General features: G+C 51.0%; 6 protein-coding genes, 3 long non-coding RNA genes and 1 other non-coding gene across 29 annotated transcripts; 7 read left to right on the forward strand and 3 right to left on the reverse strand.

Moving 5' to 3' along the window:
- Positions 1-452: 452 nt before the first annotated feature.
- Positions 453-7441, reverse strand: RNF112 (ring finger protein 112). 5 transcript variants are annotated; one of them, XM_074319736.2, is made up of 14 exons: positions 7294-7441; positions 6812-6852; positions 5823-6108; positions 5426-5632; positions 5184-5312; positions 4887-4991; positions 3438-3488; positions 3085-3141; positions 2932-3006; positions 2696-2810; positions 2382-2548; positions 2251-2304; positions 2070-2144; positions 453-1896 (listed from the first exon to the last, which is right to left on the reverse strand). In XM_074319736.2, exons 2-14 carry the CDS (start codon positions 6832-6834, stop codon positions 1426-1428), a joined length of 1815 nt encoding a protein of 604 aa, XP_074175837.2. In that variant the 5' UTR covers positions 6835-6852; positions 7294-7441; the 3' UTR covers positions 453-1425. The 5 variants fall into 5 exon arrangements, with proteins under 5 accessions (XP_074175837.2, XP_019609343.3, XP_019609341.3 ...); XM_019753784.3 differs by lacking the exon at positions 7294-7441 and adding an exon at positions 7110-7287; XM_019753782.3 differs by lacking the exon at positions 7294-7441 and adding an exon at positions 7064-7189 and having other exon boundaries at positions 5426-5629.
- Positions 7442-37222: 29781 nt separating this feature from the next.
- MFAP4 (microfibril associated protein 4) lies at positions 37223-40371 on the forward strand. The gene is made up of 6 exons (XM_019753777.3): positions 37223-37327; positions 37625-37706; positions 37975-38129; positions 38617-38713; positions 38786-38968; positions 39317-40371. The coding sequence occupies exons 1-6, from the start codon at positions 37322-37324 to the stop codon at positions 39562-39564; spliced, it is 771 nt and encodes a 256-aa protein (XP_019609336.2). The 5' UTR covers positions 37223-37321; the 3' UTR covers positions 39565-40371.
- A 180-nt stretch (positions 40372-40551) lies between these two features.
- MAPK7 (mitogen-activated protein kinase 7) lies at positions 40552-46221 on the reverse strand. 2 transcript variants are annotated; one of them, XM_074319539.2, is made up of 7 exons: positions 45448-45587; positions 44924-45160; positions 44089-44254; positions 42379-43460; positions 41650-42269; positions 41096-41229; positions 40552-40966 (listed from the first exon to the last, which is right to left on the reverse strand). In XM_074319539.2, the coding sequence occupies exons 2-7, from the start codon at positions 45153-45155 to the stop codon at positions 40813-40815; spliced, it is 2388 nt and encodes a 795-aa protein (XP_074175640.2). In that variant the 5' UTR covers positions 45156-45160; positions 45448-45587; the 3' UTR covers positions 40552-40812. The 2 variants fall into 2 exon arrangements, with proteins under 2 accessions (XP_074175640.2, XP_088657983.1); XM_088801857.1 differs by lacking the exon at positions 45448-45587 and adding an exon at positions 46027-46221 and having other exon boundaries at positions 40663-40966; positions 44924-45173.
- Positions 46222-46696: 475 nt separating this feature from the next.
- Positions 46697-50142, forward strand: LOC141568818 (uncharacterized). Its single transcript, XR_012492033.2, has 2 exons — positions 46697-46833; positions 49921-50142. It is a non-coding gene; the product is annotated as an uncharacterized LOC141568818 (long non-coding RNA).
- A 782-nt stretch (positions 50143-50924) lies between these two features.
- On the forward strand, positions 50925-51027 carry LOC141569127 (U6 spliceosomal RNA). Its single transcript, XR_016018097.1, has one exon. It is a non-coding gene; the product is annotated as a U6 spliceosomal RNA (small nuclear RNA).
- Positions 51028-65597: 14570 nt separating this feature from the next.
- LOC109459378 (tryptase gamma-like) lies at positions 65598-68766 on the forward strand. The gene is made up of 5 exons (XM_019753774.3): positions 65598-65701; positions 66504-66654; positions 66735-66994; positions 67519-67685; positions 68286-68766. Exons 1-5 carry the CDS (start codon positions 65671-65673, stop codon positions 68541-68543), a joined length of 867 nt encoding a protein of 288 aa, XP_019609333.3. The 5' UTR covers positions 65598-65670; the 3' UTR covers positions 68544-68766.
- A 682-nt stretch (positions 68767-69448) lies between these two features.
- B9D1 (B9 domain containing 1) lies at positions 69449-87187 on the forward strand. Of its 10 annotated transcripts, none has more exons than XR_012492259.2 (9): positions 69682-69885; positions 71503-71571; positions 73898-74009; positions 74213-74314; positions 78812-78908; positions 80483-80545; positions 84533-84600; positions 85445-85583; positions 86793-87187. XR_012492259.2 is itself a non-coding variant. In XM_074320211.2 (8 exons), exons 1-8 carry the CDS (start codon positions 69823-69825, stop codon positions 85073-85075), a joined length of 717 nt encoding a protein of 238 aa, XP_074176312.2. In that variant the 5' UTR covers positions 69449-69822; the 3' UTR covers positions 85076-85235. The 10 variants fall into 10 exon arrangements, 4 of the variants coding, with proteins under 4 accessions (XP_074176312.2, XP_088657986.1, XP_019609308.2 ...); XR_012492258.2 differs by lacking the exon at positions 86793-87187 and adding an exon at positions 86181-86489; XR_012492257.2 differs by lacking the exon at positions 86793-87187 and adding an exon at positions 86252-86489.
- LOC141568927 (uncharacterized) lies at positions 74321-77973 on the forward strand. The gene is made up of 2 exons (XR_012492260.2): positions 74321-75363; positions 75908-77973. It is a non-coding gene; the product is annotated as an uncharacterized LOC141568927 (long non-coding RNA).
- Positions 87188-90040: 2853 nt separating the features above from the next.
- Positions 90041-167979, reverse strand: EPN2 (epsin 2). Of its 5 annotated transcripts, XM_019753743.3 has the most exons (10): positions 167820-167978; positions 134284-135047; positions 132216-132386; positions 113845-113957; positions 111549-111641; positions 110438-110612; positions 97698-97856; positions 97087-97173; positions 94902-95117; positions 90041-92800 (listed from the first exon to the last, which is right to left on the reverse strand). In XM_019753743.3, exons 2-10 carry the CDS (start codon positions 134876-134878, stop codon positions 92502-92504), a joined length of 1908 nt encoding a protein of 635 aa, XP_019609302.2. In that variant the 5' UTR covers positions 134879-135047; positions 167820-167978; the 3' UTR covers positions 90041-92501. The 5 variants fall into 5 exon arrangements, with proteins under 5 accessions (XP_019609302.2, XP_019609305.2, XP_088657984.1 ...); XM_019753746.3 differs by lacking the exon at positions 132216-132386 and having other exon boundaries at positions 167820-167977; XM_088801858.1 differs by lacking the exons at positions 132216-132386; positions 167820-167978 and adding an exon at positions 160316-160436.
- Positions 142985-149668, forward strand: LOC109459366 (uncharacterized). Of its 2 annotated transcripts, XR_002139390.3 has the most exons (4): positions 142985-143206; positions 144388-144527; positions 145175-145680; positions 147405-149668. It is a non-coding gene; the product is annotated as an uncharacterized LOC109459366 (long non-coding RNA). The 2 variants fall into 2 exon arrangements; XR_012492077.2 differs by having other exon boundaries at positions 142993-143206; positions 145175-149668.
- Positions 167980-211231: the final 43252 nt, after the last annotated feature.

Genomic DNA, 211231 nt, shown 5'->3' on the forward strand with positions numbered 1-211231 from the left:
GGCTTTGGAGACAGTGACTGCTGCTATAATTCTGAGGTAGGGCACGGGGCGGGGAAGAGAAGCCACAGGTAAACCCCCGCTGGCTGGTCCTACACAGGCGGTCCTGGGATCCTCCTCTCTTCACGGCTTTAACAAGGTCTCCCCCCATCTATGCCTTCATTCTCTCCTCCGCCAGGACAGATGCCAGGTGACCACCTGTTCACAGGGCCATGTGAAGCAAGAGAGACCTGGGGACAAGCCTGTGAATGTGGCTGTGCCTTTGGCTTTTGGCCTGAGCCTTCCTGCGAGACCCTGAGTCTGGGACACTCAGCTCCCAGATCTCTGCAATTTCAGTCTCCCTCTTCCTGTCCACAAGTCCGCATAATGGAGCACCTTACTTCACTTTGCCCTGCCCCAAAGCCCTCTGGGGGCTGAATCAAGAATTGTTTCAATAATTTACTGGGAAGGTGACATTCAAGCACACACGTTTTATTTTTCATGTAATGCACCCATTAACCCTTAACAGTTTAATAGCCTAGAAATCTTCCTAGTAGGACTTCCCAGTCCCCCTGGGAGGGGCGCTGGGCCCTCAGGCTCTCCGTGGGGGTTGGGCTGGGGGGGGGGGGGTCAAGCGCGCGCCCTTGCTGATGCTTGCAGGACTTTCAAGGGCTCTTCCCAGGGCTGTGCTGCAGCTCCCAATGTGATCACAGGGTATTTCTTTGGCATTTAACCCATTGCTGGGATGACATTCCACAAAAAACACGGGCACTCTGCGTCTAGCCACGTATGACAAAGGGCAGGCCATGAGAGCCACCTAGAGGGCCCTCACTCAGGTGCACATGCAGATTCCCTGGGGCTGCGGGTGAGATGTGCCCGCTTTGTCCTGCTGGGGCAGCTTTAGGGAGAGTCACCGGGAGGAGTTTCTCCTCCAGGGTTACGGCCACTATCCATCACACCTGGACTCTTTGGTTGAATCCAGTGGCCCCCCTTCTCTCTTTTCCCCAGCCCCTCATCGTTGCTCCCCGATCCTGAACACCAAGGTCACTTGACCTGGGGTTGTTCCCTTCTGTGAAAGGACAGGCCCTGTCCACCCAAGGAGAGACTTGCAGAATGCTTAGCCTTCCTACAGTCCCTGGGAAATGAGCCAGGGCAGGGAGGGTGGAGCCTCACTCTTGGTGGGAGACACAGTGGTCAAGTGTATGTAGGTCAGTGGTAGGTTAGAAATCATCCACAACCAGAAACTGACCCTATACTGTATTTACTGCCCCAAATACTGCCTCTTGGCCCTCTGGAGGCCTCCCTGGGTTCCTGGAGTCAGCTCCATTCTTTGCCTCTGCCAGCCACGCAGACGCTGAGCGTTCAACCAGGGCAGTGGGACAGGGGGGTCCTCGGTACACCGCACCCTCCTCCACTTCTCTCCCTTCCTCCACTGTCTCCTGGGGGTTGTTACTCTTCTTGGAGCAGGGGCTCTCGATCCCCTCTCTGCACCCTGTCATCCTCCTCCTTCTCCAAGCAGCCCACGGTGGCCGCCAACCCAGCACCCACACCACCCCCGACCACAGCGGCCCCTGTGGCCCCCACCGCGGCTCCAGCTGCCACCATCCCAGCCTCCGCAGCCAGCGCAGCCGCGGCCATGCCCGCACCCACCACACCTCCGGCCAGGCCCATGAGCCCGGCCCCCACGGCACCCCCAACGGCAGCCAGGTGGCCACAGAAGCGCATGGTGTAGGCGTCCATGAAGGCCTTGGCCTCAGCCTGCAGCTCGGCCTCCAGGGCCGCCAAGGCCTGCTCTCTCCCCTGGCACAGCAAGGCGGCTCCGTGGTGAGCCAGGATGGCATCTTTCTGGGCGGAGAGGAGGCTCCTCATGGTGTCAGGCAGGACCCGGAGCGCAGAGAATATGCGCTTGGTGGCCGTGTCCTGTGCCAGGAGGAGAAAGAAGGCTCCCTGACCCGGAGACCCGGGGGTCCTCCCCAGGTGTGAGCCCTGCTGGCCGGACACGGGCCCCACGCAGGCCCGAGACGGCCCCCACGCAGGCCCGACACGGCCCCCACGCAGGCCCGACACGGCCCCCACGCAGGCCCAGGGCTCACCTGCTGCCGTACATACTCCTCAAACTCCTTCTTGGCAGCCTCCGCCGTCCGCAGGTCGTGCAGCTGGGCGGCCATCTGTGCACGGGAAACCCAGGATGCCTTCCCCCTTCCTCCCCGGGTCCCAGGGCACACCAACTCGCCTCCCTCCCGGCCCCCTGGATCCTGCCGGGGAGCGCTGTACCTCATCAGGAGATGCAAACCCGGGCCCTGTCCTCCCCATCCAGCCTGAGAGGTTCTGCAGAGACATCATTGGAGGGGTCAGGGAGGGCATGGGGACAACGGGCTCTCTGGGTCTCTGGGGAGTTTTCACACCTTGATTTCCTGAGCTAACTGCTGCCCTGTGAGCAGGCGTCTGTCTCCCCTGGCCAGGGGGCGCCCCTCACTGCAGTATCCCCGGCAGCGGCTCTTGGCATGCTGGGGGGCAGCACTCAGCACATCTGCGACGTAGGCTCGGAGGTGGTGGGAATCGTCATCTGTGTCTGAGGAAGAGATTCTTCATGCTGAGGAGATCGGGGGCTGAGCAGGACTGGGTGTCGAGAGGGTAAAGGGTGTCAGAGGCTGGGAGACACTGGCAGGTTGCCCAGAGGAGGGCAATCTGGGGAGGCCTTTGCTGCTGGGACACTCACTGCCTGGGCTTCCGTGGTCTTTGCTGGCCCACCGCCTCCTTGGAGCAGGCAGGAGGTAACAGCGGGCTCGCCTCCTTTGGAGCAGCTCCCGAACCCTGGGGTATTTGCTGGATTTCTGAGAGGTGGAAGGGGAAAGCTCTGAGCTAGGGGTCCAGCCCCGTTCCTAGCTTGCCTACAGGACCTCTCAACTCTGCGCTGTCTACCCGCCCCTCCATCCCTTCCCTCTGTACGCTCACCTGGATGACATCACCCGCGTGCCCCTGCCCTGCCTTGTTGAAATGCGATGAATCTCGAACTAAGAGATCCAGGTGCTGGAAGAGAATAGGTCCTGACACCAGCAGCTAGGGGTATCTGGGTCTGGGTCACGAGTCCAGAAATGGGTGTCTCACCTGGATTGGCACCATCCCATAATGCCTGCCCATCACCTCAGCCACATGGAGAAGCATCTAGAGACAGGACACAGAGTGTCACAGCTGGGCCACTCCAAGGTCTGTGCCTCCCCTCCCCACCAGGCCCATTGTACGACCGACCCCTGCTCCCAGCTCCCAGCTCCAGGCCTCTCCCACCTCCCCCCAGCCAGGTGTCTGGTGCTTCACCCTCTGCCCTCAAACGCACCAACCCAGCTGCAGGTCATGAAATCTTAGGTCAAAGTGGAAGGTGTCTGATTCTGGTTGGTCCAGTCCCCTGACCTTATGGTCAGGGCAGGGACGCGGCAGCACCCCAACACCAGATGTCTCCTCACCTCCAGATATTCCAGGTCTGTATCCTTCAGTTCCTGGGAGGTGTTGAAGATCTGGAACCAAGGAGAACAAGATGGAAGAGGGTCTGCAAAGGCAAAGAAATACTGGGAAGACCCTGGTGAGAAAGGAGATCGCAGGCCGACTGTGAGGCTTGGGACCTGGGAGAGACCAGCCCGGGGGCCTCTACAGCCTCTACATCAGGCTGTGAGGGACGGAAGGAAAGCTGGGGGGTGATCCTGCAGACCTTCAGCTGCCCCCACAGACTTTCGGCCCACCTTTATTTTTTTATTTTTTATAGATATTTCAGTTTTATTTAAAATTCATATTATTCATTTCTATCCACAATTTTCAAATTGGATTGTTGTCCACATGTATCAGGAATTAGGGAAAACTTGAATTCAATTAACACATTTTTATCTGAGTATATTTTTATATATAATTTACACTGGTGTCATGTCTGGTTCTTTTTCCTGTCTTTGCAGCATTACCCTGTTATAAAGATAAAGTTAACAATTTTATTGAACTCCCTGTAACTATTTTTTTTTCTTTCCAACTTAGGAAAGGACTTCACGGTGTTGCTATTGTTTTAATTATACAGACCTGGCTTCCTTTCACCCCCATTTCTATTTCTCTTTGATAATAGTTGTTTTATATAAAATCCAGAGAGAATATTGACAAAAAACATATAAGCAATTACCATATGTAACTTTCAAGGTAGGATGTCTCCAGGGCTCAAATAAGTATTGGGCAGAACATTGAAGTAGGAAATCTAACGACATAAAATATCAGGAAACCAGGAGGAAAAGAGACAGAACGAAGTTACATTTCAGCAGGAGACTAGCGCTGAGAAATGGCCTTGAATCACAGGAAGTGGGAAATCCTAGGCTTAGGTAAATTGAAAGAAAGGCTTCTCATATTAAGTTACTCGGGTTGGGAGTTCAACTGGGAGAAACCCAGAGTTGGTTACTGAATCTTCAAAAAGGCCTATTCAAAACAACAAAATGGAAACATTCATTGGCTTTTTCAGGTGCTAGAGCAGTTAGACTGATTCAGTGCAGTGTCAACCAAGTTCTGAATTATAGATTATTTAAATATTTATATTATATTTTTAAGTATAGAAGGTAAAATGTGTACTATGTGAGAGCATGAAGGACTAGTTTTATATATGCTACCGTTTTTATATGGTGCCTCCAAAGCATGAAAATACTCATATTATTTTGGTCGGCCCACCTTTAGAATAAACCATGCTCCCACCTTCACCGACTGGGGGTATCCTTCTCTCTCAGGGGCACCCCCAGAACCTGCAGGGATGCTGGACACAAATGTGTGCGAGATAGGGTGACCATTCCCTGTGCTCTGAGGGACAGACCCAGCTGAGATGCCCCAGGTTTTCAGAAAGCTGAGCTGGAGTGGGGCAGGTAAGTGGAGGCGTCAGATCACAGCACCCTCACCTGGTAGGAGCTCAGCATCGTGGTGAGAGCACAGAGCTTGGTCCTTGTTTCCCTGCTCAGTTCAGGGCTCATGGCGTCCCCCGTGTCCACCAGAAACACAGCCACCTGTGCAGTGGCGGGGGACAAACCAAGGGGTCAAGACTGCCTCAGGTACCTCTGCCCACCCTGTCTTCTTGTCTTCACCCCAAAGTTTTCCTTCTCCATTCTCCTCCTCTCCACCCATCTCTGCTCTCTGTCTCTCTTCCCTTCCCCCTGCCTGACCCAGTTCTGACTTCCTCTGTCCTTTCTCTCCCTCACCTTCTTCCCGTCTTTCCCCAGCAGGAAGGGTTGGCTCCACATCCATATGCCCCTGGTGAGGCTATTGGCACCCCATCTGAACCCCTGCAGGGAGCCCCCTCCTCTTGGCCAGCCACTCTCGCAGGACTCCTGCAGGGCAGAGAAGGAGGGCATCGGTTGGTTCACCCAGCCCCTATTCCCCTCCCAAAGCCAGGCTGGGACCCCTAACCTGTCCCTAGCCCCTTGCCCCAGCCTGCCCTCACCAGGCCCGGCAGCCCCTGGAGAAAGTGGTTGAGGAGGCAGTCCTTCCCTGAGTGCTGCTCCCCCAGGACAGCAAGGAGGCAGACAGGGGTGTCCCTGGCCAGGGGGTGCTTCAGGCAGCGGTTGATGGCCCCCATCCTCAGGATGAGGCCTCCGGAGGCATTGATTCGCACCAGCAGTAGTGGCTCCGCCCTCACGGCACAGGTCTCCTGGCCAGAGGAAAGAGAGGTCCCTGAACTCAGGCTGTGGGAGTCGGGCCCCAAGTCTGGGGTGTGTCCAACCCCAAACTCAGTTTCTTACCCTGACATCCTAGAATAGGGCCAAAGCTACACACCCCTCTTGGACTGGACCCGGGTCTCTCCATGCCCCCTGCCCTGCAATGAGGCCTGGTCCCCCGACCTGCAGCACAGGTGGTGGTGGCCTCTGTGGCAGCAGCTTCATCTTCTCCCCCAGACTCCGGAGGCCCTTCTTCTGCTTGCATATCTTCCGGCACTCTGGGCAGCAGGGCGGCTGGCAGCCAGGGACACGGTGCGTGCTGAAACACCGAGTGCAGAAGTCGTGGCCGCAGTCCAGCGAGACCGGCTCGCGCAGTTTCTCCAGACAGATGGAGCAGGTAGGAAGCTCCCGGGGTGCTGCGGGCCTGGATCCCAGGCCCAGCTCCAACTTGGGGAATGGCATGTGGGACCTGGGGGGCAGAATGGGCCATTTGAGAGCCGCATGTAGGGTGCAGGGAGCACAGGCCAGGGACTGAGGGTGCAGGCTGAACCCAAAGAGGCCACGCTCTGCCTGTTCCTCACTGACTTGCATCCCAGAACCCGGAGAGGGATCCTGGGAGAGAGAAAGCATGGAACGGATGGAATCTTCCCTCTGCTATGCCGCCAACTACAACCATGGGCAAGTACCAGCCCCCGTCCGGCCCCTCGTTCCCTAATCGTCCAAGAGGAAAGGTGAGCAGTTCCTGCCAGATGGGCTATTGGAGCGATCTGGTGAGATGATGCTCGTGAAAATCCTCCCCCACTTACTGCTGCCAGGGCTCCCTCAAGGACTTACTGACTCAGCCTGACCACCTAAGGAGTGATCCCTTCTACAACCTCCTACAGCAGCTTAAACACACCCCGAGATGGGACCTTGAGGAGAGGTTGGGAGCCCACCAGTTGTGGGGCAGATGGCTCTGGTTCTTAGCAGATTCTTTCTACTCTCCCACTCTGAGCTAGAATCAGCCTCCCTGCAGCAGCCCCAGTTTTCCCTGTCTCCATCCCCCACCCCCAGAGCCTGGCAGATCCAGCCTCACATGCCCTCCCCTGGGAAAGCCTCAGGCCCCCTGTGCCTGGACCAGCCTACCGATGAGGCCCACTGCACCAGTCCTGCCAGCAGGCCCTGACACTCACCAACTGTTGCTGCTGTTTCCCATGAAGCTCCGTTTTCTCTCCTTGGAGAAAAATTTTTTGGGGAAAAAAAAACAAAATAAAACACACGCAAAAAAAAAAAAAAAATGTTATTTTGAAAAGAATCCAGACTTCTGTCTTCATCCTGGGTTTCAGCGGCTCCCCACCCCCATTCGGCATACGCACCCCCATCGCCCATGCCCAGGTGGCACCTCCCACCCCCATCCTCCTCAGGTCTCAGGACTGAAGACTCGCCTGTTTGCCAAGCCAGTGACAAAAGGAAATGACTGACAAGGCGGACCTCGGCATGGGAGCGTGGGGTGGGGAGAGGGTCCGGACGCCCTTCAGCCAGCGGTAAGGATGGAAGGGCTGGTGAGCTGTAGCAGGTGGAGGGTGTGGGGGGATGGTCTCCCCAGAGGAGCCGACTGTCAGAGCTGAAAAATAGATGTGACAGTCAGGAAAGAGGAGGCTGCCTCTGGACTCACCCCAGGGGGAGGAGACAGGACTGCAGGAACCAGGGCTCTGGAGGAGGGAGGGAAGGGCCGGGCTCAGAATCCCTGGCAGAGGCTGGGATGCAGGCAAGCTGAAGTGGTGAGTCGCCATGGAGACAAAAGGGAAAGATAAGGACATGGAGGGGGAGGGTGAAGGGAGAGAGAGAAGCCACATGGCTGCGCTGGCAGAGAGGGAACCTTGGGCAAGTGCTGCCCCCACCGGCCCAGCGGGGTCCTTCCAGGGCTCAGGGCAGGGTGTGCAAAAGGGAGAGATGTAGGAAACCAGAGAGAGGCCCCCCCCTCCTTCATTAAAGGAACACTTTACAGAGCACCTACTATGTGTGGGGCCCCGTGGGGCCACCGTATTGCACGTGGCCCTGCACACTCCCTCCTGCCCAGGGCTATCTCATTGGTGCCCAGTCGCAGCTGCAGGTTTGCTCAGCATCCTTCACTTCTATTGGCTGTGTGGCCCCTGGTGTCTTCCTCTTCCAAAGGCTTTCACCTTGCTTCAAGTATGTGACAGTCACCTCTGGACCTTCTAACTGCCTCTTGACTGGGCTCATCCCCTCCCCTTCCCAGTGCACCTCCAGCAAAAACCCCCCTGAGCACAGCTGAACCCCATGCTGCTCAAATGCCTGCCATGGCTCCCTAACCACCAGCTCAAAATCCAAACTACCTGGCTGCATCCGCTGTCCTGAAATGTCCTCTCCAGCCTTCCCTCTCTTCCACCCTTCTCTGCCTCTGCACCTACACTCCATGTCCCCTCTATCTGCAGGGGGCACCTCCCACCCCTCCTGAGAGACCGTTGCAGGCCCAGCTCAGGTGCCATCCCTTCCCGACTGGACACGGCTCTAGCACCTGACTTGTGATAAGTTCAGTGAGGCCCAGGCTTTGGAGGCGGCTGATCCAGGCTGATTCCCAGACGACCTGTCCAGTCAGGGGCCCTGGGTGCTTCCCCTCACTTCTCTGAGCTTTGAGGGGTCACAGTTGTATACAGAAAGCCATTTACTCAGGCAAAAATTATTCTCAACCTCTAGGAGCAAGAACTCAGAGGGGGAGATGGGATTAGTACCTTGGAAAAGTTTAGTGGAAATCACCCCCAGAGGGTGGGATGCACCTGCTTCTGGGACTGGATCTTGTTCACCTAGGTCTTCACACCAGAGGCTGAAGGGCCTCTGTTTGTGGGGCTGAATTGAAGCCAGAGAAGTGCGATGCTTCAAGCAACCCCTCCCCTTCTTGATAGCAAAGCTGCCCTAGGGGAGGAGCTGGGCAGAGCCATGCCCACGGTTCCCCTTCCCTGTAGAGTGGTCTTCTCAGTCATGTGCTGAGAGAGAGCCTGGGCACTGGATTGACATGGTAGTTCTACACCTGCCCTCCCAACACAAGACCCTGGTAAGTTGCCATCCTCTCCGAGCCCCTGTTTTCTCATCACCAGGCAAAGAGGTGGGAAAGCAGATGGGTGCCCGGTCTTCCCTGAGCTACTGCACTGGTCACATACCCGAGAAGCCAGCCCGGGTTACTCACCGGGCATCCAGACCTTGGGGTGCAGCTGGGAACAGGAGACACAAAGATGCTATGCTCCCCAAGGTTTCCTCTGGGGGCTCATGGACCAATCAGGAGATGAAAATGCTTTGCTATGCTACAGTGAGAACGCAGACTTCGAGGTATCAGGGCTGTCCCCATGAGCCCAGAGGCAGGAAAGGCTGCTCCAGGCAGAGCGAACAGGATGTTGGGAAGGGAGAGGCCAAAGAACCGAGCCAACCGGGGCGTGCAGGACCGCGTGATCTGGTCACATCAGCAGGTGTACCAGGAGGGCTCCCACAGGGCATACCTGTGTTGTAGAAGCATCATGCTTAGGGATGGCTGTGTCATTTGTGGGCTTGGTGCAAAATGAAACTGCGGAGGCCACAGCAGGGGCATTTTGATTGAAAGCCAATCTCCCCTTCCCATAGCCCCCCCCAACTCACTGCTGACAGGGGAGCCCAAGGGCAGTGACCTTCATGCTGGGGTGCTCAGCACCTGGATTGGGGACTGGGCAAGAGGTCCCCACTGAATTTCAGCCCAGTGAGGTGTCCCACCCCAAGATAGCTGGGTCTAACCCACCAGTCACCAATTCTGCTTGAGCCCACATCTAGGCCTCTAGATGGAAGAGGTGCCAAGGGGCGGGGAGGGGGCAGCCAAGAACGCATTTTAGGAGGTAATGGGAGATGGACATGGAGGACAGGAGGCGGGGGCGGCGCAAAGCTTCCAGGCCCCAGAGCATGCTCCATTTCCCCTTCAGGCTTCACTTACAAAACACAAACTCAAAGCTCAAATGATGAATCATTTCCAGATGACGGCTGCAGAATACTGCCGCCCAAGCACAGGCCCTTCTGAGGGCTGGTGCTGGTGACTGCACTGGTGACACACCCCAGAAGCTAGCCTTGGTCACCCTGGCTGTTGTGTGGACGGCAAGTTAGAAGGACAGAGCTGGAGGTGGGCAGGAGGCCAGGCTCCACGGGCGGAGCCCCCAACCCAGGCCCCGGCACTTGAGAGACACAGTGGGAGGTCAGGGGTAGAAACCACCATGCCTCCCCAGGCTGAGAGCTTGTGCCCCTGGAGACAGGACCAGACCCTCTTCCTTTGCTCTCAGAGGACCTTGCTGGTACCTGGGGGTTTGAGGGGAACCCTTTGTCCCGGGAGGCTGGCTGTGGGGGTCAGGCATGGCGAACTCCATTCTATCCGCTAAGCTCCACAGTCCTCTGCACGTTTCTACAGTCTCTGAGGATGATTGAAACCTGACGGGAAAAGGAAGTTCCCCAAACTACAAAAAGAAAACTTCAAAATCAGAAATACTTGCTTAGTTCAGTGTCTGCTACCCTTTACATTATATATAATGTATCATCCGGTGAACTCAGCTGGCCTTACATTCTGTGAAGTTAGATTCAAATCACGAGTGCTGCTGAGTCAACAGATGTTTGCTGAACACCTACTAAATGCCGAGCACTGAGCTAGGTTCTGGAATGTCAGGGTCACCAAAACAGAAAATAGCCGTTACATGTTCATACACAATAATTATAATGGTTTTTATCAAATTCAACATTGTAAAGATTATACAAATCTTCCGTTAAAAATTCATGGCAAAAATTTTCAAATCCACGTGAGCTATGGGCAACCCTTGTTTTGCAAGTCAAAGGGTCCCTGCTGAGTTCCTGAGCCTGGCCCATAAGCCCCGCCCAGGGGGGGACAAGTGCCAGCGCCTGCACAGGAAAGGAAAGGAAGAAATTCCACTCTGCTCGGTTCCTCGTTTTCTAACTAGGGCGAGGACTCCATGCAGGAGAGTCCCTGAACTACCCCAGGACTCCGACGGCCAGGAAAGGCCACCCCGAGCCAGGCCCGGCCCTGCGTGGTAGGCAGCGACAGGGGCCTTCAGTGAGAGCAGAACCCCGGGGAGGGGCCTGGGCAGGAGTGTGGTCCTGGCCTCAGAAGCTTGAGCTGTGAGGAGGGAGTGAATTTCAGTCCCTGGAGACAGACTCATTCATTATGTCATCATTTACCCAACAAACATCGGGCGCCTCCCTCTCTGTGAGACCAGGCTCCTGGTGGCCCATCCCAGGCTACTGACCGCCTGACCTCTGGCTTCAGCTTCTGGGCTGACAGGATGTGAGGGGGTGGAGTCACTTTGGGGAGAAACAGCTTCAGAAGCTGGACCAGACTGGGACCCTGTTTGGGGAGGCTTCTGGGTCCCCGGATATAGGCAGGAGCTGCTTCACACACACAGGCACACACACTCACTCACTCACTCACCTGGTCACCCCCTTTCATGCCCTGCCAGGTAAATTCACAGACATACTCAGTGAAAATACTCCCTGTGTCCACATCGTATACACACACCTTCACTATTCTCTCTTGTCTATATAGACCCCAACACTCATGCACATGTGTATAGGTTCACACACACCTGCACTTAGACTCACACTACACATCCACACACACTCATGTGCTCACTCATTAACACGCACACATACACGTGTACCAAGGCCCTCGCACTCGTGCACTTACATGAGCTCACACTTGACTCCCATATGCACACACACACATCACACACCACACACTCTTACCCACAGGCACCATTCCAGGCACCCCATGTACACGAGCTCACCCTCAACAACACAACCTATGAGGGAGGTACTATTAGGTTGGTGCACAAATAACTATGGTATGCTACAAATATATCTGGCTGTAGTTCTGCTTTTCTTTGCATAAGCATTTCCAGTTGTCTTGGCTGTGCTGGTCACAGGCATAGAGTCTTTTCTCTGAGTATCTGAACTGTCGTTAGTGATTAGAATTCCAAGGTAAACACGCCAAGAAATTACTACAAGGGCCTGATTATCCTGTAAGGATAGACTTCAGTTGTTAATTATTTGTCGCATTTGTGCTTAGCAGCCACAAAAGCGTCTTCCCTTCCTTCCATGGGAAGTTGCTATGATGTTTTCAGTCGAGGCTCCAATCACCAGGGCTGGATTAGGTATTCACTGTGCTGGGAGCACTGTTACAGTGCCAAGAATATGGGAATATAAAAAAAGAGAGGAGTGTAGTTTTTTTTTTAATTGCTATTAAACAACCCCCTTATGTAAACAAGAAAAAAAAAAAGTAATTGTGGTTTTTGCAATTATTTTTAACCTTTTAAACTGCAATTACGTTTGCACCAACCTAATATATTCCAGATGAGGAAACTGAGGAGAGAGAGGTTAAATCGGTTGTCTAAAGTCACACACCTATTAATGTCAGAGCTGGAATCCACACCCACGCAGTGAGGCTTCTGCAACCAGGCCTTTATTCTGTGGTGTTCTTGGGTGGCAGCATCATGTCAGTTATGAAAATAAGTCTGGGAAAGAGTTTGTGGTCTTGCTGCGTCTCAGTATGCAGCCGCTTACCTCAGAGTGGAGGGGAGAAAAATCCTCCCAGCTCATCTATGTAGAGTATTGGAATCAGGCAAGTGAGTTTTGGATGGTTCTGACCCCAATTGCTGTGTGACCTCATTGATCTTCTCTGGATCTCTGTTTCCTGATGTCTAAGTGGAGGGGAGTTCAGTGAGACCAGAGTTCCCTTCTGTTGGAGTGTCCTGTTCTCTCCCACCTCCCGGCCTGGGAGCTCCCGGAGGGCATGTGGCAGGCCGGCCCTCACCAAGAAGACTGGCACAGTGAGTGCTGGTGAGCACGAGATCCCTCCCCTTCTGCTCCTGCCACCTGCTGTCTCTCCCTCCTCTGTGCTCCTGGGAGCCACCTGGACACCCCCAGCTCTGCCACCGAGGTGCAGGTCACGTGACAGGTCATCACACCCCTCCTTCATGGTCAGCTGTGGCCCTGTTGTAGCCCTTCTCCCAGAAGATCAGCCGTCAGTCTCCCGTGCCTCTGCCCAGCTGCCCAGTGGCACTTCTTATTGGGTGACTGGCTGGGAGAAAATGAAGGAAAGAAGCCCACACCTGGGGCCGCGGGGCCAAGGTGGCATCCCCCTCCCGTCACCCTGAGCCCAGGCCTGCTGTCCTCCACTCCTCCTCCCCTAGCACGAGCCTCCCCCCACTTCACCTCCCACAGGACCTCTCGCCAAATGCAGACAGCTCTCTCTGGCTGTGGCCCAGCAAGACTCTGTCATCCTTATTCTCTGTTTCTCTCCCAGAACTTCTTCCCCCTCCACAGTCTCCCCAACAGGCCCATGTGTCACTCCTACACCGAGAAGCCTGAGAGGGTCTCTAAGGCAGGTATTCCCAGGAGAGCGTGGAGACCTGAACACTGGGCAGGATGAGCTGTGTGCTGATCCCACCCAAGGTGTTCCTGATGCCTGCCAGGTGAGCGAGGAGTCCACTCACCCATCCATCCACCCACCCACCTACCCAACCTTTCATCCAGCAGTCATCCACTTGTCTGCCCATCCAATCATCCATTCTTATACTTGCCCATCCATATCACAAGTATTTATTGAGCACTATACACCAGGCATCATGCTGGCCCCGGGAGTAGACTGATGAACCCTCAGGATGCTTCCAGTCCAGTGGGAGAGACAGAAAGTTCATTAGACGAGTCCTGGGTGAAGAGTTCTCTGACGAGGGTGAGTGAGAGGTGAGGTAGGAGGGCCAAGCAAGGGCACCTCACTCAGATCTGGACATCTGGCAAGGTGCCCTCCACAAGGCAATGCTCAAGCTAAGCCTAAAGGGTGAATATGAGTCAGCCTGCAAAGGTGTGGGGGTGAGAAGACATTTCTAGCAGAAAGACCAGCATGTGTGAAGACCCAGAGGTGCAAGATATAGAGCCTAGCTAGAGTGCAGCTCGTGACGGGAAGGGAGGAAGGGGATGGCGCCAGGGCATCCAGCGCACACCATCTCTCAGACGCTGCCCCACAGCTCTCTCCTGCAGAGCTAAGGAAGGGGAGACACCACTGTCCTGTTGAGCTAACGGCTTCTGGGTGCTCTCAGGTGTGGGGAGCTGCGGGGGGTGCTGCTGTACCCCAGCCGCCCTGGTGCCCATGCCAACATGGCTGCCTCTATGCCCAAGGCCCTTGCCCTGGCCCCCCCAGTGCAGCAGGATGTGTTCCCCAAGCTTTACAGACACTGGCCATGCTTGCTCTCGCCCTGGCCCTGACCAAGATGCACCGGTGCCAGGCCCTCTGTGTGCGCGTCAGAGACCTGGCCTGAGCAGCTGGGCCTGAGGGTCCAGGCCTCTTCGGGTGAAGGAGGAGCAGTGGGACAAGATCCAGACCAGAGACAACAGAGTTGGAGCTCACCCAACAGCTGCCATATTCGGCTGGTGTCTTTTAATTTTGAATTGTTGCGAGCACCTGGAAGGGCAGTCGCCACACTTCAGTCTCTTCCTGAAAGCCAAGGGGACGTTAACCCCTCGGCAGGCCCTATGTCCCTGCGTGGTACTCGTGAGGCGAGTGGGGAACAAAGTCCCGGCACACAGGTTCCGATAGAGAGAGTAACACAGCTTTATTTGGGAGCCAATGTCCCTCCAGAGGCCAATGCTCTGGTCAGCGCAGAAGGTTATACAGAGTAGAATAGAATTTAATAACGAACCAAGTTCCAGAGTCAATTGAGGTGGGGAACGTTCCTGGTCTGGGAGAGACGACTGGGCCCATGACAGGTCTGAGGCGAGCTGGTCTTGCAAGGAAGAACCTCGGAGACCCCGGAGTGTCACGGCTTGCACCTCGCAGAGGACTCTGTCGGATAGTGTCTCATCCAGAGGCTCGCAGAGGTGCTTAGCCGAGCGCCCAGGCAGACCACTCAGGGCATTGCTCTGGAGCTCTGCTTTTGTCCTCTTTTCCTTGGGCTTGTTTACGTCTTATGTGATAACCAGAAGTTGTTTGCCAGGAGTTGTTTACTTCCTAGGTGATAACCAGAAGTTGTTTTGGTGAAAGTGTTTATCACTCAATTTTGTTATGCTCAGTTTCACACAAAAACATGTTTTTTTCCTTCACACATATGTGGCCATAGTCCTGTCCCTACTAGTAAACAACTTGTTTTGCAAACCTCAATCCATATATATAATACATTTTATATGCACTATACACGAATAAAGATCAAGATAAGGCGGAGCATGGTGTGGAATTCCTGCTTTTGTGGAGAGAACAAGGTTTTGACTTCCTGTCCAGTCCCTCCCAGGGACCATCCACCCTCTCTCGTCACGGGTGGCCCTAGCCCTGCCCTGAGTCAGGCCCATTCCAGGCTGCAGCCTGGATGCCCAAAACCCTGATGAGTTGGGAAGGCTGCTGTCAGCTCAGGCAGGCTCCCCTTGAATGAAGCCACATGTCCCGTATCCCACCGATAGGTTACAAGTAGTATCTAGTTTCAACTTCTGTGTTCAGAGCTGGTGGGAGGGACTTGGCAGAGGGGACACTGAGGCCAGTCCCTGAACTCTGCAGCTGGCAAGACTCAGTCCAGACACTAGAGAAGCCAGGCCTGTTTGTGGCTGCTACTGACCCTGACCCTGAAACCTGGCTCCACCCCTTCTGCTGGCCAGCTTCCAGGGACTTCCCACCGGCAGCTGGAGGGAAATCCAAGTCCCTTCCAAAGCTCCCCAACGTCAATTCAAACCCAGGTTTCCTGAAATAATTTTCTAAAGAAAACATTAAGCAACATTTGCTTAGCAATTTAGGGTTCACAATGTGTTGCCACATGAGCTGCCTCAATTGATTCTCACAACACAGTGACTATTAGCTCCATTTTGTGAACAGGGAAATGGGCTCAGAGAGCTGAGGAGACCTTCCAATGCCAGCTCCAGAAGGAGGAATCAGACACCCTGAATGAGGACTGTGCTGTCCCTTCACCCTGCCTCACCGAGTGCTGTGCGCTTTACTGTAGCCAGAGGCTTTCCCCACATAGCCTCCTCCACCCCTCGACCCCCGCCGTTCCCCGCCTGGGGGTGCCCTCACCATTTTCGCCCAGGTCCAAGTTGGCTCAGACTTCCTTCAGGGAACTTGCCCATCCTCTCTCCCCTCTCCTTTGTTCCCCATGTTTAGGAAATGCCTCTTATGTACCAAGCACTGAGCTGGATGGAGGGGCTACAAGTAACAGAGTCCCTGCCCCCCAGGAGCTCACAGGCTGTCTCAAACAAGGAGATGGACAGCTGCCCCTCAGCATGGTCGGTGCTGGTCCAGAAGCCCAGGAAACCGTGGGATGGATCCCAGGGAAAGCTCCTCCCCTTGGGAGGACATGGCAGCCTGAGGCTCGGTCTGGCAGGATGAGTGAGAGTACCTCGTGAAAGGTACTGGGGAAGGGCAGGCACTCCAGGCACAAGGAACAGTATGTGCAAAGGCCAGTGTGGCTACAGCGCAGGGTGAGGGCGGAGGGAGCAAGAGTAGAGGCAGGGGGAGGGGGGAGGTTCAGTCAGGGAGCCACATGGCCCGCCGATCACCAGGGGCCGTGTGGCAGAATCTAGACTCGACTGGCATGACACTGGGAACCGTCAACAGTGTTAAGCAGGAAGCATGTAATCAGATTTGTGACCCTGAGCCACGAATTGCCCAGGCAGACAGCCGGGAGGAGCCTCTGGCTGGTTTGGACAGCCACTTCTCATTAGGCACCTCTGAGATCCAACGAGTCCTCCAACCGGTCTTCTGGCGACACACATCGAGAGTGGCACTAAGCCTTTCTGTCACAAGCATGCTGTAATGAGTGCTTCTGCTGTGACTGCACTCCGCAGGTGGGTGCCTATGGTTTGACTGAAGGGTGTCCTCACCAACGTGTTGACCTTTCCAGTGTAAGTGACGAATGTGCAAGCATATGTCTCAGTTTCTAGTTTTCTCTGCCATGTTGCCAAAAACAGAAGCTTTTTTTTTTAAATAAAGGAGAAGCTTTAAAGCATCCTAAATGTCCAGTTACAATAAATAAATAGTTGATGATTAAATAACTAGACGTTGTAGACCCAGGTTACTTGTGCAGCACTGTTACTGATCACTGTGCCCCCTGAGGCCTGACCTTTGGCCTGAGCCCATCCCCAGTTAGAATCTGGGCTGTTCCTGCCTCGCAGATGAATGTGGCACCTGTGCCAGCCACCGGCTCCTTCCTGGCATCAGTCAGCACGGCCCCAGACGCACGCTCTGGCAGAGGCCCTGCCATGCTGGCAGTGTGCAGGGAGGGCCCACAAGCAGTGGCACGTCCAGCGGACATCAGGAGACGAAGAAGATGGGTGCGAAGGGACAACAGGACCGCAGGCAGAGGGAGGAGTCCCACAAATGTTGGGAGGCCCCATCCACTTCCAGTTTAAGAAGGTTCTGGCATATTAATAAATGAAGTCATGGCAAAACAGGGTAATGGAAGCGGAGCCATATTTTTTAAGTTTACACTGGATGCTTTAAACAACAAAGAATCCATTTGGCCAGGAAAGCCTGAGGTCTAAATGTGAGGCCCTCCGGAACTGGTCTGTGACAGGCCCCGTATGAGTCTGCCAGGGCTGCCATGACAAGGTACCACAGACTCGATGGCTTAAATAACAGAAATTAATTTTCTCACAAGTTTGGAGGCTAGAATTCCAAGATCAATGTGTTAACAAGTTTGCTTTCTCCTGAGGTCTTTGTCCTTGGCTTGTAGACGGCTGTCTTCTCCCTGTGTCTTCACATGGTCTTCCCTCTGTGAGTGTCTGTGTCCCAATCTCTTCTCATAAGGGCATCAGTCACTGGGTTAAGTCCCATCCACATGACCTCATTTCACCTTAATTACCTATTTTTTTTTAAATTTTAATATTCAAGCAGTTTATTAGTGATACATTCTGAGGGAAGAGATGGGGGCCTAGCCAAGGCGGGGGGGGGGGGGAGAGAAAGAGAGAGAGAGAGAGAGAGAGAGAGAGAGAGAGAGAGAGAGAGAGAGAGAGAGAGAGCCCTTGCCCAAGCACTTATAGCTTGCCGGGTGGGATGAAGGAGTTACATATTGATTTGGCGAGAAAAGCGGTGCTTGCTCTTCCTTGGGAGGGCGTGGCCTCCTAGGATGGGTGGGGTTGAGTCAGATCCTTGCTCCAGACCACCTCTTGTCATAGAGTCAGGTGTTGGCATGCTTCTTCATCTGTGGTCTTAGCTTCCTTAACACAGCGGGAGGGAAAGCAACCTTGGTTTGGGGGAGATACACATGGTTTTTGTGAATTTTTATACTTCTGATTTCTTGTCAGTTTCCGTCTTTCCTTCTGGTCCCAATAACTCACTTTCTTTGTCAGCTCCAGGCTCTGGCTGCAGCCTCTCTCTCCAGGCTCATCATCCCCTCCCTCCCCCCGACTTGCTCTCTCTTACTTACCTATTTCAAGGCTCCATCTCCAAATATAGTCACATTCTGAGATGCTGGGGGCTAGGACTTCAATATATGAATTTTGAGGGAACACATTTCAGCCCGTACCAGGCCCCAAGTGGACATCTGGCATGTGAATGTGGACAGGATGAGGAGAGGAGATTGGAGGGGCTGACAGGGGCCAGAAAGTCTAAGAAAACTAGACTCCATCCCGTAAAAACATTAAGGGGAAACTAGAAGAGTAGAATTTTCAGTAGAGCATTTGGACCCTCACTCTTATTGGCAGTTGGTGTGGTACATCAGAAAGGGAGGGAAGGTGGGGACCAGTCTGTGGGGTAGGAAGAGGGCAGGAGGCACCAGGAGGCTGGAGACACCCTGTTAACCCTTACAATTCCGAGATGGGAATTAACACCACCCACCACCACCACCATTGCACAGATGAGGAAACAGACTTGGGGAGCTTAGATGACTGCCCCAATGTTCACACAAGTTTCTTACGTTGAAGCTTCAACAGCTAAAACAGTCAGGCCTGCAGTGGCCTAACAGGCATGTGCTGAATGCAATGAAAACAGTAAAGAAGCCGAAATTCAAATATGGGGGCAGGGGGGCAGAGACAGGGTCAAGCAGAATGTACAGGTTGGTAGACACTAATTGATGTGGGGGACAGCAGGAGAGAAGGAAGGAGGTGGCAGTGGTGAAGCAGGAAGACCAAGTGCCTCCACAAGTGCCTTTCTGGAGCTTCACACTGGCTGGCGGGGTCCCCAGCTGCTGGCTCTAACCCACACTTATGTTTCATCTTCCCTCTGAATCAGAATCTAGACTTGGCTCCAGACCCCTCCCCTCCTCTATCCCACCCTCTGTCCGACTCCCATGCAGACCATCCCGGGAAGTCAGCCAGGAAGCTAAGAGAAGTGGCCAGCTGGCGTCTGAGGAGCAAACTGCACACCACAGATTCTGCCCAGCTGGACCCAGGGCCCCTGGACCCCTTCAAAGCGAGAGGCAGCGTCTCGCAGCTGGACTTAGGCAGACAGCCAGGTTGAATAGAGCCAGGGCCCACTGCAATCCAGACCTCAGCATAGGGGTCTTCACTGGCCACTAGCCTAGACCATCCTTCAGTGGGGACCAGGCCATAAAAGTTGAGGGGGGCACTGGGCAACATCCAGTCTTTGGCATGGCTTAGATCTTGTTCTGCCCAGCTCCCTGGGCTGAGCCACACCCCAGAATTAAACCGAAGATAATAATTACTCCTGGGCAGGGTTATTGCAGAAAGCCTGACATGCAGTTTGTGCTCAATAAATGCTAGCTGTTAATCAGGCTTAGAGGCTGGAGCAAGCCTGCATCACTCACCGCACTATGCTTACATCTCCTCCCCACTCTGACTTGGCTCTCGGCCTCCCTCCCGAAGGCCTCACTTCTTGTTCTTTGTCAAATAAAAGCCAAGAGATTCCTATAGAAGCAGGACCTGGGGACTGGCATGAGGACAGATGCCCAACAGTACAATTTTCAGTTAATTCATGACATTGATAATAATGAGCACACATGTCTACTGGGCTCCAAAATATGCTGAGTCCTTTATACAACAAAATCTCCAAGTCTCCCTGAATTCCTCCACAGGTGAAAATATTGGCTCCATTTTACAGATAACGAAACTGAGGCTACCCAAGTGACTCACAGCCAAGCTTATCTTGAGTTTAGGCTTCCTGCCTCCCTCCCTTCCTGTCTGTCTGTCTGTCTCTCCTGCTCTCTTCTCCTCTCTCTGTCTCTGTCTCTGTCTCTCTCTCTGTCTCTCTCTCTCTCTCACTCACACACACACACACACACACAGTTTCTCCTTCCTCTTTCAAAGCCCTGGCCAGCTGCCTCCCCTCCCAGCCCCATAACCCAGGGCTGGGCAGAGCAAAGCATCCACAGCAGTCAGGCCCTTAACAATCCACAACGGGCATGTTTGTTGACCAAGTGAACTGGAGCCACTGTGAAGTGGGGTTAGGTAATAGGAAACGAACAGCTGACCCCAGGTGAGCAAGGAGGAGGTCCAAAGGCTGGAATTTGCTTCTGCTTTCCAACAAAGAGTCGGAGGCAGAAAGAGCAGGAGATTCCCACCTGGATCAGATGGTCCAGGCTCTTTGATCCCAACTGATGTCCTAGTACCAAAAAAAAAAAAAAGAGAGGGAAGGAGGCAGTCAGCTGAGAGGCCTGAGCAGACTTGGGAGCATCCACACGGCCCAACCACCCCCATCCAACTCACGGGAGCCACCAAGAACAGAAGACAGGGCCAGGCTACTTCCTCCCTTGCCTCTCACCAATCCATCCTTCACCTTCAGCCAGCTCCGTTTCTAAAGAAGGTAAATCAAAATGAGTACTTCCCAGGACAAGGGAGCAGCTGGGCCCCTAGGAATATTTCATCTGGGTGGTGGTGACCGGACGTACACGTCTGCAAAGACGACTACACTACACTGCGTGTAAGTTACACTTCATTACAGTTTGTTTAAGGGACTTGTACTTGCAGAAAAATGAGGTAGATGTGATTTTTCCTATTCCTGAGCAAAGTATGACTAAGAACCCTGGACATTAGACATAAAACAACAAAAGACTGAAAGGTAGAGAGAAGAAGGCAGATGGGCTGGGGACCTTGGTACATTGACACGGAGGTACCTGCCCTGGGTTTCCTTTTGTCACCTTGTCCCAGACCGCGAATGAAGAGCAGGCAACCTGGAAGTGCCCAGAGATACAGAAAAAGAAAGTACCAATAAAAGCCTGCTCTCTCCAGCCAAAGGGCCAGGGAAGGGACAGCCTGACATGACAGGACACTCTTAGACAATAAATACTCCACTTTAGGCAGACACCACAGCAACCGCAGCTCACCCCCACCAGCAGAGGTTGGGTGGGGGGCCCAGACGTCCCTGCTCACCCTCACCCAGGTGGTGTCACAGGAGATGAAGTAGGGAGCCCTAACTTTCCTCCCAGCCAGTAACAAGCTCTCTCCCCAGTCCTGAAGTACTAGTGGAGGTCACGTCGGGAGCCAAAACTCTGACCCCATCCAGCAGTCACAGGGAGCCCCTCCTCGGGTGTCACCAAGGCAGAGTGAGGAACCCGGACTTCTACCTTTACCTGGCGTACTGAGGCAGCATCCCCCTTCCCCTGCCAGAGGAGTGCCAGAGAAAGCCAGCTAAGACAAGTTTAAATAGGATCCAGCATCTCAAACCATAGTTCAAAATTGTCCAGGTTTCCTGTGAAAATCACTCATCATATTAAGCACCTGGAAGATATCACACTGAATGAAAAAAATCAATTAATGAATGCCAACACTGAGAAGACAGAGTTGTTAGAATTGACAAAGATTTAAAAGTAGCCATGATGAAATGCTTCAACAAGCAATCACAAACACACTTGAAACAAGTGAAAACACAGAAAGCCTCAGCATAAAAATGAAAGCCATGAAGAAGAACCAGATGAAAAAAGTAGAACTGAAAGATGCAATAACTGTAATAAAGTGCTCAGTGGATGGGCTAAACAGCAGAATAGAGGAGACAGAGGAAAGAATCAGGAAATTGGAAGATAAAATAATACAAATTACCCAATCTGACAACAGAAAAAAAAACAATGGAAAAAAATGAATAGAGAGTCAGGGACCTGTGGAACTATAACATTTGTGTCTTTGGAGTCCCAGAAGGAGAGGAGAAGGAGGGAAGGGCAGAAAAGGTACTCAAAGAAATAATGGCTGAAAACTCCTCAAACTTGATGAGACATAAACCTACAGATTAAAGAAGATGAGCAGATCCCAAACAGGATAAACCTAAGGAAATTCAAGGCAAGACACATCATAATTAAACTTCTGAAAACTAAAGATAAAGTATTTAAAGTATCCAGAGAAAAACAACACCTTATCTATAGGGGAAAACAAGTCAAATGACAGAAATTTTCTCTTCAAAAACCATGGAAGCCAAAAGGAAGTGGCACAATATTTTTGAGGGGAAAAAAATCTCCAGGCTCACGTGGTTTCCCTGGAGAATTCTATCAAACTTTTAAAGAAGGATTAACATGAGTTCTATATAATGTCTCCCAGAAAAATGGAAGGAGGAGGAAATGCTTCCCAATTTATTTATAAACTTAGTACCAAAACCAAAGACAGTTCTAAAAAAATAATCCAGATCAATATGCCTCATGAATAGAAGCAAAAATCCTTAACAAAATATTAGCAAATAGAACCTAGCAATATGATAAAAGAATTATACACCATGACAAAGTGGAATTGATTTCAGGAATCAAAGATTCATTAATGTTTGAAAATCAATCAACACAGTCCGTCATATGAACAGGCTAATGAAAAAAAATCACATAATCATATCAGTGGGAGCAGAAAAAGTATTTGACAAAATTCAATACCCATTAGTGATAAAAATTCTTAGAATAGGCATACAGGGAAACTCCCTCCACCTGAAAAAGAGCACCTATAAAAAAAACCTACCACTAACATTATGTAGAGTGGTGAAAGTCTGAATGCTTCCCCCGCCAAGATCGAGAACTAGTTAGGGGTGTCTGCTCTCACTACTCTTAGTCAACATAATACTGAAGTTGTAACCAGTATAGTAAGGCAAGAAAATAAAATAAAAGACACACAGTTAGGAAAGGATGAAATTAAACTTGTCCCTATTTGCAGATGATATGAGTGTCTATGTAGAAAATCCCAAGGGATCAACAAAACAAGACAAACAAACAAAAAATACTGAAAACCTCCCAGAAGGGATAAGTGAGTTCTGCAAGGTCAAAGGATGCAAGAAATACATACAAAATCCAAATTTTGTTTCTATATACTAACAATGGACACATGGACACTGAAATTAAAAGCACAGTACTTTTCCAATATTTGAATATTTACAATCACACACAAAAATACTTAATGTTTTTGTATTTATGTATTTTGTATTTCTTTTATAATTATTTGTAATCTAACAAGCCACATGCAGGATTTGTATGCTGAGAACTACACAACTCCAATAAAAGATATCGAAGATCTAAATAAGTGGAGAGACATACTATGTTCATGGATTGGATTGGAAGATTCAAGATAGTAGAGATGTTGATCAAGTGCCCTCAAATTGATATGCAGATTTAATGCAACTCTATCAAAATCCCAGTGAGATAGTTTTGTACATATAGACAAGATTATTCTAAGGCAGAGGGATTAGAATAGTAAAAACAATTTTGAAAAAGAATAATAAAGTGAGATAAATTAATTTTTCCAACTTCAAGACTCACTATATAACTACAGCAATCAAGACTGTGTAATATTGACAAAGGGATAGACACATAGATCAATGGAACAAAATAGATAACATAAATAAATATACCCAACTGACTTTGACAAAGGTATAAAATTAATTCAGTGTAGAAAAGACACCCTTTTCAACAAATGATGCAGAAGCAATTAGATATCTATAGGCAAAAGTAATAATAATTAATAACACCTTATATAAAAATAACTCAAAATGGATCACTAACCTAAATGTGAAATTATAAAACTTTTGGGGAAAAAAATAGGAGAAAATCTTTGGGACACACAATTCGGCAAAAAGTTTTTAGACATGACACCAAAAGTACAATCCATAAGAGGAAAAAATGATAAATCAGACTTAGTCAAAATGTAAAATGTTTGTTCTTTGAAAGAACATTTTTGCAAACCACATATCTGACAAAGGACCACTATGTAGCATATATAAAGATCTCTCAAAACTTGGCAGTGAAAAAGCAAACCATCCAGTTACAACATGGGCAAAAGACAAATAGTTATTTCAGTGAAAAGGATATGCAGATGGCAAATGCACATGTAAAGATGTTCACTGTTAGTCATTAGGGAAATTCAAATTAAAATCCCAATGAGATATAATTATATATCTATCAGAATGGTTAAAATGAAAAATAATTATGACACGAAATGCTGGCAAGGATGTGGAAAAACTAGGTCGCTCACACATTGATGGTAGGAAGGTAAAATGATACAACCACTCTGGAAAACACTTTAGTAGTTTCTTAAAAAACTAAACATGCAACTACTATACTACCCAGCAACTGCACTCCTGAGTGCTTACTCCAGAGAAACAAAGAATTATGTTAACACAAAGACCGGTACATGATGTTTCTAGCAGCTTTATCCCTAATAGCCCCAAACTGGAAACAACCCAGATGTCCTTCAGTAGGTAAATGATTCAACAAGTGCTACATGCACACCATAAAATACCACTTAGCAACAAAAAGGAATGAACTATTGGTACATACAATGACCTGGATGAATGTCCAGGAAAGCATGTTGAATGAAAGAGCCAATCCCAAAAGGCTATATGTCCTATGATTCCATTTATATGACATTCTTTTTTTTTATTATTAGTTTCAGGTGCACAAAACAAAGTAGTAGACGTTTATCATTTATATCCCTCACACTGTGTCAACCCCCCTCCCCCCGTGTCAACCCCCCTCCCTCCATCCACTACCCCTCTGACATGGCACTCAGCCATTACATTTCCACTGTCTCTATTCCTAATGCTGTACTCTGCTTCTTGTAATTATATATATATATATATATATATATATATATATATATATATATATATACACATAAACTTGTAGTTGATATTCATTATTGTTCAGCTTCAGCTTCAGGTGTACAGTGCAATTATATGACATTCTTGAAGCCATAAAATTCTGGAAATGGAGAACGACTGGCGGTTGCTGGGCAGGGCTTAAGGCGCGCTGGGGGAGGAGGGAAGTGAATGTAGCTGTGCAGGGACAGCAGGAGGGCCCGTGCGGTGCCGGAAGTGCTCCGCTCAATTCTCCAGGGGCCCTATGCTGTCTTTAGGACGGTCTGACCTTCCTTCCATGGCTGCCAAGGCCCCACGTGGCCTGCCCAGCACCACGCGTGTTCTCCCAGCTCTCAGCACCTCCACCCTGGCTAACTCTGCTCCAAGCACATGAGCCTCCTGGCTGCTGCTCAACCACCACACGCAGCCCCACGGGAGGCCCCCGAGCCTGGGGTGCTGTTCCCCTCTGGATCTGACCCATTCGTCCTCATCCTTCAGGCCTCTGCTTAGATCTCCCTTTCCCCACATGGCCTTCCCTGGCCTTCCAGTCACAGACAGCCCCCCACTTCTCTCCCAGCAAGCAGCCCCTCCGGGGCCACCTACTAGAGGATGAGCCCTCTGTCACCACTTGTGACAATTCAGGGCCTGCTCCTCAGGCTAGTGCCACTGAGTGTGTCGGTGGGACACCCCGACAGTCTCCCCTACAGAGCCACTGTATGTTGAGGTGCCCCAGCTTTGGCCACCAGACTGCACTGAATTAGCTGCAGTGGGCTAGCCGGGGTAAACATCAGGTGACTCTCCTGAGTCGCCGCTGGTTGTGAGCTGGTGCAGCCACTGTGGCCAGAGTGTGGCAGGCAGTCGCAGCGCTGTGGGCACGCTCCCTGTAGCCCCATCCACGCCTGGGCAAACATCTGAGGGAGTGAGGGCACATGTCCACAGAAGACAGAGGCACGAGTGTTCACAGCGGCCTTATTCATGGTAACCCCAACTGGAAACAATCCCAATGCCCACCCACAGGAGAACGAACACGGAAATGAATCATGGCGCATTCATGCCATGAAATGCTATCCAGCAGCAGTTCTCCGACATGTTGGTCTCAGGACGCTTTCGCACTCCTGGTAATTAGCATGGGCCACGTAGAGCTTTCATTCACGTGGGCTGTAGCCACCGACATTGACCAGGTCAGAAATTAAAAGGAACGTTTCAAACATTGTTTTATCAATGTATTTAAAGTAACAATAACAAATCCATTACATGTTTACAGAAATAACATGTTTTTATGAAAATAAATATACTTCCCAACACAAAAAAACAGTACTGAGAAAAATGGCATTGGCTTTACACTTTTGCAAATCTCTTTGTTATCTGGCTTCAAGAACAGCGGGGCTCTCTTGCCTGCTTCTTTGTTCAGTCTGTTGAGGTGACACACATCGTACAGCCTCTGGAAAGCTCCACAGTACACTCATGAGGAAACCAAAGTGGACAAGGCCAGTAGTGTTTGAGTATTATTGTGAAAATCACTTTCATCTCTCAGACACCCTGATAGGGTCTGGGAGACCCGCAGGGACCCCAGATGACACTTTGAGAACCACTATACAAAATAATGTTGTTTATTTAAAAAAAAAAAAAAAAAAAAAAAAAAAAGCTGTTGCGTTAAGCAAAAAAAAACCTGACCCCCAAGAGTATATACTGAATTATTCCATTTATAGGAAGTTCAAAACCAAGCTAAACCAATGTAAGATGAGAGGAGTCAGAATAGGGGCAACCTCAGGTAGGCACTGGGGCATATAGACTTGGAGGGGCACAAAGGGAACTTTCTGGGTGTTGGAAATGTCCTATTTCTTGACCAAGGGTGGTGGCGGGCGCAGCTGTTTACCCATGTGGTAATTCCCCTAGCTGCACACTTGACTTCATACACCCTGTCCCCTTTCCCATACCATTGTTATACCTCAACAAAACAGAAACATAATAACATCAGGCTGAACTTGGCTTCAGCTAAATGCCAGGATGCACTTGCCCTTTAGCTTGTGAGGATCAGAGGTCACTTGTGGGTGTCCCAGCCGCCAAGGGCATGACCTCTCCCCATAAGAGCCAAGATTATCCTCATCCAGCCAGGGCAGACCTCAGAGGTCACAGGACACCCACCTGCAATGCCACCGCTGGATCAGAGAGACCCAGGCCCTGCGGGACCCATTCCCCACTCCTGCCCGGGCCCACTCTGCTCGGTCCTGGGCAGGGGTGTCTGCCCTGTGCCCCTACCAGGTCTGCAGGGTGGAAGAGGGCATTAACACTGGCTTTGGTTTTTCTCATGCTGCTGAATCTCTTCTTTGACTCGTGACCAACTGTCTTGGCAGGAAAAGGAACCTGTTCTTAGTTCTACCTCAGGCAGGAACTACACATTTAGTCTTGGTAGAACGAGCTTCACAGAGCGATGCACAGGCCTCGGACTCCTCCACAGCCCTTCCTGCCCACAGCTCAGTTACACAAGCCAAAGTCCTTCCTACATCGAGAAGACCCTGAAGAATCTGTCCCCTCTTCTCATGAACTTTCCTACTATTCTCCTACTTTTGTCTCCAACCATGCTAGCTGAATCGCTGTCCCTCAAACATATTGGCACACTCCCATCTGAGGGCTTTTGCTCAAACTGTTTTTCACTGAGAGATCTTCATGGCCCCTGTCGCATTTCCCTTAGGTCTTTGTTCCGCAGGTTGGCACACTAGGGACCACAGCAGCCCACCACCCATTATTTGTGGGTAACACTCTCCTGGAACACAGCCATACTCAGGTGCTTATGGATTGTCTAGGGCTGCTTTGGGGCCAGCGGCAGAGCGGAAGTGTTGCAACAGCGTCTGTATGGCTCCCAAAGCTTAAAATAAGGCACTTTACAGAAAAAGTTTGCTGACCCCTGCTTTTATCCCGTCTTACAGTCTCACTGAGCCCTCCTTGGATCAAACTAGGTAAAATTTCAGTCCCTTTCAATCAATTCCGCTTGCACTTTTGTTTTCCCTCCATTACACTCATCACCACCCAGCAAGCTATGGAAGTGACCTATGTGTCTTGTTTATTGTCTGTCCTCCAACCCAAATGCCAGCTCCAAGAGGGCAGGTGATTTCATCTGTTGTGTTCCTTGGTCTATTCCCGTCGCCACAAGAGGGGCCGTTTGTCAGGGCTCAGTAAAATGAATGACGGAGGGTCTGCATGTGCAGCACTGTTTGTTTCATTTCTGTCTTCCTACCTTTCAGCATCATAAGCACCTCTCAGTGTTGTAACCCCACTGTTGGCACAGTGACTGACACATGGCAGGTGCTCCGCATACTGAAGGGGTGAGGGATGAAGGGATGCGTGTGCAGGCGGATGTGCGTGTGCATGTCTTGCACAGTTTGGTAATGAGAGGACTTGTTGGAAACAGACTTCCGAGCCCTTCAGTCTCTACATCAGTGGAATTACACTTGGAACTTGAGTTCGGGATTCCCAAATGTACGCTCTTCCATTCTATTGCCTTTTGCTAAAAGCTCTCCAGGAAGGAGCCCGTGAACATGTAGGGCACGTTACAGTTTACAAAGCCACGTAACTTTCCTCCCAGTCTTCCAGCCTCCCTGAGCTACGGGCAAGCCCTGCACTTGCTCTTTCCTTCTTCACCCTCCCTTCCGCTGAGCCCCTGCACCTCCATCCCCTCCACTGCACTGCTCCTTTCTTTTCCTCGGGGCCCACAACCCAGGCTTCTTTCCTTCAACAGGTGCTGGCATCTGGTCACAGAGCGGCTCCCACCCAACCATGAGCACCTGAGGGTGGCTCCCTGGTGTGTGCCAAGCGCTGGGGAACGGGCTCAGAGCCAGCGGCTGCCCTCAGGAGCTGACAGGCAGGCAGGTGCAGGAAACAAGGCAACAGAATCCAGAACCTGGCCCACTGGGGGTCAGGGAGGGGCACTGTGGGGCAGGCACCACAGAAAGTGCCATGTGTACCCAACCATATGGGCCTGTGACATGTCAGTCATCCAGCAGCCTCAAGAAGCCTCCCAGAACGTGGGCTGGGGGCCCTTGCTCTCCTTCCTGCTTGGATCTCCCTCTAACCGTGTCCTCACTGCATGTGGCCTGCTGAGCGCCCACAAGCGTTCCCAAGGACCTGTTGTCCTCCTGTCCCATGGGATCAGAAGGCTTGTAGGGCTCCCAGGAAGGTGCACAAAGAACGAACTTCAGGTTCTAACCCCGCTTCTGCTGCTCCTTTGAGCATCAGTTTCCTCATTTATAAAGGGCAGAGCATTGAGCCTACAAAGGAAATTATTTAGAACAAGACGAAGTGTGTAAATAACCCAGGGGGTTACATCTGGTGGACTCATCGCTCACGTTTATTTCCTCTTCATTCTAAAACCCACTAAAAAGGATAGTAAGGAAGTGAATAAAGATATAAATTCTCTTCCCATTACTGTGTTTTGTTTATTGTGTGAAAATAAAAACAAAACACCTCCATCTGGTCAGGCTACAGGTTTCCTGTTCTGTGAAGAACACACTTCTGACCCATCAGCGACAGTGCGGCTCAGCCTCACCTGAGCCCCTAACAGGTTCCGAGCCTCCTCCGAAGTCTGAACAAATAAGCAGCAGGCATTTGAAGAAAGCCTCAAACACAAATCAAACAAACAAACAAAGTAAAGGAGACAATGCAGGAAACAGAAGACAAATTCAGATTATAATTTATATCCTCAAAGAAATAAACAACACGCATCCATAAGACAAAACAAATGAAAAATACCGTGTGGCCTTAGGAAGGAGCAATTGACTGAACAACAAGAATGTGAACAACCTGATATAAAAATGTATGGCTAACGATCTGAACAGACACCTGACCCAAAAAGATATGCATACGAAAAGATGCCCCACATGTTGTCATTACGGAATTGCAAATTAAAGCAATGAAACTGTACACGTATTAGAATTGTTAACTGATGGTTGTTGGTGCCAACTCAACACCAACAGGAATCCCCAATTTGGGGTGTGGTGAAGAGAGAAACTATTCTGTGTAAACAGCTCAAGTGGGATACAGCAAAGCTGTGGAGCAGCTCAGTAGTGTCACAGCTCGATCACGAAGCAGCATGGCTGTGAGGCGGCCCCAGGGCGAGGACCCTCGCCAGCTACACAGCTCAACTCTGTTCTGCTCTGCCCTGCTCTGCCTTGCGCCAACCTGCTCTGGGGAGACAGCTTCAGTGTCTCATCTTCAGTGTTTTCAGCTCCACTGGGGAAACACAGTCTGGGGAAAATATGCGCTCCCAGCCACAGGGGAGTTGACTTATATAGAAGCCCCTACCGCTGGTCCCTGACTAGTCCAGCCTCATGCAAATGAAGACTCCAAATCCTTGCAGTTTCATTGATCCTGATTGGTCAGGATCTGTCCTGATTGGTCAGAATGGAGCCACTCTGATTGATCAATGAAGATGCTGCTGGGCTATAGCTGCACAGCTCCAATTGGACAGGGAAAGTCTCAGTCCTCTTGGTCAAAATACGATTCCAGAACTCCTTTACAAGGGCTGGCTCAGAGGGCAGGAGCACAGGGCAGGCAGGCAGCTCAGTGCAGGCTTCTCCCCTGAAGTGTGGTCTGCGGGAGAGGCCTCTGCGTAGAAATGGCTGCTAGGCTCTGTTTTTATTTGTTTGCTTGTTTGTTTGTTTGTTTAATTTGAGCCCAGTTAGCCACCAGGAACCCTTCTTAGTAGGTATCTTCTTTCTCAGGGAACACAGAATGTTGAAAACCCAGAACACTGACGCCTAATGCTGACAAGAATGTGGAGCAATAGGAACCTTCATTCATTGCTGGTGAGGATCCAAAATGGAACAGCCACTTGGGAAGACAGTTTGGCCGTTTCCTACAAAATGAAACACATTCTTACTATACAATTCAGCAATCATACTCCTTGGTATTTACCCAAATATAGCAGCTTCGTGATTACCAAAACTTGGAAGCAACCAAGACGTCCTTCAATAGGTGAATAGATAAACTGTGGTCCATATAGACAATGGAATATTATTCAGTGCTAAAAAGAAATGAGCTATGGAGCCATGAAAAGACATCGAGGAAACTTAAATGCATGTTACTAACTGAAGGCAGCCAAGCTGAAAAGGCAGCATATTGCATGATTCCAACTACACAATACTCTGGAAAAGGTAAACTATGTAGGTTCATTGATTGTAGCAAATGTCCCCCTCTGGGGAAGGATGCTGATAGTGGGGGGAGGCTGTGCCTCTGTGGGTGCAGGGGGTATATGGGAGTACGAGGTCTGACAATTAAGTTCGCAAACTCATCCCAGCAAAAGTGCTACATACCTCATTGCTGAATATCATTAAGGTCAACTTCAAAGTACTCCCCTTGGGAAGCTATGCACTGACACCAGCACCTAGTCCACCCTTCAAAGCAATTTTGGGACTCTTTTTCTGGAATGGCCATCAGAGCTGTCATCATATTAACTTTGATGTCCTGAATGTCATAAAAATGTCTTCCTTTCAATATTTCCTTTATCTTCAGGTAAAGAAAGAAGTCACTGGGGGCCAGATCAGGTGAGTAGGGAGGGTGTTCCAATACAGTTATTTGTTTACTGGCTAAAAACTTCCCCACAGGCAGTGCTGTGAGCTGGTGCATTGTCGTGATGCAAGAGCCATGAATTGCTGGGGAAAAGTTCAGGTCGTCTAACTTTTTCATGCAGCCTTTTCAGCACTTCCAAATAGTAAACTTGGTTAACTGTTTGTCCAGTTGGTTCAAATTCATAATGAATAATCCCTCTGATATCAAAAAAGTTTCGCAACTTGTTGCAACAAGTTTGCAAACTTAATTGTCAGGCTGCATACCTTCTCAGATTTGCTGTGAATCTAAAACCGTCTCAGACTTGCTGTGAATCTAAAAGTACTCTAAAAAAATAAAGTCTATTTGTTTAAAGGAGCAATTTTTGAATTGTACACTTACAGTGGGTAGATTTTACAGTATGTAAATCATAACCCCAATTTGTTACATCAATAGGAGTGTTGGACGTAAAGGGTGTGCTCCAGAAATTAGTTTTAAAAACACAGAGACGGGAAATGTCAGAGAAGAGAACAAATAAAGGTTTAATTTGGGAGGTCGAACACCCAACTAGTAAAACTATCAGAAAGAGAACAGAGAAAATGGAGGAAAAGAAAGCAGCTAAGAAAGCGGTAATAGAAAAGAATTTTCTCAGAATGAAGACACAAGCCTCCAGAGTGTAAGGGCCACAAAGTGCCACACAATCGAACGGAAAACACCCCCCCCCCCCCAGGCCTCCTCAAACAGCAGGCAGGGGACTACTGTTTTTCAAAATAGGGCCTTTCAGTACCCTTTTTTCCCAACTCTGTTCCTGCATTCGTTTGATTACTTAAAAAACAAAAAAACGGGGCGGCCCGGTGGCTCAGGTGGTTAGAGCTCCATGCTCCTAACTCTGAAGGCTGCCGGTTCGATTCCAACATGGGCCAGTGGGCTCTCAACCACAAGTTTGCCAGTTCAATTCCTCGACTCCTGCAAGGGATGGTGGGCAGCGCCCCCTGCCACTAGTAATGGCAACTGGACCTGGAGCTGAGCTGCGCCCTCCACAACTAAGATTGAAAGGACAATAAGTTGACTTGGGAAAAAGTCCTGGAAGTAAACACTGTTCCCCAATAAAGTCCGGTTCCCCTTTCCCAATAAAAAATAAAAAATAAATAAATAAAAAACCGAAAACCTTTCATCTGTATGTTTTCTCCCCAGTATGCAGCATCTACAGATCTCACACATCAAAATAAAATCAAGCACGTGTGTGACATAAATCCCAGATGGTAAACGGGATGGGAGTTCATATCTCAATATGCCTTAACCCCAAGGGCCTTTAGGGTCAACCCCAAAGGCCCTAGCCTGGCATTCCGTGCCCTCCCATCACCAACCTGCTACTTCTCTCAGCCACACTCTGAGCTCCATCAACTGAACTTCCCCAAACTACAAAAAGAAGTGGAGAGAAACACCAAGTCCCTCCTGGTCTCCCTTTTACAAAGAAGGAAAACAGTGGGAGGGAATGTTTTCCCCAACACGAAACACCCTATGCCGGGCCTTGGACCCCTGTCAGCCACTATCTCTCCTCACCATGGTCCCTCCCACTCCACCCACTGTCCCTTTCATTTTCATAGCCCTTGTCATCACTTTATTTTCCCTCTCTAGCTCCAGGAGGGCGGGAAGCTGTGTCTGCCTGTTCACTACTGCCGGGAAAGGGGTTAGCATGCCTGAGCGTCCTGGTAGGTGCTTATTGTGGGCTGACACATGTCCCCAAAAGCAACATGTCAAAGCCCTAATACCCAGAACCTCCGAATGTGACTCTACTTGAAGACAGGGCCTTTAAAGAGCTGAGGCCGTTAAAATGAGGCCCCTAGGGTGGGCCCTAACCCAACCTGACCTGATGTCACGCAGCAGCCACTGGGCCCCACGGAAAGCCCTCCGTGTCCTGCCAGCGGCTGCACAGGCGGACCCCTGACCTCCACACGGCAGCCGGGCTCATGCCTGTCTGTTTTCCTCATGGCCCCTCTCTACCTGTTACAGCAGCCGCCTCTAGGGAACAGCCTGGGTTTCGGGAGCTCAGCCAGTCTCTCCCCCTGGCAGACAGTCCCATCTCTCTTGGAGCCCCCTCACTGGCCTGGGTTGGGGGACATACCCTCTCCCCTCCTTGAGTGCTCTCTGCTCCTAGGAGTTCCCTCCAAAACACCCCCCCTCAGTGTCCTCCAGCTCAGGCTGAAGGTGGGGTGATCATCAGAGGAGTCCTTTGAGGTCTTGTCCTTCGCTGTTGTTCCAGACATTCCACAGGCTGCTGAGCTTTCAGAACAAAACCAAAGACCTTGTATTAATCAGGGTCCTGGCAGGAAACAAAGGCAGACTCAGCGGTTTTGTTTGTTTTTAAGATAATTTAGTGAAGGGACTGTTTATTTGGGGGTGGGTGTTCAGGAACCCAGCATGGGGTGCTGAGGCACCTGGTACTGGCGATGGCGGGAGCCCTGACCATCCCAGGCTACAGGGGGAAGGGGAGGAAACGGGGTTATCAGGGCCAGTGAAGGGGGTTACAGCAGGAGCTATAATGGGGGGGCACAGCCATTGCCAAAACTGCAGTCCTGGGCAGGTGGGAGCCAGGGGGAAATATACCCCAGCCTCCCTATTCTCCCATCTCCTGCCAGTGCCTCCCACTGGCCAAATCCAGCCAGAAGCCAGGGCCCTGGGACAGAGCAGGACAGAGACAGGGGGCGTGGAGCGGGAAACGCCGAGCGTGGGCAAGTGACCCCAGCAAGGCCGACGCGGTGCGAGCTCTCACCACCTGGAGTCTGGCTCTTGACCAGACCCAGCCCCGGCCCATACAGGGCACAGCAGCACCTGGAACTGGGCCAGGACAAGCCACTCCTGAGGGCTCCCCAGAGCCTTGCAGCAGCCTCAGCTTCCACCCACCCCTGCTCAAGCGAGTTCTCCAGTCTCTCAGCAACTCCGAGGCCTTGAAAGCCTCCAGAGAGAGCCAGTCAGAATTGGTCAACATCTTCACCCATATGATTTGGGGGTCTTTTCAAACAGATAACAGGCAGAGCAAACCAGTTACCAGGAGGGCTGAGCACCCAGCTCAGGGCTGTGCAGCCAAAGCCAGAGCCAGAATCACTCAGCAGTGCACTTGCAAAGTCAATGCACTAGCAACCAGCCAGAGATCCTGGAACCCAGACACCCCTGGAGTTACTATTACCCCAAGAATGGATTCTTCATGTTCCTGCTTCTCAAATCAACATCTCCCAAAACGATGCCCAAGGCAGTGCATTTGATTGGCTAAACCAAGGTCATGTGCCTCCAACCAAACTGCAAAGAAGCCTGGGAAAGTGAACATCCCCACATTCCAAATAGGGGGGAACCCCCAAACATGGGAAGAAACATCACATGCTGGGCAGCCAACAATGTCCACTAATACAAGTACTTTTTCAATACTGGAGTATTTCCTTCAGACGTTGTCTCCGAAGTCAGTATCCACTGACTCTGGACTCTTGGTATGTAACGCCAAGTTTCTTTCCCTAAAGAGTTAAACTCCTTCACAACCACATCCAGGAACAGTGCCTACTTTGCGCAACCACATACATTAAGTTGTTTTAAAAAACTAATAGACAAAATATGATTGATACTTTATTGCTTTTTTTTTGCTTCCTATGTTTGTTTGTTAGTTGTAGTCTGCAAAAGACTTTGATACTTGAGTTAGAACACATTTTATTATTTGTTTTGACGACTGACTTTTCATTATTTTCCTTTTTGTAGCCTGTGCTAAAATTAGCTGGCATTTGCGAAAAGGAGAGATGTATTAGGATTAGATTCAGCTGTAACAGGAAAACAACAGAGGCTTAAACTAGATAGACACTTCTTTCTCTTCCAAATAAGAGAGATCTAAGAGGCAGTCCAGAACTGGCCTTGGACCACTCCATGAAGTTATGAGGGACCCATATCCTCCCTGGTCACCCCTCCACCATCTCCTGATGGGGTCTCTTCCTCACCATCTAAGGTGGAAGCTGGAGTTCCAGCCATCATGCCCAACAAAAGGACAGAGGGCAAGGAAAAGAGGGAACAGCTGCCTACAGTTACACTTGTTTGCATCTTACTGGCCAAAATTCAGACATGTGGCCTCACCAAGGGAGGCTGGACAATTAATCTAGCTAAAGATCAGCACCTACTACTCAGGGCTAAGGTAAGAATGGATATTGAGAGGCAGGCAACTATCTCTTCCATAGACAAGTATAAAAATCATGCTGAAGACAATCCACTCATAAGAGCAATCATTGTTTGTGATGAAGATAGCTAATATTCAGTCAAGTTACCAGCTGTGGGCACTTGATAAGATTATGTAATCCTTACCACAGCCCTTTGAAAGAAATACTATTAATATCCTCAGTTTTCACAGCGGAAACAGGCACAGAGGGGCTAGGTAATTTGTCCAGGGTCACCCACACATAGATTTGAATGCAGGCAGCTTGGCTCCAGAACCCCCGAGGACACAATGCTACCACGAAGAGAGGCAACTCTTACCAGCAACTTCAGAACCAACCCAAGAAGGCCAGCGAGACTTATTTAAGGGGCTGATCGACTCAGGAGTAAGGAGAGGAGACCTGAGCGAGAGCTGCTTTCTTACTTTGTGCCTCTGAATGTTTCACTTTTCCATCGGTTCAACAAAGTTTCTGCTTAGTACATTTGCAATGAACTAACTAAGGCCTGTGTTTGCCACTCCTTGGGGGCACAGAGTAGGTGCTCAGAAGATACTTCTCTGAGTGAGAGCATGTGCTAGGCCTACTCTGTGCCGGGCTCTGTGATGGCTGCCGAGACTCCAGGAATGTGACACAGACCTGCTGTCAGCACTCATGGCCAAGCAGAGCCCAACAGGTGGGCCTCACAGAGAACAGAGCAGGCAAAGGCCGGGGGAAGGTCTGGTGCGGATAGATTGTACTTTATGAGTCACAAGCAATAAGGGATAAGGTTCTTAAGGTATGCTAGACTTAAAATTCCTCTCAAGCTCAAGGTGAGACATTTAGCCTCAGCTCTGAGGTGACAGGGAGCCAAAGAAGGCTTTCAGCAAGTGGTGAGAGAGCAGCCATCTGGAAAGACTCTTCTGGCAGCCCATGCGGAGAATGGGAGGCGGGGGAGACCAGAAGCAGGGAGATCCATGAAGATGCTGGATGAGCACCCTAGTCCGAGGGCCCCAAGGAGGGATGTGACCTGAGTGAGGAAAGGCACAGATGGGCTTCAGGGGTGGCTGGGAGGCGGACAGGTTAACACCTCGGCTCAATGGAGGCAAGAAGGGAAGAGGTGGGCTTTCAAGGCTGGGGAAATGGGACGCTGGTTGAGAGGGGTCGGGAGGGGAGAGTCTGAGGTTGGGTGGAGGCCAAAGTGAGGGGTTTGGAAGAAGGAAGGGGGGTGGGGTGAAGAAAAACAAAAGAGGCCCTATGCTTGCCAGACAGATCCCCAGGGGAGTCTGGGAAGTGAACGAAGGGGGCCTGAGGAAGCCAGAGCAAGGGGGGCTGGAAGGGGCTGGAGAGGGGCCCTGGCTGGAGCAGGGGCTGGGGCAGACGGCAGTTGGACGCCGGCAGGCTGTGCTCATGGCTCAGAAATGTCCCAGCGCTGCCAGCAGCCTGCCTGGCCCCTGCTGCCTCTTCACCCCCCTCAACCCCAGCCCAGCCCTGACACCAGGAGCTCTGAAGCTGTGCCCCCCACCCAGAATGGGCCTCCCCTCCCCAGAACCCAGGCATACTCACACCCTCCCCACCAACCCTCAGCCTTCCCCCAGTGGCTGATGGCACAGACCAAGGGAGGAGGGGGAGAAAATAAACACACATCTGCGGGGTGGGGTGGGGTGGGGGTCAGGAAGCAGGGCCTAGGCTGCCGGTGCCATGGGGCCCCCAAGTCCAGGGCGCGGATGGTGAAGGGGGTCCAGGGAGCGGTCTGAGCCAGCCAGTTAACGTCTACAGTACTTTGCCCCTGACAGGCCTAATGAGACACAGGTGGTGCCCTGGCCCCAGCAGATGCTGGTTCAGTGCCTGGGAGGGGGCGGGGGGGGGGGGGGGAGGTTCTGCAGCTCCAGGGGGCGGGGCTGAAGCGGCTGGCGGGGGCCCAGCACATAACTCTGGGCGGTTGCAGTCTGGGGCAGCAGACACTCCGCAGACACCCGGCCACTCTGAGCTGAACTGGCAGCATGAAGGTACCGGGCGGGGCACTCATGGCATTAGGGGATTGAGCCCACTCTGTGGAGAGGGCACTGACCACAGAGGGGGCTAGGAAGGCACAGGGGGTTCTTGAGATCCAGTAGAAATTCTTTAGCTGTGAGGGTGCTGAGCCTCCCAGAGAGTGGGGTTTCTTGGGAGAGGAAAGAAGGCAAGCAAGGGGTTTCTTGCAGTGGGTGGTGTGTGTGTCCCGGCGAGTGCAGGGAAAGTAGTGGGGGGGCTCTCGGGCTGGAAAGAGGGGCTGTGCTAAGGTAACCCTGTTTTCCTATCACCAGGCCCTCCTGACCCTGCCCCTGCTGCTGCTTCTTTTCTCTACTCCCCCCTGCGCCCCCCAGGTCTCCGGGATCCGGGGAGATGGTAAGCAGCCCACATTTGAAAATGCAGCCTGGACAATAGGCTGGGAAAACTGTCCTGAGCCCCCTTTTCTGGGAGTCAGGGCTGAGCCCCAGCTTGGCAGGACTCAGTCTCCTGCTCTATAAAATGGGGCAGGTGGATGAAATGACCTTCAAGCATCACCCCTGTAAAAGAAACCTTACAAGTTCCTGTGACAGAGACAAACTGTGGGGTGCTGAGGTGTGTGGTGTGCCTCAGACCCCTTCTCCTCACCCTCCCCACCCTCCCCCAGCTCTGGAGAAGTCGTGCCTTCAGCAGCCCTTGGACTGCGATGACATCTACACGCAGGGCTACCAGGCAGACGGCGTGTACCTCATCTACCCCTTGGGCCCCAGCGTGCCCGTGCCTGTCTTCTGTGACATGACCACCGAGGGGGGGAAGTGGACGGTGAGTGGGAGGAGGGGAACACAGGCCCAGTTCTAGTCCCAGCCGTGTGACCAAGCTTCCTCTGGGAAGCTCAGTTTCTTCATCTCTCAAATGGGGATAATGCCCACAGCATAGTTTGTGAGCTTCTGCCAACACTGAATTCTAGGCGCTTAAGGCACATTAGTGCATATAATGCTCACTAACCCTGGGAGGAAAGTACATTTCACAGACGAGGAACTGAAGCCAACAGGTGAAGTAACTCTCTCAAGGTCACAAACCAGCACAAGACACCCCCACCCCTTTACCCCCCTGCCCCCAGCATTTGACCTCAAGAACGCTTTCTTTACCTCTTCCCGCGCTCAGCGGCTGCTCAGGGGGTGCGTGTGAGCCAGTCTAGGCCTCCAGCTCAGTCCTGTAACAAACCACCTGAGCATCACAGGGTCCACACCTGGGTGAAGCCCCTGTCCACTGGACCCTTGATTGTCCAGGCTCGTCCTCTCTGCTCCAGGTTTTCCAGAAGAGATTCAATGGCTCAGTGAGTTTCTTCCGGGGCTGGAATGACTACAAGCTAGGCTTCGGCCGCGCCGACGGGGAGTACTGGCTGGGTAAGGCGGGGCCCAGGTGGGCTGGGGGCGGCCGAGCCAGGTCCTCGCTGACCAGAGGCCCCCCCCCCCCAGGGCTGCAGAACCTGCACCTCCTGACACTGAAGCAGAAGTACGAGCTGCGAGTGGACTTGGAGGACTTTGAGAACAACACGGCCTACGCCAAGTACATCGACTTCTCCATCTCGCCCAATGCCATCAGCGCTGAGGAGGACGGCTACACCCTCTATGTGGCAGGCTTCGAGGACGGCGGGGCAGGTAACAGCCTCCTGCCAGCCGAATGAAGGGCTGTGGGGGGGAAGGCAGAGCAGGCACGGCCCAGTCGGTCCCTGACCCTCTTCAGGCCCCTCCTTTCCCCTCCTGGCTCCCAACCAGCTTGGGCCTCAGCCGCGGCCACTCCACTCAAGGCCGCCCTGTGAGGAGCAGCTGTTTCTCTTCATTGCAGAAGCACAGCTACCCAACATCTGCGCAGGGAGGGCGCCTCATCCCCGCAGACTGACACGTGGTCTCTCTCACACACCACTCACTACTGCTGTGCCCTCCCGCCCGCCAGGCGAGGGGCTCAGCTCTCCGCCTCAGCGAACCCACTCCTCTCCTCTCCACCAGGTGACTCCCTGTCTTACCACAGCGGCCAGAAATTCTCCACCTTCGACCGGGACCAGGACCTCTTTGTGCAGAACTGCGCGGCCCTCTCCTCGGGAGCCTTCTGGTTCCGCAGCTGCCATTTCGCCAACCTCAATGGCTTCTACCTGGGTGGCTCCCACCTTTCCTATGCCAATGGCATCAACTGGGCCCAATGGAAGGGCTTCTACTACTCCCTCAAGCGCACTGAGATGAAAATCCGCCGGGCCTGAGGGGCTGGCCCCATCAGACCCTAACGCTGCCCTGGCTGCTCGGGGTCTCCATGAGTGTTCCCTTTGCTGTGCCTGTGTCCCCCACACCTCCACCCCCATGTCAGTTCTGCTGCTCTCTTAACACCTGCTTCTCACAGGGGGCCTATGGCTCTAGCCCCAGCGGACCCTGTCACACCCTCCTCTAAGCCAGGCCTCTGCTCCCCTCCACCTGAGGCTATGCTGCCAGCAGCTTCTCAGGCCTCCTCTGAAAGGCACAGCTGGCCTGGACCTGGCTGGACGCCACGTGACTTAGTTGCCTGCACCCCACCCCAGAGGCTGAGAGCCAGGAGCTGCTCTCCCAGCCTTCAGGCTTTGTGTTCCACCCTAGTCAGCTTCCTTACTCTGCACTGCTCCATCTGGGGCCTCCCCAGCATGCTACTCCGAGCTGGCATGGTCTGACCAACACCCAGCGCATGTGGCCACCACTGCCACACCCCAGCACCCCCGGGCTGTCCTCAGAATGTCTCTCACCCTTCACCTCCTTCCCACCAACTTATTCTCTGGTGGTGAGCACCATGGACTCCCGAGCCCCACCTCACTGTCATACTGTTTCCCCGACCTGCCTGCCCCGGCCCCCAAAGCTCAATGGCAAAACTGTATTCTACCACAGCTACTGCATGCCACCCGTAAACAGCCACAATCAAGGTAGGCATAGATACCTCCCACCCACCCCAGGGTTGAGGTCTGACCATGTGAGGGGGCAGAGGACACCTTCTGTGGGGCTGAGCAGGTGGGGAGTGGAGGTCTCAATAAACCTCAGGACCTGAATGAACTGGCTTTGGCTGTTGTGCACGAAAATGCGTTTGCTTGGCCCCAAATGTGGGGACCTGGCTCTGCCCTGCTCCCCTACTGACAGCACCTTGCCCTCCACTCCACAGACACCTGGAGTTAGGTGCTATAGGGAACATGATATTTCATAGACCTCATTTTGATGGCAAGAAGACCGACTAGTAATAAAACTGTGTAATAATAATACCAACAATAGTAAGTATAATACAAGGATCACTTGGGAGTAGGGGTTTTCCGATCCTGCCATGGCTCGGTGGTGGCTCAGGTGGCTACTTAAGGCTGAAGAGTGGGTCTGAGATGAACCTGCAGAATAATCCAAGCTGAGCTTCCCCTGCTGGGCCCAAGGCTCCAGTCCTTGAGAACGCTCGTGTGAGCCGTGGAGCTGGGCCTGCCCCTGGCAGAAGGCACAGGCTGTGGGCCTCAGGGCTCCTGGAGGTCAGGCAGGTCAGCCAGCAGCATTGGGGAATCCATCTGGATCTCACGCTGCAGGGACTCGATGTCCGCCGGGTTCATGCCGTGGCCCTCGAGCCAGTCAGCAAGAAAGGAGGCTGAGAGTGAGGCCGAGTCTGCCTGGCTGCAGGGGAAAGGGGAGCAGGGAGAGCTGTTAGCCTAGGCTGGCCCCTCGCCCAGCCCACTAAGCTCCTCCTGCACGAGGAACCACTACCCACAGCCCCATTCTACAAGTTCAGTCCAGCCATCTTACCTGTCCTGTGGCCCGTCAGCCACACCCATATCGAAAGACTGGTTTAGAAATTCCTCCAGGTCAAAGCCAACACCATAGCCAGCCCCACTGCCCTTTGGAGTGCCTGAGAACACGGGGGGCAAGGGGTCCTCCACCTGTAGGGGATAATGGCAGGTTACTACACAGGCACCACCAAGAGCACGCTGAGGTATGCCGGGCACACCCCCAGCCCCAGCTTCCCCGCTGAGCATGCTGCTGCTGGTGCCTCTCCTGGGTACCCGTGGCTCAGGGCCAGCCGCGACGGTCACAGAGCAGCTGGGGCCCATCTCCAGGCCAGGCACTTCCCAGGAGGCATCCTGTTTCTCTCCCAACCACCCGCTTTATCAGCATAATGCTCCTTCCACGCGCAACGGGGCAAGTTCAGAGATAAAGCTCTACCTGCGGCTGTTTTCATGGAACAAGGACACACCAAAGCCGCTCTCATCCCCATCCCCACCAAACGGCAAGGACTTCCCAAACCCACTATCCCTGGGCCCAGGTTCAGGTGTCCTCACAGCCTAGGCCTCTTCTCTCACCTGAGACTTGGACAGCCGCTGGGTCACCAGGTTGACATCAGGTGACTCTGAGGTGGAGGGCTGAGGGGCCCCCCTGAGATCTGAAGCGGGTGGGCCAGATGGGAAGTAAGGCAAAATCCCCTGGGTGCTGGGGTCAGGCAGCCCAGGGGGTGGCACAAGCGCCTGAGGGGCCAGGAGGCTGGAGGAGGTGGCAGTTTGGAGTGGGGCAGGGCCAGGGACTGGCCCAGGAGGGCCGGCAGGGCAGGGAGCAGGGCCAGGGGTGGGGCCTGCAGGCTGCAGCGGGGGGCCGGTGGGAGGGCTGGTGGGCCGGGCTGGAGGGGGTGTTGGGGCCGGGGCGTGGGCTGGGGCCGGGGCGGGGGCCGGGGGCCGGGCCATGCGAGTCCAGCGCTCCAACAGGCTGCGGTCGTTGTCACTGAGCACCAGCCCAGCCAGGGGATCGGTCGAGGGAACCCCCGAGGCCCCCGCCCCCCGCTCCTTGCGCTCCCGCTCCTGCCGCCGCTTCTCACGCTCCTTGGCTCGCTCCTGCCGCCGCCGCCGCTTCTCCTCCCGCTCCCGCTGGCGCTCCTGAGCGGTCACGGGCTTGCGAGGCTCAGGTGCTTCCAGGGGGGCGCTGGGGCCATCTGCAGGGAAGTTGAACAGGGGGAAGGTAAAGGTCTGTGGCCCTGTCCGAGCCCGCAGGCCCCCTTGTGCCAGCCCGTTCCCCAGTCAGTGACGGCCTCCGCAAGGCACCTCTGAGCCGGCTCCGCAAGGACTTGAGCAGGGCAGCTTTGAGGGCCGCCTTGGTGTTGTCTGAGATGGCACCCTCCCTCTTTGGAGGGGCGGGTTCACTGGCCGGTGCGGGTGGTGGCTGCAGAGTCAGATCAATGGTGTCAGGTACAGGGCCAGGGCACGGCGGTGGGGCTGGCGGAGGTGACTCCATGGCACAGTCCCCACTGGGAGCCCAGGGACTGGGCATTTCAATGTCAGGGCAGCTAGGCTCACTGGCCACAGGCTGCAGGGAAGGCTGGAAGCGTATCTGCTGGCGGATGCCCTCACGCCGCGCATGGAAGTCCTCGATCTCGGCCACAATGGCCTCCTTAATCCGCTCCCGGGTGAGGGCTTCCCGGTCAAAGGCAAAGTCAAAGGGCGGGGCACAGTCAGGCTCATCATCGGGGTCATGGTACTTAGCCAAGAAGGGGTGGCGAAGGGCGGCAGCCGCAGAGATGCGGGCACTGGGCTCAAAACGCAGCATTCGCCCCAGCAGTGAGAGGGCCTGGCGGTCAGCTCCAGGGTACACTGTCTCCCAGGGCACAGGCTGGCGGGGTGGCAGGCTCTGGATGTACGCCCGCACCCTTTCAGCCCCCACAGCTTGAATCACAGCTGGTGATGGGGTGCCCAACACCATCATGATCAACTGCAGCTGGTGTACATAGTTTTTGCCTGGGAAGAGCTGACGCCTCGCCAGCATCTCGCCAAAAATGCAGCCCACAGACCACAGATCAATAGCCTGCGTGTACTCATGCAGTGAGAGCATGAGCTCAGGGGCACGGTACCAGCGCGTGGCCACATATTCGGTCATGAAGTACTGGTGCTCAGCAGGCGAGGTGCACAGGCCACGTGCCATGCCAAAATCACCGATCTTGAGCTCACAGTTCTCATTCACCAGCAGGTTTGAGGGCTTGAGGTCGCGGTGGATGACCTGAGCTGAGTGCATGTACTTGAGGCCCCGCAGCAGCTGGTACAGGAAGTAGCGTACGTGCTCCAGCGTGAGTGGCTGCGAGGAATGGATGATTTGATGCAGGTCGCTCTCCATCAGGTCCAGGACCACATAGCTACAAGGGACAGGGAGAGAGGTATGGGCTGTCTTGTCTTGTCCAAACTCCAGCCCCAACCTGGCTCCAGATAGGGAGCAGCCTTACTCTCAGACTCTGGAAGGGCCAACAGCATAGTATGAAGAGTCTAGATTCTCTACAACTTTTCCATGAACTTAAGTGAAGTTACATCACTTTTCTCTCCAGATCTAGTTCCCCGTCAGAGAAAAAATGAGGGCAGACCAAATCAGGACTAGCAAATAGCTGTAGTTTGGGGGCTGTCTGCATTGTTTGGTAATGGCCACTTGAACGACTGCTGAACACTGTGGCGGTTTGCCCACTGTCTGTCGGTAAGCGTTCTGTGATTGATTAGTGATGACTGCTATGGGAATAGGCAGCTGTAGTTAGTGTGTGTGTGCTGCATTTACCATCCTCTGCACTGACATTCTATCAAATTGTAACATCTGTACTCTTCTTGAGAACCAGCTGTCCCTGGCAAAACCCTAAGGGAGCACTGGTCCTGGAATTATGGGAATTTCCCCCGTGTTCCTTACATTAGGTTCAGAGGTCCTTCCAGAACTTCAGCAATATGGTCCTAACCTTCAGAAAACTCCCAACTCTGCCTCCCTCTCCCATTCCCATTTCTTACACGGATTTGAACTCGCCATAGGGCACAGTGGGCCTCAGGATGTCCTTGATGGCGATGATGTTGTCATGCTTGAAGTGTTTGAGGATCTTCAGCTCCCTGAGGGTCCGCTTGGCATTGGTCACCACATCAAAAGCATTAGGGATCTTCTTAATGGCCACCTGCTGGCCTGAGGGGCAGAGAAAAGGCAGATACCGTGAGGTACCTTGCAGCAGCTGCAGAGTGGCACAAGGCCCCTTTCAACATCTCCCGTCTACGATGCAAATAATAGCCACCACAGACTGAATAACAACAGCTACTATATACTGAGTACCTACTATGTGCCAACCCCTGTGCTAAGCACTTTACATACACTTCACACCTGTCCAGAGACAGGTACTAATAGCTCCAAGTTAGAGATGAGGAAACCCTGTCACAAGAACTTATTGGGGGTTGCGCAGCTTGTTGGTCGAATCTAAACTGTGCTCATCCTACCTCCCTACATTGTCTCTCCATCTCAAACCTTACCCATCCCACCACCAATCCCTTGTACTAGTCTGTGGCTCCAGAACACACTTCTGTTAGAAACAAAGATAAGATCTCCATCTGGTCTCACTGGGACTGTCATTTTTCTAAGGAGGAAGTAGGCAGATGTGCTGGCAAAACCACCATGCCAGAGTTTCTGCGAACTGTGCACGACACAGTGCCTGGCACCCCGATGGCACATAACCAGCATTTGTTGACTTGAACCAGAATTTGCGTCCCAGCTTTCCTTCCTGGCTGTTTGAGCGGGGGCAGCTTTCTCACTCTTGGGAAACCAGTTTCCACATCTGTGAGCGGTGCACACAGGGAAGCTCACCAGTGAGACGGCGACGCGCAGAGGACACCACCCCGTAGGCCCCATTGCCTATGGTCTCGATGATCTCATACTCGTCCCCCACGTCGAAGGTCACGTCGAAGGAACGGGCTTTGAGCAGCGCTAGGTTCTTGGCCGCTACAGAGGCAGCGGTGTTGACGGGTTCCGCCTTCACCGGCCCCGGGGGCTCTCCAGAGCCGTCCTCGCCGTCTTCCTCCTTCAGGGGCTCGGCCATGGCGTCTGTGTGGAAACGCTGGTGAGCAGGGGCCCGACCCGCTCAGGCCTCAGTTTCCCCTTTGTGAGGCTGGAGCAGGACCACGTAATTCCAAGTTCCCTAAGCCGATGGGGACCAGGTAGGGGGCAAAAGACGGCGGCTGGCACGTAGTACATGGCCCACACCAGGGAATCGGAGCCCAAAGCTCAGGTCCCGGTGCAACGCAGGGTCGGAGGTGGGGGAGGTGCAGCGAGGCGGGTTCAGGAAGAAAGGGAGGGGGCGGGGCACTTCGCTTTCCTCGGTCTACACTCACCGACTCGCGCCTCACCCCGACGTCTCGTCGGGGCTTTCGAGGGTCTCCGGGGCCCCTGGCCTCCCGTCCCCAGTGGAGGGGGACGCTAGGAGTCACTCGCTCACGTGTTTAAGGCCGCCGCCTCCACCTCAGCATGGAGCTCAGCCCCGCCGGTCCCCCCTGCCCCGCCTCCCAAGACCACGCTCCTTTCAGCCTCCAGCCAATCGCTGGGCGGTCTCTGAGGTGGTTCTCGCCCCTTGTGCTCGCGTCGTCCAATCCGAGCCCAGCTGCAGAGGAAGCCACGCCTGTGTCCTGCGCGCGCCCGCGCGCGCCGCTGCCCAGTGCGCCCGCGGGAGCCGCCCAAAGTGAGCTCTGCGCTTCTCAGGGGTGCAGTCGGTGCCCCGCGCCGTCTTCCGACGCATGCGCGCTGGCTGCCCCGGGCGCCGCCTGCATGGAAGGCAACGCCCCCGCGCGTGCTCGCGCGCATCTCAACTGAGCGGCTGCGTCTCCTCCCGCAAATCGCCGCTGGTCCTGGCAGCTCCGAGGGGCTAACACACCTGGGACTTTCAGCTTGGCGGCCGGTTCGCGAAATCCCCCCACCTCAGGCCCCTCTTCCCTTTTCAGTCCCTGTCGCTGGAAGGTTGTGCCCGCCATTTTCCCGATCGGCCCCGGGAGCCCGGCTCCGGGAAGGCATCATCCCAGAAGAGGGTGATCCGTCACGTCCAACCACAGAGTTCCCGGTCCTCCCGGGTTCTAGAGCGTCGAGCCTGAAGGCGCCACTGACGCGATGGCTCGTCCTCTCTGCCCAGCTTCCGGCATCGCTGAGCCTCCGTTGGTTGTTTGTTGGTCTCCGGCGTGTTCCCTGTTTGGGCGGCTCTGTGCCAAGTCCGCGAGGGCCGTCTGTGCTGCAGCGGCGTTGGGCTGGCGGGCGGGGCCGTGCAGCCGCCACCCTGCGGGGCCCTCCGTCGGGCTGAGCCGGCCCTGGGCCTCGGGTGCCCTGCCCACTCCGGAGCCCGGTGGCTCGTTCGTTCATGTAGCAAATATGTATCGAGCGCCGGGTCTCTAAGGCTCAGTGCTGAGGAGGCAGAGGTGCACGTGGTCGTTGGTGGGAGCTGGGAGAAAAGGTTTTCAACCTCGTGGAATTCGAGGTAGGAGGTTTCGGAGTTGCGACTCCGCAGATGGCTGGCTGTGTTCTCACCAAGTGAGCAAAGAAGACAGCAGGGGAAACAGACTGAAGGTCTAGAGGTCGAGAAGCAGAGCAATGCAGGCTCTGGGGGTTGTTCCCTTGCCCTAAATAAGGACCGGTTGGTGGGACCCAATAAAGTCTTTGAGTGCCAGATTGTGGGTTTATGCCTTACGTCGCAAACTAGTAGCTGAAAAGTGGATCCAGACCAGGAATGAATTTTGGTAAGACTACACACTTCTTAAAATTTTTGTTCTGGAAAAAAAAAAAAAAAAATTTGTTCTGTGTATATTCCCCACTGTTGTGTTTTTGGCTTTTCTACTTTTTACTGAGGATGCATAAAGCTCCACTGATTTTCACAAACTTAGTACACCAGGGTATTGGATTCAGATGAAAAACATTACCAGCACTTCAGAAGAACCTTCTCTTTTCCAGTGGTGATAGTTCTTTCTATTAACTCTTTTCCATACTTTGTTTTTTCTGCACTGATACTAAGAGATTAGTCGGGATCCATACATTGTGATACTGCATTTTTAAAAACTCAGCATAAGGAAAAATACGTTTAAGAGTATTAGGTCAATATTAGGACAAATAGATATCTCGTATTTAGACACATACAAACCATATGTGCCTCCTGAGTTAAGGTTGAACTATGATATTTGTTCCTGATTTTCCTGAGAGCATAATAAAAAGCCAAATTATCTATTACATGATTTGCACTAAACATGAATAAAGAAACCGTATTCGTGGGAAGAGAACATTTTCTATCAGTGAGGTCTGATGGCCTTTAGGTGAAAGACAGTTTCCCCTAACTCTGAAATACGTGCGCTATAAGGCCTTCGGTGTCTCCTACTGTAAATAGAGGGCATACAAAAGCAGGACACATAAGCACATCTTTTTAGGGGACCAACTGGACAAGCTGTGTGGTGGTCCTGCCTGGCCCAGGAATAAAACACAGTATCAGAAGAAACTCAGAAACTGTATTCTTTAAATTCTCTATGAATATTTCAGCTAGGCCTGGTATACACATTACAGACTGCAACACTCTCGGGCAAAAGCTTGCTAATTCTCTTAATTTTCAATCCACCATGAGCTGCTTTGCTCTTCCCCCACCAGGTCTTTATTCTGTCCTGGAAAAGTCATCAGTTATCTAACTATATTATAGACAACAGACACTCTTCAGTCCTTGCCTTACTGTGCTCTGTTGCATATGACACAACTGACTGCTTCTTCAAGAAAAAATTATTTCACATGATTCAAAAGGTTTAAGTGAAAAATCTTGGTCCCACCCCCAGGTGGCCACTTTTGTAATGTCTTACCAGAAGTATCAATAACCAGAGAGGTCCCTCTTTTTTTTTTTTTTTCCTTTAGTAACGGCTATTTTGACATATAATTCATATTCTAAAACTTTGTTTTTCTCCCCTTCTTCCGCCTGCGCCCCCCTCCGGTTCAAGCCGTTGTTTCTCAGTCTAGTTGTGTAGGACACAGCTCCCTGGCCCTTGCTGGTATTATGAGCCTTGTGTGCCCCCGGCTGAGGCAGTCGGTCACCGGTTGTTGGTGGCTGCTCACAGCAGCTCACGGTAGCTCTTGCTGGCTGCCGGCCACACGCTGGCCACCCGCTGTTCATGGCAGCACACAGTAGCCCGAGACTGCACAGCAGCCGGTGGCAGCACTCAGCAGCCCCTGGCAGCTCACAGCAGCTCACACCAACCTTCAGCTACTCTCGCCAACCTCCGGCTGCTCACGGCAGCCCAGCTCCAGGGAGAGCTGTTGTTCACAATCTTAGCTGTAGAAAGAGCAGCTCACTGGCCTATAGGGGAATCGAACTGGCGACTTCGGCTTTAGAAGGAGTACGACACTCCAATCACCTGAGCCTCCAGGCTGGCCCCTAAAACTTTTATAGTGTGTAATTCAGTGTTTTTCTGTTATGTTGACAGAGCTGTGCAACCATCACCACTACCTAATTTTAGGACCTTTTCATCACCCCGAAAAAGACATCCGTTTGTAATCACTCCTCATTTCCCCTCGCCCAGCCCCCAGAAACCACTGACGTACTTCTGTCTGTGGATTTACCTATTCTGGACATTCCGTAGAAATGGAATCTTACAATATGTGACCTTTTGTGTCAGTTCTTTCACTTAGCGTGTTTTCAATGTTTATCCTCGTACCATGTAGCAGAACTTCATTTCTTTTTAATACCAAATGGATTTGGATACACATTTTGTTTATCCACTCATCAGTTGATGGACATTTGGGTGTTCCACCTTTTGGCTGCTACAAGTAATGATGCTGTGAACATTTATGCACAAGTTTTTGTGTGGACATGCTTTTGTTTCTCTTGGTGTACCTAAGAGTGGGATCGCTGGGTCACATGGTAAACTTTATATTTAACTTTTTGAGGAACCGCCAAACTTCCCAGTGGTTGCACCATTTTACAATCTGACTAGCAATATTTGAGGGTTCAATTTTTCCACATCCTCACCAACAATTGTTATTCTTCCCCCTTTTTAAAAAAATTATAGCCATCCTAGTGGGTGTGAAGTGGTATGTCATTGTGGTTCTGATTTGCATTTTCCTAATGATTAGTGATGTTGAGCATCTTTTCATGTGCTTATTGGCCATTTGTCTTTTGGGGGAATGTCTATTTAAATCCTTCGTTCATTTTTAATTGCATTATTTGTCTTTTTGTTGAGTTGTAAGAGTTCTTCATATATTCTGGATGTAAGTGTCATCAAATACATGGTTTACAAATATTTATTCCCATTCTATGGGTTGTCTTTTCACTTCCTTGATGGTATCATTTGCAGCACAAAGTTTTTTAAAATTTAGAACTATTTAATTGCAATGAATTCCACTTTATTTTATTTTTTGTCACTTGTGCCTTCGATGTCATATCTAAGAAACCACTACATTCTTTTTTACAGCTATCCCTTTATGAATGTAATTTTATAGTATCCCTTTATGAATGTAATCTAACCAGCACCGTGCAGGTGGATATTTAGGTTAGCTCAGAATTTTTGCTGTTGCAAACAATGCTGCAATAAATGATCTTGAACACATCATTTTGCAAACTGCAAATATATTTGCAGGATAAATATCCAGAAGTGGAAGTGCCAAGTTGAAGAATATTGAACTTGTAATTTTAATAGTTAATGTCAAATTTCTGTCCTTAGAGATTGTACCAGTTTAGACCCCCACCAGCAGCATGGGGGAATGATTCACACAAGCCTTTTTTAAAAGCTTGGAATCATTTGTCTATGTTAAAAATGGGAAGATAGCTTGTAAAAGTCCTGATTTCTGGTTTCTTTCAGAAAATTGGAAAAATCTGTCAACATCAGCCTTCCATTCCCACGCAGCAGAAACGGGCTGTAACAGAGCAGTAGCCCTGCCCTGGGAGGGCGTGGGCTCCGCAGTTCCCCGCACTCCCTTACCCTCCCTCAGGGCTCCCAGCACGTCCCAGTGTCAGATGCCATTTGTCATTGTACTTACACCACTGTTTTCTAAATATTATTAAAAGCAAGGAAACAAAAGAGGCTGAGAGGACATGTGTCTCAGAAAGAGAGGGTGCAGCACAAGCACATCTCTGTGGGAATGAAGACTCTCCCGTGTGTTACACACAAGTATTTGGCTCTCTAGGCTCCTGTCTCCTGCCTGACCACTGTGGCTCCTGGGACCCTCTGAAGATTTTTCAGTAGGAAAACACCCTTCAGAATTGACTTCCTGAAAAATAATTGTGGCAAACAGTGTGGAGGGTGTACTTGAGGGAGAGAGACTGGAGGCAAGCAGGTGATTGTGACCGTCCGAGTGACAGCCCTGCAAGGGGCCTGGACTAGGCTGTGGCAGCAGGACTACGGAGCATGGAAGTGTGGGTGGTGTCACAATTTCTGGGTCGACAATGGAGATGTCACCAAGATGGGGGCCCCAAAAGAGAACCAGGTTGGGCAATGGGCGATGAGCTCAGGGGTCGGTGCTTTGAGGCTGTTTCGTCACCCTGGAGGCCTCCATGAGCTTATTAACCCTCATCATTTCAGGAGCAGCAGGGAGCTCTCACTGTCAGACTCCTTCCAACAACCTTGTGGAGGCCCCCTTGTCAATAATTCCAGCAAAGGTGGCCTCTCATTGGACAGGCTCAGCCAAGGGGAGGGAGTACGCTGATTGGCCAGACCTGAGTCACCTATCCACTTCTGGAAATGGGGGGGACTCCGAGCCCAGCCAAACTCTGCAGATGGAATGGCTGAGGGCCATTTTCCCAATGGAAACCTGGGCTTTACGGACAGTGGGATGGATACAGGGCCAATGGAAATAGCAGATGTGTATACTGGCTTTGGCAGCACATACACTAACATTGGAACGATACAGAGATTAGCACGGCCCCTGCTCCAGATGACACACAAATTCATGAAGCGTTCCATTTTTTTAAAATAGGAAATGCTCCAAATGGAAGAGATTAAAAGCAAATATCTATCGGTATTGTCAAGCAATGAGATCATTTTTTAAATGGAAGCTCAAATAATTTAAAACTTTGTTGTATATCCATTACCCATTAACGTATAGAAATGATTTTTTATTGCCAGAGTTTCAGAAAAGTTGTAATGCATTTTTAACGTTCTCAGTGAATATGTGTAAGAACAGTGCAATTGCCCTTTCAAGTACCATATCTACTTTTTAATTTCATGATGAAAAAAGAAAGAGAAGAAATGGCATCGGCACCCCTCTGCTACCAGCGGAGCTGTAGTTAAAGTCTGAGGACCACAATGTGGGTCTCCATCCGGGGAAGCTGCTATGGTGATGTTACCGCGTCCCCTCCATCCCAAAGCTCCTTTGTTTGAAGAAGACACAAGTTGGAGTCGGAAACCCCTGGGTTTGAATCCTGCTCTGCCACATTGCGGCCAAGGCATGCTTTCCTGTCTGTGCTGTGTGCTGGGGTCACGCATGAACGTGCAGTCCCAGCCCACTCACAAAGGACACCAACTCTTACCCAGGCAGCTACTGGCCCCTGTGGTAGGTGCCAAGGTGGGAGGTGCGCAGGCACTGAGCAGCCAGGGAGGTCAAGGACGGACATCTAAATCAGGACCTAAAGGAGAAGCACGTGCCAGCCAGGGGAAGAAGCCAGGAGAGTGGAGGAGGGAAGGGGCTGCAGAGGTAGGCAGAGGCCTGATGGTGCATGACCGTGCGACGGGACAACCCTGATCTCAATACCCTCATCTGCAAATTGGGGGTATCCCTGGTTCGGTTGTTTTATGGATTCAAGAAATGATAGGAAAGCACCTAGCACAAGCCTGGCCCTTTGGAGGTGCTGGACCAGCCGTCACATCCACTCATGTGGACTCCCCCCCCACACCTGGAGGTGTTTGAGTAGCATCTTGGGCGTTTAAACACTTCCACCTTCACCTTCTAGAGAGTCATTGTCATGGTTTGCAGCTGAGAATACCGGCTCATCCAGGAAAGGGAGACAGTGAGAGACCCAAGGCCTCTGGGTGTGGGGATGGGCTGCCTCTGCCTCCAGCACTCGCTGTAGTCAGTGCCCATTTTTAACACAAAGACACACATCTCTGTCATTGGCAGCCATGAGTAATCTGGTTCAGTCACCCAGTGAGTGGCTGGGGCACCCAGTGGAGGCGGGGGGAAGCCCGTGTGGCCAGACCGCAGCTCACACCCACGTCTGCAGAGGCCGACAGAAGCTGCTCCCGGGACCTCGGTCTTTCGAGGACAGGCACTTGTCAGTGTACGGGGCCCCTTTCCTTCTCTGCTTTCCTCGGCGGGCCTTCCCGCTCCTGCTCCTGGTGCCACCTGTCAGACAGGTGGGCCCTTCCCAAGAAGGGGGCCAGTTTCACGGATGAATCTGCAAAGGGCACTGCCTGTTCTCTACAGGGGCACGTTAGACGCCAGAGGAACAGGTTGGCCAGGGGAGTTTGGGAAGGGGAACTCCCTCCACGCACCCATAGAACTCGCCGGAGGCAAGGACTGGGTTGTGCTTCCCTCAGCTAGTGATCTTCGGCAAGCCTCAGCCCCCTCTGAGCCTTGGTCTCTTCTGTGAAATGAGGGTAGTGATGTGTTACCCGTCATGCAGGAAAGAGTCTCCTCAAGACTGGAAATAGGGAGTCGGTGAACATTATGACTGGTTCCAGGCCTGATTTGAACATGGATCCTGCTATTAACCACACGGATGGCAGGGGCTGGGGGAGCCCGTGGCTGTGGGGGCGGGGAGGGCAGGCCCCGGCAACCTATTCTCCCTGCCCTCCACCTGGATCGATCAGTTAAGACTGCATCAGCCTGCAAGTAACAAACCCGCCAACCATGGTTTAAACACATGAAGGCTTATTTCTATTTCATCATAAGAAATCCAACGACCGTCGACTTTGGTTTAGCTGCTCAATAATGTTTGTCAGGGACGAAGGCTCTATCTTTCTGCTTTCTGCCATTATCCTAATGACGTTTGACCTCTCTTAACTCATGGCTGCAAGACGGCTACAGCACTCCAGCCATCACATTCATGCTCCAGATAGGATAAAGAAGGGAGAGAAAACATGATGCTACATCTGCCCCCTATCATTACAAGAGCAAACCTTCCTGGCAGCCCCCAGCAGACATGTACTTACCCCTCCTTAGAAGCATGTCATGTGGCCGCCGTCAGCTGCAAGAGAGGCCCAGAATATGCTTATATAGGCACATTGCACCCAAATCAGAATGTTAGGAAGAAGTGGAGAACAGATATTAAGTAGGTAGCTCACGGGTAAAAGGCAAAGCCAGATCTACTGGTCAAGAGGGCATGTGGGAGGTGCCCTAGTGCCCAAGACCAACACAGGTCTCCTATAGGGGACCCTGAAGACTGGCAGCCCGTGGGGGGGGGGGGGGGGCTAGATTCCCTAGCTCAGAGTCCATCTCCCCAGGGCAACCCCAGAGCCTGGTGTCTCCCAGGTGACAACAGCCTGGCCAGGATTGGCTGTGAAGCAGGTACTGGCTGGCAGCTTCAGCCTGCCCCGCCATTCTCTACCCAGCCCTGCCCAGCCCAGCAGGCCACACAGTCCTCTCGTGACAACCTGTCCACTGTGCAGTCACCCCACAATGTCACGTACACACAGTCCACGTAGGTTCATAGACACAAGGACACGCTATGTCCACAGCACACAGGGATACACAAAATGCTGGCACCGCTATGCACACACAGCCACATGCACAGGGTTGCAGGCACACACGGACTACACTCTTACATACTCCACACGAACGTGCACAGAGGGTTGCATGGGCGTGCACACGGGCACACCAGAACAACACACACCGGTACACGTACACACAGATACACACTGCCTGTTCTCAGCTGTTGGGACATACACTCTGCAACACACACCACCTCTCCTCCCTCCCTCCGTTGCTTCTACTTGTTCTGTTTTGCCTCAGCACACAGAGTGGCCGTGACAACCTCATCCCCACAGCACTGAGGAAAAGAAGGAGGAGCGATTTCTGCCTGAAGGTGCCTAACACGCAGGAGACCATGCATGGGCCATGCTGAGCTTGAGAGACCAAGGCCTGCTGAGGGGGCGGGGCTTAGGAACTCCCAGGCTCAGGGAGTCAGGAGGGGGCTCCGGGCACTGCTGCCTGTGACCCAGCAGCCAAGCCATGTGGTTTGATGGCAGGGCAGACCTGCCCACAGGAAGCAGGACGTGGCAGAGCCAGGCCTCCCTGCACTCAGACTGGTGGTGGCTCAGTCCGGCCAGCAGCATTTGTGTGCCAGTGTCCCCACAGGAAAGCAACTACCGCAAAGCCAGGCTGTGGGTTGAGTGTGGTTTTGGTGGAGGGGACAGCAGGAAGCCTGCTGGGAAGTGTCTGTCACTGGCTGCCAGAGGCCTGGGTGGGTGGGCTGACCTCATGGCCAGAAGGCTCCAGCTTGGGGCCACTTGTGGTTTTTCGGGAAGCCTCTCAATGTTGCTTCCACAATCCAGCACATCAGGCCCACCGCAAACCCGGGCGGGGTAGGTCGGTCATGTTCTGTGACAGTGCCTGGACGTCCACCATTGGTGCTGCAGCCTTTTGTGGTCCCACCAGCTGAGCAAATACACTGAGGTTGATATTGCCCTTCCCTGAATATTGCTGAGGCCTGCTCGTACTGCCTGGGGTGAGAGGGTGGAGACTCACTCTGCTCTCTATCCTCAGAAGGATCCCAGGTCCGCAAGGGAGACTGACACAGCATGAACGGCATCTGGGGTGCCAGCCACATGGCCCCAGCCTCTCCTGATCCCCCTCCTCCTGGTCTTCTGCCCTTCCCTGGAATGTCAGTACCTCGAGGCATGGCCAGGGGCCCTCTCCTCACTCTGCTCCTCCTCCGCTAGTCTGCACTGACCACTTTCAACCCTGCTCCAGCCTGGCCCTTTCCTGAGATCCAGATCCAACACCGAGTGCACCTCAGACATCTCCCACCTGGCGCTCCGACTCCTGTGACAAATCCCACGGTCACAGCTTCCCCCACCTCAGGCGCCATCTCAGTAAATGGCACCTCCATCCCAGCCAGGCACCTGGGACTCACGCTTGCCTGATATACCACTGCAACCTCCTCCTCCAAAGTAGACCCCAAGTCCAAATCTTTAGTTCATCCAACAATACTGATGAACTATGTACCAGGTACTGTTCCAGGTGCTGGGCATTCGGCAGTGAAATAAACACACAAATATCCACCCTGGAGGAACTGAGATTTTGGTTGGGAAAGAGCAACAAGAGAAATCACTCAATTACACAGTGTCTTAGAAGCCGACAGGCACTGTGCAGGAAGCTAAAGCAGGGAGTGGAGGTGGGAAGTGCTGATGGGGTTGGGGGGGCAGTGATTATCATCTTAAATAGAATGATCAGGAAAGGACAACAGAGCTGGTGGCATTGGAGCAAGGACTTGACAGAGGAGGAGAGGAGGTGAGCTCTGTAGAGAGATTTGAGAGTAAGAGCATTTTGGGCGAGAGAATAGCAAGTGCAAAGGCCCTGAGGCCGGGAGTGTGCCTGGTGTGTTTGAGAAACAGTGATGAGGCTGTGGCTGGAGTACAGTGAGTCTAGAAAACAGGGTAGGACAAGCACTAGTTTTACTGCCAGCTGCCTAGTCCCAGCCCCCATCATTTCTCACCAGGACCGTCACAATTGCCTCCTACATCCTCCTGACTTCTTCTCTTGCTCCTATAACCCGTTCTCTGCACAGTGATCTTTCGAAAAACACAAATCAGATCGTCTGCCTGCAATAACAGCCCCATCTCAGGGAATAAAGGCCGTCACCCAGGCCTGCAAGGCATCAGCATGAAGAATGAAGGGGAGATAAAGGAGGTCTCAGTCAGTGAAGGGACCAGCTTCTCTGGCGCTCAGTCCTGGGTGTGACCACAAGTCCAGCTAATCTGGTTTCCTGTGAAATCATCCTTTTCACCCATCTGTGATCTGCCCCCTGCCTGGTTTCCTCTCCCAGAGGAAATGGCTGAGGGGCGTGTGCAGGTCCAGGCTCAGCTGAGGTGTGGGCTGGGTGGTGGGGGTGGGGTTGGTATGGATCCTGCTCTGAACACCCCAGGGAAAGGGAGTGGCCATGGGGGAGGCTCCCTCCCAAGCACTGGGGGTGGGGGGAGGCAGAATCAAGCAGCAAGCCTTCCAGAAACACTCATGGACCTCACCTTCTCTCACCTGGCACCTATAGGTAGGATTGCCAGATAATATACAGGACACCTAGTTAAATTTGAATTTCAGATAAACAAATAATTTTTTCATTATTATGTCCCAAATATTGCCTGCATCCAATATTTCCATTTGCTAAATCTGGCAACCCTACCTGGATAACCACATCTGCTTCCTCACTGGCCTCCCAGCTTTCCCCTGGCCCCACACGACGGCCCGAGACCCTGGGAAGACCCTGTTGCTTCACATCTCTCCTCAACTCAAAACCCTCCAGCCACTCTGAGGCCATAGCTGACGTGGGCCTGGTGAGTTTTCTAGCCCCGTCTCATCCTCCCAATCTCCTTCCCCCATGGTCTGTCTGCTGGTAAAGTGGCTCTCTCGGGAAAAACAAACAAACTGTATTTATATTCATATGTATATTTATGGTATTTATATTTATATTTATTTTATATTTATGAGGTTTGACAATTAAGTTTGCGAACTCATCCTAGAAAAAGTGCTACCATGCCTCATTGCTGAATATCACCACAGTCACCTTCTAAGTACTCCCCTTGGGAAGCTATGCACTGATGCCAGTGCCTAGTCCACCCTTCAAAGCAATTTTGGGACTCTTTTTGTGGAATGGCCATCAGAGCTGTCATCATATTACCCTTGATGTCCTGAATGTCATCAAAATGTCTTCCTTTCAATATTTCCTTTATCTTCCGGTAAAAAAAGAAGTCATTGGGGGCCAGATCAGGTGAGTAGGGAGGGTGTTCCAATACAGTTATTTGTTCACTGGCTAAAAACTCCCTCACAGACAGTGCCATGTGAGCTGGTGCATTGTCGTGATGCAAGAGCCATGAATTGTTGGTGAAAAGTTCAGGTCGTCTAACTTTCTCACGCAGCCTTTTCAGCACTTCCAAATAGTCAACTTGGTTACCTGTTTGTTCAGTTGGTACAAATTCATCACGAATAATCCCTCTGATATCAAAAACGGCTAGCAACAAGTTCGCGAACTTAATTGTCAGACCTCATATACACACAGAGGGTACTAAAAAAATGTGTACGCATTTTAAGAAAGGAAAAAACTATTAAAATTGTAATACTCAATATATACAGATAACAAAAGATGAAAAGTCACATTTGACTTTGCAATTATAAGAGGTGCTCAAAGTGGTTACCATCAATGGTGTAGATTCCTGACCATTGCACTGTTCACCTGAAGCTGAAGCTGAATAACACGGTATGTCAACTATAATTATATATATATATATATATATACATGGCCACGGGACGTGGAGTGCAGTATAGGGAATAGTCAGTGGAACTGTAACAGCTGCATACGATGTCAGACGGGTAGTAGATTGGGGGAGGGGGTTATCACTTTATGAGGGATGTAAATGTCTAACTACATTGTCTAACTAATTACATTGTTTGGTACACCTAAAACTAATTTTTTTAAAAAATAGTGGTGTGGGGGCGGAGCCCCAGAGAGTAGTTTCCAGGCTCTCGGCCTCACATAGAAAGGTGCTGGCTCAGGTAGTAAATGGCCAACTGTGATTGCATGGCCATCAGCTGTGGCTAGTTGGCCGTCAGCTGTAACCAGTGAGCCATTGGCCACAATATAACTGCTGTGGCTACGGAGAGGAGGAAGGAAGAGAAGAAAAAAAGAAGGATGGGGCTAGCAAGAAGATGGCGGCTGGGCTGGCAAGCGTGGATGGCGGTTTGCGGACAGTGTGTATCCAGCCTCCAGTGAGAGTATAGTGCCGCCAGAGAGAATATAGTGGTATGACTCCCCTACCTATGGCTCCGTGGGTGTTCCTTTTTGGCCTCACCATATCCTGCGTTCTTGTATGGGGAGCGGGAGCAGAGACCCCGCAGGCCTCCCCGCACGACAAATGGCGCAGCGAGCAGGGTCTCCCGCATGACACATGGCGTAGTCGGCAGGATATGGTGCCAGCCAAAGCTCTCCAAAGGACGGTGGAGCAGTTTGTGCGTGTGAACACTCAGTCTGAGGAAGACCAGGAGGAGCAGCTGCCGGAGAGCTGGACCCCCGTGGAGGGGTGGGAGGACGTGGACGGTTCTCCCACCAGCACAGGAAAAGCCATGCAGCTGCTGCAGAGATGGAGCCTCGTGGAGAGGTGGAAAGATGTGGACGGTTCCCCAACCAGCACAGGCCGGAGAAAGCGAAGGTCGTTGCAGCCCTGTGGGCCGGGGAAGTTCCTGCTCAGGCAGCCCGGATGCAGGACTTATAGTCCCAGGAGGTAACGCTTGCTGAGTCCTCCGTGGGAGATGAGGGTGAGGTCAAGGTCATCCCTCACCCCCAGGACAGCCCTGGTGAATGACTATGGACTATGGGGAATTGCCTTCCATCCCTAATTTAATGGACTGCTTGACTGTTTGTTTGGGAACTGTTGTTAGTGGAACTGGGGGATATTTGCTTTTGTCTCTTGACTGGCCGCCATTGAGAATATGTAAGCACCTTGATTGTGAGTCGCTGTTGTTCCAGCAGGGTACCCTGAGAGGCACAGAGAGAGTGGCAGTGCGCTGAGAGGTCTGGCTGAGCCCTGAAGATACCCTGGCTGTGCCCAGGAAGTCGGGCTGTTCCCAGAGAGAGTAGTAGAGCCCTGAAGGTACCCTGGCTGTGCCCAGGAAGTCGGGCTGTTCCCAGAGAGAGTAGTAGAGCCCTGAAGGTACCCTGGCTGTGCCCAGGAAGTCGGGCTGTTCCCAGAGAGAGTAGTAGAGCCCTGAAGGTACCCTGGCTGTGTCCAGGAAGTCGGGCTGTTCCCAGAGAGAGTGGCAGTGCCCTGAGAGCCCTGGCTGTGTCCAGGAAGTGTGGCTGAGCCCTGAAGATAGCCCTGGCTGTGTCCAGGAAGTGTGGCTGTTCCCAGAGAAAGTGGCAGTGCCCTGAGAAATCCTAGCTGTGCCCGGGGAAACTAGTGGTACCCTAAGAAGTCCAGGAAGTCTGGCTGTGCCCAGGAGTACTGGTGGTGCCCTGAGAAACCCTGGCTGTGTCCGGGAAGACAGGTGGTACCCTAAGAAGTCCAGGAAGTCTGGCAGTGCCCAGGAGTACTGGTGGTGCCCTGAGAAACCCTAGCTGTGCCCGGGGAAACTAGTGGTACCCTAAGAAGTCCAGGAAGTCTGGCTGTGCCCAGGAGTACTGGTGGTGCCCTGAGAAACCCTGGCTGTGTCCGGGAAGACAGGTGGTACCCTAAGAAGTCCAGGAAGTCTGGCAGTGCCCAGGAGTACTGGTGGTGCCCTGAGAAACCCTGGCTGTGTCCGGGAAGACAGGTGGTACCCTAAGAAGTCCAGGAAGTCTGGCCGTGCCCAGAAGCACTGGTGGTGCCCTGAGAAACCCTGGCTGTGCCCAGAGAGCCTGGCTGTGGCCAGGATATTGCATTCACCCCCAGGCTCCTCGCACAGGTCCCCTCGCGGAAGACGCTTGTCGCGTAGATTGTGAGGCGAGAGCCTGTAGGGGTGGAGTGTGGGGGCGGAGCCCCAGAGAGTAGTTTCCCGGCTCTCGGCCTCACATAGAAAGGTGCTGGCTCAGGTAGTAAATGGCCAACTGTGATTGCATGGCCATCAGCTGTGGCTAGTTGGCCGTCAGCTGTAACCAGTGAGCCATTGGCCACAATATAACTGCTGTGGCTACGGAGAGGAGGAAGGAAGAGAAGAAAAAAAGAAGGATGGGGCTAGCAAGAAGATGGCGGCTGGGCTGGCAAGCGTGGATGGCGGTTTGCGGACAGTGTGTATCCAGCCTCCAGTGAGAGTATAGTGCCGCCAGAGAGAATAAAGTGGTATGACTCCCCTACCTATGGCTCCGTGGGTGTTCCTTTTTGGCCTCACCATATCCTGCGTTCTTGTATGGGGAGCGGGAGCAGAGACCCCGCAGGCCTCCCCGCACGACAAATGGCGCAGCGAGCAGGGTCTCCCGCATGACAAGTGGTTACCATTAGCATCCAAACACTTCTGATTACAGGGAACTACCACTTTGAGCAACGTTGACCAACGTGTCCACTTGTATACATTTTTTGGCACCCCTAGTATATATATATGTGTATATATATATATATATATATGCACATTCGAAAGCCCTGGTTTTAGCATTTGCTGATTTCCACGGTGTAAATATCCTCTCCATGACTGATTCCAAGCCACCACATGACATGACTGAAGGCAGAGTTGGGCACAATTGTCTTCTGTGAGTCAGTGCAAGCCAGTGTGAGCAGGTTCCAGTCTGCCTCTCTGTTCCTCCAGCATATTCCACCTCAGGGCCTTTGCATTTACTGTGCTCTGTGTTCGGAAGAGCTCGCCACAGAGCCTTGCATGATTCACCCCTTCACTTCTTTTGGAGCTTTGCTCAAAGCCTCCTCAGAGATCTTCTCTGTGCACCCATCTATAATAACCCGCCCAACCCCCATCGTTCTCCAGCCCTTTTTCCCACTTTCATTTTTTTCTTCATAGCACTTATCACGATCTCAAAGTATTTTGAACACCTGTTTACTTGTTTGTCTACTTCACCAGGAAGTCAACTTCATGAGGGCAGGGGCTGTGTCTGTCTTGTTTTCAGCTTTATCCTGAGCACCTACACAGTGACTGGCACACAGTAGGTGCTCAATAAATACCCGTCGAGTGATAACTCTAGGCTCAGTAAGCTTGGCTCTCATGATCTTGATGTTTATTTTTTATTCCTGATTGGAGCAATTCAGTACACCTACGAGAGTCCCATCTGAGGTGTTCATTCTTTCTACTCGCATCCCCCACCAAGGCCACTCTCCCCACAGAAGCCAGCCTGACACAGACACGGATTCCAATCCAGCTCCATTCCTGCTTTGCTGTGCAACTTTGGTGAGGCTCTGTCCACCTCTGAGCCTGGTGGTTTTGCCCCCTGTGAGGGAACTATTAACTTCCACCCCCCTGGGTTATTGTGGGGACCGTGTAGCTGAATAGATGAGAAAGCACTTTGCATTATCTATAGCCCCAAAATGTAGCACCAGGAACCTCATTCACCCCACCATTTCTCAGAGGGAAAAAACTTTTTAGAGCTATTAGAAATATCCTAGAACTGTCAAAAGTATTTATAATCAGCCACGTACGGTGTAAAAACATAACACAGTATTGGGTTTTTTCCTCCCTTTCAATTCATTTAATTTAAACCATCTGTCAAAAGAGCCAATAAACAAATATTGAATTACATTTTGTTGGGTTTAGTCTATAACAGCATTTTGAAAATATCACAAATGTTCATCAAGTAGAAAAGAAAACTGAGGAAGTCACGTTGATGACACAATCTCCATTTAGATTCTTCTTGGCCAACATTTAAGTGGCTTTGTCTCATCTGTGACACTGAAAAAAATCATCTTTCTGTTGTCCCTTTTCCCAGCTTTGGTGACTTCAGTCCATTTAAAAATTATGTCACTCACAATGGATTGGTGGTTGGGGGGTGGGGAAGGGTGAAATGCATAAAGGAGATCAGTTGTATGCTGACAATGGAACTAGACGTTTGGTAGTGATCACACTATATACCATATAAAGATGTCAAATTATAATATTGAACACCTGAACCTTATATAATGTTATAAACCAATGTCACCTCAATTTTTTAAAATATCATTCTAATTCTCCTACTTCTCAGCAGCCTCTCTTCCACTATCTCCTGACCCCTTCCTCCCTTCCCTTCACCACCTGTCTCTCTCCTGGGCTGGAACTCCCGAGAGAGACCGGGAAAGTGGTGTCTCAGAGGAAGAGAACCATCTGTCCAGGACCATGGAGAGTGGCCAGCATGTGCGGTCCCCTCCCAGCTGCTAGTCAGGCCATGTCTATACCACCCCCGACCCAAAGATAAGGGATTAAACGTGAACAGCCACTAATGGGCTTTCTTTGACCTACAGAGTGTCATCTAAAAATCCAACCAACACGACAAAACTAAGAGAGCTCAAGAAAAACGGAGATTTCCCAGCCATCTTTTAAGAAGCAGAAGTTCACGCAAGTGTGCACTCAAATGCCTACAACCAGGGCTGGTATTCTGCTGGCCCATGCCAGCAGACTGCTAATGGCAGTCCAGCCCATTAGCAGGAACCCATGAGGATCGGTTGGGCATATGTTTTGATCAATTGGCCATCTTATCAGGTTGGTTGATGCCTGTGCCACGTGAATTATTCAGTATTTTAAATACCACTCATATCCTCACCAATTGCATAGGGCTAAGCTTGCCCAATTGTTCCCTTGATAATTTTCATCCCTGAACTGTTGTGTTTTCTTAAGGCAGAGAAACACTTCTGGTAGCTATGTCTTTCAACAGAGGAGGGAAACTAAAGCTGGATGTGGAAATGTGCTTATTAAGATTAATAGAAGCGGGGCATCCCTGATGGCTCAGTTGGTTAGAGTGTGAGCTCTCAACAACAAGATTGCTGGTTCAATTCCTGCATGGGATGGTGGGCTGTACCCTCGGCAACTAAGATTGAAAATGGTGACTGGACTTGGAGCTGAGCTGTGACCTCCATGGCTAGGTTGAAAGACAACAACTTGGAGCTGTTGGTCCCGGGAGAAACAGACTGTGGGGACAGAGTCCCAGAGCGCAGTTTCCAGGCTCTCGGCCTCATGTGGAAAGGTGCTGGCTCGGGCCATCAGCTGTGACTAGTTGGCCATCAGCTACTACCGGTTAGCCATTAGCCACTGATATAACTGCCGTGGCTAAGCTAGCAAGCGCGGATTGCAGTTAGCAAGTGAGGTTGGTTGGCAGAGAAGCAGACGGCAGGTTGCGGATCGTGTGGCTCTTGCTTCCTATGTCTCCGACCCAGCCGCCAGCGGGAATATAGTGGTATGACTCCTCTATCTATGGCTCCATGGGTGTTCCTTTTGGGCCTCGCCATGTCCTGCGTTCTTGTGCCAGGAGCGGGAGCTGAGACCTTGCATGACACATGTTCTCCAATATTCCCCAACAAAAACAAAAACAAAAACAAAAGATTAACAGAAGCAAATAAGAAAAGGTGGAAAGGATGTTCCAGGTATGAAGGAACAACGTGTGCAAAGATAATGTGATGTACTGAGTGCCACTGAATTAAGCACTTAAAAACAGAAATGAAGCACTGGTTAGCTCAACTCTCATTCTAACTGCCCTTTTCCATGTTGTTTCATCCTGCGGGATCTGGGAAGAAAAATGCTCAAGTTCCCAGACTCCCTTGCAGTTAGAAGTGGCCCCGTGACTCAGTTCTGGTTAATGGGTTGTGTATGAAAGTCCCCACCTAATCAATGGATTGTGTAGGGCATCCCATCCTACAGGAAGCCTTGCTTTCTCCTGCCTTCCTCTGTCTGGGAAGTGGCATCACCTGCCTTGTGGTTATGAGGACAAAAGCCGCATATGAAGGAAGTGGAGCAGGTAGGTAGAACCTGGGCCCTGATGACGTAGCTGAGCCATGCTGTCACTTCTGGACTGCCTTGATGTTTGACACAAATGACCCTATGTATTTAAGCCCTAATTGGGTTTTCTGTCACATGCAGCCTAATTGCCATCCATGTGCCCAACATGTGAACTCCTGGCATGCTTCACTTACCTGCCTGGCTTTGGCTTACATTGAATGTGTGTCCTCTGGATTAAAGATGAATGGTTTTTAAAGACCTACAGTATTTTCCAGAATTTGGCTAGCAATTCAACTAGCCTGTCTGCAAACAAAGACTCTAATCACGTCATCATCTTCACTGTGGTGACCGTTGGTACCATTTATTGAGCCCTGTTACGTAGGGGTTTCCTAGAAGCTGAGACTCAGAAAAGTTAAGCCATTGGCCCAAGGTCACACAGACAGAGCCTGGGTTGGAACCTAGGGCTGTCTGACTCACTTCTCTACAGCTCCCTCTGCTGGTTAACTCCAGGAAGAAGCTGCTCTACTAGGCGTTTCCTCCCTTGAACTTCAGGAGTAGAGAGAGCATGCCCTGATCTAGAGGCCGGTTTGGAGAGGCCAGGGATTCCCCCAGACCTTCAAATGACTTAATGGGAAAATGACATGGTCCAGGCAATGCCTTCCTCTTCCTAATGTGGACATTGAGGCCAGAACCCAGGGTCACACTGCAAAGTGGACACAAGCTGGTGATGGAAACTGAGGGCCCTTCCCCCTATCTTGGGCTCTGCCCCAGACCCAGACCCGGTTATTCTGTTGTACTGCTGGAGGCTGGAGTCCCCGATTCTTCTTCTCTCCCTCCTCAACTCTAGACCCTCCCCCTGGCTGGAATCTGAGGGCACGGGAGACTCAATCCCCCAAGTGTCTCCCAAAGACCCCCACTCACTCATTCACTCACTCATGCTGTCATTCGACGAGCATTTGAGCATTTAGCAAGTGGCTCCAACATGCCTGTCCTCCGTGGGTGCTCAGGGAGTTGAGTGTGGTTTGGTAGAGTTGTGACTGGGGGGCTGAGGGGCTCAGAGAAAGGCCCTGGACCAACGTGGAGGGAGGAGGCGGAAAAAAGGCATTCTGGCGGAGGAGATACTTAACCTGGATTTTGAAGTTCAATAAGAAGCTTTCAGGCAGTGAAAGTGGAAGGGGTCCTCCAGGTGCGAAGCAAGAGTGTGTGTAAAGGCAACAAGATGCACTGAACACCACTGGATTGTGCACATAAACATGGTTGGTTTTAGGCCATGTGAATTCCACTGCAACAAAAACAAATGGGTACGACTTTTAACTGGACGGCGTGTGTGCAGGCGTCTAGTACTGCAAGGCTGCGGGGCAGGGAGGTGGGCAGCAGCAGGAGGGACCCGAGGGACCCGGCAGGCCACAGAGGGCCTTGGCTTTGTGTCACTTGTGAAATTCAGCTGTGGGCCTGGCCTGTGCCCCATTCTACAGGGAACCAACAGGCATTCCTGGGGTGGCCCCAGCTCTCTCTACTGGAGAGCTGAGAGGCTGAGCCAGGAAGAAAGACTTGGAAGGGCTGTGAGAGGAATAATCTGGGAACTTAGAGTCACAGCAGCCGTGCTTCGAATCCCAACTCTGGTTCCAACTCATTGTGATCTTGGGAAGTCACTTCACTTCCCTGAGCCTCAACTTTCCCACCTGTAAAAGGGGGTGGTAGCACTGCTTTTGTGGATTGTTGTAAGGAGCCCTGTCCTATGGATGCTACAGAGCTTTGTGGGATGGGAAGAGGTGGGGGGAGGATTATTATTGTTGCTGTCGACCTCGGTCAGCCGGTCTCTCTGACACTCACCTGAGAGAGAAAGCAGGCCAGAGCTAGGAGGCCCCTGGCCCCAAACCAGGAGGGGTCAAGGTCTGTAAGCAGGATGTCTGCACCATGGTTCAGGCCCTGCCTCGCAGCTTCCTCTTCCCCAGGCCAGTTCCCCTGTGCCCCATGACGTGGGCCGCATGGGTACGGTAGGGAGGGGGCATTGGGTGGTTAAATTTCCTGGGCTGACAGGGAGGAGGCCACACCCAGTGGAGTCAAGACTCCGGCCTCCTCTACAAATGCTGCCACTGCTTCTGCTCCTGCTGTTTGGTAAGGAGCTGTGGGTGGGTAGGGAGCCCAGGGAGTAGAGGGGGAAGGGATCCATCCCTTGAGGGCTGAGAATCCAGGTCTCCGGGGTGCCGGACAAAGTAGGTGACAGGTGGTGGGGGTGTCTGGCCTGCAAGGAAGAGCTCCATGTAAATGGGGCCTGACCTTCTAGATTAACAAGGTGGGGGGAGGCCCAGCTGCCTTAGCAATGATCCCGTGAGAGAAAAGCAAGAAGAGCTGGACCCCTATAATGAGCTCCTGGGCAAGAAGGGGAGGAAATCCTCCCAGAGGGCAGATTGTGGGGGGATGGGGAGAGATCAAGAAAGACGTCACAAAGGTGAGGTTTGAAGACTGAATAGGAGTTGTCTAGGGGGAGAAGGTGGGGGATGATATGCTAGGTAGAAGGAACAGCATGTGTACACCTGGAGGCATAAAAAGGCATGAGTATTCCAAGAACTACCTTTAATAAGAAAAACAGCTAAAAAGGTATTGAACTTCAGCTTGTTTTAAATATTTGACATATATTATGACATCTAATCCTCACAACAGCCCCGTGGGTGTGACGAAGAAACCGAGACTGGGAGGTTAAGTAGCTTGCTCTAAGTCACACAGGATTCCATTGCAGGCAGTGTGATTTCAAACAGGGGCGGGGTGGGGGGGCGCATGGCAACGGGTGGGAACTGGGGCTCTAGAGGTTAGCAGAGGCCTGGATGGAAAGATGGGGGGACAGAGAGGAAAGAGATGAATGGTAGACGTCCAGGATGCCGGGACCCAGAGCTGAGCTATGAGGCCTCATTCTCCCAAGGTGCAGGGCCAAGGCTGGCTGAGACCTACAGCAGAAAGGGCCCAGACACGTGGCCTTGGCAGGCAAGCATCTTCCTGGACACCCGGTACCGCTGCGAGGGGGCCCTCATCTCCCGAGAGTGGGTCCTCACAGGAGCCAACTGCTTTGGCAGGTGTGTGCAGGGCCGGGGAGGTGGTGGAGCGGGGCTCCAGGAGGGAGGACCCTAGCCTCATTGCCTCCCACTCTCCACAGCTGGCCTCAGTCCCACTACAGTGTGACCCTGGGCCCAGATCGACTGGCACTGGACACTTGCAAGAGCAAGTCCAGAGTGGAGGAGCTGCTGCTGTCCCCAGGAGGGCCCAAGGGCTCTGGGTCCAGTGGCCTGGCCCTAGCCCGGCTGGCAAGGCCACCATCGCTCAGCAGTGCTGTACAGCCTGTGCCTCTGGCCACCTGGCCTCAACCTTTACTCAAGTGGCAGCTCTGCTGGGCCCAAGGGTTCGAGTCTGATTTCGGTAAGGATGGGAGCAGGTGATTGGGAAGGTCGAGGGTGGTGGGGGAGGGTGGACTGGACGAGGAGCACTGCCAGCGTGTTGCTGGGACCTTGCAGAGGTAGTACTCCTGAGTCCCTGAGCCCCAGAGGACAACCTTGACCCGGGCCAGCCGCTGGTCAGCATCACGGACACAGATGTGCGAGGGAGAGGCGGGGCCCTGACACCCTGCTTCGCCTGAGTCAGCTTCCAGCTCCACCCAGCCCAGATGGCTGGCACTGGGCACTGTCCCCATCCCCTCCCCAGGCCGAAGTGTGTCCCAGATCTCAGTGGGCTTGAAGCTTTCCTGAGGGGACTGTGAGAGTCTAACAGAGGAGTGTTTAAGAGAGAGGTGGGGATGAGGAGTGTGGGGAGGCCTGGAAGCCCAGGAGGGTGTGTGGGGGGGAGACGAGGCAGGAGGGAAGTATGTTAACAACTGGCAGGGCAGGACTGCTGCAAACTTGCTGGATATCAATCAGGGCTGAGGGTCTGTCCCCACCCCCCTGCAGATCCCTACGTGCCACCCCAAGAACTGCACAGTGTCCCCTTGAGACCGCTCCACATCAGAACCTGCAAAGATGCCTTTCGCCTCCGACCCGACTGCCCTGACCTGAACGTCGGCCTGCCCAAAGGCTCCCAGTGCTCCAGGCCCCTCCCCGGGGCCCTCACACTGGTGGTGAGGATCCCAGCCTGGCGCTAGATGGTCCTGAGGTGCCCCTCCCCGCCCCACAGTCCCTCCTAGTCCCACTTGACTTGATCGAGCTAGGCCTGGTTACCCCCTCATTCCACAAAACCCAGGGAACCGGCTTACCTGCACCCCTGATGGCCACCCCCGAGCTTCCCACCCTTGGGTGTCTCCCCCGTTAGGTCCTGTCCAAATGTGAGCAGCCTCTGACATAGCAGGTTGTAAACGACGGGGAGCCCCCTGCTTATTTGATAATCACAAGCATTTTATTGACAACTGACTTTTGTGTAATACTGAGCCTCAAAAGCTACGAGGAGGAAAAAGTTGGGCGACAGTGGTAGAATTTGTGGGGGGAAGCATTTTAACTGGGAAGAGACAGTGAAGGGTGGGGAAAGGGAATATGCAAGTCCCTGGGAGCAGAAATCCCTGCCTGAGAGCCTTGTGGTGCCCAGGAGCCCCACTCATTCAGCCTCTCCCGGCCGAGGTAGGAACACTGGCTGCCCAGGCTCCCCAGTCAGGTCTTTGCGCACGTGGAGGGAGGGGTCAGTGGGTCTGCGCTGGCTGTAGCCTGTCCTTTCCTCTCCCACACAGGTGTCTGACGGGACTCCCCTAATCTGCTCCCAAAATGGCAGCTGGTGGTTGCAGGGCGTGATGACCTGGAGTCCCTGCATGGGGCCTGGGCTCCCAGAAGTCTACAGTCCTGTGTATCCTTTCCTTTCCTGGGTCCAGGAGAAGGTCCCTAACGCCACCTCACCAGCTTCTACAGCTCAGCCAAGAGGCACCCTTGGGCCTGCCGCAGGCCCAGGAAGAGGCAGTGAGGGTCTTCAGCCTGTGGAGTCCTGGGTTTGAATCCTAAACTCACCTGCTGACGGTGTCCCAGTCGCCTCCCCTCCTGAATCTGCTTCCTTTGTGTGATGGAGATGGATTCAGGTATTCACCTCACTAACAAGCTGTTACAAGACGTGCCAGGGAGCCACATATCAGGGTGGCCCTGAGTGGGGGGCGGGGGGAGGCGAGCGTTAGTCCGAGTTATGACAATAATAAATAATAAATGTGTGAGTACAAACCATGAGCTAAGAGCAACGGATCAACGTGTTAACAGTAGCTGCGACCGACGCAGGGCAGCCGCGGCGTAACTGTCATTTGAACAACGTCCTGACAGAGCCGTGGGTTTCTCGCTTCACACTGAGCAGCGGTGACTTGTTTTCAAGTATTCTTTGAGGTTCCTCCATCTTTATTTAATAAACGTTTTGGAGACGACGATCTCAAAAGCCCCACGGGAGCATCCCCCCGACCCGACGGGGGAGCTGCCCGGCCCAGCCGGGGCCTCTGCAGAAGCCGGCGGCTCAGAGCCTCGCGCCGCTGCGCCCCTCCCTCCTCCGCGCCCCTCCCCCCTCCGCGCCCCTCCCCCCTCCGCGCCCCTCGCCCCTCCGCGCCCCTCCCTCCTCCGCGCCCCTCGCCCCTCCGCGCCCCTCGCCCCTCCGCGCCCCTCGCCCCTCCGCGCCCCTCGCCCCTCCGCGCCCCTCGCCCCTCCGCGCCCCTCGCCCCTCCGCGCCCCTCCCTCCTCCGCGCCCCTCCCCCCTCCGCGCCCGCCCCTCCGCGCCCCTCCCTCCTCCGCGCCCCTCCCCCCCGCGCCCGCCCCTCCCCCCTCCGCGCCCGCCCCTCCCTCCGCGCCCCTCCCCCCTCCGCGCCCCTCCCCCTCCGCGCCCCTCCCCCCTCCGCGCCCCTCCCTCCTCCGCGCCCGCCCCTCCCTCCGCGCCCCCGCCGCCGTCTGCAGACGAAGCCGCAGCGCCGTCTCCCGGCCGAGCGCTTCCGAAGGCCTGAGTCAGGGGCGCGCTCCGCGCTCGGGCGGGGCAGGGCTGCGGGTGGACCGGGATTGGGCGGGGGGCGGGCTTCCGCATCCCGGCCCCCACTGCCGCCCCTGCCTCGCGTGGACTCTCCCAGCATTCCCGGAGAAGGGCGGCGCCGCTGCCTGCGCCTGCGCCCCGCCGCCCACGACGCTCGCCTTCTCGGAGGTCGGGCTTTCCGGAAACGTGTTCTGCGTGCCACGCCATCTGTTTCCAGGGCAACCCCGGCGCCTCCGAGCAATCGCGCGCGGAACGTGCGTGGTTTCCGTGGGCCCCCTGCCATGGCGGCCGCGGGCCCCAGCGTCTTCCTACTCATGGTCAACGGGCAGGTGGAGAGCGCCCAGGTGAGCGGCCGTGGACCCCGCCGCGGTCCGACCCCCACGCCCCCTTGGGGCCCACCCCGCAACCACCTGGGCTGCTGTGCAGCCCCAAAGAGGCTTGTCATTCCTCGGTTCTGCGGCGGAAGGGAGCCAGCCTTTGAGAGTCTTGGCGCGAGGTTGCTGGGAGCCCCCCGCCCTGACGTCCGGGTGCAGAAACAGGCCCGGGGAGACGGCGCTGGGCCCGCGCTCGCGCTCGGCCGAGCCTGCGGCCCCGGGCGTGGATCGTGCGTGCGCATCCTGTTGCGTCACCGCGAGCCTCACGCGGGGTTCACCGGAGGCGCGGAGGCGCGGCCAGCACCCTGGGCCTGTCCTCTTGTGACGGAGCTCGAGGCGTCTGCCCCGGTCCCGTGCGCTGCGAGTGCCCCGCACTCTGAACCCGCGGATCCTTGAACTTCGGTTGGAATAGAGATGACTAGGCTAATTGGTCCAACGATGGTGGTGGTGTGCCTGTCAGACGCTAGGGGATGCTGCTCGCCATTATCCATCCTCCTACGTTGTATAGGAACCATTTGTGTGTGTGTTTGTGTGGTGTATAAAGTTGACTAAGTACGTATTCATTGTGTGCCATACTCGAAGCTCAGCATTGCTCATTCAATTCTCACAACCCTGTGAAGTAGAGCTTACTTCATTTTACTTCCCCATTTTACAGATGGGAAAACTTGCCCAAAGGAAGTGGCAAAGCTGGAAACTTGAATCCAGGTCTTTCTGACACCAAAGCTTTCCGACACTGCCCTTCCAGGCTGTTGGAGATGGTGTTTATTATTTTATTATTGTGAGGATTAATGGAGATGGTTTAGATAAAGCTCTGCCAGGGCCTGACTGTTAGGTAGGTGTCTTGCTGCCTTCCTGTTTCATCAGGGATGCTCCTGCATATTCCCACCCTGTCCACCTGCCCCTTGGCCTAGTGCCCAAGACCATTGTCCCTCTTCTGTCTCAATTGGGGCTCTCAGCTGGACTGGGTCAGGTGTATGCATTCTCAGCACCCAGCCCCCTCACACTCTGCCTCCCCCTCTCAGAGCTCTGGGCCCCTCCCACTCTTCAGGCCTACGCTCGGTGTCCTGATAGCACCCTGGATTGTCAGACCTTTCACTTCAGCACCATTCCCTTAGACCTCCTCTGTGTCAGGTGCTGGGGACACAGAAAGGCATCAGACTTGTTCCTTGCTCACAGTCTAATGGGGTTGACAGGAATAAACACAGGCAAGTGCTTTGCTGGAGGGAAGCACCAGGGACTGAAGGTGCTGGGATGTGGCCCTTAAGACAGCCTAGAAGTTAGGCAGGCTCCCTGAAGGGTACGTTTTGAAGGATGAGCAGGAGTTTGCCAGAGGAAGGAATGGGAAGGGCATGTCAGACAAAAGGCGGAGGCTGAGCTGAGGCCCAGGGGCGGTAACAGTTCGGGACCCATGGAACTCCCACATCTCGAGCCCCAGTGCGGAATTCCATGTCCACATCCCTGGTTGTCGCTTAGATCCCAGCCCAGGGGTCTCACGTTCGGAATTACTATTGGCTACACCTGCCTAGCTAACACATTGGCCTCACACGAGTGCCCATAAACAGACCCTGTGTGTGCTTGTTTCCACAGTTCCCTGAGTGCGATGATCTCTACTGCAAGTACTGCTTTGTGTACGGCCAGGACTGGGCCCCCACAGCGGTAAGCTGGGCCTTTGGCCTCCTGTACAGCCGTCATGACTGCTGGGGTTTCTGAAGGTGTCAGTCGTACCCTTCTCTTCCCAGTTTAGAACCCAGTTCAGGAGGGGACCCATACATGAGTTGGTTCCTGGTAAAGCTGGAGTGGAAAACACAAACATTACTGGGCTCACTGATCCGTGATCTGAGGCTGTGCTCACTCACGTGCCCTCCTGCACGTGGCAGCAAACAGAAATGCGTGGGCAGTGCAGGCAGGCCCCAGAGAGCCAGCCTGGAAGCGGCTGAGCTCATAGACACTGGGTCAGTCTCCTCATTGTTTGGCTTCTCCTCAGCGTGTGGGGAGGACTCAGGCGCTCTCCTTTTCAGACGTCCCAAGGAGCACTCAGTCTCCAGCAGGAGCAGGACTGTGGTGACAACTCGGGCCTGCATCCCATTTTATGGTTTGCAGAGCTCTTATTTAATCCTCACAGCAGCTGAGGAAATGGAGACCCAACTCCTTTAACCTCTCTGTTTCCTCGTCTGTGCGGGTGAGATGACGGTTCTTATTTTCTGTACACCCATTTGACTGAATAATTATTGAAAGTCTTCTGGGTGCTGGGGATACAGTGGGGAACAAAGTCAGACGAAAGTCTCTATCTTCCTGGAGTGCACGTTCTTCTTGGGGGAAGACAGACATATTCCAGTATGTTGGCTAGTAGTAAGTGCTGAGGAGAAAGCAGCCAGGAAGGGACGGTATGGTGGGTAGGTGGTCAGGTAAGGCCTTGCTGAGAAGGTAGCTTTTGAGTAAAGACCTGAAGGAAAGGATGGAATAAGCCATGTGGAAATCTGGGGAAAGAATTTGTCAGGTAGAAGGAGCAGAGAGTGCAAGGGTCCTGAGGCAGGAGTGCGCCTGGCACGTCTGAGGAACAGCGAGGAGGCCAGTGTGGCCAGTGTGAGCAGAGTGAGCAAGGAGAGTGGTTGGGGGTGAAGCAGGGAGGTCACAGACAGGCAGGTCTCAGACGGTGTGGTAGGTCAGTCAGGGCCATGACCTTTACTGGAGGCGGGATGGGACTCCCTCAGAGAGTTTTGAACAGAGAGAAGAGGTAATCTGACTTGTGTTTTTAAAAGATCCCTCTGGCTTCTTGTATTCAGAGTAGACTGTGGGGGAGCAGGATCCAAGCAGGGAGACCATCGACTGTTACATTAAACAGATGGGACAAGGTACAGCAGCAGGATGGTGAGAGCTGGCTGAATTTCAAGTATATTTTGAAGATGGAGCCAGCATATTTTCCTGTTGGACAAATGTGGGGACTGAGAGAAAGTGGAGGTAGGAATTTAATGCCAGGCTTTTTAGCCTGAGCACTTGGAAGTAGAGTTGCTGTTTAGTGAGAAGATTGTGGCTAGAACAGATTTGGGCGAACTCCCCAGAGCTTGGCCTGGCATATGTTAAGGTCGAGGTTCCTACTAGATAGCCAAGTGAAGACACGAAGTTGGCAGTGCTGCTCTGGAGTTCAGAAGTGGGGAGCAGGCTGGAGTTACAAGTTTGGGAATTGTCAACACAGACCACATTGAAAGCCCGCAGACGGATGAGATCCCAAGTGCAGATAGCAAAGCATCCAGAGACAGCTTCTGATGCTTCTGCGTGAAGGAGAATGTGCAAGAGCCACAGAGCGGGAGCCACCGGGAGGAGGAAAGACCCAAAGATGTGAGGTCCCCCAGAAACCAGGCGGAGGAGGGATGTCAGGAAGTGGTCAGCTGTGGGAGATGCTGCTGGTGGGCCAAGGAAAATGAGGGTGGAGAAGTGACCATAGACATAGCAACGCCGAGGTCACTGGTGTTATATACAGGAATGCTTTGGTAGAGTGGGGGCCAGTAGTTAGCTTGGAGTGGGTTCATGGGAGAAAAAGAAGGAACTGGAGCCGGTAAGTATTGACAGCTCTTTCAAGGAGCTTTGCTCTAAAGGGGAGCAAGCATGGGTTGATGGGGGGAGGGAGAAGTAGAGGCCATCGAGTAGTAGTTTGTAGTAGAGAAAATAGCATACACATTTATGCCGATGGGAAGGGTGAGAAAAAGCGGTGCTACAGAGACAGTAAGACCCTGTGGGAGCCGTTTCCTTCCGCGAGGCGAGAGGAGACGAGGCCTCATGAGCAGGTAGAGGTTGGCTCTGGAAGGTGCCAGTCTCTAACGGAGTAAAACATTCAAAGACCTAAGAGCTTCTCCGGTGTCTGTTAGTTCCCTTTGTCTGGGAGAAGATAGTGAAGAAAACGGTCCTCTTCACTGCATGCCCAGGTCGGGGGAAAGCACGGCACCCTGGAGTTGGACACGGGCTGTGCGTGTCCATGTCCTCACAGGGTCTGGAGGAGGGGCTCTCACAGATCACATCCAAGAGCCGGGACGTGCGGCGAGCGCTGGTGTGGAACTTCCCCATCGACGTCACCTTCAAGAGCACCAACCCCTATGGCTGTGAGTCTGCAGGGACCTACGGGGTGGGGGGCAGGCGCCCCAGGTCGGTCTCGGCCTCGGCCTCGGCCTGCCCAGCACGGGCGCACTCACACCTTCATGGCCCATCACCCGGGCCCTTGCACCAGCCTTGTAATGTGCTCTCCCCACCAGGCCATTTCCCTCCACTTGCTCCTCCGACCCCAGTTCCTCTCCATGCTGTGCAGATAACCTTTTGGGAGCCACGAGTGGGTCCACTGAGGCCCCAGCCGGAAGCCTTGAACAGCCCCGTGCCTGTGAAGGGCAGAGCCTGGTGTCCAGGGCTGCAGGTCTGGAGAGCTGGTCCTGATGTCTCTCAACTTTTCATCACATGTCGTGCCAAACCCCAACCACCTGGTCCTCCTGTGCGAGTCCTTGACACCCATCCTTCTTCTGAACTGTGGCTCATGCCATTCCCCTGCCCAGGATGCCCGTCCCACATCCTACCTCTGACCTCCTTCCCAAAGCTTTCCTTGCTTGCAGTATTTACTTTCTACCATGTCTGCTAGTTATTCTTCAACTCACTTAATAAGCACCTACTGTATGCAGCACCTGGGATTAGCTCCATAGGGGCTATGAATACTCTTCCTGCGTGGGCTTGTCCCAGCTCCTTACTCCTGTCTGGTGGAGATGTCTTTCCGTTTCTTTTTCCATATTAGGAAACTAAGACTGAAAACAAAAGGCATCACTTGCTTCAGCTTTATACCTAGTAGCTGAGCATGGATTTGATTTCAGGATCATCCGATTTCATAGTCCTGGCCTTTCTGCTGCACATGGTCAGGCCCAGGCTTCCTGGGTGCACAGGGTCTGGAGCAGGTGTGACCTGGGTGTCTTCTTGGGCAGGGACTGCCATGCTACTGTCATCCTCCATGAGTAAGAAACTTCCACAGGCCTCCTGGAATGGGCCACTAGATAACAACCAACTTCCTTCTGCTGAGGACATCTAGGAGAAGCAAATAAAATATTAAAAGGTTAAAACAAAAACAACTACGTGAGGGTATCAGAGAACTAGCAAAGTAGTAATTTACCAGGCCAGGATCCAGGAAGAAAACCAGTCCAGGAAAAGCAATTCAACAGAGGTGACTAAAGAGGAGGATCAAGACTCTTGTTAGCCTCTCTGGGCTCAGCACGAGAATTGCTGTTCAGAACTCTGGAAGGGGTTGGGTGGCGGCCCTTAGGGAAATCCTTGCAATGTGGGCTCAGACCGCAAAGAGCTATGCCATGGGAGTGAGGGACAAGCAGAGATTGCAGTGCAGCTCCTGACCATCCCAGAGCCTGAACATGATTGCAGAACTCCCAAAATATTTGCAAACTGAATCAAGGAAGATGCAAAAAAATGGTAATACATCATGAGCAAGTAGTGTTTATTTCAGAAATTCCCCATGACTACTCATAAGGAATATTGTCAATAATAATAGAACTATGCATGGTGTCAGATGGGTACTAGATTTATTGGGACAACAGATGGGATGGGTTGGGGACAGGGTGAAAAGGTGAAGGGATTTAAAAATACAAAATGATCGTTACAAAATAGTCATGGGGATGTAAAGTAAAACGGAATATAGTTAATAAAACGGTAATAACTGTATAGTGCCAGGTGGGTACTACACTCATCAGGGCGATCACTTCATAAATGATATAGATGTCTAAACATATGCTGAGCACTTGAAATTAATACAGAGTAATATTGAATGTCAACTATAATTGAGAAATTAGAAAGGGAAAAAAGGTGAAGGGGGAATAAGAGGTTCAAATTTTTAGGTATAAAACGAGTAAATCATGGAGATGTAATGTACAGCATAAGGAATATAGTCACTAATACTGTGATAGTGTGGTACGGTGTCAGATGGCTGCTGCGCTTATCATGGTGATCCCTTCTTTAGGTATATAAATGCTGAATAACTGGTGTACTCCTGAAACTAATACGAAGTCTGACAGTTAAGTTTGAGAACTCATCCTAAAAAAAGTGCTACATACCTCATTGCTGAATATCACCACAGTCACCTTCGAAGTACTCCCCTTGGGAAGCTATGCACTGATGCCAGCGCCTAGTCCACCCTTCAAAGCAATTTTGGAACTCTTTTTCTGGAATGGCCATCAGAGCTGTCGTCGTATTACCCTTGATGTCCTAAATGTCATCAAAATGTCTTCCTTTCAATATTTCCTTTATCTTCAGGTAAAGAAAGAAGTCACTGGGGGCCAGATCAGGTGAGTAGGGAGGGTGTTCCAATACAGTTATTTGTTTGCTGGCTAAAAACTCACTCACAGACAGTGCCCTGTGAGCTGGTGCATTGTCGTGATGCAAGAGCCGTGAATTGTTGGTGAAAAGTTCAGGTCGTCTAACTTTTTCACGCAGCCTTTTCAGCACTTCCAAATGGTAAACTCGGTTAACTGTTTGTCCAGTTGGTACAAATTCATCATAAATGATCCCTCTAATATCAAAAAAAGTTCGCAACATCAAGGCAACGAGTTTGCGAACTTAATTCTCAGACCTTGTATAATATTGCATGTTAGCTGTATTTTAGCAAATTCTTTTTAAAAATATCAACATCCTTTCATGATAAATACTTAGCAAACTAGGACTAGAAGGAAACTTCCTTAATTTGATAAAGTCTATCTACAAAACACTTAGAGCAAACCACTTTCTTTTAGTGAGCTATCAGAAGATTTCCCTCTGAGATCAGGATGCTTGTTATCACCACCAACATTGTACGAATAAATGTATAAAAATTAGAAAGGAAGAACAAAACTCATTGTTCATAGGTGACATGAGTATGTAGCATTTTCCAAAATAACCTACAGATAAAGTCTTAGAATTAATACATTGGCATGAACGCTGGATATAAGATTCATATACAAAAATCAGTTGCTTTCTGTATAAGAGTAAATAGAATATTTATGTATTATGTATAAAAGGTAAATAGAAAATGGTATTTTAAAAATAAATTCTTATAATATCAAAATATAACTTGTTCTGCCAGATAGCAAGCCTAACTATAAAGCACAATAACTAAGAGTGTCGTTTTGGCACAAGGACAGAGAAACTGATCCATAGAGGCTCAGACCTAAGCCTGTGTAGACAGTTGATTCATGACATGAGCGGGACACTGCCAAGCAGCAGAGGAAAGGGCCTTTTGATAAATGGTGCTGGGACAATCGGAGACGCACAGGGGACAATATCAAAGTGCTGCATGTCAACCATACAAAGTCAGCTCCAAATGGGTGTATAAAAGCAAACTGATGAAGTTCCAGGAGGACAGCCTGGGAGACTAGAGCCATAGCAGCGTAAGGGAAGGCTTCTTAAAGGTGAAGGTTCATAGATTTGACTGTTAAGATTAAGGGCTATTTATCAGAAGATATTAAGAGTGAAAAGACAAGCCACAAAATTCACACACATTACAAATCTGTGAGAAAGAGACCATCCTGTAGAAAAAGGGGCAAGAGACTTGAGCAGCCACTTCAAAAGAGAGGACCTCTAAGTGACCAAGAAACAGGACAAGGTCTCAAGTTGACTTTCTAATAGTAAGAACAATTATAATCAAGGAAAACACAAATGAAACCTAACGTGAGCCGCCCTAGTCCCCAGCATAACTGAGGCTACACTGAGACGGCGAGCTTTGGTGAGGACTCAGGTAACACGGGCAGCCAGGGGGCTGCCGCCCCTTCGGAACACAGCTTGGCATTACCTTTGAAGACTGAACGTGTGTGTGCCTGGGGAAGTTCCCTCCTCGGATGTATGGGCACGTGCGTGGCAAGAGCAGCAACGTGCCCCTGGCCTCCCCACCTGTGAAAGCCCCAGAGGAGAAACTGCGCAGGCGTACATCAGCCATGTTCCTGTGCCCTCTCCACAGGTCTGATGTCCAGCAATGAAACGGGCAAACCCTGTATGTGAAACAATTTGAATGAATCTCACAAACGTTGAATTAGAGTAGCTGGATACAAAAATACATGTACTGTGTGATTCCATTTATATAAAGTTCAAAAAATGGGTAGAACCAAAGTACCCATTTGTTTGGGATGCATTCTTTGGCAGTAAAACCTTAAAACAAGTGGTTTCATAAAATCCAGAATAGTGGTTACCTTTGGGGGGATGGTGAAAGGGAAGGTACGTACCTCTCCCTAATACTTACTGAGCACTTACTCTGCGTCAGGCCCTATTCCAAGCGACTTAGAGATGGAGCAACTGAGGAGCAGAGGTGAGGCTAGTGCTCGTGGCTGCAGCCCTCCCAGGGCCTCACCACTTCATCCATCACCTGGGCCGATGAGCCTTCCCCTGCATCCAAGTGACAAGTATACTGAGCAGGGAACAGGTTAATTGTTACTAGCTTAAAGGAAGGTGCTTGGAAGGCCTCTGCTTTCTCCCACAGACACCCCAAAGCAGCCCTGTGGCCCAGCAGCCATGTGTTATGCACTTGAGTCTGACTGCTTCCATCACAAAGGAAGCTCCCAGAGCAGGCCCTTGGCACAGCTCACGGCTGGGTCCTATACCTTGGTGAGAGCCTGTGGAGGTACTGCCTGTGTTTGTCCAGTGACAGAATTGATGCAGCATCCTGGCTCTGTGACCGCCAGACATCCTGGCCGAGCATGGGGCCTGGCCCACAGGTTCTGGCTCTCCCCGTTTCCTCCTCCCCCGGCTCCCTGGATTCTGGGCAGAAGCCCTCGGTACAGAGGGGGTCCGATGTCCCCACCTGCCCTCTGTCAAGCCCCTGCCCCTAGGGCTTTGAGCCCCTTCCTCCATTCCCTGCCCTGAGTTTCCCACATGCTGACTCCTGCCTCTCCTTCCCCAGGGCCACAGATTGTGCTTAGTGTGTACGGACCGGACGTGTTTGGGAACGACGTGGTCCGAGGCTATGGGGCAGTGCATGTGCCTTTCTCACCTGGCAGGTAAGGTCCTCACTGACCTGCTCCCTGGGCCACAGCCCGTCCCTCCCTGGGCCATGCTGGCATAGGGGTCTGGGCATCCTCAGCAGGGCTTTTCCTGAAGACACTTCACTTCTAGGCCAGGAATGTGCTGGGGTCCTCAGGGGCCCGGGCAGCTTGGCTTGGGTGGGAGACCCAGTGGGTGAGGTTCGTACTGCCACCCAAACACCAGGTGGGTGGGAAGGAGTGCAGTGCCAGAGGACCCAACAGGGAACTAGGGGGCATCCTGAGCGGGGTGTCCGCTGCAGAGTCCCGGGCAGTTAGGGTCTGAGTTTAGACACTCATTCTTTCATCTGTTCCCTCCCTTGATGTCCTGCACGTCCTCACCAATGTCTTCTGTGCCCGGCTCTGCTGGCATCAGAGGACACGGATGTGTCAGACACATCTCTGACTCTGTGGGCCCTGCCCCCAAAAGCCCCCAGAATAGTGGACACAGATGGAGAGACGTAGCTCTTTGTTAAGCATGGTTGACAGGGTACAGACATGGTGTTCTGGGGCACAGAGGAGGGCCTGGGTCAGCCGGCCTTTAAAGGATGGGAATCCATCGAGAGAAGGCAAAGGGAGAAGCAGGAGCAGCAGTGGACTGAATGCTCTGAGTATTGTTGAAACAGAAAATGCGGGGCCAGCCCGTGGCTCAGGTGGTTGGAGCTCCGTGCCAACGCTGAAGTCACTGGTTCGATTCCCACATGGGCCAGTGAGCTGCGCCCTCTACAGCTAAGATTGTGTATAATGGATCTCCCTGGAGCTGGGCTGTGGTGAGCAGCCGGAGGTTGGTGTGGGCTGCCGTGTGCTGCCAGGAGCGGCCGGTAGCCAGCGTGAGTGGCCGGTAGCCGCCAAGAGCCGCTGTGAGCTGCTGCGAGCTGGCGATGGACTGTCTCGGCCAGAGTTGCGGGGAGCTCAAGGCTCATGGGCCAGGGAACTGTGTCCTAGACTGAGAAACGACGGTTTGAACCGGAGTTGGGGGGTGGGGGATTGGAAGAAAGGAAAAAAAAAAGGAAAGAAATAGAAAATGCAAGATGCCAGGGGCGGGAGTGGGGAGGGGAGGAAGGGTCGAGGTGGGGTGAGGGGAGGGGTAGTTAGGACCCCAGGCTCTGAGGGAGACTGGACTGGAGTGGGTGACCACAGCAGGGGTAAAGGCCAGGGAGTTGCCGTGGGCTCTCTGGAGGAAGGGCATCCAAGCTGGGCCTTGAGATGACAGAGCACTTGGACATGTGGAGAAGGACATGGCCCTCTGAGGAGCACACTGGGAGCCCGGACCTCAGGTTTGAGGTTTATAAGCCTCAGCATCCTCCTGACCCCATCAAAGAAACAGAAGTCTCAAAGGACTCTGACGGTGGGCCTGGTCTGCGGCGCCCCCCACGCCCCCCAGCGCGTAGCCCCAGCCCAGGCACGGCAGCTCGGTCCAGCGGCTGGTCTGCTTGGCCTCTGACTGGGCACCACCTGGTCTGTGAGCTCGCCTGCCACTGCTTGCTGGAGACGTGGGGAGTTTTGTCACTTCTGTTACTCAGCATACCTGTCTGGGAAAACATTTGTTTCAGGCACAAAAGGACCATTCCCATGTTTGTCCCAGAGTCTGCATCTACGCTGCAGAAGTTTACAAGGTGAGTTCTCTGCACATCACCCCAACCCCTCCTTCTGACCTGGGCAGTTGGAGAGGAGGGAGAGATGTCACATGCACCCTCCTGGTGCCAGCTAACCTCGCCAGACCTTCAAGCTGCGCCATCTTTGGGGACAGATGGGTTGCTGAGGGGTCACTGGGCTCTCTTTACCCATGGTTCCAGCAGCGTCAGGCTGTGCAGTTTTACTGTGTGCCCTAAAAGTCTGTGTGTCAGACAGAACGCAGGAAACACTCGTCAGATGGGAAAATGCTCATGACATTGTGTGACATTAAAATGGTGAGATATAAGAGGATACAGCAGTAAGAGCCAAACAGCTTAAAACAGTAGTAATAATCATAGTGTGTAACTTCTGTCAGTTGCTAAATGCCGTGGAGATGACATCTGAGCAGCCTCGAGCCGAGGTAAGGGACCAGCATGGGCGATTTGGGAGAAGAACATTCCAGGCACAGGGTACAGCACGTGCAAGGCGGGAAGGGCATGAACTTTCCCTGTTAGGAGCAGCCAGGAGGTGGGCGTGGCTTATAAGTGGAGCAAGGGGAACGTGGGGTGGGGGGGCTAGCAGGGAGCAGGAGGACCAGGACACCGGCTGACAGGGAGTGTGTGGCCAGATGAAAGGGGACACTGAGTCAGCAGGAGTACAGCTGGGCCCTCGCTGACTGACCGGGGGTTGGGGACAGAAGCCTCCGTCAGCTCAGCTCAGCTCAGCTCAGCTCAGCTCAGCTCAGCTCAGCTCAGCTCAGCTCAGCTCAGCTCAGCTCAGCTCAGCTCAGCTCAGCTCAGCTCAGCTCAGCTCAGCTCTCAGCTCAGCGCTCAGCTCTCAGCTCAGCTCAGCTCAGCTCAGCTCAGCTCAGCTCAGCTCAGCTCAGCTCAGCTCAGCTCAGCTCAGCTCAGCTCAGCTCAGCTCAGCTCAGCTCAGCTCAGCTCAGCTCAGCTCAGCTCAGCTCAGCTCAGCTCAGCTCAGCTCAGCTCAGCTCAGCTCAGCTCAGCTCAGCTCAGCTCAGCTCAGCTCAGCTCAGCTCAAGGCCAGCGCTTCTCTCCAGTAGGTCACCAGCAGTGGGCGCTGCACCCTGTTCACAGCCAGGACAGGGAAAATGGAGGTTCCAGGGTGAGCTGGCAAGCAGCCCCCTGCCAGCCTGACCCACGTCGGGGTGACCTGGGCATAGGGACAGTGTTGGGCCTGAACAAAGGAAGCCTCACGGAGGCCGGGGGGGCGGGGGGGGGGGAGAATCTGAGTGCCTGCTGCTCTAGAGGCCGCTGGGAGGCCACCCTGACCGGAAGGGGTTTATCAGCCAGATGCCCTGGGCCAGTGGAAGCTGGAGGTAACAACACCCACCCCACGGGGCTGTTGGGGGTGGGGGCAGTGCCCGTCAGTGGGCACAGGGGAAGTCAAGGGCCGGCAGGCCACACGCCACCCCGACTGGGGTATTTGCACTGAACATCCCACGGCTCCGAGGGAAGAGTTGGGGCCCCACAGGGGTCTCCCTGAGGAAAGGGTTCTGTCGCTGAAGAAATGAGACCTTACAGCTTGCAAAGCATCGAAGCCCTTGCCAGTGCCTCAGTGCAGGGGTCTCCTGCCCTTTGCAGGGGTTCTCCACTGGGTACAGCGGTCCGTGCCTGGGTTCCAGACACTGGGGAAAGCTCTGTGAGTGAAGGCAGTTTGAGCAACAAACTTTTCCCAGACAAGGGGTCCGTGGAGGCCGCTGAGTAACTGGCTCCGGGGCCCCCTTTGCTTGTCAGGTCAGAGACCTGGGGTCACCGCAGCCCCTCCTGCCTTCCCTCCCTTCATCCCAGGCGTCCTTCTCTGCTCTCCCACTGCCTCCCCAGTCCTCCTCAGCCTAATTGGCCTGCCCATTTCCACTCTTGTCTGTGTTAGTTTCCTGTGGCTGCTGTACCAAATTACCACAAAACTGATGGCTTAAAACAATAGAAATTTATTTTCTGGTAGTTCTGAAGGCCAAAGCCCAAAGTCAGCATAGCTGGGTGGTAACAAGGTTGTCATAGGGCTGCACACCTCCCCCAGGCTCCGGGGGAGAAGCCGTCCCTGCCTGGCCCAGCTGCTGCTGGCCGTGGCCTGCCGTGGCGCAGGGCTGCATGACTCCCTCTGTGTCTGTGGTCACGGCCCCCCCTGTGGGTGCCACATCACACTTGGGACGGCATGTAGGCCCCACCTGGACAACCCAGGGTCAGCGTCTTCACCTTAATCACATTTTCCAAAAAGGTCAGTCACCGGTCCCAGAACCTACGACCTGCTACCTTCCCGACGTCACAGCCTGCGGCAGCGCCGGCAATCTAGTCTTCACATAACAACAAAACGGGTTTTGCTAAAACAACTTGAGGAATTCCTCAGGCCCATCCCTGCTTTAGGATTAAGTTCAACTAGAAGGCTTCCAGGCCTGTGTCCTCTGGCCCCACGGGCCTCAGGCCCTGTCCCCTGCTCGCCTCTCCCTGCCTGCTGGGTCCTTCCCTGCCTTGGGCTCTTGCCTGGAACACTGTCCTCTGAACAGGCTGCCGCTTCCACCCTGCTCCACAAGCAAACAGCCCTCGCCGTGGTCGCTGTGTGTATTCACGCTTGCGGTGTGCAGGCTGGTGGGGGCTGCTCTCCTGCCTCAGGCGTCACAGCAACCTGTGAGGTGTGTGCTGTTAAAGCCCCCTCAGATGAGGCAGAGCACAGGCGGTGACTCCCCATCCAGCCCTGGCTGGAACCTGGGCTCCCCTTGCCCTCCCTGTCCCCTTCCTCAGGGCTGGGAGTCCGGGTGCCCCTCACTGTGTCTCCATGCAGCTTGCGGACAGACTGGGTGTTTTGTCCAGCAGCCGGGGCCGGCACACGGGTGGGTGCTGATGCCCTCCTCAAAGGGGGCCTGGCACGTCAGGGTGGCTGGGCCAGGGGGAGACCCACCCAGCCTCCTGCAGGTCAGCTGCTCCGCCAGGAGGGTGCTTGTGGCACTCCCAGCTGCAGAAGCCGGGCTGCGCCAGGACGCAGGAATCTGCGGCTCATGCACCTTGCTTCTTCCACCTGGGTGGTCCCGAGGCCACCCAGCGCCTGCACTGCCCCGGTGATCCCTGAGGCAGCCCTAGTCTGCCTGACCCACCCAGCCGAGGATAGTGTAGCATGTTTGTTTCAGGCTCAGTGGGTGTGTAGGAGGCGAGGCTGCTGCTGGAAGGAGCTGCCCTGCTCAGGGGTAGGGCCTGGAGCCCGGAGGACAGGGACAGTGGAGGCGGGGTCATGTCCAGCTGGGCTGCCCCCTACCCGCCTTGGCAAGTGTCTGCGGGATGTCAGGGCACCCTGCTGAGTGCTGCACCCCTCACCAGGGGACGGGTTAGAGGATGGCGCTCAGCAGCAGAGCAAGCACAGCCTGGCTGTATCCCAGAGCAGGGGTCAGAGAGTTAGGTGCGGTTCTCCATGGCGGTTGGTGGTGCCTTCACCTCCGAGTCCCATGAGGTATGTACCATGATCATCCCCATTACAGTTGAGAGTATTGGGGTTCACACATGGGAAGTGACTTGTGCTAGATCCCACACTACTATGAGGACAGTGGGTAGCTCAGATCTGGCCCTTCTTTAGCTGGACTCTGAGATGGGGCCCTCCTTCCTGGGTCACAGCGGCCTCAGGTGCCCACCCCTCTCCCACCTCAGCTGCTGTCACCTTTCTGGGATTTCTCCAGGGCCCAGGACAAGCCCCATCCTGACTCCGGCCCAAAATCTCCCCCCACTTTCATCCCCAGAGCATCAGCCCCATGGATGACGGACGGGAATGGGGCTGCAGGGTCCTACAGGTCTCACGGGCACCAGGGCCGTGGCGCCTGGCCTCACCTTTCCAACCGGCCGAAGGCGTGGTGTGGGGAGGCTCTGCTCAGGGCCTGGCCCTGGGGACTGCTGGTTTCTGAAGCCCGGAGAGAGCCCATGGCTCGTGTTTGTCTGGTGGATACTAGGCCAGGACCTCACTCACCCACTCTTGTCCTGTCTTCCCAGCTGGTTCATGGGACGGCGGCCCGAGTACACAGACCCCAAGGTGGTGGCTCAGGGTGAAGGCCGAGAAGGTAAAGCTGGATTCCCCAACCCTATCTGCCATCCCACAGGCAGGTTGCAGCCTGGGAGGGACTAGGTGGGCCCCTGGAAACAGACGGGGTGGGTGCCAGAGCCTGCCAGGCGTGCAGACACCTGTGCTGTGGGAGCGTCTCCCAGACACGGACGGGCCTGGTTGCCATGACACGGAGGGGTTGCCATGTCCGTCTGTCCCCGCTGCAGTGAGGGGTACGGGCCAGGCACTAGCGTCCCCATTTTACAGGAGAGAACACTGAGCTTGAGAGATTCCCAGAGTAGTCAGGCTCTGGCTCTGCCCAGCCCAGCTGACATTGCTTTCTGTCCCCAGTGACCCGTGTCCGCTCCCAGGGCTTTGTCACTCTCCTCTTCAACGTGGTGACCAAGGACATGAGGAAATTGGGCTACGACACTGGGCCCCTGGATACGCAGGTTGTCTCGGGGCCCAGCCCACCCCAGGGCCTCCCCGGGTGAAGGCACCAGCAGCTCCGCCGTCCAGCAAGATGCTGAGAGCCGTGCAGGCCCCGTGGCTGCCCACATGCCCGGAGTCGCCCACCGATCCCTCGGCTTGACTGAAGTGCACTTGGGGTGGGAAGAGTATTTTCATAAAATAAAAATGGCGCCTTTTCACAGAGCCCAGGCCTGGGGCTGCCCCCTCTCTCTTTAGCCTCTCCCCGGTCGGAGCGGGCCACCACCAGGCCCATAGCCTTCCCTGAGCTGGGGCAGGCCCTGCCCGTGTTCCACGCTGCTACTGCCAGCACTGCCTGGCGGATGGAAGCACTTGTCCTGCCAGCCATGCTCCATGACCAGCAGCCTCGCTTCACGGAGAATATCCTGTTGCAGGAGCTGGATGGAGAGGCCCCCGCCAGCCCTCTGCCTGCCCCCAGCCTGCACAGCCCAGGGGACAGGGCTGAAAACCCCCTAGCCCAGGGAGGCCGCGGGAATTCCAGCTTTCTGGCAAGTCTCTCAGCGGGAAAGGAAGGTGAGCCTTGTGGCCAACACCCTGCACTCCGGTCCCATGGCGCTGCCATGGTGGGGTCACTGCCTCAGCCCAAGGCGGGGCCGCCTTCTTACCTTCTCCCCACGCGCACCCTGGGTTGGGCAGAGGTGAGGTCCCCCCACCTGTAGCTTCAGGTGAACCCTCGGGATGGAACCCAGAGCTTGCCCATTCTCCTCTCCAACCTGCACAGGATTTAAGGGAAGCCACAAAGCACCTGCCCCGGGCCCCTGGTCAGTCCGGCCACGACGCGGCCCCAGCTGTAACCGGAAGTTGCTCTAAGACACCATAGGCGCTAACCCTGTTCTGCCGTTTATTTCAGCTCTCTCAGCGCCAGCAGTTTAGCCACTCAGGGTGCCCCCCGAAACCCCTGCCCCCAACTCACTGCATGCTCTGGAACTCATGGTTTGTTGTCAGCAAAATCCATGATTCCAACCCTCTCCAGCTGGAACGTTCCCTCGACCTCTGGCCCTTATAAAACTGTCCCCTGCAGCTGTCTGGCTGCCACATGCCATCACCATGGGCCTAGAGCTGGGGCTTGTTTCCTTGGCGCCCACAAGCATTTCCTCCTTTCCCATCCAGCTCCCTGATGCCCGGGCATCACACTACACCTTGTAAGGCCATCAAACCCTTGACTGCCTTGTCTTCTCTAGCTGTTCACGGCGACCTCGCCGTCCGCCCCGAAACCTGGCTGCTTCCTTTTCCCTTGTAATGAGCTTGACCTGTGCGCCTCAACAGCCGCCAACTCACATGGTCAGAGCCTGTTTCTTATGACCAATGGCAACAGCGTCTCCAAAACATGCATCCAAGCGTCCTCGCTCCCTGCGTGCAGTTCCTTTGCTGTGGTTCCCACTCCAACAGTCCTTCATTCCATCCAGGTCCTCCCAGCCACTGACCTGTGCTAACTGTCAGCCGTTACCTTTCCTTCCTGCCCAATTTACAACTCAGCAGTCATTTATGTACCTTCTCGGTATTCACTGTCAGCTCCTGTGCCGTCCCTTGCTTTTTCTATGCCTGGTCAACCTCAGCCCCGGGAAACCTCACCATCTGCTGAGGCCCAGGGCCTGGTCAGAGTGTGCAGCCCATGACCAGGTCTCCCCCAGTGCTGCCCAGCAGTCCCCCTCATTTCCTTAGTCAGCCCCTCATACGTTCTCAGAAATCTCATTCACACCTTTCCTCCGCTCAAACCTCCAGTCCCCTTTGCCCCTCACCTGAAGTGCTCATGAGGAAATGGAAATGACCAGAGCACACACGTTCCCACCACATCTGGCCACAGCCAACAGTTGCTCCAGACACCCAGGTCCTGCCTGAGGCCACCTGACGTGTGTACGTGATGCCACGCCCTCTGCCTTCTCCTGGGCGTCCCCCCACAGCCCACCCCACACCCCCATGTGTGCGCTTGTATTATGGACCCCCCAGCCCTCCCACATCCCCGCCACATGCTTCTCTCCTGCCTCGGCCTTCTTCCCCGTCACGGCCCGGAAACCCCATCCTGTCAAGTCCACGTGCAAGTCTCAGGTTGCAGGTAGCCAGTCTGTCAGCACCTTTGTTTAAGTTTCTATTCATTAAAATAAACAGAAAAATTGAAATAATTTTACAGTGAGCACCCATATGCCAACCACCTGGAGCCTGCCATTACCACTCCCCAGTGTTTTCACATCTGCCGACTCTTTACCGCTCCCTCAAGCCGTCGACTGTTAGAGCATTTCAGCATGAACCGCAGATGTCAGGACGCCGGTGCTCCGCATGCCTACCCTTAACTAGAGTTTGTTTTTAGGTGTTTTATCTTCTGAGGGACATTTACATACAATGAAATGCATAAATCTTAAGTGTATCGCACGCTGAGTTTTGATAACTACATGGCCAAGCCCCTATGATGGTGCAGAATGCTTTCATCGCCTCGGAAGCTCCCTCTGCCTTTTCCCTTCGAAGCAACAGAACATACTGTGTTTCCCCGAAAATAAGACCCAGCCGGACCATCAGCTGTAATGTATCTTTTGGAGCAAAAATTAATATAAGACCTGGTATATTATATTATTATATTATATACCCAGTCTTACGTTAAAATAACACCGGGTCTTATATTAATTTTTGCTCCAAAAGATGCATTGAAACTGATGGTCCGGCTGGGTCTTATTTTCAGGGAAACACGGTAGTTAGGAACTTTGGAGGTTGATGGCGGCTGTTCCTGGGAAGCAGGCAGCAGGGTGGGGCCCCGTGAGCATCTTCTTGAAGAACAGTCAGGGCATACAGCCCCCACGCCCACCCTTCCCTGGTTCATTCTGTCCTCCACTGTGACAAAGCTGTGTCACAGGCCACCTCCTTTTTCTCTGGGGCTTGCAGAAAGACTGCATTTGCCTGCCCCCTGTATCTCAGTGGGTCCATGTGACTAGCTGGTTAAGGAAACGTGGGTTGAAACATGATCCTCTTGCTCTGCCTTCCCCGCAGCACCTGAGGCCAGGTGGCGAAGACTGAAGACTGCCAGTCGTAAGGGACGTGCTAGGAACATCCCCATTGGGCATTTTGTGAGAGACTTGCTACATTCAGCCAGCGCTGGGGTTGGTGCCTGTGGGACCTAGTCTATTCTGATACGGAAGTTGGTATCAGAAGTGAGTTTGTGCATTGGCTGAGCGGCTGGGTGGCAGGCAGGAAGAACACAGATAGAAGGCTGTCCAGCCAGGCAGCCCCATCACGTGAGCGTCAGGTGAGACACTTGTGCTGACCTGGGGGAAGCTTCATGCCTGCTGAGCCATCAGCTCCAGGGAAAAGGGACAGCTGCTGGGAGGTGTGGTGTATGTTATCTACTGTTGGCTGCCATGTGGAAAGCTATCGCAGTAAAGAGATGAGTTTAGGAAAGAACTGGCCAGTCTGCAAGCAGAAATGACAAGAAACGGAGAATCCAAAAATACTGGTCATCAAAAGGCTGGAAAAGGAAACTTTCTGAAACTCATATGGAAAGGGATACGATTGAAGAATGGTTTGATCCATAAAGGACCATTAAAACATCTCATTTTGACAGGCAGCTCAGCCTTTTGGTAAATACCAGATGAAGAGGATGGCCTTCCCGCCATGATTCCAAATGGCCTCACAGGAGCTACCATTAAGTTGAAAGAAGCATGGGGACAGGGCAGCAGGGAAACAAAGCAGGCTTATACAGGGAAGAATTGTGTGTGTGTGCTCATTATGTATTGCTGTGTAAGAAACTACCCCAAGACTTTGTAGCTTACGCATCATTTACTATCTCTTATGATTCTATAGATGACTGAATGGGACCCCACGGATGTCTCCTGTGGGTGTTGGGTATATGGTCTGTGTGTGGGGAAAAGAGTGAAATCAGTATTTGGTGACTTGAGGGCCAGCTGTAACAGAGACTGACCATGTGTTAACCAAACCCACTTCCCGTCCCCCCGGGCACAAGGGAAGCCTGCATTTCCTCATCCCTGGGCATCTAGCTGGAGCCAAGGGAGCAGTTCTGGCACTGGGACAAGGGTGGAAGTCATGCCCTTCCAGGCCTGGCCCCTAAGAAATCTTACACACTAACTACTCTGCTCACTCATTCCCTTTCACAGCAACTTTCAAAGCTGTGTTGAATGTGGCAGTGTCACAAGATTAAAGCAGCTGGGGACCCCGGTCACCTAGATCACCCTAATACACACCCCACCTGACCTGAAAGTATGCCCCTGGCTGCTCCAGGCTCTGGCAAACCCTCCTCGAACCCCACTAAGCCCTGATCCCTGAGCGGGCACCAGGAGGCCAGGTCTTCAGCACCGAAAGATGGGTGGCAGAGCAGCCTCAGAGTAGAGGCTGGCACTCGGGCCTCACAGGAGAAGCTGCAGGCCTGCCTCCCATCTCCCTCTGCCTTTGCTGTACATGCTCCTGGAGTCAGAACAGCATTCCCACCTCTGCCTGCAAAGGAACTTCGGTCCTTCAGCTGCGATCTCACTTCCTGGTCACAGGTTCCGAGGGGACGGGGCCTGGGCCCCATCAGCTGTTGCCACAGTAGAGATGCACACGCCACCCAAGGACCAGCGGCTGTGGCAATCACTATCTTGAGAATGTGCAGGATGGCCAGGGAGCTTCTCAAGGAGCAGCTCTCCTGGGGGCACGGATCCAGGAGAGGAAGCAGCACCCAGCAGGCTGGCACACCTCACGCAAAGCAGGTCTGTGGCTAGGGTAAGCCCAAAGCACACAGCAAGGGGTAAGGGGCTGCAGCCAGTACCCCCGTGCCCTGCAGCCCAGCGGGCAGGGCGCTGTGAAGGCTGCCCCCGGCCCGTCCTTCCCTGACATTCAGAGGCTCACTCAGGCCCCAGGACCAAGCCAGTGGCCTCATCGACCACAGGCCAAGCTGGGTTCCAGGCAGGACGCAGCTCCCTCGCCGGCCCACGCCTCTCATGTCGTGGGACTGAAAGACAGGGTGGGGAAGGACACAGCCAGAGACCGCATCATGATACAAATGATAAATTATATTTACACAGTAAATAAGTATCAATAGTCAACACAAGTTCAAAACCAGCCACCGGCCCCTGGGACTGAGAAAATGGCTGGGTGACACCCCCTACCAGGGCACCCATAGGAGGGAGCACGGTGGCATGTGTACAACGCGCGTGGCAGTGGCCGGTGGCTTTATGATCAGTGCAGTGGGCAACAGGGATGAGGCACCTGGGGACGGGCCTGTGCTGGGGAGTGGGCCGGGGGTCTTCTTGAGCCTTGGTGGCCCGATGGCTGTCACGCTGCGGCCGCAAAGTCATGGCAGGAAAGACTGTTACAAAAGAATCACTGACCTAAGAAGTCGAGTTTGGTCCGACCAGGAGGTGGCTGGGCCACATGGTCTGAGTGAAAGCACCTCCCTGGGCAAGCACCACTGGCCCCCAGGCCGGGAGAGGTGGGCCGCAGCCTTCGGAGCCCAGTGCAGCCCCAGGTCTCGGCTCTGGCAGAGGCAGGGGCTCCTGGGGCCGGAGGATGCCTGCAGGTGAGCACTGTGAAGCAGGAAAAGGAGAAGGGCCTGGGCGGCATGCCTCCTGGCATTCTCTCTCCTGTGCCCAGTGCTAAGGGGCAGTTCTCCTCCTAGAACCAGAGAGAGGGGCCCTGTCCCCCCTCCGCCCAGGGACCACTCGGGGGTCAGCTGCTTTGGGGGTGAGAGCTGAGAAGTCCATGGTGAAACGAGAGGTGAGCTGACTGGACACAAGGTTCAGGGGCAATGTCCCTTCCCTAGGGAGAAGCTAGTCTTTTCTGGTCTTTGATTAGCGACCTAATACTTTTTTTATAGTGTGTGTGTGTGGGGGAAACAGGAGGTGGGGAGAGGGAGGTAATATTAGTGCATGGTTGTTAAAATCTATTCCCTGTGAGGATTTTTTTCTTTCTCTCCAAAGTGAGAGAAGATTTTTAAGTCTGCTGTGTGTGTCTGGAGTTGGCAGGAGGACGGGTCAGGGCCAGACCTGGTCCCTCCCCCTTCTCAGCCGTGCGATCCCCAGGCTCCAGGGGCACAGACATAACATGGCCCCAAGACAACTGCCGTATCCACACTGTCCCCAGCTTTACCCTGAGCGTGGATTAAGACAGAGGAGATTACAGACACACAAGGTCCAAGGTGTCGCTTCCATTTCAGATTCCATCGTAAACAGAAGTCCTGGTTAATCCGTGCATGCCTTCAGTTGCAAAAAGGAATTAGCTGATAAAAACTGGTGGGACGCATTCATACATTAGATTTTTTTCTTCAACTTTCTTGAGGTTGGTGTTATCAGTAAGAAAAAATAGCCTCTCTCTTAGGTCCTAGCCAAAAAGGCTAAAAGTTGATCAGTTTGGTAATTCACCAAAAAAGGGAGTTAAAGAAAGGAAAAGGCAACTGAAGGCTAGGATTTCTTTTTTTTGTTCCTGTTGTAGTTTTTTTTTTTTTTTTTTTTAAATAAACATCATTTAAGTGTAATCAAATTCCCATATTTTTTTCTATAAAGAATTTGCTTCAGTTTTTCCATAAGGCATTTTTTTTTTTGTCTCTTCTTACTTAAATTTTCTTACAGAGTTAAAACCATAAATAAGAGAATTTAAACTACTAACATGACATGTGCCAATATCTTAATTCAGCCAGACCTGGTAAATTCTATCAAAACTAGACAGTTAAATAAGAACCACGTTATAAAAATATTAGCCAAAAAAAGACTATTAGATAATTCTGCAAACTCAAATATGAAACTGTACTAAACAAAATATGTGCAAACGTATACAATCATAGAGCCACGTGGCAGGGTTATGCTCAGATTAGTTTAAAGCTTGCTCTAGTGGATTTAATTCAAGAGTTGTTCCACGGTGGTAGTGTTCACTTTGAACTCACACACGAGTCAAAGAAAAATAAAATATGCACAACTACTTCCCCAGAAGGTCAGCATCATGGAGCCAGCACTTCATTCTGCCCACAGCTGGGACTGCTTGGGTGACACCAGGGCTGGGGATGAGGGGAAGCGACAAGGCAGGCAGGCCACGTCCTGGGCGAGGCAGTGACCCCGCAACCTCAGGCTGAGGCTCGGGGCAAGGGCAACACTGAGGGGTCCCACCTCCTCATCCAAGGCCCCTGAGAGCTGGCTGCTCCCACAGAGGCCAGGACCCTGCCCTTGGGAGGAGGCGGCGAGGGCGGCCAGGCCGGGGCAGGTGCTCCCTCGAGACGCGGGGCTACAGGCAGGGGACGGGCAGGCGGCCGGAGGGCTCGCAGAGCCACGTGCTGGGTGTGCGGTCGCAGCGAGGCTGCCACGGCTGCCGTCTGAGGCTGGGCTGGGAAAACAACTCTTGTATCAGGAAGTCAGAACTGGAAAGCCCTCACGCCCACCCCGGCTCTCAGACACCGTTCCACCGACGAGAGTCCCTGCTCGGCGTTCTTGGGCGCATGCTCAGGGTCCCCCCCTGGCCCAGGCACTAGAGGAGAAAGGGGTTGGTTGCGCCGGTGGCCTGAGCTGCCGGTGGGGGCATGGCCATGCTGCCCACCACACTCATTGTGGCGGGGCCCAGTGGGGTCAGGGAGGCACCGCTGGCCCCCAGAGCGGCGTGCGAGGCTGTGGAGGTCACGGAGGCCATCGCCATGGGCTCCACACCCGGGCCAGGCCCGCAGGACGTGCTGGCCCCCAGCACCGGGCTCCCCCGCAGCTGGTTCAGTGTCAGTGGCTGGGGCTGGTTCACCTGGAAGGGATTCACAGGGGCCGAGGCCGCGGCTGCACCTGCGGAAAGAGCAGGAGGGCCAATGGGTAGTCACCACCACATGTGCCCCACGTCCCAGGGCTGGCAGACCACAGCCACCAGGCGCATGGCCCCTCGGGACGCAGTGCGTCCTGATCCCTGCTGTGCCACAGCCCATGGCAGTGCCAACCAGCTCGCGCCAGACACGTCTGCTGACTCAGATCTCTACTGTGTGGTGGATGAGACTAAGGCTGTGACTCGGAGAAGCCAGGTGACGTGTGCAGGGTCACAAAGCCTGAACAAGGCAATGCCAGGAACGTGCCAGGCTCACAGGGCTCCAGCCCCTCCTCAGGGCTGGCACCCCAGGACTCCTTTGGTAGCCAACAACCAGCATTGCTCCCACATTCTGTGAACACAGGCTCCTGGGAGAGAGGAGAGCAAAAGCGGAGGTGGGAGCTGTAGTGTGTGGCTTGAGTGGCAGTCCCCACACTGTACCCTGGGACCCTAAAGGCACTGAGAAGTCCTGCAGTCAAGAAGCAAATGCAGCTCTGCCTTACACAGTATTTCCAGAATTTATGTCACATCAGAAAACCTTTACCCCTTTGTGCAAAAACATCTATTAGTACTCTGCCAAAAAAATAAAAACCGGGAGCTGCCAGCACTGAGTGTCCAGTGCAGCCCAGCCCCTGCTCACAAAGGCTGCCAGCAAGGGCCGCCAGAAGATGCTGTGCTGTCCGCACCTCACTGCCGAGGGCACACACGACATGCTTGCATCAGCCCCTCCTCCGCAAGCAAACCTAGGAGGCAGGCTCTGAAGATCACCCCCCATTAGAATGACCAAACTGAGACTACAGAGCAGGGCAGTGACTAGCCTGAGGCCCGCAGCCTGGAAGGGTCAAAGCCAGGACCCCATAAATAAAAGACAGCACGGAGCCACCTGTGAGGCCCGCCTGAGCCTCGTCTTGGCTGCAGTCCCCAGGGACCAGGACCTGTTTGCAGACAGAACAGCGGCCCCTGGGCCTTGACATGCCCCCAGCCCCGAAGCCTGGAGGAAGCTGCCAGTGGGCACAGCCTGCCCGTGGGACTCCGGCAGGGCCCCTGGGTTCTCGGGCAGAGGCGGCAGGAGCCGCCTGGGCGAGGGACAGGGCTCCACGCTGGTTTAGGGACCTGGGTTTTGATCCAAGTCCCACCCGGGGAGCAAGGAACCATGGAGCCAACCTCCCTGGGGGTGACCTCATCCCCACCTATCTCAAGACTGTAAGGTTCAGCAGGACCCAGGCTCTCCACACACCCCACTTCTGTCCGAGGGTCCCCCCCAAGTCCTTGGGCCCCATCGGGGCAACGGTCCAGATGAGACCCCTTCATCGTGGGGCAGGTCTGCAGCTGAACACTGTGAATGTCACACGTTCCTACTCTTGGGGAGACCTGGGCCCTGCTGGGAAACCTGTGAGGAAGGAAGGAGGTCGTCTGGGCTGTTCTGAAAGACGGATACCATTTCCCAGGAGGGATGACGTTCCCAGCAGAGGGGACAGAATGTGCACACATGAGGAATGCTGGGAGCTCGGTGCAGCTGAGGGAGAGAGGGGGCGGGCGGGGCAGGCCACATGCCACAGACACTAAAGCAAGGGCTGGGGCTTGTCCCACAGCCCAGTGCAGCCGGAGGGTGGAGAGCAGGTCTCTGGGCAGAGCCCGGCCGCAGGAAGGATGGAGTTCCGGCCCCAGGCAAGGCCGAATCCAGCACCTTGGGTCCCTGCAGGACGGCACAGCCCGGGGCCGTCACATTCCACGTGACAGTGTCTGGGACATGGAGCGGCAGAGCCCGCCGCCCCACACCCCTCCAGCTGACCCAGGGCTGGCGCTCACTAGAGAGTCTCCCCGGCCGAGGGACCAAGTCGGGCCACCTCACTCAGTGGTCTCAGCGGCGAGGAGAGCTGTTCTCCATCCTCCCCCAAACTGAACAGCAGCTCTCTCGCCCCACCCCAGGCTCTGATCAGCATCCCAGCCGGCTCCCTGAGGCCGGGCATCTCTCACGCACGATGCTCACGAGGGGCACGGTGGGTGAGAGCTCAGGGCCCAGAGCGCAGCACAAACCCACTCTCAGGAAGAGCAGCCAGCCGAGGCAGCCCTGGGAGACGAGCATACCTGGTGCCAGGAAAGGGTTGAGGGACTGCGCCGGCGGCGCTGGCCTGGTCACCAGCGAGTCCAGGTTCACCAGGGCCGCGTTGGGGCCCAGGAAGGACTCCGGCGTTTTCCGGGCACCGCTGGGCTTGCTTGAGGGCATGGTCAGGGGCTGAGACTCAAAGGGGTCAGGGCTTGTAGTTCCATTGTTCTGGGGTGGCGGGGAGGCCACCACCTCGGCTACAAGACAAGGACACACATGGTTGTGGCTAGCGTGTCGGGCGGCCCCGAGACTAGTGCATCCAGCGCTGCCAGCCAACCCCCAAGCATCCCAAGCAAAACACAGACATTCCTGGACCCCTGAGCCCCCCACTGCCCCCCGAGGCTGCAGAGGGTGGGGATGTTCATTGCAGTGTTGTTTCAAACAGCCCCAAACTGGAGACTGGCAGTCAGCCATTAGGCAGGTGACATAATCCACTGTCCATACCACCCCCGAGTACAGGGGCAGACACTAGCTGAGGAGGAAAGGGCTGTATCCGTGTATCAGATGAGAAAAGCAGGGACTAAACCGTATGTACAGCACAATCCTTCAAACATAGTAAGATGTGATTTTGGGTTGGTGGCTAGGCACGGGTAATTCACATTTTTTTTATATTTTCACTTTTCTGTATTTTCTACAATGAACATGAATGTCTTGATAGTAAGAAGAAAGCAAATTATTTTTAAAAATTCAGCCAACAGAGGTGTGCTGAGACAGGCCGGTAGGAATGTGTCTGCTCTGCCAAGATACAAGGCGGCGATGTGGCACAGAGGTTCTTAAAAATGGTCATACTCTCCACTCGGTAATCCCATTTCTAGGAATCCAGTCTCAGGAAATAATGCAAAACATGAGCGGGATTTAAGCACAAAGATGTCCGCCACAGCATTATTTACTTTAGCAAAACTTGAAATCAACCTAAAATGTCCTCCCAAAATTAGAGTCATTGTTGCTGAGCTGCAGAGATACCATATAGCTCTGACATATTTTCTAAAGAATTTTTAATGTCATGACAAAATGTTTTCAATCTGCTATTCCATGAAAGGGCGGGGGGAGGTGGTGGTTCAGGATTCAATTCTGACAGTATGAGCTGAACAGTAAGAGCTCAGAAAAAATACTGGAAGCAAACAGTGGCTGACAGCAGGTGGAAGGATGATCAATGATTTTCATTTCCTCCTATAGCTTTCCCAATTTTCCTACAATGGCAATACTTCTAGACTTGGGGGAAAACACTGTGCAAATCCACAGAAAGATGTTCACGTAACAAGCCACGCTGCCTTCTCCCTGAGGCACGGAGGGCGGGCAAGGACAGTTAGGTTGTACTTTGGCCTACAGAGGACACACCTGGAAACTTGTTGCTTTTTTAATGCAGCAAAAGAAAGACCCCAAGAAGCAGCATGTTCTAAGTTGCCTCTGAAACCCTGGGCTGAGAAAGGGGGCCGGCTGCTCGTACCTTTTGACCAGGGCCAGCCAGGCCTGTGGCTGCAGCTGCGGGGGGAGGCAGGTGAGGTGGGGGGAAGGAGGTGGTGGGAATGGGGAGGGCAGAGAGAAGCCGAGAGAGGAAAGAAAGCAGAGAAGTTGCTCTGTGTGACTGGGAGGAGCAGCTCTGACATGGACAGAGGCTGCCTGGCTGTCCCCGCTCCACTTAGGGGTCTATAACGAATGCGTCCCAGGCCGCCTCCCTTTGCTCCCTCAGGCCGTCTCTCTGAGCCCCACCCTGACAGCCTCCCAGCCCAGGGGCTCTGATGAGCCAGGCAGGAGCCGCTACCTGGGGAGAGAAAATGGGACAGAGATGCCCTGTCCACGCCCAAAGCCAGGTCTAGAAAAGGTGGCACCTTGGGGAGCGGGAAGCTGGGAACATGAAGGTGAGCAGAAATCATGGCTCAGACCTGGGGGTCCGGGCTGGGGGGCCAGGGCAGCCATGGGCCCTGGGGGGAATGAGGCCAAGACACAGAAGTGACCCAGACAAGAAACACGGGGCCCAACGCGTGAAGGGGAAGGGAGACTCAGCTGAATGACTTCACTGTTAACGTGTGATTCCTGCAATTAGACGCTTACGCTCCCAAGCGCAAAATGCAAAGAAAATACATGAAACTGCTAGATTCTGAAAGCTGATTATTATTTCTGCAATCACTGGGCTGGTCAAATGCATACACTACCATCTTTACGTACCTGTTTTTTTTGAAGTTCGGAGGTTGTCAAATTCAGAAAAGTCATCTTTAATTGTCCCATTCAAATTACTGAAGAGCTCAAAGGCGCCTGGGTGAACACGAGAGCCAGTGACCAGGGGCGGGTGCAGCATGACCGCCCCACGCTTCTACTCCCAGTCCACAACCGCGGGGGTGGCAATGGGCAGGAGGGCAGACCACTATCCCGTGTCCTGGGGGAGAATGCTGAGACCCGGGGACAGCGTGGGCTCGGAACCACCTGGGGGGCGGTGAGGGGGGCCTTGGCCTCCCTGTGCAGAGTGGAGTGCTGGCCTCCCACTGCTCCCACCATCCCTACCCCAAACTGGAGGGGCTAATGGTGGTAGAGACACATCTGAGCTGGGTCTAGAAACTAGGGTACGGCCGCAGGAAGTGACGTGAGGAATGTCCAGAGGGCAGCCTGCCCAGGGGCCCTGGGGACGCTTCCTCTGGAGGCGCGTGAGCTCAGCCCCCACACTGGGTACGTGGCACAGGGAGCTGGGGGCAAAGGCCGGCCAAGTGCAGGCAAACCGGGCCGGCCGACACAATGAGCCACAAGGGGGACAGTGGCGGGAGCCGGGGAGTGTGAGGTCTCACCAGAGGTGGGCACGGGCTTGCTGGCCAAGGCTGCTGCCCAGGCGTCACTGGGGGCAGGCTGCTGCGGGGCTGCCCAGGGATCTGAGCTCCTGGAGACGGAGTGTGTGCTGGCTGCAGGGGGCACTCCCCACGGGTCGACAGAGGCAGCTGGCTGGGCACCTGTAGGAAGGCAGGGTAGGGCTCACAGATGCCCTCAGAAAGTTCTGGGCAGCTGGGGCGAGAAGGGAAAAGACACTGTGGGCCATGTGTGCCCTGTGTCAGGAGAGGCGGCCCCCCAAAGGGTGCTGTCCCACAGCGGCAAAGCTGCACAGAGCTGAAGCCCAGGGCCGACAGCCACTGGGATCTTCCACCTGGGAGAGCACTGGATGGGGCCTGGCTGGGACGGGGCCAGAGGACACAGCACACGCGGGCCTTGCAAAGGGCTCCCCAGGCTAAACTCAAGCCCGCCCCAGCCCCCCGGCTTCCGCCTCACGCAGCAGTCTCCCTGAGCTGCGTCCGCGGGCTTCGAACGGTTTCTGCTTTTGACAGAAGGATGGCTAACGCAGGTGGATGCAGCATAAAGAATGATAGTAACACAAGCACCTGTGTGCTGACCTCCCAGCTTAAGCAATAAACGCCTTCGAAGTGTGAGTGACAAATCAATTAGGTAGGTTACCCACCACGGGCTTTTTGGTTTTTTAAGGCTAATACCTGGGCGAATTGTTAAGGTGCCCACCCTGTCGTGTGAATCCCCTTCAGGTAATGCAGACACACGTGCATCTGTGCACATGTGCGTGCACACGTAGCGCCTCGCACATCTGCTTTCTTCTGGGGGCATCACAGGAAATGTTAAAAGCTGCTTTTCAGGGATAAGTGCCTTCCCCAGTGGCACCCGACCCCCATCACTGTGGATTCTGCTAGCCCTGCTCTAGGTTTTCCTTCTGGTTTTACCATGTAGAGGTACCTTTAAACAATAGTGGTTAGATATGCCTGTTTTCCAAACTTTATATAACTGGCAACATACTATACACATTCTTTTGTGACTGGCTGTGTTCACTTCCCATTTTATTTGGGAGATGCACCTGTGCTGAGGTGTAGCTAAAATGGGTTCATTTTTACTGCTGTATAATATTTTATTCTATGAAAAAGGAAGGCCACAGTGGATTAGTATGTAGAAGGCACTGGCCTGGTTTGGGTTTTGCCGTGCGGCATTGTTCTGGCTCCGGCTCAGGTGCACATGCGCACCTGCCCTCACGGAGTAAGGCCAGGTGGTCCCCACGGGGTCAGCCCAGCTTACAGACCCAGCGGCCGCGGATGCAAGCCCTGGTGCTCTAGGAGCTGCCTTACCACCTCACGGATGCTCAGCGCCATGTCACTGTTTCATGGGTGCCAATCTGGGGCGTCTGAAATGTTATTTCATCGTGGTTTATTTCGTTTCCTTTACATCTCCTTGTTCCTTCATTAATGAAGCTGTGCGTCTTGTATTTCTCTGTGGGCCCTTGAGGACTCCTCGCCTATAAAAACTGTTTTAGTCTTTATCCTTTGGAATTGTTTACCTTTTTCTTACAAGAGTTCTTTCCATATTCTGAATACTGACCATTTCCTTGTGTTGCAAATATCTTCGCTCAGTTTGGGGCCTTTCGTTTACTCTCCTTCAGGTACCTTTTGATGAAGATAAGTTCTTAACTTCAACGGAGAAGAACCGATCAGTATTTTCGTTTGCAATTTATGCTTTTCCTGACATTTAGGAAATCCTTCCCTGTACTGGGGCCTCAAAGCTATTCCTCTAGAGTAATGTCTGAAAGCTTTATAGTTTGCCTGTCAGGTTTCCATATTTGATCCATTAGTAACTGATTTTTGTATATGGTATAAAATAAGGATTATCTCACGTTTTCCTATATGAATGATGAACTCACAAAGTACCTCCCATAACTATCAGAAGTCAAGTCTTCATGGATTCATTACTGGGCTCTCTAGTCCATTCCACTGACCCATTTCTGTCTCCACCCTTGTACTTTCTAGATTATCCTCACAGTTATTGTTAAGATAATAAATCTTGATATCGGATACAGCAAATCCCAAGCCTGGTCTTGTTCTTCAGAAGGGTCTTGGTTATTCCTGGCCCTTTGCCCTTCCATGTTCATTTTTAAATCATCTTGTTAAGTTAAAAAAATATAAAAACAAAATAAAAATTTAACCCTTGTTGGGATTTTGATCAGAACTGCATTGAATCTCAGATCAATTTGAGGAAAATTGTTATTATTATGATAGCAAGTCTTCCAAACCCGAATCACAGGATATCACCCCATTTAAGTCTTCTTGAGTATCTTTCAATAAAATTTAATTTTAAAAATTTTACCCTTTATTTCCAGAGGATTTATAAAACTTTTGTAAAATTTATTCCTAGGGACTGGTATATTTAAATTTTTTCATTTTCTATGTATTTATTGTTATGCAGAAAACACAATTTTGCATACTGATTTTTGTATCCAGAAATCTTGCCACTCTTAATTCTACTTAATTGAAATTCATCCTAATTATTTATTCTTATAATTCTAATAATTCTTAATTCTAATAAACTCATTTGTAGACATTTTTTGATATTCTATGTATATGATCATATCACTCGCAAATAACGACGGTTTCGTTCTTTGTGGTCCTGACCCTTTCCTTTCCTTTCCCCCCTCACTGTGCTGGCTGCAATCACCAGTCCGGACATAAGCTGGAGTGCGGAGAGTACGTGGCCTTGTCTTGCTCTTACAGCATCAACAACTTCCAATATTTTCCCATTAAATGGTACCGTTTTCCATAATAGATTTATTTTCCTTTTAGGAGCTCTTTATCAGGTTATGGAAGTTCACTATTATTCCAAATTTGCTAAGACTTTTGCAATTAATAGCTGATAACTTTTATCAACCTGTTTCTGTCTCCATTAAGATGATCACATGATTTGTCTTTGGATCTGTTAGTATGGGGCATTAATACATTTTCTAATGACTTGGGCCTTGCAAATCAAGTTTTTCATGATGCACCATATCATCTTCGTATTTTTCTCATTTTGGTTTTGCAATTGTTTCTTTGCTTAGGATTTTTGCGTCTACGTTCCTAAGCGGGACTGGTCTGACATATCTGTTCTTACACATCTTCTGTCTGGTTGTGGTGTTAAGGTCATGCTGGCCTCATCCAATGCGTAGGAATACTCCATTCTCCTATCCTCTGAAGGAGTTTGTATAAAAGTGGAATTGTTTTTTGCATGGCATTAGAACTTGCCAGTAAAGCTCTCTGGGTGGATTTGGGAGGTGATCGAGGTTTTAAGTAACTGACTCGGTTTCTTTAATGATAAGATTGTCTCTATTTATAGGTTTCATATTCTTCTTCAGCCAGCTTTGCTAAGCTGTCTTTTTTTCATTTACCCAGTTGTCTAAGCATTCAGATTTGTAAGCACAGAGTTGATCAAATAGTCTCTACTCTACTTTGAATCTAGGCAGTAACTGCAGTTATGTCGTTTCATTCCTAACACTGTTTGTGCCTTTCCTCCATTTTTTAAAATTAATCTTGCCAAAGATTTGTCTATTTTATTAGTAACTATTTTATTACTAACTCATCAATTACTAACTTCTGTCTTTGTGGATATTATTATTTGTTCTAATTCATTTCTGTTCTTAACCTTATCATTTCATCCCTACTACTGATGTGAGTGGAATGCTGTTGTAACGTCTGCGGTACCTCACTCACCCTGTGCTTTTCTTCTAGACGAATGTCAGTTCTTACAGCTATAAATCTCCTTCTTACTCCTGCTTTAGTTGTCCCACAAATTCTCATATGAAAATACTTACATTATTATGTGGTTCTAAATATTTCTGATTTTTATAATTTCTTCGACTCAGGAATTTAGAAGTATTTTTAAAATGTCAAGTGTATAGAGTTTTTCTAGTTATCTTTTTGTTACTGACTTTTAACTTGAGGGTATTGTGGTCAGAAAAAGTGTTCTAGATGATTCGAGTTTCTGAAGTTCGTGGAGACTAGCTTTTTTTAGTATTCTGCATATGACCGAAAACGCGTATTCTGCAACTGCTGGGAACAACGCGTTCACAAGCTCATGAATCGCATTACTCGAATTTCTTATATTCTTATTAGTTTAAAATTATTCTCCCACATCACTTCCCACTTCTGAGGTTCTTCATGCCTTCCTGAAGATCTGAATTTCCACCTGGCTATTTTTCCTATCAGCATGAAGAACTTTTCTTAGCGTTTCCTATGGGGCAGGTGTGCTGGCAACAGAGTCTCTGAGTTTTCTGTGACCTGGAAGTGTTGTTATTTCACCTTCATTGCTGAAGAACTAGTCTAGAATTCTGAGTCTAGAATTCTGGAAGATGACAGTTTTTTTGTTGTTTTGAAACTTAAAATGTCTTTATTTCACCATCATTCTTGGAAGAAAGATGATTTCGCTAGACTGCTCCGTTGGCAGAGTTTTCCTTTCGGCGCACTGAAGACGTCATTCTGCCGTAGTCTGGCATCTGTCAGCGCTGTTGAGAAGTCAGCTGTCAGTCTGACTGCCCTTCCTTTGTCCCCTGTCAGTTTATTTCGGATGTTCTTCCTTTGGCTTTCTGATGATGTGCCTAGGTGGGGATTTCTGTTATTATCCTGCTTATGATTCACTAGGCTTCCTGGATCTGAGAAGTAGCACCTGACACAATTCTTTAAAAGCCTCAGTTATCATCTTTCCAAACATTAACCTCTCTAGAACAGATGTGTGTGTTAGATGTCCTCACTCTGCCTCCATGCTCCCCAGCTACCCCGACCTCCCCACTGCTCCCCAAGCACACCAAACGACACATCCACCACCTGCCACCTCTGGCCTCCAAGTCCCTGCATTTTACGCCTCTTCCTCTTGCCTTCCTGATTCCTCCGCTTGGCTAACTTTTAGAGCACTTATCGTAATGCACCATAACTACTTACGTGCCTAAGAGTCTGCCCTGCACTGTGACCTGGGGCTAGGGCTATCTCCTCCGTCTGCACCATGAAGTCTTAGACAAGAGCAGGGAATGCTCCCCTAAGCCTCCAGGGCCCCCATTCCCACACATGCCCCTCTCAGCAGCCCTAGAGACAGTGCACAGGGACGGGCATGTAGGCAGCATGCTCCCGGGCTTTCAGAGAGACGAAGCCTCTGTTAAGTTGCTCTACCACGCCGGCTCCGTCACTGCTCATCTGGGACATGCTCACTGGCTTCAGAGTGGGCTGTCAAGCTCATACCAGCTACTGCCTTGACTGCCTTTCAACTCTGGCAGGGTCAGCTGACAGAGCAGCTGAGAAGGGGAGGAGAGTGCTGCTTTCACTACTTCCCAGCATGCCACGGCGACGACAACTAGATGGAAGCTAGAGATGGACGAGGGCGGACTTGGACATGAAAGCTTTATTCCCACCACCCCTTGGCCATGCACCCCTGTCATTTACTCATGGTCTACCAACTCCTGTGTGGGCTTAGGGCTTCTCCTGCTGTTGCCCCCAAACCCACAATGCTCCAGGGGCCTCCAGAAACACCTGTCTCCTTCCAGAAGCTCCCCTGACCTTTCACTCATGGTCTTCCCAGCATCTCGTTGAGAACTACCTCCCCTGTGACTGAAACCGCTCTCCCCAGGCCCCCTTTTGTGGGCTGTACAAAGGGCGTATCAGGACACACAACCTGGTCCTGGCTGCAATCCCACAGTGAGGATGGGCCCTGACGGGGCCTCAGTTCTCCATCTCAACTGCAGGGAAGTCATAAGGTACAAACTGCACCAAGGAGAGCTGGACTGCAAGTCAGAAGAGCTGGGCAGTGTCTTCAGAGCCGCCCGAGATGCACGGGAAGACACGGATTTAGTCCACAGGAAGACCTGGGCCCGGTGTGTGAGTGCGTCTGTGTGTGTGCGTCTGTGTGTGTGCGTGTGTCTGTGGGAGGTGTGCGTGCATGAGTGTGTGTCTGTGTGCGTGCATGTCTGTGTGCGTGCATGTGTGCGCATGAGTGTGTGTGTGTGTGCGTGTGTCTGTGTCTGTATGTGCATGCATGTGTCTGTGTGTGCGTGCGTGTGTGCACGCGTGTGTCTGTGTGTGTATCTGTGTCTGTGTGTGTGTCTGTGTCTGTGCGTGTGTCTATGTATGCATGCGTGCGTGTCTGTGTCTGTCTGCGTGTGCGTGCGTGCGTGTCTGTGTGTCTGTCTGCGTGTCTGTGTGTATGCATGTCTGTGTGTGTCTGCATGTGCGTGCGTGCGTGTCTGTGTGTGTGTCTGTCTGCGTGTCTGTGTGTGTGTGTCTGTGTGTGTCTGCGTGTGTGTGCGTGTTGTGTCTGTGTGTGTGTCAGTGTCTGTGTGTGTAGGGGCTCGCAGGGAGGGCACGGTCCCCACCCTGCAGCCTCCACCCAGCCTAGAGCCCTCACGAGACACTCACCCCGCTCCTGCTCATGTGAGCATCTGCCCGTCTCCCCCGCTGGAGCACCTTCCACGGGAGCAGGGCTGGGTCTGCGTTGTCCACGCTGCCCCCTAGAGCTCAGAAGTGAGCCTCATATACAGAAGGTGTGGGGTGCAGTCAAGACAACCACAGGCCCTCAGGGCTGGAAGGAGCTTTGCAGTTTATCTGCTCTAATGGCCTCCAGTGAGGTACCTTTGAACACCTGTAGAGGTCAAAGACCTCCTCTAGAAGGTTCCTGGTAAATGTCTGATTCAGCTGCTAGAAACATATACAGACAGATAAGAGCTATTCCTAAATTCTGACAGTCTGCACAGGAAGCTTTCAAATACCTTAGATTTCGTGAGACGTCACTCACCACGCAGCTTAGGGAGCACGGGACCAGTGGTTCTCAACTGCAGCTGTTCCTGAACTCTCCTAGGGGATTTTAGAAAAACCCTAATGCTGTCCCCTCCTCACCCCCTGCACAGATTCTGGGGAGGGTCTGGGCATCTGGATGTTTGGAAGCTCCCCAAGTGGCTGGAATGGGCAGCCAGGACGCGTGAGAACCAGAGCTCCTGGAGCACCCCCGGACTTGGCCGACCTCTGCTCGGTGAGGGTCCACCGTCGGACGGCCCAGCTTGGACACACAGGCCTGAATGGAGCACCTGCTGGGGTCAAGTCCCGCCTCCCACAGACAGGTTCCCTTGGAGCCACCACGCTCCATGTGAGCAGCACCTGGACAGCCTTCACCAGGCCCAGGCCAAGAACCTTCCTCTGAGAGAGAGATACGGACCTGAGTGACCGCACCCAGCGTGGGAGTCACGGGCAGCCAGCGCCCGCAGGATGGGGTGACGCGGTCCTGAGAACAGGGTGCCATGCCTCCCTGAGCAGCAGCGTCTGGGCCACATTTTCAAGAACAAACAGGTTTGCTAGGCAGATGACAGGACGTGACGCGCAGGATGACCAGGCGTTTAAGGGAACACAGGCTGCCCCCCCACACACACAGTCGTGCGGCTCTCCTCAGCCACTCACTGGCCTTGGGCCTCAGCGCTGCCCTCCTGACCTCCATCAGGCAAACCCCGCAGCCACTGCAAGTGTCTGTGTGTCTGCGCGTGCACACGCAGAAACAAACGGAGACTCGCTTCTCTGTGCAGACCTACTCTTGGGTCACGAGGATCTGAACACACCAGTTTCCCCGAAAACTGATAAACTCATGTCACTAAGAGTTAAAACCAAGCACTGCAGTATTTCTGGAAGGGCTCCTTCTGTATGAAGGCTAGGACCCGCGAAGCTGTGAAAATGCTTTCTCCATGAGCGAGCATCATGCTGAGCCGTAGTCATCCCAGGCTCCTAAGCAAGGCTTCCACCCGGAGCGCCCCCACTGCTGTGTGCCCTGAATTGTTCAGAGCCTTTCCTGACACCCCCAGTTATTTTCATGCACCCTGCTTCCCCTTTAGAATCTGCTGAAACAACAGAAACAACAGCATGGCGAAGAACTTTAAATTTCAGCCTCGTATCTGACGCACAATGTTCACACTAATCAGCTCTGGGCGGGGAAGGAAGCCCTGCTCCTGCACCGCCTGCACCGCCATGCAAGGACAAGAACAGGCCGGTCACAGCTCGGGCAGCTCTGGGCTGGGAAGGAAAGATGCGTGCAGCTCAGACCCTGGCGACCCCTACATCAGCCGGACGACTGTGGATAAGCTGCTTAGCCGCAGTGGCTTCGTCGGGTTTCCATCCTGCACGTGGTGTTTGGGGATGTCTGTGCATATAGGACATGATGCCAACTTCCTGCTCCGTGGGTGCATGGCGGCAGGCGTCACAGGAGACCACGCACCGCAGCACCGCACTTTCCTCAAACCTAACCTGGGACAGATGTTTCCTCCACCTTCCCATGGGCGCTGGTGGCCTCGTAAGCCAGCCGTGGGAAAGTGGGCAGCGGGGCGGGCCAGGACGCTCCGGATCGCCAGCACCTTCCATGGAGGAACAGTAGGCACGCTGCGAGGCTCCTCTGTGCGCTGCCTCGCATCCCCCACAGGGCCCACACCGTGCCACACAGCCCATAAATAAGTGCCTGTTGAAAGCGTGAGTGAATGAGAGGAAAGGAGGATGGAACCAAAGGCGCACAGATCAAGTAGCTTCCGGCCTCCTCTGTGGGCCCATTCACAGGGAGCGCAGCCTCTCACCCGGGCCTGCTGCATCCTCAGCCTCACACATGAATATTCACGTACTCAGGGAGGCCGGCCCAGAACTGAGCCACGGGGGAGGGGGTGTCACCGAGAAAGGAGCAGCACCACCTGCTGCGGCCAGAGCGGAAGACGCCTCGGTCCTGGCCCGAGAGAGGCACGGAGCTGGCCGGCCCTTCTGAATCACCAGGCTGTGAGCCCTGCTCATACCAGGTGGCTTCTTTGTGTGTCTGAACAGTGGAGGAAGTGCCCCGCTGGCCTGGCAGGCTCCAATTCCCCCTCAGCACTTAGCATTTCCTCCCAAGGCCACTTGGCCAAGCTGCCCCAGTGCTGCTTGGAAAGAACTGGTAATGACAGGGCTTCAAACAGTGGCTTTCAAGACAGCGTTTCTTTCATCCAGAGGGTGCAACTAGTGAGACTCTCTAATCTGTCTAATTTATGAACGTGTTTCGGGGCAGTGGGGTGGCCCTGAAAACACGCATAATGGATTTTACTAGAGACTAATTGGTAACCCGACACTACATCTTGCTCTGTAGCTGTGTGTTGGAAGACGAAGGCAAGGGACTGTTACCAGGCTCCAGTGAGCTTGGGAGGTGGTATCAGCTAGTGTCCTGCAGCGCAGTTGAAAGCAGAGTGCTGGACGTGCAAAAGCACCTGGTATGACAAGAGGCCGCTGGGTAAGGGTGGCATGGCCCCGGGCCACCCCTGGGTACACACTGGTCAGTGTCTAACACCTGCAAATGCTCATCACATAGTACAAACGGAAGTCTCTCTCTCTCTCTCTCTCTCTCTCTCTCTCTCTACACACACACACACACACACACACACAAAATTGTATATACAATACGACCCCAACTACACAGAAACATAAGTGCCCAGAAAAACCCGGAAGCAGATAAGCTAACACTGTAACACTAGTGATCTCTCAGGGCTGGCGTTTGAGGTAACTTCTCCAGGACATGCACGGCCACAGGCAGTCTCTGCAGCAGTCTAGGATGGTGTGATGACTCCAGCACTGGGGGCCACAAGCACTGAGCCTGACTCTCACTTGCTGTGTGAGCCCAGAGGATGAACAGCCTCTCTGGGCTGTGGTGGCCTGTTTTCTCTCCAAGTCACCGGTAAAAATGCCAAATGCATCAGAACCAAGGAGAGGGCCCCAGGTTGGACAAGTGGCAAAAGACAAGCGGCAGTCCATGAACCACATGCGGCCACCCGCAGATTAGTCCCAAACACGATCTTAATTTTTTAATTCATTGCCAACATTTAAAAATTAATAGATTTCAAAAATTCAGTTTTCGGGGCGGCTGGATGGCTCAATTGGTTAGAGCGTGAGCTCTGAACAACAAGGTTGCCGGTTCAATTTCCACATGGGATGGTGGGCTGTGCCCCCTGCAACTAAAGATTGAAAATGGCTATTGGAGTTGGAGCTGAGCTGCGCCCTCCACAACTAGACTGAAGGACAATGACTTGACTTGGAGCTGATGGGACCTGGAGAAACACACAGTTCCCCAATATTTCCCAATAAAACTTTAAAAATTAAAAAAAAAAATTCAGTTTTCAATCTTGTCTTTAAAAAATTGGATTCATAATAGCCCCGAAGTGGCTGTAACCCAAATGTCCATCAAATGCTAAACGGATAAAACAAAATGTGGTGCTATCTATAAAATGGAGTAGTATTCAGCCATAAACAGGGAGGAAGTAGGGATATAAGCTACTACGTAAGTGAACTTTGAAAACATGCTAAGTGAAAGAAAGCAGTCACAAAGGCCACATGCTACATGATGCCATTATACATATGAAATGTCCAGACAGGTAAATCCAGAGACAGAAGACAGACTGTGGCTGCCAGCGGCTGGCAGAGCGGCAGCAGGGAGTAACTGCTCATTGGGAGCAGGGCCATGAAAACTGCCTGGAATCAGGACTGATGACAGCACAACAGTGTGAATGGCTAAGAACCACTGAACGACCCACTTCAACATGGTGAATTTTTCGGTATGTGACTCGAAGAGCAGACCCACGTGGGCAGCACTCCCACACGACGCCCATCTGCCTCTGGGCACCAGCTGCCTTGCCCAGCTGCGCCCCCGCCTCTGGCCAGCTCCTGCTCTCTGACGCCCGCAGGTGTGTGAGAACCCCAGCTGCTGGAGGAGGGTCGTGTCACTCAACAGACTCAGCTCCAGGGCACAGCCCTGTCCTCCAGCCAAAGGAAGGACTGGGCAAACTTGTTCACTTAAGAAATATTTATTTACCTCTCCTGAGCAGGTAACACAAGCAGTAAAAATGTGGAGAGGGAACAGTCTGTCTCCCTCCTACTACCTTGGCCCTCAAAAGCCCTCCCCAGAACCAACAGCTGGGTCAGCATATTTCAATCTTCTTAATCTCATCTGGCTCCCGGAGGGACCACATTCTTTCCTCGGCACTGAGCACGCGATCCATCAGTTTAATGATCAATTACCAATTTGAAAGGGACCAACAGTGTTTCCTGAAGAACATTCTATCCATAACTTCAGGTGGCCATCCCTTTACAGAAGGATCGCTTTCCAGATTTAAAAAGCAAGTCAAAGCCACTCTCTGGAAGGACCTGCTATCCCCTCGACACTGCTGAGCGGGTGGACCTGCCTGCGCCCCCACCTGTGCTCAGCAGAACCCCACACTGCAGGCTCCCTGAGGCACAGCACAAGGCCGCGGACCACGTGACCCAAGCTCCCGGCAGCCCGCGTGCAGGCCTGCAGTGAGTGGCAACTGTGAACCATTTGGCCCAGACTTTGCCCCAAGGCTCCGAGGGCTCCTGCCAAGGAGGTGTGGGGCTCTGCCCGGTTCCCTGAGGCCAACAGCACAGCCTAGGACACATGGGGCCAACACTGCCCTCTGGACAAGTGCAAGTACTTGGCAAGGCTGCCAGGCCCTGAGTGACCAGGCCGTGTCCCCTCCCCACCCTAATTCCCAGCACCCTGTCCCCCTCACACCCACCCTGCTCCCCTGCTGCCCACTCCCACAGGGCAGATCCCCGGACCTGTGCCCACTGCACCATCAGCTGAGGCTTCTGCTGGGAACACCCTTGCCTCTTCCTGGCCGGCACACTCCTGCTATTCTTTGAAGATTCCTCCACGACGCCTGCTCACGCCCCCTGGACCCCTGAGCTAAGCCCCGCCCCGGGACGCTCGCCAAGCATTGCCATGGAGGCCACCCCACACACGCTGCCTCTACGCGGCTGTCCCTGTCTTGCCCACACCTGCCCAGGACCTTGAGGGCAGGACCATCACCTGTCTGTGGCAGGACAGAGCCTGGCGTGTGGGACACTTCACCACACATGCAGGGAACCAAGCTGAATACCAAAGATGATTCCCGTTGGGGAAACAGAGGCCCCAAGAGATATAGGCAAGTTGCCACAAAACATACAATTCCAAGTTCCCTGACAGAAAACCCACAAACCCAAGGTCGGCAGGGTTCAGTGCACCCAGAGGGTCCTCCCAGAGTACAGGCTGGGCAGGAAGCCACGACGAAGCCTGCAGGCCAAGCCCCATGTCCAGCAATCCGGAAACCCACGTACCCAAGATCTCCACCCAGATGAAATCGATCAGATCGCATTCATATTTCAAATCTCTTATCACAAATTCTCTCACATGTAAACAGAACTTTAAAATATTCACTGAGCCTAGTAAATTTATTTACTATTGCTTTAAACAATAAGTCAGAAGAATTACAGCAAATGTACCCCCTTTTCCCATTAGCAGTCGTATTAGGTACATCATGATTCCCAGCTAATTATAGCAACTTGACTTACGTTTCATGCTGTGCATTACTGTTTCTTAACCTGGTGCTGGGTGCCACTCTGAGGCTGAGACAGTTGACAGGTGTCCCCGAGGAGGGACAAGCCATTACTGCTGCTCATGGGAAGCAGAGAGGAAGTCAGCTTTCCCTCTACCAAAGCAGAAAACCATTCAACATGCATGAAAGCGAGCGCTGGGCCAGCCCTCAGAAGGCGAGCAGCAGCCTGGTGGCATTCCAGTCGGGGGCTGCAGAAGCCCGGACACCCACTCCCACTGGCCACAGTCACCCCTCCTCTGCCAGGGGGGAGAGCAGGAAGTTCTGCCTGCTGCCCCTCAGCCATTCAGCAAGCAGGCATGGGAGACAAACAAGGGGGAACTTTACCGAACGACGGCCAGGGCTCCGAAGTGCTGGCAGGGGCTGCCTGCCCGCCCCAGGGGTTGGTCTGGTTAGCTGAGGCTGCAGGGCCCCAAGGCTCTGCTTTCGGGGCAGCAGGGCCTGAGCTGGGGAGGGCGTCCATTAAGTCCAACAGAGTGGTCTGCTGTGGGTGGGAGCCAGGCTTTTGAGACAAAGAGAAGGGGACAGGTTTTACTTTGCAGCAGTAGCAGCAAATACACGTTAGCCGTAAACAACTGCCATGCCTCTCACTGGAGTAGAGGCACTCTGGGAGGGGCCAAGGGTACCTTGGAAAGTAAGCCGCTCCATCTCCCGGCCTGTCCATGCCCCCCCCCCACCACCTTCCCATGTCACTAGAGTCACACCGAGCTATTTACTATGTGTCACGTGCCTTGCCCACTTTCAAACAGTCCGTGGGGCTTTCCAGGAGTGACAGGCTTCGCCCTGGCTCCCTCCTCCTTCCAGGATGCTGTCCCCCACACCCGCCTTGTTCCCCCAGCTGCCAGCTTCACCCGGGCCCTCTCTCCTGTGGGCTGCCTCACGCTCCCACTCCTATGGTCGCCTTCAGGGACACCTTGCGGCCCTGTAACCTGGGAGGCCACTGGATGACGACTTGTCAGCAGCAGAGCCATGTCCTGGTCGCTCTGAGGTCCCACCAGGAAGCCTGGCCTAGAGTCACGATGACGGTGTGGCAGCCCGGCACCAGTGAGCGCTGACCCTGTGCGAGGAAACTGCTCCAGAGCATAGAACATTCAGCCCACGGAACAGCCGCCACAACCACAGGAGGCGGGCCCTACTCTCTGCTCGTTTTCTGGAGGAAACTGAGGTAGCGGTCAGTGGGGGAGTGAAACCAGGCAATCGGGCCCCTGGCCCATGCCCATCTTCTCCCAGGGTGGTCTCAGGAGAGGCCGACGATGGCCGAGGCAGGTGTGTTTTCACTCTGGCTCATCACAGGCCCCAGGATTAGTTGTTGAATGAAGGAAGCAACCGCCATGTATGTGCTCCCACGCATGTCACATGGACACTGTGGGTTGGGTTGGGGCCACTAGCACAACTGCGGGGCAGCCTCACAACGCCTCTTTTTTTGCAAAGCACTCACCTCTTTCTTTTTTGGAAATTTGACGGTGTCTCTTCGGCTTTCCTCCAGTGCCATCTGCAGTCTGAGGTCATCGCCCCGCCTCAGCCGCTCTTCCTGCAGAGGACAATGGGACCTGAAGCTGGTGGCAACTGCAATGACATCACCACACAGAACAAAGCAACCCTGGCCAGAAGCATGAAACGGAAGACTGTATTACGGGTTATTTCAGAGGAGGGCTGGGAAACAACCTGAGACACACGCTCCGGAACCCCCTGCTCCACCCCTCCACCCCCTGTAGTCCCACTGCCTGGGGTCCCGCCAGGCGGACAGCGCCCAGGCACCGCCAAACTGAGGAAAGGGAATACTTCTTCTTCTCAAAAGGAAAATGGCTGTACAATTCCAATTATAGAAGCAATATGTCTCTTTATAAAACTCACAAATCCGACAACCCAGAAAGGAGCTAGAAAGAATATGAAAATCATGTCATCCCACCTCCCACCGTGTGTGCTTCCAGAAAATGAGCTTTATTTCTATGATTTATAACAAAAATAATTCATTATATTTAATTTATATTTATTTAAGGCAAAGCTACCATATGCAAAAGACTGGGTCATCCTAACTTTTTAGTATGATTAAATATAAATATATTAATTATATTTTATTTGTTATAAATATAATAAATCATAGACATGAGTTATTAATGAAAATGGGCTCAGACCATCCATCTGTACTTCCACTGAACCGTCTCTAATACTTGTCTCTGGACACCACTTCTAAGTGAGAGGGGGCCCCATGCTACGCTTGACTCCATCTACCACTTTGAAGCAAAGGTCAGTGGAGACAGACCTAATAACTGAAACTAAAGGGCTCATAACTGTGAAAGGTCATTTCAATCACTCCTTTTCCATTTTGAAGAAATTCGTGTTTATTAAAGAAAAATGGAAACTAAAAAAAAAACAATAAAACTACACACACCACACACTTCTGTCATCTACAAGGTGTGATCAATACAGTGAATGTTTGGGTTAAAAAAAAATGATTATAGTAAAAGACACATTGCCATTAGTCCCCCCTCAAAACACTGCCCCTCGCTTTGAACACACTTATCCCATCGTTCTTGCCACTTTCTGAAGCGGTTCTGGAAGTCCTCTTTCGTGAGTGTCTTAGTTGTGCTGTCGTGGCTGCCTCAATGCCCTGAATCATTTTGACTTTGGGGAAGAGCCAGAAGTCACACGGTGCCAGATCTGGTGAATAAGGTGGACGAGGACACACTGTAATGTTTTTATTTGACAGAAATTGCCGGACCAGAAGCGATGTGTGACACGGAGCATTGTCATGATGGAGGATGATTTACGGCACACTTTAAACCACATCTTCTCTCAACTGTAGCTTGCACTCAACTGCACCAAGCAAGCTGAAACTTGTCACACTGTTACTAATGTTCCATGCCCCGCTTCCCCTACTGAGGATCCCTGCCTTTCCGTTGGATGGCACTCGGCAGCAGCATTCACTGTATTTTGTCATCAGATCGGAAAGGTTCCGTGTCACACATCGCTTCTGGTCCGGCAATTTCTGTCAAACAAAAACATCACAGTGTGTCCTCATCTACCTTATTCACAGATCTGGCACTGTGTGACTTCTGCCTCTTCCCCAAAGCTAAAATGATTTAAGACATCGAGGCAGCCACGACAGCACAACTAAGACACTCACAAAAGAGGACTTCCAGAACTGCTTCCGAAAGTGGCAAGAATGATGGGATAAGTGTGTTCAAAGCGAGGGGGAGTATTTTGAGGGGGATTAATGGCAATGTGTCTTTTACTGTAAAATTTTTTTTTATTTTTAAACAGTCACCGTATTTTCTGATCACACCTCATAACTATAAGCACTCATTTCCTGGAGCATTTCCTGGTAGCCTTTTTTTCTTTTTTTTTTTTTTTCAGTGTTCAGATGCTGTTGATTGATCTTACCTAGCTTCCCAGGGCTAAGCCCAACTGCCCACCGTGCACTGAGGAGGCTGTGGGCACTCTTCTCATTCACGAGGCCTGGCCATGTCTGCAAAAGTATTTCTGGAAAGCACTTTTGACTGGTTTGCCCTTTGGCAATGACTTCCCTGAAAACCTTTTCTACATGTAACTTTGCATAGGACCCTTCCCTGACTGGGGGCAGTACGGTAACACAAACACACTTGTGGCAACATGAGTCACATCCAAATCCAAAATGTGGAGGAAGGACACACATGTGTGTCCCCTCTGATCGGTGCCCTGCCTGCCCCTCACACAGGGCAGTCACACAATGGCAGACCTGCGTGGGCACCAACCTGCTCAGCCACTTCTCTGCTCATGGCAAGTGCCAGCTGCAGCTGCAGCTCCTCTTCTCCGCTGGTCTGGGGCCGGGCCTGCTCCAGCTCGGAGGACACCCGAGGGGACGTGGCTGTAGGGGGAAGGCAAAGTCACCGCGTGCAAAGGAGGTACCCAGTCAAACCACACCCTTTCCCCATCTCACACCCACAAGGTCTGGCAATAGCCCAACAACAGGGGGATTGAAAGGCTTTTGAGTATTTCAAGGTTAAAATCAAGTAACGTCAAATGTGCTTTCATAACTGCCACGTGGCACCGACCTAGAAAAGACGCCTTAGGGCACATGCCCAGGGGTCAGGCCTCAGAGGATTAGAAGCTCAGTCTTCACTGCAGAGCTGCACTGCTTCAAAGACAGGAGATCACTGTTTAACGATTCAGAGCACAGTTCTTGAAAAGCTGGATCAAAGAGCATCAGTCAGACAAGTGCAGGGCACCTGTGACCAAGAACTCCACTCAGGACTCCCCGGCATTTAAGAACCCCACTTTGTCTCGCGTGGTGATAAGCATCACGGAAAGTGAAGCCAATCGTTTCTGCAGGAACCCGGAAAGTTTTCGTTTTTTAAGTAAAACTGTACATTGACTTGGAAATACAAAAACCACACATGCAGGCATTTTTTTGCTGTAAGTAGTTAGCTCGTTTAAACACTTGTAAACAGCTCCTGGAAAGAGCTTTCAATGAAAGGGATGAGATGTGAATTCCTAGCTGATGTGACAGACCCCAAAGAAAGGAGTGATTACTATCACACTGTAAGGCAGGCTGGGCCCCCCCTCGTGAAAATGCTGGGGGCGTACAGGCCATCAGATGTGTGTGCCCCAGGGAACCTGGTGCCTCCAGAAAATAGGCCTGAGGCTTTGGGAACATATGTCTAAGTGTGTGCCCTAACCCCAAGAGAGGGTCCAGAGTATCTCTGAAATTCTCAAAGCGAGGTCTGCCATCGGGAAGTGTGGAAGCACGTCACAGATGGTTCCGCGCACGTCCTCCCTCAGCTGCCCGGCTCCTCCTCTGCTCTGAGCTCTGCTTCTCCCGTCCAGGTCTGCAGGACACCCTCCCCGCTGGGTCAGCATTCCTCTCTCACAGCACTCACCCCCGTCTGCAATTCGGTAGGTCATGCCAGAAGGGACGCTCCTTGGGGGAGGCTCAGGCCTGTCTCTGCACCATTGCACCTACCCCAACCCCGAAGTTTGACAGAGCAGCTGGCAAATACCTGCTGAATGGATGAATGGATACATATATGCAGAGATGGACGGACGGAGAGACAAATGGAGAATTCAATTTCATGGTTGATGGGTAGTTGTTTGAAAATGCTCTAACTGTGTATTAGTTTACTTCCTTCTGTCACTGTGTCCATTCTACAAACCCAACCGTCAGGACTCACCAAGTCCTGCTTCTGCCTCAATCTCCAATCGTAATTTGCTTCTCGGGATCTGCCTCTTTGTGAGAAAGCAAAATGTGGGGAGTGACTCCTGACAGACTAGGTTTCTAGAAGGCTGGGTTCTGGCTGCAGTGAATAAGACAGGACGAGAGGGCTGACATAGTTAGAGACACAGGGGTAACCCACAGAATCAGGTGAGGCTGCAGCGGCTGCTCTGGGCAGAGGCTGGGGCGGGGCAGGGCAGGAGGTTGTCAATGGCACTGTCTTGTCCCACAATTTTTAAAAAACACATAACACGTATAGCAGCACAATTTCATTTGGAACAATTCAGTGATGTGAAGCACAGTGTGTTTGCTATGATCTATTTTCAACCAAAGAATCATCAAAAAAAAAAAAAAAAAAAAGCCAGCAACCAATTGCCTCATCTCAACTCTAAGCAACATGAAACAGCAAAAATGCTGCCATTATAAAAAAACACAAACATATTTTTCTAAATGAAATCAAGTCAAATCCCAGCCTAATAAGTACATCACTACAATTACATTTTTCAAAACATTTTTTTAGAAATAAAGCTAGATGGTAACAGAATGTCCTCAAATCCATCTTAATCACTTGATTTAATAATATGCCAAAACAAATGTACATTTTTGTTGTTGTTGGTTTTGTCTCAAACATCACCTGTGTTCACCATAGGACTTAGGTTTGGGCTTTTTGTGCTCTAGAAGCAAACACATCACCATCCAGGTTGGTAGAGACAAAGGAAGTTGGACGGTTCTGCAGGGCGCCTGTGGGGGACAGTTCTGGGGGACACCTGTGGGGGACGGTTCTGGGGGACACCTGTGGGGGATGGTTCTGCAGGGCGCCTGTGGGGGACAGTTCTGGGGGACACCTGTGGGGGACGGTTCTGGGGGACACCTGTGGGGGATGGTTCTGCAGGGCGCCTGTGGGGGACAGTTCTGGGGGACACCTGTGGGGGACGGTTCTGCAGGGCGCCTGTGGGGGACAGTTCTGGGGGACACCTGTGGGGGACGGTTCTGCAGGGCGCCTGTGGGGGACAGTTCTGGGGGACACCTGTGGGGGACGGTTCTGCAGGGCGCCTGTGGGGGACAGTTCTGGGGGACACCTGTGGGGGACGGTTCTGCAGGGCGCCTGTGGGGGACAGTTCTGGGGGACACCTGTGGGGGACGGTTCTGCAGGGCGCCTGTGGGGGACAGTTCTGGGGGACGCCTGTGGGGGACGGTTCTGCAGGGCGCCTGTGGGGGACGGTTCTGCAGGGCGCCTGTGGGGGACAGTTCTGGGGGACACCTGTGGGGGACGGTTCTGGGAGACGCCTGTGGGGGACGGTTCTGGGGGGCGGTTCTGGGAGACGGTTCTGGGGAACAGTTCTGCAGGATGTTTCTGGTGGACGGTTCTGGGGGATGGTTCTTGGGGACTGCCCAGTCCAGACGACTCAGGCCGCCCGTTCCCACCACTTTCCTGAGAAATCCTCTCTGAGGCTTGCTTTATAAAACCCTCAGTTTGTATTATAACAAGTACAGCACATCTGACAGCCTTCATTTACTACCAAATGGAAATCATGAGTGAATAAAGGAGAAGACCTCGTATCTTACCCCACCCCACAGAAAGTGCTCTGAAAAATGAGCCCAGCTTGGCAGGGAAGGCTGCTACTTGGCTGTACACCACAGGGCCTGATTCAGACAGGCCAGGGATGAATGGGCCAGGGTTCTGAGCAGGGGCCTCTGGAGAAACAAGGCCTCCCTCCCTCGTCCTCTGAGCCCTTCAGCACATCTGCAAGGCCAGGCTGGCTTTAAATGCAAATGTACACGTTTGTATCTACCATAACCAATGCTGGCAGAACGACACATAGCCAGCACAGACGGACATCGCTTACCACATCAACGTGGACATTAGACACAAAGGATATTCCCCTATGTGCTGTGGTTTTTATAAACGGAGGTGCACCTCTCAGTTCCACAGACGGAGAATTCACAGCCACTAGCCCCGAGCATCAGCAGGGATGCACACTGAGGTCTCAGCTGTGAGGGAAGATTCCAGCATCTTGGCCCTACAGAGGGCCTTTTGTGCCGGTGTACGTGACAGAGAACACAGCCGGGGTTGTGAGCTGGGCCTGAATGGACGGACCCTTCTGACCACCTGAGCGTGGCCCTGGCCCTGCTCCGAGGAGCTGAAGCTCAGAGGGACCCCTGGAAAAAGCAAGTGCCCTAGAGACTGCGGGCTCTGGGTCAGCTGCTGCTTTCCAACCCGCCACCCTCTGAGGGAAGAGCAGGAAGTGCTGGCGTAAGCTAATCACTGAAGGACCCCTAAGATGCCCTTCTGCATACGCTGCCCCTGGAAGAGCACTATGAACACAAGTGGGCCTCGTTTTTACCCTTTCCAGTCCGCTATCTGGCCTGAGAAGGCCTAAGGGGAGAGGTTGAACAGAGCCTGTAAAAGCCCAACATTTCCTCAAAACACAGGCAGACAGGGGCCTCCGCGTGCATTCACTACATTCCACCTGCTCCAGGGGCCCCCTGGGCTGAACCCTCATGCCCTCACCCAGTGCTACAGAGAGTCCCCTTTCCCAAATGTGCTCCCACAACTAAGGCTGAAAGACGTCCTAACAAAGTTGCTTCAGCTGGCCAATTTGCGGTAATTCTGAAAGAAGACAGCAAAGCAGTCAAGGTAACAGAAAAACAGGAAATTGCTTCTTGTCATCGGCTATGTTTTGCAATTTTCCTAGAAAGTACTTAAGCAGCTTCTGCAATCACATATGCTGATTAAAAGGAACAGGCCTGTGGGACATGATTTACAGGCAAACAGCTCAGTGAGGTGACCAGCATGACTTCTGGTAAAGCTCTGTGGTACGTGGGGCTCGTGCAGGGTGAGGGTCTCATCTCCATGTGTCCCCCGCTGAGGCTGGGCACACAGGCACATCTGACATCCTGGCAAGAAGGTAAGGCTGTCAGGCCGGAGGGGTCCGAGAAGACCCCATCTCGGCTCAGGCACTGCTGCCACTTATAATAGCCCTGTTCCTGCCACTACCATTCACTAGCAATGAGACCACATGCAAGTGGCCTGACCTCAATGGACTCTCGTTTCCACATCTGTGAAATGGGGCTGTGGAAGGTGAGGAGGGCCTAAGGCACAGCTCTCCCCAGGTAACTGCTCTAAGCCTCATCCCACTACTGCCAGTCCCCTGGGGGCCGGAGCTCTGTGGGCGCTCCCACTTTCCATCTCATGCAGCAGAAACCATAACCGGGTACCCACAGGCGGAAACAGGGCTGTGGCTCCAGCCAGGCCATGGTCTCCACCCTCCTTTCTGCTGCTGCGGCCCTGGAGGGAGGGGCTGGGGAGCCCACATGGAGCCCAGGGCCAGCGTCTGCCTCCGGTGACGCTGACTGCTAAATTCCTCAGTCCAGCTAAGTTCCTTCCTCATTACTCAATGACAGTGAAATGCTCACTGGGTCTTCCTCAATGTGGCGACATCTTCCTGTGGTTCCATGGGCCATTTCCTGAGTCAGTCCCCATGGCCCCCAAGGACACTCCCACCCAGCTGAGGCTTCTAAATTCATTCCCCACGGGAGAACCTCCAGGGTCCTCACCTTACAACTTCTGTCGGGAGAGGCAGGAAGGACTGCTTTTAGTTGAATGAGGCAAATGATGAGAAAATAAGCTCAGATTTCTCCAGGTAAACTTAAAAGAGAAAAAAGATACAAATAGATGGTGAAAAAGCCCAAAGTGTACAAGATGAGAAACACGCCATACCATCATAGCCTGACTCTCTCAGGCTGCAAGGAGCGGCGGGCGCGGCTTCACAGCAGAGGGACAAACCACAGCCAACCCGCCTGCCACAGGACGTCCCCCACCACCCATGACGGTCCTGGCAACACCTCGGACTTGACTCCAATCCAGACTTTAGATCTGATTCAGTTCCCAGGAGCAGAGGGCAAGGACTGGGCCCAATGCTGCACAAGGCACGGAGTGCACACAGAAACCCGGACCAGGGGCCTGGTCTCGTTATACCAGGGTCACGAGGACCAGGGAATTCGCTGCAATACGACTAAAGGGACAGGACAACCAGCTGCACCCGTGGCCGGGGTGGTCTCGGTTTAGACAGATCAGCTGAAAGACTTTCACGACAACTGGCAAAACTGAATGTGGACTCGGTACCAGACCATGGTAGTATGACTGACTCTGTGAAGTGTGCTAATGGCTTTGTCACTCACTCTTCAGAACGAGACACATACTGAAGCGCTGACGTGTAGAATGTGATGGTCCCGTAACTTATTTTTAAATACTTCAGCATAAAAGGAAGTGAGGGCCACTCCTCTCCCAAGAGGAAATAGCTGTTGACATTTTCTTGTGATTCCATCCAGAAAAACCCTTTGTACTTCATACTCCGTGTGTGGATGAGTGGGTGCACTTCTGAGGCGTCTGTCCACAGGGAGCCACGTCCATTCCTTGTTGCGTGTGTGCATGTGTGTGTGTGCTTCCGTGCGTGTGCGCGTGTGTGCATGTGCGTGCTTCCGTGTGCGCGTGTGCGTGTGCTTGTGTGTGCGCGTGTGCGCGTGCTTCCGTGTGTGTGCGTGTGCGTGTGTGTGCGTGTGTGCGTGCGTGTGTGTGTGGCTTGCCTTGGCCTGACCTAGGCTATGTTTTTTGGCATAAGAGAGGCAGCCCGGCGTAGAGGATAAGTCTGAATGTCTGGGCTCAGATGTGGGCTCTGCCACCTCTCAACACACGACCTTGGCCCAGGTAGGTAACTCTCTGCCTCAGTTTTGCCATCTGATCCGCAGGAGTGCCGACCTGCCTCGTAGAGGGACTGTGAGGATTCAACGAGTTCATGTGTGAAAAGCACTCAGCCCAGTGCCTGGCCCATGACACCTGTACAACACTACTGGTATCTCTGAACCCCCAGTCTAGGCGGGGCACTGCCCCCCCCCAAAACTGAAGGATTAGAGATGGGGTGAGACTTGCCCAAGGTCCCCTAGCCGGTGAGAGACAGTCTGACTAAGGGTCTTGCTCTTACTCTCAGCCCCTTTCACGAGGAGGTCACGAGGACCCCGGGAGGTGAATAACTCAGTCACAGCAGGTGGAAGTCAGAGCCACGTCTTAGAGCCAAATCTCAGGCTTGCTCCCAGCCCCTCAGGGCTCAGACACCTGCAGCCCTTTACCCTCCGCATGGCATGCCTGACACTTCCGTGGGCCTGAGAAGAGCCCACTGTCCTAGAGCCTGTGTTGCAGTGAGGACAGGTGATGCAGCGGGCCCGGGCCAGGGCACAGGACAGTGGCTCTGTGTGCGGAGGTCAGGGAAAGCCTTTCCAACGGGGATACAGGAGCCGACGCTGAGGAGGGGCAGGCGGGAGGCCAGCCAGGGGGCAGGTGGGAGCTTCGCTCCTGGGCAGACAGCCCCGAAGCTGGGTCACAACGGAAGGGCCGCAGCAGGGACGCTTGGGGGGCTGTGGGAAGGTCAAAGCAGAGCAGTGATGCAAGCTGACCAGGCCAGGGGGCAGGTGGGAGCCTGGGCCAGGATGGGAGCTTTGAGGGCGGTGAGAAGTGGCCAGATTCTGGATTAACTGAGGTTCTACTTATTATCCCTGGACATGTTCCTGGACCATCTGGCCCGAGGCCTGGCTCACGCTGACCCTCAGCAGCACAGCCTCACCTGTCCCCCACAAACAGCGCGGCGTGTGCTGCTGCCACAAGGTGCAGGCTCAGCATTGGCGGCTGAGTGCTTTCTTCTGACCAGGGGTTGTGGCAGAATTGGGTCCCCCAAAAAGGCGTGTTGAAGTCCTGACCCCCCAGGACCTCAGACTGTGACCTTATTTGGAAACAGGGTCGTTGCAGACGCAATTAGTGGAGATGGGATCAGACAGAACAGCGTGGACCTTAATCCAGTGTCCGTACACTGGAAGAGACAGTGTACGGTCTCGACTGGTGTCCTTACAGGGGAAGCGTCACAGGACGCTTCACAGGGAAGACCGCATGTGAGACGGGGGCAGGGACTGCAGAGCTGCAGCTGCCAGCCGAGCAACGCCACAGATGGCTGGCTACCACCAGAAGCTAGAAAGAGGCAAGGGAGGATTCTCCCCTGCAGGTTTCAGAGGGATCACGGCCCAGACGACGGCCCGACATTGGACTTCTGGCCTCCAGAAGGGTGACACAATCCTTTCCAGCGTTCTGAGCTGGCAGGTGTGTGGCACTTTGCTGCAGCGGCAGTAGGGAGTTGCCAGGTGGAAGCCCTGCCCAGGGCACATGGCGGTGCCCTCCAACCACCGCCCGCGCTCACCGAGTGGACACCCTCATCCACAGGGACCGGAAGCGCCCCCTGGCTCAGCACTCCATTCCCCAAGGCCCGTCCTCACCAGGACACCTGCCTCACCAGCCTCCACTCAGTTCCTAGAATCCTCCCAGTGCTTCCAGCCTCCGGACTATGCATTCTCCTTCCATCCCTCAAATGGGAGAGAGAAACATGTCCTCTTTCACATCAGCTCCAGCACCGCCTTCTCCAGCGTGCCCTCCCCGCCATGCCAGCAGGACCACGGGGCAGAGGCTCTCACGGGCTTCACTCACCACGGACAGCCATCCCCGAGCACCAAGAGCAGGCCAGGGGCTCTGCGAGCACACCGTGGGCACCTGCTCGCCTGCATCCACCCCTCACACTCGGCACTTAAGCATTCTACACTGTGGGCCTGTTTGCAGTCGGCCATTTCCCCGACTTGGCCAAAAATCTACACAGGCAGGGCCACCTTTGTTCCAGGCACAGAGCAGGAGTTCAAACACCTGGTGGTTCCTTTTTAAGTTTGGTTTCCAGTGAACATGATGGCTGCAATTTCCAAGGACTCACCTCACACCCTCGTCAGCACCACCCTGAGACACTGACTGACACACAGGCGGAAACCAGGGAGCACGGGGAAGGCAGAGCGCTGCCCGCATCCCTACCCTGCCAGCACGGGGCTGGGGACTGAAACGGAGGAGGCTGGAGCAGAGACAAAAGGTAGCCCTTTTATTTGTCTGTGTGATTCAAAAGCCCGTCATCTATCTGAAATCAAAGAACTAGACTGGGCTGTTCTCTTTGGGCTACAGATTAAGCCGTCTCCATTACCAGATGACCAGCGTGTGTGGTGGGGAAGGGAGGGCTTGTCCAATCCCTTAAGCAGCTTTTTCTCGTTGCCGTTTTCCCAAGGGGCCCCTCATTGCTGTGCAAGCTGCTCTTTGGGTGGAGCACGGGGCGAGGGGCTCTCACAGCTGGGGGCCACCCACAGCTCTCCAGCCAAGGTCAGGGAGGGAGGAGGGGACTCTGAACCTAGCACCCACACCTGCCAGCAGGCATGGGCAGGGCACCAAGTCCAACGAACACAAAGTCGCTTTTTTTAACTCAATCAAGACATAAAGCACTTAAATGCCGATAGCCATTACTTGGAGTAATATTTATAAACAGGAAACTCACCTTTAAAATCAGTGTTCTGATAGCAATTTCCATCTATGAAATCAGTAACGACCTCTTAAAAATGTGCAGTACCCATTTTGCACTCAGGGCTATCCACGGGGCGCTGCACGCATGGCGGGGGCGCTGCAAAGGGGCACAAGCCATCTGGAAAGCATTTGCGAGGTTCCAAGAGACAGAATGATGTTCACACACTTGCCCTACTAGTCTCCCTTCTGGGATCTCTACATGGAAGACATAACCTGAAGAATCCTTAGCAAAGCAAAGACATGTAGCACAGCATTATCTCCGGGGGGGAACCTGAAAGCAGCTCTGATCAGCCCGATGATGAGAAGCGTGCGCTTAGGGAGCCTTCCTTTGTGTAAGGCGGTGTGTGCCGTGCACATGCTAGCCTGGCACTCACAGCAGAACCCAGGCAGACGGCTACCCTCACCCCCATTTTAGAGATTAAAAGACTTAAACTTTACAGAATTGTACACCTGAAATCTATGTAACTTTACTAACAATTGTCACCTCAATAAACTGTAATAAAAAAAAAAAGACTTAAACTTGCAGAAGTTAGTAATCTACCCAGGGTTTAACCTTCAGAATGAAGTATAACTGTGACACAGCATGGAAAAGGCATCTAGAAAGTTAGGTAAACAAAATTAGACTGCGTAAGTGCATGATTTCTCGTGGGAACCCAGCAGTCAGCTGAAGGGCCACCTCTGCAGCCACGGCAGAGCCCACCTTGGCCCAGCCCTTGCTGCCCCACAGTGTGCAGGTCAGAGCTCTGCTGCGCCCGCCCAGCCCCCTCCATGGACTTGGCAGAGTATCACAGTGACTGCCTCTCCTGAGCTGGAAGCCCACCAAGGGCAAGGCCTCAGCAGCCCATGTGAGCTCTCACCGCTCAGCGTCAGCCCTGGCACAATGGACTCACAACATAAGCAAATGAACAAACTAAAAGTGTGCTATGGAAATGCCGCGTGGCTATGAAGGACACTTACAATATTGTTCTATTATCTGCATAAAATAAGACATTCAACTGGTTCTGATTCCATAGAACACTCACTAGTCAGACCTGTGGCCCAGGTCGGCCAGTGCAGCCGCCTCTGGAGGACGCGGTCTTGGCCCAGCCTTCGCCTCCTCCCCAGATTGAGACGCGGCTGCTCTGCCCACAGATGACGGCCACGACCAAACCTCAGAACGGGAGCTCCAGACTGCCCAGCTCATGGTGCAGGCAGCCAGGGCCCAGCACTGACACAGTCGGACAGACTGTCCATCAGGGATTGTCACCCAGTGGAATGTTCAGTGTCGCTGTTAAAAAATGTGCAGGATTGTGCAGAAACGAGAAAATGCTTGTTACAATGTTGAGACAAAAAGCAGGGGTGCAGAGTTGCATTTACGATGTCACTGCAAGCCTGAAAAAGACAATGCTTAAGAAGTCCAGAAGGAAACACACCAACATGTGAACAACAGCTGTCTTTGTGCAATAAGATGATGGGATGCCTCTTTCATCTTCCTTTTGCATTTTGTACACCATCATGAATGGCCATGTATTACTTTTATAATGAAAAGCTAGTAGTTTATTTCCTATCCGTACCACACTTACCAGTTAGGAACATGGACATGAACCCCCGTGAACCCGTCCGAAGGGCGTCAGTGATTCTGGGCTAAGCTTTCCACTCGCAGTCGGCAGGAGGGGACTAGTCCAGTCGGCTGCACGAATTTCAAGGTGCTGACAGCCGGACTATCCTGCTGACTAGTACAACTTTCTCAAAGGGCACCGCTACTGGTCACCAACTGAAGGGAGAAGCCTTCAACTGAACGAGTCCTGACACTGGACTGAGCGCGGGGCAGAGGTGCTCAGCCCAGGCGCACACTGCAGTCCCGGAGCTTAAACCTTCTGTGATGCCTGGGCCTATCCCCGAGGTTCCGACCTGACTGGTCAGACATGTGGCCCAGGCTCTGAGACATTTAACAGCTCCTGGGCAGCCAGCTTGAGGGCAGTGACTTAGGGAAAAGAGGAAAGGAAGCTGGCAAATGAACAGCATGTTATTACTAAACAACAACTAACAACGATGAGTCACACTGTTGCTAAACTCAGCTTTAAAGCATGGAGAACCTACACAGGGATGTGCAATGCGTGTGCTGCTGGAGAAGCCCACAGTGTACTTTCCAAAGACTCACGCTCATGCCGGGCAGACGCCGACGACAGGCACATCACATAAATGTCCCCCCCGCCCCCGCCCCCGCCACTAAGGCTGGTTCAGCATGCATTCACGCATTCATTCACTCACTCACTCACTCACTCATTCATTCAGTGTTTGCTGAACACCTCTCCTGAGCACAAACAAGGTCCCTGCTCTTGCAGTGGGTCTCAGTGCAGCAAGACAGGAAACGAAGTTAAGTGATCATCGCAGGCAGTGACAAGTACTCTGTGAACAGAATAAATGAACAAACAAAACAGAAACAGACTCAGAGACATGGGGATGGAAAACTGATGGGTGCTAGATGGGAGGGGGGTGGGGATGGGGAGCAGGTGAAGGGTTAGGAAGCACAAATTGGTGGCCACAGTATGATCACGGGGACGTGCAATACAGTGTGGGCACTGCAACCAATGATGCTGTGAAGTTTACGCACGTCAGATGGACACTGGACTTATCGGGGGACCATGTCATACACGGGGTAGGTGCCTGACCACTGCACTGTGCGCCCGAAGCCAAAGCAGCATAATATTGTGTGTCACCTATAATTCAATATAAACAGTCACGGGATGTGGAGCACAGCATAGGGAATACAGTCAATGGCATAGTAAGAGTTATACAGGATGTCAGAGGGGTAGTAGATTGGGGGGTTATCACTTTGTGATGAGGGGGGTAAATGTCTAACTATTACATTGCTTTGTACACCTGAAACTAATTTAAAAAAGTATTGTGACGATAATAAAACAGAATGACATGATAGAGACTATCTGTAAATTACGCGCCATGTATTCCCATACAAAGAGAAATCTTTAGACCCTCCCTCTTATTTTTATTTACGTAATTTTTAAGTGCCCCCTTGAAGTTGACTATTTAAAATTAGCCACTAAACAGCCATGAATCAAACACTTTCACAGCCGTGTGACTGTGTAATGGAACCTGACTTAAACTCCCCTTTTCCGTTTTTCATACTCCACTCTCGACAGTTTATAAAAAATAGTTTGTTTACCTATCCTACAAAGGATGCTTTAAAGACAAATGGATAGATACAAAATATTGCATTCATATCTTCAATTTTCTATGGTACAAGTCAATGTCAATCACTTAATTAATAACGGTCAACACTGCCCCCATCAGCCATGCTGACAACTGTTTCAATCTTACACCGCACTCTCTACTCTGACTATCCGAGGAGCACCTTCAGATCTGGGTCCCCATTAAGTAACAGTTTAAATAGGTATTCCTGCTTTTAAAAACCATAAAAGTTAAATAAAAATTTAAAAAAGCATTACACGAGATGGATGGACCTCTCAATCATAAAATTCCAACAGGTGTACACTGTATATTGAAACATTCTGTAAAACAATTTAGAAACTTTCTTTTACAGAAAAGTAGAAGAAAGAGAACCAGAGTTCTAGAAAACCTGGTTTCCAATTCTGCCGTCACCACCTGTGACTGAGTGGACCTGGGTGAGGGGGTGGACCCCACTGTCCTTACACCTGTGGTGCCCACCTCCTCGGCAGGTGTGAGGAGCAGGGGGACCCCTCCTAAGGGAGAGCACAGGAGGGGCGCTCGCTACGCCTGCTGGCCGTCATGGACAACCACCCCCTTGAGCAGCTCGGCCAGGCAGCAGCCTCACCGTGGCACATTCAGAGCCCACCGAAGTCCCCAGCCCTTGTGGCAAGAACCAGCATCTTTTATGTGTGGCCCTTAGACAGATGTGTCAATAAACTGTCAGCTCCGAGTCTGCTGGCCTCACTGGCGCTTCCTCTGTGATTCCACTTTCCACTTGAGGAGACTAACTGCCCCCAGACTAAACTAATGCTGCCAGCACAGCACCTGCCTCTACCCTTGGGACTTACTGTCCACCAAACATGCAGGGGTCTTGACTTCCAGAACATATTTGTTCCAGCAAAATGCGGCATCAAACAAATCCCGTCTCCCACCAAATCCCTAGTGTACCCCCTTCGGAAAACAGTCTGCTGAGACGCAGCCCCAAGAGAGGCGGACGGCCCCTGAGGGCTGGCTGTCCCCAGCCGTTCCGACACTGGCGCGTCACCTGGCTGGCAGCCACCAACCACCTCTTAGCTCCGCTCGTGTCCCCCGACCCTGTTCCTGGGCAGGGTCACTGAGTCCTGCACCTCAGAGCTTTGCTCCCCTCCACCTCCCACATTCTCTGGAGGCTTCAACTGACCCAGGCTCCTTCCGAGTCCACACCCAGAAGGGCTCCCGAGGCACGTGCTGGCTGGGTGTGGTTTTTTTTTAAACAACGAATGCATTTTCCCACATCCTCAAGTTTTCAAAAATAGACCTACGTAAGACTCTCTTCTCAAATGCCTAATTCTTATGAAAATGTTCTCTTCCGTGTGTACACATGCTCCAGCTCCACTCCCCTGGTCGGGCTGGCAGGGTTGGGGCCACAGCGACTCTTACTTACCCCTGCGTTTCCCTGCTGTAGGGAACCAGCTTTCCTGGGTAGGGTGGCCGGCTGTCTCCGGGGCCTTCCCAAACACATTTGAAGAAGTGTTGCACACAGAAGCTTCCAGAGACTCTCAAATACGTTTAAGAACGGCTGGTCACCATGGAGGGAGTGGAAGAGCCATGCGTCGTCCCCTCCCGGCGAGAGCCAGCGCTGCCCTGGACTCAGGCCAGGCCGGCAAAGAGCAGGGCCGCGGACGGGAGGCCTGTGCAGCCTCAGGCCCTGCCTTTCCTCCTGCACAGCGAGCACCTGGCCTCCCGGACCTCAGCTGGGTCCTGGACTCTGGTCCAGCAACTGAAGGGAACTGTCCTCGTTGGTGCCAGTGACTGAGAAGTTCAAAGCCAAATCTGGATTCATTTCCAGCAATTATAAGTGACCCTGGCCTTATCTTATTTTCTTACCTTCATTTTTCCCTTTTGCCCCAGTTTTTCCTGGTATCTATTTCCTCCTCTGGTATTGCATGTGTTTTGTAAGCCAACTCCAATCCTTTCTAGAGTGAAGCAGGGCAAATAAATGAAACAGTTGTAATCTCCAGTAATCACTTGGTGAATCATTGTTGATGGTGTTTGAGGGGCAGCAGCCCTCCATATGCGCTCCCAGCCCCAAGGGAAAGCTGGCCTGAAGAAGTACTGTAGTGCCCCTGGGAACAGCCCTGAGCCTCACATGGCTTCTCTGTGGTGCTGAAGGGGCACCGAGGCGGGAGTCCAGCAGGACAGCCACAGGGGCAGCACCCACCCCGTGCAAAGCATGTCACTGTCCACCTTGGTTCTGGGACTTCAGGTTGGTTCTCATTCACCAGAAGCAGTCAGAGATTCGAGGATTTCTATTCTCTGTCCTCCTTCCTTTTTGTTTCTTTTTCTAAGCATGGGAATGCTGGCAACTGACCTCCCACCCAGAAATCCAAGGCACCCAGAACGCGGGACAGAACCACGCCGCAGCAAGGCAAGCGCAGCTCTGGCTCTGCGTCCTGCTTCAGGCTGCTGAGCAGAGGGAGCTGTGCCAAGAGCCAGCTGGCACTGCTTCCTTCTCCGCGGAGACCCACCAGGCACAGGGCATGGGGTCTAAGCGCCTGACCTTGAAGCACCAGGACAAAGGACAGCAGTGATCTTTAGGACGCCTGTAGCACCTTGGATGTGGGCTCCTGCCACGTCTCCACAGCCTGCTACAGGCTGTGACTGGCCCTGCACATGTGGGAGGGCGGACAGAGCCCTGGGTGGGGGGACAGGCGGCTGCCCTGTCTGCAGGGCTGCTGGCCATCCTCCGACCCACCCCAGCCCCAGCAGCCTCTGGGCCCCACAGCCGTCCTGAGCACCAACTATGTCCCAGGATCACGTGAGGCAGCCGACAAAGGGGAGCCAAGGGCCCTGCCGCAGTGGGGTGGGCAGCCCGTGCACCAGAGACAACGAAACATGACCGTGAGTGCAGGTGAGGCCAAAGTGCTGAAGGCATCTCCTGCCCAGAATTCTCGCTGAGCCTCCACTTCTCAGACCTTCTCCACATCTCCACCTGCGCGTCTACTAGACACTTCAACTTGTCCGGAACGTACCCCCAGCTCTGCTCAAACCCGTGCCACTCACAGCCTCCCTCACGCCAGGTGCCGCGCAGCCGTCAGAGCTGTGTCCACTTCTCTCCGACCTGGCCTGTCGCTGTCCTGTGCACTAACTGCGCCTGCACTGCCCCAAACTCAGGTCCAGAGACGTCGCCCACCACCTGCTACGGGCAGTCGTGTCTCCCTGGTCTCCCTGGGCCCGCCTTGCTCCAAACACAGCCAGAGGGTCCCCGCATGCCTTCTCATCCTTAAATCACATCAAGTCCCTCCTCACTTCCAGACCCTCCCTTGCTCACCGAGTTTTAAAAGCCAGTGGCCCCAAGGCCCTACACCAGTCTACTCAGCATGGTAACAACAAGGTAAGAGCCCGAGATAAAGTTTTTACAGACTTGCACAGCAATCTGACATTGCTACAAAATCTCAACACTGATTCCAAAGTATCAGTCTGAGGTGGAATGGGAAACACTGCTCCCTGCCAGTCAGTCTGAGCAGCAGCCACACACGTCCCTCCGGCCCACTGTCTGCCACGCTCCCTCACACAGCCCCGGCTACTGGCCACCTTCCTGGCCCTCTTCCTGTTCGGAAATCACCCTGCGCAGCCCCGCACCTCAGGGCCTTTGCACTGCTGCTCCCATCCTCCCCCGGAAATGCTCTTCCAGACCCTCACACAGCTCCTTCCCCTCCCCCCCAATCCTGCTTCAATATCCGTTGCTCAGAGGCTTATTCTAACACCCCCTTAGCACTGCACGGACCAGCTTCCCTGCTCCTCACACCAGCTGGGTTGTCCTGGGCTGTTGGCTGTTTTCCAGAGCACTGTCACATAACACGATAATGTCTCACATTTATTGTCTCTCTTCCCAGTAATAGTGACGGGGCTCTGCTCTGTGCTTAGCACAGTGCCTGGCACACGATGGGTCTCAATACACACGTGGTGAATGAACGAGGGAACGTGGGCGCCAGAGTGCAGTGGGGCGGCTTCACTGCAGGCGCTGCCCAAGGCAGAGCAGCAGGCCTGAGCTGGCGGGCTGCAGCCGAGGACACCGGGGAGGGAGCTGTCTGCCGTGTCAGAGCTCTGGGCTGGGCTCTGGAGGGACCCAGAAGAGCTTTCTGAAGCCCGGCATCAGGGCATCCTCAGAAATGCACCCGTGGAGGGTGCACGGGAAGAATGGGAGCCTCACAAGGAAACCAACCAGAAAGCGGGCACAGATGCACGGCCATGGAACTGGAGACGGACAGCACTTGAGAGGTGTCCAAGGTCAGATGTGCAGATGAATGTGGGAGGTGAAAGGGGAAGGGTACAGGGAGGACGCAGGACGCACGCGGTGAGGAAAGGAAGCTCCCCTCCCCCCTCACCATGACCACTGCGTCCCAACAGCCTAAAGCCTCCCCACAGCGCTGGCGACCCGGGAAGGGCCTTGTCGGCGGTGGCCTGACCCGTGCCCACCAGGCCTCCACTGCGAGGTCTGGGGTCCTAGGCGTGCCCCTCACAGGTGTCTCCCCTGAATCACAGCCTGCATTTCACATGACCATTTCTGGATAGCTGGCGTCAGCCTGACTTCTCCTCTGCGGGACGTCAAGCCAGTATGTTCAAAGCAAATCCGCTGATGTGCACAGATAAAGCATTTACCTTACACTCAGCACTTCGTTAGGTGCTAAGGAAGAACAGAAAGCAGTCAGTGGACGGGGTCCTGCCCCCCATCATGGGGAGAGTGTGAACTATGGAAAAGAATGCACACACTAAATGATTAAAGGATTAAACGTGACACCATGTAACACTTGTTTGCCCAGAACTCATCTAGGGCATGAGAAATTGTCAAAAAAAAAAAAAAAAAAAAACCCAAAAAATAAAAAGCCAACTCATTTTTATTCTTAATTTCTACCAGAGCTGAAGAAGAGAAATCCACAGGTGCGATACACCTTGAGAAACTTGCCAGATGTTCAGGGGACGCCCCCAAGTGCAGGGGACTGCACGGCAAAGGAGCAGAGGTGGAGGAGACCAGCTGGGGAGCGGAGTGCCAGGTCCTGGCCACAGTGGGAGGCAGTGGCAGGACGGTGGAAACATGGTGCCTGATTTTACTATGCAAATGTCCCAGGAGAGTGGCAGTGCCAGGTGTACACCAAGTTACCCAGACTCAGAACAGACCTTACTAGTTACCAAATAAGTAGAACCTGGGAAACACAAAGGGGGAGCTCCTCCTGGAGTTCTGGGGAGTATTGAGAACCTGCCAGGAAATAGCCCCCAAAATCTAGTGGGAGAAACGGGCAAGTAACTCAGTACCTCTGGGAGCTCCTTGAAAACACACTTTGACCTTTTTGCATTCTGTACATTGCAAGGCTGGTCCCTCCTTACAAAATCCTGTATAAACTGTTAGGAGAAGCTGGGAACACAAAGGAAAATATCCCCGAGTTAAACATAGTGACCGACAAATGTCCAAGTCAAACAAGCTGTAACATTAATGAGATATGAATGAACAGTAACTGTTTCCAGGGCTGGAGAAAGGCTGGCCACCTTTTTGGGGAGCCCCATAAAGGCTCTTCATTGGTGCCCCTTCTTCTCTGTCGCAGGGCCCCACTGGGGACCAACAGTAAATTAGATTGCGAGCATTTTCTTGTGGCAACAGTGAAATCTGTTTTCAGTTCACCTGCAACAGCTGCAGACTCTGACGAGGACACATTATCAATCAGTCAAGAGAGAAGCCCCATTTTTAGTTACCCATTGAATTAGGTCTCTTCAAACCCGTGACCTAGAATTGACAGTACAGCTAACTCTCTGTTCACCATGGTAATGGGCATTTCAGGCAGGACAACGGTTAATTGAGAAGCAACAACAATCCCACTTTGTCCTCAGCAAGGCACATGTCACTGCTCCGAGGTGACGACTCCCAGCCACTGTGCACTGAGGCCCTCGGCCTTGCCTGGCGCTGTGAGATTTAAACCACACCTTTCTGGCTCAACAAGCCAGTGGGCTGAGCCTCCACCACGCCTGGTCTGGCAGACAGCAGAGCCCCCTCCAGTTTTCCAGGGCGTGGGAACGCAAGGAGAGCACAGACAACCACCCAAATAGCAGCTCCCCTGTCAATCCTCCAGCAGAGCTTCTAGCAAGTCCTGTGGGACGGTGAGGGGAGCGTGGCCAGGACACGAGCTCCTAAGGAGGCAGCAAGAAAGGGGCCCTGGGTCCACCGGAGGCTGGACCACCAGGCCCCGAGGAGACAGGGAGAGAGTTGGCTGTACTGACACGACAGGCACACCCCCAGCAAGCTGCCCAGCATTTCTAGGAAGGAGAAAAGCAAACCGCCGTCCCACCTCGGGCTGCGCGGTCACAAGTGAGGCAGGGCTGGGACCAGTCACCATTTGGGCGGGAGGCCAGCCCCAGGTGCGGCAGGAAGGGGTGACGCTGGCTCAGCGGCTGCAGCTCCTCACTCTGACCCAGCGGGGCCCCTGCGCGGTGCTGGGGGCACAGCGAGGCCTCGGGCGCTGTCGGGCAGGGACACACACACACAGAGAAAGACATGCCATTAGAGGGGGAGGGAGAGCATAGGCTTGCGCCAAGGCCGACGCGGAACAGCGCGGAGGCAGTGAAGGGCCTGCTGACCACATTCTGACCCTGAACATGTAGCTCAAGCTCAGGTCTGAGGGGACCAGCAACTATTAGAGTTGGGGCCATGGCAGCACCAGTCAGCAGCGCACGCCGGGCAGGACCTACGACTAGGCCCAATCCAGACCCCCAGGACTCTTGTACCCCACGGTCTCCCCCTGCACCTGGGACATCCCACAGACTCGGATGAAATGGGACACTATTCCAGCTCCTCGCCTTGGATCCACTGGCTCCTGGAGAATGACGACTGCCAAAGGCAGGCAGAGAGAGGAGCAGCTCCCTGTGGCCACACAGCACAGCCACCCGCGTCCCTAAGACAGGCCCACGAGGGTGGAGACCGACGCAGCCCACAGGGCCCTTTCTGGGGGACGGAGAGAGGCTCCCTGAGGGAAACAAACACCTTCACTTCTTACAGGGCAGTCTTCATTTTTATGATGCACCCTAGCCCAAAGGAAGACCTCTGGAGATTTAGGTTATATTTTTATCTTTTCCCAAGTGCATTCATGAAGGTCACAACCTTTGCTTACGCAGAGCAGTGCAAACTAAGTGAGGAGACAAGAACTAAAAATGGGACGAAAAAACACTAACCTCTCTAAGCCTGATAATCATTTAGAATTCCTAGAGGTAGGAAGTCTGACTTTACTATGTAAATCTCCCATTGGACACATTTCTTAAAATGTTGCTGGTGCCTGGACAATGTCAAACTGAAACCTGCAAAATCAGGAAATGTTAGCAAGTGGTCTGGTAAGGGAACCACTCACCAGCAAAAGTTGACAGGGGTTTGTCAAACTATAAACAACTTCCTGAAAAGAAACACTGCTACAGGGACACAGTGTCACTGATTCCTAAAAGAAAGGGTAGGAGGACCCGCCCATTTCCTTTTCATGGACAGAAGACACAACTTCTGCATGTCCCCCCCACACACCGCAGGCCGCCAGGTCCACTTGTGTGAGCACTGCGCTGGGAAGGCAGGCGCCCCAGTCCCGGGACCACTTTCAATGAGCAACCAGGATGCCTACGTGGCTGGGAGACCAGCTTCTGGCAGGCCCGGAATTCTGCTTCTGTCCCCTGAGCTCTCTTCTGAACACGGGGCAAAGACCCCGAGGCATCCGACGTGCACACAAGAAAACAGAGCAGCCCTACCCAGCACAGACCCAGCCATGCAACCAAACCACCCCCAACTCCCGCCCACATGCTGGGACAGCAGGCCTCGCCACACAACACCTGCCGAGGTCTGGCCTTCTTCTCCCTCTTTCAGTGAGACAGACACTCACCATCTCGTGCCCCGTGAAGCTGAAGGGTATGACTGGGCCAGTCAGAAAACCTGCAGCCCACTTATTAGAAAATAATTTGCTATGACATTAAAGAAACAAGACTATCCAGAAAGAGCATTTGTTTCCTCCTGGCTACCCAATACACTGCTTTTGCTGCCAGCCAACCCCTTCACTGCAGCCCTTCTCCTAGGAGGAAACAGGAGACCTGTCTCTATGCCTGCCTCTCCCCGAGGGCCAGTCCTGCCCAGGTGTCAGAATCAGACCACAGAGCAGCAGAGGGTCTCGAGACCCCCAGGCAGGGCAGCCAAGGGGCTGAACGTCCCTTTGTAACAGTAACTTGATAGACCAAGGGCACTGTTGCCTGGGCTGCCAGAAGCTGAGAACAAAGGACAGAGGCGAACACCTCACCTAGCCCAAGGGCACCCACCCTACCTGTGGCGCAGCTACTGGGCCTGCAGCCAGCGCGCTCTGGCAAGCGGCAGGGGGCGCGCCCACTACTCACAGCCATGGTAGGAGGCTGGCGATCCCCCGGCCTTGCCGTACTCCTGCTCCGAGTAGCTGGTGGAGAGGTTGGGCTGGCTGGAGCCGCGACCGAAGGCGATCTGGTTGCTGCCCATGCCGGTGGCGACCTGGGCCATGCGCTCTTTGGTTTTGAGAGCCTGGACCCTCTCAGCCTTCAGCCGTTCCTCGTCCTTGAGCAGGGCCACCAGCTGCTTCGACCTCTCACGCACGTTGATGCCCTGGTCCTTGCCGTCGCGGTCGATGTACTGGAAATCCTTCAGGGTCTGGATGGCGAAGATGTTCTCGCGGCACTGCTGGGCCACGCGCTCGGAGCCCGTCTTGATGAGGTAGTCCAGCAGCGTCAGCGCCTTGTACACGTGCCGCCAGTTCTTGCCGTGGTCGTTCAGCCGCCTCCACACCATGCTCATGACCTCCGAGAAGGCCACCACGTTGTACGTCAGGTCCGCGACCTCCGTCATCAGGGAGCTGGACGGGCCCCACGGGTCGTTGGAGGTGGCTTCCCGGACTTTGATTTCGGCTTCTGAGTAGTTGTTCACAATGTTTTTCATCTGCCTTCTGATAGATGAAGTCGTCATCTTTGTTTTCTTCGTGACAAACGTAAAGCCCTTCAAAGAGAGAAATGTCCCTGTCCCGGGAGAGTGTGCACCGCGCAAAGGCTTCGCCTTCGGAACAGATCTGGGGCAAGATCCCGGACACTCATTTCTTCCGCTGCAGCCTCAGGTCCGAGAAGTTGGAAGCCATGACCTACAGAAAGAAAACCAATCACTGTGCCACGAGCTCCCCGGACACAGCCGGGGGCTCTGGCGCAGACAGTTCGTAAACAGCAGGTGTGTCAGGGAGGTAATAAATGGGCCCACTCCAGCCTCCCTGGGGCGAAAGAGATTCCATGTTTCCTTCAAAACAAAGATACGATCAATATTACAGGTTAATACTGAATAAAATTTAAACGCAAGTTTAAGCCTTTGGAAAAAAGTAAACATTATGACTATTTTCTCTTTTTCTGTTTTCAAACTGCTTCCGTTGGAATGGCTCGTCTACGGGTTGCGTTCTCATGGCACAGCAAAGCCAGTTCCAGAAGATTCGTAACACTGGGGGAGGTTGGTCCTGACACGTTTTAAATTATCTTTGAGAGCAGGAAAGCCTCTCATTTCAGGTCTATCTTAATGCAAAAATGCCTAGCTACACCTTTAAAACTGCTTAACACCTGGCTTAAGTCCAGTGCTTCTAACTGGGATTCTCCGCGAGCGCGGCTTTTCTCCTGACTTTTTACAACGGTTCCCACGTACTCTTTCAGGGCACAGCTAAGGCCCTGCACTGGGCTTTCAAAATTCTGCAGCACCTGACCTGAGCTGTGTGATGCACCTTAGAACTAATGTGGTCCTAGCGCACCGCCCGCAGCTGCATTGGAGGAGACTGAGGCTCAGGGTCCTGCATCAAGTGGCTGACCCAGCCCTATGCCACAGACACATCTGCTCCCCTCCCACGCTGAGCAAGCCGGAGTGAGATCCACGCCGCCTCGTGCCCTAGGACCACCCCGCACCTAGCACTGTGCCTGACATGGGTATAAACTCTTTGAATAAATTTATGAAACGGATAAAACGAAACAAAAGACCATGTGCCTTTCCTCAGGAAGACCACCGTCTGGCAGGGGACGGCGCTGCACACGGGGATCTGAACACACAGAGCCGACAAGCAGCCCAGCTGGCAGCTGGGGGCTGCAGGGGAGGCTCGGAAAGGGCCTTCTGCCCGAAACAACCCTCAGTATGGTCTTCAAAGCTGAGGAGACCTGCTGACAGGGATGAAAGAGGAGTGACGGAGGCTACCCCTTCTCTAGAAATCAGGAAACAGGCCCAGAAGACTCCAGGCTGCCAAAGAGAAAGCGGCACAGCTGGGCTCCGACACAAAGCGCCCTCACCACCTGCGGCCCCTCCCCAGCTACCTGCTGGGCTTCGCAGGCCAGGCTGCTCTGTGCCCATGAAAACCTCCTGTGTAAAGAGCCTTCTTCCCCTGGTGCAGACAGGAACCTGAGACCTGGAGCACTCAGTCCCCGGGCTAGGGCCCTCCTTCCTCCTCTTGCAGCGGCCCTTACTCTGCCAAGCTGCTCACTGCTTGTGCTTGAGAAACAATGAGCGGCCCCCAGCCACCTTCACCTAAAGCCTCAGGCAGGCAATGGGCATGTCAAACAAATCCGTCCACAGAAGGTGTGGGGAGGGGGGCAAGCCACAGGAAACGCAATCGGGTCACTCACCACACCAGCCATACCAGTAAGAAAGAGACAGCTCATCAGATTTCATCCTGATGACAATCAATGCATCTGCTCTGGCCAGCGAGGCCTTCTCTGCGCCCTGAACCCTGACAAGAGTTTGCCTCCACAGAACGCGGCTTCAGCTGGAAGCAGTCATACCCTGCCTGCCTCTCCACTATGTGGCCGGCTCTCGTCAGTCCTCTCAAGCCTGTCAGAGGAGCAGGGAGAAAAACTTTCAGGTGACCTGCACGTTTGGTTTCATCAGGTTTTTCATTCACAGGAACACTCCCTGCTCGCAGAGATGGGATGGGCCTCGAAAAGGGAAAAAGAACACTTTGATTTTTAACGGGCATCTCCCAGCTCAAAGCGCAAATACTCGTCAAAAGTTACATTCGGATGAACTTAAAGCCAAGGAGCACCAGGCACTTCCATTTGTCATTCCATGTGGTGCACAGCAGGTACTGTTCTGCTTCTTGGAGAAGCAGGTGGAGCTGGGATCCGTCCCCTAAAGAGACCCTGGGCCACCTTCCTCCAGGTCAGGAAGCAGCTGCAATTAAGCATGAGCGCAAACAGTCCGGGTAAAAAGGGCCCAGGGGTTGAGAATATAATTTAAAAAACACAATTTCCTGAGGGAGAAATGATGTACTGGGCTCCGCTGACCCTGCTCTAGTCCTGCCACCTGGGGAGAGGGGGACGGCGGGTTAGAACAACTGCACCTGGGGTCTCCCAGGAAGACGCCAGGGCACCCACGAGCCTCCCAGGTCTCTGATGGCAAAGGAAAGGCAGCGATTCCTGTGAGTGAGGGGGGCGCCTCTGCCCTCCCTGATACAGGCTGGGACAGGAACTCCGGACAATTTAGAAACGGAGGCTACAGACCAAGTCAGGGGGCTTTCTCTTACAGGCTCAACTTGCAAAGACATCTGTTAGCAATTAGAAATAGGTTTTCAGAAGAAGGAAAAAGCTAATAAAATATTTGTCAGAAAAAAAATACATAAAGTCTATGTGATTTGAATGGCTGCCTGCCCTTTTCTTAAAGCTATAGACAAAAGCTGCTTTCAGGACGAACAAATGGTAAGAAGGCCGAGATCTGGAGATAAGAAAGTCCTGATAGGAGAAAGGGCATCAAAGGTACCTCTAAGAAACTATTCTCAAGGCCAACTAGGTTACACGCGAGACTCTGCAGACCGAAACCTCCAATTCTGGCCGTGGTGATGCGTGAGTGGGCTGCAGGACCACAGCTGTGCCAGCCTGGGCACGCGGCTCCCCCAGCCTCCTGCCCCTGAAGACGGGGACCTCCATGCCTCTGTCACACTTGTCCCTGTGGATGTCACACCTCCTTTTCTCATTTTAAAACTTCTCCTCCTCAACCTCAAGTCTGGGCGGTCAACACTTCAACTCTGCCAGGTGTTCCCCCCCACAAAAGCCAGCCCCAGGTATACACCACCCTCAAGTACACATCTTGTGTCATTTCTAGTATCTGAGTTTTGTTTTGTTCTCACTGCCCTTTGAATAGTTTGCATGTCCCGCTTTCCGGAGCTTTCCTTCTCAATCTGCTGGTTTTGTTGTTTCCAACTTGCTGAGCCTGAACTAATGTACGTACAAAAGCAACTAAAACAGGATAATTTGTTATCTTCTGGGCTCTTCACTCAAGCCTGGGGAAATGTGGTCAATTCATAAACATCTAATCATTTATTAAGGACCTCCTCCAGGCCAGATATGGGGAGGACAGAGGCAGGCGGACATTGTCAAAACAAGCAGCAAAAATAAATGTTGTTAGAGTATAGACAAAAAAAAAAAAAAAAAAAAAAAAAGTGGGAGGACTCATTTTTATAAAATACATACTGACAAATGAAGGGACAACTGCCATTAGAACATCAGTAACTAGAAACGCCTTTAGAAATCTATTTCTGTTATCAGGTATTACTTAGAAATATTTCACCTAAGGGGTAAATGAAGCATGTGAGTTTGTACAATTCTGTTACAGCTTTAAATATTTTTGAATGGAGACAGCAAAATGACTCCAAGTTGGGATTTACTTATTCAAGGCAAACAAAGCTTTCTCCACCTACCAAAGGGAGCTGGAACAGGCAGCACAGGACACCTACTGATTTCCCTGGATGAGACGACCAGGGGCTCCCAACCACCACAACCCCCACCACACCACCCCACTCCAGCCCCAGCCCTGAAAAAGCCTGTTTTGAAACTGTATTAATAATTCATTTTAAGAATCAGGGTTTCTGATGCACATGAGATAACCACTGGTAACTACACTGAGTTGATAAAATCCAACCAACAGCAAAGAAACTGAACATAACAGCTGGTGTGGGGAAGTGTCACAGTGGGCAGTCAGCACTGCTGGCAGGCATTCCAAAGGGCCCTGGGAACACTAGAGAGACGCAGGTCAAAAGCCACAGTCTATTCAGTATGGAAGAGGACACTCACTTCTCTACAGCTAGTCCCCACGGCTAGGGAAGGTTCTTCAAGCCAGAATATTTCCTGGAAAGGAATCTGTTGTTTCTGCCTGTGCAGCATCCATGTCCCCTGGTCTTGGGAAGAGCCTCGGTCTTCCCTGGAAGAAGTAGCCAGGAACAGGCCGGCCACGGGCCTCCAGCCAGGGCCTGGACCAGAGGCGGGCTGACCATCCAGCTGGACCACCTGGAGACCTCTCTGGATGGGCCCTGAAACTCCTAGGAAACCAGCAGGGCTGCTAAGCTGCTGGAAGCCACCACAGGGCCAGGGTTTACCTACTAAGACTGAAGCCGACGCAGAAGCAAGGAGCCGAGAGAAGGAGGAGCAAGACAGGACATCCTGTTGAACCTCTGGGTCCGCCTGTGCCTGAAGCCTTTAACCTGTGGGCTGCTCAGCTGCATGAGCTGACGTGGTCATTTTAACCTACAGCAGTGTGTGCTTTTGTCATTCGCAGCAGTGAGCCCTGCTAGGTTTGGGGGGAGGGAGAGACGATTACTGCTATTCCCTCATCGCTGGTCTTGATTCCTGATCCCTGAAAAGCCACAGCCAGAATCTCCCTCGGGATTTGGTGTAGACCCTGGTAGACGGGTGACCATCTCCGCAGCTCATGTGCAAGGAAAGCCAGCAACACAGAGAGCAGGGACCTCCCCAGAGCCTCCAACAGAGCCTCCAACAGCGCCTCCCGTAGACGTGCTCAGTCACCAGCCAGGCTGTGCTCAGCCACCTGACCCGCGGGCCCAGGCTGACTGAGGGGCTGTGTCCCTTCCAGAGAAGCGAGTCACTCCTCACAATGCAGGCACCTGCAGCCAAAGCCTGGGATGATCGCTCTTCTCTGAATGGCTTATGATGGTGGCCATCAAGTAATAGCTGGATATGGTGACATTGGCAGGGGACAAACTGGGGAAGAAAATTCCAGTATATATGAAAACACATGAGAATTTGAAAGACGGTGGAGACTGGAAATAGACTGACTAAAACAGCAAACAGAACAAAACTAAACAAACAAACAAAAAATTCCAAGGCTAGGGTGAGGCCCCTGGGGCAAGAAGAATTCCACAAAAATGTGCTCCAAGGGCTTCCGGAGCTGGGTGGGGAAACTCCTTCCAAGTCTGGAGTTCCCACTATGGTAGAAAGCAGCAGCTTTCGTGGCTGTGAGCCACCCAGATGGGTCCCTGCTCAACGCCCACGTGTCTCTCTGCCAATGGGCTTCCGTGACGCCAAGGCACATGGCTGACCATGTGCTGCGGAGACGGTCACCCGTCCGCCAGGCTCTACACCAAATCCCGAAGGAGGTTCTGGCCGTGGCTTTTCAGGGATCAGGGATCAAGACCAGTGATGAGAGCATAGAGAGGTAATCATCTCTGCCTCCCCCCAAACCTCGCAGTCACAGGTCAATCCATACTGACTGCAGCACTGCTGTCAGAACCAAAAAATATGACCAAGTGCACGCAACTGAAAATCTTCACTCCACATGGCACTCAGACTCTGTGTCTGGCAGCCGCCTGCGACTTCACAGGACTTCCTTCTTCTCAAGGCAGATGACAGGGAGAGTTGTGGGAACACCGTACAGCCACCTGTCCTGCAGCGTCACACGAGAGTGGCCCACGGACTGCACACGCCAGAATCTCCTAGGGACGCTGTGCAGAACTGCAGACACACAGGAACCGGGCACACGACATTCGTACCAAGCTGCCGTGGTGATCTGTGGGCACACTGGTGCCACGCATCACTGCGTGACCTGCACAAACACGACATTTGTGAGAAGCGTTGCAAGGCTTGATGAGTCGGCTGTCATAGTCCTGCGCCTGAGTCCCTGAGTGAGGACACAGTTCCACCCTCCTCCTGGGGAAAGAGCACCAGGAGCCTCAGGAGGAGGCTCAGCGGGGGGACGCGGGACCAAAGTGCTGGCGCTGCAGAAGACAAGGGCCCCTCAGGACAGCACAGACAGTGCCACTGTCTTCTCCATGGCCATCACTTCAGCCTAAAGAGCAAGGACAGTTACGGCACGCACCGGCCAAGCTGGCAGTGACTTAGAGCCTGTAACTCCTCCTCATGCAGACGGGAGAAGAAAAAGGAAGAAAAAATGATCCTTTATTTTGCACATACCAGAAAAACAGAGACATTCAGCCAAAAAAAAAAAATCCTCTTCACGAACTGAATGTGGTGTGGACATCTCAATCCCAATGACTTCTTGTTGGGCAGAGAATCAAATTTTATATCACTATCCAAAAAGTAGGCTAAAAAAAAATGTTTGCCTTCATATGCTGACTTTCCAGGGAGAACAAACATTTTAGACTTGACTTGTACATAACAAAGCAGGTAAAGTTAAATTGCTCATGCACTCTCCTGTCACCCTTTAGGGGCGGAAGAGCCCTGAGGGGCTGTCGTTAACCCGGGGTCAGGTGGGGACGTAAAAGACGCCTGGCAGTCAACAGCCTGCCCCCACACGGGCAAACGCCACCCTTCCCACAAGGCAGGAGGTCTTCCCACAAAGAGCCAGCTGGGCGGCTGCTCCCAGGACATGACAGTCATTGGAACAAGCACAGCAGAGCTCAAATTAAATGTCAGCCCGCCTCCTACGACTGTACATGTCCTTCATTTTTCTAAAAGCAGGAAGTACACATAAGGAATCTCCATTTTCTTTAGCCATGTGAGCTGACCATTTAGTCTCTGGGAAGAGCAGTCTGTGGGCGCAGACTACTCACGTGTTGAAATGCAGTCTTTTTCTTTTTGAGTGGCAAGATGTGAAGTTTATTAGAAAACACAGTCCACTCCAAAGAATTAGGAGCGGCCGAGCACAGACATGTGGCTCAAGGCTCAAGGTGCGTTATTAGGAGAAGAAGTACACTTACCTGGCGGGATGCAAAGGGTTTGGGGCGGCCCCGAGCAAAGGCGAGGCTCAGGAGGCTCAAAGCTCAATGCTTAAGAGGCAGAAATGCAATCATTTTCAAAAGTCACGTGAAGCAAGCACCAGGGTCAGGAGACCTGGTTCTGCCATTTCGGCTGCAGGCTGGCCATCTGATACAGTCACTTAGACTTACTTCCCTGATCTAGGAAGTGGGGGTGTGACAAGCTTCGAGTCCCTTACAGGGTCAAGGCTCAAAGGCCCTGATGCCTGGACCAAGGGGAGGCATAATCATGCATAAAGGAACAGAGAATTCTTTAATACCTCCCCTCCTTCCACTCTTCAAAGTAGTTTTAACGCAAATGACCAATCATGGACAGTATTCTTTAAAAACCATGCCCAAAAGCAAACAGTATGGTGTGGTACAGCGCACAGAATCAGGAGGAAAGAAAGCAGGGATCTAAGTCCAGAGCTGTGACCATCTGCGGCAGCAGGCACGCCAGTGACCAGGCTCCCCACTGCTACGATGACAGGCGGACCCAATCCTCTCCCCACACCCCTAATTCCCAGACCCCCTTTCTGATAAATGGCTCAATCCCCTGCTGTATCCGGGGTGTCACAGAGAGCCCAAACTTCCAACCAGCCCCAGCTACAGGTGGCATTCTAGCCACAGGTGGCATTCTAGCAGCCGATTTGTCTCTTGGCCTGTGGAGCTCTGTGGGGGAGGAGGGGGAGGGGCAAAAAGGTAGCACCTCCCTGGGCCTCTGGGAGCACGCAGAGCAGCCCTCAGGACACTGCCCTCCTCCGAGGACGGCAGCTTGTGGGCCAGCGAGTCTCCATTTCTAACACGCTGTGACTCGGCTACTAGAAATACCCAGTAATGACAGATGGCAATGCCACCGGAGACGGGGAACCATGCAATGAGGCATCTGATGGCTTTACGCCCCCCTACCCCACCCCCCCACCCCACCTCCCCACCCCACCTCCCCACCCCACCTCCCCACCCCACCTCCCCACCCCACCCCAATGGGCAGGCCCAGCTGCAGGCTACGATTTGATCGGTACAGTTTTCCAGCATGAGACATTTGGAAAAAAGGCAGAGCTGCATGGGAAAACTTAGAATTCCCAGGAATTCATGCTTAATTTAGACCTGGCTGGTCACTGTGGTGGCGCTAAGTGCTGGGCTGTCACCATCTCCTGAGGAGCCAGTGAGAGAGAGGAAGCAAAGGGAGGGTGAGCTGTGGGTCCCCTTGGCCGGGGCACCTGACTTGGTTTCAGGCACAGCAGTGACCTAACACTTCACTCAAAAGGAGCTCAGGATGCTTGCCAAGAGGAACCCCGCAGGTAAGGAGCAGGTGTTTCCATACTATGTGAGTATAAAACCAAAGCCATGAGAAAAATGAGTTTGCTCACCTCTGCCTCAAACCAGGAGTTCCAGGAGGTCATGTCTAACTTTCCCCACAGCGGCTGGGGTGGGGGTGGGGGGGGGTGTCTGTGAGCAGCGGAGGGAGTGATGGCTGAGGGAGTGATGGGCGATGTCTCCGCTGACCCTCACTGGGTGGTCCTGCCCCCCACCCCCACCCTGGGCAGCACAGGTGGAGCGCCAGAGGACAGGCTAGCGGCACCCAAAGGGCAAAGGATAAGCCAAATTCTCCTAAATGGGGGCCCAGGGGTTCGCTTGAGAAGGATGAGACTGAAAGGTCAGCTCTCTCTGTGCCACCAGCGAGCTGCGCTCTTTTCCAGCCACTTTCCTTATTACTGGGACAATCCAGGGAAGCCAGCACACCACACTGGCTCCCGCTTCACACTCCACCCCGTGTCCTCTGCCTGCCTGCCTGCCGTCCTTCCCAGGGACTGTCACTAGACCTGCCCTTTCTTGTCATTTAGATCCCAGTGTCAACATGGCCTCCTTGGGACCACCAGCCAGTCATTCTAGCAAGTCACCAGCTTTACTTTTCGGCAGAGCCCATCTCTCTACCGGACATGTCCTTCTTTTCATGCTCCTGTCTGTTTATGGCCTAGGCCCCCATCCCCCCCATGCCCTCTACGAGAGCAGGGCCCTGCTTGCCTCACCACTGTCTCTTCAGTGTCTACAACAGAGCCTGGCACACAGGGAGCACTCAGTAAACGTCTGCTGAGTGAATGAACACAGAGGCAAAAAACATTAAAAAATTATCCTTCACCTGTCTACTTGGAGACCACCAGAGTGAACGCCGTAGGGGCTGTTCTCCTAGGTCCTGCTTCCCTTTTGGTTTCTATCACTTGAGTTGAAAACGACAGCTGTATTCCACTTACTGTCAGCCCAACACACACCTATCTGAGGACACGGACTGTCCATACCTGATCTTTAATAGATGTTCACCACACGAATGAAGAGCTGCCGAAGCCTGGGCCCCACTGGGCGGCACACGTGCCCCAGCACAGAGACCACTGGATGCCCCTGAGAGCTGGGGCTCAGGAGCAAAGCCAGGGCTAAATGGGTCTTCCTTATTCTGACCACACGGGTCTACAATTTGTCTTTTCAGCTGGGTGATCTGAGGCAAGTCAATGAGCTTTTCTGAACCTCTATTTCTACACCTGAGGGCTGCCGTGAAGAGGTGCCTAAAGAGGGACCAGGAAGTAACAGGTGTCCAAATATCTACTTCCCCTACCTGGCCCCATCAAGGTGAGTACATCTAGAAGGATGTTTCTCAGCATGTCCCTAGGACAACTCAAAGAGAACTTCCAAGGCAGGAGATGAAAGCCTATCGAAGCATTCCGTGAAAAACGTGCTGGGTGGTCATCGCCTCCCAGTTTGGCAGGTGGGATCGTCCAAGCATCTCTCTCCTGCCCAACATACAAGCTGTTAAGCATGGTCACCAACTCCAGCTTGTTTCCTTCGCAGCTGGCACTTCCAAGAAAGGTCTCTCGGATGTGCTAACTCTTTGATACTAGTCACTGTAACAGGATAGACTTAGAAGAGTAACAGAAAATAGAAGAGGCTCTCTAACCAGCAGCTAGCCAGCACTGAGCCCTGATGGCACGCCAGGCGTGTTCTAAGGACTTCACATGAGTCTACTCACTGCATCTTCGTAACAAGCCCACAGGGAGTTATTAGTAGCCTCATCTCACAGAGGAGGAAGCTGAGGCACAGAAAGGTTATGTAATGGGCCCAAGCTACACTGCCAGCAAGTGGCAGGACCAGTATTTGATCCCAGACCTCCAGCTTCTGGTCCCATCGTCTTAATCACTATTTCTTATTCTGTCTGACTTTAGACAAATCCAGTGCTCAAAGTCATAAGGACAATGAATTTTTCCTTGCTGAATCTGCAGGTCCAGAAAGGCTCCTCTTGTCTGGATGTTTAAGAGGCCAGGAGGTGGCAGGAAGCGGCAGAGAAGGTGGCAGAAGCATTTTCCTATTCCCTCCTTGCTTAGCTGGCCACAGCATACCCTTTCCCCACAGTTCACTCAGTCAAGCGGGCAGGGAAAAGTCGCTGGCACTGAAGGCCTAAGGACCCACCACGTGTAGACGCTGAGGCCGGAGAGGGTCAGTGCTGCAGGGAACACTTCAGCCTGAAACGCGTACGATTCTACAGACTGGCAATCCAGTGACATCAGTCAGGGTAGAAGGCTGAAATACCAGAGGCTCCAAAACTATTTTTAAAACTGTGTTCTTTAGAACTCACATCCTTAAGAAATGACGTCTCTCTGGATACAACCATGTCTTCTACTAAATCAGTCACATCAACATGAACAACCCAAGAAGCCTGCATTCCTTTGAAATAGCTGTCATCATCTGAAACACAACTCAGAAAAAAAATGTGTTTCGATGCTGAAAGGTAAAGTTCCTTTTTTGGTACAGAATAGAAATATCATTTCCCTCCTTCCTCTTCTGCTGGAGACATTCCCGTGTTTTATTTACTCTGCCACACTGACTGGCTGCGTTAGGAGGAAATGTCCCTTCTAACTCTTGTATGTCAGAGTCTGCTTCAGAAAAGGCCTGAGCCAACCCTAGCGTCTCACTGCTCCTCTTTTCTAAATTGTTATTATGTACTATCGGGTACATACAAAAACAGTAAGCGCAAACCACACGTGAGGCACACATATGTGCCCATGACCCCACGGCCCCTGCTAGGCCTAGCGCATGACCACAGTGCCCACCTACGGGGTCCTGCCCTCTGCCCCAGGAAAACTGCTCAGGTTCTGGGATCTCTGGTCCCGTGCTTTTTAAAAAAGAAAATAATTTTATAAAAGTGTTGTAAAACTAAACAACACCTGGTCTTCTGCAATTGCTTTTGTCACTCAGTATGACTTTTCTGAGACTCACCCATGTGCCTGTGTATAGCTAGCTTTGGTTTATCCATTTTCACTGCTGCATAACCTTTGACTATGTTCACATTTAACCGTTTTCCCACTCATTTTCCTGTCAATGGACACTTGGACTATTTCTAACATTTCACTATTACAAACAGTGCTGGTATGTACGTGAGAGTGTCCTGGGACACGTGCGCCACAGTTTTTTGGAGTATGTGCCCAGGAGTAGACTTGCTCATTTACAGGGTACACAGATGTTCTGTGCACTGTATTTTAAAAATATTTTTGCTGTCCTGCTTTATAACATTTTATCATTACCGCGCCAGGACGTATCAGTGGCTTAGCTCATACTGGTGTGACACTTGGTGTGGCAAGAATGATGCAGCAGGCACAGGGTTTCCAGCCTGGGCTGGGGGCAGAGCAACCCCCAAGGACGTCAGAAGCAGAGTCCACACGTGGTGCTGCAGGCAGCTCTCCAGAAGATCACAGCAGTGGGCTGCCAAGTACACCTGAGGCCACGCCAGCAAAGCGCAGTGTCTGAGGGTGGGCGGTCGGTCAGGCAGAGCACAGAGATGGTGAGGTGCGTGGGGTGCAGGGTCTGGGGAGACAGGCACAGTCTCGCTGAGGCTGCACCAGACGGCCTCCCTCAGCACAATGGGAAATCTGGACTTGCTAACCCTCAAGATGTGTCCATATCCTCCAAATAACAACAATGGCTCACTCAGGGGGTTTCTATGTGCCAGGCACTGCCCCAGGAATTATCTCAGTGAATTCTTACTATAAGTGCCTGTATTATTGGCCTTGGCATGGGGGGAGCGTCTTTTTGTTTATTTTTATTGAGATACAATTTACACAGCATGCAATTCACCATTTTAAAGTGTGTACTTCACACGCACAGCTGAGTATGTTCACAGCGCTGTACCACCATCAGCACCATCCAATTCCAGAACGTCTCCATCACCCCAGAAAGAAACCCTGTGTCGTCAGCAGTCAGGACCCATGCCCCTCCCCCCAGCGCCTGGTCAGCACGAATCCACTTTCTGTCTCTATGGGTTTGCCTACTCTGGATTCTGGACAGTTCATGTATATGAAACCATACAATATGTGGCCTCTTGTGTCCGGCTTATTTCACTTAGCATATTTTAAAGGTCCATCCATGTTACGTTATGTATCAGTACTTCACTCCTTTCTACGGCTGAATAAGTTTCCACTGTATGGATGCACCACATTTGGTTTTTCTATTTGTCAGGTGGAGAACATGCGGGTGCCTCCCACTGTGGGGGCCACTATGAATATGCTGCTGCGAACTTCTGTGCACAAGCTTTTATGTGGATGTCTGTTTCCAGCTCTCCCAAGTATACACTGAGGAGTGGAATGGCTGGGCCATGTGATAACTCTATGTTTAGCTTTCCGAGGAACTGCTAAGTACTGTGGCACTTTTAAGATAAAGAACTATTAAAATGAATGACACTGAACCGTGTACCATTTAAACTTATTTCAGGAAATACTGCTGAAGGCGAAGCTACTCCAGTCGGTTTCTGTTCTGTTTAGGAGCAGAGCACTGACGCCGCGGGGACGGCATTTCTGAAATCCTGGTTGCAGCGCAGTGGGGCGAGAGGCCTGTGGGAAGGCAGGAAGGCTGCTCAGAAGCCTGCAACAGGGGGAATGAGAGGAGCCCAAGGCCTGAATGCAGGTGCAGCAGGGAAGGGGAAAGGCGGGGGACAGACATAAACATGGAGCGAGAGAACCGACCCGACAGCCAATGTCAGTGTGGGGAGGGCTAAGGAGGGGGGTGGCCAGGAGGGCAGAGACACCTTTCACAGAAAGTAAAGGTGGGGAGGGCGTGCAGGTCTCAGGAAAAGGAAAGAGGCAAGATCGGCAGTTTCATTTCAGACAAATGTGGCTGGAGACAGGCATGGAGAGTGGAGAGGCCAAGTGGCAGATGGAATAAGGCCGGAGAGGACTGCTGGGTCCAGCATGTTCCCCTGGGAGAACGTGGGAGGACCGGGCAAGGATGCTCGTCAGGAGGAGGCAAGCGGCCATCATCGAAGTCCAGGAAGGGTCAGGAGGGGTGGTGGAGAGCTTTCAGGGAGCGACGGGGGTCACAGGAACACAGAAGTGTGCAGAGGATGTGGCAAGAGGCAGGCTCTCAGGTGCCATGCACAGCGGGAGCAGGAGGGCAGCTGGAGTGCCATGCCTTCTCCTAGGGACCCAATGAACAGCGCAGATGCCCTTGGAGGGGGCCCCAGGGGGCTTCCCAGGCCGATCAAGGCCGCACTTCACTTCTGTGGCAAACCATCTCCACCTCCAGTCTCAGGACAAAAGTGAACCCACCCCCCCAACTGCCCGCCGGCCCCTGTCCCCTTTCCTCCAAGGGTGCTCCGCTGGGGGCCCCACCACCTGCTGCCCGCCTGCCTTCCGGCTCTCCCTCCACCTCCCACGACCTCCGGACTGCAGGCTCTGGGGGGACAGAGGCCCCCACTGTCTCTGACTGCGGCCTGCCTCACAGCGCCTGGCGCGGTGCCTTGCACACATCTGCCACAGGGAGGAATGACTCACAGGGAGCCGAGTCCACCCCCACCTGCTACAGGCACCCTATCTCTCTGCTCCTCTCCATCCCCTCACCAAACTTCCAAATCAAGGACCCACAAATGCTCTTAAGGAGTATAAAACACGTCCGTTCAATATTGTCGTAGTGTAAAAATAACACCTCGCTAGAGTGGAAAGATGGCTGCTCTCCCCACCACTAGTCAGTCGCCCAAATGAATCCGTTTCCTCCTCTGGGAAGCGGGCATGGCAGCCGCCGCGAGGCACACAAGGTAACGGGCATGAGGAAGCTGGGCGCATGGGGTGAGACGGGGACGCTCCGACAGGGCGCACGTTTGCCCGCCTGCTTCTGCCGGGCCCTTTAGGCCCCGCTGGACCTCTCACCACTCCCTCCCTCCAAAAGTAAAGCAAAATGGGAGCAAGCTGACAGGGGCGTGGGATTTCTGAGGCGATGTCACACTAAGTTCCACAAGCAGAAAGAGCACTTTGCATACCATATCATTTTTTTTAATTCTTAAAAGATTAGAATGCTGCCAAATGTCAAAACACAAACACTAAACAGAAATTAAAGTTGTTATTTTCCTTTTGGTTTTATCTCTAATAGCCAAACGCTTTTGTTCAAATAATGTTTATCTTGCCATTGTCCTGCTCTGTTTAGAAAAATAATAATAAAGGCTGCGTTTCCAGTACCGACAACTAAGCGTGTGTGTGCATATCTGCTCAGTGTCTCCACTGCCCAGAAAACGCTCCAACGTAGAAATTCGTTGTGCCAGAGGCCGAGAACTGTGTATCTGCCCAGGAATGCTCACCAAATGCGTCAGTGCCACCACCCTCCTCAGCCACCCCAGGAGCACCGGCCGTGAGAACGGCTGTCCTTCACAAGGAAAACAGGAAGGAAGCCCTGGGCGGGCCATACTGCTCCTTCAGGGGCCACAGGCGGATGGCTGCTGGCTGGATTCACCAAGGGGACAGGGATAGTGTACTTAGCGCCTACTATGTGCTACAATCCTGCCAGGGAGGCATTTTACAGGTGAACAGAGAGACGGTGAGCAACATGGAGCAAGTCGCAGAGCCGGGGGGGGTGGGGGGGGTGTCTGTGCACCCTCCCGAGCCGCAAGGCCTCCAGTGAAAACTCATGTGAGCCCAGTCCTGAACCAATTTAGCATTACTTCCACGGGACTGCCCCGCTCCTCGCCAGTGTCTTCACACACTTCTAAGCTGTTCCTTGAAAGAGTCAAGGTCTTTCTACCAACCAGCTTTCAAGGTTGCCCCATTAGTTCTAGGTAATGTCTCCCCTGGAATGCCCACCTTATTAATAAACATTTTCAGAGTGACCCATCCATACAGAATCATTCGCCTGGGTTGCAAGAATGCCCATTTCTCTTCTCCTCTCATTACTTCTACTTCACACCAAATATTTCCTGTTCACCTCTTTCTGGGCCTGCCTGTGACAAAACTGCATTTTCCCAGCCCTCTGAAGTCAGCCACGACATTGGCCAGTAAAATGTGACAGAAGCAATGTGTGTCGCTTTCTGTCAAACTTTTTAAAAGCCCATGTGTAATTCTCCACATTCCCAATGTGGTGGTGATGATGGAAGCCTCTTATCAACCCAAGAGAAAGGAACACGTGTCTACACACAAACTTGTGACCCGCGCTCAGAGCAGCATTCCTTACAATAGCCAAAAAGCGGAAATCACTTTGTCCATCAACAGGTGACTGGGTAAGTAAAGTGTGATACGTCCATGCAACTAATGCCACTCAGCCTTCAAAAGGAATAAAGTGTGGGCACAGGCTGGACCATGGATGAACCTCGGAAACACGCTGAGTGAAAGAAGCCAGACACAACAGGTCACACATCACACGACTCCATTTCTATGAAGTATCCAGAACAGGCAAGCCCACGGGGATAAAAGGGAGACTGATAGTTACCAGAGGCTGGGGCAAGAGGAGGAAAGGGAATGACTGCGTAATAGGTATAAAACTTATTTTTGAGGTGATGAAATGTTCTAAAGTAAGAGCAGGCTGCTGGGTGCCCAACTCTAAATGTACTAAAAGCTATTAACGTGTGCATTTCAGAAGCGTGAAGTGCACCGCACGGTGTAACTGTACAACGTATACATCATTCACGTTGTTACCACCCAACACAAGACGGCGCCGCCATCAGCCTGGGTCCATGAACAACTCCGACGACCACACACATCGGACATGCAGCGTGAAGGAGAAATATGCCTTTGCCGTGTTTGGGCCACTTGAACGTGAGGGGCTGGTTGTTTTCACAGCATCATCTAACCCATCCCGACACACTCAAACATAGCCATGCTGTTTCATGTTCACGTTGAAAACCTGTCTGTAGACAATTAACTAAAACTCCTGGAAAAAGGCCAAGGTTGTGGTTCTGTCCCAACAGGGCCCAGACTCTGTCCCAAGGCCACAGTCTGAATCCTTAAAGACGGGAGACTGGGTGTGTGTGCAGGGTGGGGTGGAGGGGTGGGAGAGGGTAACTTAAAGAATCTGACTAGATGAGAATAACTCCTAGCCTGAAACAATATTTACAACTCATTACCCAATGGACTACCCTTCCAAAAATATGAAGAGCTCACAGGAATTGAGAAACAAGCAACCAATAACGCAAGAGAAAAACGGGAAAACAACGGTCCACAGAAAAATGTGAATGATCCTTACACGCAGGACAGCATGACCAGCTCACACTTCAGAAAAACACAAATTAAAACTACACTGAGATCGTCCTTACACCTGTCAGGCTGGCAAGACTGCAAACACTCGGCTACACCTGCCGCGAGGCAGTGAGGACGCAGACACTCCCGCTCGTCTCGCTGGTGCGAGTACAAAATGGAACCACCCTGTGGACGGCACCTGGCAAACTCTATCAGAACTACAAATGTGCTTCCCCTCGACGCAGCACGTCCCCGGGGAAGCCACCCCACAGAGCCACCTGCACATGTGGGGATGGGTGCCGAGAGCAGACTACTCCTGCAGGGGTGTTAGGAAACGTGATGGAAGCAATGCCCCAATGCCTTTGAATAGGGGATGGCTTTTACAACAAAACAAAAGGCACAACCTCTGTTCCTGCAAAATAAGGAACAACTTCATGATACCAATAGGCCAGAGAGCGAAGGCCACATACAGTGATTCTCCACATACTGACATGCAAAATCTCTAGACTATGTTGATAAGTAAAAAGCAATGTGTTTCATAGTGGGCTGTTTTTTATTTCACAAAAGGAAGAAATAAGAATATAAATTTTTGTTTGCTTTATTTACATAAAGAAACCCTGGAAGGCTATTCAAACGACTAAAAAAGGTTATCTGTTTGAGAGAAGAGAGGATGGGGCAGAGGAGATCAGAGGTGAAGGGCAAGATTTCTCAAAGCATACTTTAGTATCTTTTCACTTGAGAACTGTGTGGATGTACTGCCTATTCAAAAAGCATTACTTAGAAAGAAAGTCCCATCCTCATTAAAAAGAAAATAGAGCAGAGCCACAAAGGAGGCTCGGCAGACGGGTCTCATACCCGTGCAGCAGGCCGCACAGGCGTAACTGCCAGCCCAGGCCCCCTCTCCTTCCTCCTGTCAGACTGGGTCAGCGCCCTCCACCAACAGCTGCAGGCACAGACCACTGGACAGCCCTGTGTCTGTCCCTTCCAGCCCACGGACGTCATACCTGGAAGGTTACGAATGGCCTGCGGTGGCTTCCCCAGCAGTCTCCACCCCTATCCAACCTGCCATCCAGCTGGTCTGAGTTGTCCTGCTCCTGGCACTCCCCCCTGCCCTGCCCACGGATTTATGCACCGCCCCCCCCCCCCCCCATCAGTGCAGCCCTGAGCAGATCTGTCTCTGCAATCATCAGGGGCAGGGAAGGGAAGAACAAGCTCTGAGCTGCCACTTGTGCAGCAGCGGGGCAGTGGCACAGCACTGGGGACGCATGTCAGTCAGCCACAACCCAGCTGCACAGCTCCCGTGGCACAGCCTACAGGGGGTAGAGAAACCCAGACGGACGACCCCCTCTAATGGAAGCCTAAAGGGTACAGGCCAGGCCTGGAACGTGCAAGGGACTGCTGAGGTGGACAGCAGCAGGCAAAACGCATTCCAGAAGCCAGTCTGGCAAGTAAAGAGAGAAAGCAGTGAGAGGTGAGGCCAGAAAAGAAGACAACAGGCCAAACAGCGATGGGCCCTGGGTGCCAGTGACACAACTGGGACTCTTCGTCCAGCCACTGAGGGGTGCGGGGAGCCGCGCTCTCATCCATCTCACTCCAGGCTCATCTGGCCTCTCACCTGGACCCCCCACCCGCACATGCTCGTCCAGCCGGCCTGGCCTCTGTGAAATCAGGGAACAAAGTGTAAAAAGGAAAGACAAAAGCTGTATGTGCAAAGGAAAGGCTTCCACCCTCAAAGGGGTGCCATTCTTGTATCTGAAATTTCCCTCTGTAGTGACCCAATGTTCTAAAGACAACAAATCAACGAGGCACCACATTCCTATTTAAGAAAAACAACAGCAAAACCAGATTTCCGCATCATCTACTGAAAAGAGAGAACGAGGCTGATTCCATATTACATTCTCATAAGCCCCACCAGGGCAGGTTTTTTAAATCTCTTATTTCTGAAACCTTGATTCAGAAGCTAGTGTGTTAACGAATGAATTTTTTCTTTTAAAGAAGACATTTATTTCCCTTTTCAAGTTTTAAACCAATTTTTTCTTCCAGATGAATAAAAGCCTTCATAATCGCCTTTAAATTTCTATTGAAAGGATTTCTTAAACACCCACCAGTTGGTAGTGTAATGTGGCACATAAACACAAACGCCCATTTGACAAGTCCGCAGTAAGCCGTCCGCACCCCGGCACTGAAAGCTGCACACAGCGGGACCGCTGCCTCCCTGTCCGCCCCCCCCCCCCCCCCCCAGCACCGCGGTCTTGTGGGAAGGCCGACTCTTCCCAGTACTGCCATGCAAAGGAAAGCTCTGAGCCATCCCACGGTAGTCACATCACCGGCCATGAAGACCCATGGGTACTAAACAAATACCCAACAATTTAGAGAAAATCAACCAAAATACTAAGAGCAACTACAATGACAGGCAATAGGCCAGGTTCTAGTTTGGTCCTTCTTACCTATACGAATTTTCTAAATTTTCTTTGATGACCATCAAAACAGGCATCCTAAGCATTCTCCGTGAGAGTACAAAACAAAGAACAGCAGCCGGGAAACACTACATTATACACAGTCTAGTTTGGTAGCGCCAACGTTACATTAGTCTTTAGGAATTACTGATAATCAGATGGTGAAGAAAAAAGGTAAGATTCTGTTCAAAGGCAAAAGAACTAAGTGAAAATAATCTGGTTTGGGATTTTTTTTTTTTTTTTTTTTTTTTGGTGGTGGGAGGGAATAAAGGGTTTGGTTTGGTTTCTTTAAAGAAACATTTGTTTCTTCAAATGCTAAAATCTGCCCAACACCTTGCAATCAGGTTACAAAGTGATTTCTTGTGCTATTTGCCATTTTCTTCTGCCAATAAAATACATGCTTTTAAATCAAGAAAGAATGTGTTTTCTTTCATAATTTCCTGTTTCTTTTTAGAGCAGGGAGAGAGTTTTTTTAAAGTGCAGGAGGTATCAGATTAGTTGCAAAGACCATGTTTGAAATTTTCTCTTTCATACACCGGGTCTTCTCTAGCAATTCCATTTTGTGGTAAACGGCTAAGCACAAATTAGGTCCCAAGTATGGGACGTGGGTCCTAAATAGCCCCCAAGACCTTCCCATAAGGCTGCACTACCACGACGCAGGCCCACGATTTCAGAGCAAACTCGCCAGTGGCTCCTCCGGCTCCTCCGCGGGCCTGGCCAAGAGGAGGCCCTCGCAGCTTCCCACTGGTGCCACCGGCAAGGAAAGCACTGGCAGCTACATCATCCTCTTTATTCTGCTTCTCTGAACTCAGACCACTGTCATTTGGGTCAGCTATACTCCCAGACTCCCTCTTTTTCATCTATTTATCCCTGCTTTATGGCTAAAAAGATGTGAAATGGCCTAAGGCAGCGGTTCTCCACCTGAGCCACACATGCGAATCTCTGGGGAGCTTTGGAAACAATACTCAGGCTCAGGTCCCATCCCAGCACAATCAAAATAAAGGTGGTGGGGACCAAGCACTGACACTGAAAACAAATCTCCCCGGGTGATTCTGATCAAAGTAAAGTAGACACGTTGAGAATCACTGGCTTACACAAACCCAGAGAACATGATGAAAAGCCAGTAAATGAAGCAACACAGAAAATAGGGAAATGGAAGGGGGGAGCCAAGTCAGAACCCCAAGTGCAGGCCACACGAGAGCTGGACGAGCTGCTGGCTGAGCTGAGCTTCCCAGTGACCAGAGCAAAGAGGATCCCTGTCGCAAGGCAGCAGTAAAACGGGGTCACAGGAGGAGATTCTTTCTGTCCCGGGCCTGAGAGGAACTCCTGCCTCACGCCCTCCGACAGGGGCCACCGGTGTGTATGCTGCAGTGCAGAGGACGCTTCCCAACTGCAAGACCGTAGCCACCTGAGAAGTGGAACGAGGCCACTCACCCCACTGCCGCCCTCGAGAAGGGCGCCCGCCCGTCAGCACTGGCTACGTGGGGCTGCCCACGAACTCCCCGTTGGAAGGAAACTGATGAAAATCAGTGTCTCCATATAAAACATGCTACCAAATCCACTTCATTTGCCACCCTGACAACAACGTATCTAACCTGCCATCCTGCACTCCAGCACGCTGTCACCAAAACACAAGGGCACAGACTCTATTTTACTGACTGTGTAAAGAAAGGAACTGACTCGGTGTCCAGCAAAACCAGCTCTTCTGTCACTGTTGTCATGAAAACACTACTAACACCAAATCTGTCCCCACGTCCCGGGATAGGACGAGGTCCCAGAGACTGCTGAGCATTTCCCTGGACACCAGCGTGCAGGAGGGCCACTGCCACCCTCAGACCCGCGGCTGTGGCCTCTCAGGTCTAAGAAGGGCAGGGTTCTCCCCGGATGCAGCCTGTTCAGCAGGCCTCACAGCCACTGATGACAAAAAACAACCAGAAGATGCCTCGAGCCCCTTATGTGCTGACATTATGTACCTACCACGTGCTTTCCTGTCACATACATTACACTTCAGTAGTAAGTTCTTTTTAACTGTGTGTGTTGAAATCAATGAAATCAAGAGGAAGAAATCTTTCTTCAAAGAGGAACCATTTAGTGACCCTAAAGAGGCAGGAAACAGGAGTGTCCCCAAGAGCAAACTCTCTTCCAAGGAGAAGCCACCCAGCAGTGGACCTGAAGAGGCTGCTGGAAGCAAGAGCAGCAGCTCCAAGAAAAAGCAGAAGCTACGAAAGCTGTCCCAGGAAGACCACAACGGACAGTACCCTGTGGGCATAACCACCTATAGCGACATTTCCCCACCCAACCCGTGTCCCAATAAAAACAAATTCACAAGGAAAAACAGAAACAAAGAGAAAGTCAGCCTCTTGCCCCCCCATACATGACATTTTCTATCTGATCCATGCACCCCCTCACCTGTGAAAGTAAGCCCTGTGTGAGTTAAAGTAGCAAGTACTCACAACAGCCAAAGGTGGAAACGCGAGTGTCCACCCGCAGAGGAATGGAGAAACAAAGTGCGGTCTAGACACACAGTGGAATATCATTCAGCCATAAAAAGAATGCAATAATGACACATGCTTCCAGGTTCAACCACGTGGATGAACCTGGAAAACACTCTGCTAAGTGAAAGAAGCCGACACAAAGGGTCACATATTGTGTGATTTCATTATATGAAATGTCCAGCATCGGCACATCCTCAGGGATGAAAGCAGATCAGTGGGTGCCAGGGAATGAGGGGTGTAGTGACGGCTAAATGAGTACAGGTTTCCTTGAGGGGTGATTGAGGGGTGATGAAAACCTCTCGAACTAGACAGCGGTGAGGGTTGCACAACATTGTAAATGTACTTAATGCCACTAAATTTTACATTTTAAAACGGTAAATTCTATGTATTAATTTTACAATGAAAAAACTAAAATAGCAGAACTTTCCTTGTTTTGCCCTAATAGAAATGCTAATAAAATTCAACGTAAATCAAGACTTTGTATACAGATGACCTTACTGTGCGTGAGCCTGACAGCAGAGTTGCAAACTATGTGAGCAAAACAAACAGGCCTCGGGGAGAAACGCCAGCCCCGCACATAGGATATGAGAGCAGCAGCACAGAAATTAAGCTCAGCGTTCCACAACGGAAAACAGCCAGCCTCAAGCCCAGAGCATGTGAAAATCAGAATCAGGGTGGCTGGCGGTCATTCTTCACTGACAGAGCAGGTTCCCGAGTCCATGCCTGTTAGATACACACCAAGGCACCAATCACTGACGTGAAGTCTGGGACTTGCTCTGAAGTAACCCAATGAGGGGAGGCGCGAACCAAGATTGAAATTATTGAAGCTGAGTGGTGGGGTTCACTGAACATTTTGTTTTTATATGTTTGAAATCCTCCATAATGAAAAGTTTTGCTTCGTTTTCAAGCAAGTTTCTAAAGATCTTTAACACGCTGGCTAAAGACCTGGATGCCCTTTAACTGTCAAATTCTGGGGACTTGCCCTGCTGCCCTCCACCTGAGCCCCACAGCGCAGGTCCATCCATAAGAGGCCACACAGAGGGGCCCTCAGAAAATAACCCGGCCCCGTCCGGGCCACCAATCGGCGGCACATGGAGATGACTGGCCTGCTCCTTCACACTGCACAGCAGTCTGCTATCTGAGCCTGAGAAGCCTGCCCCCAAATCAGCTGTCAGCTGGGGTCCAGGCAATGCCTGCAGATGAGGGAACCTTTCACCAAAATGTCTTAACAGCCCCCAGAGCCCCCGACCACAACAAACAGCTCACCTCCAGGCCAGGGTCCGAGGAAGCAGGACGCCGCCAGACTCCGCCTACATGCAGCAGGAGATTATATTGCGATCGCCTATTGTTTCTCCTCCCTGTTCTAGAATTAGCTTGGCGGGTGTGAGGGAGGCGAGGCAAGGCAGGGGTCTCCAGCTCACTCCCCATCGTCTTGTCTAGGAAAGTACGTGGCACACACACACCCGCCTAAATGTTGTGTGAGCCTGATTCGTGATGGATACTGCTCCAAAGGCATATCATAAAGACTTGCTTTTTTACAAATGCCAATGCAAGACACAAAATGGAAGACACCAGAACGGACTAGTGTTGGGTGCCAGAAAAGGAGGGGACAGGAGACGAGGAGTGACGTACAAACAATACCACCTAAAATAGCACCAGAGATGCTCTGGAATGCAGAGTCCGGGTCAAGGAGAGGGGAGCACGGAGGGAAAGGACAGGTGTGTGCCAGGCGAGGAGTGTGTGGCCCAGGGCGGGGGCACGGGAGCAAGGAGGAGGGCACTGAACAGCGAGGCCGGCAAGCTCACCACCCTGAACCCCCGACACTGCCATGCGCGCTCTGCATAAGGCCCTGGGTCCCTGGAGCAGGGCCCAGGCAACTAGGGTGACTGACCAGGCACCCTGGGAGGGGTGGGGGCTCTGGAGAACTGGTGCGCGGAACCCCATCCAGAGCCCCCCATCACTGGTGCTGACACAGTGTTGCCAGGCAACAGTGCAGGCCCCCAGTCGCCAAGTGTTCCCATTTGTCAATGGAGCTGCAAGTCTGGAGTGCTATGTACGAGTTCCTGATTTTCATGTTGGCAATTGTGGTCGACAGAATAATGGCCTCCCAGAGAGGTCCCCATCGTAATCCTGGCTGCACGCAGAGGGGAACTGAGGTAGCCAATGGAATTGAAGTTCCTAATCAGCTGACCTTAAAAGAGCGAGACGACCCTGGATTACCCCGTGGGCTCTGGTCATCACAAAGGTCCTTAACCGTGGAAGTGGGAGGCAGAAAAGTCAGTGTCGGAGTGATACGTGAGAAGAGCAGGACTGGCTATTGCAGGCTTCGAAGACAGAAGGGGCCAGGGATTAAGGAATGTGGGCGTATCTAGAAGCTGGAAAAGGCAAGGAAACAGAGCTCCCCTGGAGCCCCAGAGGAACGCAGCCCTGGCTACGCCACGGTTCTAGCCTGCTAAGACCCATGCTGAATTCCTAACCCATACACTGTGCTGTTTTAAGCCACTGTGCGTGTGGTCATTTCTTATAGCAGCCATAGGACTCTAATATAGCAACCAATATTAATTTTTAAAAACAGTACAGCCCAACAAAACGCATGTGTAGGTTGCATCGGGCATGGACCACTTTTGTGCAGCCCACACTGAGGAGACCTGAGGGCAGGGGCATCTCCTGGGTACCCAGCACAGAGCCCGGCACACGATCACTCTCTGACACAGCGCAAGTTAACTACTAGGCCCCTTACCTTTACGACCTGGTCATAACATTCTCCAGGGATTTCTGGAAAACAGCACTGCTTGCTGTAAATTCTATTCCCCAGGGACTGTTAACCACAGCATCAGCTCGCTGCCTACGCTTTACCCTGGGACCTGAGAAACCGGCTGGGAGTAAAGGAGGGAACGAATCCTTCTCAACCCCCCCTTCTCATGCCGACAGAAAGAAGGGGGGGCTTTTCGGGTCCATGGCGGCCTTGACTCCTTCCCAACGGCCCCCAGGGCACTCTCCTGCCGCCCACTGCAATGACCTCACTTTGGTTTTTTTAAACAGCAAGGGACACTTTCCGAATGAGCTCTTTTTAGTTCCCCATGTTCAGAGCAGAGCAGAGCTGCTCTGATTAGAGGCAGCGTGGGGGACCCACGGCCCTGCCCACTCACCACTAAAGACTGCGTGAAAACCACAACCCAACTCAATCTCCCCGGGCTCCCTGCCTGGCAGCCTGCAGCTGGGCCTCTGCCGTGTATCCAGCCCTCCCTCCTTCTCAGCCCGAGCCCGACGCGTCACCCTCTGGACACAGCTCTGTTCCCTCAGCCTGCAGCCCTGTCTCTGTCACCGAGCACTCCCACTTCTCCTTCAGGGCTCTACTTCCCTCGGAGCCTTCTCCGACCCCCAGGTTCACCCTGCCTGACACCACCTCCTAAACCTCTCTCTCCAGGGACTCACATTACTTGTCCCTACGTCAGCAGCCAGTCTGCAGACGGTAAACCACTTGAGGGCAGGAATTTACATCTTATCACTGTGTGTTCTCAACCTATAGAATATAATACACATGTGCTCAATAAATATTAAATAAAGACTGAATGAATTAGCCTATAAAAATGTTCTTCTGTAACTACTATAAATTACGGTATGGAATATGCATTCAACGTACCAAGTAAAACATTACTCTTTAGCTAATAAAGTGAATCTATCTAAGTTAGGAACTCTAAGTTACAACATAATTACTTTAAGGAAAATGTAGTTTTACATTTCCAAGCAGTGTCTGGGGCAGGCCTTACAACTGGGAGCACAGGAAGGACCCTGGCGGCAGGCTTGAATGGACAGATGAGAACGTGCTGGGCCTGCCCTGTAGACCTGGCTGCAAATCAGGCTGAAGGATTACCAAACGGGTCACACCTCCTCTTGCCCCCACTCTTTGCTGAGGCAACCTCAGCAGCCCAGGTGGCCCTCTGCTTCCCGCTCACCTGCCACCCCTCCCTCCACAGCACCCATACCTCATTTCTGTGAGGGCTTCTTGCTCTCTCTGGCTCCAGTTCTCTCCCACCTCCTATCCTGCACTCCCAGAGGCTCCCCTGAGCACACAGTTCAGCTTCTCAGCCCACACAGCCATTAGAATCATCTGGAGCACTTCTGAAAGTACTACCGGCCCCTCCTCCACGGTCTGGGGTGGGGCCCATCACAGGCGTTTTAAAAAGCTTGGCCTGCCGGCCGGGCGTGCGATGTGCAGGTGCAGCCAAGGGCAAGAACTGCAGCTCACGGGGTGTCACAGCCACACCTCCGCCAGCACTGCGGGGGGGGGGGGGGGGGGGGGGCCTTCCCTCTCACACACACCCTTGTTGCTGCCTCCGGAACTGCGACCTAGCCTGTCTCATGAAGCCAGTCCAGCCAGGCCTCGCCCACACAAATCATGCCACTCTGCAAGGCCCCTGCCAGGGAGCCCCTCCCCAAGCCGTGCGCTCCCTGCTGCCAGGGCTCTGCCTCCTCAGAGCCAGGGTGTCTGGCCACCGCGGTCCTCCCTGCTCCCAGCAGGCATCCACAGGCAGAGCCGCTCCCGCTCCCGGAGCCTGCACCACGCATGAGCCACAGGCTGGCAGGCGCGGGCCCAGGCCACCCCCAGCTTGTCTCGCTGTTCGCTCCATCTTAGATGCCTTCCCATCTGCCTTCCGCTCCTGAAACTACTCCCTGTCCTTCGAGGTCCAGCTCAAACCCTATCTTCTCCCTGACACCTTCCCTCACTCTTCTAGACTTTTCTCCATTCTTGATCTGACAAAGAATCAAAATCACAGGTCAACAAACCACCAATTTCTAATTGTCTCAAAAGTGTTACCTGTGTCTTCTCAATTAGACTAAGTTCTTGGTGGCAAGAAACATGGCATTTTACTTACACCCATCGTTTTGACTCTAGAGTTCATGTGTTGCATATTTTCCCAGCTGACACTGATCTCAAATATTCTGCCCCACTATCGTGAAACTGTCTTTGATTTGATGCTCATAATTCTACATCAACTGGACTGGCGCTCATAAAGTGGTGTAAAAATTATTTCTGATCATGTTTCCCAACTTTTTGGACCCAAAGTATAGTCATTATATCCCAGGACAGCTCTGGGTATCAAAAACCGGCACTCGGGGAGGACTTGCTTTCAAGTAAAAATGTGACTTTCTAGCCTGTCAGTATTTATTTATTGCTGTGATTATTTGGGGGGGAAGGGCAGAGAAGGGGGCAGACCTTGAATAGCAACTCTTAGCGCTCATGATTCATTCACCTCCGAGTCTTAAACAGTTTACGAAACAGCACATTCGAGCCCAAACCTCCAGGGCCTCCCAGGAGCAGAGGGCAGGTTCTGACGGGTAGCTGGTTACCATCCCTGGGCTTGGGAGCTGCAGGCAATTATCAAACCTTGGGAAAGTGCTCACACCCCAGCCTCCTCCTCCACTGTAAGACCAGCAAAATGACCCATCTGCTGGAAGTCATGTGTTAACTGCCTCCTGAGGAAAGAGGTGCTTTATATTTTTATTTACACGTAACTGTTGAAGACGATCAAGTTCTGTATGAATTCGATCCTGTTATAAGCACAGCATGACCCGACGATCTGTGGTCCTTAATTCCCACAGGTCATGTTTGTAGAACAAATGTGCAGAGCTTCAGGATTACAGAGCAAAAAGAAATGGCCCCTTTCCTCAAAGAGCAATTTAGGCAGTTATTTTAACAGAGCTTTGCAAACACGAAAACCCTTACCAGCCCACACAGACTTCCTCCCAGCCAACCCAGCTGCCCCCCCCCCCCCCAGGTCCCTGTTGTACTCCTCCGTCCCGGCAGCTGGCGGTCCTGGAATCTACTCCTGTGGCCCTGGACAGGGAGGTGAGGTGTTGTCATAGAAACACTTTCATGAGGCTCCAAAAATCACAGGCGTGTGACTGAATTCAGGGTGGGTGCGTGTGAACAAGGTTGGCGTCTCTGAGCCTCAGCTTGCTCATCTGTGCGCTGCCCACCTCCCAGGGCTGTTGTGCGGGGACAGTGAGGCAATGGGAGCACCTGGGAAGGCTAGAGTGAGGTAGTGGAAATAATGTGGTTTTGAATCTGCTGCAGGCAGCAGCGAATACCAGCCGGGGCACTTACTGACTTGCGGCCGGGGACAGGCTGCTGAACCCCTCTGAGCCTTAGTTTTTGCGTACATGGAAAGAGAAATGGTGACAGGCCTTGCAGAAGCATGATGGCAATTAAATACTGTGCACAAAGGAGTAGCACAGGACCTGATACACAGGAGACAAAAAACGTCAGGGCTCACACACCCACACCCACGTGCTTGGTCTCGACGAACAAGCTGATAATCACCACTGCAGGAAAAAAAAGTTTTGCCAAACTCTAAACACTAAAGAATATTAAATCAACCTGAATTGTCGGAGGGGGAGGAGTGACTTCTATGAACAGCCATGGCCACCCTCCTGACCCTGGGGGCATCTGCTCAGAGACCAACCTCTCTCCCCTTGCCTTTTCCCAGCTGCATTTCTGAAAGGCCTTGACAGTGAACATCTTGCCTGATGTGTGGGACTGAACTGGCTTTTCAAACAGGATCTTAGATTTATGGCCTCCTCCCAAGGCTCTGGCATTTTCTTTCCCTTCATTGAGGAAAACACAGACTGACCCACACAGTGACAAGGCTTGTGACCACTGTCCAAATCAGAAGCACATGAAGAACAAAGTGAAAACATCTCTTTGAGAACCCAGTTCCGTGGCCAGGGTCAGGCCACCATCTTCTGAGCGACCCTCAGAAGCATGTCAGAGACAGAAAAGGCGTTTCCCCTGCACAGCCGCCCATGTGGCCCTTACACACCTTCTCATTCAGTGCCCTGGGCCAGGGCTCCCAGGGCCAGGCACCAGGCCAGTAGCACCAGCAGCCCCTGGAAACTGGTCACTCTCAGGCCTCCCCCAGACACACTGAACCAGGAACGCTGGGGTGGAGCCCAGTCCTGTGTCTAACACACTCTCTGGGTGACTCTCAAGTGCACTGGAGTCTGACAAACACCACTGCTTTGCTGTCAAACGGCTATTAGCCCCACTTTAGAGGCGAGGAAACCAAAGGTCAGTGGGTAAACGCCCGAGGCCCCAGCCAGGAGGCCAATATGTGCCCACATCAGATTCCAAAGCTATTGGTCACGCGGCTTTGTAGCCAAATTGTCTGCACCATTTGTTGCTCTCAGCTACTGAGCCACGAGGATACAACCAGGACGCTACCTTCAGAGAAGCGGGAGTGAGAAGGATGAAGCCTGCACTCAGAAGTGATTAATTATAGATGCTTTTAAGTCCACATCAGGCATCAGCCCGAGACGGCCAGCCACCCCTCAGGATGAGGCCGCCGCTCCCTGATCACTTAGCAGCCAGGCCGCCACGGAGAGAACATGGGGGTGCCCCTTCATTTACAGTCCTGTGTGCACCCAGCTCCCAACAGAAGAATTAAATGACCTGTTGTGTCCAGAGGGCTAGCAAGTGCAGCCTAGACACTGGCTAGACCAGGACCAACAGGAAGGCTTTTCCGTGCCCAGGCACAAAGCAGGCTCCGTCCCTGGGAATGCTAAGAATGAGTCACCAGAAAGAAGCCAAGGGTGTCCAGGGAGCATTTTAACAATGTTGCAGATCGGGTTCAAAGGAGGCAAGTCTTTTTTTTTAATCAAACCCTAAGTCTAGCATCTGTCAGTTCAAGCAGTCTACTGAATTCTACAGTAAGTGCTTTCACAGATCCTAAGATTTAGGAGAAAGACAGAAATTTCCTCATTCACAATTCCCAGCCTTCTAAATAAACTTGGTGGTGATTTTCAGATCACTAGTTTACCCTGTAATTTAAATGAGTACCTATTACACTGTGGGGCTTCCTACAAGGAGCTGGTGGAGTAGGGGGAACCCAGGTTTGGGACTCACACAGACCTGCATTTAACTCCTGGCTGTGCCAGTTCCTCAAAGGATACGTAACCTCTCTGGACCTCAGGTTTTCCACGCACGGATGGATGGTAATCCCTATGTTATACATCAATGTGAAGACAAAATAAAATTTTATGTTAAAAAAAAAGGGGGGGGGGGGCTGCTGAAACCGCTTTGCAGTTCAAGACATCAAAAACGTACCTGCCTGACTGAAAAGTAGGTATAGCTGGGTGCCACTGAACACATTCACTTAACCACAGGGACCCTTCCTTCACTGTATTTGTTTTCTAAGTTTCTGTTTTAGACACCTTGAACAAGCTAATTAAGATCCAAAAAAGGTTCCATCGACAAACTTATCAGAAAGCTTGTCAATTTCCAAAAAAAAAAAAACCTCAACAGATAGATATAAAGTCATTTCACAATGCGTCTGACAAAAACAAAAATGTACTTTCTTCCAGCCTCACCAATCTTAATAACATCATCTCAGAGTCCTCAGTCCATTGGCAATTTGCAGTAGGGCTCTAGCAAGTCTTCACCTTGTGAGACTCGCTTTGCAAATGAGGTAACGAGTATACTACCATTGTGGAATCCAGCAGGCCTGTTCAAATCCCTGGGTGTGTGACCTTGAATACATGAGTTAAGCCCCTCGGTCTCAGTTTCCTCTTCTGCAGAAGAGGGATAATACCCTCGTGGTTGACATATGACTGCTGAACCAACAGCAGTGGTTTTTGCAAAGAAGAGACAGAACGGTGGAGCCTGTGGTAAGAGATCAGTAAGTTTGTCCCCTGGCCTCCAGGACTACCTATTCACACGCCAGGCCTTTACTGAGCACCTACCATGTGTCAGGTAGAGACTGAGCTGGGTGCTGGAGAAGTAAAGAAAGACAGGGCAATCACTAGTCTCAAACTGTCACAGTGTCGCAAGAGCCCCAGATACATAGACAACGTTATAAATGCTCCAAAAGCCTGGGGTGGTGAGGCTTAGAGAGCAGAGTCAGAGGGGCCCAGACACTGGTGGAGTTGGCCGGCAAAGGCTTGACACAAGTTTGTTTAAACTGAAGACATGACTTGGAAGTCCAGCAGAAAACAGGGAGTAGGACTAGATATTTTCTCATATCCTCCCCAACCTCAAATTCCCCAAATCCAAGCCCTCTGATTTTTCCAAGGCCCAGAGTCATCAGGCACTCATGCCATAAAATGACAACCTCCATGCAGACAGGAAGGCTCTGGGGAACAGTGAGCACAATTGCCAAAACACTTTGAGAACTTCAATGCATTTTCCAAGAGCACTGATATGACAATGACAATCCCATGCATGAGAATCTCTTAGCACTTTAGTCCACAAAGAACTGAAAGCTGCCACTCCTCCTAATGAAATCTTAAAAGAAGCCGCCGCCATCTACCCTTTAAATTCAGGAAAAGCCACATTTATTAAAGCAGAGCTCCCAAAAGTTTTCAACTACTTTTGCAGGACTCATCAGAATCCCAACTCTCAGGAAATTCACACCTTATTACAGAACACATAAAGAAGTTACTATTTCTACCGAGAATTTCTACAAAGGATGGGCCATTTTTCAAGACTGCATACACCACGCTAGGTATCACCACTTGAAAGTTTTACGTTTCTTCACACCTCACACACGTGCTTGGCACAACACACATTGCTAGGAGACAGTTCTCCACAGAGCTCCCCACCTGCCAGACTCAAGGTTCAGGGAGGCAAAAAGCCTGTGTAAACCAGAAGCGCTCAATACATGCCACAGGACTATCCAAAGTTGCTTCTGGTCCAGCCACTTGTGGGATGCAGTGTTGAATCATGATTTAGAGTCTTTTGCACTTAACCAAACTCTTTAATATCCAGTATCTCATTCAATGCTTACAAAAGAATAGCCCAGTGAAACTGGTAAGGATGACTAACCCAATATTAAAACTAAAGAAACAAATAAACTTTTGAACTGTAAACACAAAAATACAGATAAACAAAAGATGAGAAGATTTTGGTGGTTTTTCCAACATAATCACTGGAACAAGTACTATTCAGAAATAACTGTAGTTCCCGTTGATGCACATTTAACTACAGATGAAAACCTAATTATCAGTGCAAACTCAATCACTGCTGTGCAGGATTCAGTACATGATTTTTGTCAGCACCTGTCTGTCATCTAGTATCTAGAGTTGTAAGATGCACAAGTTTTCTGCCAAATCTTCGTTATCTTATGTAATTGGGGGCTGGGAAGGGGAGAAGACGGCATGGATAAGTCAAATTCACCCTTTAAAATCATTTTAACCCCTATTCCAATCCCTTCTTTACAGAGCATTTTCTGGAAATGGAAATAAAGAACTCATACTTCTCATCTTTTCCTGCCCATTGAGTGAATGTTAAAAATGAGAGCGGAGGGGGATAATCCTGAACATCTCTCCAAAAAACAAAAATTCTAACATGTCATGGAGAGGGCCCTGGAGACCCAGCTTCCAGTTCTGGCACTGACACATATTGCTGTGTGACCTTGAGCAAATCACTACATCTCTGAGCCTCAGTTTCCCCATCTGATGGTTAAGCCCCATCCTCTTTTCAAGCACAGACTTCAGGTGCTGTCCTAGGGGAGCAAAACTCGGAAGGTGCCCCACACGGAGCCTCCGGGTGGAGGAATAGGCTTTCACCGGCCCCTGCTGGGGTTTCTGGGGAGAAAAAAACTGCCCCTCCCGCAAAGCCACTTGGCCAACTCCAGGTCGAAAAAAAAAAAAAAAAAACCTGTTGGCACCGACTCCTGTAGGAAGGGCTAGCCTCTCCCAACGCGCTCGGCTCCTGGGGAGCCGCCCCACCGGGAAAGAGAGGAAGGGTCTCGGGAAGAGGCCGGCTCCCACGCACCCATACACCTACCCGATCAGCCGAGCAGGACCGCCGGGCGGGGTCTCTGCCACCCCACGCGGAACAAAAGGCAGCTGGAGCCTGGCTCTGCCGCCCCCGTCCCCGCTGTGCTGTGGGGGGGGGGAGGGAGAACCTGCTCCCTGGGGAGGAGAAGGGTGCCCCGCTCCAGCCCAAAGGACAGGCGGGATGCTGGCCACAGGGCAGCCCTGCCCCGACTCCTGGGGGGCACGGGGGCTGGGCTCTGCGCCTGGGCGGGGGGGCTCGGGCTCGGCTCCGGAGGGAAGGGGCGCCTGGTCCGGGGAGGGCGCAAAGTGCTCGGGGAGGACGGCTGGGGCTCTTCCAAGCTTTCAGGTGGAGGGCGAGCGCCTGGGGCGGCTCCCGCATCCGGGGTGCGAGTAAGGGGAGCCCCAGACTCCGAGGATATACACCAAAAAGAGCTCCCAGCTCGGGAAATGGGGGGATGAGGAGGTGGTCCTTGCAGCGGAAAGAGGGACCCAGATGCGGAGGAGCCACGCTCCAGCCCGTGGGGCGGGGCCCGGGTGGAAAGCAGGGGGTCCTGCCCGAGGTGCAGACTCGGACTGGGCAGCGGGGGTGCACGCGGCGCGGGGCTGCCTGTGGGGAAGCCTGTGTTCTGGGGGCGTCCTCCCCTGGGAGCGGGGAGGGTCCGCGCCCCAGGGCCCCGCTCTGGTCCCCGAGCCCCGCGGGCCCCGGCTCACCTCCGCTCCTCCGGGCCGGCCCAGGTGCGTGGCTGCGGCCGCCAGTAGCTCTGGGGAGGCGGGAGCGACGCGAGCCCGCGGAGTCGCCACCGCGTCTAGCTCCGTTTGACACCCACACACCAGCCAACATGGCGGCCGGGAGGGGGCGCGCCGGCTGCGTGCGCGCGCCCGCCGGCCCCGCCCCACCAGCCCGGGCCCCGCCCCCACCAGCCCGGGCCCGCCCCCACCAGCCTGGGCCCCGCCCCCACCAGCCCGGGCCCGCCTCCACCAGCCTGGGCCCCGCCCCCACCAGCCCGGGCCCCGCCCCATAGCCCGGCCCAGGCCCCGCCTCCCGCGGCGTCCACCCCAACCTGCCCACCACGCCCGGCGACCAACGCCGGAATTCCCTAAACAACTTCCCAAGCCCCCCACAGGGGCCGCGGCGACCCCCAGCCGCCACACAAACCTGGCAAATTCATACCCGAACCCAAGCACTCGACCACCTTCACTCAGACCCCGCACAAGTGCCCCCCACCCCATACACATCCCGCAACTTCTCACACACCTCACCGCCCTCTGCACACACGGACCAACCCTTCCTCAGCTGAAACTCCCGTTCTTACCCTCGCAGTATGCACTTGTGAACCTTAGTCGGCTGGGGCTCCTCTGGGGAGGTGGCCCCGGGAGGGGGCGACGGCGCTGCTGGGGACTGGTCGTGCTCAGTTTCCTGAGCTGGGTGCTCGGGTCACAAGTGTGTGGACTTCGTGAAAATGCACTGATGTACACTTTAGCTGTGTGCACTTTAATGTACGTGTGTTATACTTCAATAAAATTATTCCGAGAAGGGATGCACAGGCTTTGCTAGACTGCCAAAGGGGTGGTGGCACTAAAAAGATGGGGCTCCTTGGCTCACCATAGCCCTGACATGAGGGATTATTAGACACCGGAGGTGCAGGCTCACGCCTTCACGCGTCCTCACACTCTCACCAGAGTAACAGGGACCATCTCTTCCCTCTGGATCAACCAGTTCCCATAAGGAACCTACTATGTGCCGAGCACGCAGTGCTTGGCACAGAAGGACACAAAGACAAAGCTGGAGGAGAGGCAGAGCCTGGAGCGCTTCCCAGGGCCTCCCAGCTGACTAACCTGCTCCAGTCAGGGGGGGCTTGAGCAGAGACTCCCTCACAGCCGGGTCTGGGGGACTGGATCAGGTCTTACTAGGCTGTCACACAGCACCATCCCTGTTGCCGTGGTGACATCAACACTATGCCAAACTCTGGTTTCAGGGAAGTTGTGTCTGGAACATTCACTGTGCCCTCACTCGCGAAAGGACCTTAGGCAAGTCACTGCGTTTGTCTGAGCCTTCTTTCCTCCTCCCCATGAAGGAGCCAGATGGAGCAAGTCATCCCTTCTGTTCTCACAAGCTGGGATCTAGACTTCCCTTCTCTGGCAAAAATATGCGTATAAGAGGGAGAAGAGAGAGGAGGAGAGGAGAGGGGAGGGAGAAGAGACAGGAGGAGAGGAGAGGGGAGGGAGAAGAGACAGGAGGGAAGGAGAGGGGAGGGAGAAGAGACAGGAGAGAGAAACGCATTTGCAAACCCACAGGCCATATTTTTCTTTGAAAAGCCCCACACTGGTTCCAGATGCTATTGTAGAAACCCCTCCTGACAGTGTGCTGCCCTCCCACTGCGCCATGTGCCTCCCACTGCTCAGTGACCCTTCTCCACTAGGGGAGTGAATTAAGCCTTCTGTTGCCCGCCTTGTGGCAGGAACCTGAGCTCCCTGCTTTGAACTTGGTCCACCCCTATACCAGACAAGTCCCTCAACCAGTGCAACCCTCTTGGTGAGCTAAAAGTTCTTTGCTGGGCCTCCCTGGGCCTTCCAGGAGAGCATGAAATCATGGCCCCGGCCTCAAAGAGTTTGCAGCTTCAGATGAATTATGCTGACATAGTGGGTACCTGGTGTAGGATTCAGTGTTTTATACAGATTACCTAAACCAGCGCTGCCCAATCGAACTTCCTGCAATGATGGAAAAGTTCTCTGGCTGTATCATCCACATGTAAGCACTTGATATGTGACTAGTGTGACCAAGGAGCTGAATTTTTAAGACCTTATTTAACTTTAATTAATAAATTTAAATAGCCACATGTGGCTAGATGCTGACACAGTGAACAGCACTGGCCTAAAACCTCAACACAGCCCCATAAGGTGAGCGTTCTAATGTCCACATTTTATGGACAAAGAAATTGAGGCCTGGGGAGATGCCAGGTCTTGGTCACCCAGGCCAATATTTCTGCATGCTGAGCCGCTCCTTTCCCCACCCAGCTAGCAAGTCTGTGTAGTCATAGAGCTAAGATGCATGCTTTGGAAAGAGAACTGGATGCAGATAAAGAGAGGATGAACTAACTACAGCCCAGGAAGTAAGCTGGCGTGCGCCAGATTGAGCCAGGCTGGGGAGTGAGGGAGGCCTCCTGAAGTGGGAAGACCATCAGCATGTACGAGGTCAGAGGGGACATTCCTGCATTTCTTGAAATCATGTCTCATTCCTGCCCCCGCTTTGAAGCATGTCACCCTCTCTCATCTCTCTCTCTCTCCAATGCATCCTCATGAGGAGCCGTTGAAGTCAGCAGCTCTATTCCCATTGTACAGATGAAACTCAGAGGCAGCGCACTGCAGTGCTGAGATTCAAACCCAGGTTCTGCAGAGTCCACAGCATGTAAGCGGTCTTGCAGAGGAGGGTAGAGGATAAGCCAGACATTTTGCCCAAGCCCAAAGCAGTCCCAGGGCACAGGGCTGGAACAGACAAGGTCATCTGCCCTTCCTAGGGTTTGGAGGTTGCTTCCAGAGGCATAATGAGGCAGAGTGATTGGGGCTGGCTTGAGTGGTGTGTTTCAGAAGCAGAAGGAGATGGCTGTGTGGGCCAGGGATATCTCTGGAGTTAGGGAAGGAGGGCTTCAAGGGGGGAGGCACTTGGGCAGGGAGAGAGAGAGGGTGTATTGAACAGAAAGAATTGCTGAGTAAAGGTAGGAAAGGAGGTCCCAGGGGTGAACTTGAGATTTGAAACCATTTGTCCAGCAGAAAGAGCCCTGTGCTGGGACTCCAAAAACACCTAATTTCTTGTCCACTGATTTGTTGCTTGACCTTGGCCATGTCACTGCTCCCTCCAGGCCTCAGTTTCCACATCTGCAAAGTGGGAATAACAATCCCTCCCACCTTGTGGGATTGCACTTCAGTACAGAATGAAAAAGCAGAGGAGGAAATGTTTTGGAAACTGTGAAGCCCTGGACAGGTGTCAGCAGTGATTTTTATTAAGATACACAGATGAAGCTATCCCAGCCCCTTTGGAACTGGAAACTAGAAAGGCAGAGGAGTCATGAACATGAGCAGAAACCGAAACATGGAAATTACATAGAAAATCACAAAAGAAAGAGCTGTGAGAGCTCAAGAAGGATGTTTCCTTCTAGTTTGTGAGGATGGAGTGATTAGGGCAGACTTCCTGGAAGTGGAGGTACCAAAGTAGTGAGCACTGTGCAAACACTTTGCATGGATTATCTAATTTTCTCCTCATCAAAACCCTGAATTTGAGACCATTATTATTCTTAATTTACAGAGAGATTCAACTATTTGCCCATGATCACAAAGCTCAAAAATGGCAATGTTGGAAAACCCAGGCCTCCTGTCTGATTTCAAAGCCAGACTCTTGAAAAGAACTTGAATAGGCTGAGGGGACATATTCCCTACCCCCTTCAGTCCTTTCCCCAATCAAGGGCAGGTGTATAACCAAGGCTGAGCCAATCACAACATCGCTCCCTGGTCACAGTGATTGGTTCAGGAATGGGCATATGACTCAAGACAGGCCAGTGAGCCTCAAGTCCAGGACTTCTGAAGAAATCATTGAAAAAGAGACACTTCTCTTCCCATTAGGGTGCTGAGCTAGTGTGATATATGCCTGGGGCAGCTCCACATTAGAAAAGCCAGGCTGAGAATAAATCCAACACAGAGAGGGGCAGCGATGAGAGAAAAGACCAATTTCTGCTGACATTGAGCACCTTGAACCAGCCATGCCTGAAGCTCTCATCCTGGACTGTTTAGCACATGAGCCAATATGTCAGGTGGAACTGCTTTGATAGGAAACCCAACTCAAACTGGCTTAAGTGACAATTAGAATCAAGTGGCTCATTTAACTAAAATCTCCAGAGTCAGGCTTCAGGTGCCGTATGATCAAGGTCCTGGCTCCATTTCTTTGACATGTGCTTCCTAGATATGTCATCATTTTCCTTGGCTGGTGTCTTGACTGGCTGCAAATTGGCTGCAGCAGATCCATGCCTCACATCTGTAGCCACACCACTCAGAAGCAGACTGTCTCTTTCTCCCAACTAGCAAACTAAAGCCTGAGATTTGTGCTAATTGGAAGATCTTGGACAGCCTGCCCATCCCTGAGCCAACCATGGGGAGTGTGATGTGAAGAACAAGGGTGGTTGGCTTAAGCCAATCAGGGCTCACTCCTGGAGTGGGGGGGTGAGTTACGGGAGGAGAACAACTGCTGAAAGTTGTGCAGCAATGCCCACCACTCTAATAAACTCCCTCTTCTCCCTCACCCAGTTGACCTACGTTTTCGTCACCCGGTACCCAGATTCCTAACAATAACGATTACCAACCCCATTTCCAAAGAGTTTTCATTTAATTTTTTTGACAGCTGCAGGCTTTATACTTACAGTATTTACTAACTCAATCAATAAACTGATAATTCTGCTTGGGATTTACATAATAAATGCCTTCTTTCCCAATATGGGGACAGAGTCCCAGAGAGCAGTTTCCAGGCTGTCGGCCTCACGTGGACAGGTGCTGGCTCGGGTAGTAGATGGCTGTCAGCTGTGGCTAATTGACCATCAGCTGTAACCAGTTAGCCAATTAGCCACTGATATAACTGCTGCGGCTGCGTTGGTTGATCAGTTGGTCGGTTGGCAGGCAGAGAAGCGGACAGCAGGTTGCAGGTCATGTGGATGCAACCTCCAGTCAGACTATAGTGGTATGACTCCCCTACCTATGGCTCCGTGGGTGTGCCTTTTTGGCCTCACCATGTCCTGCGTTCTTATGTGGGGAGCGGGACCAGAGACCCCGCCTGACGTTCTGCATGACACCGTTTTTTAAATGTTTTCTTGAATCTACACGGATTAAACATCTTACATGCGTTATTTCAGGAAACAGTCACCACCACCATGTGAAATGGGTACACTTGTTACCATTTTACAGACGAGCAAAGTGAGGCACAGAGAGGTAAAATAGCTGCTGTCCCAGCTGGCAAGCAGCAGAGCTGAGCTTTGCACGCAAGTCCGTGGGAGTTAGGGGCTGGCATCTCCCCCGGGCACACCACTGTGTTCCCCCTCAGAGAACTCCTCCTCAAAACTACGCATCCTACTTTTCTCTGAGAACTGAGGCATGACCTGGTGCCAAAGCATCTCTCTGGCCTCAGAAGGGCACCATGCTTGCTTCTTCAAAAAATTTACAGACAGGGCGGTCAAGTGGCTTAGTTGGTTGTAGCGCGAGCTCTGAACAACAGGGTTGCCGGTTTGATTCCCCACGGGCCAGTGAACTGCACACTCCGCAACTAGATTGAAGACAACTAGCTGCCGCTGAGCTGCAGGAGGGGTGGCTGGATGGCTCAGTTGGTTAGAGCGTGAGCTCTTGACAACGAGGTTGCTGGTTCAATTCCCGCATGGGCTGGTGGGCTGCGCCCCCTGCAACTAAGATTGAAAACGGCGACTGGGCTTGGAGCTGAGCTGCACCCTCCACAATTAGACTGAAGGACAATGACCTGGAGCTGATGGGCCCTGGAGAAACACACTGTTCCCCAACATTCCCCAATTTAAAAAAATTTACAGCCAAGTTGGACATACTCCACCTTCACAAAGCTTTCAGCTGGGGTTGAGAGTTGAAACATAACCACTCAAAATGATAATACAAAGAAGTCTGCCCAGAAGAGCAGCATTTGCACTAAGTCTCTAACGATGGCTAATTATTAGCTATGCGGAAAGTAGAGGAGAACAACCCAGGCTGGGAGACAAGCCGAGCGAAGACCAGGGGCTGGGAAATCACAGATCAGTGGTGCAGTTCAGCTGGGCTGCAGGATGCACAGAAGTGAGAAGCAAGGGGTAAGTCAGGAAAGACTATCTGGAAGGTGCTGTGGACATATGTGTATGCCTGCTCTACAGCTGTGGAGAGCACCCCTCCTCCTTAGCAGTCCAGGGGTGGGCATATCCCTGGCTGGCCATTGAGAATGTGCGTCTTCATGGCGATGGTGATTGGTTCAGGGATGAGCATATGACCGAAGCCCAGCCAATAAGAGCTTTCTCCAGGATTTTAGCTAAAACCATCAAGACATTGGCCCTCTCTGCTTCTGAGATTGTGGGCGCCATAGACTATGGAAGACTGAAGCTGCCAAGAACCGTCTTTTTCACCCCACAGAGACCATTTTTAACACCTCCAGTTCAGACCAGCCCAGAGAAAGGGTGACCAGAGCTGATGGGTCAGGCTAGCCTAATCCCAGTTTTCTAGAAAGACACATTGACTACTGGCTCAAGCAAAGTTATCTTTTGAGAGAAACCTCAAAGCCTTTGTTTCCTTTTTCCCTTCTTTCGTTTATTCATATTCCTTCTTTCTTTCGTTTGTTCATTCTTTCTTTCCATATCTCTTTTTCTCTATTTATTTTTAAATAATCTTTAAAAAATACACGCATACATTCTACAAATACATGACCAGTACTCTTCAAAACTGTCAAGATCGTGCAATACAAGAAAGATCCAGAACCTGTCACTGACTAGACACTAAGAAGACAACTCAATGCAATGTGGTACCCTAGATGGATCCTATTACAGAAAAGGGAGGTTGGTAGAAAAATTGATGAAATCCAAATAATTTCTGTGGCTTAGTTAATAGTATTGTACCAATTTTAATTTCTTAGTTTTGACAAAGGGACAATGGTAATGTATAGTAACGAGGGCATAAGGAGTAGACGGGAACTCTCTGTGCTATATCTGCAACTTTTCTGTAATCTAAAATTACTCCAGAGTAAAAGCTTATTTTTTTTTTAATACATGCACAGAAAAAGTTCAGACAGTACATCCAGACATACAGTGAAAAACAAGTGTCCCCCCAGGCCTGCAGTCCCCCTCCCTGGAGAAAAACACTGTTACAGTGTAATGGGGATTCTATGCGTACTTGCAGGCTTGTATGTATCTACCCCCACCCTGTTCTACGTAAATGGTAACTTCCTCTTTTCACTTAACAGTGCATTTCTTGGAGATTCTTCCACTTTGGAGTAAAGAGAACTGCCTCACTGGTAATGGCTTACTGCAGTTAACCAGTCCTCAATGAATGGTGGACATGATCCCCTGCGTCCTGTTTCTAGAAACAATGTTACATACAATGTATATCCTTGTCATACGTATGACTTTGATGCCTGTGCAAATTTACCTGCAGTTTCCGTATACAGGTTCTCGAAGAGCAATTGCGGAGTTTTGCCTATAGGTTACTGCCAGGCCAGGTAGCCCCAACCTACACAGGGTTCTCAGACTCAACGACAAGATTTGCAGCTCACTTCAGCAAAGTTACTTCTCGTTCAGTCAGGTCCCACCGGCTCGCTGTGGGTGAGATCTCTGGAGATTTCGATGCTGTGGGCCAACACCCCAGGCGCCCGGAAAGGCCCTCCATGGACCAACTGCTTCGCATCTGTCCTCCTCTGCGGCCCACCCACAGCAGTGTCACCCCAACAGCTTGCTCATTGATTCTTGCTTCTGAGATCCTGGAGCTGCCTTGGGGGTGGCTTTTCCACACTTTGCCTTTGATGCTCTGAGCTACTCCATTTTTTTCCCACAGATTTAAATTTTCTTCCATTAAATTTCCTTGCATTTCTTTTCTTTAGTTAACCAGAATGCATTTCCATTGCTCTCACCAAAGAGCCCTACCTGAAACCTCTCCATCCTGTACATCATGCACAGATCAATGAACAGCTGTCACCACCCTGTGACTTCATTGAGGAAGGAATGTAACAAGACTCTTACTTGTGGCAATCCCCTCCCCATTTTGAGTGCTTCTCTATTATTTGTTTGTATCGATTCAACTCTGGATAAATATTTGTTGAAGTCGTGCTTAAATCTTAGCTTTGTTCACACAGTGCCCTCCAACCATCCTATACTTGTAATAGCAAACCACTTTCTGCTTGTATTCTAAACATGCTGCTGTCTTTGACACTAAGAGGCACAAATAGAAAACGTGTCACCATGCTGATCACTCCGGGTCTGCATCACAGATGCTTCTGTCAGCGTCAGCTGGGCATGGGCAAAAAGTCCAGATGGAGACTGAGATGACAGCCCACTCTCTAGGTGCATGGTCCCCTCCGATGCCAAGGGCATGAAATTGGGAGTCTGAAAGCCAGGGTTCAAACCCCAGCTCCTCCACTCATGAAGCACTTTCACCTTTCTGAGGGCCTAAGTTTTCCCACTGTCATGTATGTTTCTCAACCCAAAAGCTGCGCCCATCCTTCCGTCTCTGCCAGAGACATGTGAGGGCAATGGGGGGAGGTGCTCAGCTGCCCTATCACTCTGCTCCTGGCTTTCTGCTCTGTCTCCAGAGTCCCAATTCCCACCCATCCTCCCAGAGGAAAAATAGGTGGGCCAGAGTAGAACACCTGCAGCCTAGAGGAATCCAGAGCAACCTGGTGGGGAGGGGCTGAGGAGACTGAAGACAAATTGACACCACAGTGCTCTGTGCAAAACCACAGAGACTCGAACACCTAAGGCCAGAGTGCAAGGGGGCGTGGCAGCCGTGTGACCTCAGGGCACATCACTGCCTTTCTGAGCCTCGGCTATAGTTTTCTCGGCTATGAAATGGACACGGTGGTGATAACTCCTGTCTTGTCAACTTCAAATGGCGGTAGTGAGGCCCAGATTGTACAAGATACGAAGGTCTGTGCAGCCAGGAAGTGCATGTGCCTATGTGGGGCTGTGCTGGGCTGTGCAGGGCTTTGGGACCCACACCCCTGGCTCATCCCCAGAGAATCAGGCGCACCCATCATGCTCAGGAGGCTGTCCCTGCCCAAAGTGTTCTCACACAAGAGGAGGAGGCCATTTGGGGTTATGGCCTAGCTCACAGGTGAAACAGTCAAAGCCCTAAAGAATCCAGGACTTTTTGGAAAGGGAAGGAGAATAGGATCTTCTGATATGTTAGGAAAATTGCTTGAATTCTCCAGCCTCTCAACTTGGATGCTCTTTCTTTTGCAGAGATGTGCCTAGTCCCTTATAGGGCCCAGACCGGTGGTCAAAAATACAGATCCTGGGGGCAGGAGGCCTGGGTTTGTTTGAATCCAGACTTGGTTTCTTCTCAGCTGGGTGACCTCCAACAAGTCATTGATCCTCTCTGAGCCTCAAGCTTCCTTGTCTGTAAAATTGGACCAGTAATGCCACGTCACAGCACTGAGATGATGAATGGAAAGCAGGTAGCCCAGGGCCTCGCACAGAGTACACGCTCATACATTCATAACTCAGTGTTGTTGGAAGAATCCAAGAGGGCCAGCTGGGGTCTGGAAGGGGCTGGAGGCCAAGGGCTGAGAGAGTGGAGTATCGGGACCTACCAGTCTTTCCAGAGACTTTGAAATGTGTCTCCAGACTGGTTCTCCCTGCCTCCTTTGCCTCCCACTGGCCTCTGCTCATTCATTCAATCGCCGGTTTCCTGAGCCCCTACTGCATGATACTGAGGACTGCAGTTGAAGCAGGACTGTCCCAGGAGCCACCAGGCTACAGGGGAGGCTGACACAGACACCGGCATTAAAAGGCCAAGACGTGGGGGCCCCAAAAGAGGGCAGGAGGTCAGAGACTCCAAGGAGTGAGAAAATGCAAAGTTTGGGGACATTTTAGTCCAGAAAAAGGCAAATAAACTTATTTCCCCAAATCTTTTACTTTTTTCTGCCTCTATTCCCCTTCCTTATTCCCCCCTTTCCTCCCTACCTCCCTCTCTTCCTTCTTTCCTTCTTTAATCCAAAGGAAATACAAGTTGAGGACATAAAGCAAATATTGTCGTACAGTTTGTAAATGGGCTTATCTGACAGGCACTGAAAAGAAAGATGAGAACAAAATTTCATCTCTAGTCGCTTCCGCCAGACTGCTGGATCTGAGCTTCCCACACCCTCAGACAAAGGGAGGAGGGGCAGTCGGCCAGCGGGGCCCAGCCTAACCCCTTCCCATCCTTGGTCTCAGCCTTCCTTGGGATCACCCCTTGAACACCCTGGGAAGTGAGCTCCAGCCTGGGGAAGGGACTGGCCTCTCTGGGCGAAGGTGTTGGTACTGCACCCCCACCGCCCTGCACTGCAGCCCCACCAATCACCTGGGGGCTTTTGGGTGGCCTGCCCGTGCTCACCTCTGAGCTTCTGTTTGTGCTGTTCCCTCTGCCTGCAGCTCCCTCTCCACTCCTCAGGCCTGTGCCAGCGGTTGGCCCAGCCTATTGCTAACAGGCTTGGAGGATTCCGTAGGTATCCTGCCCTGGGAGCCTCCTCTGATGGCCCTGTTCAGGGCCTTCTCTGGCTGCTCACCATCCCAGCACCTGCCTCCTGGATGGTGACTGACAGTTTAGGTCCTGCCCCCTGTGGTCTGGCAGTTCTTGAGCGAGTGCTGGGACTGGCCCTTACTTATCTCTGTCTCCCACCCCTGCGAGGTTCTGATCACAGAGCACAATGTCGGCGTATGTTTGTTGAGTAAAGGATGGAAGACAAGACATCCCTGGAGGAAGCCACTCTGTCAGCCCCTGGTTTACTGAGTATGGTCGGTGGGGAGGAGCAAGTAGCTGCAGCATCTCACACAAACAGCAGACGGGGAGGTGGGTAGGAGCCAGGTTCAAGCTGCGGCTCCATGCTGGTGGTGAGACTCTGCCGTGGGCAGGGCGGCTACCCGGTCTCAGCTTCCGCTGCAGTTCCGGGGGGTGCTGTCCTGTGCCGGCAGAGCACGTTGCTGGGAAGACCAAATGAGGCCGTGTCACCCCTTTCCAAACCCTCCAAGGACTTTGCATCACACTTAGCATCAAATCCGCAGCCTGTCCCATGACTAGAAGACCCTGCTCACCCTGCCCCACCCACCCCACACTGAGCCTCCCCCACAAGGCCACTTGCTGTTCCCTCTGCCTGGAATGCCCTTCCCCAGTCATGCAGTTGCCCTTCCATTCCCTCCAGTTCATCTCTTGCCCATTGAGATGGTGTCTTCCTTCCCCTCCCCTCCCCCTGTAGCCCTCTCCGCATCCTCCCTGCTTTTTGTGGACTTTGCAGCATTGATTACTGTTAAGACAGGGGAATTGTCCCCTCTGAGAAGGCAGGGCTTTCTGTCTGTCTGTCCCAGCACCTAGATCATGCCCAGCACACAACGGGTGCTCAGCAAAAATTTGTGGAACCAATGGATCGATGAACGGTCCAGAGAAGTGCCCCAGGCCACGCCCTTTGATCTCTGTCCAGGCCGCACCCAGGAGTCCAGGATCCTTCTGATGGGTGGAGTCCAGGGTCTGGGCTGGAAAATGTCCACTCATTAGGCAGATGGACCAAGGGGACGTCCCTGCTGCTCGGGGTGTGCAGGCTCTGGGAAAGGGAAGAGCCACCAGCTCCTATGCACAATGTGTGCTTTGCCCGGCCTGGCTTACAGCTAGAGGGTTCGCTGGTCACAGACACCAATGAGCCCTGGGGGTCCAGGCCCTCTCTGACCCAGGCTATGGCTTCACCCGGAGCCCTCCAAATTCTGAGTCCACGGACTGCCAGACAAAGCGGGCCAGGGGACCCACTTGTGCCAGCCACTTGCCTCTCTCCCAGAACCAGAGGACTTGGGACGCCTGTGCCAGCCTTGGCACCCCCTATACCGCCAAGGTTTGAGCCCAAGTTGCAGTTATGGCCAGGCAGAGGTGTCGAGGTCCAGGTTGGAATCCAGCTGCTGCTGCAGAGGCTACACATTTTCCCACAGTCTTATCAAGCTGGCTGTGGTAAGTGGCTCCCGGGCCTTGTCATTGGCTGCTTCTTGGCTGCAATGGCCCAACCACACCATGTACAGACTGTACAGACCGTTGCCAAGTGCACTTCCATTTCTGAGAAAACAGAGGTCATGGATTCCCCTCCATGCCTGCTTACCTTACCTTCCTCCCCCTCTTCCTGTAAACTTGAGTCACAGCTGCCTTGTCCTGTGGGGGAGGTATGTGTGGGAGGGTGGGTGGGTGGAAGCCGGGGGATGTCTGAGTCAGCCTGGCCCAGGTTCCAGTCCCAAGACCACCCCTTACCAGCTGTGAGACTCTGGGCAACCTCTCTACCCTGCCCAACCTCCGTCTGGCATCTGTAAAGCAGAGGTGTGAAAGTACCTGCCTCATCAGGTGGGGTGGCTGCAAGGATCAAGCAGGCCTCGCAGGTTGACTTCTCTGTGTAGGGTCATAGCTTTGGGAAGGTGCCCAATAACAGCGATGCCCCATAGAGACCACTACGCAGCCCCTCGCCTAAGCACTTCCCTATGTATCTCATTTAACCTTCACACCAATCCAATGAGGAAGGTACCATCATGATCCCATTTCACTAGTGAGGAAACTGAGGCACAGAAAGGCGATGACACAGCTCAGATTGGGTAGGTGGTAGATCAGGGATTGGATCCCAGAGTCTACTCCCTCCACATACGGACAACTCTGTTAGATGGCGCCTATAAATAATACACCCAGAGCCCGTCCTATGTGCTGGGGGCAGGGCTCAGGGCAGGGGCTCAATCATGTTTGAAGACTGACTGGCTGAATGTTCTCACTTGGCACCCCCAGAAGCCCACTGAGAAGGACTCAAGTGCAAGTTGCTTATTTGGATGAGACCCCAGGAATCACCTTTAGCGGAATTGGAGGAAATGAGACAGAAGGGGAGGAGTCAATAACTGTGGGTGCTTCATGCAGCCCATCTGCTGAGTAGTCCTGGACCTGCCACTGTCCCTCTCCGAGCCTGAATTTCTCCTTCTATAAAGCAGTGACAGCAGCTCCGCCCTCCCAGGAGAGAAAGCGAGTGTGAGGACTCCAGGGAACCCGAAGCGTCTCGTCTGGGCCCCCAGCCCCAGCCCCCGCCCCCGCCCCGCCCCGCTCCCGCCCCCCCCGCCCCGCTCCCGCCCCCCCCCCGCCCCCTCCCAGCTCTGGGAACAGGAACGTGCCCCAGTGAGGTCTCTGCGGGTGAAGAAGCCACATGAGGCAGGCACAGTGCCCAGGTTCTTACCACAGGGACCCTGGAGAAACCACATCATGGCCACCACAGTCTCCACCATCCCACGACCATTTCCGATGCTGCCTCTCCCAGGGCAGCAACTTCTACCAGCCGTTGGCTGTTCCCTCTCTGTGAGTACCTCCCCCTGGTTGTCCGGCAACCTGGCTGCTTCAGGGGAGGTTGGCAGCAGTTCCTGGAGAAATGGACGGCAGTGGGTCTGTTTTAAAAAGCCATGTGGCTAGGAGCTCGTGACCCTGCTTTCCGGGTTCAACTCCCAGCTCCACCCCTTGTAACTTTGGGCAAGTCACTTCACTGCCCTGATTCTCACTGGCCACATTGATCAAATGGAGCTACTAGTCTACTGTCCCTGGTGGGCTCAGCTCCAGCAGCTCCTTCTGTATCCTCCTAACTGTCAGCCTTTGCATTTGCTGTGCCCTCCATCTGGAACCCCTTTCCACCTCTCCCTCTGCTTAAGCAACCCCAGCTTATGCTTCAGCAGCCAGTTCAAAGCCCTCTTCTCAAGGAAGGGAAGCCCTTACTGACCACCTCCCTCAGAAGAGCACAGGGACCCGTTTGCCTCCCTCACGATACTGTTCCTCAGTAGCTCTGAGTCCAGTTGGTGAGATGGTATTCACTCTTTTGCCTCCTCCTCTGACTCCTCTGCTGCAAAACACACTAGAGCACAAACTTATGTTGCCTCCTGCCCAAACTCTAGGGCCTAGCACAGGGAGTGGCACAAAGTAAGTGCTCAATAAGTGTTTGTTGAATAAATGAATTATTGTCTGAAACACTTGTCCTTGGTTACCTCCTTGCTCTCCCGGTCCAGACTTAAATATAACCTACTCCAGGCAGCCTTCCGTGATTCCTCCTCTGGGTTTCCAGAACTTTTCTGCTTACAATCACCTTGCTTCACAAGTGTAGCAGCCCAGCCACTGGGACCCCAGCATCTCCCCTTCAATGGGTCTGGAAGGCTCAGTGGTGGCCGGTGAGTCTCGAAGGCCCCGCCCAAGAAAGCTGGCACTTCGCTTGGGTAGAGATTTAAGCAAAGGTTAGTGGAGGTGGAGGCGGGGTGGGCAAGGAACTGGACGGCAGCTCCCCGCCCGGACAGTGACACAAGGCCCCACGGGGACTGCATGAGGTGGGGGGTCTGGTATTTCCTGAGGCCTGCCCGGAAATAGGTGGGGCTGGAAGGAGGGTGGACACGGTGTGGGATCCCCCTTGGGAGGGAGCGCACCAATGGTCCACGCACTTCCTGCAACGTGGTTCTATGTGGCTCCCCGACCCCAGCACCCGCTGGGGCTTTGCAGTCACCCCTGTGAACCCTCTAAACAGGCTTCGGAGGTGCTGTTCAATCTGCACTTTCGAGGAAGAAAGCTGAGGCACAGAGCGGACCAGCGGGGTTACACTGCTTCCAGCATTTCAGCGACCCACGCTCCAGGACCAGGCTGCTCCCTCCAGGTCCCCGGCCCCCATCAGGGCTGGTCACCCACAAACCCCTTCGGTCCTAGTGGTGGCTATTGCTCCTGGCAGGGTTCCTGGAAGGGAGGATGGGCGTGGAAGTGGAGACTGAAGGGGAGGTGGTCACCGGACTGACCTCCAACCCCATAAAGGACAGACCACCACGCCTGACCACTGGACCAGCAGATGGCAGCCCACCGCGCTGGCACATCTCAGCCCCCCTTCTCCCTGCAGTGCCATCCTCTCTGGCCTCAGCCCTCACAAGGGTGCTGCCACAGAAAGGTAGGTGCTCTGTGTCCCAGCACATAGGTGAGACAATCAGCCCCATTTCACACTTCGGAGACTAAGGCCCAAGACCATCAGGGACACTCATTTATTCTCATACTTACTCACCCAGTATGTTGACTGAGAAGTCAGAGCCCATCTTTGGCTGGACTCCATCTGCCCCAGTTCAAATCCTGCTTGCACTGCCTACTAGCTGTAGGACTTTTGGACAAATTGCTTTGCTTTTCTGGACCCAAATTCCCTCTTCTGCATGATGGGGATAAGGCCGCGCCTGGCTCAGGAGACTGTGGTGAGAAATAAGTTGATCGGTGTAAACTACTGTGCCCGGCACATAGTGTGTTCTCAGTAAATGTTGGTTATTACAATAGAAACAGGCTCAGGCCTCCCCCACCTTCAAACCAAAAGTCTCTCCCCTTGACCTTTACCCTCCACTGACTCCTGCCCAGCCTCTCCTTTTCCCTCCTCTTCTCAATTCTATCAAATACCCATCTTCTGTAAAGTTAAGAATGTGTTTGACTACAAAAAATAGAAAACGGATTATAGTAGCTTAGACGAATACGAATTTATTTCCCCCCATTCCAGTGAGCTTGGAAATCAGCAATTGCTGGCATTGTTTCACGAGGCCAAAGATGTCAGGGCTTGTGCCTCTGCAATTCTCTTGGCTTTTTCCCCTGGCTTGCAAGATGGCTACTATTGTTCCAGCATTGCATCTGTATTCACATTAAAGACAGGAAGGAAGAGGAACGGTTAAGTTTAGGGTTAACTGGAAGCATTTGTCCCTTTTATCATGAAGAGAAATAATTTCCCAGGGCCTCCTACCCCCCCCACCCCACCCCCACCCCGACTCCGTAGATCTAATTGGCTAAACCTGTATTACAAGACCACTCCTAACTTCCAGGGAGACTGGGAAAGTGAGTTATTTCTCATTTCAAGCCTCTGTAGTGGAAGGCAGTTGGGGAGAGGGGGACTGGGAAGGCAGCCAGGTCAGTCAGCCAGTGGCATCTGCCACATCTTCCCCTCTGTCTCCCTGGAGCTCCGCCATCCCCAGGCCATGCTCTCCATAGTCACTCGACCTCCTCCCTCATCCAACCCCATTTCCATTTCTCTTTGGCAATCAGAAGCTCTGAGAACTCTAGGCCTGCACTTCTACAGGGCAATAATCTGTCAGTACAGGATAAGGCTGCCCCTTTAGGTAGGACACAACGGTTTGCCTCAGTCGCCACCACTCCCTAATGTCTCACAGTTGATTATTTCAGTCATTCACATTTCTTGCCTGGCCCTTGTTGGTGCTACAATTTGAACCCCTGAATGAATGTATTTATTTCCCTTTCCCTGCCCTCATTTCAGGAAGCTAACACACAAAAATATCCCTTTTAGGTATTTCATAGCAAAAAGTTTCAACCACAGACCCTAAGCACCCAATTCTCCTTTCTAGGGGTAAATGAGGTAATCAATCCCTTGTTAAAAACTATAGATTTTATGCACATATAGGCAAATCTACCTATAATTTCTATCCTCCTATCTCCTTTTCAACTCAAATGTTCTACAGGTGACAAGACTGACGCTTGGGGAGAGGCGGCCCCCGGGGCCAGGCCACTCCATCCAGGGTGGCTGCCCCCCTGCCAGGCCCACAGGCGCCTCTCCCCCCAATCTCTCCTCTCAGGATAACGTTGCCTCAGCCTCTCTTGCACCGCACAGACCTCCTAGAAGTGCAGGCCTTGACCTCCCACCTGTAGGGACTGGAGGTTCTGACCCCAGTCTGTGACAGCAGTTCTGCCCTTATCCCTGCTCCATGGGACACGGGATGGATCGTCCAGACCCTTGCTCAGATGGCCTCAGAGCAGGGTGGGAGGAGCTGCGACATGGGGCGCGGGTGGGGGCGGGACGGGGAGTGCCAGCAGGCAGGCCCCCCTGTGGGAGGCACCGGTCCCCCACGCAGGTCAGATACATCAGCACTGGGGCGCGGCTAAATGCTGATGCTCCCAGGAAGTGCTGCACCTGGTGGACAGGCTGAAGGAGCCGCCCAGCCTTTACCCTTGTTATCTCCTCCTTGGCCTGATGCCCTTCAAAGCCTCGCGGTGCTTCGCCCAGGGGGGCCACGTGCGGTCCCGACCAGATCACTGCCCCCTGCCCGAGTTGTACTTAACCGGTCCTGGAGACCTGCGGGGGCCTTTGCTGTTCTCTCCACCACGGAGATGGAGAAGACGAAGGGTGGAATGAGTCTAGGGGAGAGATGGAGCTTGTTTTCAGATGTGGCGATTTAGGCGCATGGGCTTGGAGTTGAAGGTAATAAGATCCCCTCCCACTTATTTCTTCAGGATACAGTTAAAATGTCATCTGGGAAGCCTGCCCTCATCCTGCTTCCCGCCCCAGGCTGGTAAAGCTCTCCCTCTGGCCTCGGTCTCCACATCCTGTCCCCGCCCCCGCTCCAGCGCGGCCGCTCGGCTCCTTCCCGAGTTGCGCCCGCCTGGCTCCTCCCGCTCGGGGTTCGTGCACCGGCAGCGCCCTCTGCTGTAGACGCCCGGATCCCAGCGCGGTCTCCGCGGCTGAAGGCCCATCCCTGACCGGGGCGCCGCCCATCAGGCGTCTGAGGGTGCAGACGACCGAAGAAGGCTGGGAATCCGGGAAGAGCGTCGGGGGGCCTCGGCCTTGGGGCCACAGACCTGGCCCAAATCCCGGTCCGGCTTTGTCTCCTCCGTGGAATCGGGCAAATAGCTTCCCTCGCAGCCTGTTTCCACTTCTGCAAAATGTCTTCCCCAACAATTTCCCGAGTCTCTACTGTGTGCTAAGTACTGAACTGGGCACTGGGACTACAGCAGTGACAGGCATGAGCAAAGTCACTGCCTCAGGAAGCAGACACGGAGGGGACAGGCAACAAACAAATAAAAACGAAGTATAACGTCAGTCCTACTGCACAGGGTGAGTGCTGTAAAGAAATAACCTGGGAAGGGACCAAGAGAGCTGGAAGTGATACTTTGGGTGGCATGCTGTAAGTGGCCTGACCAGGACGTGGTGACATCAGTGTCCCTCCAGTGGGCTGCCGTCGGGTGGCATGGGTGTGCGACACGCAGCCCCTTACACCTCACAGGGGTCGCTCCTCCCAGTTCTCCGGGGGCTCCTTGGCCCGTTCCTCCTCTCTGACCTGTTAATGTCGGGGCACCCCTAGGCACATCCTGGGCCTTTTTTCTGTCTACACTAACTCCCAGGGTGGCCTCAATCTAGAGGCTTTAAACGTCAGCTATGCCCTGGCGATTCCTAAAATTTCATCCTCAGACCTGCTGTCACCCTTCAACTCCAAGCTCATGCTCCTAAATCTCCACATCTGAAAACAAGCTCCATCTCTCCCCTAGACTCATTCCACCCTTCGTCTTCTCCATCTCCGTAAAACTCCCTCCTTCCAATTCTTAGGGCAAGAAATCTCTCTTTCTCTCATTCTCTGCATCTGATCTACCAGCAAATCCTGTTGGCTACCTCTGGAATGTACCCCGACTGACCCCCAGCCCCCGCCCCTCCTCCAGACCCCTGACACCACTTCCCTGGGCAAGTGCAGCCCCCTCCTCACCCGCGGCCTTCCCTCCCTCCCTGCCCCCAGTCTGATCTCCACCCCAACCCCACGTCCCTCCTCTTCTCAGGACCCTTAGGGCTCCCTGCTCACTCACAGCCTTACTATGGTCTACAGAGCCACCCCTCAGGGGCAGAGCCAAGCTTCAAGTGGCTAAAGCTTCTGTAATGTAGGAGGCCCCTTTGAGAAAAAAGAATACAACCTTACAAATACAAAATGAGAAATCTGGAGTGAAGGGCAGTCAGAATTGAAGAGAGTGGTCTTAACCAATCGTGAATAAGATAGCTTGTTTGTCTGGTGTGACCACTTTGGAAAGCAGCCTGTCGAAGTAGATAGAGCACGTGGCCACCACCCCCAGAGCCAGCAATTCTACTGCGTCAACACCCACAGGAATGTGCAGGTGTGTGCACCAAAAGGCAAGTTCTAGAATGTTCCCAGCACTACTCAGAATAGCCCCACACCGGAATCAACTAAATACCCATCAGCAGAGGAGGGCAGGTGGGTGGTGGCCAGTTCATACCTCAGATGATGCAGCAACAGGAACGAGTGACACCAGCAAGGGGACAAGTGCACACTGTGATTCCACTCGTGTGAAGGTCAAAACCAGACGAGCTAACGTGGGCTGTGAGAAGTCAGGATGAGTGGTTATCCCTGAGGCGTGCTGCTGGGAGGGGTGTCAGGGAGCTGGTCAGAGTCTGACTCTCGATCTGGCGCTAGTTCCTCTGTGAAAATTCATTGCGCCCCTTTCTGTGTGCATATTATACTTCACTAAAAAAGTTTCCTAAGAGAATAAAATGAATTAAATATAGTAAATTAACGAAATGGTATGAAATGAAATGAAACCCATTACATCTCAATAACTGACCTATGTTTCTTGAAGATGTTTAAATTGGCCTTCTGATGGTTTGGCATAAACCACATGGAGTTTTAGAAAAGGATTAACTTACTTTTTTCACGTTTACAAAAGCGTGTGACCATGTGACCACACTGCAAGGCTCCCGCCAGTGCCCTGGACACCTGAGCAGGTGAGTGGACTGCAGCTGAGCTTCACTAGCTTCTCAGTGAATGTGCCCCATCACCTGCTGGCTCCATCTCCCACCCTCACCCCTCCTCCCCCGCACCTGCTCCAGCCAGACTGCCCCTCAAACTGCCAGGTACACTCCTACCTCAGGGCCACTGTACCTGCTGTTCTCTGCCCAGAACACCCTTCCCCAGATCTTCTATGGCTCTCTCACCTCCTTCAGGTTTCTCCTCAAATGTCACCTCTGCAGTGAGGCCTTCTCTCACCACCCTATTTACGATTATAGCCTCCCCTTCTCCTTACCTCCTCTCCCTGTTTGACAGTTCTCCATGGCACTTATTGTCCCTTGCCAACATCTGACTTGTGTTATGGTCCATCTGTCGCGCGAGAAGATATCCCTGTGAGTGCAGGGAATCCATCTGTCTTCTGCACAAACAGTAGGTGCCCCGTGAGTGCTAGGTTATAGATGTCTGAGCTGGCCACGGCCAGTGCCAGGCCTGGGCAGAGTGGTGCTTCTCACTCAGCCACCCAGGCCTCCACAGACACATCCAGATGTTGGCTGTGCCCTGCACGGCCCTCTCATGCTGGTCCCATGGGGGACCCCACCCTCTGAGACACCACGGATCAAAGGGGGGCTACCTGGGAGGCCATGGAGTCCGAAGCCTGGGGCGGGTGTGGGAGAGGCTTTCTAGAGACGGCAGCACACATGCACCCAAGACTTGGAAATTGGCAACTACAAGGAGGAAGGGTGTTCCCGGCAGAAGGAACAGCAGTGGAAAGGCATGGGGCATCGAGGTTCTTCAAGCGGTTCGGGTGGCTGGAGAATATAGTGCGAGTGGCAGGATGAGGCCCTTGGGGACCAGGCCAAAGGGCTTAGATTTCGTCCTGGGGCTGGAGACGTGTTGCACCCTAGTGGTTAGCACACGGGCACTGAGGCCCATCCCCCCAGGTGGGAATCCAGCTTCGGTTGCTTACCAGCAGTGAGATATTGAGTAAATGACTTGACCACTCCATGCCTCAGTTTCCCCACCTATAAAATCGACGTCATGACACCTCAGAGGGATGTTGATGAGCAAGGACATCTAGAGCACGTATCCAGTACATGTTCAATAAATGATAGCTGTGATGGTTACATTCAGGTTTACTTTCCTCCACAGGGAGAAAATGTGGGGGGATAATTACAACTATTATTATAGTTAACCTTCATTGAGTTGTTAGTCTCAGTTTGAGTTCTCCTAAGATGGACCCTGAGACAAGAATTTGGGTGCAAGGAGTTTCTTTGGGAGGTGACCCTCAGGTGTGGGGCGATGAGATGAGGACGGCAGGAGAGCACAGAAGGAGCAGGTCCCTGCTGCAGGCACGTGCGTCTCAGTGCCACTGGAGGCCCGAGAAACCAGTACGGCACACCTCAGAATCGTTGCATCGAGGGCTGCGAGGGTGGCATTTGTCCTCATGGGCTGAAGTTTGCTCTTTTGCCCTTCCCCTGGGCTAAGCATTCTCCTGCAGCCAGAGGAAGCCTTCAGGTGCTGGCTATAGAAAATAAAAATACAGGACCCCCAGTTCAATTTGAACTACAGGTTAACAATGAATAATTTTTAGTATAAGTATGTCCCATGCAATATTTGAGACATACTAAAGAATGACTTATTGTTTGTCTGAAAATCAAATTTATCTGGGTGTCCTGTGTTTCATCTGACAACCTTTTGAGATGGGAAGCCATACGAGTGTGTGGGAAATATGATGTTAGCAGTCGGGTCTGGCTGGGGCTATTAGCTAGCAGCCTCAGTTTTCTGTCATGTGGCTCTTTCCACATGGCTTCTTGGGCTTCCTTACACCATGGCAGCTCATTCCAAGAAGGATCATTTCAAGAAGCGGAAATCAGAAACTTTTAGTTCTCTTGATATCTTGACTCAGAAGTCCCAGAACATTACTTCTGGTGCGTTCTATTGGTCTGGTCAAGCCCAGATTTAAGGGGAAGGGAAACAGTCTTCACCTCTTGATGCGGGAACCGCACGTGTGCCCAGGAAGGAGAAAAACTGCTGATGGCTGTCTTGGGAGATAATCTACAGTGGGAAGGCATTTCCTTCTTAATTCTTCAGTCTGTTGATGTCCAGGTGAAATCTCTGCATGGTATCAGGGCGATTATAAATCTCAGTTTTTCCAGTTATGGGTTGTGACCCCTTAGTGAGTTATAAAATCAATGTACTGAATCCAAATTGGTAGTTAAAATTTTTTTCTTTTTAATTTGCAACTTCTGAACATGCAGAAAAACCAAAAGTACTGTATAAGCCCCCATGTACTGTCACTCAGCTTCAACCCCCTACCAACATTTTTTATACTTCTACATATACATGCATTTGCGTATTTTTAAAAATAACATAGATTGAATAAAATATAATACAAAACATCAGAAAAACGGGGGTATTATTTTGTGAAATTTCTGTTTCATCTTTATATGTGTCTCCTGGGTGGGAATGTAAATGTGTTTGGAAAACTGTCCTCTGATACTCGGCTAATCTCCCTTCTAAACAAAGAGCAGGCCACGCACAGCTTTTGTGAGAAGCATTTAGTAACACGTCTTGTTTTTTTGTAGTTTCAATGTTATTATGTATACAGTGACACAAATTTTCCACTTAAGAGAAGCGATAGGCAAGTTCTTCCTTTAAATGCATTTATTGACATTTTAAAAGACGTCCCCTCAAAAACTCCTGTCCGTAGAACAATTTTTAGTGTTATTAAATAGTATTAGTTCAGGGAGGTGAGGTGAAGATCCTAGAGCCGCAGAAGAATGGAGTGAGGGAAAGGCTGCCGGCCCTGGCCTGGCTCGGGCCTCTGTCCGGGAGCCCCCACCCCGCTCCTGCGGCTCAGCGTTCGCCCGACCCCGCACCCCGCACGCAGTGAAGCAGGATTCTGGAGGCCGGGTTCCAGACCTGCCTCTGGCTCTGCTTGCAGTTGGCCTCCGGGCAGATCTCTTCTTCTCTCTGCCTCAGTCTCTGAACATATGGGAAGCGGAGAGTGGGTGGGTTCAGTCCTTTTCTTGGGTTCTGTGTCTGCGCGGCCTGGGCACTGAGGAATCCTTCCTTCCCAGCGAAGCCTGGTCGCCAGCGGACCCCTCACTTCTCCTACAGCGAGGAGACCTGTAGTTCCGCGCCGCGCCGCAAGAGGGCAGAGGCGGCCTCCAGCTGAGAGTCTGCTCGTAGGCGCTGACTGGGGACCCTGGCAAAGAACCGGGGAGCCTTTGGGAAGAGCCTCACGTCCTGAGCCCGCAGCGACGTGGCATGGAACTCTCTCTTCCACTGCCTAGGCTGCCTCCACACCCCCTGTCCCGAGAAAAATGGGTTACTGTGAGGATTAAATAATGTGAATATAACGTACCTAGTTTATGAGCCCGTTTTCCCCCAACTTCGTCTCAGATCGGAACTGTGGGCCTCCCACAAGGGCTTGGGGCCATTTAATGAACTAGAAGAACTTAGTGAATTTTTGTTTAGCAGGTGCGAGCCACGGAAAGCTTGTCAGCAGGGGAATGATATGATTTAAAAGGCGGGGGAAAAGAAAGAAAAAGAAAAAAATGCTCTTTAAAAAAAGCTCCCTATAATCCTATTCCTCGTCAATAACCACAGTGGGTGTTGGTATAAAGCTCTGCAGTCTGGTGTGTGCGTTTTTTTCCCATTGACAACACATATATACAAATATAAATATATGAATATTTGCTCACAAACTCAGGGATACAAGAAATGTCACATTACTTCATTTTCAATTTTTGTAAACTTTAAATAGTGACTGTTGCTTTTATAAAACTCATACATGCTCAACAGGAAAAAAATCCGAGCAACTGACAAATTACAAAGAAAATAAGCAATAGGTCATCATAAGTGGGATTTTATATTTCATGAATATCACTATAGAATTCTCTTTACACAGCCTTGTCTTATCTCTACAGAGTAAGTGGATAGATGCACAGATATGATTATTAAGACTGGGATCATGATGCTATTTTTTTCTATGTACAGTTAGTGGCTTGCTTGTGTGTGTGTGTTTAAATTAATACGTTGTGGGGGGCAGTTTTAGGTTTAAAGAAAAAGAAAAACTGAGCAGAAAGTATAGAGAGTTCTCATACACATATTTTCCTATTATTAAAATTTTACATTATAATGTGGTACATTTGTTATAATTGATGAACCAATATTGATATGTAATTATTAACTAAAGTCCATAGTTAACATTAGGTTTCACTCTTTGTGTTGTACATTCTGTGGATTTAGACAAATGTGTAATGACTTGTAGCTACCATTGTGGTATCATACAGAATAGTTTCAATGCCCTAAAACCCCCCTATGTTCCATCTATTCATCCCCCCCTCCCTCAGAACCCCTGGAAACCACTGATCTTTTCACTCTCTCTATAGTTTTGCCTTTTCCAGAATGTCATATAATTGGAAAAGTCATCTAGATTCTTTTCCTATATCTTCTAGGCAGTTTATAGCTGTACGTTTTACATGTACATCTATCATCCATTCTGAGTTAACGTTTGTGAAAGGCAAAGGTGTAAGGTCTGTGTCTAGGTTCTTTTTTCTTTTCTTTTCTTTTCTTTTCTTTGCATGTGGATGTCCAGTTGTTCCAGCACCATTTGTTGAAAAAACTTTCCTTTCTCCACTGAATTACTTTTGCTCCTTTGTCAAAGACCAGTTAACCATATTTGTGTTGATCTATATCTGGGCTTTCTATTCTGTTGCATTGATTTATTTGTCTATTCTTTTGCCAATGCCACACTGTCTTGATTACTGTAGCTTTATAGTAAGTCTTGAAGTCAGATAATGTTAGCCCTCTGAGTTTGTTATTCTCTTTCAAGACTGTATTAGCTATTCTGGGTCTTTTTGCCTTTCCATGTAAACTTTAGAATTAGTTTGTTGATATCCACAGAATAACTTGCTGGAATTTTGATTTGGATTACATTGAATCTATAGACCAAGTTGGTAAGAACTGACATTTTTACAATATTGAGTCTTCCTATTCATGGACATGGAATATCTCTCCTGTTTTGTGCCAGTCTCAGTCTGTTGATAGTAACAGTATCGACTAGAAATACCTGGAGGTGGGACGGGCACTCACCTGGACCTCAGTGAGCTTCACTCAGACATCCCCGCTTTCTAAACCAATGCTGCAGCTGGATGAACTCCTGTAGTTCTTACAACGATTGCAAGACACCTTACAGGCTTATTACGTACTTACAAGACCTGGAACTAACACAGCACACATGATTTTTGTTCTTTAGCTTATTGATATGATGAATTACATTAATTAATTTTTGAATGTAGAAGCACCTTGTGTACCTAGGGAAAAAATCCCATTTGGTCATGGTGTATAATTCCTCGTGCACATTGTTAGACTTGATTTGCTAATATTTTGCTGAGAACTTTTGAATCTATGTTCATGAGAGATATTGGTCTTTTTCTTTTTTCTTTTTTTTCTTGTATTGTCTTTGTCTGGTTTGGGATTATGGTGATGCTGGTCTCACAGAATGAGTTGGGAAGTGTTCCCTCTGCTTCTATCTTCTGAAAGATTGTAGAGAATTGATATAATTTAGTCCTTAAACGTTTGGTAGATTTCACCAGTGAATGCATCTGAGCTGATGCCTTCTGTTTGGGAAGGTGATTGACTATCGATTCAATTGCCTTCGTACATATAAGCCTACTCAGATGATCTATTTCTTCTTATGTGAGTTTTGATAATGTCTTTCGGGTAATTGGTTCATGTCATCTAGGTTATCAAATTTGGGGACATAGAGTTTTTCATAATATTTCTTTATTATCCTTTTAAGGTCCCTGGGATCAGTTGTGATGGCCCCTCTCTCATTTCTAATATAAATTTTTGTCTTCCCTTTTTTTCTTAGTTAACCTGGATAAAGGTTTATCAATTTTACACATACTTTTAAATAACCAGCTTTCAGTTTCATTGATTTTTCTCTATTGATTCCCTGTTTTAAATTTTATTGATTTCTGCTCCAATTTTTATTATTTTTTAATGCTTACTTTGGATTTAAGTTACCCCCTCTTTTTTCAGATTCCTAAGGTAGAAGCTTAGATGATTGATTTTAGATCTTCTTTTTTCAAATAACGTTTTATTTTTCAATTACATTTGATATACAATATTATTTAGAGATGTACAACACAGAGATTAGACATTTATATAACTTACAAAGAAGTCACCTCGATAAGTCTAATACCCATTTAATACCATATATAGTTATTGCAATATTGTTGACTATATTCCCTATGAGGTACAATAAAAAAATACAGTGAATGCTGCTCCGAGTGCCATCCAACGGAAAGGCAGAGATCTTCAATACAGGAAGTGGCGGGTCTACCCTTGGTAACAGTGTGACAAATTTCAACTTGTTTGGTGTAGTCAGTTGAGTGTGAGCCACATCCGAACAATGTATTAACATGAAATTTTGTTTCAAACTGCAAAAAAGTGCTAAATAAATACAGGAAACGTTAAAACTAGTTTATGGTGATGCTGCAGCAACCATGAAAATGGTATACAAGTGGTTCAAGCGATTTCATAATGATTGTGAATCAATTGAAGAAGAGGAGAGATCGGGATGACCTTCAACCTCAAAAACCCAAGAGAATGTTGAAAAGGTAAGTGAAATGATTCGATCAAACAGGGAAATTTCTGAGGATCTGAATATCTCTTATGGTTCTGTTTAAAGCATTTTAACAACAGATTTGAACATGAGGCAAGTGAGTGTGAAATTTTTTCCACGTTTTGACTGTCGAACAAAGCAACAGCATTTGTCAATTTTATTGGAGTTGTGCGATTGTACCACTTCAGAGTCCAGCTTTTTAAGACGTGGGAGATGAAACTTGGGTCTATGGTTATGATCCTCAGACAGTTCAGAGTTCTCAATAGAAATCACTACCTCAATCAAGAGCTACTTATAGCATTGAGGTGATTTTAATTCTGTTTTTAGACCTGTATGGAATTGTGCGAGCTGAATTTGTACCCAGGATCACTAGGGTGAACTCTGAATATTATAATATAAGGGCTTATTAGAGCATTTAAGAAATGATAAGTGTAGAAAACAGCCTGAGAAATGGGCAAACAGTTTCATCTTCCATCATGACAACACTCCGTGTTACATATTGCTTCTGGTATATGGCAATTTCTGTCAAAAACATTACGGTGTGTCCTCATCCACATTATTTACTGGATCTGGCACCGTGTGACTTCTGGCTCTTTCCCAAAGTCAAAATGACCATGAAAGGAAAAGGTTTTGAATCGATTCATGATATCGAGGCAGCCACTACAGTGCAACTAAAGACACTCATGAAAGAGACTTCCAGAACTGCTTCAGAAAGTGGCAAGAACAATGGGATAAGTGTGTTAGAAGCGAGGGGGAGTATTTTGAGGGGGACTAATGGCAATGTGTCTTTTACTGTAATAATTTTTTAAATTTAAACATTCACCATATTATTTGATCATACCTTGTATGCTGTATGTTACATCCCCATGACTGTTTTATAACTGGCAATTTACACATCTTAATCCCTTTTTCACCCCTCCCTACAACCCCCACCCATCTGGCAACCATCACAATTTTATCTGTATCTATGAGTCTGTTTCTCTTTTGTTTGTTCATTTATTTTGTTCTTTAGATTCCACATAGAAGTGAAACCATATGGTGTTTGTCTCTCTCTGGCTTATTTCACTTAGCAAAATGCCCCTATGTCCATCCATGTTGTCACAGATGACAAGATTTCATTGTATTTTATGGACAAGTAATATTCCATTGCATATATGTACCACCTTTTCTTTATCCATCATCTATCAATTGACATTTAGGTTTATTCCATACCTTGGCTGTTGTAAATAATGCTACAACAAATATAGGGATGCATATATCTTTTTGAATTGGTATTTTGGGTTTCTTTGAGTAAACACCCAGAAGTGGAATTGATGGTCCTTTTTGTCTCTTGTTATAGCTCTTGTTTTAAAGTCTATTTTGTCTGATATAAGTATTGCTACTCAGCTTTTTTCTTTTCTTTTTTTTTTTTTTTTTTTGAAATATTTTTGTCCATCCCTTTACTTTCAGTTTTTGTGTATCTTTCAATCTAAAGTGTGTCTCTTGTAGGCAGCATATGTAAGAGTCTTGTTTTCTTATCCATTTAGTCACCCTATGCCTTTTGATTGGAGCATTTAATCCATTTACATTTAAAGTAATTAGTGTTAGGTGCATAGTTATTACCATTTTATTATTTACATTTTTAGTTTTTTTTCCCCCCCTTCTTCTTAAACAAGTCCCTTTAACATTTCTTGTAACACTGGTTTGGTGGTGATGAACTCCTTTAGCTTTTTCTTGTTTGGGAAGCTCTTTATCTGTCCTTTGATTCTAAACTATAGCCTTGCTGAATAGAGTAATCTTGGTTGTGGGTCCTTGCTTTTCATCACTTTGAATATTTCATGCCAGTCCCTTCTGGCCTGCAAAGTTTCTGTTGAGAAATCAGCTGACAGTCTTATCAGAGCTCCCTGGTAAGTAACTAACTGCATTTATCTTGCTGCTTTTAAGATTTTCTCTTTCTCTTTAACCTTTGGCATTTTAATTATGATGTGTCTTGGTGTGGGCCTGTTTGTTTTCATCTTGTTTGGGACTCTGTGCTTGTTGGAATTGTATATCTATTTCCTTTTCCAGGTTAGAGAAGTTTACTGTCATTGTTTCTTCAAATAGGTTTTCAATTCCTTGCTCTCTCTCTTCTCCTTCTGATACTCCTATGATGCAAATGTTGGTGTGCTTCATGTTGTCCCAGAGGCCCCCTTAAACTATCCTCATTTTTTTGGATTCCTTTTCTTTTTTCTGTTCTGATTGGCTGTTTTCTGCTACTGTGTCTTCCAAATAGCTGATTCGATCCTCTGCTTCATCTAATCTACTGTTGATTCCCTCTAATGTATTCTTCATTTCAGTTACTGTATTTTTCATTTCTGACTATTGTTTTTAATGTTTTCTATCTCCATTTTTATGTTTCCTATCTCTTTGTTGAAGTTCTCACTGAGATCGATGAGAATCCTTATAACCAGTGTTTTGAACTCTGCATCTGGTAGATTGCTTGTCTTCGTTTTGTTTAGTTCTTGTTCTGGAGTTTTGTTCTTTCATTTGGGATGTGTCTCCGCTTGCCTGCCAACCTATGTTTGTTTCTACATATTAGGTAAAACTGCTATATGTGTCTTGGTAGAGAGGCCTTATGTAGAAGGTGTCCTATGGGGCCGAGGGGCACAGTCTCCTTGGTCACCTGAACTGGGTATTTCAGGTGTGTCCCTTGTGTGTGTCCCTCCTGTTGTAGTTGAAACTTGATTGCTGTTGCACATCAATGGGAGGGACTGACCCTCAGGCTGATGGACTGTGAGGACTGGCTGTGACCACAGAAAAGGAGCTGTTGTGCAGGAGACGACCCCACAGAGCAGGATTCACTTTAGTGGGGCTCTAGTGCCAGCCAAGTCTGCCCTTTTGGTGCTTTCATTTGTGGAGATGTTTGGGTGTTGCGCTAATGTAGTCTGAAGCTGGCCACTGGATGTGTTCATTCTAGGGACCCTTGGGAGGGGCTTTGGTGCAGGCCAAGGTCAGCCCTGCTTGTCCCTGCCTGGGGCCACCTGGTATGAGCTACAAAGTGATCTGCAAATGTTGCCACTTGTGCTGGGTTTGGAGGTGTCTGGAAGAGGCTAAACTGGAAGCCAAGGCCAGTTGCCATTAGTGCAGGGTGTAGGACTGCTTAGCAAGAGGTACCTGACACACTGAGGCCAGATGTTGCTTGTTTGGGGCTTGTGAACCTTTGAGAGATTTTACGAAAGTCATCAGCACAAGCCAAGACAGGCCATTTGTATGGAAAAGGCACTAAAAGCAGCTTGGGTGGTCCCACAAGTTGGGTGGGGTCACTAGGGCAGGACGAATGGTGTTAGCCAGGTTGATGGAGATGGAGACTCAGATATGGTGGTCACTTGCAGGTTGAGTGGAGGGAGGGCTCAACAAAGGAACAATAGTTTCTGTCAGCACTTCAGTCTTAGAGAAAGCTACCCCTCCAAACCTCACTCTGCAACCAGACAGTTCAGTTCTTTCCAGTATGTCTCTGGTGCTCCTTGAGCTATTGCCCCAGCACTGGAGCCCAGAGTGAGTGAGTCTGTCAGCCAGTAAGTCTGGGCATGGGCCCTTTCAGAGGATGCCTGGATCTCTATGAACCTTCCATCTCACTCAATCCCCGCAGGTTTTCACATCCAGAAATTATTTGGACCTCTCTTCCCAGCACTAGAACCCTGGGCTGGGGAGCCTTGTGTGGAGCTGGGACCCCTCGATCCTCAAGGGGGACCTCTGCAGCCAAAAAATTCCTCCTGATTTTTAACTGCCACACATGGGTGTGGGACCAGCCTGTTTCATGTTGCCTCCCTTCCTACCAGTCTCGACATGATGACTTCTGTTTATCCTCAGTTATAGGACTTCTGCTCAGCTAGACTTCAAGTGGTTGTCAATGGTGGTTGTTCTATAGTTTAGTTGTAATTTTGATGTGGTGGTGGAAAGAGGTGAGCATAACATTTACCTACTCTGCCATCTTGACTGGAATTCCTTATTTTCTAATATATGTGTTCAATGCTATAAATTTCCCTCTCAGTATAGCTTCTGCTGCACCTCACATGTTTTGATGAGTTATAGTTTCATTTAATTCAAAATATTTAAAATTTCCCTTGAGAATTCTTCTTTGAGTGTTATTTAGAAATCTGTTGTTTAATATCCTGTATTTTAAGGATTATACAGCTATTTTTCATTATTGATTTCCACTTTAATTCCACTGTGGTCCAACAGCAGACATTGTGTGATTTCTATTTGTCAAGATGTGTTTTATGGCCCAGAATGTCGTATATCTTGCTAAATGTTCTGTGTGAGCTTGAAAAGAATGTATATTCTGCTGTTGGATGAAGTATTCTATAGATGTCAAGTAGATCCAGTTGATTGGTGATAGTATTCAGTTCAACCATGTCCTTACCCATGTTTTTGCCTGCTGGATCTGTGAAGTACTTACAGAGGGGTGTTGAAGTCTCCATATAATAATGGGTTCATCTATTTCTCCTTGAAGTTTTATCAGGTTTTGCCTCGTGTATTTTGATGCTGTGTTGTTAGGTACATACACATCAATGAATGCTATGTCTTTTTGGAGAATTGACCCTTTTATCATTATGCAATGTCCTTCTTTATTCCCAATAATTTTCTTTGCTCTGAATTCTGCTCTGTCTGAAATTAGTATGCCCACTCCATCATTCTTTTGATACTGCTAGCATGGTATCTTTATCCATTCCTTTACTTTTAATATCTCTGTGTCTTTATATTTAAATGGATTTCTTGTAGACAAAATATACTTGGGTCTTTTTTATCCACTCTGACAGCTTCTGTCTTCTAACTAATATATCAGACCATTAATATTTAAGATGATTATTGATAAAGTTGGATTAATATCTACTGTATTTGTTACTGTTTTCTATTTGTCATCTTTCTTCTTTGTTCCCTTACTATTTTCCAATTGGGTATGTATGTATGTATGTATATATGTATGTATATATGTATGTATGTATATTTTTGCAATTACAGTTAACATTCAATATGATATTAGTTTCAAGTGTACAGCATAGTGGTTAGACATTTATATGACTTAGAAAGGGATCCCCACAATAAGTCTAGTACCTACCTGGCACCATACATAGTTATTACAATATTATTGACTACATTGCCTATGCTGTACTTTACATCCCTGTGACTATTTTATAATTGCCAATTTTACCTTTAATTCCTTCACATTTTCACCCCTCCCCCAACCTCCTCCTATCTGGCAACCATCAAAATTTTCTCTGTATCTATGAGTCTGTTTCTCTTTTGTTTGTTTATTTTATTTTTTTAGATTCCACATATAAGTGAAATCATGTGGTATTTGTCTGTCTCTGTCTGACTTACTTCACTTAGCGTAATACACTCTAAGTCCATTTATGTTGTCACAAATGGTAAGATTTCATTCTTTTTAAAGCTAAGTAATATTCCATCATATATATATATATATATATATATATATATATATATATATATATATATATATATATATATATAACTAAAAGCAATGTCAGAGTTTCCTGCCTATTTTTAGTTCTAGGAGTTGTGTGCTCTTGGGTCTTACATTTAAGTTTTTAATTCATTTTCAGTTTATTCTTGTGTATGGTGTAAGAAAGTGATCTAGTTTAATTTTTTTTGCACGTATTTGTCCAGTTTTCCCAGCACTATTTATTGAATAGACTGTCTTTACCCCCGTTGTATGTTATTGCCTCCTTTGTTATAGAATAAATGATCATATTGGCATGGGTTTATTTTTCAGCTCTCTATTCTGTTGCATTAATCTGTGTCTGTTTTTATGCCAGTACCATACTGTTCTGATTAGTATTGCCTTGTAGTATAGTTTGATATCAGGTACCATGACATCTCCAGCTTTGTTCTTCATTCTCAAGATTGCTTTGGCTTTTCTGGTTCTATATACATTTTAGGATTATTCGTTCTAGTTCTGGGGAAAATGCCATTGGTATTTTGATAGGGATTGCATTAAATCTGTAGATTGCTTTGGGTGGTATGGACATTTTAATGATATTAATTCTTCCTATCCATGAGCACCGTATATGCTTTCATTTATTTTTGTCTTCAATCTTTTTCTTCAATGTCTTATAATTTTCTAAATACAGGTCTTTTGCATACTTGGTTAAATTTACTCTTAGGTATTTTTTTTATGCAATTGTAAATGGCAATGCTTTCTTAATTTCTCTTTCTGACAGTTTGTTGTTCTATATAAAAATGCAACCAATTTCTGATTATTAATTTTGAGTCCGGCTACTTTACTGAATTCATTTATCAGTTCTAATAGTTGTTTGGTGGACTCTTTAGCACTCTCTCTAAATAATATCACATCATCTGCAAATAATGACAGTTTTACTTTTTCTTTTCCAATTTGGATGCCTTTTATTTTCTTTTCTTGTTTGATTGCGGCAGCTAGGACTTCCCAGTTAGGGATTTTATATGATTCCATTTTTTTTCTTCTTTCTCAGCGTATTAGTTATGCTTTTTTTTAAAACCTATTTTTTAGTGGTTGCCCTAGAGTTTGTAATATACATTTACAATGAATCCAAGTCTTCATTCAAATAACACTATATCACTTTATCGGTAGTGCAAAACCTTATAACAGAGCATTCCCAATTCCTCCCTCCCACCCCTTATAACATCGCTGTTATTCATTTCACTTATCCATAAACTATAATCACTGAATACATTGTTGCTATTATTGTTAATCAAAAATAAGAAAAATAAATATTTTATTTTTCTTTCATTGATTCCTTATGTAAGTTTCTTCCTTTCTTTATGCACAGCCAAGTTTATGACCTACATAATTTTTCTTTATTCTGAAGAATTTCTTTTAACATTTATTACAGAGCAGATCTACTGGCAAGTTCTCCCCCCTTCTCTCTCTCTCTCTCTCTCTCTCTCTCTCTATATATATATATATATATATATATATATATATATATATATATACACACACACACACACACACACACACACACACACACACACTCTGGGGATGCCAAACAAACATCAAACAAATGAACACTTTGGTCAGTGTTGCTCAAGCAGTACTTCACCGTAATCAGAAGTGTCTGGATGCTGATTGTAACCACTTTGAGCACCTCTTGTAATTGCAGAAGTTAAACATGACTTGTATTCATCCTTTGTTATTGATATATATTGAATATTACAATTTTAATAGTTTTTTCCTTCCTTAAAATGTGTATACATGTTTTGGCACCGTGTGTGTGTGTGTGTGTGTATGTATGTATGTGTGTATATATATACATACATATATATATATATATATATATATATATATATATATATATATATATATATTCTGACAATTTAAGTTTGCGAACTTGTTGCAGCAATGTTGCTAATCTGTTTTTGTTTTTTTAAGATTTTTTATTGGGGAAGGGGAACAGGACTTTATTGGGGAACAGTGTGTACTTCCAGAACTTTTTTCCAAGTCAAATTGTTGTCCTTTCAATCTTAGTTGTGGAGGGTGCCGTTCAGCTTCAAGTGGTTGTCCTTTCAGTCTTAGTTGTGGAGGGCACAGCTCAGCTCCAGGTTCAGTTGCCGTTGTTAGTTGCAGGGGGCACAGCCCACCATCCCTTGTGGGTGTCAGGAATCGAACTGGCAACCTTGTGATTGAGAGGACGCGCTCCAACCAACTGAGCCATCTGGGAGCTCAGTGGCAGCTCAGCTCAAGGTGCCATGTTCAATCTTAGTTGTAGGGGGCGCTGCCCACCATCCCTTGCGGGACTCGAGGAATTGAACCAGCAACCTTGTGGTTGAGAGCCCACTGGCCCATGTGGGAATCGAACTGGCAGCCTTCGGAGTTAGGAGCACAGAGCTCCAACCGCCTGAGCCACTGGGCCGGCCCCACTCATCTTTTTGGATATCAGAGGGATTATTCATTATGAATTTGTACCAACTGGACAAATAGTTAACTAAGTTTACTATTTGGAAGCGCTGAAAAGGCTGCATGAAAAAGTTAGACAACTTGAACTTTTCACCAACAATTCATGGCTCTTGCATCATGACGATGCACCAGCTTACACCGCACTGTCTGTGAGGGAGTTTTCAGCCAGTAAACAAATAACTGTATTGGGATACCCTCCCTACTCATCTGATCTGGCCCTCAATGACTTCTTTCTTTACCTGAAGATAAAGGAAATATGGAAAGGAAGACATGTTGATGACATTCAGGACATCAAGGATAACACGATGACAGCTCAGATGGTCCTTCCAGAAGTAGAGTTCCGAAATTGCTTTGAAGGGTGGACTAGGTGCTGGCATCAGTGCATAGCTTCCCAAAGAGAGTACTTCGAAGGTGACCATAGTGATATTCAGCAATGAGGTATGTAGGTCTTTTTCTAGGATGAGTTCGTGAACTTAATTGTCATAACTCGTGTGTGTGTGTGTGTGTGTGTGTGTGTGTGTCTGTGTAAAGGATGAAGGAGAACATTTTTAAGCATGGGAATCATTGCTGAGCAAAGGTTCGGAGCAGGGTTTATGAGTATCCCATGGAGCCGTGAACAGCTGCAGGGAAGAATCAACAGGGGAGTGTTTGAAATATACCCATGCCTGGACCCCAGTGCAGACTAAGTGAATTAGCGTTTCTGAAATAGCAAATTCCCTCAGTTTTTGTTTGCTGAGAAAATCTTTCTATCTCCTTCACTCTTGAAGGATAATTTCACTGGATACAAAATTCTAGGTTGGTGGGTTTTTTCATTCGATATTTTAAATATTTCACTACACTCTCTTTTTGCTTGCATGGTTTCTGAAGAGAAGTTCAATGTAATTCTTACACTTGTTTCTGTATAGGTAAGATGTTTTCCCCACTGTCTTTGGTTTCTTTCAAGATTCACTTTGTCTTTGATTTTTCTGCCATTTGAATGTTATATGCCTAAATGTATATTTGTTGGTGTTTGTCCTGCTTCATGTTTCTGAACTTCCTGGATCCGTGGTTTCCATCTGTCATTAATTTTGGGAAAGTCTCAAGACATTATTGCTTCAAACATTTCTTCTTTCCTTTCTCTCTTTCTTCTCCTGGCATTCCTATCATGTGTATGTTATACCTCTTGTAGTTTTCCACAGTTCTTGGAAATTCTGTTCTGTGTTTTTATTATTTGCATTTGAGTTTTGGAAGTTTCTGTTGACATTTTTCAAGTTCACTGATTCTTTCCTGTGTTCAGTCTATTGATGAGCCCATCAAAGGCATTCTTTCTTTCTCTTATTGTTTTTGCTTTCTAGCACTTCCTTTTGATTCTTTCTTAGAGTGTCCATCTCTGCTTATGTTACCCATCTTTTCTTTCATGTTGTTGTTGTTGTTGTTGTTGTTTTTTAATTAGAGCCCTTAGCACATTAGTTATAGTTGTTTTGTATTCCTGGTCTGATAATTCCAACATCTCTGTGATATTTGAGTCTGGTTCTTATGCTTGCTCTGTCTCTTTAAACTGTGTTTTTGTCTCTTAGCAGGTCTTGTGATTTTTTTGTTGAAAGCCAGACATGATATACTAGCTAAAGGGAACTGAGGCAAATAGGTTTTCTCTGTGAGGTTTTATGTTTATTTGGCTAGGGGTTAAAGCTGTGTTTACTGTGTGCTGTAGCTCTATTTGTCAGAGGCTAAAATTTCCTTGTTTTTTTCTTCTCTGTTGTATTTAGGGTTCCCTAGAAACTTCTTAAATAAGGTCTGAGATGTGCAGTTCTTTCCATTGCAATCCCCTGTTATTATACAGGAGCCTTTTTTATAAGTGATAAAGCATTGTTAAGATAACAAGTTATCTTGTCAAGAAGATCAGAACATTCTGGCATATTTCAAAATGACTGCTTTGCTCTCTTACCAGACGCACGAGGCAATTCTTCTCCAATATTCACTGTCAGAACACGTTCAATATCCTGGAGGTAAAACTCATAAAAATGTGGAGGCCCCCTGATGACCAGGTCCCCGTGGAATTTTGAATTCTCAAACTTGTCCACTGGGCTCCAGCAATACATCAATTACAGTTCAAGTTTCCCTATTTTTGTAGTGGGTCTACCAAGGTTTCTGCTCCCCAGCTTCTGCTCCAGTAAGTTGTGGTTTTCTGTATCTGTCTCTTTATCTCTTCAATTTTGGGGGCCATGATATTTCCTGTGACCTCAATCTTCTGATGGATCTAAAAAGAGTTGTTGATTTGCAGTTTGTTCATCTTTTTTCTTGTTGTGAGATCAGGTGTGACAGTGATGACTTCTGAATTCCTTACGTGCCCAACTACGGACCAGAATTCAGCCTATGCTGTTCTTAAAAATAAAAGCCTCAAAGATAATTTTATTGGAATTTGGAAGATAAAGAGTAAAAGTGAAACTGAATAAATCCTGGATTTGAGGTACTTTTTTAACCACAAAAATTTGAGTTCCTTTCAAAGAATCCCTATACAGTTAAGATAGAGTTCATGAAAGTCATTAAGAAGTTGGAGTCTTTTTCTTTAACCATATGTTTAAAATTTAGATAATGTCAATGGCTCTCTGCAACAAAAGATAAGGTGACTGTTTTTTTTTTTTTTTACACTGAGCCCTTGTGATTTCTATTGCTTTTAACTCTGCTAACATTTATAATATATTCACATTCTGTTCTGCAGTCATAAGTCCTCCAGTTTAGTTTTAGTTCTGTGTAGAAATGGATTCAATACTCACATCCAGTCCTTTCAACATGGCTTTTCTGTTTTTGAGTTCTTTATTTTAATTCCTCTGTAGGTTAGCCAGATTTTATTATTGAGTCATATTTTCAAAAAGGTCTGAAGGGTGCAGTATTTACTGAATGTAGCAGTCTGTGTCTAATCAGGACATTGGACACCATAGCTTAAACAGAAGAAGTTTGCTGTAATGAATTACTAACAATGATAAAAGTGTAACTATAATATAATGGAACTGTATATGGTAGATCCCCTAGTGCTGAGGGAAAGTACTCGAGGAGGATAAACTTGGAAGGGGTTCAGACCTCATTGGGGAAGTTGTGGTTCAACCACTGGATAACAGAGAAGTTCTCTGGTTTAGCCAGACTGGAACTGGTCTAGAGCTCCTTGGCTAACAAGACGGCACTCTTTTTTTTTTTTAATTTTTATATTTGTTTTTCAATTAACGTTGACATACAATATTATATTAGTTCCGGGTGTACAACATGGTTATTAGACATTTACATAACTTACGAGGGCATTCTTTCTTTAAAAAAGATTTTCTTGTGATGAGGACTTTTAAGATTTACTGTCAGCAACTTTCAAAATATGCATGGTAGTATTATTAATTATAGTCGCCATGCTGTACATTACATCCCCATGACTTATTTATCTTATAACTGGAAGTTTGTATCTTTTGACCCTCTGCACCCATTTTGCCCACCTTCTCACACCCCACCTCTGGCAACCACCAATGTGTTCTCTGTATTGTGTTTGCTTGATTTTTTGCTTGGGTTTTTTTGTTTGTTTGTTTTGCTTTAGATTCCACATGATAGATTATATCATATGGTGTTTGTCTTTCTCTGTCTGACTTATTTTACTTAGCATAATGTCTTCAAGGTCCATCCACATTATCACAAATTAAAAGATTTCTTTGTTATGGCTGAACTTCCATTGTGTATATTAATATACAGAGGGTGCCAAAATGTGTGCACATTTTAAGAAAGGAAAAAATTGTATTAATTGTAATACTCAATATATACTGATAACAAAAGATGAATACAAGTCACATTTGACTTCTGCAATTACAAGAGGTGCTCAAAGTGGTTACCATCAGCATCCAGACACTTCTGATTATGGCGAACTACTGCTTGAGCCCAGATAACATCTCTTAAAATGTGTATATATTTTTTTGGCATCCCTGATATATATATATATATATGTTAGAAAACATACTTTCCTATATATGTATGTATGTATCAGTTGATTTCCTTGTCTTCCATCTCCCTTTCCATCCTGTCTGTCATGTAATCATCTTGTCCATATTCTTATTAACTTATTTTTTAGACAAGGCATTCATGGAGAATCTTCTGCTTTTCATAGGTTGTTTTTCTCAGACTAATAGGTTTTGTGTTTGTTTCTCTTGTTTTAATTTCTGGGTTGGGGACTGATAATGTACACCCTTCCTGGTTGTGTAACTCTGCCATTTCTCTTCATCTTGCTCATAAGAGTCTTTCTCTGTGCAAACCTTCCATCTGACTTCCCTGGGGGTCTCCTGCTACATCCCTCCCCCTCCACTGTGAGGTAGGGAAAGATCCTTCCACCATCTTGAGCCTGAGAGGGACAGCTGTGAATCACCACTCTTACTGGAGCTCCCCTGGCCCCTCCCCTAGCATAGACAGCTGTGCTTTCTCCCACCCTTGCTCTTCCTGCTTGTACCACTAAATGCACTGACCTCTTTCCTTTTCTCTAGATATCTATCATAAGCTCCTGCACGGATCCAAATGTCAGGAAGAGAGCCCACTGTCTGGCTTTGACCCTCAAAAACCGCCCTAAGGTAATTTAAGAGCCTAGCATCGTTCTTGGAAAGAAGGGGGATGGGAGTGCTGAGAACAAACCAAGACTCAATCATTGTTCAGTTAGTGAGGTTTCAGGCATAGTGACCACTTGATGGAGGGATAGGGGAGCATACGAGGGTGTCTAGGTCTCTACTTGAGCAACTGGGTGGGTGAGGAGCCTTCAAAGCTGGAGAATCTGGGGGAGAGAGCTGGAAGAAGGAAAAGTGATGCATTCTCGCTGGCTGTGCTGCGTCTCAGGAGCGTCCAGGGCATGAAATCCAGGAGGCAGTTGGAGCTCAGAGGAGAGATCAGTCAAGAGTTTTTCTTCTTCTATTTTTTGGGAAAGATTGTGAAGAATTGGTATTAATTCTTCTTTAAATATTTGATAGAATTCCATGATGAAGCCATCTGAGCTTTTCTTTGTGGATAGTTTTTGTTTTAGTTTTTAAATTACTACTTTGAATATTTCATTTGTTATAGGTCTTTCAAATTGTTTATTTCTCCTTGATTCAATTTTGGTAGTTTGTGCCTTTCTGGAATTTGTGCATTTCAACTAAGTTATCTGATTTTTTGATGTGCAATTGTTCATAGTATTCCATTATCATATTTTTTATTTCTCTAAAGTCAATAATAATGTCTGCTCTTTCATTTCTGATTCTAATAATGAGTCATCTCTTTTTTTCTTGGTCAGTCTAGGTAAAGTTTTATCAATTTTGTTGATTTTTTAATGGGGGAAAATCAATTTTTCTCCCATTAAAAAATACATGTGCATGAGGAAGTCACATATACATGAAAATTCCCTTGTTGATTTAAAAAAAAAACAACAACAGCTGTTTGTTTCAATTATTTTTCTCTATTTTTTCTATTCTTTACTTTAATTTCTGCTCTAATATTTGTTATTTCCTTGCTTCTGCTTACTTTAGGTTTGGTTTGCTCTTCTTCTTCCAGTGTCTAAAGGTGGAAGTTTAGGTTACTGATATCTTTCTTCTTTCTTAATATAAGCATTTACAGCTATAAATTTCCCTCTAAGCACTGCTTTAGTTGTAAATTTTGATATAACGTGTCTTCATTTTCATTCATCTCAAAGTATTTTATGATTTTCCTTTTAGTTTCTTCTATGATCCACTGATTATTTAAGAGTATGTTATTTATTACTATATATTTGTGAGTTTCCCATTTTTTTCCTGCGATTGATTTCTTATTTCATTCCATTGTGGTTAGAAAACATACTTTGTATTGTTTCTGTTCTTTCAAACTTGTTAAAGTCTGTTTTATGGCCTAGCATATGGTTTATCCTGGAGAATGTTCTGTGTACACTTGAGAAGAATGTAGATTCTGCTGTTGTTGAGTGCAGTGTTCCATAGATATCTGTTAGATACAGTTGGTTTGTCTAGACAACTAGTGTTGTCTTCTAGTTCTTAATTGATCTAGTTGTTCTATCCATTTTGAAAGTGGGTTATTAAAGTTTCCATTTTTTTCGAAATGTCTATTTCTCCCTTCATTTCTCTCAGTTTTTGTTTCATGTATTTCGGTGCTTTGCTATTAGGTGCATATTTATTTATAATTATTATACATTCTTGATGGATTTGTCCTTTATCATTATAAAATATCCCTCTTTATCTAGTAATGTTTATTTTTTGTTTTGTTTTAAAATCTATTTTGTCTGCTATCTCAATAGACACTCCAACTTTTTTGTGGTGATTGTTTGCATATCTTTTTATTTTTACTTTTTACTTTCAATTTATTTGTCATTTTTGAATAGAAAGCATGTCTCCTGTAGACAGCATATAGTTTAATTTTGTTTTTAAATCCAGTCTGACAGTCTTAACTTTTTAAGGTATCTTAATCCATTCACTTAGTGTTATTATTGTTATAGTTGGATTTAAGACTGCCATTTTACTTATTTTTAAATATGTTTCATGCTTTTTTGATCCTCTAGTCCTCTCTATGACTTTTTTTGCATTAAGTGAAAATTTTCTAATGCAGCATTTTAATTATTTTTTAAAGGTTTTTAGTAGTTGTTTTACGGTTTGCCATATACATCTTAGCTTATCTGAATCAGCTTCTGACTTAGATAAGCTTAATTCCAGTGACATGTAGAAATGGTACTCCTATTCCTCTTCCTCTGTTGTATTATGATGTGTATTGTTATGTTACATCTATTAATGTTTAAAAACCAACAATATGTTGTTATAATTATTACTTTGCCATCTGTAGTCATTTCCTTAGCCCAACACAGCTTTACTCCTACCTACCTTCTCTGTGCTGTTATTTGCAAATATATTGCACATATTACCGTTTTACATGTTATAGCCCCAACAATACATTATGTACATATTTTTATACAGTTGCTTTATAAATAAGAAGAAGAAAGGAGAAAAATGCACTTTTATTTTTTATAATTGCATACCTGTGTTTTTTTGTTTGTTTATTTGTTTTGTGGATTCAAATTGCCATCTGGAATCACTTGCTTTCAGCCTGAAGAGCTTCCTTTAATATTTCTTGTAGAGTCAATCTGCTGGTGACAAATTCTCTCATTTTTTTTGTTTATCTGGGGAAGTCTTTATTTCACCTTTATTTATGAAAGATAGCTTTGGTGGATACTTGGTTCTTGGTTAATAGCTTTCTTTAAGTGCTTTTTGTGTTTTCCCACTGTTGTCTGTTATCCATGGTTTTTGTTGATAAGTCAGCTATTAGTCTTATTCAGGTTCCTTTGCAGGTAATTAGTTGTTTTTTTCTTGCTGCTTTCAAGATTTTCTCGTCTTTGACTTTTAGCATTTTTCTGTGATGTGTCTGTTTTTGTGTATTTTGTCTCTTTGTGTATTTATCTTACTTGGAATGTGTTGAGCTTCCTGGATGTGTAGTTTACTACTTTTCAATAAATTCGGTAAATTTGACATTATTTCTTTAAATATTTTTCTGCTTATTTCCCTCCCTCATTTCCTTCTGGTAATCTCATTATGTGAATGGTGATGTGCTCAGTGGTATCCCACATTTCTCTGAGGCTCTCTTCATTTTTGTTCATTCCTTTTTCTCTCTGTTCTTCAATTTGCATAATCTCTATCAATCTATATTCAAGTTCACTTAGTCTTTCTTCTGTCAGTTCAAATCTATTGTCAAGCTCTTCTAGTTAATTTTTTAATATATGTTATTATACTTTTCAACGCCATAACTTCCATTTGGTTCTTTTTCATAATTTAATTCTCTTTATTGGTATTCTCTATTTGATGAAATATGTCATCATAATTTCCTTACTTAATCATGGTTTCTTTGAGTTCTGTGAACATGTTTTAAATGACTATAGTACTTTAAAGTCTTTTCTTTTTTTAAAATATTCAAATATCTCGTCTCTCACAGGCAGTTTCTGTTGCTTGATTTTTTCCCCCAGTATATGGAATGGAATGGGTCATGCTTTCCTGTGTTTTTTTTCTTTCATATATATATATATATAATGCAAATATATATCAAGTAAATATACATATTCAGAAATTGGACACTTCAGAATTTCAGATAATACCTTGTAGTAACTTTAGGTATGGATTTCCCTACCCTGGGGCTTGTTATTGTTATTTTCTTGTTTACTTGTTTCGTGACTGACTGGATTCTTTTAGGAAAGTCTTTCCTCCCTGTGAAGTCCAGCCTCTGTTGTTGTTCCTTGGAGAAGCTCAGCTTTGGGTATACCCACACCCAGGGATGGCAGTGGTTTAGGCAGGGTTCTCTTCTCTTTTCTTTGGCCACACCCAGTTAAGCTCTATTAATTTCCCTCTGATTTGTCTACTGTTTTCAACAATGACCTGAGGGCATAAATTTCTCCACAAATTAATCCGATCAACTTCTGGCTCCTTTGAAGGAATAGTGTGTGAGGTCCGTATTTAATATTTGTTCTGACCCTAGGAGGGCTCTTGCTACTTGTATTATTCCCTTGTTTTCTCCTGGAAGCTATCTAGCCTACAGGTTAGCCTGTATCTTGAATATCCTCCAAATGCCTTTCTCCAGAACCTCCACTATTCTTGAGAACAGCTTTAAGCTTGAGCTTCTTCACTCTCTGTTGCAAATGAGGTCAGTTCCTTTTGGCAAAAGAGTAGGAGCTATCTGTTTTATGGCTGGTTTCTATTGTGGCTGGTTTCTATTGGGGGGGGGAGGAAACTCTCCTTTACCCTTACTGTTCTTTGGGCTGATCTAATAATGAAATAAACCTGAGACAGATTGACAAGAGAACATAATTAAATTTAATACATACATATGTATGGTAACTCTGTCCTGAAAGAGTCAGAGACTCTCCACACACGCGAGGTTCAGATACAGAAAGGGAACATAGGTATGTAAGACATTCTGAGCCAGGGAGGAGGTAACGTACCTTGGGGACTCCAAAGAATCATTGCAGGATGATAAGAGCCGCTGTTTGGTAAATAGAAGTTTGTCCTGCTCTATCGATAGGTCGACATGTTATCTCTGATAATCTCTTATTAGGGCAAAGCCCCGAATTCAAGTTCTCACAGGTAGTTAATGGTGAGGAGGCAGAAGTTTCTCTTGAGCCTGCAGCTAAAGTTGCCTTTAGCTCAAAACAATCTGCATATGAGAGATATACGTCTTGGGGTGACTTGTTCTGAACCCCAACCCTATCACCAGGCCAAATCTCTGAGCCAGCGCTCTGGAGCTGGGAGTGGGACAATGGCAAACTTCTCTCTGAGTGATATTCTTCCTTTAGGAGCTGAGCACTGGTGGGGAGTAGGGGTCA

This window comes from Rhinolophus sinicus, chromosome 12, assembly GCF_057876585.1.
Source record: "Rhinolophus sinicus isolate RSI-liver-muscle chromosome 12, RSI-T2T, whole genome shotgun sequence".
In the NCBI taxonomy this organism is placed as follows: Eukaryota; Metazoa; Chordata; class Mammalia; order Chiroptera; family Rhinolophidae; genus Rhinolophus; species Rhinolophus sinicus.

Bases quoted from the DNA above. Each gene is read 5' to 3' on its own strand.
- EPN2 (XM_019753743.3), bottom strand. From the start codon at position 134,878: ATGACGACTTCATCTATCAGAAGGCAGATGAAAAACATTGTGAACAAC. The intron at 97,174-97,697 runs GTGAGACCTCAC...GTGTTCACCCAG, and splicing joins CAAGCCCGTGCCCACCTCTG to GCGCCTTTGAGCTCTTCAGT. The intron at 92,801-94,901 runs GTATGCTCGTCT...CTCTTTCCGCAG, and splicing joins CAACCCTTTCCTGGCACCAG to GTGCAGCCGCGGCCTCGGCC.
- RNF112 (XM_019753781.3), bottom strand. From the start codon at position 7,117: ATGCCGAGGTCCGCCTTGTCAGTCATTTCCTTTTGTCACTGGCTTGGC. The intron at 5,633-5,822 runs GTCGGGGGACCA...TCCTCTGGCCAG, and splicing joins CACCACCACCTGTGCTGCAG to GAGACCTGTGCCGTGAGGGC. The intron at 2,549-2,695 runs GTGAGTGTCCCA...TCTCTTCCTCAG, and splicing joins AGACCACGGAAGCCCAGGCA to ACACAGATGACGATTCCCAC.
- B9D1 (XM_074320211.2), top strand. From the start codon at position 69,823: ATGGCGGCCGCGGGCCCCAGCGTCTTCCTACTCATGGTCAACGGGCAG. The intron at 74,010-74,212 runs GTGAGTCTGCAG...CATGCTGTGCAG, and splicing joins GAGCACCAACCCCTATGGCT to ATAACCTTTTGGGAGCCACG. The intron at 78,909-80,482 runs GTAAGGTCCTCA...CATTTGTTTCAG, and splicing joins GTGCCTTTCTCACCTGGCAG to GCACAAAAGGACCATTCCCA.
- LOC109459378 (XM_019753774.3), top strand. From the start codon at position 65,671: ATGCTGCCACTGCTTCTGCTCCTGCTGTTTG. The intron at 66,655-66,734 runs GTGTGTGCAGGG...CACTCTCCACAG, and splicing joins GGAGCCAACTGCTTTGGCAG to CTGGCCTCAGTCCCACTACA. The intron at 67,686-68,285 runs GTGAGGATCCCA...TCTCCCACACAG, and splicing joins CCGGGGCCCTCACACTGGTG to GTGTCTGACGGGACTCCCCT.
- MAPK7 (XM_088801857.1), bottom strand. From the start codon at position 46,080: ATGGCGGGCACAACCTTCCAGCGACAGGGACTGAAAAGGGAAGAGGGG. The intron at 44,255-44,923 runs GTGAGCTTCCCT...TCTGCCCCTCAG, and splicing joins TGCGCGTCGCCGTCTCACTG to GCCAGCAGGTGGCCATTAAG. The intron at 42,270-42,378 runs GTGCCTTGCGGA...ACTTCCCTGCAG, and splicing joins CTTGCGGAGCCGGCTCAGAG to ATGGCCCCAGCGCCCCCCTG.
- MFAP4 (XM_019753777.3), top strand. The intron at 38,130-38,616 runs GTGAGTGGGAGG...TCTCTGCTCCAG, and splicing joins CCGAGGGGGGGAAGTGGACG to GTTTTCCAGAAGAGATTCAA. The intron at 38,969-39,316 runs GTAACAGCCTCC...CCTCTCCACCAG, and splicing joins CTTCGAGGACGGCGGGGCAG to GTGACTCCCTGTCTTACCAC.